The 230,110-nt window shown below is 56.3% G+C and overlaps 7 protein-coding genes across 25 annotated transcripts in view; 4 read left to right on the forward strand and 3 right to left on the reverse strand.

Moving 5' to 3' along the window:
* The first annotated feature begins 18,418 nt into the window (after positions 1-18,418).
* Positions 18,419-22,595, forward strand: LOC122387631 (nascent polypeptide-associated complex subunit alpha-like). 3 transcript variants are annotated; one of them, XM_043377989.1, is made up of 5 exons: positions 18,419-18,526; positions 18,948-19,091; positions 19,233-19,337; positions 21,374-21,754; positions 22,108-22,595. In XM_043377989.1, the coding sequence occupies exons 2-5, from the start codon at positions 18,963-18,965 to the stop codon at positions 22,120-22,122; spliced, it is 630 nt and encodes a 209-aa protein (XP_043233924.1). In that variant the 5' UTR covers positions 18,419-18,526; positions 18,948-18,962; the 3' UTR covers positions 22,123-22,595. The 3 variants fall into 3 exon arrangements, with proteins under 3 accessions (XP_043233924.1, XP_043233929.1, XP_043233938.1); XM_043377994.1 differs by having other exon boundaries at positions 18,520-18,552; XM_043378003.1 differs by lacking the exon at positions 18,419-18,526 and adding an exon at positions 18,556-18,631.
* Positions 22,596-26,175: 3,580 nt separating this feature from the next.
* Positions 26,176-36,695, forward strand: LOC122387643 (activin receptor type-2B-like). Its single transcript, XM_043378014.1, has 9 exons — positions 26,176-26,635; positions 29,011-29,210; positions 30,172-30,337; positions 30,896-31,023; positions 31,231-31,460; positions 31,762-32,101; positions 33,023-33,292; positions 35,036-35,314; positions 35,577-36,695. Exons 1-8 carry the CDS (start codon positions 26,557-26,559, stop codon positions 35,312-35,314), a joined length of 1,692 nt encoding a protein of 563 aa, XP_043233949.1. The 5' UTR covers positions 26,176-26,556; the 3' UTR covers positions 35,577-36,695.
* A 2,342-nt stretch (positions 36,696-39,037) lies between these two features.
* Positions 39,038-134,863, reverse strand: LOC122387653 (catenin delta-2-like). 8 transcript variants are annotated; one of them, XM_043378061.1, is made up of 19 exons: positions 134,628-134,863; positions 122,281-122,361; positions 96,235-96,371; positions 90,908-91,088; positions 80,973-81,150; positions 66,784-67,020; positions 61,200-61,310; positions 60,315-60,482; positions 59,365-59,581; positions 58,585-58,738; positions 55,960-56,114; positions 55,051-55,298; positions 51,494-51,654; positions 50,678-50,930; positions 46,632-46,770; positions 43,856-44,047; positions 42,485-42,728; positions 41,148-41,175; positions 39,953-40,083 (listed from the first exon to the last, which is right to left on the reverse strand). In XM_043378061.1, exons 2-18 carry the CDS (start codon positions 122,347-122,349, stop codon positions 41,158-41,160), a joined length of 2,862 nt encoding a protein of 953 aa, XP_043233996.1. In that variant the 5' UTR covers positions 122,350-122,361; positions 134,628-134,863; the 3' UTR covers positions 39,953-40,083; positions 41,148-41,157. The 8 variants fall into 8 exon arrangements, with proteins under 8 accessions (XP_043233979.1, XP_043233961.1, XP_043233970.1 ...); XM_043378044.1 differs by lacking the exon at positions 41,148-41,175 and having other exon boundaries at positions 39,038-40,083; positions 134,632-134,863; XM_043378026.1 differs by lacking the exon at positions 41,148-41,175 and having other exon boundaries at positions 39,038-40,083.
* Positions 134,864-135,623: 760 nt separating this feature from the next.
* LOC122387690 (phosphoglycerate mutase 2-like) lies at positions 135,624-146,083 on the forward strand. The gene is made up of 6 exons (XM_043378101.1): positions 135,624-135,998; positions 139,763-139,995; positions 141,027-141,169; positions 144,624-144,672; positions 144,991-145,105; positions 145,548-146,083. Exons 1-6 carry the CDS (start codon positions 135,701-135,703, stop codon positions 145,670-145,672), a joined length of 963 nt encoding a protein of 320 aa, XP_043234036.1. The 5' UTR covers positions 135,624-135,700; the 3' UTR covers positions 145,673-146,083.
* A 921-nt stretch (positions 146,084-147,004) lies between these two features.
* On the reverse strand, positions 147,005-212,831 carry LOC122387700 (M-phase inducer phosphatase-like). 6 transcript variants are annotated; one of them, XM_043378112.1, is made up of 8 exons: positions 212,524-212,831; positions 209,846-210,032; positions 209,256-209,322; positions 149,879-150,103; positions 149,154-149,616; positions 148,745-149,015; positions 148,298-148,466; positions 147,005-148,061 (listed from the first exon to the last, which is right to left on the reverse strand). In XM_043378112.1, exons 2-8 carry the CDS (start codon positions 210,003-210,005, stop codon positions 147,614-147,616), a joined length of 1,803 nt encoding a protein of 600 aa, XP_043234047.1. In that variant the 5' UTR covers positions 210,006-210,032; positions 212,524-212,831; the 3' UTR covers positions 147,005-147,613. The 6 variants fall into 6 exon arrangements, with proteins under 6 accessions (XP_043234047.1, XP_043234054.1, XP_043234058.1 ...); XM_043378119.1 differs by having other exon boundaries at positions 209,846-210,089; positions 212,524-212,703; XM_043378123.1 differs by having other exon boundaries at positions 212,520-212,703.
* Positions 212,832-216,604: 3,773 nt separating this feature from the next.
* On the reverse strand, positions 216,605-220,309 carry LOC122387733. The gene is made up of 2 exons (XM_043378163.1): positions 217,195-220,309; positions 216,605-216,841 (listed from the first exon to the last, which is right to left on the reverse strand). Exon 1 carries the CDS (start codon positions 220,160-220,162, stop codon positions 218,453-218,455), a length of 1,710 nt encoding a protein of 569 aa, XP_043234098.1. The 5' UTR covers positions 220,163-220,309; the 3' UTR covers positions 216,605-216,841; positions 217,195-218,452.
* A 4,947-nt stretch (positions 220,310-225,256) lies between these two features.
* The window catches only part of LOC122387738 (dymeclin-like), a 49,440-nt gene continuing 44,586 nt past the window's right edge, over positions 225,257-230,110 (forward strand). Inside the window, exons 1-4 of one of the 5 annotated variants that reach the window (XM_043378202.1) lie at positions 225,257-225,523; positions 228,129-228,287; positions 229,328-229,474; positions 229,822-229,998. In XM_043378202.1, the coding sequence (XP_043234137.1) occupies positions 228,148-228,287; positions 229,328-229,474; positions 229,822-229,998 (464 nt within the window). In that variant the 5' untranslated portion in view covers positions 225,257-225,523; positions 228,129-228,147. Of the gene's footprint in view, positions 225,531-225,981; positions 226,098-226,154; positions 226,213-228,128; positions 228,288-229,327; positions 229,475-229,821; positions 229,999-230,110 lie in introns of those variants that run through there. The other 4 variants (XM_043378176.1, XM_043378185.1, XM_043378195.1 and 1 more) reach the window with 4 other exon arrangements.

The following is a 230,110-nucleotide window of genomic DNA, read 5'->3' on the forward strand; positions in this document are numbered from 1 at the left end:
CACCTCAGACCAACCGACGCTACGGATAAATAACACCACCATTTGGTGTCAACACCCCGTGACAGAGACGTTATATCGCATACGCCACACAATGGTGTAGCTCCCAGTTCATTGATCTCTAAACGGTGTTACTAGCACCGTTACCATGGATCGGATATGGCCTTGGATTCAATGTCAGCCGGCCGCCGGCCAGCGCGAGCGGCTGCGCGTGCACGTAAATTCAAATGAACGGCGGCGTGTTGATTCGCGCTTCAGTTTGAGTCGAGTGATGCGGGGCTGTGTGGAGACTGGAGGTGGTGTGAGAATCAGGGCTGCGGAGTCGGAGTCGGAGTCGGTGTCGGAGTCGGTCGGAGTCGACAGTTGTGACCGGAGTCGGAGTCGGAGTCGCTTTTAGAAACCCGATCCGGAGTCGGAGTCGAAGTCAACGAAAATCTGTCGACTCCGCAGCCCTGCTAGGTCTGCGGAGTCGGAGTCGGGAGTTGGAGTCAGTCGGAGTCGACAATTCTGCCCGGAGTCGGAGTCGGAGTCGGAGCTGGTTTTTGAAAGCCGGAGTCGGAGTCGGAGTCGGAGTCGCCGAAAATCCATCGACTCCGCAGCCCTGTGTGAGATAAATAAGTGATAAATAAGTGTGATAAATAATTGTGATAAATAAGTGTGATAAATAAGTGTGATAAATAAGTGTGAGATAAATGTCTGGTCTGGTATGTTGTCAGCAGAGTCCGGTGACCACCCGTGCACTTGAGAAAGCGCCACTCACAGTTGCCGCAATTTTTGTTAATAACATTTGTTTATTGCTCGTCTCGGACGTTACAAAATAAATTGTCTTTATTTAAGGAATGCTTTGCTTTGTATGGGGTCTAGGCAAGCCACAGTAGGGTGAATAGGTCAAAAACGCCCCCATTAAGCGCGAAACCTTCTGACACTCAACCCAATCGTCGGACGTTCTCACAGTTCGTCAATCCAGAAAAGATAGACACGTGAACGGTGAAATACACACCTACAACAACAAATACCCGAAATACCTACACAGTTTGATACCTTTAAACTTAATATAGAGGCATAAATAAATATGCGCTTACCTACTTCTATTCCACAGAGATGCATTCAAACGTATAGCCAACAGTCTGGTCTGGCGTTGGTGCGGGGCTGGATGGACAACGTGTCACAGCGAAAAAGCGGGGCAATATAAATGCAGCCATCTCAAACCGATTGTGATTATTCAATCATCAATGTGATGACTGCAAGTTGCATAGTTATAAGTTGGTCGGCCTATTCACATAGAGCTGCAAATAGAACGGGATTCAGCTAAGGAACTTCAGCCAGGCGATGACCGTGCATACTGAATATTACGTTGTAACTGTCCACAGCGCCGTTGAATGTGGTGAAAAGCAGCAAACTGACAGAGCCCCAGAGTCGCGTGGCTGAAATTAACACATATGATTTCTGTAAATACCCTTTCTACCTACTTTATACCTAACTCTACCTACCGGCTACCTAGGTACTCATCCTTTACCTACTTGCAGATGACTTTACCGGACAAAATGATTCTTTAGAGTTTAGATGAACAGGATAGACATATGTGTGCAATCATATGTGTGATCATATGTGATCACCCTGCTTGAATTACACACCAAGAATATTTAATGCCTATCCCTATGTTTGCTCTCCTTTGCCGGTCAGTCTCCGTTTGTTTCAGCGTTGGTTGGCTCGCCGCGCTGGCGTAAAATTCACCGTCAGGTTCGCAGCACCCTCGCTCATCGGTCTCCGACGCTCCGTGCTATTGCGAAATCTCGGGGCGCCGCCTGCTCGCGAGTGGGCAGCTCCGATCGATTACCGCTCGTTCTGATTAACAAAGCTGCTGCGATGTGTGAACACCACTCGGCAGCGCTACCGGAGCGCTGGGCGCCGCCGCAGCCGGCGGCCGGTGCACCGGTGCACAATGCACGCGCCGGCCGCGAGTACCGGGTGCACGCTGCACACTGCACAGCACACAGAGCACACAGGGTGCGCCCGGCAGGCTGGGCGGGGCAGACTGTGTAATGTGAACACTGTTTATGTGTGGCGGCATATCTCACGTGACGCAGAAAGCTCCAAAACCAAACAAAAAAATGTAGGAGTAATTAAACGTACTTTTATAGGAGACTCAACTTCAAGATGGAATGTTTGCATAAGGGCTGCTCAATTAGGTACACATGTAGATCACGTTACATTGTTATTCATTGCAGATTTTCTGTATCCGTATCACATTTGCCACATGCTCAGCCGTGTTGTGAGCATACAACTGCAGCGTTTGTTTAACGTTCTTCACATGAAACAGCATGCCAACTGCGAGCCTCTTTGACATGTTGACCCGTCCATTTTTCGCTTTTCTGACATAAAACCGTCACCGAACAAAAGCTGCTGACGGCTGCTGTCCGTCCACGAACTAATTAGCCATCAACACCAGCTTTTTATTATAGGGATGATTCAGTAAGAAGTAACAACATCGAGGTCCGAGTAATGAGAAAACAAAAGCATTCTTAATACAGCATTGGTGATCAGCCAGCAGCACTCGAGGAGGGTCGGTCTGTTCCACCTGATTAGGTAGGTAAACACATCCCACCTGCGACCACACGCATGAGTCGCCAGCCCCGCGACAAGGCTCTGTCCGCTACCGGCCGGACATCACTGCACCCCCCCCCCGACCCACGACCCCCTCCAGGTGCTGCAATCTCGGCTGAGCTGATTAGCTGGGTGAATAAATCATCAAAGGACCTTCAAAGGACGGCCACCGCCCGGCTGACCCGCCTGTGGCTGCCCTGCACTGCGAGCACAGCCGTGTTCCATGGAGCACACCTGAGATGGGCTCCATCGGACAGCGAGGGGGCTCTGAGACCGCCGAACTCCGTCCGCTGGGACCTGCGGACAGTGTCCGCCCGGACCTCCGGACAGTGTCCTCTGGGACCTGCGGACAGTGTCCGCCCGGTCCGCCGAACTCCGTCCGCTGGGACCTGCGGACAGTGTCCGCCCGGTCCGCCGGACAGTGTGCGCCCGGTCCGCCGGACAGTGTCCGCTGGGACCTCCGGACAGTGTCCGCCCGGTCCGCCGGACAGTGTCCGCCCGGGCCGCCGGACAGTGTCCGCCCGGTCCGCCGGACAGTGTCCGCCCGGTCCGCCGGACAGTGTCCGCTGAGGCCTCCGGAGTCCGGACAGTGTCCGCCTGGTCCGCCGGACAGTGTCCGCCCGGTCTGCCGGACAGTGTCCGCTGGGACCTCTGCACAGTGTCCGCCCGGACCTCCGGACAGTGCCCGCTCTCAGCGGGCGGCCGCTCGCGGTGAGCTAATGAGTCGTAACTCCGGCGCTCGGCGGGGTGTCGGTCAGGTCTGAGCGGCGCCCCAGCCGGCGCCCGCGGCTCCGAGCGGCGCCCATAGCGCCCAGCGCCGCGCCGCAGACCGCCATAGCTCTGCAAATGGCCTATAAACGCTAAACGGCTCCGTGTACAGCTGCCGGCAGGTAATGGTGCTGAGAGGGGCGGTGGCTGCCGCCGGGCAGCAGTCAGTGGCGACAGTTAGTGGTGGGGACGCCGATCCCTGGACAGTGGACAGTGGACAGTGGACAGTGGACAGTGGACAGGTCAGACAGCAGTGTGGTCTCACACTGGCGGTAGCGGCGGCGGCGGCGGCGGCGGCGGTGGCGGTGGCGGCGGCGGTCTCACCGACTCACAGCGGCGGCCGCTGATTTCGGCCCAGTCGGCCGGGGTGGTCCGGGCCCGGCGCGACACTGATTGATTTACGAGTGAGCGGTGCCGACACCGACACCAACCGGCCTGTCCGCCAACCCCCCCCCCCCCCTCCCCACCGCCGGAGCCGCGACACGGCGCCCTGCTGCCGCTACGTCAGCATCAGCAGGTCACAGGTCACTAATGTTTGGAGTTTTGTCTACTTGATACATGGCGCCTCTAAAGCTTATCTCCGCGAGAATCTCCAACAACAAAATCACATCTCAAATCGAGAAACAGCAGGCCGCTACACTGATCATTAATGTATTGACGAAATAACACTTTCTCACGTTCATAGCACTGAGGATGTAGAACGCTGGAAGAGTGATGAACAGATTGCAATGAATTTGACTTAACGGTTAAAAGCTCAATTAGGAAGCACGGTAAGGACCTCGGCCATTACGGACAAGTGGTGTCCTATAAACGATCGAACTGCAGAGAATACCTATACCATATATACCTACGAGTATAACAAATACCATAGATAACATGATTCATGTTATCTATGCAAATACCTATATAGAATACCTGTATAACAAGTTCCACAGCACACGGCAGCTTCAGGGCGGAAGACTGGTGTTACAATACACTGAGTTCCGCCTCGCCATCCCGGCGTCGGTAGGTCCGTCCTTTCTCCGGTCGGCCGCTGCTGGGCGCTGGTGGGGCCCGGTTTCCCACGCCCGCCAGGGAGCGGCGACATCCGTCCGTCCGCCGGGGAGCGCCGGCGCCGGCGCGTCAGCCGCCGCTAAATCCCGGCACCTCCACCGGCCGACGTTTACGAGCGGCCCGAGCGGAGCGATCTCGGCGCCGGCCGCGTTATTGAAATCGGCCGATTCCGGGGTGGCGCCGGCGGTTTTATTGAACTCGGTCACACTGGCTGGCGGCGCCCGGCGCGGCCCGTTGGCGGCCGGCCGAAGATGGCTGTCGCCTATGATCTGCGGACTGAGAAGGGCGTATCGCCGGCTCTGATACCGGACCACCCAGGGCTGGGTCGCGGCCGGCGCTCCATCACCATTTATCGCGCCCTATCGCGGCCTGTGCACGCTCCACAAATGGATTAAGGCGAGCTTTCATGTCAGCGATGCAGTCAATGGGTACTAACTTTCGTCTAGATTCCCATCACTTGACGTTCCCCGGAGCAGCGGAATAGCACGTGATAGTGTTCCCTGCACCTAATTTGTAGACACTCGGTGACCAAAAAAAAAAGCATTTTCAGCTGCAGCATCACGCGCATGACGAGCCGCGGCTCCCCGCGCCGGTGAGACGCGGCAGCGGCCACCGTCTCACTCTCTGCGGCCAGGGCTGCCGGCGGCGCTAATGGCGCACCGGGTGCTAACGTGACGCGCCGAGCGGCCGGCCGCGTGACGGACCGGTAATTACCAGCTGAACGCGCCACTGAGGCTGGCACCTGGTAATGGCGGCCGGCCGGCGCCGTGGGCAGGGCGTCGACAGTTCCCGCCACAACAGCGCCAACTCCCGCCACAACAGCGCCAACTCCCGCCAGGACAGCGCTCTCGGCTCCCGCCAAATACGTGCCCTCACCCGCCGCCAAAACGACACTTATGCAACAGTCGGTGATATCGAACTGACAGCGCTCACATTTGTTAGCTGCGGTAGCAGCGGGCGCCGCTTACTAGTAGTAGATGACTACTGTACTACTAGTAGATGACGTCTCCTTTATGCAGGCCTCCGGATCTGGCCTCCGGATCTGGCCTCCGGATCTCGGCTCTGGCCTCCGGATCTCGGCTCTGGCCGCCGGATCTCGGTTCCGGTCCGGACTGAACAATGTTCACCAGAGCGTGTACTGCAGAACAGATGAAGGTGCGGGGTGCGGGGTGTGGGATGTGGGATGTGGGGGCCGCCGGCCGGCTGCCGTCGGCCGTGTTCGACACGCCGCTGCCGTGCCCGTGTCAGCCCCGCCGGCCGTCGGTCGCCGACCGGGGACCGCGCCAGCCCCGTGTCACTCGCTAAATGAATGGGCATCCTGAGTGGGCGTCCGCCGCTCTGTGCAGCCTCTCTGTCAGCAAACGGCATCTAGACCAGATGGGAGAATAGATAGCCGGCCATTACACTGGGAACCAGGTGAGGTGTCATGTTCAGCGCGGCGCGTCAGCGCGGCGTCGCCAGCGAGCTCGTTCCGTCCACAGTGAGCTCGTTCCGTCCACATTGAGCTCGTTCCGTCCCGTCCACAGCGTGCCGTTCCGTCCACAGTGGGTCGTTCCGCCCACAGTGAGCTCGTTCCGCCCACAGTGAGCTCGTTCCGTCCACAGTGAGCTCGTTCCGCCCACAGCGGGCCGTTCCGCCCACAGCGGGCCGAGGCCGTCCACAGTGAACTTGTTCCGTCCACAGCGGGCCGTGGCTGTCGGTGGCGGGTGGCGGGTAGCGGGCTGACGGCTCCTCACAGACGCTGCGGTGGAACGGGAGCCACCACCCTGCTGCAGGGCCTGAGGAGCCGCTCAGCACGGCGCTGGTCCCCGTCACTGCCGCGGCTGACTGACCTCAGGAGCGGCCTCTACTGTCGTCTATTTGTGGATGTAGCTCAAGCTCCAGTGGGCGAACTTGATGACCTCCAGGTCGGAGCGATTTCTCATAAAATGTCCCGGGTGGCGTGGATACCGGTAGCCCCCCCCCCCCCCCCAGGAGTGCGCCTTCTTTGTCCGACGGGCTGGCGGCCACCGATTGGCCGGCGGGCCCTCAGCCGGCAGCGCGGAGGCCGATCCTATTTAATTAACTCTTCAGTGGCCGGTAAGTGGCGGTCGGCCGGGCGGGATTCGCTGCGGCTGCGGCCGGCGGCGGTCGGACCGGCGCCCCGTGCGCCCGCGGCGCCCCGTCCGGCGCCCCCGGCCCGGCGCCCCGACTCTCGGAGAGGACGACAGCGCCGCGGAGGGCCGCACAGGATCACCGGGAGAGCACGCAGCGGATAGGGTCGACTGAGGGCTGAGGCGACTAATGCCATATTATGAGCTCAGCAGCTGACTGCTAAAAATAGGGGAACTCGCTAAAGTGTTGTGTTTCCATGCGTGTCGCGAAGCTTCGTTAATTTATGTCCCTTCGTGAAATAATTTAAATGCCTTCGCAGAAATGCATGCATAATGCATATGTAAGAAAATGAAAACGAACTGTATCAACCTCCTTGCACGACAAATTTCATAACAGGTAGGCAATTGGTATGCAAAGCAGAAGACTTGTCGCCAAGGAGATTCTGATAAAGCAGTCACCGGCAGGCTGCGTGTCCACTCTTGAGGCAGGCAACTGTTCTGTTCTGGTCGGCAGTACCGGACCGCGACTGTGCCGGCTGAGCGCGCCGCCATAGTCTGCCCGGCGCTCCAGTCAGGCCGCCCGGCGCTCCAGTCTGGACCGCCGACCTCTCGGTCATGGCGCCGACATTACACCGGCCCAACCCTGCAATATGCCGGCCGTATCCATGCAAATGCGGCCGCTGGCGCTCCAGTGATAATGTGCAGTTAGCACCGAGTCCCTGACGGCGCGGCCGCCCTCTGCGCCCGGCCCCCGCCAGCCGCCGCGGCGGCGCGGTCAGTGCACATCACGCCATCGCGTGAGGCTCAATGGCTGCGAATGGCAGTGGGGCAGGCAGGTCGGCCGAGGATGGGGAGGCTGCGCGACCACCCGGCCGGGTACGATGTACATACCGCTGCCGTGCTGGGTATACTGTAATGCTCGGCGGGACAGTGGGTGGGTAGGTATTGGGTATAACCCGAACGTCGCCGGCTGACTAACAGACCGCCTCGCTCGTCAGTCGACGTCGCTAGTCTAGTTTGACAACAAGCGCTGGCCAGCGATGGGGCGGGGGGAGGTGGCAGGGAGGGGAGGGGTGCGGTGTTTGCAGTGCGGTAGCGAGCAGCCATGATGGCGACAACACGAGCACGCCACCCTCTGCACCACTCGGCTGATTAGCAGCATTGGCCGCCGCCGGCCGAGTTATTCAATCACTGCCAGCTGCGCCGCCGCCATCGCCGCCGCCGCGCCACAAACGTCCCAATACATCTCTCTCTATCACGGCCGGTCTGTGTGGCGCTGCGCCGCCAAATGCCGCGCCATTTTGCGGCCATCGCGGCGCGGCTGAGTTATTGTGCCGATGCATTCAGGGCCGGCGCGGCTCAACGCTTATAGATGGGGACGGCCTGTGTGTACATTACATACACGGCGCGGCGCGCATCACACATCTATAGGGAGCAGAGAGGAGGGGAGAGAGATGGAGAGAGGGAGAGGGAGGGAGGGAGGGAGGGAGGGAGAGAGAGAGAGAGAGAGAGAGACAGACAGACAGACAGACAGACAGACAGACAGACAGACAGACAGACAGACAGACAGACAGACAGACAGACAGACAGACAGACAGACAGACAGACAGACAGACAGACAGAGAAGAGCATGAGCAAGAACAAGTACCTACTGAACAAGACATTTTGCAAACTGTATAGGTAGACTAGTGTAGAATGGACCACATCAACGCTTCGGTGAAGAGAATCAATGCTTCCCTTTCGTAGAAATGGTTATTTAGACATAGCATTACCAGACATGAGATGAAAATGTAAGTGATAAATTAATGTTTAAACACTTTCTGATTCAAAACCACTCGTTCTACAACATTTCTTATTTATTTTGAAGATTGAAAAATTGTACCAAAATCGAGGTCTGCGGCCGCCACACATCACACCGCTTCCCGTAGACACCCCCCCCCCCGCCTCACCCCACGCCATGACGTCACACGTCTCTCTCGTATCTTCGACTCTCACGCGTATCCACCCATTCTCCAATCCCCATGACTTCCGTGTCTCTCATATGCAAATCCCATTGGAGCCTCAGCCCTTACATCTAACGCTGTTCCCAGCTCACTTTGTCTCCGCTTGCTCGCGATTATTATTTCTATTTCCTCGCCTGACTACCTAGGCATCGTTTTGTCTCCCAGTTCCCATGTTGCCTAGGTACAGGTAGGTACTTACCTACTTGATCGCCCTGGTCTCCCAGTTCCCTGCCACCCGAGTCTCAGATTTTCCACATTTTTCCTTGCTTCTACTTTCCCGCATTTTTCCGTGTTTCTGCTATCCCACATTTTTCCCTACCTCTGCTTTCCCGCATTTCCCCCTGCCTGTGATCTCCCGCATTTCTCCTTGTCTCTGATTTTCCACATACTTCCTTGTCTCTGATTTCCCACATTTCTCCTTGTCTCTGCTTTCCCACATGTCTCCCCGTTGCTGCCATCAGCGGCCTGCCGCCGCGGCCGGCGGACAGCCCAGTTTGTGAGACACGGCTCAGACAAAGCCGGATCGCCCATCCGCGGCGCCCGGGCCCACGCGGACACGGTGTCAATGACGACCCGGGTCCCCAGCCATTCACCGGCCGCGCCAGAGATAAATTGGTGCGCGCATCCCACCTGCCTCTGGGAATCAGACGCCACGGAGGGGGTCGGCATACGCCACTGCGGGGGATCCGCGGGTCTTCAAAACTGAACAGATGGGCTGCTCTGGTAACAGGGGGATGCGCCCCGTCAAAGGGCCCTAATTAGGTGAATTGATCATGCCAATTATGGCCTGACTTCACTATCCCGCCGAGTATTAAGTTAGTAGGTGGCAGCCATTTAAAATATCAGTCATGAATTCATCATCTGCCGCCGAACCCCCGGGCCAACCACAGGACAAGAGACGCTTGCTTCGCTTTTGAAAGTATGCAAGCTGAAAAAAATGGATTTCATTCAGTCTGGCATCCATTATGGGAGAAGCCGATTTGATCTAGGATCTAGGTATCTCTAATCTTTAACCTTCCAGGCGGTGGGGGGCATTTTTTGCCCCCCCCCCTTAGTTTTTTTTCTCGATATATCTCCAGAACCGCTGTGCCGATCGTCACCAAACTTTCAGTACCCTCCCGTGAATAGCCCCCCTTTGATTTCGGCATGTTAACTTTAGCCCTATGGGCGTTGCATGGAAAGAATGGGACCCAAAGTCGCCAGTGCCCCCCCCCCCCTTAAAGGGACCCTCCCACCTTAACATTAGATTTGAGTTGAGATAGCCAAATTGGTGGCCATGGCCTGAAAATACCGGTTTGGGCACTCACAACATAGAAAAATGCTTTAATTCGGAGATATCGAATTTCAAACTTGCAGTTTTCGGATTCTAAGGGGCTAATGCATTGGTATGCCGCCTTAGAATTTGTGACGTCAGCGGAGATCTAACGATTTTAAATCTTTTACTAAAACGTTTGGTAGCACGCGGTGGTATATGCTGCTTTGCGCGCAACAAATGCCGCACTTTCAAATAAAGTCGCTAGGAACAGCGGAGATCCCAAAAAGTAAACAAAAGCAAAAGTATAATATCTTGAAAACCGGTGAATATTTTTCGATGAAATTTGGTAGATATTCGTTTTTGCTCTTTCTGAACCGAGCGACATCACTTTCATGCCAATTCATTAACTTTTTTGAAGGTGGGAGGGTCCCTTTAATTGAAGGTGTTCCACCGCCACTGCATTGTGACAAAAATTTGTCCAAAGGCTATGATAGGTTGGCCGCTAATGACGTCGGAGTGGCAGTAATTTCTGCCATTTTCGACAAAAAAAAAGGTTTCGCGGGAAGAGCTGTCAGACCTACAGCTTTAGAGATACAGAAGAACGTTTCCGACATAAAAGGTGTAGAATTACCAGGGCTACAAAACTGCTATCTCGGATTTTTATACCTAACTTTCGGTTTTTGACCCCTAAAAATCAAAAAGTAGATTTTTTGAATATAATAGCCGAAAAATTCAAAAAGTTTTTTGAATTTCGAAAAAAGAATAGCCTATATATGATAGTCCCTACCGCCTTCTATCCTTACACCAAATTTGAGGTGTTTTTTGGCCAGGTTATAGCGGGAAAAAAACTGTTCAAAATTGGTGACGTCAAATTTCAAACTCATTTTTTTTTTTGCAATTCTAGACCTCGTAGCGTAAAACAAAGACCACTATTAGACTCCCCGTGACGAGCTGCATCGAATCAATACCCATTTTATGTAAAATTATCAACTTTGAAATTTTACTTTTTTGACCTGACCTTGACCTGACCTCCACCAGAAAGTGACCTAAACCATACCTGATGGTTTTATATCCAACACCATTGAGTTGGAAATGAAAAATTGGCCATAAAACATGCATCGCACGACGCATAACCTTAGTGAAGTTGGGTTCATGTGATGACCTTTGGTGGCCTGACCTCTGGCCTGACCTGGTATTATCAGTGACCTCTAATAGCAACATATGTACTAGGCAACTGACGCCCTATCGCTGATTTTCGACAAAATGTGTTTTACTGTGTGTTACAGCGTCCCTAGAAGACCCGTGAACTATTGGTGCCAATCGGAATTTCTTTTCTTGGAATTCCAATTTTTGTCCAATTCCAATTTGGAATTTGGACGGAATTCTTAACATTTTTTTGGAAATTAATCGGAACACAAGGCCTTTAAAATTTAAAATTTTAAAACGGAGGCCTTTAAAACGCTTTTAAACACTTTTAAAATTTACGCAAAAAATGCAAAAATCGTTAAAAATTGGAATAGCCCCCGCTTTGGACAAAATTGGAAATTTACTTGGCAATTTCTTGGAATTGGATCAGAATTGGAATTGAAATTTCATGAAATTGGCACCACTACCGTGAACGGTGAAACATTTTGTCTTTGGCCTGACCTGTGACGTCATCGGTGACCCCGAGGTCAATGAAATTTGGTTTCCTTCAACAAATTTGACAGGGCTCTCGAACGCCGTTTGAATTTTTACGGATCCTTCCAGTAGTTTTGGAGATACGGGGGGGGGGCAAAAAATGCCCCCTCTCCCACCAAGCGGAAGGTGGCCGGGAGACCCACCGCCTGCCGGGTTAAAGTGGCCATTCCACCTTAACATAAGTTTTAAGTTGAGATAGCCAAAATGGGGTCCCTGGCTTGCATTTACCGGTTTGAGCACATCATCGAGAAATGCCTCAAATCGAAAATAAGTATCTAATTTCAAAGTTGCAACACTTGATTCAGATGGGCTAATGCATTTGAATGTCCCCTCTGAATATGTGACGTCGACGTCAGCGCAGATCTAACGATTTTAAATCTTTTACAAACACGTTTGGTAGCACGCGGTAGTATATGCTCCTTTGCGCGCAACAAGTGCCGCACTTTCAGTTGCCAAACTACCTATAGCTTCCAAAATAAAGTCGCTAGGAACAGCGGAGATCCCAAAAAGTAAACAAAAGTAAAAGTCTAATTTCTTGAAAACCGGTGAATATTTTTTCAGTGAAATTTAGTACTTAAATTGGTAGATATTCATTTTCGCTCTTTCTGAACCGAGCGATACCACTTTAATGTCAATTTATTAACTTTTGTGAAGGTGGGAGGGTCCCTTTAAAAAGAAGGTTCTGAGGCATTCACCGTCTTCTGCCTCTTCCGCTGAAAACGTTCTTCCAAAACAGCAAAGTTTTTTTCTCGATAAAATCGAATTTCGAGTGCAGTATCGTCAATCAAACAGGTGCGGTGCATGACGTATATGCAGCGTTCACCCCAACTCCGGAGTCGGAATCGGTAAGATTTTTGCGACTCCGACTCCGACTCCGACTCCGACTCCGACTCCGACTCCGACTCCGACTCCGACTCCGCATTAGACTGGGCCCTGGTGAATATTTGCAATAGTTCCCGAACGTTTAGAAATAGAAAGGCGAGATTTTTAGTAGGTACCTACCTCTTCCGCGTAATTCTTTTTTCCAACCAAAGGAAGGCGCTATATAGAGAATATCCCATTGCGTCATTGAAAAGTGACTTACACCTCCATTCCACCAGGTGCCAAGAATACTTTTAGATATAAAACAAATTAGAGGCACGGCTGTGTGGCGTTTGATCTAGGAAAAAGGAAAAATGATTTTGGTGACCTGAGGTCAGTGGTCAGCATAACGACCCCGAGCTGGGTTGTTGTAGGCGAGCAATGGCATCTTTGAGCATCATCATAAGTAGAAAAGTATGTATAAATAACCTTATGCTCATTCTTTGCACTTTTTTGTTGAAATTGAATAATTAAACAAAATCATTGATATATTTCGGCTTGCGCCATCTTCAGAATGTACAGAAACAATTGTCGACACAAACAAACAAAATTCGATTCCATCAATCAATAAATCGTGCAGCGCTTCAATCAGCTCCTTGATGAGAGAATAATTTCATATATACATGGCTCTCGAAATAACGATGCGCCGTCCATGATATCTACGATACATGTACAAGGTAAAAGTATACATTAGGTCCGAGTGCCTGTTAAAAGATAAAGTTTTCTTTATCTTTAACTGAAAACTTTATCTTTTAACAGGCACTCGGACCTAATGTATACTTTTACCTTGTACATGTATCGTAGATATCATGGACGGCGCATCGTTATTTCGAGAGCCATGTATATATGAAATTATTCTCTCATCAAGGAGCTGATTGAAGCGCTGCACGATTTATTGATTGATGGAATCGAATTTTGTTTGTTTGTGTCGACAATTGTTTCTGTACATTCTGAAGATGGCGCAAGCCGAAATATATCAATGATTTTGTTTAATTATTCAATTTCAACAAAAAAGTGCAAAGAATGAGCATAAGGTTATTTATACATACTTTTCTACCGAGCTGGGTTCTTAGTTTTCCGTAAATAACTTCAGCAAAAAATGGTCCTTTAGCTATACGGCAGTGATACCAACACATTTGTCCTGTCAAGCAATGGCATATGTTTTGTTTGGAAAAGGTGATTTAGGGGAAAGTGGGGTAAGACGGTCAGGGTAGGTAAGACGGGCACCCCTTCTGCAGACCAAACCCATAACGCTACGAGCGAGAAAAATTAGGACCAGAATTGCCTTTCCCACTACACACCACCATTGAAGTCTGATGAATTTGTGTTCAGTCGATAATCTTTTATTTGGATTTATTTAAAACACTCATTTCATTGAAAACATCCATAATGTATTGTGCAAGCTTTTGTGTGCAGCACCTGCACCATAGAGTTAAAAACTCGCAATCACTTATGGTATACTCATATGCCTCCAGTGTTCATTTACCGCGGATTTGCTTTGTCTGCATCAAATTGTCCACAGAGAAAAATCGTGCTGAGCTTCTGACATTGAGTTTGGGGAAGACGGTACTATATGAATCCAATGGGTCTGTAATGGTAAAAATATTTTTGTTGCTGTATGAAAAAAGAACCATTTCTAATAAGAATATGTTCGATTCCGATACTAACAGACATGTTAGCAATATTCCTTCGGCACAGTTTATTCTCGAATAATGAATGCGAAAAACGGTTCTACATGGCTTCTGAACTAGGGCCTATATACGAGCATACGCCTTCTGCACGAATCTCGTATACTGCCATTTCCGAAGCACTTGAGACCAACGAGCGACTGTATCAATGCGGCTAATCTCTGGCATTTGCTGCGAGCTGTGCTGGTCGGTGAAAGAAGCTGGCCGTCTTGCCCTACCCATGTGACCGTCTTACCCCATGGGGTGGGGTAAGACGGGTTTTTGCAAGGTTTTGCAAAAATAACTGCAGTTTATTTGTTGAATCAGGTCTAAGTCTCATCTTCTGGCAAATGGAAGTAAAATGTCTAAAAAAAGGTTTTCACTCGGTTTCTCGTTTCTATGATGTTTCTAACCGGCCAAAAAATGACTCTAAAGTTAAGGTGCCCGTCTTACCCCACTTTCCCCTATGGTGACCTCATGTGACCTCGAATGACTCTTGGTTGAACTTGACATAGGTATAAACTATGTAGGTCGTTTGTGATGGATTCATAGCCGTCTATCACTAATCTGGCATCCATTTTGTACTAGCATTCATTTAGGATCAGGCATCAGGATTGCATAAATGTCTTAATTATTATGTCTGGCTTGAATAGGTACCTAGGTAGGACTGAAATAGCATCTAGCAAGGATGCCTAATTGCCTAATGCCTACTCTTCCGTGACCTTGTCCTTGGAACAGCCTTGTATCGTAAACTTGACCACGTAATAGGGTTTTAAAATTTAAAAGCTTTAAAACATTTCAAAAGTCAAAACATAGAATTTCAAACACAAGACATGCAAAAAAGTTGAAAGTTTGGGGCCAATTTTTAGCATGACCCTGACTTTGACCTTGAATGGCACATCATCGGAATCCTCTGATTTTGTAAATGATTTATTTCTTCTTCTTTTTTTTTGTTGAAAAAAAGCCAAGGGATTAAACATAAGTGGTCTAAAACCGGTGAGAAAACTAGATTTGGGGGGTAGGCCCTCTACTCCCTAGTTGATCTCTATTATGGTGTGCCCCTCCCCCCCCCCCCCCAGGGCCCAGTCTGAAAGTAGTTCGTGAAATGTGAATGCAGCCCTCGATCCAGCCATAGGCGTAGGAACGTTTTCGAAAGTGGGGGGGCCAGGGTCCCAGAGGTCCAAAATCTAACCTACCCCCAAAATCCAATTTCTCCTCGGATTTCGGCCACTTTGTTTTCGCAAACATGGTCAGAGGTAAAAAAATGAGACAAAAACAAAACCAAAATTGGTTAAAATTTCAGGGAGACTCCCGTCCATAAACTCAAACTGATGGACGCGTTCCTCTGTCCTCCGCAGCCGTTGGCACCCATGCAAATTCCAGAGGCATCCAGCAACTTTTTCATTACGAGCAAGCTGAAACGTGCAAAGCGAGACTTTTCAATATAGGTACCTATAAAATCAGCATGGACGGCCCAGCTAGGCTCAGCCAGGCCTACAACGTTTTTAAGAGGTTTTATCTCAGCGACCACTGCAACTGGGCAGATTGACTAAATCAGAGGCCAGTGTGGGACTTTTAGAGGCCGGTCTGGGCCCTCAGAGGCCATTTTAACCCTCGACGGCCCGGACCTATAGGTTTTCTACATACGCGCCGGCAGAGGGGGCGGGGGCGGGTACGACCCCCCTCGCCGTTTCGCCCCAGGTGGAGCTAGCGCGTCGCGGAAAATAACGAGCGTGTGCGCCGTTACGAGACGCAGAGATCGATACCCGATTTTAAGGTCTTGGGTCAACCGGTGATCTCTGAGGTCAGGTCAAGTGCCTCAAGGCACGGTTCCGTTTTTGGTGAATAGCTTCGCAAAAAACGGCCGCAGAGCCGCGATTTTGCCAGCATCGTGTTCACCTCTCTCAGGCGCGTCGAATGATATACTTTTCGTTTGGGTGAGGTAAACTTAGGGAGTTGACCTCCCTCAAGTTTACCTCACCGTTAGTCACGGTCAGGTCAGCGCCCCCAGGTCACGAAATTGGTCGAAGGAGGTCATGTTGCATATCATTCGATTCGGCAGGTCTTCCTGAGTCCATTGGTGGCTTTCCCGACTCGCTAGCTCAGTTTGATCGGTAGTTCTTGACGAAAAACTAATATGACCCTTATAACTTCATAAATGACGTCGCGCAAGGTCAACATTGCAAAAGTGACGCATCGAACCTTGCAAGGAGTGCATGAAATCACGCTTCGGTGTGCTTGAGATCGTTGGAGATCGTTCCCGGCGCCAGAAAGTTTTCAGTTTATCCTCATTGACTTATACCTAATGGTGAGGTCACGAAAATGGCCTGACCTCATATATCCTTTAGGAAAAATCCGAGATGTAGGTACAAGTTGTGAGACTCCTAATGTATACTAGGTCCTCCAAGGTTCATTTCACTGTGAAATCTCCTCTGGCAGTGAGGGCGCTGCGAAGTTGCGAGTTGCGACATCTGAAGACCGTGCAGAGGTTCACTTATGACCTGATGGGTCAGTGACCTGATCTGACCCGAAAATGCGGTTGGTGTCAAAAGATCCGGCTTGATTCAAAGGTCAGGTATGCCAAGCTTCAGCTCTCTATCGCCGGCGTGTTCGGAGCTATCGCGAAAAAAAAAACTATGGAGGGGCGGCACCCCCCCCCCCCTCGGCCGGCGAGGTTTAAGGCCCTCAGAGACCAGTACAGGGCCTGCAAAGGGCAGGATGAGACTTTTAGATGTCGACTTGGGCCATCAGAGGCTAACGTGGGTCCTTACAGGCCAGCATGGGCCCTCAGAGGTCAGTGTGGGACCCTAAAATGCCGGCATAGGCCGGTGTTGGACCCAGAGACCAGCAGAAGGCCCTCAAAAACCAAGATGGGCCTCAGAGGCCGGCATCAGGTCTTCAGAATCCCGTGCAAGGCCCTCATAGGCTAATGTGGGTCCTTACAGGCCAGCATGGGCCCTTAGAGGTCAGTGTGGGGCTCTAAAAGACCGGCATGGGCCGGCGTTGGACCCCTAAGGCCAAGATGGACCCTCAGAGGCCGATGCAGACCCTTAGAGGCCGGCATCGGGTCTTCAGAATTCAGTGCAGGGCCCTCAGAGGCACCTAAAGGTTAGTCTTGGGACCCCAGAGACAGAAATGATGCCACCAGAGGCCGGTGTGAGGCCCTCAGACGCCGGCTAGGCCCTTGAAGCAGGTTTAGGGGCCCTCAAATGTGGTCAAAGAGGTCAATGGGGGTTATCAGCGGTCAATGTGGGCGCTTGACCGCCACTGAAGGGCCCTCCGAGATCAGTGTAGGACCCTCAAAGACATGGTTTGGGAATTGGGAGCTGTTAATAGCTAGCGTGGGATTCTTGAGCCTCGTGACAATCGAATAAGGGCCAAAGCCCCATACGCCCATGGGGGCCCATTGGTTGTTGGGGGGGGGCAAATTATATGATGGCCCCCTGATTAGCCTTTGGAGGGGGGAAGGACATGGCCCTGATCCCCCTCTGCGACCGCCACTGCACTGAAAGTGGAAGGGGGAGGGGCAGCTACAGACATTGCTGGCCCCCAGCCTGTTTGAACCGAGCCGGGGGCACGGTCACCCTGGCCCCCAGCTAGTACGCCTTTGACGAACTATGCCGACCCCAAGCAGATCCGGTCAAGCGTTGGTCGTTTGTATACGCATTCTCCTGCACCGTGCTTGTCTTATACCTTTTCAGTGCTCGCTGTCCCGCGCCTCGTATTCAACAAAATGCTGTCACCAGGACTCACAGTCTTTCTCTGATATGGTTTCCTTCATTGAGTGAGGGAACTTGCGGTCAATAACGCTGTAGAAACACAAGGGAATCTTCAAAGGGCAAGCTGAATAGTTGTCAAGTTACCGGGTGGTAGGTACAGACAGACACTTAAGTCAGCAAAAAGTGGGGGGGGGGACAGTTAACATTGCTGCCCCCCCCCCCCACCTCCGAAAGTGGGGGGGGCCATGCCCCCCCCGGCCCCCCCTGTTCCTACGCCTATGGATCCAGCTGTATTTAGGGCCTTGGATCCAGCCAACGTAGCCAGCCCGAGAGAGCCGGTGGAGCCGGTGGGTGTCGGGTGAGGCAACGGTGAGGCAACGCGGTGAGGAGCTAAACTACAGCCCGCCTGTAGATGTCCGCTAGTCTATAGTATAGATGTCGGTAGCTCTCGAATGTAAATCATTTTTCTCTCTATGATTTTTCTACTTATGTGTTCTTGTTCAGAACTGGTAATTTCTACATTTTATTTTCTATAACTCTCAGTAAGAACTGAAAATACGTTTGAATTGATTAAAATAGTCCAAAAAGGTATAATTGATCATTTATATTAGGTATGTTTCATCAAGATTCTTACAGATAATGTTCCATAAGAAATACTGGAGATGTATGCATATATTGAGACTAATTGTATTATTTTTTATCACATGGAGCTTTATCATTCCGTGCTTATTACTCTTATTGACAATATTTTTCCATCTGTCTCACTACTAAGGTCTGTGTAGTGAGTAACATTTCCGCCCTTTTGCTACGAAACGCGCCATCCAGGGTGGGTGAATATCCCGGGTGTATTGGGTATTGAAATGGCATCGATCGTTATTTTGCCATGTACTTCTTCTGCTAGTATTCTCGGGGCTCCGTCAGACCCTTTTTGGTATTGTGTGTGCTGTCTATCGCTGTTGTTAAAGATATTATGTCGGTTAGTCATTGCGCCACATTTGTATCACGCACACGCGGGTTAATTTTCGCAGCATTTTCCCGTTTCACTCCATTGATTTTGTCGATTCTGCAGGGAAATTATTTGTCTTTCAAAGCTTCCTTCCCTTATTGGATTGTGAATGTTTTTGTTAGGTTGATAAATTATGCTTATGGGAGTGCCAATGCCATTCATTAAGCTTCAGCTTTGCTCATGTCAATAAGTGGTTTGTTTGCTATTGTCAGACTGATAAATTGCCCCCTGTTCTCTACAGCTCATCACATAAATAATGCCTGAGCTCACTGAATCCACCGAGGCTAAGACTGCGGTCAAGGTCGAGGTTGAGTCTGGAAGTGAGTCGGATTCTGATGATTCCGTGCCAGAGCTTGAGGATGGAATTAATGAGAGTGCAAGCAAGGTGAGCTATCCTAAGAGCCTCTTGGTTTATTTTTCATGCAGTGATTTCTGTATGCTGTAAGTGTTTACTCTAGTTGCTTATTCACTGAGGCATCTATTACTTATTACTGAGGTTGACTACCTGTTACTTGTCTTTGTCAAGGTTGCACAGGCAGCTGGCCTTCCTGATGAGCTGACTTCTCGAGCCAAACAGTCTAGGGGAGAGAAGAAAGCGAGGAAGAGCATCTCAAAGCTGGGACTCAAGCTGGTAAGTGTCTTTCAGCATGGGAGCGATTAAATTGTAACATGATTTTATTTACAGAATATGATATTCATTGCTATTTTGTAAGAAACTAATAAATGGTCTACTACCAAGCAGCAGTGGGAGAAGCAGTGAAATTTAGTGGAAAATTTATTTTGTTGTGTAGTGTGCTATTGAAGCTGCATTGGGTGATATGTTAAACACAGCAGTTGTTATAGTAGCAGTTGTTTAACTCCACCATGGGGGGGGGGGCACAGTGGGTTGTGGTGGTGTATGTATGTATGCATGCATGGCACATCATTGTGGTCTCCAAGACATGCAGTTGCCTGGCTCTTACCACCACAGAGTCAGAGCAAGATATTACATGGGGTCTGTTCCCGTCGCTCCTCCCAAAAAATCTCGGATGAGGTTGGATGAGCTTGGAGGAGAGCCGTTTCAGAGGAGCCACGGGAACATTTTCGCGAGGAAATCAGCTGTTTGCGGGCTGTAACGGTCGGCAATTTATGGCGCGCAAACATAAATCAAGAGATAATAATCGCTTTCTAATAAAATAACCTTTGATTAATATCAAACATTACTATTTAAAGATATACAATCGTCATCAATCACTAAAATCATTTCCACTTCCCTCAAATCTCATTTATAAACAATTCACATTTGTATTACGTGCGCCAAATATGTCTACGCAAGAGCCTCCTCCAAAAAACCAACTTTCGTTTGGGATGAGGGAGGAGGCAAATAGTGGTGGTGAGATGTGAAATCAAGATGAGCTTGGAGGAGCTTGGAGGAGCGACGGGAACGATTTTTTTAAACGAGAGGAGGCTAGAGGAGCTTGGAGGAGGTTAGAGGAGCGACGGGAACAAACCCATGGCCTATTTACAGCACAAACATTCTGGTGAACAGGGCACCAGCCTGGCTCACTAAATAGCACACCATGCATGCTATTATTTAATATTGTACACTATACAGCACTTCACCCATCACTGGTGTGGCATTAGCAATAGTTGGCTTGTTCATTGTTGTGCCAGGTGTGATTCAGCAGGTCGCAGACACACAAGACTCTATGTGGGTATTATGGTGATAGCAGATGCTGTTTAGTGTATGTGCGTTGTGCAGACACCACCAGCTGTGTAGATTCAGGAGCATTGTCTTTTCTGGATACTATGTATTTGTTGTTGCATCCCAAAGTTGTCAAACCACTTTCAAATGAAATACTTGTAGGATATGCCAGACCATTGAGCAAAATGTTAGGTATCTTTTTGTTTTGAAATTCATTTTCTTGGTTGTGGGCCACATGTGTATAACGTAGCATCTCATATTGACACATCTGACTACGATACATACCTGTGGACAATTCTTCAGTAAATTAATTGGGAGTGTTTGTATTTGAAAAGAGCATGTAATCCAGTTTTGCCTCTACTACCTTGTCAGGCAGCTGTCTGCCCCGATCCCTGATGTTGCCCGATAGGAGCTCAGAGCTCAGCCCGCCAGGAGCCTGGGGCATCTGACTAGAGATGGGCTCTGCCAGCAGCACCGCGGTGACTAGAGCTGGGCTCTGCCAGCAGCAGCAGAGTTCGACTAGAGCTGCAGTTTCTTCGGTGCTGGCAGCTGGATTATATTGTGCCCTGACCTTTCAATATTATAATCCACGCACGCCGTATATCACGACCGGTGAAAATGGAACTAGGAATGTTGATAGCGACTTTCCGTGCCGGTAATATTTCGGCAACTAGGCTCTGGCTAGAACTGCCGGCACTTGCACAATCTGTCTTTGACTCCATAGCCCTGAGTCAGAGCCACAGGCAGGTCAATGCCCCACCCCCCGCCCCCTGCTGACCCCAGCTGACAGCCCCCCCCCCCATCCCCACTCCCACCACCCACCCACGGGTGAACCCAGTTAAACGTACCCACCCCACCCCGCCCCCTGGTGACCCCAGCTGACAGCCCCCTCCCCCACGGGTGAACCCAGTTAAATGCACCCCACCCCACCCCGCCCCCTGGTGACCCCACTGACAGCCCCCCCCCCCCCCGCCCTCCCCCAGGTGACGGGCGTGCAGCGCGTCACGATCCGACGCTCCAAGAACATCATGTTTGTCATCAACAAGCCGGAGGTGTTCAAGTCGCCGGCGTCGGACACGTACATCGTGTTCGGCGAGGCCAAGATCGAGGACCTGGGCCAGCAGGCGCAGGTGGCGGCCGCCGAGAAGTTCAAGACGCCGGAGGTGAACCCGACGGCGGAGGCGCCGGCGGCCGGCGCGGCCGTGCCCGACGCCATCCAGGAGGAGTCTGACGAGGAGGGCGTCGACGAGACGGGCGTCGAGGAGAAGGACATCGAGCTGGTGATGCAGCAGGCCAACGTGGCGCGCAACAAGGCCATCAAGGCGCTCAAGACCAACAACAACGACATAGTCAACGCCATCATGGTGAGTTGGCGCCGGTGGTCGGGGCAGTCGGGGCAGTGCTGCCATATCACATACCATGGGGACCTCACGCCAGGCGGCTCCTGCGGGGGGGGGGTGTAGCGGTGGCCGGGGAGACAGTGCTGCCATCTGCCACTGGCAGCAGCCGATATTCATATTGTGTGATCGTGGTGTTACAGTCATTAAACGCATCTTTTTAATGCTATAATTGGATTTGATAGCATGCAAGTTTTGGGGGTTGGCTCTTTTAGCGTTTTTATGGACCTGAAGCCCCCATTGCTGGCTGTTGGGGGGGGGGGGGGGAGTGCAGCTAACATGAGACGTGTACTGACCGTCCTCCCCCGCGTCTGTTTCAGGAATTAACAATGTAGCACCGTCGCTGGGCCGCCAGCAGCAGGCTCCGACCGAGCGAGGAAGTGCAGTGGTGTGTCATCTGAAATGCCGTGGCTTGTGTCGACCTTCATCATTAATCCCTGCCTTCTCGCTCTCTGCCTTTCACTCTTATTTGGACGGCGTTATCAGCTGAAGGCGTTTATTTGTGGACTTGCTGTGCCCGCCTGGGAGCGCGCCGGTCCGTCCGTGGACCGCGCCCTGGCCGTGGATCTGCTCGTGCGCGGCCGCGCAGCGCGGCACAGCTCAGCGGTACATACGGCTGTGCCGCAGCTCGCTGTGGCCCCTGCTTCGCTCGCTCGGCGGAGAGGTGCTGGCGGCCGGACCTGTCCTGGCGATGGTGCACCCCCCCCCCCCCAATAATGCTGGATCGCGTTTTGTATGGTATGTCTCCGAGTCGCCTTGACGAACATCAGTCGTAATACATGTGTTTCGAAGGGCACTCGTCACCCTGTGCAGTTGTGTTTTGGGCGGCAGCTCTGGGCTGGGTTGTGTGAGCGCCCGTGCAGGGCGGGGCTCGGGTGTGGCGGGCGCCGGCGCCGGTCTCGGGGAGCGGTCTGGCGGAGGACGGCGGGTGCCCACTGGTCGGCGGTGCGGTGCTGATCGGGGCATCTCTACCGCCCGCGCGTTGTGCGGCGGACGGGTACGAGCCGTCTGACGTCAGCGGCGCGCGGGATGCAGTACAAGGAACCTCCCCGCAGACGGCAGGCGACGCCAGTTGCGTATTGCAGCTGCCGGCGAAAAATTGGTCTGCTGCCGTTATAGGGGGTGCCGTCAGATCTGGGGATCCGTAGGTACGGTCTGGTCTGAGTGGATCAGAGCGGGGACTGCAGACGTCGGTAGTTGCGTTAGTTGCGGACACGGGGATGCGGTGGGGCACACCCACATCCATTGGTCTCCGGCCGCCCCTCCGTGCCAATGGTGCTGCCAGTGGTGGTGCCAATGCCAATGGTGCCAATACTCTGGGTCTGTCAGCCTCTCGCACGGACTGACTACTCAGGGTCTGTCAGCCTCCCCGCATTGACTGACTACTCCGGGTCTGTCAACCTCCCCGCATTGACTGACTACTCAGGGTCTGTCAGCCTCCCCGCACGGACTGACTACTCGGGGTCTGTCAGCCTCTCACACTGGCTGACTACCAATTGACCTGATTGATATACTGACTGGCTGACTACTCGGGGTCTGTCAGCCTCCCCGCACTGACTAGTGTACTCGGGGTCTGTCAGCCTCTCGCATGGACTGACTACTCAGGGTCTGTTTACGTGTGAGCTGGGCTCGGGTCCATAGGCGGCGGAACGGGGGGGGCACCGGGGCACCGTGCCCCCCCCTTGAATTCTACAAGGGGGGCACCAATAGCAAGGTGCCCCCCCTTAAATTTGATGTATTAGTACCAGGGGCGGATTCGGGAAAACTCTAAGGGGAGGTTCATGAATCGAAGTGGTGCCCCTACCTATGCCCAAAATTAAAACCTCAACGGATTTCGGCCACTTAATTTTGGTGGTGCCCTATTTTCAGTTTTTTTCTTTATTTTTGGTTAGTCATGTGATGACTGGTGCCCCTGCTAAGCCGCTGGTGCCCCTGGAAAGACTGTGGTACCTACCTACCCTGCCCCCTGACAAGCCTACGGTGGGCCCTGACATGACTTAGGTGCCCATGGGCCCTGACAGGCCCGTGGTGCCCCTGACAAGCCTGTGGTGTCCTTGCTAGGCCTGTGGTGTCCCTGGGCCTTGGCAGGTTTGTGGTGCCCCTGTTAGAACGCAGGTGCCCTTGACAGGTTTGTGGTGCCTCTGACAATCCTAAATTGCCAACGACAGGCTTGTGGTGCCCTTGACAGGCCCATGATGCCCTTGCGAAGCCGGTGGTTCCCCTGCGAAGCCGATAGTGTCCCTGACAGGACTCTGGTGCCCCTGGCAGGTCTGTGGTGCCCCTGGAAGACCTGTAGTGCTTTTGCTATAGGCCGATGGTGCTCCTGACGGGCCTGTGGTGCCACTGACAGGCCCGTGGTGCCCCTGCTAGGCCTTTTGGCACCCCTGGTGGGCCTGTGGTGCCCCTGTCGGCTGTCAGGCCTGTGGTGCTCCTGGCAGGCATGTGGTGACCCCAGGCCCTAAGTCATGACCCATGTGACCTCCACCCTGGGATTCGCCACTGATTAGTACTGCGATGGCTTCTTGGGAATTATACATATAGGATAAATGGAATTTATCAAACGACAATAAGGAAGAGACAAACACATAGGTACTTGAGGATCAGCTTAAAGTTAACCACACATACGGGCAGGGGTGTACCTAATTTTCCTAAAATGATTGTGGGTGCCCAGCTGTAGGGGCGCCCGGCGCCAGGCCGTTTTGGGGCGCGATAGATAATCTTTATGTGGGAGCCTAAATTAACACCGAATTTGATAACATTGCTAGCCGAATGGCGCTTCAAGTGACGTGTCTGACTAAGCAAATACACGCTTAAAAGTGGAAACTGACCGGAAGGACGTAAAAAATATGTAGAGAGGCGCCATCCAGTAGGAGGGGCACCAAATGTGGAGGCGCCAGACGGTTACGATTTACGAGGGCGCCGTGAGACGATGAAAAGGGCGCCATTCTCTTAGGAGGGCGCCGAGTGATTGAAAACGCTATGTGGTCCAGGGGCGCTAAGAGGCCAGAAGGGTGCCGCACAGTCAGTAGTGCTACGTTGGTGGGGACGTGGGGGCGCCAGATGGTTACGAGGGCGCCTTGAGATCATGAAAAGGGCGCCATTCTCGTAAAAGGGTGCCGAGTGATTGAAAACGCTATATGTGGTTCAGGGGCGCTGAGAGGCCAGCTAAGGGCGCCGAATAGTCGAGGGATGCACGGTGAACAAAGACCTAAGGACGCGAGACGGTCAGGAGGGCGCCGTTAGACCATGAGAATGGCGCGGTGCTGTCAAAAGTGCGCCATTCTCCCAGAAGGGCGCCGAGTGATTAAAAACGCTATCCATGAACGCGAGACGGTCAGGAGGACGCCGTTAGAGCATGCAAAGGGCACCGTGCTCTCGAAAGGACGCTTGCAGCCTTGTAAAAGACTTGTGGGTGCTTTTTCATCATTGTGGGGGCATAATTCAGGATTGTGGGTGCATATGCCCCCACAAAGAGATATAAAATTAGGTACACCCCTGCATACGGGGGTGAACTGCCATTTTCGTTTAGTAAAAAATAAATAAAATAAATCATCGTGTCAGGGCTGTGACGAAAAATAAGTGGCCTAAATCCGATGAGAAAACAGGATTTGGGTGTACCCTAGGTTTGGCTCCTTGAGCCATGGTGCCCCCCCTTGTCTCAAATCGTTCCGCCGCCTGTGCTCGGGTCATGTGTTCATAGTTGTCTGACCTCAAATTAAGTGCACGTGGAACAGTAAATACGGCTTAGGTACTGGGTAGAAGACAAGGTTCCGACACTCAGCAATCAGCGCTTTGTTATCATGCTAAATGTTTGGGGTGCAAAATGAAGTAGGCCCTTGCAAAATAAGGTTTAATTTATCGACTTGGACACACCCAGCAACCCGGAATGATATCGGTTCGGATTATGATGCCGGCGGGAGCTTGTATTTACTTTGGAAATACGGAAAAGTAAAGAAAAATGCATAAATTAGCATGCAATTGATACCCTAACGTTAAAATATTACCATGGAATCACGAACTTCTATCGTAAGCAGGTGTTGACCGAGAAAATAAGCCCGTTTTTTTCTCACAGACAATGACAATACAAAAACAATGTAATATTGTCATTGTCTGTGAGAAAAACGAAATGTCTGACTCTTCTAAGCCCGGTTTTCAAGGTTCTCAAAAAGCTGCAGCTCTAATATGAGCTTACTTATTGAAAGAGGTATACTGCAGGTTGATTTGTCCGCTGTTTTTACTTTTATTTCCATGAAGTTTGAGAAAAATATTTTTTATGTTAAGTTTAACATTTATCCAACCCAAATACATCTTCAGAAATCATTACCTATGACGATAGCTACACTTCTAAAATGTGGTAAGTTGTCGCTCTCATATCAACATCGTTGGTCCGCCATGTTGCACTTTTTGTGGATGTCGTGGGTGCATCGTGATGTCCTTTTTTGTGACGCGTAAAAACTGCACCACGTTTTGCAGATTGGTGCTGTCTGAACGTTGCGAAAGTTCAAGAAGATATTATGGATCGTTTGTGTGAGACCTTAGCCTCGGGACCTGTATATATCGGTCGATGAGGTGGTGTTATGCGTGGTAGGCGTTTGCGATTCTGGATGGGACAGACCCATGAATCGGACTAAACGGCCTGTGCCCTTCCTGATCTGAGGACGAGTGTGTAAAATATCTTAGATGTTGTTTTAGTGCAGAGTGTTAAGTATTTAGGTGTTTTACGAAGACTTTATTGGTGCTCCTGTGAGCCACTGATCGTGGTAACAAGAATGGATTTCCCTTGGACGAAGATGAATCTGATTCACCAGCATTACTCATTAGTAATGCTTCTCATGTATTTAAATCTAGGTAAGTTAAATGCTCATTATGCTTTGCTGCATTATGTACATGTCATCATACATTTTGATTAGATGATGGAAGTCTTCATGCATGTGATAGCTGGTATAGTTCGTTTTTCTTAAGTTTGCCCCTCACTGTAAACGTCTCTTTGAACACAGCACGAGAATTGCTAGCTGAATTACTGAGAAAACTGGTTAGCGCACATTGTATTGTAGATATGAATAATATTTTCAAAAATAAGTTTTGAACACCGACGATTTAGCGTTATGTTAAGCGCCGTGCAATTTATTTATTAGTTCAGACATAATTCCTGAGAAGTCGTCTATCCCTGTGGGGCTGTAGGTATTGGTAAATATGAGCTACGAGTCTGTGAAATAGTAAATAAATTTGATGAAATTGATCGTCTGTGAAATCTGGTCAAATCAGTGTGCGCCAACCAGTTTTCTCAGTAATTCAGTTAGCAATTCTCGTGCTGTGTTCAAAGAGACGTTTACAGTGAGGGGCAAACTTAAGAAAAACGAACTATAGCATTGTAGGTAAATGTGTTTATTTTCATTGTTAATTGAATATTAATACTGTGAATTCCTTAATTTTTCATTGAAATTTATCTGAACATTTAGTATGACACATTAGTTTTGTCCCTTGCTTCATAAGTTGCATAGGATGCAAGTACCTTTTTTATGTATCATATGAACCATATGAATCATAGCATTATTTGTGACACCTTATATACAGTGCATTGTGTGAGGACTGAGGAGGATATGTGATGGTCTGCAAGGAGTATAGTTAATAAGGCAGTAGTTGATAATATGTCAATGAGTTGCAAATCATTGAACTATCTGCCATTATAGCTAAGCTAGAAGTACCTATGCCTGCAACATTATCAAAAGTAGTGACAGACCAAGATGGACACTGGCCCACTGCCCAGTTGGGCTATATCAGATGCTCACATCAAAACAAATCACTGCCAAAGGGGGATGAACTGCAATGGCTCTGGTCATACAAGCACAAGTTAGATGCTGCTTTCAGTTTCATCCAGTAAGCATGTGCAAGTACTTACCTGGTTTACTTACCTGGTTGGGTTCCAATGTCCGACTGTGAGGGAATGGCAATTTAGGAAGTTGAGGCAGGGAGTGGACTACGGAACCCCAGAAACATAAGGCGCGCCAAACAGTAGTGCTGGAATGTCCTATGAGCACAATCATAAATAAACTGTCTGGAAATGTGCGCCTCACAACAGTAATTGACATGTAGCATATACTAGTTTCCTAAGATGAGACAGTAAGACATGGTATCAGCCATTACGAGAAACAGTACAATGAGTCATTCAGTTCACTGTCTAGGTGGACAAGAGCCACTTGACCTCTGTTTTAGTATCATTTTTTGTTACATTCACAATAATTGAGCATACAGCTTCATTTTTTATGAAAGGTCTTTGAGCAAGGTCTAAATGACAAATCTTAACCTAAGGTATCATTCAGACATAGAAGACATAGAGTATTGAAATGCTGGCTGACTCACCCATCCAACTAGCCATGCAAAAGGCATTAATTCTACCAAATGGCAATGGAGGCCTGGCCCATCCATAGTTATCAGGTGGTCATGCCCATGATTCCACTTACACAGCAACAGGAGACAGAGAGGTCTGAATTATGTTGATTAAGTTAGTGTGGCAAGAGAGTTCAAATTAAAATGTTATGCAACTACAAAAGTTACATTAATTTATGAATATTTTTGGCTATAATTAATATAACAGTTAATTTTGTGTTGTATTCTTGATTCAAATATTTTCATGCAAGGTATTTTTTGTCACTGTTCTTTTGGTACCTTGAGGTAAAGTTAACATTTTATCTAAATTACAATAATCTTTCAGCTTCAATAATAAGAGATCACATGCTTGTTGGTGCTGATTTGAAATTAATTGATATCATCTGTTTTTTTTTTTTAAAGCCAATTCAAAACTGAGGCATGCCAACCTCAACAAGGCTTGGGATCTCTGCCCTCTTTGAACTATTTGAATGATACCTCTTTGAATGATACCTCTCTGTCTCTCAATTACCAAGAAAACTTCATTCATGTTTTTCTATTCAGTTGTGGCCATTTGTTGTAATGGTTGTACTTTGTTCAGCATTGAAAAATGTCATTTGCATAACTGTTAGATGACAAGACAGACAGATGTAACTGACAAGACTGTTAGATGCCTGGACCATTTATCCACCTTTATTTGTACTTTTATAAGTTAGCAGCTACAGCTGTACAAGAATTAGCAAATGGAGACAGTGGAGTTGGTTGCCCATCCCCCGCGGCTGCGATAGCCTGAGTGCCCTGGTGTGCCGCGGGTCGCCGCGCCCTAGTCTGACAGTGACGCCCCGGTGCCGCCGCAGCGCTGGGCCACGGCCAGGAGGTGGTGCACGTGCCGAGTACGCGCTGGTGCCACTTCTACAACGAGACCGTGTGTCCGGACGGCGCCGACTCGTGCCACCGAAAGGACGACTGCCGCGACCCGCAGCAGCCGGGCCGGCGCAACATGTGCTTCGTGCTGTGGCGCAACAGCAGCGCCGACGCCATTGAGGTGGTGCTGAAGGTGAGCGACGGCCGGCCGACCGGCCCGGGGCGGGAGGGGCTCTCTGGCCCGGAGCACGGGAAGCACGGGAGGGTCTCTGGTCCGTAGACCGGGAGGGTCTCTGGTCCGTAGACCGGGAGGGTCTCTGGCCCGGAGCGGGAGGGTCTCTGGTCCGGAGCACGGGAGGGTCTCTGGTCCGGAGCACGGGAGGGTCTCTGGTCCGGAGCACGGGAGGGTCTCTGGTCCGGACCTGCACCCTCCCCCGGAGCGGGAGGTGTTCTCTGGTCCGGAGCGGGAGGGTCTCTGGCCCGGAGCACGGGAGGGGCTCTCTGGTCCGGAGCGGTGGGCTCTCTGGTCCGGGGCACGGGAGGGGCTCTGGTCCGGGGCACGGGAGGGTCTCTGGCCCGGAGCGGGAGGGTCTCTGGTCCGGACCGGCACCCTCCTCCGGAGCACGGGAGGGGCTCTCTGACCCGGAGCACGGGAGGGTCTCTGGCCCGGAGCACGGGAGGGGCTCTGGCCCGGTGCGGTGGGCTCTCTTGCCCGGAGCGGGAGGTTCTGTGGTCCGGACCGACACTCTTCTCCGGAGCACGGGAGAGTCTCTGGTCTGACACGTTCTGAGGTGTGAGGAGAAGTAGCTATTGTTTCATTGAATACACGCAGAAAGAAATTAGCGACCAGCACCTTCCAATTATAGCCGTAAATATTCAGTGGAAAATAATCAACTTGACTTGCTTATTGAGGTTCGTATGGTGGGTTCTGATCAATCTCTGGGTGGGCTGTATGCTTTATACGTTATATTTTCGTTGTGATTTGTAATTTGCAAGTTTCTAAGTGTCGGCTCTCAGATTGTTAACCAGATTACTTACTTTTGGATGATGCATTGGAATGCACTAAATAATGACCTGTAACCACCAGGGGTGCATCATTGACATTGCCGAGTGTGCGGCCGACCGGTGGGGCTGACCGGTGTGCCCGCTGCCAGGGGTGCATCATTGACATGACCGAGTGCTACAACCAGTCCGAGTGCGTGGCCGTCAAGCCGGCCAACCGGGGCGCCTACTTCTGCTGCTGCGAGGGCGACAACTGCAACCGCGAGTTCAGCTGGAACGTGCGTCCCGTCACCACCACGCCCACGCCCGTCACAGAGCGTGAGTGGTCCGCGGGCGGGCCGAGCGGGCCGAGCGCCGGCCGCGGGGTGGGCTGGTCACGGCCTCCTCCGAGTGTGCCTCGCTGCGCTATCGCTGAAATGGATGCACATACTGAAACTTGTAACGGATTCATTACATATGAAATGACGATAATAACTCAACTTTATTGTTTAAGACAAAGCTTTCGATACATACAGTATTTTGAAGTAATTGATTTTTTCGTCATATTCTGTATCTTTTTAACAGCGGTCAACATCCTACATATATGTATCAAAAGCTAATACAAAAAATCGTAAGTACTACGATTTTTTATATTAACTTTGTATTGTCATGTATCATTATTGTAACATGTATCAAAAGCTTTGTTTTTATCAATAAACTTGAGTTATTATCGTCAACATACAGAAATGCTGCTCGATATTGGGTTTTGTTGAAATATGCGACTGTATCTGATGACTGCGTGTCTCGTGTCGTGACTCGCAGGCCCAGTCTGAGCTAAATATCCGTCCCTGTGCAGGCACGATCTGTCCCTCTGATTCCCACCCTGTCCTCGCACAGGCACGAGCCGCCCCTCTGAGAAGACGCTGATAGCGCTGGTGACGCTGGCGCCCATCGTGCTAGTCACCGTCTGCGTGCTGGTCGGCTTCTTCGTGTACCGGCGCCGCAAGCCGAGCTACTTTAACGAGGTAAGGCGGGCGGGCAGGCAGGGAGGGCAGCATGGATACCGGGGGACACCTGCTGCTTCTGTTGTGTAGTGGTACATGTGTAGTGTAGAAAGTGTTCATTGAACTCTCAGGGTGTTTAGGGCTTCCACCAGTGCTGTGTCGCTGCCGTCTGTTGCCGCACCCCCGGTCTCGGGAGCGTCTCGCTGACCGGCTCACCGTCTGCCGCAGATACCCTCGCTGGACTCTGGTCTGGCGTGTCCGCCGTCGCCACTGCCGGTGGCGCGGCCCGTCCAGCTGCTAGAGATCGTCACCCGCGGCCGCTTCGTGGCCATCTGGCGCGGCCGGCTGCGCGCCGAGCCGGTGGCCGTGAAAATATTCCCCGGCCACGAGCGGCGCAGCTGGCAGGCCGAGCGCGAGGTGCTCCAGCTGCCGCAGATGAACCACGAGAACCTGGTCCGGTGAGTCACTACCGCTGACCGGCAACCAGAACAACCAGCTGGTCCGATGGGTGCCGGGGGACCAGGATAATCTGGTCCCGTGGGTGCCGTGGGTGCCTGGTCTTGTGGTTGCCTGACAGTGTCCCAAGGTTTGTCAATCTGGGTGGGAAATGACATTCAAATAAGAACACTTTTCACTCGTACCTTCAGACGTTGTCAAGAGCAGCTTTCCACAATTCTACCAAGGAGGGCATCCACGTGTACGGTTACCCGCACACAGTCACTACAGTACGCTGACGTGTGTGTGCGTGTGTTCTGGCAGATTTATCGACGTGGAGAAGCACACGGACCTGGCCCAGGTGGAGTACTGGATCCTGTCCGAGTACTGCGAGCACGGCTCCCTCTGCGACTACCTCAAGGGCCACCTGGTCAGCTGGCCGGAGGCGCTGCGCATTGCCGAGGGCGTGGCGCGCGGCCTGGCCCACCTGCACGAGGAGGCGCCGCTGTCGCGCGCCGCTGGCGCCGCCAAGCCGGCCGTGGCGCACCGCGACTTCAAGAGCAAAAACGTGCTGCTGCGCGCCGACCTGACGCCGTGCGTGGCCGACTTCGGGCTGGCGCTCATCTTCTACCCGCACCGGCCCATCGGCGACGTCCACCCGCAGGTCGGTCCGGGAGGGGAGTGTCCATCCACAGGTCGGTCCGGGAGGGGAGTGTCGTCCACCCGCAGGTCGGTCCGGGAGGAGTGTTCTCCCACAGGTCGGTCAGGGGAGGGGAAGGGAGGCGAGTGTCGTCCACCCGCGGGTCGGTCCGGGGAGGGGAAGGGAGGGGAGTGTCCACCCGCAGGTCGGTCCGGGAGGGATTGTCCCCCACCCGCAGGTCGGTCCGGGAGGGGAGTGTCCACCCGCAGGTCGGTCTGGGAGGGGAGTGTCTACTCACAGATCGGTTCTGGTAGGGGATGAGGTGTCCTCCCACAGGTCAATCTGGGGAGTGGAGGGGAGTGAGTGTTCTCCACCCGCAGTCGGGGAGGGGAGGTGAAGGGAGTGTCCTCTACCCAGTACCCACAGGTCGGTAAGGGGAGGGGAGTGTCCTCCACCCACAGGTCGGTCCGGGGAGGGGTACTGCGGCCCGTCTGTTGAAGGGGCGGGAAGAAGATTAGCTGTGTTGGGCGCGCTGCGGTCGTGACGAGCGAATGGTGACCTGGAATTTCATTAGTTTTCTATTTATTGTCAGTTTTAACTGTCTATATCGAGCGCCGCATCAGAGCAGACAGCTGATCATGTCGTCAGCTAATGTGTTTATTTATTTAGTATAGTTTTCGTAGAATTATATTCCCTGCCATCTTTCTTTTTACTGGCTGTGTGTGTCTGATCTGTAAGTCCATCTGTCTGTCTGTTCGTCTGTCTGTCTCTCTGTCACTGTGTCACTGTGTCACCAGAGTCGTCGAATGTCTGTCAGCGGCGGCTCGTACCGGAGCCGGGCCGGGCGGGGATCTGTGGGACGGGACGCGCTCGCCGTGTCAGGGGGGCGCAGCACACACACACGCCGCCGCCGCCGGCTGACCCGCCCTGTCCGCCGCCCCGCAGGTGGGCACGCGCCGCTACATGGCGCCTGAGGTGCTGGAGGGCTCCATCTGCTTCCACCGGGACGCCTTCCTGCGTATCGACATGTACGCGCTGGGCCTGGTGCTGTGGGAGCTGGCGTCGCGCTGCTCGGCCGCGCCCGGGCCCGTGGCCGACTACCGGCTGCCGTTCGAGGAGGAGGTCGGCCCGCACCCCAGTCTGGACGACATGCAGCACCAGGTGGCCAGCCGGCGCGTCCGGCCGCGCCTGCAGCCCCACTGGCGCCTGCACCAGGTGAGACGGACCTGCAGCCCCACTGGCGCCTACACCAGGTGAGGGAGCGCGGGCCTATTATAGTCCCACTGGCACCTGCAGCCACACCGGCGCCCACACCAGGGGGCGCGTAGTCAGCCACACTGTCGCGGGGCGCCTACACCAGGTGACTAGTGTGCCTGCAGCCCATGACTGGCGTCCAGACTGGTGCCAGGTGAGCGAGCACGGTGGTGATATCAGATGGTAGGACATAACCAGGCATCAGACATGCTAAGTGATTTTATAGACTATAGAGCTTAGCTTTGTTTTAGTTCGTTTTATTGTTAGCTTGAGTTTTAGTTACTGAAGTATAAGTTTTAGTCGTACCTAAGCTATTGTATGGGGCTCAGCTCTGCTGGTTACTGCGTCCGTAATATGAGTCCCCACGCTCTGTCACTGACTCGAGTGGACAGTGAACACAATGCCGGTGTTGCAGCGGCGCTGTTTGTAAACTGAGCCGGGCCGGCCTCGGGTCGGGTGTCGGCTGAACCGGGCCGCCCTATTGTGGCGCCCCCACCAGCCCGGCCACCGGGCGGAAACGCGGCGCTGGACGGCGGCCGGTCCCGACACACTGACCCAAAGAGACTCGGGGTCCGACACACTGACCCAAAGAGACTCGGGGTCCGACACACTGACCCACCGAGACCCGGGGTCCGACACACTGACCCAAAGAGAGAGCCGCGGCCCGCAGTCCCCGGAGCAACACCGCTGACCCGTCGGTACACCGGGGTCCCCTTAGTAACACCGCTGACCCTGGGCCCAGCTGCTGCCGGTGGTCACGTCTGGCGTCAGGGCCACGGCAGCGACAAACGAAGTGTCCCAGTTTCACCGCACACTAGAGGACATGGGGTTTGAGTTTAGGCAGGTGTTGTGAGGTGCTCTGGACGTGCTCTGTGAGTGTGTCTGTTTCCACTGTAACTCCCCCCCCCCTCCCCGGCCGCCAGGGTCTGGAGGTGCTCTGTGAGTGTGTGTCTGTAACTCCCCCCCCTCCAGGGTCTGGAGTTGCTCTGTGTGTGTGTGTCTGTAACTCCCTCCCCCCCCGCCGTAATGGTCTGGAGGTGCTCTGTGTGTGTGTGTCTGTAACTCCCCCCTCCCCCCGCCGTAATGGTCTGGAGGTGCTCTGTGTGTGTGTGTGTCTGTAACTCCCCCCGCCAGGGTCTGGAGGTGCTCTGTGTGTGTGTGTCTGTAACTCCCCCCTCCCCCCCCCCCGCCGTAATGGTCTGGAGGTGCTCTGTGAGTGTGTAGTGTGTAGTGTGTGTCTGTAACCCCCCCCCCCGCCGCTAGGATCTGGTGCTCTGTGTGTGTGTGTCTGTAACTCCCCCCGCCGTAATGGTCTGGAGGTGCTCTGTGAGTGTGTGTCTGTAACTCCCCCCCCCCCCCGCCCCGCCAAGGTCTGGAGGTGCTCTGTGAGTGTGTGTGTGTGTGTCTGTAACTCTCCCCCCCCCCGCCGCCGCCAGGGTCTGGAGGTGCTCTGTGAGTGTGTGTCTGTAACTCCCCCCCCCCCGCCAGGGTCTGGAGGTGCTCTGTGAGTGTGTATCTGTAACTCTCCCCCCGCCGCCAGGGTCTGGAGGTGCTCTGTGAGTGTGTGTCTGTAACTCCGCCCCCCCCCGCCGCCAGGGTCTGGAGGTGCTCTGTGAGTGTGTGTCTGTAACTCCCCCCCCCCGCCGCCGCCAGGGTCTGGAGGTGCTCTGTGTGTGTCTGTAACTCCCCCTCCCCCGCCGCCAGGGTCTGGAGGTGCTCTGTGAGACAGCCGAGGACTGCTGGGACAATGACGCCGAGGCGCGCGTCTCGGCCAGCTGCGTGCTGGAGCGGATGGGCGCGCTGCGCCATCAGCAGGCGGCCGGCGCGCCGGCGCTCCGCTCGCCCTCGGTGCCGACCGTGGCGGCCGGCGCCGGCAGCCTGGCCGAGCCGCTGCTGCCGCCGCCGCCGGCCGGGCCGCCGCACCAGCTGTCGGAGCCGCTGCTGCCGCCCGCCGCCGCCCCCTCCGCATCCGGGCCGCTCTAGGTGAGCGCCGCCACGGCCGCCATCCGGGTGGGAATCGGGGCTTCGTCCTCTGCCTCTGTGCTCAGTCCACTGACTGCGGGCTGTGTGTTACAATTCTGTGTCCGAGCGGCGCTGGCGCCACGGCCAGGGTCGCCTCCTGCCCCGGCCGGTGGTGTCAGCAGCTCGGGCCGTCAGTGGCCGCCTGTGGGTACATATGCCTACTGAACGCCCCCGGACGGAGCCGGGCGGCTGTGTGTGACCGTCCCTCCCCTCGGTCCCACAGAAGGCGGACGGCGAGCGCCGAGCCGCGTGGAGCCGGCGCAGAGGGAGACGGGCGGCCGGCGCCGCGTGTGCCACAGATCGCCGTACCTGCGCGCTGTACCTGTCCGTAGCGGCCGCGCCGCGCCGCCGCGTGTCGCCGAGGACGGTGCCGCGCCGTACCTGTCGGCCCGCCGCCCGGGCCGGCGCCGACGGACAGCCGCGCCGCACCGGGCGGGCGCTGCGCGGTCCGCGGTCCACAGCAGTCACTGAGAGAGAGAGTCAGCGAGTGAGTCAGTGAGTCAGTCAGGGAGCGAGTGAGAGCGGTGTGGTGCAGTGGTCGGGAGCGCACGCGCGCGCGCCTGAGTGCGATCTGGGTGTGGGGGCGGGCGGCGCCGTGCCGCGCGCGTCCGCTCCGCTGGGTGTCGACCGGCGGCGATAGTCGTGTTGGTGTTTTCTGGCGTTTATTTGACGCGCTGCTGCCGCTGCGCCGCTGCCGCCGCCTCCGTGTGCGAGGGAGGGGCCGTGTCCGACCGACCGACCGACTGACTGACGGGTATGCTGGGCCGCTCGGCCGGCCGTGAGTACCTCAGCGCGCGCGCGGCCGCCGGGGCGCGCAGCCTCAGTTGCTCAATACTGTCCGCTCCTGAGTGGCGGCCGCCGCGCCGCCGCCCGCTGGTCCCCGGGTAAGCCGCCGGTCCGGGCGCCGCGCCGCGCCGCCGGCGCCCGCCGGTATCGGTTTACTGTTCGTACAATCGTTATGTTCCTAGCCGGGTTCGGCGGCCGGCCCCTCTGCCGGCCGCTCCCCATATTCCACCCTCTGATGCCACCTGCCAGCCTAGTGGACGCGACGCCAGCGTTTAGTTCGTCTCATTCTGTCCCAGTCTGTTACCATGTAGTACAAATCGTATTGTACATATAGAGGTAGTGGCAGCGGGCGCGGACGGTTTTATTATATATATACGGCGCGTGCTGTACGGCGCGCCTGGCGTAGAAGCGGGGCGGCCGCGCCGGCCGGCCGGCGGCCACGGCTCCGAGCGCGAGCGGCCGCCGGCGCCGCCCCGGCCTAGGTATCCCGTCTCTGCTAACAAGGTGTAACCGTTTACCAGCTAATATCGTGCGGAATAAACACACAGCTGCTGGAGACCGGTCTGTCTGTCTGCCTGTCTGTCTGCCTGTCTGTCTGTCTGCCTGTCTGAAGGAGTGCAGCTTCCCGAATTGCACAGAGGGCAAAACTTTGGGGCCTGACAAGTAGCGCCCCTGGAAGGGACCGGCCACTACCAGCCGAGGGCGGTCGGGAGAGAGGGATCGACATCCCGGTGCTGACCTAGACGCAGGGTTACACTGCCAGTATCTTCCGCAGCGAGTCATCACTCGAGCCTTGGCGCCGTGTGTAGGCCGAGTGCCGAGCGCTGGGAAGAGGCAGGTGCAGAGAGCGGCCAGAGACCGCGCTGTCGCTGAAAATACGTCTCCAATGCTCGACCGGTTTCAGTTACTATCACCTAAGTAGTGTCTTGTGTCTAGTACCGATACATATTCAGGGCTGCGTCCCGGACAGTCGAGACTGGCCCTAGAAACCCGACGGTAGGGACCGTGTGACCGTTCGGTGCACACTGCTCGGGGCGTCGATGCACACCAATCTGTATGTACGTTAGTAGGGCACAAATGATAAGTCGCAGGAAGGTCAGTTTGCCGGACGCGGGCTCATGTAACGCAGTTTCGGGGCGAGTGGGGCCCTGGGCTATCAGCTACCGGGCACTGGGCAGCATGTGCGGCGTGTATCATTCTCAATGAGTACCGTCGCTGTCATTCTTTTACTGCATAAATCCCACAGAAATGGGCTTACTCCATTCGTAGTTCTAGGTGCCTTCATGCGAGTGAAAATGGGTCAGGCTAGTGGGGACGGATCATGTGTATTTTTCACGGACCTGGGACGTTCTCAGCAGCTGCGCTGGGGGACTGGTCGGCCTTCAGACCGGGCCGCCGTCGGGCGGCAGTTGCGGGGCTACGGCGTGCCGCCCGGGTAGCGGGAGAGCTCGCAGCGCAGGCCGTCGTGGTCGATGCGTCGGACGCACGACTGGTCCAGGCAGCCGGTGGAGGTGGGCGCGCGCACCGAGCAGCCGGCCGGCAGGCTGGCCAGCACGTCGGGCACCACGCGCACCTGGTGCACGCCGCGGCCGGCGTAGCCGTCCAGCCGCCGCGGCACCATGCGCACCGGCCGGCCCGTGTACGCCCGGTTGGCGCACATCTTGGTGACCTCCAGCGTCCGCCGGTAGTCGGCCGCCGAGACCGGACAGTACTCGCACGCGTACAGAGTTCGCGACGGGTAAGCAGCACACGGGTTCACAAAGCTCCTGTCGTAGTTCCAGAGTTTTTGTTTCGGTGGCAAGATGCCGCGTTCGGTGGCGAACTGCTGGGCGCAGACGTTGGCCCTGTGCTCCCTGTTCCACGGCGCCAGCAGAGCGCGAAAGGCCGGCTTGGTGCGCTCCATGGTTCCGTGCGCCACGTGCCGGTCGTAGGCCAGGTCATAGGTGGTCACAAACGGGTTCACCCGCAGCGGGCTGATCTCCAGGATACTGCCGCACACGCTGCTCTGACTCTGCTTCACGTCATACGATGGCTTGTCCCGTTTTCCTAGGAACGAATCGTACTCGGGCATACGGTAATGCTGTCTGTAGGTCGAGTCGTGCTTGAAGCATTCACGTTTGTATTTGCTTCGTTCTTCATACCAGTTGCCGATGAGTGTTGCCTTGTCGAACCGCCGGTCGGTATTGTTAACTCGGGCGGTGATTTGCTGCTCGACAATGGCAGCGCTGCAGTCCAACACAGTCATCTTCGGAACAGGGAATTTTGAGTGCCAAGATTCTACCCTTATGCCATCAAGCCGAGCCTAAGTTTATACAAGAATAGATCCCGAAGTTAATTTTGAGAATGCATGTAGATGCGCAAACCAGTGACCAAAAAAATGTCCGGCGGCACTTTCGGCTGCGGTCGGTTCGTTTAGAATTTTCTCCGCCGCACGTGATGTAGTTGCAGAAATCTTTGGCAGAGCTGGCAGAGATCTTACCAGAGCTGAGCAGCGTCAGCCACCAAAACTCGAACTTTAGGCAATCGTACATCGCTTCAACAAACGGTTCACTGTTGTTGCACGCATTCATAATACGCATCAGACCTCTACGGGACTCTCAACTATTCAGTTAGGATGGCAACATAAGTAGCGCGCTTAGTTTGGGTCGATCATGACACGATAATATTAGATAACCACATAATTTTGCTTCATCTCAATATTTTGGCGGCGAATCTGGCCAAAATATGCCTGTTAAAGAGGCAAAATATTAATGCTACGCATCTTCGAACACCGTTCTATAGCGCTAAGCCTTTCTTTGTAATGAAGCAAGTAGTAACGAAGGGCATGATAGCTGTCAGCCTCTTCGTTATCCTCGCTATTCTAAATTCGTTGGTCTCAACTAAAGCACTTAACGATAATTTTCATCCGAAGCACATTTTGTTTATTACAAAATCCCAAATACATTCGTCAAGAACGGTCTGTTTAAATATTTACATGCCTACCAGTAGCAAAAGAGGATAAAAACTTCACGATCACATGCATACAGATTCCAGAAACCGAAGAGTTCATTTCAGATCTGACCTAGCTACAACGTCTACACCAATCGAACAGCGGCAAACATTTACATTAGCTGCGCCTAGGCGCCAACCCGAGTACAAATGTGAGCGGCCTTCGCCTGGTAAAGAGGATGATAGAACAGTCTCTACGGAGCAACATCATATATATGTATAGATGTATATGGAATGACAAAAATAGTAAGCTGCGGTGCAGGTACTGATGAATCATGAGATTACAACGCTGCAGGCCGGCCAGCATCCTCCACAGAGCAGACTCAATAGAGAGATTCCATGATCCATGGCCGTGTTCGCACTGATCACACACGGCGCCAAACCATACACCAATAGGGACTCTGAATCAAACGGTGCAGACCAAGGAATGCAGCTCGACCCTCGTCCAAAAGACCAATAAATAGATGTGCATCTCACATGAAAAAAATGCCTTACAAACCAAACGTCGCAAATAATTGCAAATGCTTAAAGTCACTTGTAAGTTGTAAGTACATTTGTCGCATTTGGCTGGAGCTCCGCACTGCGGCGTGCCATAGTGCGCCGCGCTGGCGCTAGATGTCTCTAGCGGCGCGGGCTGGGCCGGTGCCGCGGCACGGTCACTGTGCGCGCCCGGCTGCCGTCCGCCGGCGGCGGCCGGCAGAGCGGTCTGTCCGTCCGTCACCGTCACTGACACGGTCCCCCGGTCCCGGTCCCGGTCCCTGCGGCCGCTACACCCACGAGTCGCCGGCGGGCGCGCCGCCGCCGCCGCCGCCGCCGCCGGCCGGCTCGTCCCGGTAGCCCCACACCTCGCCCGGACCGGGCTGGTGCTCGTAGTCGGCGGCCGGCCCGGCCTGCTGGCGGGCCTTCTTGTCGCGGTTCACCTGGGCGTAGACGGGCTCTCCGGGCTGGCGGCCCCCCTGCCGGCGGCCGGACAGGACACGTTAGGGGCGGCGCAGCACACAGTCGGGCAACACACGGAAACACCTCGTGCCGCCGCTGAGAGCGGAACGGACACCACTGTCAACACGGCACACAATGCACGTACACTGCTCGCGGTGATTTGAAGCATGCTTCTCAGCTGTCAACGTTACTAATACCTTCAACTATTACAACAAACTGAGCCAGTCCATCCACCGGCTGGTACGGCCCAGTTGGTGCGGCCAGGGCAGAGCTGAGGGGATATTCCCAGCTGAGGGGACAGGCGCCAGACGACGGACGGGACGCGCCGGACCGTACCGCCCCGAACCCACGCGCCGGACGGGAGCAGGCGCCACCACGAGGCCGTTCAGTGCCTACTCAAGCGCGCAACCGTTATCTCATTTTTACGGAATATATCATTGGCATGTCGAGAAAACAGTTGCATAACCAGAGCAATAACTTTTCTAATTTAAAAGCGTACTCATCTAAAGGTCAATAATTTTCGCATACGGCTCCAAAATCATACAGTGCACATCTCAAGTTGAAAATGCATCACCCAAGGTTGTTCAGTGATCACAGCTCTGCTATTCAAGAGTTCTCAAGAGGACCAGAAGTCGCCCGCGTCGAAGGAAAGGGCTGGGTTTGTTACATGGCCTTGACGGATCCACTAACGGCCACCCAATCTAACTATACCAATCATGCCTGCACCGCCACCCGAACCCAGTCACAGACACGAACTAAATCACAGAACGAATCCCACCCAGAGAGACGGAAATCATGTAAACAGGCAACAGCCACCTTTGTCTTTCCAACCACAACATACACGAAAAGCGCACCCACCAAAGAAAAATGCAATCAAAACCCGTGAAACGTGTTATCCGAAACAAATAAAACAAAAGCACGAGAATGCAGAGTCGAAATGATGACGGTCATCCATTCAGAAGCCAAAGAAGGGAAATTCACTTATTAGAAGCGACGAAAACAGCTACAAAACAGGCACAGAGAACCATCAGAACATAAAGAGGTCGGCGGGTGCTGAGTGTGGGGCCACGGGGCCACCTACCGAGTCCGGCTTATTGAGCATCACGGTGCTGCGTCAGTGCAGCGTGGGGAGCGGGGGGGGGGCGTGTTAGTACAGTGCGAGAGCGGTGTTAGTACAGCGGGCCGGCCACGCAGAGTCTCCCACACACGGAGAGCGGCCGTCCGCCGCGCTGTATCGGTCCCCGTATTGACCCGCTGGCGAGCAGACGTTAGTGAGCGGCCCGGCGCAGCATTCACGACCGTGTTAATCAGTCAAACAAACCAGTGGTACCAACAGAAACGGGCAGCATAACCAGCCATCGGCAACGGTTGACAAGTCGTGTGGCCGAGAGAGAGGGCAGAAGAAGGTGCCAAAAGTGAACAGACAATAATGACCATTCCGACAAGGCCACAGCCCTGTAGCAAGGCCAGGAGCCCCGTTCCAGACCCATGTCGTGGCACAATGAGTGCGGTACCGGCCAGTCTCCAGCGTCCGAAAATAGCGCAGCCAAAACGCCGCCACCCAAGAGTCTCACGCGCCCCGAACAGGCAATGAATATCTGCATAGGCAACTAGGGCGCCGCGGCCGGCCGACGGGCGCCCAGTCAGACGCTGCAGAGGATTTACGGCCGACTTCAGCGCATCGAACCTTGTTTATGCAGCCCAATGGGAGATATAACAAACTGAGAGGAGATCCGCAGCTCCCCAGCGGGGAGCGGCGTTCGGCGCGGCGCGCCACGTACTGAAGCAGACACCGCACGCAAACGCCCAGTCCGTGGCATAGCAGCCGGCGTCACACCCGTCGGCGATAAAGAGCCGCGTCCCTGTCACATAGCTGACACCGTGTAACCGAACCCCAAACACACACCCGAGCAGCTGCTACCGGGTCCCCGAGGCCCCACAGACCCCACACCGCCCCACAGACCCACACAGACACACAGACCCACACCGCCCCACACAGACCCACAGACCGACACGGGGCCCACTCGCCGGCCGGCGTCTGGTCAGCGGGCCCGCAGTCAGCAGCGGACACCGCCGCGAGAGCGGGGCGGCGGGCCGGCCGCGGACACCCTCAGCACCTGAACGGCGGCGGCGGGGTGCCAGTTACAGGTGGGACGCAGTGTGGAAGGGTCAGTCGCGCACCAAATACCAGCCACCTGAAGATAACAGCACGGAACATTTACCCGTGCATATCACAGTCAAGCGGACCACCCCAGCACAGGCCTACACAGATACATTACAGACCCACATCCCACCCTCGCTCCACGCCCTTCCGTCCAGACTAGCTGATGTAATTCCCACCCAGACCATCTACACCCTCGACAACCCTCCGGCCCAGGCCCGCTACACCCCCGGAGCGCAGCCCCGTCTGTTACGTACCGGCGGCGGGTACATGCGCACGCCGCCGGGCGGCGGCGGCCGCGGCTCGTAGCCGGGTAGCTCGCCGAGCGCGATGTGCTCGCCGTCGGGCGGCGGCGGCCGCGGCCGGCCGTAGGTGCCGTTGCCGCCGGCGGCCGAGGCGCCGCGCGGCATGGTGCGGTCCTCGTACTTTGTGCCGCCCTGGCTGGCCATGGGCCGGTTCAGCGTGCTGTTGGTATTGCTCGGAGAGTTGGGGTTCGTGTTCCTGCCGGCACGGTGAGCGGTCAGCGGCGGTGGTGAGGGGTGAGAGGTGAGGGTGTGTGGGGTGTAAGTGGGGGGGGGGAGGGGCAAAGGCAGGCAGTGCAGTGTGTGCGTGGGAGGGGGTATGAGTGCTAGTGGCGGTGCGATGCAATAGGAAAAGCGACAAGCAATACCCGACTGCGCTTTAAGGCTGAAACAGACTCTTTCCGCATTCAGGAAATCGCATGCAAATACATGATAACTCAAATACATTATGATTATTCCCGCATCAATCGCATGCCATTTCCTGACTGCGGAAAGAGTGTACATATTTCAGGCTTTAGCGAGACAACGAATGTCGAACAGCGACAAAGCGGGCCTCAATGACTAAGAACGAGACAAAGAGTGTTTCATAAACCTCATATCCAGATCGGACCGCATCAACTTCCCGAGAAACGCTGGCTGGCCTAAGTTTTCAGAAAAGTGACAAAGCGTCTCAACTTGTTTCCCAATCTGGCCGTGTCCGTGTCTCCGCGAGTCGCGAACCAATCGAGCCCGGTGACTGTGACACACACTCAGAGACCCACCCCAATACTGCACGCTCCCAGCATCCCCTACTAATACGGCTCCCGGGCACGCGGATCCATTAGACACCACACGATTCATTAGCCCGTAGTAGCGCTCCGGTTAGCGACTCGTTGCGAGTTTAATAACGGGAAGCAGGCCGAGCAGCAGATGGCTGCGAGCCGCGCTCATCTGACCTCGGCCGTCGGCCGGCTGACCAGACACATTGGCCTGAGAACGCGGGCCGGACGGTCACAGGCAGTGGCCACTGGCCAGCCAGGCGACTACACCGTCCGGGCCGGGCCAACTCCCACAGCGCGGCTCAGAGCAGTGTCAGACCGCACCCACCGTCCCCGGGGCTACCAAAATACAATACCGCGTGACGGCAACACCGGCCTTCCTAGCCTCGACAGCAGGCAAGCTATGTAAGAGAAATATTCTGACAAAGCACCAAACAAGCTGCCTCACTCGCTCTCTCGCAATCACCAGCACCCCAGCAGCTGTGCTGCCCCCCCCCCCCCACTCCCGCCAGTCTCCCCAGTTCTCTCTCCCCTCCGCCACTCTGCCGGGGGGCGCGCGCTCTCTCACCGGGCGGCCACGGATTTGGTGACGAAGTCGTTCTCCTTGTAGCCGGCCTTTCGGTAGACGTCGCGCAGCTCCTGGTGCAGCCACATCGAGTAGAGCAGCTGCGAGGCGAACTTGATGACGCGCGAGCTGTATCGGTGCCGGTGGCCGGTGATGACGTGCAGCCGCTTCACGCCGTCCAGCTCGAACAGAGACCTGCCGGGGCAGGTCAGGGCGGGTCAGGTCAGAGGAGCCGTCCAGCTCTAACAGAGACCTGCCGGGGCAGGGCAGGTCAGGTCGGGTCAGGTCAGGTCAGAGGAGCCGTCCAGCTCTAACAGAGACCTGCCGGGGCGCGGACGGGACAGGTCAGCCGGCAGGGTAGGAGAGTCATACAGCTTAAACAGAGACCTGGCCAAAAGTAGTGCCCAAAGTTTTCAAAAACAAGTTACAAGCTGAACAGTCAACTAGTAGAATTAGTTAACGGAAGTCCCTGGGTTAACATCCTTTCAGTAAGCATCGCGTGAAACGGCGACTGAGTCTGCCAGAAAATGAGCGGCGAAGACGGCACGCGAGCTCTGCGCGGCAGTGAAGGACAAAATCACCACGGCCTGTTTCCATCTGAGACCGCCCAGTGGCTGGCCAGCCGGCCGGACGGGCAGGCCCACACAGACAGCCCCGACTGTAGCCAAGTGCGCGTCTGAGTCTCGCCAGTGACGGCCGCGGCGGCTGCGGTATCATTGAGAGAGTCACAGGGGAAATTAGACTATCGCGGGCCCATTACTAAATTATACCGGACCTCATGGACAACAGCACGACGCAGCTGGAGCCCGCAATGTCTTCAGACCAGCAGGGGCATTTAAGTACAAACCGAGGGAATACAAAACATTAACGATACCCCACTTCTTCCACGATGGACTCAGGTATGGGTAATCGTTGGGATGATTTGTTCAGGGTAGGGCCAAAATCTGTTCAGATGCTGACACACTGTTTGATAGCAACAAACTTTCTGTATGGCGTATTTCGTGTGGTATACTAAGCTCTCGGCCCTTATAGAACAGACAGGGCACCTGGTCTCCCCGTAACGCGACAGACAGACACACACACGGCGGTACGGCCGGCCCGGCGGCGGCAGTCGTTTGGGGTTATGACGCCATCAAGTCATTAACTAAGCATGCCATCAGTCGGCCCTGAGCGCCTCCGGCGGCACGCCGGGCAGGCCGACTCATCAGTGTCCCAGGAGCGCGGGACGGGCGGCCTGAGTGGCCTGTCATAACCGAGCGCCGACACGGGCCGCGGCTGGCCCTAACGCGGCCGGCCGGCCGAACAGACCGACAGACAGTGATAGACCGGACAGACCGGGCGGAGACTGGCTCTAGCCCGGTCAGCCGGATAGACCGATACAGTGACAGACCCGGGGCCCCGGCTGGCCCTAACCCGGCCGGCCGGACAGACCAATACAGTGACAGACCCGGGGCCCCGGCTGGCCCTAGCCCGGCCTGCCGAACAGACAGACAGCCAGTGATAGACCGAACAGACCGGGCCCAACAACGCGGATACCCAGCCGCTTTCACAGGTTAAACCCGGGACGCCCAGCGAATATTTACTGCCGCTCCATCGACCAAATTGATCCTGAAGCACTTTCGAGCAGAATGCGCTGATGCAAGCATCTGTTCGATGCTGAACGTTCTCTCAAATAGACCATTAAATCCATTTGCGACATTTCAATAGGTCGTGGAATCCCGAGAAGCGTCGCGACAAGTGATCCATTGACGTACGTCACATTTGACGTCCATTCAACACTTTGCTTCTCCAGTAGATTGCACCATCCCATCCCGCGCCACAAGCACGTCGTCACATATATGCAGACAGCGTTGGTTTGATCAGTCGCCCCGATTTCATCAGACGCGGTGTGCCGGAGTGTACACACACACACGACACCTATATACGATTGGTTTCATTGGATACAACGGCCTTAATCAGCTCCCAGACAAGCATTAGCTTCCTCGGCTGTCGAAAGAAAGAGACCCTGTGATCAGATCCTACGGGCTGAGTGGCCCCAGTGCACTGCCCCGAGTCAGCCGCTGCCGACCACGCTCACCTGGCGGCAGTCTGTACTCTGTGTGCACTGTCCGGTCCGCTCACCTGGTGAACTCGGCGCTGTGGTCTGTACTCTGTAGTCTGTGTGATGTGTGTCATGTCCGACCCACTCACCTGGTGAACTCGGCGCTGCAGTCTACTCTGTGTGCACTGCCCGGCCCGCTCACCTGGTGAACTCGGCGCTGTACTATCTAGCTGGTACTCTGTACTACTCTATGTGCTCTGTGTACTGCCCGGCTCACCCGCTCACCTGGTGAACTCGGCGCTGCAGTCTACTCTGTGTGCACTGCCCGGCCCGCTCACCTGGTAAACTCGGCGCTGTACTATCTGGGTACTCTGTACTACTCTATGTGCTCTGTGTACTGCCCGGTCCGGCCGCTCGCCTGGTGAACTCGGCGCTGTACTATCTAGGTACTCTGTACTACTCTATGTGCTCTGTGTACTGCCCGGTCCGCCCACTCACCTGGTAAACTCGGCGCTGTACTATCTAGGTACTCTGTACTACTCTATGTGCTCTGTGTACTGCCCGGTCCGCCCACTCACCTGGTGAACTCGGCGCTGTACTATCTAGGTACTCTGTACTACTCTATGTGCTCTGTGTACTGCCCGGTCCGCCCACTCACCTGGTAAACTCGGCGCTGTACTATCTAGGTACTCTGTACTACTCTATGTGCTCTGTGTACTGCCCGGTCCGCCCGCTCACCTGGTGAACTCGGCGCTCTTTTTGATGACCTCGTTGAGCGTGGCGAGCACGGCGGCCACTGTGTCGTCCGAGGTGGCCTGGTCCTGCTGCGCGCTGCCAGACGGCAGCTTCTGCACCAGGTCGCGCATCGCGTACTTTCCTGTCCGAGGGGAGGGAGGGAGCGGTCAGTGTGTGACGCCACCGTCACTGAAATAAAGAGCAGTCATGGCCACTCCGTGGTGTTCACAGGGACTGAACCGAGACTACCGTAATATAAATCCGCACCCACCCCAGTCCCACGTCTATCCACCCCGCTCCCCAAGTCTCGTGGCCGACCATTTATTTTACATCGTGAGCAATTCCGTCAAAACAAGAGGCTATTACATGCTCGTGTCATCATATAGCAATGGACTGGGGAAACGAGACTACATAACGCACATACTTGACACATGCTAACAGGAACAACACTACATCATCGCAGAATGTAGCATCACATTCCATGGTTGACATGCTGGGGCTCACGCTGGTGTTCTAACAAGAACTTCCTGAGCGTGGGCTTAAAGACAGCCGGAGTTGACTCTCGCAATGTCTGTGGCAGCTCGTTATAGTCAGATACCGCCGAGTAGAGAAAGCGGCGCCTCCCAAACTCCGACCTGATCGTGGGAGTCACCAGCATGTCACTGCTACGGGTGTCTCTCCCGTGTACACTCCGTCTAATGGACAGGTTAGCCGACAGCGCCGTAGGCTCAGACGTGGCTAACATTTTGTGAATCGACACAAGTCGGTGATACATGTACATGCTATCAGCATGAAGCCAGCCACGTTCATTGATGACGTCACTCACGCGATCGAATTTTTTTCGTCCAGAGACGACACGCGCGGCGAACCGAATCACCTTCTGAAGTCGACCGCGTTGAGTCGCATTGCTTGCCCCATAAACAGATAGGCAGTACCGGATGACGGAGAACACCAGGCCTTGTACCATGGTGGCCATCACCGACTGTGGCAGACTGTGTCTGCTGTGGCTCAGTCCACACAAAGTGCCGGTACACCGCCGTATGACGTCGTTTGTGTGCGTGACAAATGTCATGTCCCTTTCAAACCACACACCGAGGTTTTTGACGGCGTCTGAGCAGGTGATGGTTGAGCCGGCGAATTTGATGCTGACTGATGGAATGTGACGGGTCATTTCTCGTGAGCCGAGCACGATGAACTGGGTCTTCGCTGCGTTGATTTTTAGACCATTTTTGCTGTACCAGTTGTGTACTACAGACAGGGCCTCTTCGAGCGACCCGACAAGCTGGGCCAGCTCACTCGGCTGTCCCGTGACAAACAGCTGGACGTCGTCGGCGTAGGCGATCATCTCCGTTGGGCCGCCGTCTACGTGCAGTGGCAGATCGTTGGAGTAGATGTTGTAGAGCAATGGCCCGAGGGCGGATCCTTGATAGGTGCCAATCGGGTTCATGAGAGGACTGGAGAGCGTGCGGTCAATAGATGTCCCTGTTGATTGCACCTGCACGCGCTGGTAATGATCAGCCAGGTAGCTTTGAAACCAGCGCGTGTCGACGCCGTATAGCTCCAGCTTGCGTAAAAGCGAGTGGTGCGGGATGGAGTCAAAACAGCGAGAACAGTCCAGCAGACACAATAGAGTGACTTCACGCCGGTCCATAGAACGAAAAACATGATCGGTGAGGGTGAGCAGCGCGGTGTCCGTTGAATGGTTGCTTCTAAAGCCATGCTGATTCGCGGAAAACAAATGGTGAGAACAAAAATAGGCGTTCAACTGTTCGAACACGACTCGCTCTGTGATCTTCCCTATAGTCGGAAGAATGGATATCGGTCTATAGCGGCTGAAGTCATCAGCTTTGGAAGCCTTTGGAATAGGGTGCACGATAGTGAGTTTCCAAGACTCTGGAACGGCATGTGATGTGATGCTGGAGTTAACAATATGTGTCAACACATGGTACAGTGAGATCAGGCACTTTTTAACAAAACGAATACACAGACCGTCGGCGCCGCATGCCGGAGAATCGTTCATCCTGCTCACGACAGAGTACAGATACTCGGGGGTAATGGGTGCAACCACGAACGAGCCTGTTGACACTCTGGGTAGGCGAACAGGGAGCTCAGGGCCTGACATATCGACAGCCTGTGACGTTTTCAGTCCGATTTCGGCGAAGTACTTATTAAGCGCGTCCACATCTACTTGATCAGCAGTAATGGGTGGTTTACCGGCCTGTTTGGCCGCCACTACCGGCCGCACACTTCTCCACAGGGACGCCGGCCCACGCTCGCGAATGTGCCGCTGCACAGCGTCACGGGAGTCCCCGCGTATCGCAGCTCGCACGCGCCGGTTCAGCTGCCGGTAGAGGTCGCGGTCGCCGCCTCTCAGTGCCGCCCTCCGCTCTACCATCAGCTGTTTGGTGGCCTCAGACAGGGGCGGGGCTGTGGGGTTCCGCACTCTGGTCCGCTTTAGAGGTGCCGCCTCATCCAGAATTGGTCGTGTCACGTTTAAGAAGTACTCCCACTGCGCAGCTGGATCGGCGCTGTGGTAGATAGGGCTCCAGTCAAGCGTCTGTAACCGCCGATTCATCTCCTCTGCGTTACAACCGCGCCAGCTGCGGGCCGTCATTGCGGTCGGTTTGGGACGAAGACCGGCCAGGTTGAAAGTGGCACGCGTCCAGTTGTGGTCACTGTAGTCACAGTGTAATGTTCCATGTCGTTGCAGTTTGCCATTGCTGCAAATAACATCAATGGTGGAGCCCGAAGCGCGGAATGTGGGCCCAGCGATGTGTTGATGTAATGCAAAGGTGTTCATGAGTTGGCAGAACTTGTGTTTGGCGCTGGTGTTGGAACCCATGTCGATGTTCACGTCGCCGGCGATTATCACAAGTCCGCTGTGCTGTGTTGCAACAATCTCCAGTTGCTCTTGAAGGTCGTCAAGATCGGCCGCGATGTCCTCGGCGCTCTGGCGGGGCGGGCGGTAGAACGAGCAGAAGTAGACTCTCTGAGCTCCGGAGCCCACCCGCACCCAGAGCGACTCAAGATTCGATTGGGGGACTGGACGGCCGGAAACCTGCACCTCTGATGCGTGCAGTCCGCTTCGCACCGCCACCGCCACTCCTCCCGCGGCCCTTTTTAAGCGGCCAGGTCGGTCTCGGCGAAACAGTTGATATCCCGGTATAGGAATATATCGGCTGTCCTGGGATGGTCGAAGCCAGGTTTCGTTGATTGATATAATGTCCGGCCCGTGGGTGTCCAGGTCGTGACGTAGCTCCATGAGACTGGGGTTCAGAGACCGGATGTTAAGGTGTGCCACGTAGAGCTGATCAGCGATGGGGTGGGTCCGCCAGATGTGCCCCCCTTTAGATCCGCGTCTGCGGGTCCGCATCCCCCGCCGCTCCGTCCCGCCTCCGCCCCTGCCGTCAGCCGCCGCGCCGACATGGCCCGGGGCTGCGACCCGGGCAGCCGCCCGCCTGTGTCGCGCGTAGGGCGGGGCGGGAGTCGGGACGGCCGCGGCAGTGAGCAGGCTGGTGAGCAGCAGTATCAGCAGAAGGTTGCGAAGCTCTGGGTGCATCGTGGTTTCGGTGGTCGGTATCGGTGAGTAATCAGTATCGTTCGGCGAGTAAAGTTGGAGTTAATTTGTCACAAACCGTGTTGAACTTGTTCAGTCAAGCAAGTTTCACTCAGTTCACTCACGCTCTCATCCTCACTCCGTTCACTTCAATCAATCCACTCATACATCACACATGGTTACCGTTCGCACGTTTTAGGAAGGCTGGGTTCCACGCACACGGTAAGATGGTTAGGCTGAGCCGCTCACGCGCGTCCGGCCGCTGGCGCCGCGCGCAGACAACCATTGGCCAGAGTTCTCATTCCATCCACCTATGAGCTCCCTGTTCCTACCAGTGCCCACATACGAGCTCCCAGTAACCACCTAAGAGCTCTCAGTTGCAAAGTACAGCTCACCGATGAGCTCCCTGTCCCTCTGGTGTCAGCAGTACCGTCTATGAGCTCCAAGTACCTACCAATGAGCTCCCCGTCCCTCTGATATCGGCAGTACCCACCGATGAGCTCCTTGTTGCGCTGGTCGATGGCCAGGTTGCGCAGCGCGGTGGCCACTGCGCACACCACCCGGTCGGCCTCCATGCGCAGTAGCTCCACCAGGATGGGCAGACCCTTCTCCTTGCGCACGGCGGCGCGCATGTCGACGCTGGGCTGCCAGTAGCAGGCGGCCAGGTTCTGGATGGCGCCGGCCGCCGCCTCCAGCGTCTCCGGGTTCGAGCAGTCCGAGAGCAGGCTCAGGTACGGCTGGACGATCTGGGAGGATAGTACAGCACAGTCAGCAGACACAGAGACACAGCACTCCGAGAGCAGGCTCAGGTACGGCTGGACGATCTGGGAGGATAGTACAGCACAGTCAGCAGACATACAGACACGGCAGCCAGTCAGCAGGCTCAGGTACGGCTGGACGATCTTTGAGAGGGCGGGACAGCACAGTCAGCTGACATACAGAGCTAACGAGACAACTGAAGCAATGAAAAAGAGAAGGACCAGAAGAAGATAACGAAATCGCGCGGGTCTGGCTGACGTGGCCGACAGAAAAGATCAAAAGTCAGGTAGACGAGAGACAGGATGTGCAGCACGTAGATATCTCGTATCTCATAGACACCTTTCAGAAGATCTATATTGTGCAATGTGCAGCCCCATCTATCACACGAGACGACATAAGACGCAGCAGCAGCTACAGCGACCCGGATACGATGCACCAACATCACATACCTAACTGGATTTAACCAGCGTCATTAACCTCCCCTGTATCAGCGCCGCCCCCATGTCCCCCCCCTGCCCTGTCCCGGACATCCCTGCCTGGCTGTACTCACATCCGGCTGCCAGAGGAGCTCCATGCCTTTGAGCGGCAGGTGTCGCCGGCTGGCGCCGCCCGGCCCGGCCGGTGTGCCGCCGCCGGGCAGCAGGCCGTCCGCCGCGCCGCCCGCACCGTCCCGGCGCTTCTTTCCGCCGAAACAGCCGGCGTTCTCACCCGCTGTCGGCCAGACGGGGACGCCAGACGGTCAGAAACGAGCCGGGGGTGGAATTATACACAGCTTCCTTAATAGTGGTGTCAATCGGTTACCGAAAATTTCGGTTACCGAAAATATATGCTGACCGATTTGGTAATCGGTCGGTCAGGCCCCCCAAAAATCGGACACTTTCGGTCACCCTGCCAGTGAAACTATTTTCTAAAAGAGACAGTATTCCATTTTTGTCTAGTTAAAATGAAATTTATTGGGATGTTAATGATAAAGTTGCAAAATTTCCCCCAAATGCCAAATGCCACATTTTGGCATCTTCATTAGCCATCCCACCCAGCAGGCAGCAGAGCAGCCGCCCATTGTCCAACCACAACTACAAGCAGCCAAGCAGGCTGATTTTGACTCAGTTGACCCCACAAGTACACACAATTTTGAAACTCTATTCCAGTCTAACTGTTAAAATTTCACCTGTAATCAAAGAAGTATTGCCTACAAAAAATCATTATACAGTCATCAAAAATGCAAGGACAAAAATAACTTGAATTACTGAAATGTGTTTCTGAAGACTGGACAGTTAGCACTTAGCACTTAGCAGTGATCACATTTACATTTCACAGGTGTTCTACTATTCCACATTCTCCTTAAATATTGCAGGTACCAACCAAATGTTTGAAATCTAGATGACCACAACATACAAACATAGGAATCTTGACAAAAACTACATATTCGGCCCATGTCCGATTTCTGGAATCTTCCAAATTCCAAACACAAGGAAGGATTTCGAAACAGATGCGCCATAACAGAGACTTTAAACCAGCTGATTAAGTTGCTGCAAAAAAAAGTTTTGGATCGTTACATGCTGCCTCGTGAATTATTTTATTGATGTAAATGATCCAACACGATATTGAATTCTAATGAAATCAACATTGTGAGTGTAATTCACTACAAGAAAATTAATTTCCCCTCAATAATTCGACCAAAAGGGCATATAAATAAATATTACGTCATCATCATGCATCCTTTCGTTAGGGAAGAGAGGATCTTAAAAGTCAATCCTTGGTTCTTCTATTACTTTTGGCGCCACTTTGGCGCCACTGTATTAATTTTGTCTGCATATTTTGTTTTCTTGTAAAGATAAGATTAACAAGAGATAAGACAAAGTGCCTGTTTAATGAATTTTCATTTCATTTTTGGGACAAAATTCAAGCTCAGAGCTACCTAATACCTGCCTTTTCAGCTGGATTTTCAGTGTCAAATTCTTTGTAGAGTATCTCAGACCACATATCAAGACTCAAGGCAAGTTTCCAAGCAGTTTTGATGTGTTTTGTGGTGTTTTGATTCCGCCTTTTCTCCTAGGGAATGTTGTCATGAACATACATATTACCAACCATTTGACTTATTAATTGATCGTGCTTTTGCAACATGAATGAGCATTCTTCCTTACATAGACCACAGTAGATTCTTGACAATTCTAATTAACCAAATCTGTGAAATGCTGAGGTCCATGTGTTGCTACCCTCAGCAATGTATTGTAACTTCTACCACAAAATGTATTTTGCAGTGGCTAAGAATTGACTGAACTTGGACTGAAATGCCATTTCGCATTATTTTCCATCAGAATTTACCAAATATTTTAATTTTGGGGTAGAGTAATAGCAAATAGAATTTCGGTCAAATTTCGGTCAAATTTTGGCTTGGGATGTTATCGGTCGGTATTCGGTCGGAAATTTTTCCCAAATTTTGGTTTCGGTCGGTATCGGTCAGACATTTTTTGGAAAATGACATCACTATTCCTTAACCACACGGCAAACAGACTGGCTACGTCTAGCACAGAAAGTGAGCGGCACCATGTGATTCACGTGAATAAAGAAACGGGCAAACAGTTAGCTCAAAATATACCATCACCAAACTCCCCCCCCCCCCCATGACCCCACCGACCACCAGTAACCGCTGCTGTCTCCGTGTTCCTCCCGTGTTGGTCAGTTCGTGCCCACGACTCGCTCCATCGCTGTCCAATTACGGCGTCGGCCCGGTCGGCGGCCGACAATGTTAGTGTCAGCGCGGCATTAGGGGCCGTCACCGGGAGCTATACTGGGCGGCCGGACCGGTGAGACGCGAGCCGGCGCTATACCGGGGGAGACGAGAGGGAGCCTGCCGGCCAGGGAGGCTACCACAGCCAGGGTCTGAGAGTGTCGGGCATCTGTCCCCGAGCTGCGCACACCGCACCGGTGTGGAAACTGAACTGCACCGCACCGAAGTTCAAAACTTGTCTTGCATCGTCTGTCTGAAGTGATACATCAGATTTCAACATACGTCATCAGGCGACAAAGAGCGTTCAATTTGACGTTGGTGCGTTCAAAACTTCTCCATCCTTTCTCATTACATCGTCTCTTGTCAAACATCTTGTGGGAAATAAGCAAACAGAGCAGTATGTCGTCGCTCATCACGCAATATCACCGTTCACTGCGGCCACGAGTCGGCACAGAGCACTGTGCCGCCGGCGGTCGGCCCGCCCGGCGCGGCGGCAGCAGTGGCTGGGAGGGAGACGGTACGGCAGCCGCCCGGCGCGGCGGCAGCAGTGGCCGTGGGAGGGAGACTGCGGCGGACGCCTCGCTACCGCTGCAGGAGTGGGTGCGTGGGTTGGTGGGCGAGGGCGACGCCTCGCTCCCGCTGCAGGAGTGGGTACGTGGGTGGGTCGGGGGACCGTATGGCAGCCGCCTGTCCCCCGCACGTCGCTACTTGGCATGCATTGTGGTGCTCACTCGACGTCAGAGCAGACGGAGCTCCCGCACATGACAGGGAAGGGGACGCCGGTAGCAGCCCTCCCCGCCGCCGGGAAGGCCGGACAACAGGCCGCCATCAGTGGGATCAGCCGCCCGGCGGTCGACGGCCCGGTGACTGACCCCGGCCCGTCTCTCCGCGGGGCCGCCGCCCGCGTCCGACTGCAGCCGGCAGTATGCGCTCACCCAGTCCCCGCTACTGAGGCGCCCCGCCCCCGGAGTGGGAGGCCGCCCCGACCCAGCGGCGATGCACGAGCAAACCGGCACGGCACCATTGCCAACCTGTACCGTACTGAGCTACATCACCATACATTACTCATTCCATTACTGTCAACAAGGGCTCAACACCTGGACATGCGAGTACATCGATTACTGCTTAAATCGACCCATTCAGTCCCGGTCGACTGGCCAAATAACCAAGGTTATTTGATGTAACTCACCGCCAGCCGGGACATCTGAAAAATAAATCAGCGCAGCCGACACAGCGGACCGAAAATAGCCACTCTCGCCCGCCGCTCCCCCTCCCCGTCGGTCACTCACGGTCTCTGGCGCCGGTGTTCCTCCCCTCCCTCTCCCTCTCACTGGTCGCCGGCCCTCCCCTCCAGCTCTCCCCCCTCCGCCACTCACGGTCTCTGGCGCCGGCGGCGGCGGTGGGCCGGCCGGCCGGCGGCGCCGCCTGCTTGTCGTAGTTGGGGTCCTCCACCTCCTGGCAGCGGTAGCTCAGGTTGCGCAGGATGCACACGCAGTTCTCCACGCACTTGTTGTCAATGTTGGACTTGCCGATGGCCGAGCGTATGACCATGAGCAGCGCGTCCACCAGGCCCTCGCACTCGCGCAGCTTTTTCCGCGCGTACTCGCCGGCAGAGCTCACGTTCCTGGCGCCGGCACAGACCAGACATGCGAGGTTAGAGAGTGGATCACATACATACGATACAGCGGACTTATATACTACTATACAGAGACGGTTGTTATCATAAGTACAGCATACAACCGGGCCCTACAAATGATCCCACCAGCCGGTCCATACCTAAGTCGTACACTCGGGGGCAGATTGATGTTCCACCACTCCCCACCCATCGGGCTCCCATGGCTCAGCACTGGCTGCTGCCAGTGTTGCCTGCCCTCAGCACTGATCAGCACTGCCTGCCAGTGCCAGTGCTGCCAGTGCTGCCACTGGCAGCAGCCAGTGCTGAGCCATGGGAGCCCGATAGGTAGGGAGTGGTGGAACATCACTCTGCCCCCGAGTGTACCAGAGCCCGCCACTGAGCCCGTCCCGTACCCTCGCCCGTCCCTGAACCGCCGGCCCGGCACTGCCAGTCCAGTCCAGTGAGCCAGTCCCTGACCCATCGGTCCGTACCTGACTACCGTACCGTACCTGACAGTCCGTGCCGCCGGCCAGCCCCTGAGCCGTACCTGAACCTCTGACCCACCCTGAGCTGAGCTCGCCCCCCCCCCCCCGCGCCGGTCGGTACCTGAGCACGCCGGCCCGCCACTGAGCCCGTCCCCCCTCCCCCTGCACCGGTGACCGGTCCGCACCTGAGCACGCCGGTGGCGTTTCGGAAGACGGTCGACCAGAAGACGTCCATGACGGGCTCGCTGTGCGCGCTGCCGCGGTTCCAGCCCGAGTGCGGGATGATCACGTAGTTGACCAGCACCGTCAGGCCGTCGTCGATGATGGTCCGCTTCAGGTCCTGTCGGAGAGCGCAGCCAGGGTCAGGGCGGCGCGCCAGGCAGCGCAGCCAGGGTCGGGTCAGACCGGGTCGGGTCAGCTCGGGCCAGATGGGGCCAAGGTGACCCGGGTCAGTGGCGCGTGCCAGGTAGTGAATGCCGAGCTCGTGCCGAATACCGCCGCAGCCGCAGCGTGTCCCGTGCACACCGCCAGAGCTCACGTGAGGCATTCCGCTCCATTAGGAACGGGTGCATGTCTAGTACGTGGTGCAGTCAAACAGCGCTCAACTTGACACACCAGAGCGGGCTCAGTGCCGTTTATACAGGAGGGCCCGACAGGCCCGCGGCCGGAGTGGTCGTTCACTGGCCCTCACAGACGGTACAGAGGGGCTGTTGGTGACTGGAAACACCCCCAGCCCACACTAACACCGGAATGTGTACAAACCAGTGCGCTGCGCTCCCGACCCACACCCCAGTCCCCTTATAGCACACTGATACCACTTCACCACCCGGACACTATCAACCGTCCGAACTGTACGGGTGCCTGAAGTGGCGCCCGACATAGACGACACGAAATTCGCCCTGGCCATCAACACAGGTCGGTTGGTCACGGCGGGAAGCGCCACTAATACCACCTACCGCGACCACCTGATCGGTAAGTCACGGCGGAAAAGCCACTGCGTCACAGTCACTAGGTGTCCTGTGACTCAAGATAGATGGCCCAGCTAACGAAGGCAATGAGCATGTTGTGAAGATCGCCACAGATGTGAACGGAATCTTGCCTTTTTCAAGAAGGTAACTTATATTATCTGGCCAATGGAATGTCAAGTCAAATTTATCAAACTTAAGACCAATTTAACATTTAGGAGCGTATGGAGTAGGCCGCTGTGCTGCCACGGTAAACGGTCCCCATTTCTCTGCCGTCTTCACACCGCTTCACAGGACGTCGAGATCCCGACGTCCTGCGCGACACGCCTCGCTAAAGTCGGCCACTGAGCTCAGACACTCACACATTCAAGTACTTCGGACCAATAAAGAAAACATATGACCGAGCTCAAAGGGACTGGTCTGCGCTCCAAATACATAACCAGCTGTTGTGAGCGCCCAGCATCCATCTCATCGAAATGTCACAGCATCCCACCTCTCCGTGACCGTCACCCGGCCGGTATTACTGGAGTAGGATACACCTATCCTGTGGGACGCTCGGAATGATACGGGACTCAGCGGGGCGGTGTGAGCGCACACTCCTGCACCCCCGCACCCGCCGCAGCTGTGTGGACGCGGAGCAAAGGACCTAACTACTCCTCCAACTGTACCCGATAATACAGCCACCAGCTGGTCGTTCAGAGTTCCGTGAGCGGACCCCAGTGAGCAGCCACACCGTCATCTGAAGCTGGAAACGGCACACCCGCCGGTAACCCGGGACAGGCGGCGGGCGCAACTGTGGTCCGCTGAGCGAGCTGCGAGCCGGGCCGGCCGGTCGGCGGCCGAGCGGTGCCCGCGCCGTGACCGGCCGCCGCGCACGGTCCGGCCGCCGGACCGTGCGCGGCGCCGCAGCTGCCGCCTCCCACGACCGGCTCTAATCGCCGTTCGGCAATTTAAAGATGAGCGCGTCGCTCCATCCGGAGCAGGGCGGCCGGTAATTTATGGATGAGTGCTAAGCGGCCATTTTGTGCCGGGCCGGCCGGCCGGCCGGGACGGGCCGCCGCCCATAACCGGCCGAGTGGCGTTATACATTCTGTCGGCGCCGCCCGGGGGAAAAGTCGGCCGGCTTGCTATTCCTGCAGCGGTCATACGGCCGCCGCTATCCGGCCATACGGGACGTCAGACCAGCTGTACTCGCGCTGGCCGGGGAATAGGCAGGCCCCAAACGGTCCTTCATGACAACTAAACATGACCAGCATTGGAATCAAGGGCAGGGGGTATTGTGAGCTCCGCACTCCTCTCCGGTACAGATCGGTCCATGTACCAGGAATTTATTTTTACGCTAGCTAGAATGAAATATTCATCTTTATTTCTAAATGGCCACATTTGAGCTCTGATAAAAGACCTGGCAAGCGTATCCCATATGAACCCGGACCCCGGTGGCACGGATGCCGGAGACTATCCGAGCTGTTCCCCGTAGCGTCCCGAAGACTCGGTTAATTAGCGCGCCAGCAGCGGCCCCGGGTGAAGCCCCGTGAGCGGCGCGGCGCCGGCGGCTGCCCTACACTCCGATAGACCAGACACCCGGTTTGGACGCGCGGGAATCAAATAACACCAGGCCAAGAGGCTTGACTGGTACACAAAAGTTGTTACTTCACGGATTGAATAATTTAGCGTTTACTTTTAGATCCCGCCCAAAATAGGTCTCAAATGAGTAAACCTAAGCCAAGCCTTCCAGCGCGCCCCTGTCCCGCGTCTGAACAGGATCCTCAGGACGCTCACCTCGCAGCTGGAGAGGTTCCCTAGGATAGTTACCCCGCGTCTGGATAGGATCCTCAGGACGCTCACCTCGCAGCTGGAGAGGTTCCAGAGGATGCCCGTGACCAGCTCCTTGATCTCGTTCTCTGGCGTTTTCCGCAGCAGCCGGATCAGTGCCGGTACACCGCCCGCGTTCTTGATGGCCCGCTTGTTCTCGTCGTTTTGCCGGCCGTACGACAGATTCCTGACAGGGAGACGGGCACAGGTGGAAATATTATACACAGAGAGGCACACAATAGATTCCTAACAGAGCGACAGACACAGGTGGGATTATTTACAGAGCAGCACACGACAGATTCCTGACAGGGCGACAGACACAGGTAAGATTATTGGGCACGGCAAAGCAGCGCAAACACAAGTCCCGCCTCTATTTCGTCTTCGACTGACTCTGGCAATAACAAACTGCATCAAGCAACATCCACCAGGGGTATTCGATAGCAGTCAGCAATACCCACCTAGGCATCCTCCACACTTTGCCCAATAACTCTCCTGCTACACTCTCCTCCCCACCTCCTTTGCTTCAACCCACCCCAGCTCCACAGGTGATCCCTGTGTCTGTATTCCTCCCTCCACCCCACTGACCTGAGCGCCCCGCAGGGATGTCCCCCCCCCCCCCCCCACACTGACCTGAGCGCCCCGCAGGGATATTCTCTCCCCCCACTGACCTGAGCGCCCCGCAGGGATGTCCCCCCCCCCCCCCCCACTGACCTGAGCGTCCCGCAGGGATGCCCTCCCCACTGACCTGAGCGCGCCGCAGGCGTTGCGGTGCACCTCGGGGATGTCCTGAGAGAGGAACCCTCCCTCACTGACCTGAGCGCCCCGCAGGCGTTGCGGTGCACCTCGGGGATGTCCTGCGAGAGCAGCACCACCAGCGGCGGGATGCCGCCCAGCGCGCGCGTCTTCTGCTTCATCGGGTCGTCCATGTAGCAGAGGTGCTGCAGGTAGGCGGCCGCGTTGGCCTTCACCACGTTGTTGGGGTTGCTGAGGAAGTTGATGACCTCGTGCAGGTCCGGGTCGCGGAACCGAACTGGGGGTGCCGCGGGGGGGGGGGGGTCAGCGCCGGCCGAGCCGCGGCCCGAGTGGTGTGTTCCAGTCCGGCGTTCGGCACAGAGTGGCAGAGAGCCCCGCGTACACACCGTGCTCCAACACAATCAACGTCTACTGGGTGAACCTACTCGTGGATACAGAGTTTTCCCTGCCCAAAACTGCGTGCTACCCAACAGGGCAACCCTTTGACTGCAACCTTCTACAACGGCAACATTTACAGGCACGCAATCAACATTGGCGATGCCACGTATCAAATGTCTGTGACATGAACCGGACCTTCACCGGGCTAGCCATACAGACCACACATGGGTCGCTGATCTAACAGTGGCATACACTGACTGTACGATAACCAATCTACCCAAAACGGCCGGCAGGGTCTGCCGACCAGCAGCGCCCTGGGTTACGCCCGTCACTCCACACAGGGCGGGCGGGTCACGGTCAGACAGGTCACCAGGGAGGCTCGCGGCAGGGCGGCACGGTGCTCGCATTCAGCAGCATGCGCAAGTGAGTCGCTTGGCGTCAGTAGCCAATTTGTCAGCGTGCTTCCCGCTTACCTTTCTCTCGAAAACGTCGCTGGAAACGCGTTACTGATAAACCCGAGACGACTCGCTCTCATCTCTTCGAGTGCCTTCCACCTCCTCCCTTGTCATATGCAAACTTCTGTCGCAATTACAGACTACATTCCCGCCCACCCAGCTCGCCGGCCGACTCACCATTCTGCTGGCTGAGCGCCGAGCCCGGCCGGGCGTGCTGCTCGCCCTCGCGCACCACATCCCGGATCACCTCGTCAAAGACGGCGCGCGGCGCGGCGCTGCGGCCCGACTGACGCGACTGTCGCGACAGCGGCCGGCCCGGCTCCGAGTCGACGCTCTGCGACAGCTCTGCAGGCGGCCCGTCAGCCGGTCAGCCCGTCAGCCGGGTCCGACCGGAGGCCAGGCGGCGGCGGCGGCGGCGGACCACGGCCGCGGGCGGGCACTCACAGACCGACGGAGATCGGGCGCAGCGCGGGCGGCCAGCAGGCAGGCCAACAGCAGGAAGGGTTTTGGAAACACCTTCTGCGTGCAAACTCAAAAGTGCGCTGTGATTATTGAAAGCGGCTCCTTAATCGAATCGGTTTGATGCTGTCGGAGTCTGTGCGCAGCTGCGGCGCCCGGGGGCGGTCAGCCGCTGTGTGGGCCCGCCCGCGTGCCGTGCCGTGCTCCACCGCCGCCAGTGACCGCAGTACCAGCCATGCCGCCGGGAAGGGAGGGGTACGACAAACCAGGCAGACAACAACGAAACCGCTACAACAGTCAACTCAATGAAAACAGGCAAAACATAACATACGTGGTTACGACGACCAAATAAAACACTAATACGCAAACAATATCTGCCATATCTAAGAAACAATATCTGCCAACAGCCAACAGCCAACAGCAAACATCAAACTACACATAAAAAAGGAAAACGCCTTTAAATATGCTGATTGCTGACTATGTAAACGAAAATACAAAAAGATATGTTTGCTTTAGCGAGCAGTGCGGCAGCCAGCACGGCGGAGGGCAGGGAACGATCCCATGACGCCACTATGACGTCACTCTGGGCGCGCGCCGACGTACCGTGGCCGGGCGGCAGCAGCGGCGGTCCGTACGGGTCCTGGCCGCGGGACGCCATCAGGGTAGAGTCCAGCTCGTCGTAGCCCGACTGCGGGTAGTGGCCGGCCGGGTATCCTGTGTGAGGAGTGGGGGCAGCCGTCAGATACTGTATAGGCGGCTGACGGAGCAGAGGCCGGCACGGGGCAGAGGCCGGCCAGGTACCCTAAGGGGAGAGCGGAGCCGTCAGACACCTCTGAGACGGTCAGACATTCGTGACTTCACAGACAGAGAACAGCAGCAAATATCACGTATGTACCCAGAACATCCACAACCGCCGGACAATGGGCATGAAACATTGCTGTAAACGCTCTCATATTCGGAACCAGGGGCAGCAGATAAGACGAAACACCGGGATTGCAATTGACACCCTTTTCCCCAGCCCCTCCACATCGCCACCGCGCCCTATGGATGGTGGCTAGCCCCACTGGTAGCCTGGTCCCCGCGTCTGGTCCCCACCCAATGGATGGCCGGAGCTCCACAAATGACAGGCGCGTATGCATTAGATTACATCCGCCGACTCTGCCAGGTTACAAACCAAACCGAATTCAGCTGGACTGATCCAGCACAGTCAGCGGCGAAAATTGCGCTACATACACAGAAACCTGTGACATTTAAACTGACAGCCTCATCTGAGGTTACAAATGTCAAAAGGTCTGAGCCTAACCCAGACGCCAGCGGGAATGTTTCGGCGGATGGAAAAATCACAGCCAATCTCCCGCGGCGGCGGCGTGGTGACATGATTGATTCAGAGTCCGATGGGCTGCCGTCCTCCGTCGGCCGCTGCCCCCTGATCCAAGCCCCCCCCCCCCTCAGCTAACGACGCCACAGGTTCCGGGCCAGGCGCCGGTCAATTTCCGCGCGCACACACACATACAGGCACGGCAGCGCTGCAGCGACGGCATACAGACGGATGCCGGCCGACGGCAGTCCGACGGCAGATCGACAGCTCCCCTCCCAATCACTGTTCGGACACTGCTCTGACACGGTCACTGTTCTGACATGGTCACTGGGGTCACAGATGTCACTGCTCTGACACGGTCACTGCTGTGACACTATCACTGCTGTCACAGATGTCACCGCTCTGACACGGTCACTGTTGTCACTTGTCGCGCTCCGGCAGCATCGACACGCACCACGGGTTTATCGGCCGAACAACACTGCCATTCGAAAACAAACAACAGCTGATCAACTGACACCCGAAACTGAACAGCTGACCAACAGCTGATCAACTGCCCCCCCCCCCCCTCCCTCCATCAACAGCTGACCAATAGCCTGATCAACCGCCCCCAAACAACAGCTATCAACTGTCTCCAAAACAACAGCTGATCAACAGCCGATCAACCGCCTTCCAAACAACAGCTGATCAACAGCTGATTAACTGTCGCCCGAACCCAACAACGGCAGATCAGCTGCCTTTGCCTCCAAAACAGCTGATCAACTGCCACCCGAAAATGAACAGCTGATCAACAGCTGATCAACCGTCGCCCGAAACCAAGCATCAGCTGATCAGCTGCCCGTGCCTTCTATACAGCTGACCAACGACCGATTTAATCATTAAATCCCTTCCGAAACCAAACAACGCCTGATAAAGTGTCTCCCTAAACCGAACAATTGACCACGTGATGTGATCAGCAGCAGATCGAAGCGAGATATGACTCCACACAGCTTTCTCACCCAGCTGCATCGGGGCTTGTCCGCTTCCAGTCCAAACACCAAATAAATTCATAGAACCAAAAAATACGAAGAAGAGGATACATTCACTGCCGTGCTGGTCACCAAGCCACATATTTGAAACGTCAATCGACAACAACTACATAAGCAACAAGAATACAACTCACAAGCAACAAACTACCCTGCCGATAGCCACCTTAGCGGCGCCGTCAGCTCCAACGAGCCCTCCGGCCTCCGGAGCCCCCGCCTCCGCCTCGCTGAAGAGAGCCCTCCGGAGCAACTGCCCCCCCCCGCCCCCCCCCCCTCCCCTCGCAATCAGCCCGCCCCCGACGGACGGCCCGCAGTGACGTCACTCTGACGTCAGGCTCGGCACGGTCGGGCAGACGGCTCCCGGCTGGCTCGCACCGAGTCTCTGGCTCTGTAACGTTCACAGGACCGCTGCGGGCATGGTACCGTGTACCACCAGCTGAGAAACTGGGAGGGTGCAGCTCGGACAGACCATAGACGACTGGGACAGCGCGGAACCGTACTGTTATCAGGTGGTTCTGGGGCATAGCTCATGATCTTGTCCAAGAGTGAGTTAGCTTAGTCGTCGAGTCCGAAACGTGTTCAGATATGGATCAGGAAAGGATGGGTCAAGGCGAGAATGTGTGAGTGAGTGAGTGAGTGAGTGAGTGAGTGAGTGAGTGAGTGAGTGAGTGAGTGAGTGAGTGAGTGAGTGAGTGAGTGAGTGAGAGAGAGAGAGAGAGAGAGAGAGAGAGAGAGAGAGAGAGAGAGAGAGAGAGAGAGAGAGAGAGAGAGAGAGAGAGGGAGGGAGGGCAGCGACACCACCTTGAGTATCCCGCCGCTCCCTGAAGCGGGCTATGAAAGTTTCAGGCGTTCGTCGGCAGAGCGCCCCACTTCAGGGAGTGTGACAGGCCGGGACGGACGGTCGGGCCGGCCGGCCGGGCGGCGGAATACCAAGGCGGACAGAGCTGCTCGCCGCGGAGCGCAGACATAGGGCCGGTGACCGGCTCGGACGGAACTAAGGGAGGCTACACGTGCGGTGCGGTACGACATGGAGCGGCCTGCGCCGCCGCGTCTGGTCACTCACTGCCGTCCTCCCCACGGATCCCACAGTAGTGGCCCGCCCCCCGCCATTTCACGGGAGAGTGCCGCAGATAGATATCCGGCAGTGTGGACCAGCCCGGCCCGCAGGCCGAGCATACAGCCCAGTGTTGTCCAGAGGAGTCAATCCGGAGCGCATCAAACTGCCACAAACAAAGGCCAGACACGGCCTCCCCCGGCGGCGGCGCGCACTTAAAAGTTGAGAGCAGCGCCGGCGGATCGATGCCCGCAGCAGGAGAGCAGCTCAGTCTGAATCTGAATCTGACCGTCTGACGTCCGGCCGGGTCACCCGTCCGCGGATCGTCAGAGCTCCACACACAGCCCCGTGTGACCGGAATTATCAGCAGCTCCTTCGATACCAGAACTACACCTGGCTCCGCCACCCGCTCTCCCTCTGTGCCCCAGCTCCGACCCCGTGCGCGGCGCTCGGGTCCGCACAGGGGCCCTCGGACCCCTCCGACCGGTCCTCTCACCGCCGGCGCTCTGTGTCGCCCTGTCGTCATTCATTGTTGAGCAGCGGCCGCCGCCGGCCGGTCCGGCAGCAGGCGCAGAGCCGGGTCACAGCCGCCGGCCGCTCTCGGCAGAGCGGTCGGGGAGAGAGCCGAGAGAGCGCCGGCCGGCCGGCGATCAATGCTGCGCGGCCGGCGGCCGACGCCGGGCAGCAGCCAGACGACGCAGCCGACCCCGGAAAAAAATCACCAGAAACTGGCGACACCGGCCCGAGGACCAGCAATAGATCTCAGCAACTAGCGACATAAACACTGCCGCGATGAAATAATCGCCAGAAACGAGCGGCGGCAGACAGGTTCGTGGGAAAAGCAGCCACGAGTCAGCGTCACCGGGCCACGCAGGGCTGCCGGGAGCCGGCGTCACCGGACCAGTCGATGGTGGAACTGCCTGGAGCCATCGTCGCCGCTTCTGTCGGGATCCGGGCGAGCCTGATATGCAATGATAATTTTTTTTTTCTAAGATAGTCCGTTACCCATGATCAGGTAACCAGGAGTGCCCCCTCCCACAGTCCCGGCGACGCACAGAGACCTTACTTTAACACCAGGTAACATAATAAATTGATCAAGTCGCGGCACTCCCTGCTAAGAAGTGGAAAATATAAATAAAATATAACGCATGCAATACTACTAAAAAATGTTAGTAAGTACGCCAAAAAGGAGGAAAGTAGTCATTGCCAAGTGAAGCAAAATGACTGCCCACTATACCAACACAAGCAACTATCATTTATACCAGTGTTAGTAATTAACGCAATACGCATTCATACTCAATGTGGGGAATAGCATGCCTGGTCATGTTCTTGCAAGGTTATTTTTATTGCCGAAACCCTTGGCTCCGTCCGACTAAGCTAGGCTTGTTGCCAGACAGAACCTCAGGAAACAGCACGGACTAGAGTATTTTAAGAATTAGTACAATAAGTTGTATAGATGTCAATGTAGGTAATGCATGTAACCTACATTCAATTTGCATATTTACCATAAGGTAAATATGCAAATTGAAATAGACAATGATTGAGAAGGGTGGCACACAAGGATTTATTGTAGTTGGTATTTAAAATAGGTATATACGAATCGTTAAGTTGTGTACATGCATGACATGCACATACGTACATACATGCATATGCATATGTATCATGTACGCGAAACATACACATATACATACACACACCACACATAAATGGTAATGATAACTGGGCACGAACTCGGGAACCAATGTGCAACGCGTACTGCATGTTTGTATAGCACCTAAAGACAGGCGCAAACTAGATCAGGTAACGGCTTTGGCGATGGCCTCTAAAGCTTCTTTAAACGCCACAACCCTTGTCAGTGCCATGGAAGGTGAGATATGAATACCACCATACAAATGAATGACTGACGATCATTATCAAATTAAGTCAATCTACGAAAACGGTCGTCAACGTCACCACGGCCGTGACAGCGCGGCTGAGTAGACAGAATGTCCGACCTCAGCCCGCCCGGCGGGCCCCGGGTGAGCTGCCGCGCGGCAGTGGCATCCGCAGCCGCCCACAGGTCCGCGACCCCGTCAGCCTTTTTGAGCCCGCACGGCGCCCTGTACCTCATCATTCGGCCAACATCTCCTTTTCATCATGTTCTGTCGTCCAATGGAGAAAATTAGTTGCCGCCCCGCCTCTCACTAAACGATGATAAACGACCCTGCTGGGCGGAGAATTTTTCACCGGCCCGCAGCTGCTCGGCCAGCCAAAACCGGCGCCCCACGGACACTGATCAACAACAGCACTCAGCGCTATTACAGCGGCCACCCTTCGCCCGGCGTCTGCCCAGATGAGTCTCCACTGACACCAGCCCTAGGTGGCCAAACGGCGGACCACGGGAGTCGCTCCTCTGGTGACAGCGACGACTCGCCCGGCGTCCGGCTAATCTGTGCGGTACGACAACCGACGGCGACACTGGCAACTGAGCGGAAAACCGCCATCACCAGCATACTGCAGACTATCACAGGATGGTGCAATGATTCCACCTCCTCTCTTCCCGAACGTGAAACCCTACGGCCTCCACCCAGCTTGAGAGAGACATCTGTCATCTACCTAGCCCAGCCTAGGTCACATCCCAAAAAACTGGTCAGGACACCGCACAAGACACCTAATTCCTGAGGCACACCCACGACACGACCAACGTTCAGAAGTAGTTATTGGCCGGGCCGAGTCTGCCAGTCAGGTTGCGAGCCCGCCCCTCCATCTGACCCCCCTCCCCCAGCCTATCGCGCCGCCGGCGCTGCGGCTCACCGCTCTGCGCGCCCTTGTCAGGCGGCGGGCTGTCGCTGCGGTCGGACGGGGACGGCGGCGTCGGCGGCCGGTCCGGGTAGCCGCCGGCGCGCGAGCCCTCGCCCGGGCCGTAGCCGGGGCCGTAGTCGGAGCCGGCGCGGCCGTAGCCGGCGCCGCCGTATTCGGGCGGCGGCGGGTACGGCTCGTAGTCCCGGTAGCCGCCGTGCGCCGAGTACGGGTCGTAGTTCCGCCGCGAGCCTGCCGGCGGGTCAGAGGGGTCAGAGGGGTCAGGTGGGGTGGGGTTCCGCGACACTGGCGGCAGCTGGGGCGTATTGGACACACGTTAGGCAGCACCGCGCCGGGAGAGAGCTTACACAGTGACAAACAGGCCAGCTGACCCCGTAAAGCCTACCGAGTCTGATCGGATAACTCTACATACAGTCTATTCTATGGATAAAACACAAGCTAAGGAAAAATGAATGGGAGCAACTGCTTGCAAATATCATTTAAATACGGCACTATATGCACCGCTCACTTTAAGAGTTAGCGTTGGAGCTATCCAATTAAAATAAACGGTGTGGTGTTGCATGTGGTTACACATATGCGTCTAACATTATGATGTGGCCGATCACGGTGCAGCTCAGTACCAGCTGAGTCGCGGTCCGACCGACCGGTGGAGTGTCGGGATGTCTGGCGCCCCACCACACCGGACCCGACCGGGACGGTTCACTGATGGACCGCCGGCTACGGACGAACGCCATAGGTCAGCCGGCACACAGCCTATCAGCGCCGCACCTAGCCAGGGGGACCGGCACGGCGCCGCACCTAGCCAGGGGGACCGGCACGGCGCCGCACCTAGCCAGGGGACCGGCACGGCGCCGCACCTAGCCAGGGGACCGGCACGGAGCCGCACCTAGCCAGGGGACCGGCACGGCGCCGCACCTAGCCAGGGGGACCGCCACGGAGCCGCTGCCGGCCGCCGTCACCGCGCGTCGGTGTACCTCAGGCCGCGGTCCCCGATCAGAACATCCCCCGCCGTCGCCCCGGCCCGTCGGCACCTGAGCAGAGCATCCCCTCCCGTCGCCCCGGCCGTCGGCACCTGAGCCGGCCGTGCGCCGCGCCGCTGCAGCCCGCGGCGGTTCGGTGAGTTACGGCGTCTGCCCGCCGCGCTGAGGAAAGGCGCCCGGCGGGGAGAGATGGGCCGCCTGGCGCCCGGCCCAGCTGCGCGGGCGGCAGCTAACAGAGGTCAATGCCAGCGCGTGCTCGTCCCTGTCCTGCTGTCGAGCGAACGTTATGTCTATCTCTGTCTCCGTACGTGAAATATTCAACGTCATTGCAGCCACACTTAGTTAGGCAATAGGCATCACTCACAATAAAGCGTTTCGAAAACTAACAAAACGTTCCCCGGATTGTCTTGCAGCCACTGCCACCCTGTCGCAGCCGTCGCCGCCATCCTACTCTTCCTCTACAGCTGTCCAGAGCGGGCAGCAGAGCGCCGGGTCAGCCGGGTCGGACCGAGTTGGACGGCGGGTCAGCCGCGCCGGGCCGGGACGGGCGCACATTGATCTGAGCGGGGTGCGTGCCGCCGCCACCCGCCTCATATCGCCGCCGCCGCCGACACCGGGATTACCGGTCCGGGCGGCCGCTGACGGGAGGAACCGCCGCCGCCGCGCCGTCTGCCAGCCTGCCCCGGCAGTGCTCCCTGCCGCCGTCACCCCCACAGCGGACGGCAGGACCGGCTCGGAGACACTGCCCGTGGGATAACGGAGGAGCGCGGCGGCCGACCCGACTACACCCCACACTCGGTCAGTTCGTCCTGGTCTGTGATCGGTCACGACACTGGTCTGGCCCCGGACGGTGGCCTCAGAGCCAGCCGCGTCAACCACTGGACAGTTGCTCGGCTCTGGAGAGGAGGGGGCCGCTCTATACGGGGGTGAATCCCGGTACCGAGCAGCCATCGGAGGCGGCTGATGAAGCCATCGGCCGGCCGCGGCAGTCAGCGGGCGTAGCCCATCTCCGCCGAGACGGCCCACACCGCGCCATATCAGCGACCACATCAGCGACCAATCCGTCACATCAGCCACATCAGCGGTGACATCAGCCACATCAACGGCCCCATCAACGGAAAAGCAGTCACGTCAGTCACATCAGCAGCTTCCGGACGCCACCAGTGGCCGTCAGTGGCTGATAGTGGCGGCATCAGTGGCCGTCAGTGGTCATCAGGAGGCTGCCGACCACCGTCAGTGTTCGCCATCAGCTGAGACATCGGCCGCTCAGACAGACACGGGTTGTAGTAGCGCCGCTGCCGGCGACACAGCGCCACTACGAGTCGCAGTGGCGCGGCCGCTGCCGCGACACAGCGTCACTTTCAGTTACTGACCGAACGGCTGGTCAGCGGATGAAACTCCAGCAGACGCACAGGTCCGTCTCAGAGATACCACGCCGGGGACGCGGCCGTCCACAGAGTGGAGCGGGCGTGATTGGCGCCGGTGTGTCACTCCGCGAGTGAACGATCATCCCAATTCCACGGTATAACATTACTTTCCCCATGACACCTGCAATGCCAGGTTACCAGTGACCACTGACCAGTCACTCGGTATATCGTCACCTCGGACCCCGCACACCATTTGACTGTGTAGTGTGGACATTTAGCCGCCCACTGGCAGCCCCGTCACCGGCCGGTGGGGTGCGTGAGTCGGCGCGGTCACCCCTTCCCGGCCGCCCCCGCCCCCGCCCGGCAGCCGCAGCTGGCCGGCCGGCCGCCCGCCGGCAGCGCCATTGATTAATTGATTGATGGCCGGCGAATCGGACGCGTCGCTGACTCGGTTAGCATCGTCCGTCACAGCCGGCCCGAGCCGCCGCCGCCGCCGCCGCCGGGGGGGGGGGGGGGGGGGGGGCAGACGCCAGTCAGGTGCGGGTGGGTGGCTGAGGTAGGTGGTGCCGCCTGTGGCGCCCGACGGTGGGTGGTTCCGCGTCGCCAGAGGTTGGAGCTGGATCGCTGACTACCCGAGCGACGGCAGCAGGGTCGCGTGCCATCCGCGGTTAGCTGGACCGAGCAGTGAGCCGAACCCATCGCCTGATTCCTAGGAGCTGAGATAGGCCACTCAAAGCTCAGCTCATATAATCCTGTCCCAAAATACCCCCCTGGCCACCAGCACCTCCCTTGCCGCCCCCCGGACCCGCCTCCCGGGCAGGGCCGGCCGGCAGCACCTGCGTCCCGCCGCCTCCGACCGGCCGGCGGCCCCGTGGCGGGTGAGCGCAGCTGGGCCGGCCGGCGACAATCTACTGCCGCCGGTCGGCTCCGCGCCGCCGCCGACACCGCTCCCCGGAGACCGGCCGAGACGCGGCCGGAGAGGGACGGCCGACGAGCATCGACCCCGCGCCGGCCGCCGGTCACCGGGTCAGACTGCCCGCACCGGCGGAACCGGCCGCGGAACAGGGGCCGGCCGACGGCAATGTCGCCGGAACGGTCCCACGGCGGAGCAGGTAAAGGCGAGGAGCGAAACCAGACGGTATGAGACAGGTGGAGGCGGGGGAGGAGCGAGACCAGATGAGCGAGACCAGACCAGACAGTATGAGACAAGTAGGGGCATAGGAGCGAGTCAGACAGTCAGATGGAGACGGGTAGAAGGGGTGAAGAGCCTGACGGGGACAAGGAGAGGGGGGACAGACGGTCCGAAGGAGAAGGGAAGGGGGACAGACGATCTGACAGAGACTGGCAGATGGGGGGGCGGGGGGTAGCAGGCCAAGCGGGAAATGACAGTGTCCCCGACACGACACGTCGGCACTAAGGCCAGCACGGCGGACCGAGACGCCGGGCTAATGAGGATGCCACACCACCAGATGGATGGGACAGCAACGTGGTGCAAGAAAACGGAACGGAACGGAAAGGACAGCGAGCGAGTGAGTGAGTGAGTGAGTGAGTGAGTGAGTGAGTGAGTGAGTGAGTGAGTGAGTGAGTGAGTGAGTGAAGGAGAATAGGTCGAGGAGAGGATCATCTGGTTGGTTCGATTTCTCAGCAGAGCCCGGTCGGAGAAGCGCTAAGTCAAGGAGTCATCAGTGGATCGCCCCACGGCTAATCGTCTCCGCGGATCGCTTCAGTGGATCTAAGTGTTCCAGTAGATCGTCTCTATTAGGCAGGTCTCAGCCGGGACATGCCGGGTATCCGGTCCTCAGCGGATCGTCTCGGCGCTCCGGCTGAACGCGCCCGAGATTGATGGAACAGAACTAATCCGCTCCGGCCGAGTGATACCGACTGTCTGTCCGGCAGCGCGGCGGAACAATCAATAACAGAGTCCAGTAAATGACGCAACAATACTGAGCGCTGGCATGGAAGGATAAAAGTGAGCTAATTAACGTCACATAGCGCTGTAGAGCGGTGCGTTCGCAGCAGCCGGTGCGAGTTGCAGTGCGCCACCGCTGACCCCCGCCCAGTCGTGTCGCCACGGCCAGGCGCGGGCCCGCAAGGTTTGAGCTCGGTCGGTGAGCCCTCTCGGCCGGCCCGACTGTCTGGTGTGCGGATCGATCGGGCCCGCTCCGACAAATGTGCCCCGGCTCCGCCTTCTCCCGGCCGAGCCTCTCCTCATCCCGCCGGCAGCCGCTGGACCGGCCGACCCTCTCCTTCCCCGGCCGAGACTCTCCTTCTCCCGGCCGACACTCTCCTTCCCCGGCCGAGACTCCTTCTCTCGGCCGAGACTCTCATTGGAGTCTCCTCCGAGACTCGGCGAGGGCTCGGCCCGCCGACCCTCTCCTTCTCCTACCGGCTGCCCGGCTGTGGGGTCCCGCCGTTCACCGGACCCCAGAGAGTCGCGGCGCTGCCGGCCCGCGGCCCACGGTCGGGGCACGGTGGCCGCCCACCCGCGCTGCCTAGTACGTCTGTGACTGACACAGGAGGTCCGTCACCGGTCTGTGCAGACAGGGCCGGCGGGGGACGGTGGTGAGGAACCCCGGGGGCGGCCGTCACCGGCAGGAAATGCCCCCGCCAGGCCCGTGTGACCCACAGGTGTTCAGCCGGGTGATAGCGCGGCGCGCCGACACGCGACATTGCTGTCCGGTGACCACTGCCGGGCGGACCAGCCAGTCACGCTGGAACGCTCGATCAGCACGGTTTAACACTTAACAGGTGTGTCGGGTGGTTGGCAGTGCGGACCGCCGTGGTCTCGGGAGTACAGCACTCAGCCGGGGGCTGCTCTGACAATCGGCATTGCACAGCCAGCCCGTCAACAATCCTATTTCGCCGACCAAACAGGAAATGGGATGACAGTCCGTACTACATGTCAATCCGGTTGCACCAAACACCCATCCCGGGGTCGCGCACGTGTGCGACAGATCCCTGTTCAGCTCGCGTCACGCCGGATTCCAATCTGACACGGTCTGTAAATACGCGGCGCGGGCTGTCCTGCCCCGTCCACTCACCCTGCTCGCTGCCGGGGCTGGCCGGCCGGTACGGGTCCATGGTGTACGGACTGTACGGGTGTTAGGGGACTGTACGGGCTGTACGGGCCGTCCACTCACCCTGCTCACTGCCGGGGCTGGCCGGCCGGTACGGGTCCATGGTGTACGGACTGTACGGGTGTTAGGGGACTGTACGGGCTGTACGGGCCGTCCACTCACCCTGCTCACTGCCGGGGCTGGCCGGCCGGTACGGGTCCATGGTGTACGGACTGTACGGGTGTTAGGGGACTGTACGGACTGTACGGGCCGTCCACTCACCCTGCTCGCTGCCGGGGCTGGCCGGCCGGTACGGGTCCATGGTGTACGGACTGTGCAGGTGTTAGGGGACTGTACGGGCTGTACGGGCTGTAGCCGCCGAGCCGCTGTTCGCTGTAACGGACATTATTTTCGATTCGTTGGGTGAGATGCCTTTGGTGAAATGCGAAACTTCAGCTAATGATTTATTCAAATCTTAGTTCATCTCTATGTCATGTCATGTCATGTCGTTAAAGCTTTATGCATCTTACGGCTCAGAGCTAAATCAATTAGTATACACAAAACTACGCATCGTATACAGCAATCGAAAACCCACCAATTTTAGCCTTTTTCGATGACCTGGAAATTTAAATTAAATCTCGCGGGCATCGCACGCGAATATAACTAACGGCGCCGCCACATGACAGACTATTTACAAATATGTACAATACCGTATCGGAATAACGTGATGAGGCGGCAACACTCCCCACCTTGACCCGATCAGGGCTCAACACTCACTACACAACTGCACATGCCATTAAAGCTGACCGCTGTACAGCATACACTTACGTCACCTTTGTGGCATCAACTTTCTAACGCGCCATGCAAATGAGCGCCTGCCACATTTGAGCCCTATTTGGTTCAATAACAGGTCCTAAATACTACCGCGCTAAACAAGCACTATTCAACTGTTAGAACGTCAGCATGACAAGCACCAACACAAGGCTCATCACCGATCCATCAATTGTCTCAACTATTTCTGGTCACCATCGCGATCGGTGCGGCATGGTGCTCTGACGAGTAGCACCTTACAGAGATGCTATATCTTTGTGTTCTCACTATTCTGCCTCCAAGATGAGAACGAGCTTCGATATCGGCCTCTTCAGAACTGACGTCTCGGTCTGTACCATCGCAGATCGGACGAAGCCTTTCCGGTCCGGGAAAGTCTCTTTGATTCGGCCCAGAGGCCACCTGGAGCGTGGTGTGCTCGTATCCATGACAAGCACTACGTCATTAACTGCTATATTTCGTTCCACCTTGTTCCACTTGTGTCTCAGTTGTAATAGCGGCAAATACTCCCGAATCCATCGTTTCCAGAAGATATCGGCCAAATACTGCATTTGTCTCCATCTTCGAGCAGACCGGCTGTCCCTGGCGGTGAACAGGCTGTCTGGCGTAGGACCGCCCCTCAGCAGGAGAAGGTCATTTGGGGTCAGCGGCTGCAAGTCTGTTGCATCACCTGAGACGGTGGTGATTGGAGTCGAATTCAGTATTGACTCGACCTCGCACAACAGCGTGCGGAGCGATTCTTCCGTCAGCGTTTGTTCCCGAAGGAGCCCATTCAGAATCTTTCTGATGGAGCGAATTTGTCTCTCCCACACCCCACCGTGTGATGATGCACCAGGTGGGTTGAATATCCACGTGATACCCTCCTTCAGGAGAAATTCGTGGACTTTCTTCTCTTGAAGTCTCTTCAACTCTTCGCGCAATTCTTTCTCGGCCGCCACAAAGTTGGTACCGTTGTCCGACCGTATAAGCGTAGCCTGACCTCTCCGAGCCTGGAAACGCCGCAATGCGTTGATGAATGAACTGGTGTCGAGGCTCTCGCATAGCTCTATGTGTACAGCTCTACTGGAAAGACAGCTGAATAAAACAGCATATCTCTTGAGCTGTTTTCTACCCATTTTCACATAAAATGGACCAAAGAAGTCCGTTCCAACTTGGCTGAACGCACCCATGTGCGCTGTCGTTCTCTCTGCTGGCAGGTCTGCCATGATCTGCGTGACCGGGGGGGCCTGCAGCCTCCTGCAGCGAACGCACTTGGAGAGAACTCTGCGGACCGCTGAGTTGCCATCCACTATCCAATACTTGCAACGTAATGCTGCCAGAACATGTTCCCTGCCTGAATGACCTCTGCGCTCGTGCATATCTCGGATGACAAGATCTGTGACATGGCCTTTCTTCGGCAGAATGATCTGGTGGATTGATGACGGTGATAGTCGTGAATTTCCTAAGCGGCCTCCCACTCTGAGTACGCCGTCTACTTTCGCTGGATTCAGTCTGTACAGAGAGCTGGACTTTTTCACTGTTGAGCAAGACAGCTCATCTGGAAAGGATGTCTCTTGTACGTATTTGACGATGGCCATTTCTGCTCTCGTTAGCTCTTCTGCTGTCAATCTCGCACACTGATAGGTACGCGCGAGACCAGCACGACCTCTCTTTCTGGCGTCACGGTTGCGGAGAACATCCTTTAAACGAAGTATCCAGGCCACTCGAGTCTTCAGCTTGTGCCAATCCGATGCACTGTGTAGGAGGCGCATGGTGTGATCCTCGTCTGTAGCTACGACATTCACATAGGGTTTCTTCACTTCCAGTGGCTCAGCATCCGAGCTGGATCTGAGGTCTGGCTGTTCCGGCCACTCTGACTTCGGACGTTTGAGGAACGCTGGCCCACCAATCCAATCGGACTCGTTCAGTTCCCGTGCTGAGCTACCACGCGACAGAAGATCGGCCGTATTCAACGCCGACGGCACATACAGCCATTGGTGCGGTTTGGAGCCATCATGAATGATTGTCAGACGATTTGCTACAAATGTTTGAAATCGAGATGTCTCGTTATTGATGTATCTCATGTTTGACATGCTGTCGGTCCAGAAAAACACTTCCTCTATTGGCAGTTCCAATTCTTGACGGATCTGAGTGCTGAGTTGAACCGCTAATGTGGCGGCCGCAAGTTCTAGTCGTGGAATTGAGCATGTCTTCAGTGGAGCTACTCTCGACTTACTCATAAGAAATGCTGTATGCACTGACCCGTCATCTGCAGTTGTTACATAGTAAGCTACTGCCCCATAGGCGGACTCGCTGGCATCGGCGAACAAATGAAGCTGATGTCCATGTATTGGAACGTTCGGAGTCAAACTCCTGGGCACGGAAAATGCGTGTAACTGTTCCAACTGCCGACACCATTCGTTCCATTTTCTCAAATGGACGGCCGGTATTTGTTCATCCCAGTCCAACTTCATCCTGCAGAGGTCCTGGAGTAGTATTTTCGCCGGCAGAATGAATGGAGCTCCGAAGCCTAGAGGGTCATACACTGCGCTGACGGTCCCCAAAATTCCTCTTCTGGTTGCTGGACCTTTTCGGATATCGATACGAAAACTGAGCGTGTCGTTTTGAACATTCCATTGTACGCCAAGAGCCCTCTGTGGCATAGGGCTATCTCCAGTAAGGTCTACCTTGTCAGGGAAGACACAATCCACCTCGGGCAGCCCACTCAGCGTTTCAGGGCTGTTACTCACGAATCCGGTCAATCGGAAACCTCCCCTAGCACAACATTCTCTCACTCCTTGAGTAACATCCTTCAGTTCTTCGGCCGTTGAGCATGACTTCAGAAAGTCATCGACGTAGAATGACCTCTCGATACTGTGTCTGACGTCTGTATGGAAGTCATTACCAAAATCCTGTGCCGATCTTCTCAGCGCAAAACTTGCACATGAAGGCGAGCTGACAGCGCCGAACAGGTGAACGTTGACCTGATATTCCTGCAGATCCTTTCTTACGTCACCGTCAGGCCACCACAGGAAGCGTAGTAGACTTCTTTGCCTTGATGGAACGCGCACTTGGTAAAACATTTTCTCGATGTCGGCCATGACTGCGAATGGCCGTTCTCTGAATCTCATCAGAACGCCGAGGAGAGAACTGGTGAGGTTTGGGCCCTGCATAAGACGATCGTTCAGTGAGGCGTTTCGAAACTTTGCGGAACAGTCGTACACTACACGAATCTTGTCCGGCTTGACGGGGTGGTAAACTCCATGATGTGGAATGTACCAGGTTTGCCCAGCGGTTTTGAGGTGACTGTCTTTGACTCTCTCGGCATAGTTCTTCTCGATCAAGTCATTAACAAATTTCTTGTAATCTTCCATGTACTTGTCGTTTTTTTTCATTTTCCTTTTCAGGTGCTCAGCTCTAAGCAATGCCTGTTGCTTATTGTCTGGAAATGGTGCGTCTTCTTTCAGAGGTAAGGGAATCTCGTAATGTCCATCGATATAGCGTGTTCCCGCTTCGACCGTTTTCAACCACACTCTGTCCTCCACTGACAGTCCCACGTCGGTGGAGCTGCCGTTGTCTTCGAATTCCTTATTATATAGCGAGACGAACTTCTCATGAATATCAGAATCACCTCTGAGTACACTGACTCTGTTTACTCTTGCCGCTCCATGATCTCTGGTGGATCGGAGTTCTCGGGGTCCATACACAGCCCAGCCCAGCTCTGAACGGAACGCAAATGGCTCGCCTTCACCGCCTCTCCTGACCTCAAGTGGACACAAAGCCTCGGGACAGTTTCCGCCAATCATGAGGCCGATCTCAGCGTCTACTTGTGTCAGAGGAATTCCCTCGAGATGCATCCATTTACCGATGTCGGCTGGGGTTGCGATGTCCTCGTGTTTAACTGGTATCCTTTCAAGTGTGTAGGTGGGTGGCAGCTGAACAGCAGTTGAAGAATGAAGGCCTGTGATAGATAAGCCCTCGACTACTTGACATTGTACGGACTGATTTTCAGAAGCAGCAGTCATCATCGTCAGCTTTGTCGCTTTTCCCTTGACGTTCAGCCTTTTAAGCAGAAGATCTGTGCAGAATGTTGCACTTGACCCGAGGTCCAGGAAAGCATGAGTGACGACCGATCGTGAGCCGTCAGGTGATCGAACTAACACGGGTATCACTGCCATCATTGTGGACGTGTCTCCGCGAGCACCAGCCGCCACTTCTGCGCCGTCTATCTCCAATCGTCCGTTTCTTACGACGGCTGCCGGCCCTGCACTGCTACCACTGCTTTGCTTGTTTGTAGCAGAAAATTCGGAAGGAGATGCCTGCTTGTCGTTGTGCAGCGGAGTCGGATGGCGACCCTGGGGGACCATCAAAGCGTCCAAAACCGCAGCATCCAAAGTACGCAACATCCAAAACCGCAGCGTCTTAAGTACGCAACGTCCAAAATACGTCCAAAATCGGGTATATAGGGAGCATTCACAACGTCCAAAACCGAAACATCCAAAACCGCAACATCCAAAACGTTTCATCCAAAAACGCAACATCCAAGAACGCATCATCCAAAGTACGCAACATCCAAAGTACGCAACATCCAAAGTACGCAACATCCAAAACCGTTAGGTTAGGTTAGGTTAGGCTAGGTTAGGTTAGGTTAGGTTTCCTTATTCCCGGTAGGCAAAAATCAGTACCTAGATTAGGTTAGGTTAGGTTAGGTTAGGTTAGGTTAAGTTAGGTTAGGTTAGATTAGGTTAGGTTAGGTTAGGTTAGGTTTCCTTATCCCCGGTAGGCAAAAATCAGTAGGTTAGGTTAGGTTAGGTTAGGTTAGGTTAGGTTGGTTTTGGTTGTTGCGTGCCTTGGATGTCGTGGTCTTGGACGTTGTGGTTTTGGAGGTTACGTACTTTGGATGTTGCGTCTTTGGATGTTGCGTTTTTTGGATGATACGTTTTTGGACGTTGCGGTTTTGGATGTTTCGGTTTTGGACTTTGTGAATGCCCCCTATAAACCCGATTTTGGACGTATTTTGGACGTTGCGTACTTTGGACGCTGCGGTTTTGGATGTTGCGTACTTTGGGTGCTGCGGTTTTGGACGCTTTGATACGGACCCGGCGACCCTTGCAGATCTTGCAGGACAGCCTTTTTGTGCACACACTGATCTGATGCCGCTGCCGAAGGCACCCGAAGCAAAGTCTTTGTTCAACGATGAACGTTCTTCTCTTTTCATAGGGCTCATGATTCAGCCTCTCACAGGAATCCGTTGAATGTTGCTCGGCACAGTACAGGCACGTCATCACCCGAGGAGATGCGTCCTTATTGACACCTGTTGCAGACACGATGTGAGGCTTCTTACCGCTTCCATCTGGCTTGGTCAGCTTCCCGAAGGTGGGATCTGTGATTTTTCTCACTTCTCTGTCAACGAAAACTACGATGTCTTCAAATGTCACCTTTCTGTTTGCTTCTTCCTTTATTTGTATCACTCTATTGCGCCAGCTGTCCTGGCAGTGATAGGGAAGCTTTTCCACTATCTTGCGCATCGTTCTTGGATGGTCGGTCTCTCTCGACCCTGGAGGTATATCTTTCATCACGTTGAGACACGACGTGAGCGCGATGGAGAACTTGTCCAGGCTGTCCACATCACCCGGCTTGATAGAATTCCAATCAGTCAGAATGTCGACAAATGCTGAAGACACCGAATCAGGGTCTCCATATCGCCTGTTGAGCAGGCGCCTGGCCTCCAGATAACCCGACCCATCTGACATATGCGCGCATCCACGTACGATATCAAGAGGCTTCCCGCGCAAATAGGTCTGAAGATAATAAAGCCTCTCGTCGGGATCATCAGTTTTACTGGCGACTCTGGAGTCGAAAGCTCTAACAAAACTGCGATACTTCGTTACATCGCCGTCGAAGACCGGTATCTCCAGCTTAGGCAACTGGCCCTTCTGAAGCTGAGTGAGCAGCACCCTTGAGTAGTCTGCCTGCTGTGACTGCTGAGGCTCTGTGTGACCCCTCTGCTCTGTCGCTGCTCCTGCTGCCTCCGAGTCGTCTATGCTCCTAGCATCGTGCGTGCTGGGCTCCCGCGATCTCCCAGACGGTCCATCAGAACAGCGACGCTCTTGAGTAGGGTTCCTGAGCCCTGTTTCTGGCTCAGCATTCCCAGAAGTCAGAGACTGAGAGGACGGCTGGTTTTGTCGGTCGGAGAAGGATGTGACTGGTCGTGCCGTGGCCGCCATGCCCTCTGGCTGATCAGCTTCCGCCAGGATCTTCTCTCTTGCCTCCGATTCTGCAAGCTCGGTTCTTATCATTAGTTCCTCTCTACGAAGCCGAAGATTCAGCTCCTCCAATTCGATTTTACGTTTCTCCTGCAGAAACGAGGCTCTTGCCAGCAATGCAGCTCTTTTTGTCGCTTCAATAGCTCGCAGTGAGCGCACTGAGGCGGCAGACGCGGAAGTGTGACAAGAGACAACTGACTCGCCACACACGGATTGGTCATTCAACGCCGCCTCAGTTATGGAGTCGTTATCTTGTCCGTTGTTGTAATCGGCGTCTTCTCGGTTCCTGCTAGAACCATCGTCCTTTTCATATCTCATAAGTTCTTGCAAACGTCGAACTAGAACGGCCTTCGTGCCCTTAATATTTGCGTGTCTCTCCCTCAGTCGCTCTTTCAACTCACTCACGGTAAGTCTGTCAAGCTTGTCCATTTTGTGACTTCCGCGAGTTGCGTCCGATTAACCAATCAAATGCAGCACAGTGGACCGATTGATCTTCTGTGATGCGTTGAATGCGATCGTCTCTCACGTCAGGCCAGGACGAGACGAGACGTCAGTCGTGAAGCGCGTATGAACTCGCCTTCAGACGTTTTCAATTGGTGCAGTCAATCTGTCACGCAAGTCCACTAAAGCCGTCGTTTCCTTGGAAATACAAGAGCTTTTCACATCTTGCAATCATTCTTAGGCCTCATCTCGCAAGCTATTGCAGTCTTGCCGACTTAATCTCGCTTACATCCAAATATGTCATTGTTCTTGCATAGTTCTACGCTTTACATCTCGTTTGGCTTTAACTTCGCACAAAGCTTTATCTTAAAGCTTTTTACTTGAATGCACTGGCTTTAACTAAATGCTTTAGCTTGAATGCATCAGCTTAAACTTAACTGTGAAAAGTTTTAAATGCAAAGCCTTTAAACTAAATGCAAGTTTCGTTCTTCAACTTCGAACAAAGCCTTAACTTTAAGCCTTTACTTTAATCCATCAGCTTTAAGTTAAGTTAAATGCTAAAGCTTTAACTGTAGCCGCCGAGCCGCTGTTCGCTGTAACGGACATTATTTTCGATTCGTTGGGTGAGATGCCTTTGGTGAAATGCGAAACTTCAGCTAATGATTTATTCAAATCTTAGTTCATCTCTATGTCATGTCATGTCATGTCGTTAAAGCTTTATGCATCTTACGGCTCAGAGCTAAATCAATTAGTATACACAAAACTACGCATCGTATACAGCAATCGAAAACCCACCAATTTTAGCCTTTTTCGATGACCTGGAAATTTAAATTAAATCTCGCGGGCATCGCACGCGAATATAACTAACGGCGCCGCCACATGACAGACTATTTACAAATATGTACAATACCGTATCGGAATAACGTGATGAGGCGGCAACACGGGCCGTCCACTCACCCTGATCGCTGCCGGGGCTGGCCGGCCGGTACGGGTCCATGGTGTACGGACTGTGCAGGTGTCAGGGGACTGTACGGGTGCTGTGGGGACTGTACGGGCCGTCCACTCACCCTGCTGCTGCCGGGGCTGGCCGGCCGGTACGGGTCCATGGTGTATGGACTGTGCGGGTGCTGTGGGAACTGTACGGGCTGTACGGGCCGTCCACTCACCCTGCTCGCTGCCGGGGCTGGCCGGCCGGTACGGGTCCATGGTGTACGGACTGTGCGGGTGCTGTGGGAACTGTACGGGCTGTACGGGCCGTCCACTCACCCTGCTCGCTGCCGGGGCTGGCCGGCCGGTACGGGTCCATGGTGTACGGACTGTGAGGGTGCTGGGGCGGCCCACCGGCCGAGTAGGCGCTGAAGTCGCCCGCCTGGCCCGGCTCCAGCAGCTGGCCGTCGGGGCCGATGTGGTGCAGCTCCCGGTAGACCTTGGTCACCGTCGTTACCTGGCCGGCGGCGGGGCGGGTCAGGTCACAGACCGCGCAGCTCAGTACACCCCAGCGGCGGTCAACCCCAAACCTCGGAACAGACAACGGTGGTACACTTTTGGTAAGCTGCCCTGGACACCGTCTGCCTTTCACCGCTGCGCGCATTATACACGGGTCATTTTACACACAACCAAACAGCACAGCGCACCACACCAGCACCAGCGGACCAGGGCACAGAAACACACCAACACCGTCGGATCATAACACACATACAAACGTATCAGACGGTCGGATATGCGGACCTCTCGACAGCGGGGTATTTCTACAGCGAGTGGGCTCAGGCCCCATAGTACCATCTCAGAGCTCGGACAAGCTGTCAGCGCGTCTGCTCAGAGGATAGAGCGGCGGCGCCTCATCAGCTGCGCAAACACCGCCCCTCGCCCCCCGATCAGCCCCGCCTCTGCTGCCAGTCCCGCCGCCGTCTGTCAGCCCCGCGGCCGCCATGGCTCGTCGGGCCGCCATACGACCGTGAGAGTCCGTCAACTGATCTCTGGCTGTTAGCGATTTGAGCGAGCACGCCTAATGGTTTGGCCGGCGGTCGTCAGCCGACGCTCTAGGCTCTGCCAGTGGTCACCGTTCAACAATCGCTGCACGCCACTATATACCGCGCCGTGACGGCGGCACACGACCCGCTGAGCCGGGCTGATCCCGCGTGATCCGGCTGATCCCGCGTGATCCGGCTGATCTCGTGATCGGTAGGTGAGCCGGCACCGATCGTCAGCGGACGGCCGGCCGATCAGACCAGCGATCCAATCCTGGCGATCGTCGGCCGGGGGGGGGGGGGGGCGTCATTATCGCACGTGACCTGAACACCGACACCGGCCCGCGGTCCGCACTCTCAGTGAGCTGCACAGAGTGGTCAGAGGTACCGAAACGGTGCTCACTGCTCAGACCACAGGTTCAGATCAGGACGAGCAGGTGATACTTACCAACAACTAAGCATCATCGACACCGACAGACACAAGCCCAGAGATGGAGTTTTGAACATTTGCTGAGGCGCCACCCAGCACTCACCGACCCGACACTCTCTCCCATTTCACTTGTGCTCCCTTCCGCCGCGGCCAGCATCGATAACTGGCTGACAGATGTAGACCGAGCGGAACTCTATGGAAAGAAGCCGCCCACAAAAGACGGGGCTCAAAGGTACCCTGAATGGCCTAATTAGGCAGTGGCGATAACAAAGTAGTTTGTTAAGGCACCGAGACAACTAATTAGCGCGCTGTCAGTTGTCACGCACGGGGACCAAACAAAACGTACAAACTTGCTGGAGCTGCTCGAATATAGTCCGCTCGGGTAGGGATCCTCCCAGCCCCAGATCCAGCCGTGTAAAATGCATTCACGAACTAGCGTCAGGGGTTTGCAAGCTGCAACCGATCGTGCGCCATTATTACCCCGGGACCCCGGGGCACTTCCATCAGCCGACTGCAGTCAGCAGCCGCCCGGGGCCCGGGGCGCCTACTAGTAGACCTAGCAGCTGACTGCAGTCGGCAGCCGCCGGGCAGGAGCGCCTCCCACCAGCTGACAAGTCAGCAGCCACTGGGCGCGGGGCACCTCCTAACCTACCAGCCGACCCTCAATGCCGCGCTGTCGGGCAAGAGACCCGAAGAAGCCGCGCTGTCGGGCGGCCCCCAGCTGCCCACTGATGCCGCGTTGTCGGGCGGCCGGCGATCGCCTCATCACACCCGCAACGGACGTGCTTTATCATCGTCCAACCAGAAATAGCCTAATGACCGAAGTTGGGCGGCGGCTCCGAAATGAGCGCCGCCATCCGACGTCCTCGGCAGCGCCGGGACTAACACAAACATCTTCCGCCAGCCCCGGATACCGCCACAGGAGCGGAGCGGTCCTGACGCCCCCACCGACACCAGGTACACACCACAGCCCGGAGGAGGAGGACGGCTCCGGCTGCCGTGAGAGGCATCCCGTCCCCGCTGGTAGCCATCTATCCGGCGCGCGCCGCGGCCGAGCCGCCGGTGCCGCCCCGCCGCCACTGGGTCGGCGGCGTCCGACAGCGACCGTCGGCACCGACAGCGGCGACAGGAGCGGCCGACGGCCGGCGTGTGTTGTCGATAGGCCGCGGCGGCGCCAAATAATGGCGCGCCCCGCCGTGACGAGCATATAAAGCGCGCCAAATGCCAGCATGATAGACCAGCATCGTTAATTCGCCCCAGCCAGCCGGAGGGCGGGTGGGCGGCGGACCGGCCGGGCGGGGGACGGAGTTCCTCTCACGGCTTGGCGGCCGAGGCTGCACAGAGCAGCGCCGTACGACACACGTCATCCGCACCCCGGCGCGGACAGGTGTGCGTACATGTGTGTGCGTGAGGGGGACTTCGGCACTACTCGAACAGGTGGTGAGGGGCGCCGGGAGCACACGTCCTCCCCCGGGGCGCCAGTCGTGGCGACGTGCGCCGTTTCCCACCCGCGTCACGCGCCGGTCCTCGCCGCCACTCTCCAGCGGACGTGACCGAGAGCAGGCCACGCACCCGGCGCCGGCGGCCGGGACAACGGCCGCGACCGCGACACCAACTGGACAGTCCCGTGAACCCAAAACAGCAGACGTCATTTTGAGACCTGCAATGCCTGAGCAGTACCCACAAAACGCAGTTCCACCAATCAAAATAATTAGCTACTGGAGTTAAAACTTAACCGCCTCGGTCTCGAAACAACAGAAAAGGCCTAGCAGCCTATGAATCTGAAAACTTTAAGTCCTGGATAGCCCTTATAACTCCAGGACCACAGGTGAGTAATATGGCCCCTGGAAGTGCCTCTCAGGTCGGTAATGTTGGCTCTGAGGTCACAAATGTCGGTCTCTGACCGGTTTCCATCAGGTCGTTCCTGTGGACCGCTGACCGGCGCCCCTCAGTTCCACCGGGTGCCGTGCAACTGAGGGCCGCCGGCTGGCCGCACAGTGCTCCGTGGCCGCCGGCCTCTGTTTAGTCTGCCGGCCGTGCCGTACCGGCCGCGCCGCTCTGACCAGACCGTGCTGGGCAGGCCGGCGCCGCATTCCACACCGTCAGCGGCGCGTCAGCGGCCCGGTGTTCGGTGTCGGCCGACACTGACACGGACACCAGCACTGACACGTGCAGCGAGCGGGGGTCGGGCGGCCGACACAGCGGGCACGTGAGTTCCGCCGCGCGCCGCTGGGCTCTGCACGGAGAGACCGCGGTCATAGAACACCACAGTGGGCCGAGCAGGACAGTACACCGCAGCAGCCACGGGGCTGGTCAACAGTGCACGCTGCGCAGTGGTCTGGAATGATGATACGGGAGACGGTAAAATTCCGCAGCACCCGCGCACCATATCACGGCGTCACCCGCACGGGTTCTCCTCCAGCGTCACACACCCACACGAGTCCTCGAGCTCTCTCTCAGGCGCCACCCACACCACGCGGGGCGTCACTCAAATACACAGGGTTCACACACAGACACACAGACACACACCCGAGCAGCTACCATCGAGGGAGACTGGCTGGGTGCGCAAAACATACGTGTGACGGGGTAGTACACTAGCACAGCCATGCGGCAAAACGGTGCAGGGTGAACGGCAAAAGAATACAGAAACGGCAGCTACTGCCGGCACAGCTAACAAATGACGAGCCAAACATCCTTAAAAACCTTGATACACTGAAAAATATAAAATATCCGATCAAATGAGCATAAATTAGTAATACTCACTTGGCATACCTTATTTGCCGTAGAATTATAGTTTGGTCTTGCAACATAGCCAGGTTGCCAAGTGTGCTGTCATTGACATAATGTGCCGACCGGCAGTGTTCTAAAATTGGATATTGGTTGGGTGTGCCGATGAAGAAAAAAAAAAATCTTAGGATGTGTCGTACTGACTTAAAAGTCACCGTCCAGCACAAGAAGAAGATCTATTCTGCTCTCCTCTACACCTTCCAGCCAACTAAACTCACAATCCCCCTCCTGGCACATCCACAGCTCGCAGACACACATCTCACATCATCACCAACCAATCGCGCTGTCATACGTCATATATCTCACATCATAACCAGCCAATCATGCTCCCATACGTCATGCCCGGCCCAGCTACTTGCAGGGTGTAACTCGGCCCTGCCGGCATCAGATGCCGGCGGCTATGACCAACGCTGGGTCACCGGTTCACAGCTCGACGCTGAAGCTGACTCACACTTATACGGCTCACATTCATCCTTGCGTCACGCTACATCACCCCCTGGTTCTGAAGAACCACATTACTCTACATGTTACATGTCATTCAATCAACGCATCAACTACATCCTCTGGCACACCATCGCCATATCTTTCCGGCTCTCTTCGAACACGCGTACCACGCCGCAGCGTCGCAGGCACGAACGTTTCACTCTCGTCTGCGGACACATCGGACCCGGTCGGTGGATCGGGGTCCGGGGACTGAGCGACGCTGGGCGGCCGCGTGTCCGACTCCGTCACATCACTCGGAGCTGGCGACACACACACGCCATCACACTCGCTGTCATCAGACCACTCCACCGTTGGCGCTCGCAGAGCCCCTGGCCTCGGACATTCAGGGACGGTCAACCGATGTCGGAGGTTTCGCACATGTCGTGGGACATTATCGACTTCGATTGTCTGGGCCGAAACGACGCCTGTCACAATACCCTCGTCTGACTTTACAAAACATCGGTCGCCCCGCCGCCGAACCCACACCTTGTCCCCTACCTGGTATACACCGGGTTTCTTCAGCGGCAGGGCGTCACCAGGCTCGTCTGAGGTTCTGCGGGGCGTCACGTCAACGTCTCGGCCAGGGTGTCGAAGCACCCCGTTGATTGGAGCTGTGGCCGGGTCACTGCCATCCTTCGGTGTCACGTTGTATCGATGGACTGCTTCAGCAACGGAGCAGGACTGCCGGGCCACCATCACTTTGATGGTACGATGATGGCGCTCGACGATGCCGTTCCCGCCGGGCTCGTAGGCAGCGCGGAACCGGATGGATACGTCCCAGCGAGCCGCGAACGCTAACATGACCCGGCCACGGAACTCTGTCGCATTGTCCGTGAGTATTTCCGCCGGGGCTCCACGCTCTAGAAACACGTTCTCCAGCTCACTCACAATCTCCAGAGCTCCTGCCCGGCGAAGCCGTCGCCATATGGCGTACCTCGACGGCCCGCAGTCCACCAGCGTCAGGTATGGGTGGCCGTGCACGTGGGTGACATCCATGGCCAGGCGATCCCACGTGCGTTCTGTTCCGAGTGACCCACCGGGCCAGCGCTCCGGCGCCGGGTCAATCGAGGCACACGTCTGGCATCGTCTGACCACGTCTCGCACAGCTGGTTTTGACACCCGCCTCACCCCCAGCTCACGTCGGGCGTACCACAACGTTCTCCTCACTCCTTGGTGACCGATGTTTTCGTGGATGGTGCGGATGTCACTCGCTGAGGCACTTGTGATGGCAGCGACAGCCACCGGTTGTGCTTTGGACGAATCAGTGGTTGGCTGGTCGGCAGTCTGCAGCCAGGCGTTGGGCACCCGCGTCACCTCATCAGCACGGTTGACCGCTGACGCGACCAGCTCGATAGTGACCTCCAGTTCGTACTCGATGACGAGCTGACGGAAAACAGCCACGCGCCGTCGGATAAGCATTTCGGACTGCGCCTTGGTTCGCAGCCTTGCCTTACCCGACAGCGCGTCACTCAGCCAGCGGTGCACCGTCACCGAGTCTGTCCGGAGCGTCAGGCGACGGAAGCCCCATGCTACCGCCAGGTTGACACCGTTGAGAGCGGCATCCAGTTCTGAGATATTGATGTGCACGTCCCTCTCCGATTCGGCACGCAGCCAGGACGCGTCCTCGATGATGGCGCCCGTGTCAGGGTCAGTGAGCACGACACCGCGGGCGATGGAGCTGGCGTCGGTCCACACCACGACGCTCGTCCCTGTCACACACCACTGGCCGCGTGCCGGGTCACATGCTCGAAACCGCCGTGACACCTCATCCACCTCACGTTGTAGTTCCTCGCTGACGATCGGAGTGTCCCAGTCCGGGCTGAGGCGGTTGGCAGTCCGCTTCATCCATGCAGCGGCCGGCCGCAGCCAGCCTGCGACCGGCACATGAGATGTCAGCTGGCCGGCCCACGCGAAGACAGATCGCCGCGTTAGCACGGGTGGAGTCTGCGTTGGTGACTCCCCGTCCCTACTCCACTGGAGTGCCGGCCCGTCGCTCTCGGCGACACGAAGGCCCAGCATACGTGCACCGGTCGCGACCCGCTCCGGCGGCTTGCATGTGAGCCCGAATCGAGCGAAGTGCTCGGCAACCTCATCAGCCGAGACCACCGCTTCGTTGACCAGCAGATCATCGGCGTAAGGCAGCACTGCCTCTGCCAACCCGGGGCTCTGTGCGAGCACCTTCCTGACCACAGCCTTCATGATCAGAGGCGCGATACTGAGCCCAAAGCCGACCCTGGTCAGGCAGTACCGCCGCCCTTGCACGATGACTGTCTGGTACGGCCACAGGGCCGGGTCCACACGAAGCTGAAGAAAAGCTTTCTTCAGATCCAGGACAGCGACCCGGCGTCCGTGACGTCGCCACCTTCGCAGCTCTTCCACGCAGACGTCAGCGTCGGCTGTGTGACGTGTCAGGTGTTGATTGAGTTCCCGATAATCTAACACCGGCCGCACCTTGTCCTTCGCTGCCTGAGTAACCACCATCAACGGGATCAATCCCTGTGCGGGACCGTACATCGTCTCATCGTATTCGCGCAGCCAGCCCTCACTAATCCACAGCGCCAGCTCTGCATCGAATTTTTCACGCGCACAACTCGGCACACCGTACTGAGCTATCGAGTTTCCAAGCGGGGGCGGAGCCACGCCATCGGCCCATTTCCAACGGACTGTCCACACATCATCGAACACAGCCGTGAAGTCAGTCTCGTCAATCCTTAGCTCCGGCTCCGTGTCGACCGCTCGACACACCTCCCGCTCCGGCGGGACCTCACGCTGCACCACAGCAGCCGTGTCGACCGCACGACACACCTCCCGCTCCGGCGAGGCCTCACGCTGCACCACAGTAGCCGTGTCGACCGCTCGACACACCTCCCGCTCCGGCGGGACCTCACGCTGCACCACAGCAGCCGTGTCAACCGCTCGACACACCTCCCGCTCCGGCGGGGCCTCACGCTGCACCACAGCAGCCGTGTCGACCGCTCGACACACCTCCCGCTCCGGCGGGACCTCACACTGCACCACAGCAGCCGTGTCGACCGCACGACACACCTCCCGCTCCGGCGGGGCCTCACGCTGCACCACAGCAGCCGTGTCGACGCTCGCAACTGGGTTGTCGCTCCCGAAGCGAACGGATCCTCCACTTACACTCACGCCCTGCAGGGCGTCAATGCCGGTCATGCCCAGCAACACGTCTACGCCCAGCAACCGGGCCGGTACGACGACCGCCCGCACACTCACTGTCGCCCCGCGCACTCCAAGGCTGACCACAGCCCGCCCACAGCACAGCACCGGGCTGTCGTTGACAGCGACCAAGCTGGCGTCACTCCGCTCCCAGCAGGACACCATGCCCTTCCACACCACTGTCTCGCTGCACCCTGTGTCGACGAGTGCTCGGCACTTGCGCCCATTTACATTGATGTCGATGATGGGGGCTCTTGGGTCACTGCGGCAGCTGGCGACGGCGGAGCCCGTGGCGCTGATGTAGCGCCGTCGCCGTGCCCGTTTGGGCAGAGCCGGGCGATGTGGCCTACCTGGTTACAGGTCCAACACCGCAGTGGTGGACGGCGACCCGTCCCTCTGGCTCCCCGCTGCTGCTGTACATATGATGGCGGCGGCTGGACGACAGCCACCGATGCAGTCGCTCTCTCCCTGGCCGCCATCGCCAACGTTGACCTAGCGACGGCGACGGCTCGCTCCAAGGAGAGAGTTTCATCTCCAGCACTGTTACGTACTGTTAGCCGCACCTCCGGCGGCAGACCTTGCAGGAAGTGCGTCGTCATCACTTCGTTGGACACTGAACCTATGAGGGATATCAGCCGCTTGACTGATCCCAGGTAGGCATCCACAGACTCGCCCGGTTGTAGACGTCGGTGATACAGCTCATACATAGCCGCGTCGGGTCCCAATGCAAATGCACGATGCAGTTTTTGGCGGACGATTGCAGCATCCCGCTGCTCGGTGGAGGAGAGGGTGGCCCACACCTCGTACGCCTGGTCCCTCAGGCGTGTGGGTATGACAGCGGCCAGTGACACACGACGCAGGGCACACAGCTGTGTCGCCTGCTCCAGCCATCTGACGACGTCACCGCTGCCGTCGAACTCCGGTATTGCCCGCAGATCGAATGCAGGCGCAGGAAACTCTGGTTCCATGGTATTGGTACCAGCTACCGGTGCACCACTGCCCTCTTCTACGTCAGACATAATCACAACACTTAGTCGAGAAGGCCGAAATAGCTTGTCGTACTGACTTAAAAGTCACCGTCCAGCACAAGAAGAAGATCTATTCTGCTCTCCTCTACACCTTCCAGCCAACTAAACTCACAATCCCCCTCCTGGCACATCCACAGCTCGCAGACACACATCTCACATCATCACCAACCAATCGCGCTGTCATACGTCATATATCTCACATCATAACCAGCCAATCATGCTCCCATACGTCATGCCCGGCCCAGCTACTTGCAGGGTGTAACTCGGCCCTGCCGGCATCAGATGCCGGCGGCTATGACCAACGCTGGGTCACCGGTTCACAGCTCGACGCTGAAGCTGACTCACACTTATACGGCTCACATTCATCCTTGCGTCACGCTACAGGATGAAAAAAAGAAAGTAAATAACTGCAGTATTTTTGCAAAATGGTGTAATGCCAATTTTTATGCTAACTGATAAACCAGGACTTCATGTCAGGATCTTGACAGGGTGTGGAACAAAAGGATGTGGGTGCATCAACTGTCAAGTGACAAGTGAACTGGCTGTTGGGAATACATGAAACTCTTTTCAGAGATGAAGTAAAGTTGGTCATTCATATTTTAGAGATGAAAATATTTTCCCCATTAGGTGTGATTTGCCACCAAAAAGGCTGAAAAATGAAACACTGCCGACCGGTGTCATGATCAGATGACCAGACACTCGATACCCTCCCACCCCCGTCTTGTATCCCACTGCATTGTTCGTGTCTGAACACATTTTAGTGCCGTCTGACTCGCCCCTGTTACCGGGAACCCTACTCCGGGTACTAACTACTGTCTGTGATCACCTTCAGCCCCGCCCGACCCATCCCGTCCTGTTCCGCTGGTCCACTGGCCGTCCCAGTATCTGTGTCGGTGTATAGTCCATCCCCCACTGCCTGTTGTGACTATTGTCCCCCAATACCGGCTGTGTCTGTACAGTGTATAGTCCCCGTCTACCTGTTGTGTGGTGCTCTGTATACTGTTTAGTCCCCCCCCTATGTATACTGTATAGTCCCCCGTCTACCTGCTGCGTGGTGCTCTGTTTAGTCCTTATAGTCCCCGTCTACCTGTTGAGCGGTGCTCTGTATAGTGTGTAACTGTCATCTGTATAGCCCCCGTCTACCTGCTGCGTGGTGCTCTGCATACTGTATAGTCCCGCCCCGTCTACCTGTTGTGTGGTGCTCTGTATACTGTTTAGTCCCCCCCCCCATGTATACTGTATAGTCCCCGTCTACATGTTGTGTGGTGCTCTGTATACTGTTTAGTCCCCCCCCCCCCTATGTATACTGTATAGTCCCGCCCCGTCTACCTGCTGCGTGGTGCTCTGTTTCTGGGTGCGGCTGATGAGCTGCTGCTGCGGCTGCGGCTGACCGCCGCCGTTGGTCTGCGGCCCGGCCGGCGGCGGCGACTGCTGCCGCTCGTACTGGGTGTGGTACTGCAGGTCGGCGCTGAAGTGCAGCGTCTCGCCGTCGCCGCCCGACAGCTCCGGCCTGCGGCGGTCGGCGGCCGGCGCGGGCCGGTCAGTCAGCGGGCACAGGGTACATCGCCGGTCAGAGCCAGCGGCCCGGCAGCCGCCGGCGGGGCAGGGGTGCGCCGAGGTCATACAAACCGGAGAAAGACGCCGAGGATTTGCCTAGACGTCATCCCAGTTACGGAACTTTGATTTGGTCGCAAAGTTATACTGCAAAGTCTGCCATTAGGTTCAGTCGCGTGGTTATGAAGAATGTCGAATACTCAATTAAAGTTTACACTTCGCTATACGTATTTCTTATCATATGCTGACGTCAATCGTAGTAAAATATCGAACGTTGTGATGACCTCAGCGCACCCCGGTAGGCAACACAGGGAAAACGATAGATAACATAATGCGGGCACATTACGAGCAAACAGTACGAAAAAGCAAACGAGAGTAACGTGACGAACCAAAACAGTGCTAAATGGCTGAGCTAACATTGATGGGCATAACGGTGCATGGCACGAGCAAAACGTAAAAACACTGAGCAAAATACGCATGCCCATTGCCAAGTCTCTCGGCATGCGGTCACTAGGAGACGGTCAGTGGTAACTACGGCTGTGGCGACTCCACTGCCGCCGCTGGGCTGTGATGGCGGGCGGGCAGGTGGCCGTCCCACAGCCGGTCAGCCCGGCCAGACGTCGCCCGAACTCCCGGGGAGCACTCGAGCAGACGGTACGACAGACACAACTCGAGCAGACGGTACGACAGTCACACCTCGAGTAGACACTACAGCAGTCACACACACCGACACGCACTGGCATCCGCTCTGAGGTCACTCGGCACAGAGGTGGATGGAAATGGTGCGGTACCATCTGATGTCGGACAACCGGGGACTGTCTCCCCTTCCAACGGATGGAGGCTGCGGTAAAGGTAAAGGCTGGGCAGGTGACGAGACCAGAATTTACTATTCTGTTTCTCATTAGGAGCCCGTGTCATTAAAATGCCCCCACCCCAGAGCCCAGTCCCCAGACTCAGTCCACCACCGGTGACTCTGTGGACCTAACAGATACATTCATCGCTCCAACTGCCCCTTCCACAGCCCTCCGCGTTCAATCCGCCGCCGGTGAGCCGTCGGACCTCTGGATACGACATCCACCAGCCCGGCAGAGTCTACACGGGAGCCGTATAGAGCGACTCGTTGGATTCTGTCGTCGTTTACCGGCACACCCAGAGGTGAAGCGCGGCGCATTTCGGCGGGGGCCGTCAGAGCTGGCCGGCCAATGGCCATTCCCGAGCCGGCCCATAGCGCAGATCGTATGGGCGCCGGCTGAGCCGTGCCCGCCGTCCCGTCCGCGCCGAATCGGCCGCCACCGGGCGCCGACGGACCAGCTGATCACAGCCGCGGCCCGGCCGATCCCATCATAGCACGGAGCACTCAGAGGGGCTGGCCGAATGCAGCCGTGGCTGAAGCGTCACCTTCTGCTGCGACAAACTGTTCGGGCGTTTTCCATGCGGACTCAATAGCGGTCGGATTTCGCCGTCCCGTAGCGGCTTGACATGGCAGCTGCTAAGTCCCGTAGGCCGCAGCCGCGGCCGCCAGTCGGGGGCGGGAAGGGGACATTGTGTCTCTCCGGTGCGGGCGCGTCCCCGGTCCGCCGCCGCTGGCTCGTTTGTCAGATCGTATCGCCGCCGTGTCAAAGTGTCGCGCGGTCTAGGGCATCACCACGACTCGGCGGCTGAGCCGGCCGGGTGGGGGCGGCGGCTCGGCGGGGGCGGGGGCGGGGCGGAGGGACGGGCGGGGCGGGGGCGGTACAGAGGGCGGCGCCGGTATCCAATTAGCCGCCCCTGTACAGACAGGAACGGATGGAGACAGGATACGAGACATGGCGGGAGACACGGGAGGAGACACGAGCCGACATGGCTTCACCAGACGAGAGGACCCGTGAGAGACAGAGGTGCGACGTAACAGGGGCGGGCAGGAATAGTTGCAGTCTGCAGGGAATGGTTCACCGGCGACTGTTTCACATCTGAGACACGTGGCGACGAATAGGGCAGGATGAGGCGGGACGTCTACAGCCGCCGCGGTACCTGAGCGGCGGGCGGGCGGTTCCCGCTGGACGGGGACACGTCTACAGCCGCCGCGGTACCTGAGCGGCGGGCGGGCGGTTCCCGCTGGACGGGGACACGTCTACAGCCGCCACGGCACCTGAGCGGAGGGCGGGCGGTTCCCGCTGGACGGGGACGTCTACATCCGCGGCACCTGAGCGGCGGGCGGGCGCTCCCCGCCGGACGGGGCACAGATCGATGGCGTCCGGCGGGCCCGGAGACACGGCACGTGACACAGCCGGGACGGGACGGCGCACCGGACACTGCCGGCCAGCTATTTCTGACACCGGACAAAGGACCTCGAAACAATGGGCACAGCCAGCGCAGAACAATCGAGACTCTTCCGAGAGGGGTCACACGAAGGAAAATTCATCGGATCATGGCACATTGGAGCGTTTATAGAAAGATGAATGAGATTCTGAGGACTCTGAATGGGAGGCAGATGTGGCGTTATCTCCGTGAAGGTGGCAGGACTAACGGAGATATGACACGGGCCGAGCCCCTGGCGAGCCCAGCCCACAGCCGACAGGCGCCGGGGCAGCGACTGCTCACTAACAGCGGTCACGGCAGCAACCGCCACACAAGGGATGTGTCATAGCACGAAATGAAGAGAGAGGACTGAAAACTGAGTACAAAGCAGCGAAGAGAGGCAGGCTGATTCCGCAGGCACCACAATACGACAGGAGACAGAATGAACTAGCTCGATAGTCAGCTAGAAGAAGACCGATCCCCGCTCGCCCCTCGCAGGCGAACAAGAGCGAGAGGAGTGTTATGCGACCTATGGAGTACTTGTGCTGAGGACTAATACGGCCGGTCATTCACGGGTCTGCGCCGGTCTGCGCTCCTTACGACTCGGTCTGGCGGTCGGCTTCGGCCGGCGGCTCCAGCAGAACGCGCCTGCAACGTCCACCCAGGGCCGGCTCAGTCAGTGGGTACCCTGGGTGTGGGACAGCGGCCGTGGGTTCCCCAGTGTCCACCCCCGGCCGACTCAGTCAGTGACTACCCTTGGTGTGGGACAGCGGCCGACCGCCTCAGAGGCGCCAGTCCGGCTGGAGAGCTAGCGCAGCATAACACCTCAGCAGGTGCACCAAAATACCAGATCCGGTGTTGCACAACCCCACCCTAAGCTGCCGCACCACAACACCCAGGACCGGCGCAGCATAACACCCAGAGCCAGAGCTGCACAGTACCGGAGAGCCGGTGCATCACAATCCCATCCCAGAGCTGGCTCAGCACCCCATGCGCCGCCACTCGGACCCAGTACCCACCCAACCCATAGAGACCATGTTCATTGTTCAGCTAGACCACAGCCACCCGACCATCCACCGTCAGTCGGTGGCGGCCCGACACCGTCACTCGACTCCGGCAGGAACTCACCTATGTGAGAACTCGACACGCTTAACGGTGCGCTCTTTCCGCTGTTGGACACGTTCCAGGACGCTGCCGAGCCACCCACGGACAGAGGCCAGTCAGTCGGGGCGGGGGAGTGTGTGGAGGGATGGCACCCTTCACCGCCTGCGAGTGCTATAGGTGCATTCAGCATGACGGGGGGCGCATAGCGGGCGTGTCACACTCAGCGCCTGAAGCGATTAGTGGCAGCAAAGGGGAGCGGGTAGCCATATGTAGAAAGTATGCAGACACTTCAAGAACTTATATCTCGGTAGTTAGTACAAGCAAGGATTAAATGAGCTTGGACAGCCGCCACCTTAGCAAGGGTACACATACGCTCGGACGACATACCTGGACACACGCGCACGCCATTTCACACCCACACATTAACACACACACTCAGCCACACAATGGGGCAGGAATGCCATTCAAACACATACGGGGCTAAGCGTTGATCCGAAGATGCAGTGCGGATTACGCCCGTCTCGAGTGGCAATAAATCAGTCAGTGACGGTAAATACAGCCGAGATAGGGCTCGCAGAGATGGTAAATCAAGTCCCATCCGCCGCGTCCCGAGACAGCTCGTCCCTCCGGCCGGCTCTAAATCTGCACCTCCAACGAGTCGCCATCAGTTTGATCTGCCAGCCACCGGCGCGGCGGCCGCTGCCGACAAAACATCCCACCCCTCTCCCTGGCCCGCCCCACTCGGCGCTAGCCGCTCGGCCGCAGAGCGGGTCGGCGGCACTGGACCGGCGCGGTGCCGGCGGCGGCCGGCCGCGCTGCCGGCGCTGTCTGCTCAGCGGCGGTGGCGACGCTGGGGCACACAGGTCCTGCCAGCCGGCTGGACGGCTCGACGGAGCCGGGTACGAGCGGCTTATGTCGTGAAAACGGAAACGATCGACTGGACAAATCGTCCATGAACCATTTGTAGGGTACGGGTGGATATACATGGAGACCGATCGAACGCCATACAGAGGTGGGCACGGAGACACATAGACACACGGACTCATCCACCACGGAGTCACGAGTCAAACATCGGCACCACCGCACACAGGGCCCCTCGGCCCACATCACCAGTGCACCGTCCGGACCCCGTGACCCACCACAGCACCCCACACTGGGCTGAGACAGCCGCCCGAGCTGCCCCGACCACCACACCGCGCCGGTGCGGCGGCCCATTCAGCCGGCATATACGACGGCACACAATGGCGCCCTAACGTGTCAGCGGTGGGGGCGCTGTGACCTCCGGACATAACGTGTCAGTGGTGGGGACACGGTGACCTGGGCCCTGGGGTGGCGCTCTAACGTGTCAGCGGTGGAGACACGGTGACCTGGGGTGGCACTCAACGTGTCAGCGGCGGGGACACGGTGACCTTCCAGTCGGGCCGAGCCATCGCCGACCGTGTGAGGTGACCTGGCGGTCATAGTTGTGTCGTCCAGACGTCGTATCCCCGGCACGGACAGGTCAGACAAGGGTTATGAAGGTCGGCCAATGACAGAACATGGCCGGTGCAGCCCGGTCAGACAGTGCTGCGGGGAGGTCAGAGGGAGCCCGGGCCGGGCCGGGCCGGGTCGGGTCGGGTCAGGTCGGGTCAGGTCGGGCCGGGCCGATCACTCACAGGCAAATCTGTGGGGACGGGGAGGTCAGTGGCAGCCGCCCGGGCCGGACCGGGCCGCTCACTCACAGGCAGTCGGGGTTGGCCATGTCGGCGTGCGCGGCCGCTGCCGAGCCGTTCAGACGCGACGTGCCGTTGCTGCTGCCGCTCGTACTGTCCAGCCGAGAAGAGCCGCCCGTCTCAGGGGTCACGGCCGCCAACTTCAGCTGAAACACAGACGGCCGCCCGTCAGTGACACCGCCCGCCAGAGAACACCACCTACCGTCATATGGATACCAACTGTCATAATACAGCGTAACGGAACCAAAATAATGCAAACCCATACATCACACAGCGAACAGCAAATGGACTAAAATGGTATTTACTAACCTTCACAATCACTGAACTGGGCTGACACTGAGTGGTGACTAAGCTAGTGGCCACTGAATGACAGTGACAGTTACACAGACGAACGTCGTGACAGAGGCGACTCACAAAGTGACCTATTACTACCCATCAGTCAGCCGGCAATTAACTAACACCCATCAGCTTTAAACGAATCCCAGGCATGGAAATCCACCACCAGCAAACACAGTCACTTCCAAAAATCAAAAGAGCCCAATATCACAATCCAGTGCCCTGGTCCATCCGTGAAATGTGGAACGACTGGACGGGGCTCGATTGCCTGGTCCGCAGGCCCCGCGCGTTTCTGCGGCAGCCTCGCACAACGGGCCTATCATGGCGCAACGACCACGGCCGCTAGCAACGACCCACAGCCGGCGGCACGACGCAGCCGACACGCCGCAAACCGCCGGCCGAAACGGGACACCCGCGAGAGGGCCGAATGATTCGCCGGAGCCGGCCGGTGAGCAGTGAGCACTGAGCAGTGAGCAGTGAGCAGTGAGCACACGTTCATCAGTGCCACCGCGCACTGTTTTAGACGCGGCGCGGGCGAGCATTATCATACGTTTTCCTCTGAAACTGAGACGTTTTACAATAACGGACCCTGTTTACCGTCGCCCCGGCGTCGGAGCTGGCCCCGGGGAACCGTTTCATTTGGTAAGAAGCCGCGCTATCTGGGGAAATATTAGCCGCCGCCAAGTGCCAGCGGCCCGACGCGGCCCCGGCGCGGCTGGGCCGAGAAAAACAGGCAGCCGGTCCGCGCTGCGCCGGCCGGCCGGCTGACGCTTCTCAGGCCTGTCGGACGCCGGTGTTAGCCGGCCGACACGCAACAGCCGCCGCCGACACCGGGCGCGGCCCGCAATCTCCGGCCGCCGATCCGCCCTCGCAGCCGACGGCCTGATGCCGCAGATAACAGCTCGCCATTTCACAGCCACGTAACAGCTCGCCATTTCACAGCCACGACACACGGGGTGGGCTGAAAACACAGCCAGCAGGACTGAGCATCGACTCGACTGCCTCCTGGCCATCAGGAATCACCAATTTAGCGAGATGCAGAGATGATGCATCACATCGCCCTCTAGCCGTGGGCCAGGCAGCACAGGTAGCATGGGTAAACGGTAGCACTTGTCGGCTGTCGCGTCCGTCAGCAGTCAGAAAGCTTCACGTGGCTCCGTGTCATACAAACCCTCCCCGTGTCTCAGCACCAGCCACCTGGGCCCGCACTTCCGCCGCCAGCTCGACCGCCACCCCCACAGCCAGGCTGCCGTGGACGGAGGTAGCCGCGGGCGGGGGAGCACGCCTCTCGAACACTAACGAGCGCGTCAAGAGCCGCCATTAGGCCGCGCGCGGCGCCACGAGGCGGCACCTGAGCACGCCGCAGCCGGCCCGGCGCTGTGGGGCCGCCGGTAGACCCTCTGGGCCATCAACAGCAGCGAGAAACGCGCCGCAAACACGGCGGGGCGCACTGCTGAGGACCGGTCTCGGCACGTCGGAGACGGGGCGCCGCCGCCGGCGAACACGGCGGACACACCAGGCAGACAAACGAACAGCACAGACGAGTGGACACGGCGGTGGTATCGTCTCCGCCGCAGCCCGCAGAAGGCTACGGTCCGCAGACGGTCGTCCGGTACCCGCAGCCGCGCCGCTCGGGCAGCGGGGCGGCGTGTTCGATCGATGGTCCGGTTAGTTATTTGGCCGGCGCCGGTGCCCCGGGCGGTCCGACACGTCATTAGGCGGCCACTGTTGATTACCCACCGGTAACTCGGCCGGCACACCGGCGGGACGCACCGCGCCGCGCCCGTGATCCACGGGCTCGCAGTGGGTCAGCCGGGGGGCGGCGGGCCGGGCGGGGCACGCGACAGCGAACGGGCGGCGCCCGACAGGACCACGCACGGCCGAGGTGACCTGATGGGCCGGCGGGTGAGGAGGGCACGGGCGCAGACCGCAGGGGAGAGGAGCGGCTCTGGAGCTGGAGAACGGCCGAGGCGCGGCGCCAGGAATGGCAGCACGGTGATGGAATGATTCGACCACGACAAACCAAACAACCCTGCCGCACCCTACAGGCTAACACATTCCAGCTTCCCGATCTGCAGCCGGCCGGCATCTGCACCAGGTCAGCGGTCATCGCGGCGGCATCCCTCCCGGTATCGCCGCACCGTGGTGTTTACAGAACAGCCGACTGACCACCACAGGGCGGGGCCTGACAGGGGAGCGGCCGTCCGGCCACAGGACAGGGTCGGACGGGCTGCGGCTCCTGAACGGCAGCGGCCCTCAGTCTCCGATCACAGGACAGGATCGGACCGGTCCCTCTGACCACAGGATAGGGGAGCGGCCCCTTACCACGACAAGGTCAACCAGGGAGTGGCCCCTCATCAGGACAGGGTTAGGCAGGGGATCGCCCCTTACCAGGGCAGGAGCAGGAACGGAGCGGCCCCTCTGACCAGAGGATAAGGTCAGGCAGGTAGCAGCCCCTTACCAGGACAAGGTCAGACAGGGGATAGCGCCGCCCCTGACCGGCCGTTGCAGGTCGGCAGACCGAGCACTGCTCGCCGATACCGCTGTTTGGGTTACGGCCTCATCTGAGCAGCCTAGCAATGATCAGAAACATAACTAATCAGCATTCACGAGCGTCCGATGGCCCGCGGATCAAAGGCAGGATTGGATCGCCGGCCCTGTGATTACGATTAAAGGTAGTGTGCCAGCTTTCCTGGACCGTATGGAGTTAATGGCCCAGATAAGGAGAACCGGATTTTTAGAACTTATCCATACCTTCAAAACTCATGGAAACGTCTTAAATTCTTCAAATTTTGAGTACCCCAGTGCGAAATTCGCCCCGACGCGACGGGTTGTCGGTCGTACCCCAACCACATTTCACACCACTATGAACAATAAATGCACACACTGAAATCGCTATTACCGATATGCTCATCCAATCAAGTTTCGATAAACCCGTTCATCATCATCTCCTGCGGTTTCGAACACGCCTGTTAGGTGGCTTCTGATGCTCGTCGAGGTCGGAATTTCCAAATACGCGTGGTGCGTCGGGCCGCGCGCTCTGACTTCGGCCAAGAAAAATGCGTCAGCTGATCATTGTCATTTCTGCCACTTGCGTGTGGTGAAATGGGGTCATAACTTATAAGACGGCTTTTTCATATCAATTATTTTACATAAAATCATATTTCAAACCATAAATAATGTTCGACAGCCAAATAAAAGAAACAATACCAATACGGGCTTACAGTTTAAGGCTCGACATTGTGTTGTCTACGATTAGACAGCTGATAACTCATTCCCGTACGTCGTATGGTCGTAACACTATAATGACCTTTGCTTATTGTCACAAGTGCGCCGCATTCGCGATTGTTGCCCGACGCCTGTTTGCAGGTGAGCCCACTACAGTTGTTATACATATCTAAAAACCGAAAAACTTTTAGGCGAAAAAGGCACTATTCCAGGCCCATTTTTGATTTTTTTTGCGATATTAGGTAAAAACAGAAGCTTCTTATCCTAGGAAAAATAAAATGGGAAATCTTTCAAATGTGGCACACTACCTTTAACGAGAGGCCCTTCTGTGAGGCAGTGACGCCACTCCCGCAATGGGACACTGCAAACGAACATCGACGGGGATCAGCGCAGTTTTATGGAGGGAATCAACACCATCAATCGTGACCGTGCACTGAGGGCCCAGGCACGCCCGCCCGTCTTCCAGTGGGCAGCGCTGGGTCCCACGTAATAACAGCATACTCTGTTCTCCCACGTTTGCCCTGCAACAAAAACTTTAACACGAGCCTTGAAGCATCTCAGCACCAGGCGCGGATCCAGGGGGGGGCGACGGGGGCGGCCGCCCCCCCCCGCCATCCGAAAAAGGCGCCCATATCCCGCGGCAGAGAGGGCGCCCCGAGCAGAAGAGCGGCGACACAGCAAAGGTTCAGCAGAAATAGGGCGCCTCCAGCAGAAGTTGGGCTCACCAAGCAGGAGAGTGACGCCCAATTGCCCATTCCCAGCAGATGAGAGTCACCCCAGCAGCAGATGGGCGCCCCCAGCAGAAGAGGGCGTCTCGTTACAAGAATATAAAATACCTTCTGTTCAAGAGGGGCGCCCCTGGCAGCGAAAGGGCACCCTTAGCAGGAGACGTGTCCCCCTGAAGAGGAGCGACACCCCAGCAAAAGGAGAGAGGCGCCCCCATTCCGAGAAGAGGGGCGCCCTGACAGCAGCTGGGCGCCCCAGCAAAAAAGGACCCCCATAATAAGAAAATGGGTGCCACTGGCAGAAGAGGGGCGCCCCAGCAGAAGAGAGGGGTCTCCAGTAGGAGACGGGCGCCCCAAGCAGAAGAGGGGCGCCCCAGCAGAAGAGAGGCGCCACAGCAAAAGTTAATCAAAAATAGGCAGCCTCCAGCAGAGGTTGGGCCCGCCAAACAGGATATGGGCGCCCCATTGACAATATCCGGCAGAAGTCAGACGCCCCAGCAGCAGATGGGCGCCCCCGGTAGAAGAGGGGCGCCCCATTACAAAAAAGAAAAGGAGTATATTCTACCAAGAGGGGCGCCACTGACGACAGCGGAAGGGCAACCCCAGCAGAGGGGCGGTGCCCCAGTAAAAGGAGAGGTGTGCCCCGTTCCGAGCAGCAGAGGGTCGCCTCGCCCCAGAAAAAAAAAAACAGGAGCCCCATAAGAAGAAAAGGGGTGCCTCTGGCAGAAGAGAGACGTTCCCCGCAGTGGAAGGGCGCCCCCACAAGAGTGGCGTCTCCAGCAAAAGAGAAGTGCCCCCTGTAAGAGAGGGGCACCCCACCAAAATTTGGGCAGAAGTGGGGCGCCTCCAGCAGAATTTGGGGTCGCCAAACAGGAGAGGGCCATCCTATTCACAGTAGAAAAGACTCCTCAGCAGCAAAGGGGCGCCCTAACAGAAAAGGTGCACTCGTAGTAGAAGTGGGACGCATCAGGAAGAAGAGGGGCACTTCTAGCAGAAGATGGGCGTCCCAGATAAGTGGGCCGCCCACAGCAAATTGGTTGTTCTTAGAAGGAAGAAATGAGGCGACTTAAGCAAAGTGGGTCTCTCCATAATGGATTAGGCGATCCAAGCAGAGGTTGGGCGCCCCCGGGAAGTGAGGCATACCAGCATAAGTGAGACGCTTCCAGAAAAAGGAGGGGGCATCACCGGGAGAAGGAGGACTGCACCAGTAAATGGAGGTCACCTTTTTCCTAATATCTTTTGCTAGGGTAGCGGTGCCCATCTACGACTTTTAACCCGTGCCGTGCTGGTGGTCTGAGTTTTCCGTGTCCTGCTGGGGAGGGGGGGGGGGGCACACTCCCTCGTCTAACTCGGCTCCTGGGCCGCGTAGTGACACGCGATAAGCGGCATTCGAAAGATCGTCAAAAAACAAGACGAAAACAAAACGGTCATTTTTTAGGTCAGGTCGAATGTCAGGTCACCAGAGGTCATCAAAGGTAAAATGTTGCCTGTTTCAACATTTTTCCGTTTTCGAAGCAGCGGCACATAACTCGGAAACCAATAGAGCTATAGCGCCGCAGAAAAGCGCATTTGATAGCCCTTTTAAGGTGCTTCTGCGAGCTGCGCTCAGATTTGACCTCAGGTCAACGGTTTAGCCTTCAGAGGGCAAAAGACTCTAAAAATAGCCTTTTTACGAACAATGTTTTCCTGCAATAACTTTTGACTCAAGAGAGTCTCGACATTACGTTTGCCAGCATTGCGTTTCTGTCGTCGAGACACGTCGAACAAACTAAAGGGTGACCTTATGAAGGGTAATTTTGAGAATTTGACCTCAGGTCAAGGTCATGACCTGACCGGGAAAGGTCATGCTGCATAGCAGTCGATGCGTATCGTCGAGCTGAACACAGCTGAGGTGTTTTTATCGCTCTAGCTTGAATCTATCAAAAGTTATTTTAAAAAAAACTGCTGCGGACCTTTCATGACATGGCATGACCTCTTGGACCTAATGAGTGGTCACACTAGGTGCAATGTTCTTATTCAGTGTGTTAATTTTATATGTATCCCAATGCTTGATATTGTCTAGAATGGCGCTCGTCCAAAAGAGATGCCTTTCAGTTTTCTCCCAAAGACTTAATTATACCTCCCTACCTAATGGAGACGTCGCACAACTGACCTGACCTTGGGTCACAGATATCGAAATTCCGAGATATACATTTCATGAATAGTGTTGCTTTCATCAATCGCTGAAAGGTTCAAAGCAATCGTTCAGTCGGTATAGCAATGGTAAGCATTTGAACTTTTTCTTAGGCTAGGTCACTTGGCATAACCTGGTGACCTGACCTTCCATCACCCGCGTCAGACATTTTTACAACATGTGCAAAAAAGATGCATGATAAGGTATGCTGAAAATGGCGGCGCTGCGCGCAGCCGTTTTTCAGATATTTGCGAAAAACCTGAGGTGGAGCACGATAACGCCCCATAGCACGGCGCGGGCTTTTGGCTCCCGATTTTGACGGTTTGGCGCCCCCTTTGTATGGAGCGCCCCCGGATTGCCAGGTCGCCCCTATTTCGACTTGCCGCCCCCCCTCCCGAAAATTCCTGGATCCGCCCCTGCTCAGCACCTATGCTGCGTGTACTGTGCAACGTACATACAAACTGCATTGTTGTAATATTACCTGTTTGCCGCCGATTCCGGCATCGACACCACGGTGGGAGCGTGCGTCAGTTCTGACATTTGTGGCCGGCGCGGGCTGGGTGTCAGACTGTGTGTCAGCTCGCTGATTCAGTGTCCGTTCGGGTGCTCGAGTGCCAGTTGGCCGGCTCCGTGTCCGTTCGGGTGACAGTCGCTCGTCCCGGTGTCAGGTCCGGTGGCAGTCGCTCGTCTCGGTGTCAATTCCGACGGAGATCGTTCCCGTCCGTCGGGCGACAGACCGCATTGTCCGGCCGACGCGCCCCGTCGATGGCGGGGTGTCGTGATGACGGGTTGTCGGCGATGGCGTCCGCCCCCCCCCCCTCCCCCGCCCCAGTTCCGCCGGAAAGGGGGGTATCGGCCGGTCGGGCCCTGCTCGCGCGCTCCGGTCCGGGTCGGAGAGGAGATACAGCGCCCGCCGCCCCGGACGGACGGAAGGCGTCAGTCGGAGGAGGGTCCGTCCTCCCGGACCGCCCAGCCGTATCGGCGGCCAGACGGCGCGGCGCGGCGACCCCTCACACTACCGCGGCGACGTCACCGACCGAGACATCACCGCCATCACCGACAGCGACATCACTGACGTCGGATAACCCGGCACCACTCAACTCATAGCGGCGACGCGGCTATGGAAGGTTAGGACCCTGCCCGGGCGCCACTGAACGTGACCGGAGCAAAGGGAGACGGGGGTCGGAGACAGATAAATCACCCCGCCGACAGACGCGGGGCAGACCCTGACTAGGGGTGGTGCGAAGGGGAGTGTAGGAACGGGCGCGCCGCTGGCAGCAGAGCTGAGAGGCGCGAACGGCAGTCGTCGACTGCGACGGACGGCGAGTGGAGCAGAGAGTGGGCGAGAAGTGAGCTAAGGAATCCGTGCGGAGTGCCAACGGCTACGAGGTTTATCCGATCACGCACTCCTTAACGCCGACATGGCCGCCGGCGAGTGGAGCGGAGAGCGAGCGAGAAGGGAGCCAGGGAAGCTGTGGGGAGTACCAACGGCTACAAGGATTCTATGGTCAGGCACACTAACGCCGGCACGGCAGGTGAGGCGTATCGAGCACGGCTCGGGGGTACGTACAGCGGAGTGCGGTTCCTTGGCGGCGACACCACGAGGATGGTTGCCCGGCGACTGACGCGGCGCCACCATGAGGATGGTTCCCCGGCGACTGACGCGCAGCTATTCAGAGGCATATTAAGCGCACACACAATCGTAAAGGAAACCGGGGAGCCTGGTAGGCACGCTTTGAAGGGTCGTGCAACGCGGCACCCCAACCTGCTACGCGATACACACAAAACACCTGGTTCCGGCCACCCTACAACTCATGCACACACATCAGGTCCGCCGCCGACCCCTCGGCTACTCTGCAACTGCAATGCGTCCGACGCCCCGGCTACTCCGCACTGCACATACATCAAGCCCGCTGCCGACGCCTCGGCTACTCTGCAACTCACGCACATACATACTCATGCACATGCATCAGGTCCGCCGCCGACGCCTCGGCACGCACATACATCAGGTCCGCCGCCGACGCCTCGGCACGCACATGCATCAGGTCCGCCGCCGACGCCTCGGCACGCACATGCATCAGGTCCGCCGCCGACGCCTCGGCACGCACATGCATCAGGTCCGCCGCCGACGCCTCGGCTACTCTGCAGTAGAGATGTCCTCGGATACAACTTTTCGGTATACCGATACCATACTGATACCAACTCGGTACTTGTTATTTGATTCCTAATGTGTTCGGTATTTTGTTGGTATAATGCACCCTAGGTTGGTACTTGGTTTTGTATCGGTATTCCGATTTTCCGTAGTCGACGTCCTACTCTGCACCGCACATACATCAGGTCCGCCGCCGACGCCTCGGCACCCACATGCATCAGGTCCGCCGCCGACGCCTCGGCTACTCTGCAGTAGAGATGTCCTCGGATACAACTTTTCGGTACACCGATACCATACTGATACCAACTCGGTACTTGCTATTTGATTCCTAATGTGTTCGGCATTTTGTTGGTATAATGCACCCTAGGTTGGTACTTGGTTTGGTATCGGTATTCCGATTTTCCGTAGTCGACGTCCTACTCTGCACCGCACATACATCAGGTCCGCCGCCGACGCCTCGGCACCCACATGCTCAGGTCCGCCGCCGACGCCTCGGCTACTCTGCAGTAGAGATGTCCTCGGATACAACTTTTCGGTATACCGATACCATACTGATACCAACTCGGTACTTGGTATTTGATTCCTAATGTGTTCGGTAATTTGTTGGTATAATGCACCCTAGGTTGGTACTTGGTTTGGTATCGGTATTCCGATTTTCCGTAGTTGACATCACTACTCTGCACTGCACATACATCAGGTCCGCCACCGACGCCTCGGCTACTCTGCAACCCACGCACACACATCAGGTTCGCCGACAACGCCCCGGCCACTCTGCAAATCACGCACATACATCAGGTCCGCCGCCGACGCCTCGGCTACTCTGCAAATCACGCACATACATCAGGTCCGCCGCCGACGCCTCGGCTACTCTGCAACTCATGCACATGCATCAGGTCCGCCGCCGACGCCTCGGCTCCTCTGCTACTCATGCACACACATCAGGCCCGCCGTCGTATAGCCTCAGCCACCCCATAAACTCTGCACCGACATGGGTCGAGAATATGGTATGGCAGGCATGGCACGCGCCACACCAACTTAAAAGATGGTATGGCAATGCCATACCAACTTTTCAGGGTAAAAGCTACGAAATTTAAGGATTTCAGTTTGATAAGAATAAAACACGATATTATTGTTTCAAGCAACTGGCGCCATACCAACTTTGAAAACAATTCTCCACCCATGTTCGCACGTACATGAGGTCCGCCGCCGACGCCTCGGCTACTCTGCAACTCACACACATGCATCAGGTCCGCCCCCGACGCCTCGGTTACTCTGCAACGGCACATACATCAGGCCCGCCGCCGACGCCTCGGCTACTCTGCAACTCACGCACACGCATCAGGTCCGCCACTGACGCCTCGGCTACGCTGCAACCCTTGCACGTAAGTACATCAGGACCGCCGCCGACGCCTCAGCTACTCTGCAACTCATGCACATACATCGGGCCCGCCGCCGACGCCTGGGCTGCACTGTAACCCCTGCACACATCGGGTCCGCCACCGGCGCCTCGGCTAATCTGCAACCCATGCACACGCATCAGGCCCGCCGCCGACGCCTCGGCTACTCTGCAACTTACAGGCGCCAGGTGCGCCGCCGTCACCTCGGCCCTCTGCAACACGGTAGGCACTTAGCTTACTAAAGCGCATTTTAGTGACATCAGAGCCTGAGTCGATCGCCGGCGACCTGGTCACTCGTGGAGATGTTCACCGCCGTACCGTACAACACGGAACGCAGACCATTTAGTCACGCCGGCGATTCGATCGGAGTCTGGCAGGCGTAGTTCAGACACGCTATTGTCATCGCATATAACATCTTGCCAAGCGTGACACGAAACCTGCCCGGGAGCCGCTTCAATAGCGAGATAAAGCAGCACTTGTTGACGAGGCAACGTGGGGGGTTGGTTAGATGTGTGCATGTGTATGTATGTGTATGCTGACCCAACTGATCGTCCGTTTTATATTAACGACTCCAGGGTACAGGAAAGCCTCAATTACGTGGATGTGCCCTATGACGTGAATACATACATACATACATACATACATACATACATACATACATACATACATACATACATACATACATACATACATACATACATACATACATACATACATACGTAGATACATATACAACAGGTCCGCCGCCGACGCCTCGGCTGCTCCGCAACTCGACATTCTTTTTTTTTTCTTCGCCGGGACTGGAAAACAGCATCTCTTTTTTTTTGTCTCAGAGACCAGCTTTAGGATAATGCCCCTTGTCAAAACAGACCACGCATTTCGAGAAGCGCTTCCGAACGCAACTTGATGGACATACGCTGCCGCAGATACACATCTCAGCCATTCACCTTGGAGGCTCGGTTTAGCACTCAAGGAGTCTCTTCGTAAAAAGGTCTCAAGTATTTTCTAAGTGGCCGCCTCCGTATTTCTGCAAATCGACATACGCATACATCCGGTCCGGCGCCGACGCCTCGACTACTCTGTTTACACTACACACCTGGTCCGTTGCCGACGCCTCGGCTACTCTGTCTACACTACACACCTGGTCCGCTGCCGACGCCTCGGCCACTCTGTCTACACTACACACCTGGTCCGCTGCCGACGCCTCGGCTACTCTGTCTACACTACACACCTGGTCCGCTGCCGACGTCTCGGCTACTCTGTCTACACTACACACCCGGTCCGCTGCCGACGCCTCGGCCACTCTGTCTACACTACACACCTGGTCCGCTGCCGACGCCTCGGCCACTTTGCGCTTAACACACACGCACACACACACACACGCACCCCCCCCCCCCACACACACACACATACACACCCGGTCTGCGTCATGCATCGGCTGCTCCGCAACTCGACAGGCATCTAGCTATCGACAGACTATGAACTTCTTTCGTTCAATGTCTGAAACACTGGGCTCAGCGGTGGCAGACGAGACCGAACGAACAATCCGCACACACTGAGAAAACAGTTTCTCCATTTTCGGTCTCAGAGATCAGTTTCGGGCTAATGTCCCCGATTCAAAACAGATCACACATTCTGAGAATATTTTCTGAGCAACGCCATTGATCGCAGAAACAGAGCTCAGTCGGTACCTATTTTCGGTGTCAAGCTTTTAAAAATTAGTCTCACTATGAAACCAGTTTCCAGTCCGAACCCCAGTTTCGGTATCGCTTGAATCCAGTATTCGGGTACATGAGCCCTTAGGAAGCCTTACTGAAACCGTTTTAAAATCAGACACATTTGAGGCTGGTCTCAGCGCTCAATTGAGTCTTTATTCAAACTGCTCTCAAAGTGTATTCTGAGTGCAGGAATCGAGCAAGCACAGACAAAATGCATGCAAGATCATGCCCGGACACAAATACACCGACTACGCCGCTGCCTGCCGGCTCCCCAATCTCGAGACTCCGAGTAAGCGTCGCGACACTGCAATCTGCGGCAAGCTGGCAGCCGACACTTTCGCGAACCCTGCCCACCCACGGTAACCCGTGCGAGCAGCTGCCAAATGTGAGTCCCCACATGCGCTGGCAATGCAAAGTCGTCATCCCGCAGGCCAGAACGGAGCGGCAGAAAAGTCATCGGCGCCCGTGCTCACAGGCCTCATGAACAGCACGTGATTCTTAGGTAGGGGTAGGTGCGTTTAAAGTACGCTAACAATGCACCGTTCCTACTTTCCGTGAGGCACTGTGCTTTGCGTGCGGTGCCATCACAGCACCGGAATCCAGGCACAACCTTTTCTACCAGTCATTCACGGCCACATGGCCATACAAACCTTATTTATGTATGTGCGGTCGTATGAGCACGTAAACCGGGTCCGCCGCCGACGCCGCGGCTAAGTTGCGCGCAACATAGGTCTACGGGACCGCTGCCGACGACTAGATAATCTGCAGCACGATATCAAAGGCGAAACCAGGCCACTGATCCCAGATTCGCGGCATTCCATTTTAGCCAGCACCGATGACGTCGGTTTAGGCGCCGGGAAGCGTGCGGGGCTAAACATCACAACCCCGAGGCCGTGAACACGGGGGTCCAAGACCGACACGGGGACAAAACCATCGGATCGGACCCCCCCCCCCCCCTGACCGCAGTGCGTCCAGGCATGGCTTCACACACACTGGAATATCAGCGAACGACACAGCAGGGCCGCCGGGAACCACAGTCGCCCCTCCCCCCTCCCCCCCCCCCCCAAGGCCGCCCGCGCCGACCGCCAGTCAGAAAAGACAGCCATCGGCGGAGCCAGAGCCGGCCGCCGGCCGCTGGCACAGCCCCGGCACCGCCACGACACCGGACCGGCTGATGAGACAGTCAACGCCGGGGCAGCCGCGGGCCCGCCTGCCGGTACTGTCCGCGGGGCCACAGAGGCCCACAGTGGGGCCGCCACGGTCCTCAAACCAGGCGACAGCGGCGGGAAGGGCCGCCCGCCGCAACCTGATACCAGCCGACGCCGCACGACCCGGCTCCCCCGCTGGTCCCCCGGCGGCCACGAGAGGCAGACGACTAACGAACACCCCGAACACGGTCACGTTCCATTAGTGGGTCGCGGCGCCCCCACGCCGGTCGACAGTGAGTCACTGGCGGCACTGTGCGGGGAGTATGGGGTCCAGTCACAGCTGACTCAGGACGGGAGCCGACCTTGGGGTGGAGGGAGTCCCTCGCCGCCCCGGTTCACACTAAGGTGTATTTGGCGTTTTTTAGGGGCCGTCCTACCCTACAAACGAGCCGACGCGAGTGGTTTCGGCCGCTGACAGCCAACTGAGGCGAACGCTTGGTGATAGTGGCGCGGGCAACGGGGGCCTAATCAACTCATAGCGGCGACGCGGCTATGGAAGGTTAGGACCCTGCCCGGGCGCCACTGAACGTGACCGGAGCAAAGGGAGACGGGGGTCGGAGACAGATAAATCACCCCCGCCGACAGACGCGGGGCAGACCCTGACTAGGGGTGGTGCGAAGGGGAGTGTAGGAACGGGCGCGCCGCTGGCAGCAGAGCTGAGAGGCGCGAACGGCAGTCGTCGACTGCGACGGACGGCGAGTGGAGCAGAGAGTGGGCGAGAAGTTTCCCACCCACCCTCACCTATTTAATAGATGCGACTTCTAGATTCGTCAAACCTGCATATCCTTAATCCCGACCTATATACCTCGTCGTTATCACTCCGTCGGTGCGTTTTTTAGGGGCCGTCCTACCCTACAAACGAGCCGACGCGAGTGGTTTCGGCCGCTGACAGCCAACTGAGGCGAACGCTTGGTGATAGTGGCGCGGGCAACGGGGGCCTAACATGACATCCCGACAGTGACTGCAGCGCCGGCCGCCGGCTGCAGCCGCCGTCCAGCCGGCTGTCAATGGCGCGCGATGGACGCACTCGCTTGTGAAAGAATGATGTCGACGGCGGCAAATTGCGAGTCGGGTTTAAATGTGCGGCAGAATCTATCGTCCCTCTTCCCCGCGTCAGCGTGCGGGATAGCCTATTCCCGCGACAATGCGTGGACAAATATATTCACTGTTGACAATGGGCGCACCGAATCTGTCTCCGGCAGTAGGGAGGGAGACAGGGGTTTCTGCGGCATGGGGAGGGCAGGGTCCCTGCGGCAGGGTGGAAGTCATTGCAGGGAGGGCAGGACCCCTTGCGCCGCCCCGTGACCCCGTTCGGCCGCTGACCGCCCCGCATCCCTCCGTTCCGGATGTTTGCAGCCATCCGCCGGATATGTTTGGGCGGAAGACTTGGCACGTCACTTCTTTCGCACCACAAAATCGCATTCAGCACTGGTGTTTATTATGTTTCACACGCGGCTGGTCCGCTAACAAAGACTCACCAGTCGGGCGCGACCGGCGACCGCACCGGCCGCGCGCCGTGCCTAAATAGCACGGCAACAATAACGGGAGCAGGAACGACAGGCGGAGGGTAGGTCGGTACTCTGCAGGACAATGCCGCTGCCAAACGACTGGGTGTTAGCAAACGCAGACATAATTACATAAGAAGCGTTGTTTCACATTAAAAGTGCCCCCCCCCCCATTTTCTGTGCCGATCAATTTCTGTGTATGTTCACCGTCGGCGTCCAGTTTCGCTCAGTGTTGATCACCCAGACCACAGGCGGAGTTTGAAATTCGGTGGAGTCCGGTGCGGGTCACCGACCCAGCACTGGAACCATTCCCGGCCCCCGGCGCTAAGCCCGGCCCGTTTTGACATACCCGTGTCCGCTGGGCTTTGTTACAGGCGAATCGGCCAGCGTGGCCGCCCGCCCGTGCTGAAATATCCCCCATAAAGAGCTTATCGCGTCATTATCCTATGCATATCCCGCGGCCACAAAATATTCGGCTTTCCGGCGTAAAACACGTCTGGCCCTGCTGTGGACGGGTTCGACACCGGGCACCTGAGGACTGGCACCTGAGGACTGGCGCCTGAGGACCGGACACCTGAGGACCGGGCACCTGATGACCGGACACCTGAGGACTGACCACACGGGGACCGACCGGAAGCTGGTTACCTGGTTACCGGACCCCAGTACCGACTGACAGACCTGGGTCCCGGCCAGGACTGGCCTGGCTAGGACCCGGACTGGCCTGCTGACTGGGGCGGCCGCTGAACGGCGGCAGGACGGAGTGCCCCACCCGCTGACCGAAGCAGCACCTGAGGACCAAGCAGAGGCGGCACAAGAGGCAGCAATGGGCGTCCGGGCCGACGCAGCACGCCAGCCCTGCGGTCGCAGCACGCCCCCGCATGGTGAGTCCGTGCGCGGAGCACCGACAGCGAAAGGTGCCGACAGCGCATCACTGGGCTCGCCGGTCGAGTAGCCTCCCCTCCACGCCCGGACCGTACCGACAGCGGCGGCCAACAGCTCACGGCTCAGCAGAGCGCCATTCACCGGAACACCGCAGCTCAACGCGCCGAGACCAACAAACCGAGCCCGAGCGGCACTGAGCCGCCGGTCGGATCACCACTCCCCAGTGAACCATTTGTACCGTGATGACACGGTCTGGTTGCCGTGTTGCATCAGTCTAACGCTCGGTAAGACGGGCGGCGCGCCCCGGCCCGGGCACAGGTCGTGCCGGAGCGCAGTCGGTCGGCTCAGCACGCTCCGAGGTAGCTGCGTCACCAGTGCAGCGGGTGGTCCCACGGCGACCCTTGGGCCGGCAGCAATCAGCCGCGGCAGTGACCGGGCGCCGCCCACAGACCCACTCTGCCGACTGCCGGCCGCGGGCTGCTGGTCTGACACCGGGTATACCGACTCACTGGTACAGTCGTGTACAGGTTGATGGTCCCCTACTCTTTATCCACCGGGTTCCTATGGCTCAGCATTGGCAGCAGCCGCCTGGTACCGGTAGGCTGTGCCGCATGACCCGAGAGTGAAGCGGCACAGCCTACCCACACCGTTTGACATCGGCTCGGGTCGCCGGGTGGAGCGCTTTGTAGACCAGCTGTCACGTCAGACCAGCGCGGGGGGAGAGGCTCGTCTCGGTGGTTGGCGTGGGCTGGGGAGTGGTGTGGGGCGTGTTGGTGGACCATGGGGGCTGGGCGGGTTGTGTGGTCACTTGGTGCATTGCACATTTTGCGTCGCTTAACAATGGCATTCCTGTTTTTGCTAAGCACAATGCACGGAATACCCAGCGAATATAATTTACTTGTGCATTGTGCAAAACGTGATGTGGCACGGTATCGAGGCAACCATAGGTCTTGTGCCACATACATGCATGATATTTAGGCAATACGCTTATGAAAATGGTAGATTGATCGGATTGATCCTGGATGTCAATTCGTATGCTAAATGTCGACATGTAATAAATGAACGAATGAATGAATCAATCAATCAATCAATCGACAATCGACATGTAGATATAAAACCGTATAAATGGCTCGCAACCACAAAAATCAAACCAGATCCTAATTCGGATAAGTAGCCGGAGCCCCGATGAGGCTCGAACCGGGACTCCACGTTGAAAGTTTTGCCAATGATCCATCATCATTCCACCAAGCTAGAGCAACCGGCAACCGAAACCACAAAAACATTCATTGACTTTGCTGCCGACCTCCCGGCCCCGCCGCCCGCCCGGCCAGACTTAGCCCCGGCCGTGGCCACCATCTGGTGTAGCTCAGCGTAGGAGTGCTAGACTGTCAAACTGACCGGTAGTGAGAGGCCCGGTTCGAGACGCTTCGCGTGCTGGATGTTTATTTCTGTGTCCGAGGCGATGCGATTAGTCCACTTTTCAGAAAGATTATTTGGTGACAGGTCTGTTTTCTTTCTTTGCTGCAATTCATGAGGAGACCGTATGGACCCTTACCTGTCCTTCCGCACCCCACTTGGGATATGTGGGTGTTTGAACCCCCCTGGGTTTTGTGAATATCTCTAAAGCGAATTTTTGGGGGGTGGATTACGATCGGTTCTATGCGACAAGTGACCACACACACCCAGCCCCAGGTCCGCTCACTCCCTCCCCACATCACCCCCGCCCCACACCACACTCCAGCCCGCCTCATCCACCGAGCCGAGCCAAATCGACTGGCCTGACCCTTACCCCCCCCCCCCTCCCCCCAGCCGGTGTAACGCAGCGTCCGGTCAAATCGCTCTACCAGGCGACCCGAGCCGGTGTCATACAGTGTGGGTAGGCTGTGCCGCTTCACTCTCGGGTCATGCGGCACAGCCTACCGGTACCAGGCGGCTGCTGCCAATGCTGAGCCATAGGAACCAAGTGGATAAAGAGTAGGGGACCATCAACCTGTACACGACTGTACTGGGCCGAGCCGGTATAACGGCCGACAGTCTGTCCGAAATAGGACGAAAGATAATCGCCGCTTTACATACGTTTAAACCTCAGCAACCAGACTTCCGTCCAATATCGGACAAAGGGATAAGAGCCTCATATCGCTGGGTTTGATTTCGGCCAATGTTCGACAGCCCGTTGAGGCGGCCCGGCGCGGTCAGTTGAGCCTGATCCGGCCACATAACGGACGGCGCGGCCGGTCCGGGACGAGCCGCCGCCGGCCCGGCACGAGCCGGTCGGACATTGAGCTGCCGAGCACGCCGCGGCCGACAGAACGAGATCGGCCGCCGAGCCGGCGTCCCAGCCGGGCGCCAAAGCCGCCGAATCCCGGACGGAGCACTACAGGCGGCCTCTGCGAGCACCCCATATCCGCGCCGGGCTCATGGCCGCTGAGAGGTCGGATGGCGCCAGTCCCGGGTCGGCGGGCCGCTGAGCGGCGTCTGTTGACAGACTGTCGCCAGTCAGCAGCGTTTGGTCTGAGACTGTCGGCAGTCTGCCGGTGTCTGCCGGTATCTGTCAGTGTCTGTCAGTGTCTGTCGGCGTCTACCGTATCTGTCGGCAGTCTGTCGCCAGTCAGCGGCGTTTGGTCGTGACGGCTGCCACCGCACCTGGATCCCATCGCTGTGCGGTGCTCATCTGCAGCGCACCGGAGGCGCCTGGCACACCGTCCTCCGCGCGGGGCGTGCAGCCGCGAGCGGCAGGTGCAGGTCGACAGGAGACCGTGAGGCGCCGACGGGCCGCTCCGAGCCGGTCCCGGCATTGAGGCCGGTCCCTGTCTGGGGGAGCACGGTGCACGGGACTACCTCCGCGAGAGAGCGCCAAACGCTGAGCTGGGGCCGGCTCAGTGACCCGTTGCGGGCATTATGCTAGGAATTCGTTCAGGATGACGTTCATGAATGCAAGATAGATATCATCAAAATGATTGGGAGTTAATTAACCCCAACGACCTGGTCGCACGGCAACAGAACACGACGCTATGAACCAGAAGTGAGTGGATCTCTGAAAGCTTGAGGAGCAGTCCAATATATGGAGTTAAACTAGTAAAAACATGCGCCGGTCGCGGAACCCGAAGTACCGGGGACGAGTCAGTGGAGATGCAAACTCATCTGTTCCAGCCAGCGGGTCCCAGCCGGCGGCCCCTGCTTGGGGTTAGCGCCGCTCGGCTGGCCACAGTGACCGGTCACCGTCCGGTCACCTCGGGGAGAGTCTGGAGAAGGCGGGCCGCGCCGCCAGTCTGGGACAGCCACAGAAGTCCGGCCGCCGCCGTCTCGAGCCCGCGCTCCACCGCAGTTCTGCGCATCTCCCGACAGTAGGCACCACCGCCCCCTATACACCAACCCCGCCTCGCCGCGGTCGCTGTCAATTCCGGTCGCAGGCTGGCTATATGATGCCGGCTCCCCACAGGACATCCATCACGGGCCGACACCGGACCGGTCGGGCCGCGGCGTCATCACTGCAGCCGGCCAGAGACGCACCCACACGGCACACGGGGGAAGGCAGGGACTCGGAGACACCCCGCAGCACTGCCGGCCAGAGACACACCCACACGGTACACGGGGGAAGGCAGGGACACAGAGACGCTGCCAGAATCACATCCAATGGGCAAATCACGTTGAGGAAGTTCAAACTGAGCCCGCCGCCATGACGGTTGTGAAGCTGGGGAATGGTCACGGCAGAGAGACGCGCAGTGGTCCCCGCTGTCCTCTCCCAATCCACTCCGTGGTGTTGCGCAGCGGTCTCGCTGCCACGCTGTGAGCTGTCCTCGCAGCGGTCTCCGCCGCCACGCTGTGAGCTGTCCCCGCGGCGGTCTCCGAGCTGTGAGTTGTCCCCGCGGGGGTCTCCGCTGTCCTGCTGTGAGCTGTCCCCGCGGCGGTCTCCGCTGTCCTGCTGTGAGTTGTCCCCGCGGCGGTCTCCGCTGTCCTGCTGTGAGCTGTCCCCGCGGCGGTCTCCGCTGTCCTGCTGTGAGCTGTCCCCGCGGCGGTCTCCGCTGCCCCGCCCTCGCTCCCCAAGGACGGCCGTCCGCAGCCTCGCCGGCATGCCGCAAATGCAATCCGCGCGCACGGGGTAGGGAGGCGTAGGGCGCCACTCGGCCGCCGCTCGATACCGCGTACTACGCAGCTCCTCGTGTCACGCAGCCGGCGACGGAGCCCCTCCCTCCCCCTCCTCACACTCGGCCACTTGTCATGGCCCCTTCCCCGCACTCGGCCACCTGTGTCACAGCCCCCCCCACACACACACACACACACACACACTCGGCCACCTCTGTCACAGCTCCCCTCCCTCACACACACACTCAGCCACCTCTGTCGCAGCCCGCAGCCCACACTGCCGCTGGCGCCCCAGCCCCACTGCCGCCCAGCTCAGGATAAGGCGCCATGTCTGACTCAGCTGAGCCGATATAACCGGGCCGCCGCCGAGCTTTGAGCCGATTCGCCGGCCGCCGACCAGCGATCGCCGCCGCCGCCGCCGAGCTTTGGCCGATTCGCCGGCCGCCGGCCGCCGACCGGCGATGGTGGGCGATGATGTCCGGTCGGAGGGGCGCCGCCGCCGCGCTGCCGTGTCGCGGACAGTTTGGAGCGGCGGCTGGCACAATGGGTGCCGGAGAGCGCCGTCGGCACTCGCGCCCAGGGACGGTCGATAGCGTCTGTTCTGGAGCGGAGCCGACCTCTGCGGCCACTGGTCGTGTGACGGAGCTGCGCCCCTTGGTCACTGCGAGTCTCGTGACAGGCCGACAGGCCGCAGCCGGTGTCAAACAGTCGTACCTTGCGGTCCGCGGATAATTTAGGGAGATAGTCCAACAAATACCGTCCAAGGCAACATTAATGTCCAGTAAAAAATGCGCCATCATACAAATCTGAACATCATATCCAACTTTATCTAATAGATAAAGGTAGAAGCACCGCGTCAATTCTCTGAAAATCTGCGGTATAATCGAAATAACCGCGGACGCGGCGGCCATCTGACGGCCGCACGTCGCCAGTGACGTCGGCCCGACAATGGCGGCCTCGTCGGACTGCGTCACTCCTGTGTCCCGGCAGAGGTTCCCGGAAGGTGCCACAGCTGCCGCGCTGAACTCGGAGCGCGGCGGGCGCGCGCCGGACGCTCAGCTCCTGGCTCGTACCCGGGTCCCTCGGAGGTGGTGCAGTGCTCTGCCGCGCCGGTCCCAGGGTCAGTGTCCGCCGGTGACCGGTCAGTCGGCCGGTGCGGGTGATGTCGGGGCTACTGGAAGGCAGCAGACGCCGAGCCGGCCGCCGGAAACAGAGGCCGCTCGCTGTGAGCTGCCGTCGAACAGACGGGACTGACCGTGAGCACACCGTTACTGTCTGAGAGGTCGGCCGCGAGTGGCCGCTGTCACCGTCGTCAGCGGCCATCACTGCCAGCCGCCGTCGGACGCAGCCGGTTATTATAGCGACACCATCGGGCGCAGACGGATGAGTCACGCGGCCGCCGACCGCAGCCGGCCGACTGCTGACGCCGCCAGCCGGTGAGTTACCTGCCCTTCAGGCTCCACCGGGCGTCCTAACAACCCGATACGCCAGCGGTACTCCGGCAGGATCCGACAGCGAGACTCTGCCGGTCCGCCACACCGACCGCGGGGCTGAGCTGAACTCGGGCCGGCTACACACCGACCACGGCGCTCGGCTCAAAGCAATCTCAGCCCAGCTGGACACAGAGGGTGACCGCCGGTGTCGGCAAACAGCCCGGCGTCCCTAGTTAGCACGGTGGGCAGCCCGGCGTCCCCAGTTAGCACGGTGAGCACTGAGCAGCCTGCTGTCCCTATCTCCCAGTTAGTGCCCTGAGCAGCCCGGCGTTCCCAGTTAGCACGGTGAACAGCCCGGCGTCCCCAGTTAGCACGGTGAGCAGCCCGGCGTCCCCAGTTAGCACGGTGAGCAGCCTGCTGTCCCTATCTCCCAGTTAGCACGGTGGGCAGCCCGGCGTCCCCAGATAGCACGGTGGGCAGGTGGGTTTGTGAGTCAGTATTGGAGAACCAAGAGTAAGAAATACGGTGCCTAGCCTCAGACCAAGCACGAGACAGCCAGCGTGGTGGGAATGTGACTGATGTGGTTTCACCATGTGGATTATATGAAGCATTTACCTTCCCAGAAATCCAGGAACAGAGCACATTCCTGGAGAAGCTGCCGAGGGGCATAACTGACATACCGAGTCGCAGTGATTCACAATCAAAAGAACTTCAAAAGCCACTGTCGGCGGAATGTGACACGGTCAGAGGAAAGGGACGGTGCGCCGCTGAGGGGATCTCCGACCCAGCACCGGAGGAATCTCTGGACCGTCCGCGGACCGTTCCCGGAGAGGTGCTGCTCTCGGCGGTCAACTCACCAGGTGTCGCGCGGTGGGGCTGGGCACGGGCCGCCGCGGGCGCATCACATCCGACACACACTGACACGGCCGGAGCGCCGCGGGCCGCCGCGGGCCGCCGCCCACCACCGCCGGCCGACGGTAACGAGTCAGCGACACGGCGGCTGTCTGCGGCTCACAATCACCGGGCGCCACCGTTCGCCGAGCTCGGTCGGGCGCCGCTCGTAACCGGCCTGATCAGCCAGCACCGCTCAGCCTAACGGAGGAGCTGGGAGAGCTGGGTATCACACAAATGGGCCGCACACCGCTGTATGCACTCGCTGGAGCTTGTATCGTTGGGTGGCCGGCTGGTTCAGGACACCGGCGGTGTCCGATTTGGTCGGCTGCGCCCGGCGGCCACGCCGCGCCGCCACAGGGCCGTCACTTAGCGGCGCGTCAGCTGCCGTGTCCGCTGACCAGCCAGCCGCCTCCACCGCGGGCCTCACCACCTCACCAACCACACAGCTGAGCCGGCCCGCCGCGACTCAGCGCCACACAGGGAACCACGCACCACCGACCACACCGCCGCGCCCGAGCCGGCCGCGCGCGGCCTCCCGTCGGCACCGTCCGCCACACTGCCGTCGGCGCGCCGCCCGCCGCCCGTCGGTCGTCGGCCGGCGCGGCGCGCGCACGACGGGCAGGTGCGGGCCCGGCACCGACAGGGCGTGCCCGGCGGCGCTCTCACGCACAGTCCGCCATCGACCGCGGCGGCGGCGGCACTGGGACGCCCCGTGACACGACACATCGTCCGCCGGCCGCGCTGGGCACGGCAGGCACGCCAAATGACCCGGCTTTCAGCGGGCGAAACCGCCAAATGACAGGCTACACGGGGAGTCCGCTAAATGGCCAGCCATACGGGGAGCTGGAGGTCGCAGAGTGCCGGAAAACGGATGAATAGACTGGCAAATAACTGGGAATTCGGGAAAAGGAGCGGCAAACGACGAGATGAAACGGGCAGAAGCCCGCTGTGACAAACCATTCAGGGAGTGGGAAGCCGTCAAACGACCGGATGAGCGCTACTCGGGCTCCTCAGAGGCCGCCCAACCACGGACCACACTGAGCGCGCCGAATGTCAATGGCCGGCCGGGCGGCGGCGGACCGAAGGCTTTATGGAGACAGAGAAACGGCGGATATTGCAGGCGGCCGCCGGTCGGCCCACCGCGGAATGTCAAACAGACACAGGGGCGGCCACATACAGGTGTCGGGAGAGGTCAGACTGCGCCGAGACCCATACCCCGTCAGCCGGCGACCACATGTAGCTGCGGAGGCGGGAGAGCATCAGAAGACGCAGACAAACTGACTAACCTGACAGACAGCTGGACCCACGCGCACAACGACCAACAGACGCGCCGACAGACAGGAGACGGGCGGCTGAGACTACCGACAGACTGCCGACAGACGGACAGACGGCAGACAGACGGCAGACAGACGGGCAGACGGCCCGACAGACAGCAGACAGACGGCAGACAGACTGCCGACACCTAACAAGACCAGCTGGCCACTCACCGCCGACCACCGGGGCCGAACGGACGGGTTACAGAAACTACACCGCCCCGCCGCCAGCGCCGGCGGCGGGCAGGTCGACAGCAGACACCAGAGCCCAGTCATCAGACAGCCCGGCTGTCGGGCCGGCACACGGTCCGCTCGGCCGCGGCGGCCACCGGGGAAATCGACGGGCTCGTCGGCGGCGGCACTTTGGAGCGCGCCGGGCCGCCGCTATCGCCGGCCAATTTGGGCCAATGTGGACCGAGCAGTGCAGTGGACGGCCAGACACAGCGGAACACACAAAAAGGATACATCAGGCGTCTCCACTCAAACCAGCGACGAAAAACAAAGGAGCTCATAGGAAAGATCAGATCCATGAATCACTGTGTCCATAATTTCCACCTGAGCTGGCGAGTGAAACATCGGCTCGTTGGTGGATGAACGACCCGCCAAAGCGTGAAGGCGACTGTTCGTGCGAGCGGCGGACCAGCCATGCCCATTGCCCAATGCCTTCCAGTCCGACAAGACGGTCCCCGGGGACGGACGGAGCAGGTCGCCACGCAGCCGTCCGAGCCGTCACGCCCGTCCGCGCGCCGTCACGGCGCCCATTGTGGCGCTGTGCGCCGGTCGGACCCCGCGCGGCGCCCGCGGTGACGTCTGGTGCGGACCCCGCGCGGCGCCCCTGGTGACGTCTGGTGCGGACCCCGCGCGGCGCCCCTGGTGACGTCTGGTGCGGACCCCGCGCGGCGCCCAGCTACTGACGTGACCGACCGACACACACTCACAATACACCTGCCGCTGCCACCGAGTGACGGCTCGGTCCGCGCTGGCCGGTACTACACGTACCGGTGCTGAGCTCGGGCTGGGCGCCGCGCTGAACCAGGCCGCCCGCCGGCACGGACGCCCACTGATCTGAGCCCCATCTGACCCCCGGTCAGACCGAGTGACGTGGTGTGCGGACGGACAGGGCAGACAGCGTCCGGCCTATCCGCACCTGACTAAGTGGATTGCCACTTGTTTACCAGGCTAAAAACAGCACTGACTCACTGCCACCTCAAGGGCAATGAGCTCAACGACTGAAGCTGAGAAACAACGCAGAAATGAAACGACGCGGTCATTCACGGAGGAGGCAGGGCAAAGGCGAACTTAAATTAGTAAAAGTTTTAAGGGTACGAGAGGGCTTTTAAGGAATCAACAGTGAGTTGTGAATAGCGGAACAATACCCAATAGCGCGACAGCAGTGGCCGAGAACTTAAAATTTCGCCTAAATCAAGCATTCTGCCTAAAATATCACCATTTTAATTCAAACGATTAAACGTATTTCCCGAGATAAATTCAAGAACAATGCTGGCATTGATGCAACGAATGTCTTCCACATGGCATGATAGAGCCATGCCGCGCGACGGGCCGATCTGGAATTGAACTGCAGCACGCTCCATGAAATGGAATTGATGGCCGGCGTTCTTCTATAAAAAGCACCCAACGGCCGCAGCCGACGGTCGTAGATCCGACACAGACCGTAAACAGAACGGCGGTCGGCCCGAGCCCGGCATCCAGAGACCTTCCGTCTACTTCCGTCAAAAAGTGTTAAACTTTGCCGCACGCGTTTTATCGGGACGGAGGAAATCTGCGCACATTAGCGATGTACTTTATCAACTGGACTGGCTTACTGCCGAGAACATGTACCTCTATCACGGCCTCGCCCTGCTGAAACGGATGCTGCTGTCATCGCAACCCGAATGTATTGCTGGTGGCCTGGTCACACGCAGGGACGTCCACCAGCGTATCACCCGTAACGCCGACCACCTTATCACGCCGGCGATTCGGTCCGAGTCGGGCAGGCGCCGCTTCCTGCACCATATTGTAGTCGCATACAACGATTTGCCAGCCGCGATACGATGTCGAACAGGAGCCCAGTTTAAAAAGGAGCTGCGGCTACATCTGCTAGGGAGGCAACGGAGTGGAATAGGCTAGAAATGTAGAGAATCTGGCTGGTCATTTGAGCTTGCATATCTTACCTGTGTATGACTGCAAAGCGTGCATGTATGCGTGTGTGTGATTGTGTGTGCTCGTGTGCGTGCTTGTGATGACCACAATGATCATTCGTTTAATCATATTGACAACGGGGTACGGAATAGCCACATAACTGTGTGGAAGTGCTTCATGATGTGTAATACAATACTGAGCGGCGACACACCGCCCGTCCGTCCGCTGAGCGCGAACACACCGCCCGTGCGTCCACTGAGCGCCGACACATCGCCCGTCCGCAGACCAACACCAGCAAATCGAACAGCGCAGCGCCGAGGCTGTCTCAATGTCATGGGGACCGCCGGCGGTGTCCCGATCAGCCGAGGCGCGTGACCGACTCAGAGCCTCCGAGTCCCGTCGCTGCAGCGGACAACTGTGGAAGGACCAGTCCACTGAAACATGTCCCTCTCGACCCCCAGCGTTGCGGCGACTGTGAGTCGTCCAGATCACATCCACCAAAGCGAGGGCACGGCCTCCGTATTAGAATAGTTAGATCGCAAAACACCAGCACGGCGAGTCAGCGCTCTGGGTTTCCCGCAATCCCTGCATTCTTCAGCCACTGTCGGACTTATTCCTCGGTGGTGTCATTTCCGCTACTGAGGCAGCCGGCCAGCGCCAGGTGACACACAGGTAAGGTGGCAGCGCCCGGCCGCGTCTGTGGACTCAGGAGGGCAATCTACATCGACACTAACGTCGAGTGGTGGCAACGGTGACACTGGCACACCGACACCACCGGTGGATGAGTGGCAGTGAGACGCACCGATCGCCCCGTGGTGACCGGTGACCCCGTCCCCGGTCGGTCGGACCGGTGGGGGTGACCGACTGACCTGTTCGATCCTCTGCTGTATGGTGCGAGCTCCGGCCGACGGACTGTCCTCCGGCTCAAACGTCGGCATCCCGCACACGGTCTGAAAACACACAGCCAGATATAAGTCGGCGCTGGAAATCGGCGTGCGGTGAGGAGGGCGAGCACTGAAATCAGCAGCAGTGATCTCAGTACAGTCGCACCAAAATGAACCACGAGATGAGCCGCCCGCGAAGGCGCCGGCGCACAAATAAAAACACTCGCACTGGTCAACAATAAATACAGAGGTAAGTAACTGAGTGTTTGTGGTAAACGCGTCCTGCACGAGTTCCTCAGTTGTCACAGTTCAGTCGCGTGCGGGTAAGTCACGGTGCGACCTCTACACGTCCGTGGCCAAAATCAGAGCGACGGCGGACACAGGAATCCCCGGCTCACTCCGCCGCCAGAGCCTCCCAGACGACCGCCTCCCTCCGAGCACTGCGCGCGTCTCAATGGACCTCCAATTTTCTCTGACGGCTCTTTAGACCTGCATGGCTGAGCAGAGGCGACACTCAATCAGAAATAGGGTGGCGATGTCCTAGCGGAGCCGAAATAACTCCGCCGTCGCGGAAATAGCGTGTCGGCAGCCGGCCAGCTCGGCACGGCTGCGCCACACCCAGACACGACAAAGTTTTCATCCTCAGAGTCTGTCCAACTTGTAACCGTCGCCGGGGCACCGAATACAAAAGGCAGCTGAGCAGCTCAACGGAAGCAGTCCCACACGAACGAATGCCTGAAATATTCCACCTACGACTACCAGAAACAGCAGGAGCTGGCGCACCAATCTCAGGCTGCTGGCATAGCAACTGCCTAGTTAACAAACATCTCCTGTATGCACAAAGTTCGAAGACACAGCATCTGAGATGCTGATAACCCTCGACGAACAGGCGGTCTGCTGGGCTCATCATGCCCAGCCCGTTCAATGTGTCTGTCACAGAGACCAGCACCCCTCACGGCGGGTCGACCCCGCGGGCTCCCGCTCCCTCAGAGCTGAGGGAGCACCAGAGCGGCGCTGGTCTCAGAGGGAGCACGGAGCGGCGCTGGCCTCAGAGGGAGCACGGAGCGGCGCTGGCCTCAGAGGGAGCACGGAGCGGCGCTGGCCTCAGAGGGAGCACGGAGCGGCGCTGGCCTCAGAGGGAACACCGGAGCAGCGCTGGCCTCAGAGGGAGCACGGAGCGGTGCTGGCCTCAGCGGCAGCGGCCGAGGCGCCGGGAGCGGCAGAAAAGCGGGCGATACACGCGCCGCGGAACCGCGCGTCGAGTGCCGGCCGCGACTGGACACGAGTCGCGAAGTTCCGACCCCGCTGTACTGCTGGGGCCGCCCAGTTCTGACCCCGCTGTACTGCTGGGGCCGCCCAGTTCTGACCCTGCTGTACTGCAGGGGCCAGACTCTCGCGTCTCGTCACGGAGGTCGCTCTGACGAGACGGAGTGTGTCGAGATGCGGGCGCCGAGCAAACTTCGAGACGGCAGATGGAGAGAAACGCCGGCTGGAATTGGCAGAGGCGGTCTTCAGGGCATACTGAACAGTTTGAAATATTGAAAGTTAGTCTATCTACAATGTCAATTGGGGATGTGAATATGGGCAACGTTCGTGATGAAACACCTAACCTGCACGTTAGCTCAATGCAGCACAGCATTTGTAGAAATCAAATAGTTAAACCACCGTTGCAAACACTGCATCCAGTCACCGTATCCTGGAAGCAGACTGTATGATATGTGATCTACACGTTTAACCCTCGCATGTGTAGGGGGGGGGTCGGATGGACCCCCCCATGGTTTTTCGCGAATAACTCGCGTCACAGATAACAGTAGTACTGGATTGGAAACAGGATTCCGGTGGCTGCAGTAAGAGGCCGAAAACAGAACCGAATATTTCGTGCCCAGACTTTGATATCTCCTCTCACAGGCAACAAAAAATTATTGGTTTATGTGAATGAAACTTATAAGAAGCTATCTAGCCGTGCTCGTGTTTATTGATGCATTTTTTGCATAATGGCAACTTATTTTACTAAACGTTGCTGGTTACACTTTCCTCACCGTGGTGAGGGCACGTATGCCACTGATTTGATTATAATGATTTCCCACTCTCATCCACAAAAAGTTCTTGTACATGGGAGTTTGATCTCTTTATTTACATTCTAATCGACACCAGTCCTGTCACAACGAACCATCCAAACGTCACAATTCAAACCAACGTCACAAAACACCCCTTCAAGTGTCACTTCGCCTCGCCTGCCCTCCCAATTTCATCAGCGATCTTACTTCCCCGCCTTACATCTTCTTGACCCTGCTGAGCTTTGGCCTCTTGTCGCTCCTCGATCGGGTTGCACCTGGGGTGCAACCCGATTGCCGCTGGGGTGTCTGCTTCCTGACTTTCGATGGACAGCACTGTCTTGAGTGTCTGCCTCACTTATCAGTTACCATGTTTCCACATTTTCCAGCAAATAGATTGAAAACCGTCGCATACATCTCTGGAAGGAGGCTCCTAAGGACGTAGTGGCTATCATTGCAAACGACTTCCGGTCAGTTCGACATCCCGGTTTACGACTATCTTCGTCACTTCTTGGTTGATCGCAGACCAGCAGCTGGTTCCTGTTAGCTTCCGTCTTCGGCAGCTGCCTCCAAATATGGCAGATCCTCACGGTGAGGTCGATGTCTTCTTCGTCTTTCTCCAGTCGTACTCTAGCGGCGTAGCCCCAAGATAGATCAGCAGGCTGGCGGAGGCACCGTACTCGTTACGCCTGGTGGCCGAGCGTGCCAAGGCGCCAGAGCTGTGTCCCAGGGAGGCCTTGGCGCTGTCATCCAGGTCCTCCATTTCAGTGGATTTCGCCACCGCGGCCACTGGCTCCTGGATGACAAGAGCACCATCCTGCTGTCGCTCCTGCTGTGATGCTGATGGTGCCACTCGAGCGGAGGCGTCGGCGGGGCTGAAACGTGACCAGTGACCACCATCTGAGGCCCTTAGTTCGACTTCGGAGTACCGCCTCATTCTCCAGGAACTGTCGGACACTCGGCCAGTTGTAGTTGCCACCTGATAGCTGACATTGTCATTCGTGAAGAACGCATCGGTCTGGTCCTTCCTAACCTGCTTCTGGTGTGAGTGGCGTGCGGATGCCATGGCTAGTTTTGCTGGCCGCTCGTGCACAGGGGGCATCGCGTAATCCACGCTGGTCAATACTGACAGGACTGCGCCGCTCTTGAGCCGACGGCGCTGTCTCTGCATGCCGGTGAGAAATGACCGATCATCTTCGAAATCTTCCTTTCTGAAATGCAGCTCACACATGCAGCGGAATAGTCCTGATTTCACTCAGCCCGGTCACGGCGACCCATGATGGCGCCAACTCACTGAGCCCGTAGAGATGTTTCGGTGAGAAAAGCGAATAGGTGGCATGTGAGACATCTCCTGTTTTAATCTTTTGTTCCTCTTGGTTCGTTGGGTTGTAGCCAGAACGGCAGTTTTTTACCGCTCATTCCCCTCCTCCATTGTTGATGTATCTATACGTATGTGAGGCTTTGCACCACACTTTGTTTTCAAAAGAAAACACCACGCATTGTGCCCTCTAAATAATCAAATTAAAAGTGAAATACTTTAATTTTTAAGCAAATGAAAGTAACATTGGTAGCTTCGATTTTAAATGTAAACGACAAAACACAAAAATGACGATTTCTTGCAATACACAACACACAAATGATCCACCCAGCAGCACGCGAGAATCTCATTTTGGCGCCGTCGCATAAAAACATTCGGCCTCTTACTGCAACTGCCAATATTCTGTTTCCAATCCAGTACTACTGTTATCTGTGCTCGCGTAAAAAGCGGCCGATCGCGACGAAACTTTCAGTACCTTCGCATTGATCAATTTTACACCTACCCTGAAAATTTCATGACCCTGACCCAAATGACCTTTGACCTGTGACCTCTTTTCCGAGACCATGTTTGGCCGGAATCGCGATTTCGCGTATGTCGGCTCGCACTAGCCGCGTGTTTGCAAGCTTTTCGTGGTTTCAAACGTTCAAACATGTGATTTGATGTTACTCCCGTGTGTGTCAAGGTCACCTGAAGGTCAGGTCAGGTCATTGACCTTTGGTGACCTCGGGTGACCTCGGGTCACTTTTTCGAGTTTTACATGTTTCTAGGCTAGTTTTTGGAGCTGAATTCGAATTTAGCAACCATTTGAACATTTACGAAGTAGTTTTGGTGACTTCGTAACATGTTACGAAGCTGTCAGAGGCGGTTGACACGTACTACGAATACCCGTCACGACGCCTACTGGTTGACCTGACCTGACCTGACCCGACCTGGTCTAAATGCTTCAAGACATCATCTGTGATCAAAACTAACACGATATTCGTGATCAGCACCCCCGAAAAACCCCTTAGCAGCCACACTTTACGACTTTCTAACAGGTCCCGATTTTCCCGACTTTGGGTCATTGACCTGACCTGGAAGGTCAACCAATGACCTAGGACCTTAAAATTGGGTATCATCGGCTTCCTCTCGTCACGGGCAACACGCTCGTTTTTTCCGCGAAGCTCTAGCTCGATCAGGGGCCAAACGGCAAGGGGGGGTCCAACCGACCCCCCCCCCCCTACACATTAGAAGCTGGCAAACGCCGCACACATGCGAGGGTTAACTTGCGCACAGTTGCAGCAGCATTTTCGGCGGTTAGTGCCGGTGGGTCGTCCCTCACTCCGCCACGGCCGGGTGAGCGCCACACCGCAGCGGCCCGGCGCGGAGCGGGCGGACGTGCCCGCAAACCGACCGGTCCGGATATATCGGTCAGAGCGGTCCGGCTGGCACCGGCCGCAGCGCGACCCAGACCAGCACTGGGACTGACGTCCTCACTGCACACAATCGACACTGTATTTCAATTAGTCAGACATCCCCGCACTAATACTACGGCTTACTACAAACGACCTGTCTGAAAGGCCTCCACACGTGTGGCGTTTCCGGCAACAGTTCGATGACGACTCAACTAGGTGACCGACAGAAGCTAGTGCTCACCTATGCTCCATGAGAGGATAACTCTGTCCCAGCTGCACCATGGATCAGTGGTGTGCGGAGACCGCACCGGGGTCACCATTCCGCCGTCGCACCGATGGTGATCGACAGTGTGAGGTCACCAGACCGTCACTGAGGTCACTGGACCGCCGCCGAAAGGTCACTTTGACCACACATTCTGACACTGCACTGCAAACCGCTGCGCTCGCCGGCCACCAACTATACACTATCACCGCACGAAGGTAAGCTCGATCAAAACACCACCGTGATCACAGTGCCTCACAACAGAGACGCTGCACGGATCACAGCCGCAGCCGCACTCTCTGTGGCCACAGCCGACGCCCGGCTGCCGTCGGCACCGACGCGCCCCCGTCGCCGGACCGCCGGTCACGGGCCGGCGCCGGCAGGAGCGGCACGGCGCGCCTCTGCACCGGCTGCCGGCCGGGCTGTGAGCAGTCGCCTCCTCAGCACACCCCGACACGGCCGGATTCAGCCAACTGCGCCGCCGCCGCGCGTCTCGCCGCAGCTCGCCGTGGCTGGCTCAGCAGCCGGCAATCAGCGGCGGAACACACGCAGTCCCCCTCGCACCGGGCAGGGCGCGCACATGGAATCGCCAACCAGCACCGGCAGCGATTGTAATCTCGGGGAAAAAATCACTGCACGGAAGGCTCCTCGGGAGAGCAATCCAACCAATGGAAAACCCAGCGCTTCATTACGGTGGTGAAACAGTTCATCCTTCTGGAGTATCTCAGTGTGACGCAGAGTCAGAGGCCATCCGGCGCCCAGTCGAGGATGGGCTGCTCTCCACAGTGGCCCGGGGTAGCCGCGCGGCCGGTACCCGCGCGCTCCGCGCCGCCGCACCTGTCGGGCCGCGCAGCCAGGTGCGCTACTTGGCTGAATCCCGGCCGGCGGCACTGTTCAGTGGACAGCTCTGGCCGGCAGAGAGGCGGGCACCTTCTCAGACGGCCCACAGCCGGCCCCGCCCGCTCCGATCCAGGGCGGCGGTGACGCCCCCGCCCCCGGCGCCGTGCAGGTCACCCGTACCTGGCCGACCCGTGAGTCACCGCCGGCCGCCGCGGTTTAAAGGTGACGGCGCGCCGGTGTCCGGCGGCATTCCAGCCGACTGCGACCGGAAGTGGCTGCTTCCTGGCGCCGGGAGGGGAGGCGGCCGGCCCGGGGACAGCGGGCCACGCGACTGTCGCCGCCCCGTCACGTCCCTGTCACCGAGACACATGGGCGTGGCACGCTCGGCCGACCGGCACCGGCTGGTGAGGCTCCGTGACGCCTGTCCCGCCACCGGGACAGGTCAGGGTACGTCTGTCCCACCAGCGGGACTGAGCAGGGCACACCTGTCCCACCAGCGGGACAGAGCAGGGCACACCTGTCCAACCACCGGGACAGGTCAGGGTAAGCCTGTCCCACCAGCGGGACTGTCCCACCAGCGGGACAGAGCAGGGCACACCTGTCCCACCACCGGGACTGTCCCACCACCGGGACAGAGCATGGTACAGACACAGAGCACGCCGTCCTATGGTGGCCGGCTGGCTGGCAGACTGATCCATTAGGGGGGGGGGATGCTGGGCGGTCGACGGCACTGGTCACCGGACCACCAAATGGACCACCGGACCGCCGGATGGACCAACGGACCACCGGATGGACCAACGGACCACGATGCACCCCTCGAGTGGAGACTCCCAATAACCGTTAGCTGTCGCATATCTGGATTTCAGGGTGAGCTGACATCGTCCACATTTACACAGCCATATTTAGACAGTCCTGGATCCACGGGCTAAAGTAAGACCACCGCATTACACCAGCTACAAAGTGTGCAACTGAGCCGAGCTGGTTAATGGAACATGACAAGGGGTCATAGTATACCAGCCCGCGATGAACGGAGATGAAATATGAATAAACTTTGAATACAAGCAATCGTCAAAATACGCAGCCTGAAGAACTGCGTACACCTCCTCTCATGATCCCAAGAGTCAGCAGGGGCAGGCAGCGCATTATCGAGCCTTTGTATCAACTGGTTGCCATGATATCCCCTGCCGCTGCCATCACTGGCAGGTCGGCCGCCTCACACCCCCCACCAATTGCGACAGCAGACACAGGCGTAAAACCATTTCCGACCGCACGCGAGCGCACCTCCGCGTGCAGTAGCGCCTCAGTTGGAAGGCGAACACGGCACGCGAGCGCGTTCCACTGCGACGATAGTGTCTGCCCGGTCTGAACTCGGGCCGTCGTCCCGCCGCGCTGGTGGGCCACAGACAGCGCTGCACCACTGCACCGGTGCCATAGCGTCCACAGCCGCGTCCCGACACCGGCCGCGCGGCCAACGGCACGGCCACGACACGAGAGACGGCCAACGGCACGGCCACGACACGAGACGCGGGACTGGTCCGGACTAGTGGTGTCAATTTCAGAAAACGTATGTCCAAAGTCCGTCCAATGTCCAATGCTTGATGAAACATAGCTTGATGGTGCGTATGCATAAACCATCCATGCCACAGGCCGAAGTGTTACGCATTCCGACAATCGTTCGTCTGAGTGTGTCGTAATCGATGGTACCAACAGTAAAACCGCACGAGCCAACACGCGGGACACGGCATATATCGTCTGCGGAGGTCACACCCGACTCGGCAAGCTCCCTAGCAACGTTAGGCCCGACGCCGACAAAATACTCGTTTAACGCATCAGCGCTGGCTGTCGGCGTAGCACGCACGCCCTTGCTATTGCCGATGACTTGCCTAATATTTCGGTACACAGAAGTCGGGCCCTGTTCCACTATGCGCTGCCCTAAGTTTTCTCGCACATCCCGGCGTATGGCGGATTTCACGGCGCGGTTCAGCGATCGGTACTCAGCCGCGCTGCCGCTGTCACCGCCCCGCCGGGCCTCACGGGCCGCGCGCCGCCGACACATCAACTCACGCGTGGCCTCTGTCACATGTGGGGCGTCTGGGTTTCGAATGGTAACTCTCTTCATCGGTGCAAAACGGTCGAGAATAGGTAAGAAAATGTCCAAGAAGCGCTGCCACTGGTCGGAACAGCGGCCTTCGCGGTAAACGGCCTGCCAGTCTGCCCGATGTAGGCTGGCATGCAGCTCCGTTACGTTCACCCGGTTTAGCGGCCGGCAGTTCACAACCGCGGGCTTCGCACGAGGGCGAGGGATGGTAAGCGCCGCGACGACGCGATTGGAGTGCCGTTGCTGAACATCGTGAATACCTGTCTGTCAAACTGTGCTTTCCCAGAGGCGTGGAAACACTCCATAATCCATCCTATTCACAAATCCGGTCCTTGTTCCAACCCAGCCAACTTCAGACCTATTTCCTTAGTCCCCGTCATGTCCAAAATCGTCGAGAAGGTCGTTCAGCGTCAACTCTATGCTTATTTGTCATCCAATCATCTCTTAGCTTCAGCTCAACACGGTTTTAGGCCACGACACTCAACAGAAACTGCATTGCTCAGCGTATCCGACCATATTTTATCTGCGACAGACAGAGGTGATCTTACTCTACTCTGTCTGATAGATTTAAGCAAATGTTTTGACGTTATCGACCATTCCAAACTATTGACCAAACTAGAGCAGCATGGAGTTGACGCTGAATGGTTCCGCTCTTACCTATCAAACCACACACAGAGTGTTTCCATCACTGACCCTGTTTCTGGTCGAAGGTGCCTCTCGCGACCGCTGCGAAACAGTGTGGGGGTGTACCAGGGGTCTGCCCTCGGGCCATTGTTGTACACAGTGTTCGCCAATGACCTGAGCCTCTGCGCGCCTGATGCCCATGTCGTCCAATACGCCGATGACACGCAAGTGCTTGTGTCCGGCGGTAAGGATGACATTGCGGCTCTGGTAGGGCGCATGGAGAGCTCCCTCACGTCTTTGGACGTGTGGTTCAGGGCTAATGCCCTGAAGGTGAATGCCTCGAAAACCCAACTAATGGTATTTGGCAGCAGGCCGAACCTCCGCAGTGTCCCCACGATCGAGGTGCGTTTCCGTGGCGAGACTCTACGCCCGGAACGGAGTGTGAGAAACCTCGGCGTGATATTCGACCCTACTCTGTCATGGGACGAACACGTGGCACATGTCGTGCGTAAGTGCTTCGGAATGTTGATTGCCCTCAGCCATATCCGGCATTACCTCCCTCAGAGGGTGATACCAACAGTTGTGCACGGTCTAGTACTTTCTCACGTTAGGTACTGTATAACTGTGTTCGGTAATTGTACTGGCAAAAATCATAGGCAACTCCAAAAGATTATTCACTTTTGCGCGAGAGTGGTTGCTGGGAGACGCAAATTTGACCATATTTCGGATATTTGGAAAGGTCCTGACTGGTTTACATCTACACAGCTGTCGGATTACCACACACTTTCTCTAGTCCACCGAACACTCCGGTGGGGAGAACCGGCTCCACTTGCCTCACTTTTTATCAAAAGCTCGAATTTACGTATACGACAAACGCGACAGGACAACAGTTTTTACCTACCTCGCATCCGATCGGAGGCAGGTAGACGCCAGTTTGCGTACCGGGCACCGCAGCTTTACAACGGTGTGCCGGTGGAGCTGACTGCCCTCAAGCATGATGCCTTCAAAAAGAACTTGCGTCTTTACCTCAAGAGAGAGTACGAGTAGGTGCTGTTCCGGTATAGTTACCTATCGTCTGTGAGGCTTATTTACCGCTTGTGAAACTTGTAACTTGCGCTGTGATGTTTCTCTTTTTCTTTTATTATGCGTTTTATGTGTGTATGTGAATGCATGTACCTTTTTACCCACTTTTACTACTGTTCAGCGATTGTGACACTGGACTGAGAATAGCCACGGCTCCTGTGGATGGTCCAAAGACGTTCAATAAATAAATAAATAAATAAATGCTTACGTCGATTGTCCGTCCAAAAATGTCCAAGCCAGCCATTTGTCCAAAGGTGTCCGACACCTACGCAATAGTTTACACTCAACACTGTTATTTATATTGCTTTTCATGTACCGTTACAAGCTCAAAAGTGTTAATCATATCGAAAGCTGAGGTTTCTAATAGCCAATCAATGTTAAACACGACTACTTTTAAAAATGTTGAGGTGTAGCAAACGATCGTCCAAAGTTGTCCAAAGCCTGCTGCCATTGTCCAACCGAATTCCGATTTGGACATTGGACAAAATCGGAATTCCGAAGATTCAAGTTCCGATTGACACCACTAGTCCGGACACCGCGGCGGACCACGCACGCACCGACCCGGCCTCTGTGATATCTGGGCGAGCAGGCAGTTCGCCCACCCGGACCGCGTCGGCACCCGACGGTGGCAGCACACGTGTGTACGAACGGCTAGAACGCCTGCACGCGAGGCGGCGGCGCGCCGAGATACCCATCTACATGTACAGCGTGCAGTAGACGGGATTGGACTACTGTGCTAGCCAGCTTCCATTGCGCTACTGCCGTGACCGGAGCACCGTCCTCGCAGCCATGCTAGGCCTTCCTTCAGCTCACCGGAGCATTCGTTCTAACATCTGCATCTGGCACGAGGGGCAGTGTTCGCGACTCTCGTGTCCCGATCATGTGGTCGCATGATATTTCTGTTGGGGCTGGGGGGACCAACTCAAACTGGAGCAAGACCGCTTGTCAACTTCATCATCATTTGGGTGCCAATTCGGGGGAGGTGGCCTGAGGGCCATACTGCAAAGCATGGCTTGTAGGTCGACGAGGCGCACTGGCCCAAGTTCAAAATCCACACCAACCCTTTAGAAAGAGCCGGAAAATCCGCACCAAAGCCGAATGAGAGTACAAAAAAAAAACACACCGAACAAAAAAAAATAACCAGTTTACATCCACACTGACCTCAATTAGATAAATGAGCCGCAAACCTGCTCTCTCAGTAGTATGGAAACGAAACGAGAAATACGCACCACACAACTCAAACAAAAAGCATGTCACCCCAATACAAGAGCTATATCCAGTACGTGCTCTTGTAGGTATACCCTGGCGATTCTTCCAGGGTCAGGGTGATAAATGATTATTGTTCGATGTTCTATGGTTGCCCCAATGGTGTCGACACCGCCATTTAGCTAAACGGCTTGGCAACACATACCCAGTTATACAAATAAAGATGACTATGAACAACTAAATGTGGAATCATCCCATGCTTGCATTTTCGGCGTCTTTCGTTGGGTCAACAGCTGTATCGTAGTTCGTACAGTCTGTCTTAAAAGTACCGCACAAAGTGACGGTGGATCCATCAAGCCTGACCGAGGAAGGGCCTACTATAGTTTGAAAGTCACCGAACCAATTGACCTGGGGAATGGGCGAGGATGCCAAATGCTTCAGTGACCCAAATTTAGCAGGCCCTTCCTCGGTCAGGCTTGAGGGATCCATCGTCACTTACGTTTAAGACAGACTGTACAACAAATCAAATCTGATCGGCCAGTCATTCACAGCAGATTTGACTATTTGGCCGCGGCAAAGTAGTCCCCTAGGCCTGCCATTAGCTATGTGATGTGCATCTCATTTACGAATGCTGCAGAATGCAACAACCTCATATTCTTTTGATGAACTGATTACCTGTGTCCAACATACACAACAAATCATTCGCAATTGACTACTTGAAGCGATGATCTAGCTTAGCCACCGGCCGTGCATATCTTGAATCCCTCTCAATGACCGTGCTCATCTCTCTCACTCTACCGCCTCGCAAAGCTGAGTGATGGGTTTTGTGTTGTAACAGTGCAAACTTGGGGGCGTGATTATGAGACTACCGGCACTAGAATAGTCCATTCTGACCACCGCACACTCAATTAAAGGCAAGGGCACACTGGTCCAAGCTCCAAAAATGTTTTCTTTGATTTACCTCATCTATATCGTGTCGTCTGGTCTGTCATATCCATTGCTAAGCCAATTCCGCACTGCACTACACATCCCTACCGCACCAAGCCAAAATCCGCACTGCACCAAATCTGAACCAGCCAAACAAGCCAGCACAGATGAGATCTCGTTGAAATTGCCATACTTTGCAGACTGGCCTGAGGAGGGCACTTATTAGATCACAACACAAATTGTCACACTTCTTAATTGTAATATTTCTAATTGTTGTAGCTTGAAAATTAGATGACAATGTAGGCTATTATTTAACTTTTTCAGTAATTCAGTGACGCTCATTGCTGCGAGCCCTGAGGGCACCTACCTCGAACAGCAACCATGAATTGCAGTCTAGTATACCCCTGGCCCTACCATCACAATAAGACATCAAAGTTTGAAAGTTAATAAAATGACAATTCACAATTCTATGTCTCTCGAGTGAGCCATCGACCCTCAAACTGAAATGCAGCGATTATGTACTTACCTACCAGCAATCATCCCAGGAGTGCCGCATTGAAACGCCTCAATCTGTATCGACCCCTGTCACTGCAGCAATTCGTTCGCAAACATCGACGGTTATCACTGAATTTCGCAATATACACAAATCCGATTCACCGTTGTTCTCTTTAGCCTTGATCCTAATACAATTTTAAATAACTGTCAAAGAAACAACAACACAGCACCAATTCCCGCAACGCCTGAAGGTCATGGAAAACTGTCATCAACTGGAACGAAAATGAGGCAAATGCAGCGCACTGCAATCATGGCCGCCACATAGGATTTGTGTGAAGGGAAATTTTGTTGGATTATGATTTCGTCGGATAAATCTGCCATACCTCTTCAAAAATTATGAATAATTTATTTTTTTATCTTTGAAGAGTAATACTCCTCGATTTCTTTCAAAGAATGCAACGGGATAACCCACCAAATAAGTACTAATGCTTCAAACTATGAACACCAGGCTGCAGCACCATACGGAGGCCCACCGGGCGCACCGGGCACAACCGGGCAAAAGGGGTTCATTTGAGCTCATCGGATCTATGATCGGAATGCAGTTTATTTTGCACCACCCAGACTATCAGCATTGTTTGGAGCGTCCGTCCACAATCCACATGCTATATCGCGGATTTTTATGGGATAGGTACAGTTAGTGAGTAGTGACGTGTTTGGCTAGAACGCGCGTCGATTAGAACCATACTACAGCCAAGGCCGTACTACAGCGAAGACCCATTTTCCTCTCAGGCCCACCCAACAGTTCTTGTGCCAATTGAAAAAAAAGATATTTCCGAAAGATTGAATCATCTAAGTCCATGAAAACGACACCAGCTGAATTTGAATGTGTTAGAATCTTGAGTTGAAATGAATCACGCCTTCTTATAGCTAGCTAATGTTTCATAAAGTGAACAGTTATTAGTGAACAAATCAATATTTTATTATATAGTATTTTGACATGCTTTAGATTATTCTGAAGACCGTGTCTGTCTTTCTTTTTTTTAAAGCTCTTAGCAGTAACTTAGCACCCAAAAAAATCCTTTTGCTTATTTATGCAGTGTTTTAATGCAGATGCTCTGGGTATCTTCGCCCTTGAGGGATCAGCTGAAGGTCGTCGCGCGAGGTTTCGGTCGTTGCGGTCGTTGGATGCGATTTTCTACCGGATATTCAAAAGCATTGCGGTCTCCGGTTTGCGGTGTTTTGGTTGACACTCGCTCATTTTCCTATTTAGCTAGAGATAAGAGTAAGACAGAGGTAAATATGGGCAAAACACATAAAATTGTAATGATTCGTCACGGAGAGAGTGAGTGGAATCAAGAAAACAAATTCTGTGGATGGTATGATGCCAACCTTAGCCCGAAAGGTAAGACACTTGCTATACTGATGATACGTAATTCCATGATTTCCATCATATGACTTACAATCATCTTTGATGCAAACTCTGTCTCTAACCCAGGCCAGCAGCGGCGGAACACCTCAGTAGGCGGAACTTGGTCAAGCGTACCCATTTTCGGGAACGCATTTTCGTTCCCATGTTTGGGAACGATAAACCCAAATATGGGAACGCCATGTAGGCATTATTTAAAACAAGAAAAAGAACCGTTAAATGACGTCCAAAAAATATAAAACGATCGTGAACCGCCTGATATTTGTCTCAATATTGTTGGGAAAGAGTTTGATATTGTAAGGGCCATCGTAGTTTCAAATCGTTCCCCTATTTCTAAAGCAGTCCATCATCCGGGCCGCGAGCCCAAATTTGGGAACGCTCTCGTACACTGGCGCTGCAAGCGTTCCTTATTATGGGAACGGCGTACCCAAAATTGGGAACGCTTTCACCGATGCCTTTCAGGGGCTCTTTTCATTAACAAGCATCACGTCCAACGCCACAAATTATTGTTAACGCAACAATCATCAGATGACCTTTCCCAGTCGGGCGCACTGCGGTATCTCCGATTCATTTATGGAGACGTTTCTATTATTGGAAACGTTTCCAATTTTGACTACTCTTCTGTTCCAAAAATGGAAACGCTCGTTCCATAAATAGAAACGCTAACATCTCCGCACATATTTTCTTGCCAAGGGTGGCTGGATTCGATGTATAACAACTGTTTCGCGTAAAACAAGCTCAGATTCACCAAAAGCACTTGTCTTCTTGCATGGAAAGCTGTCATATGCATTAAAATTCACGCCTTTAAAATGCTCCTGAATCGTATCCATTTATGGAGACTTAGTTTCCAAAAATGGAAACGCTGATGTTCCAAAAATAGAAACGCTGAAGTTCAAATGTGTGCAAACTTAGCTTAAATGTGTTTTTAAAATTCACATGCAACTAAAAATTTGATGTTTTGGGACTGGTTTAGCATCTCGGCTCTCGGCAGTTAACGTGGACGTCGGGTTCGATAATAATACCTTACGCGCCGCAACTTGAGCACATTCAAAAGTCAACTAAAACTAAGCTTTCCCAGAAACTACTGGACAGATGTGGTCCAAAGTGGGCAATACATAAAGCGTAGATATCATTTCAATATATAAAATTAATATCAATGTTACACATGAGCTAGAATGAATAAATTCATCGTCAGAATACAACGGTATATGGTGTGACGACGGTGCAGACCTTATTTCCATCCTGCTTTTAACGTATTTGCACGGAGATTTACGTTGATCCGAGCCTACGATCATATTCAGCACATTTGAAATATCATAAAATGCCTACTTAAGTCTCCAAATAGGGCTTTGCAACAACTTTCATGCGATTTAATCAAAGATTGACGACCACCAGGCCGCTGGTACACCGGAAAACGCAGCGTGAAAATGAATGAAAAACTGAAGTTCCCGGTGATGTGGTTGTTCCAATCAATGGGTCAGTCTTTCAGTAGTCTGTTTAAAACGTTATTTTTTGTTCAAAACATTAATAAATGTTATTATTTTCGATTAGAAAAACGTGTGAATTTTTTATCACGTCAACATGTTATAAGCATCGCCTCGTTCATCAACTTTCGGTTTTCTGATCGGAAAGTCGGAGAACAGGAACATAAACTAGAATGCTGGCTGTCGATTGGTGGCATCCTGCGCATGCCAAATTGCACCAATCAATGCCCAGTTTGCTTTAAAGGTAGCGATGCACACAGCGTCTCCATTTATGGAACAGATCGTTTCTATTTTTGGAAACGGCGTATCCATTTTTGGAACATTGTTCCAAAAATGGAAACGTTTCCATAAATGGATCGGAAATACCACAGTGTGCCCGACTGTTCCGGCAAGACCGTCGCATGTTTCGCCCGGTCTTCTGCGCTTTTATTCCCGTCGATCTCGCAGCGGGCACGCCCCCCTCTGCAGGATTACGTAATTCACAACGCTCAGCGATGTTCAACCGTCCGCGCCGAGGGTGGAGACATGTCAGGCACCTGTCTGTTTATCACCGATAGTTGAGCACAAGGAAGTATCCAAAAATGGGAACGCTGAATATGTTCCACCCTCAAAACACCTAGTCCCAATGAAAATCTAGTTTTTTCCTTTCTTGATGAGTGTAAGTGGCAAAAGGCCTGATAGGATGGGCACGAGGAATGATCGAAATCAGCATAAAAATTATAAATAAGCCACACAGAGCGACCTATATAAGAGAAATTCCCTCAAAACGATCACGCTTAGAAACACGGAAGACAAAAACCACGCTCATGACGCTCCTTATAAAACAACTCTAAACAGCTAGCATCCAAATAAAATATTTCTTTCTGGGATGATAAAATACAGCTGAATAATTTTAAACCACTGAAACTGAGTTTACAACAGTAGTTCGGTAAAATCACTGACGTTCCATGCGGTCGTGCGCCCCGACACCAAATGTCACCAATATTACCCCCGGACTGTCCGCGTGTTCGCTTGCATATGTCAGCATCTGGTGTCGCTAGTATGAAACTTCATAACCAGGCGAAAATTATTATACTTGACCTCAAAATGTAAAAAACGCTTCATTTTCCTTAAAATTGCAAGTTAAATGTAGTATAACCCATATTTTCACCATTCCGTCACTTCAAAAAATCATTAAAAATATCATTCGACGGTCAATTTCCTTGTGCAACGGTCAGATTAAAGATAATTTTATAGAGACTTAGTAGATACTTAAATTAGCGTGCACTTTTTTGAAACGTGATGCACTAATGAGTTTTAGTGGGCGAACGGCCGAAAAATTACCTTCCGTTCCCATAAATGGGAACGCCCGTTCCCATATTTGGGAACTCCGTTCCCAAAAATGGGAACGTTCCTATATTTGGGTACTCATGACCATAGTTCCACCTACTGACCTTCAATTAAAGGGGGGCACTGCCGACTTTTGGTCCCATTCTTTCCATGCAACGCCCATAGGGCTAATGTTAAAATGCCAAAATCAGAGGGGGGCACAGTGCCCTGGTGCCCTCCCCGTTCCGCCGCCTATGACCCAGGCAGTGCCAAGTTTCATGGGAACACATGTTAATGTGTGGTAGTGAGTTATCAATTCAAATTAGGTGCCGGTATTAGTATATATTAGGTCCGAGTGGACAATTGTGACGCTGTTGATACAAATATGTAACAGCAAAAAATTTAGGTTTTAGGTTAGGTTAGGTTGTAGGTTTGTAGGTTTTAGGTTTTAGATTGGTAGGTTTGTAGGTTAGGTATAGGTATAGGTATATAGATAATGGACTTGGGGTAGCAGTATGCTATTTGTTGTCCATGTCATTGTTGGCAAGGAAACATGTCAGGGTACTCATTGAGGTTGGAGGTCACAGGTCACAGTTGGCTTTGAGCTGGAGGTGCTTATCTAGCTTAGCTTTAAATGTAGCAGTGGTGTCAGCAGACACAACATCATCTGGTAGCTTGTTCCAGTCATTAGCCACCCTCTGTGAGAAGAACCTTTGTCTGGCTTGATGGACTAGGTTAGGTTAGGCTAGGTTAGGTTGTAGGTTGGTAAGTTGTAGGTAAATAGGTAAGGTTAGGTCAGGTTTGATTATGTTTTTTCTTTTATTTCCAAGACATATTAGGTGCCTACAGTTATCACTTATCAGTAATTTAAACTGATTATTTGATTAAACTGATTATTTGAAGGCCGCACATTGAGCCTTTTGTTGCTGCGTCCCTCATTTTTGTCAGGCATCGAGGAGGCCAAGTCAGCAGGAGAGGCACTCAAAAAGGCACAGATGAAATTTGACATCGCACACACATCTGTCCTGACCCGTGCCAACAAGACGCTGGATACCATTCTTGAGATCCTGGGCCAGAAGGATATCCCCATCAAGAAGACATGGCGCCTCAATGAGCGCCACTACGGCGGGCTGACCGGTCTTAACAAGGCAGAGACGGCTGCCAAGCACGGCGAGGAACAGGTAAATGGAGGGGGTGATGATGCCCAAGCTGAAGTGTCCAAAATGTGGCACACCTAAACCTGCAGGTTCTAGGAATCAGTAGCAGTGGAACACCTTCAATTAAGGGGGGCACTGCCAACTTTTGGTCCCATTCTTTCCATGCAACGCCCATAGGGCTAATGTTAAAATGCCAAAATCAAAAGGGGGGCACGGTGCCCCGGTGCCCTCCCCGTTCCGCCGCCTATGCTAGGAATGTGAAGTTGATCATGAAAATAATCTTAAAGCTTTTAGTATCCTTTTACTGGGACCATGGGCCACTTAGCCACAAGATAGATAAGATGATAAAATAATTACAAATGTTGATTTGTTTTAAGACCCAGAGATATCAAGGTATACTTACAGATCCTTTCACACAGGGAGTTTTAAAAAGTGCTGCATTTCAATGGCAGCTAAGGGATTGCTTACATATCTTGCTGATAAGGTACCTAGCTTTTCTTTGATAGAGAGCCTTTGATGCAATTGATGCCTACACTGAGGGTTGATTGCAAAAGGGGCAGATTGGTGAGGGTCGAGGCACAGGATCTTGGCAGATCAGAGCCACGTATGACTGGGGGAGAGGTACCATGCCATTGTACAATGGCTCCTGATAGCTGCTGCAGTGGAAATGTGCTAACATCATTTATCACCATTCTGTGGCTGTAGCGGGATTGTCGGAGAGGAGGGACTCTTCATACTGCATTCAGCCTCCGCGACAATCAGTGTCATATAGAAAGAGTTTGGGAGGCGCATTTTCCGGCCAAACGTCTGTCACTTGCGATCGGCCAAGTCCCCGTGGTCCTGTACCTACTGTGGGGCCTGACGGGCGGCCTGCACCTACTGTGGGGTCTGACGGGCGGCCATGTCCCCGTGGTCCTGCACCTACTGTGGGGCCTGACGGGCGGCCAAGTCCCCGTGGTCCTGTACCTACTGTGGGGCCTGACGGGCGGCCAAGTCCCCGTGGTCCTGTACCTACTGTGGAGTCTGACGGGCGGACGTGTGTCTGTGCCGGCCAGGTGAAAATCTGGCGGCGCAGCTTCGACATCCCACCGCCGCCCATCACGCCCGACAACCCCTACTACAAGGTGATCCTGGAGGACCCGCGCTACAAGGACGGGCCCAGCAAGAGCGAGTTCCCCATGTTCGAGTCGCTCAAACTGTGAGTTGGGGCCATTGCTAGTGGGCAGGGGGCTGATGTACTACAGTAATTAAACTAACGGGTGGTCGGTATGAAACTGGATAAAGTTTGAACAGCTAGTACGCTAAATGTATCTAGCGAAAGCAACGAAATTGCGTTATCGTGCCTAGTTCTGAGCACCCTCGGCCTAGTGGATCTGTGACACTGGACCTCTGTAAGCCGCCAGACACACGCGCTGGCAACCCCGCTATTGTCTTTCGCGGCACCTCCGGGTCGATGTGACGCATGGATTCTCTGCTTCAAATGTGCGTCTCAGCTGACCTGGCACCCTCCCCTATAAACGTTCTGTTTGATAAGCCCCCACCATAGACCTCTGTATATCTGTATACCTGTAAATGAACGGCTGGGCCGATTGCGCTCAAATTTGGTACACGGTTGGGGACCGGTTAGTAGGGTGCCGTGCAAAAGTCAGTTTGGACCCCGTTTGCACGCGCGCACGTGCAGAATGCCGCTTCCAGATCTCAGGAACGGCTGGGCCGATTGCGTTCAAATTTGGCACACCGCTAGCGACCGGTTAGAAGGGTGCTTTGCACAAGCCCGTTGGAAGTACCCTCCCGCCCTTCCGCACGTGCAGGGCTCACTATCTCGCTCGCTCGTTCTTCGCCCAAAAGGCGTTTTACTGGTATACAGAGGTCTATGCCCCCACATATCCTCAGTGGGCCCAAGCTGAAGGTACAGGTCTCGCGGGTTTTAGCGGTAGGTTTTGCACCTAGAAAAATTTAGTGTACTTCAGGCTATATCTTCGTCGTCTTAAGCTTTTAAGTGTTGAAGATGCGATCGACTTGTTGGGTAACAAGCCGGCCATGATCGTGTAAAATGGCTTCATCGTAGATCGGTTAGTTTCTTAGATATAACCGGAAATGTAAAAGTGCAAAACCTACCGCTTAACCCGCGCCCCGCTGGGGGTCCTGGATTTCCACGCCCTGCTGGGGGGGGGGGGGGTGTTTGAACACCCCCCCCCCCTTGTAACTCGGCTCCTGGGCCACGTAGCGATACGCGGAAGGCGGCGTTCGAAAGAGCGTCAAAAATAATGACGAAATCACTTCGGTCAATTTTTTGGTCAGGTCAAAGGTCAGGTCACCAGAGGTCATTGAAGGCAAAATTTCGCCGATTTCCAGGTCGAATGTCGAAAATTTCCAAGAAGCTAACGCATAACTCGGGAACCAATAGAGCTACAGCGCCGCGGAAAAGTGCATTCGATAGCCCTATTAACGCCCTTTCTGAGTAATTCTCACAGATTTGACCTAACGTCAACGGTTTTGCCTGCAGGGGGCAAAAACTGCAAAAATAGCCGATTTTTTCGGAAACAGTTTTTCTGCAATAACTTTTGACCCAAGCCTTGTACGAGCTTACTTTTACCGGCATCGTGTTCCTCTCGTCAAGACGCATCGAATGAACTATAACTTGACCTTGAAAGGTCAACTTGAAAATTTGACCTCAGGTCAAGGTCATGACCTGACCGGAAAGGGTCATGTTGCATATCAGTCGATCCGTATCGTCGAGCTGAACACATATAAGGCGTTTTCATTGCTCTAGCATGCCTCTATCAAAAGTTATTTGCGAAAAACTGTTAGATACCATTCGTGACCTAAGATGACCTCAGGGCACAAACAAGGGTCACGGACACCATTTTAATGTTCAGTGTGTCTAAACCACTTGTAATTCGGTGTTTGGGAGTGTTTATAATGTCTTTCGTCCAAAAGAGGCGCATTTCAATTTTCTCCCATTGACTTATAATGGGGAGGTCGCAAAATTGACCTGACCTTAGGTCATCGATATCAAAATTCTGAGATATACATTTTGTACATGCTATTGCTCTTAGCAATCGCTGAAAGTTTCAAAGCGATCGGTCACTCGGTGTAGCTATGACAGACATTGAAACTTTTTATGAGGTGAGGTCACTTCAAGTGACCTGGTGACCTGACCTTGAATGACCTTGGTCTGAAATTTTCACAACGTGTGTAGAATTGATGTATGATAAGGTGTACCAAAAAACGGCGGCGCTGCGCGCCGCCGTTTTTGAGATATTCGCGAAAAACCACAAGGGGGGTGTTCAAACACCCCCCCCCCCCCCAGCAGGGCGCGGGTTAATCTCGCGAGAGCCGTACATGGCGGGTTCATGTCACGTGCTACTAAGGGCAACTCAGCCTCCTCAAGAAGTTCGTGGTCTAAAGCGCGTGCTGTGAAGGTTGCAAGGTCGCACCAAAAAGGAACCATAGTTCTGTGTATTGAGACTCGATGAATGGTAACAACACGTCATTCAGACACTTATCATAGTACACTTCACCCGTTACATTGCCTGTGCTAGGCAAGTAACTGGACACTTGATCCCTCTCGGACCCATGGGCAAGCCAAACGGGCCTGGTGGGTGGGTACTTGCTCTCAAGTCGAAGGTGAGACCCAGCCCACATGTGGAAGAGTGTCTCCACCAGCTGAGGTGTAGAACTCGGCGTAGGAAGGCATCTGGCTGCCGCTCTAGGTGAAGTAAGCTTCATTATCTATAATTACCTTTATGCTTTAGCTGCCCTTCTTTGGACCCTGTGGCAGACGGCGCAGGCGGGTTTTCTGCGCACGAACTTGTGCCTCCATTTGCATGGGGAGCATTTATCCTATGTCTGTGCTTGGTTCCTGCTTCTTCGGGTATTAATTGGAAATGTGTTTTGAAGATCCCAAAATTTCTGGCCAGAATTCGCTGGGAGAACCCCAGCTTTTCGGTGGCAGTGCTGCTTTGATTCTTCTGGAGCTGGTTGGGCATTTTCTTGGTGATCTTGATGGTTGTTCCCACCATGTGAAACATCTGCAAGTCCTCAGAACTTATCGATGAGCATTTTTGACCTCAGAACCCAGAGCATTTTTTGCCTTTTTAGTTATTTATTTAAAAAAAAAATCTGCGAACAATATACATTTGACTTGTTATTGTTATCATTTATCCTAAATGTCCCGGAACGCTTGCGGACTTGACGGCGCAATGTTTTCCACTAGTTGCTGGTTGAAAGTTGAAGGCTGATCTACTAATATAAAACAACTGAAAATATTCACCTGCCAAAAATCATTAAAATCTGTCCATTATTGGCGATATTATGCTCAATCTATTTTTTTTTCTCAGATTCGTGCTGACCACCCGTTACAAGCACAATTAGAAAATAGTACGTTACTCGTCGAGCCAAAGGCGAGATGACTGACGTGTTTTTATTTTTGCGATTGATTTAATTGCTTAATTCCGTGACAGCGTCGAGTTCTTATGCAATGCAAAGTGTAAAATATGGGAAATTATAAAATGTTCCACTTTCGAAGAGTAGTATAAAAATGCTACAAATGTTATCGTCTTTTCACTGGTTCTCGATGTGCACATTGTTGCGTTCGAATCCCCATCTGTAGACGAGGATGATAATGCGGCGTGGCTGTGCCTTTTCAGGACGATTGAGCGGACGCTGCCGTACTGGAACGACACGATCGTGCCTCAGGTGGGTGGCTGGTGGCGCTGCGGGCCGACGGGCCGGCTCGGCTCGGCGCTGGGCGGCCGGTGACCGGTCACTGCCGCCGCGGATATTCGGGGATGGTTTCAGGGAGCGTGGGCAATCACCGGAGCTCAGCTGATGTGCAGTCAATGGGAGGGAGGAGTGTGCCTTTCAATCGTGATAATTTGTTTAGTGTGGTCCGTTCGTCTGCCGTGTAGCTAGTGTCCCGGGACTGTGTTACCAGCGCGGCCGCCAGGTGTCTCTGTGGGCCGTCCGTGCGCGCCGTCCTCCGTCACTGACGTGCTCCCCTGGCCCATGTCGCAGATCCGCCAGGGCAAGAGCATCCTGATCGCCGCCCACGGCAACAGCCTGCGCGGCATCGTCAAACACCTCGAACAAATGTCCGACGAGGCCATCATGGGTCTCAACCTGCCCACGGGTGAGCGGGCTCCGCGGGCTGCCGCCGCCCGGCCGGCCGGCCGAGACTGGGCCGACTAGCTGTGACTTAGAACGGCGCCTAACTGACCATCTTTTCTCTGTTCTTTGTATGTTTTAGGCAATATTCCGAGAACGCGTTTTTATTCGTCTGATTATGTATAGAACAGAAATGATAGATGGATAGCACGTTTTAATTCGTGTGTATATTTGAATAGTACCTGCAAAAAAAGGATAAATATGGATAGATGGATTGTACAAGAATGGCATCAGCTGTCACGTGTTTATTAGGAACGAGCATGTTAAAAGGAGGAACCCTGGGGGTCCGCCCCTGGGGAAAAACATGAATTGTCACTGTCGCTCCGCTCAGTGTGTTCGTCTGCGCCGTGAGCGCCCATGTGTCCGCCTGGTGAGCCCCCTCTGAGCCCCGCCCCGCCGTCCGGCAGGTATTCCGTTCGTTTACGAGCTGGACGAGCACATGCGCCCCATCAGGAAGATGCAGTTCCTCGGCGACCCGGAGACGGTCAAAAAGGCCATGGAGTCGGTGGCCAACCAGGGCAAGGCCAAGTGAGCGGCCGGCCCGCGCGCTCTAGTCACTGCTGTGGACGGCACGGCCCTCCCGCCCCGTGTGTGGCGCCCGCCCCGCCAGAGGTGCTGTCCACTGGGCGTCTGGCGGCGCCGACGGCAGCGGACTCTAAATTATTGCCGACAGTCGCCGTGATAAGTGTGCAGTCACGTTTCAGTGTTCGCGTTATTTGCGGAAGCGGTGAAGTTTCAGATGTGTAGCTGAATTGGATGTTGCTGCTAAATTGAGGATGTTTTTATTGCCTCGGCTTAGCGTGAAGACCCCATCCTTTGATGTACTCTGTTGGCTGGCTGGATATGGATGCCGATGTAGCCGATTTACACCTACCACAGCGTATAGACCCAGCCCGTGTTGTTATCGTTGGACAAGATAATAAATTGCAGGTGACAACCGACATCTACTGATTTACGTCTTCTTTACACGCCTCCCGTGCCCTCGAGCGACGATATGTATGGCCCCTGGCTGAAGCGTGAAGCGATGACAAAGTGAGTCGGAATTATGAAAGCCGTTGAGCCTGGTTTTCGTACCTGTGTTGATGGCAGAGTGGGGCCCGGCCCCGGGCGACGAACTGGCCGCTGGGTGTGGTATGAGTTCGCCGCTCTGCCGATAGGTGGCACCACTGCGGTCGACTGCGGTTATTTGGACTGGAGACGCTGCGGTGAAGCATTTCTGCTTCTCCATAGCTCTGGGCGCCTACCTATGTATTGCTACGCCAGAAGTTACGGAGACTCTTTATCTTGTATTTCGAGTGTATCATCGCGGCCCTGGTGACGAAATTGGCATTCAGCCATATCATCGCCTCAGCCTCGGCCAGCCAGTCTAAATAATATGCAGTTTGTGTAAAAACACGGACGTACGTGAAATGTAGAGGAATCCCAATTTTAAAATAGCCAAGGTAGCTTCGTTTACCCAGCACATAGAGGGGAACTCTTCAGTCTTCAGGTCATGACTGCCATATATTTCGAGGGTTTGATTGGCAGAAACCAAGGAACGAGCACAATACCGGGCCTGCACGTGCGCACTGTGTGGAAACTGCAACTCCCACCGACTTCCGTGACTCACCCACCTAACCGCCTCCCCCCCCGCCCCCCCCCCCCCCCCCAACGGTGCACCGAAGTTCAGTGCACTCGATCCGGCAGTTCTTGAGATGTCGATGCGGTCCCTGTACGTGAGCAGGTGGAGAGGCATCGCCCGGTAGGGATATGTCCCGTCTCACAGCGATCCTACCTGTCATTGCCAAGTTACTGTAAACGGAACAATGCTGACACTCCTGAGCCACGACTCGGTTCTCTGCTGACATCCAAACGCCGTTCTGTCTGTGTGTGTGAGGTACGCGAATTTATTCCTATAACGGCGCTCGGTCCGCCAGCGACGGAGCCGCGTAACAGAATCAAACACGGACGCGCTCAGGGCGCCTGAATTTCCACTGGTCCGCCGCGGGCGGCGGGCAGTGCTCAGAGATCTGTCTGTCGTCCTCACACCCGGCGCCCAGACCGCACGCGGCCGGCGCACACACTGCGCCCTGAATGCCCTGTCTGTCCGGACGCTGCGGGCGGGCCGCCGGCCGGCACGGCGCTCTGGGCGGGCCGCCCGGTCCCTCTCAGTCGCATACATAAAACAGTCGCCGTGCCGACAGCGGCGCTCAGCACCCATCAACCAGTCGCCAGTCAATCAATCAGATCATAGGCCTAACTAAGCATGTCGCGGCGCGCTACTACAATGCCTCTGACAGTGAGCGTGGTGTGTCGGGCCGGAGCCGTCTATAGATTTGTGGTCCCTGCTGATCTCGCGACACGGGCCGGCGGCGCGCCACTTTGGTAACAGCTGATATCACACACGTCAAGCACGGGGCGGCGGCGGCCGGCGCCTCTATTGCACGGCGGCACACGGCGCGCGGGCCGCTACTAGTCTCTAGCCGCACTCCCATCACGAGAATATGCGCTTGGAGACGCCGCGCGCCCGGCAGTCGCCCGCCCACGACTTGGATTTGGCGCGGAAGTGCTTCAGGTCACTCTCGTGCCCCTCCTTGTTCATTGGTTTGTACGTGCGCGGCTCGCACTGTTCCAAGTGCCGCTCGAAGAACTTTTTGTAGCCGCCCTCGAGCAGGTAGATCTCCGGGTAGAGCAGGGCCGGGTAGGTGGCCTTGTTCAGCTTGCGGTCCTGCTCTCGCAGGAAGCGGTACATGCTCGGCCCGCGCTCCGACGAGAACTCGCAGTGGAACACCACGATGTGGCGCTTCTTGTCGGCGACCTGGTCAGCCTCAGAGGGTGGCGGCAGCGCGCGCCGGTTGGCCAGCAGACGCTCGTGGATGCCGTCCTTGGTGTACAGGTTGACGGCGCCGCGGATGTGGCCGCCATCAAACTCGTACGGGTACCTGGCGGGACGGGCGGAGAGCGTCACAGGAGGGAACAGGCCGACCGGAGGCGGGTAACTCCGAGAGAACTGGTAGAGAAAAGCCATCTAACAATCAGCTGTTACAACAACAACAAAAAACTACATATTTGGTCCCACTCTCAGATATCTGCATAGGAACCGACCACTGGTCACTTTTAAAACAATTGAAATACCAGGAGTCGCCCGCCCACCCGGCTCTGCCGAGCCGCCGCCTACCTGCAGTCGACAATCTCGAACGACTCGACCACGTGGTCAAAGTGGCCGTCCATGAGGCGCGCCAGCGTCTCGCCGCTGATGGCCTTCAGGTCGTTGTTGCGCGAGGTGTGCACCAGCGGCAGCACGTAGGGACGCGTGCTGTCGCCGATCAGGTCCGGGTCCTGGCACGCTGAAACACAGCGCCAGCCGCCGGTCAGGTGTGCGCTCAACGGGGCAGTAACCAGGGCACTGTATGCATCGTAGGTACGAAATACAACACTTCAATGAACACAGATAAATCAATACTGAGTGATTTTGAAAACCAAACTTCAGTTACATTTGAACATAAAGCACTTATTTCATTCTATACATCCCGGCACCCCAGTCGCTTCCCGCAGCCTCCAGTCCGCCTCCCGCCGCCCCGTGCCCCTCCCGCCGCCCCCGTCTGTCCGTCTCTCACACACTCACATCGCTGGACGGCCCGTTTGATGGTGGCCTCCGACTCGGAGAAGCACCGCTGCAGTGGCCGCACGCGCTCGCTGACCGGTGTCAGCCGGTGGCTCTCCGACCGCTGCAGCTCGAAGGCGCGCGGCGGGGACGGAGACGGAGACGGAGATGCCTCGGCCAGCGAGCAGAGCCGCTTACGGGTGGGCGAGCACGGCTCGTGGGCGGGCGGCTCGGGCCGCTTGAACTGGCCCACCCGGCCGGGCACCGGCACCGGCATCCGGTCCGTCAGGGTCTGGGGGAGACACGGAGCCGAGCGGTCAGTGCGGGCAGCATCAGCTACATCATTAACGGGGGCATGTCAGAGCAGACTTCACTGAGCGGACGATAGCAAACATCAAGTCAGCCCCGGCGGACGGCCGCCGGCACTCACCGCGTGCGCCCTGGCGGCGTCTGTGGTCGGGTGCTCGACCATGGAGAGGAAGCGCCGGATGGGCGGCCGCCGGTGCGCGGGCTGGCCGGCGGCGGCGGCGGCCGGCTCGCTGGCGGGACTGTGGAGGATGGGCGCCGAGAGGAGCTCCTGCAGGCCGGCCGGCATGGCGCTCTCGTCCATCGTGTCCAGCGCGATGGCGTCCATGAATCCGTCCGAGTCGGAGCGGTGCAGGCGCGCCGGGCTGCTGCCCGACGAGCCAGACGACGCCGACGAGCGGACACGACGCGGCGGGCGCGCCGTGGGCGCGGCGAACCGGAAGTCGTCCCTCTCGGACGCGTCATAGCCGCTGTCCTGCGAGCAAGGGTCGGCCGTCTCTGCCAGCTCGGCCTTGTGTGGCGCGGCGCGCTGCAGCTGGCCCAGCGGCAGCCGCCGCGAGCAGCCGCCGTCCGGAGCACGCGCCGACCTGGCCAGGGGAGGGGCGGTCAGACAGCTCAACAACACCAAAAAACAACCAGCAAATAGAAATGTTATGACAAAATCAATGACGAAACAAAGTTGAATGAAACAAAAGTTCAAGCAACTAGAAAACAAAAATATCATAATTCATGAGAATGATCAAACTCAGTGCGATTACAATTAATGAATTAGCATCGCCTAGGCCACCGACTCGGCCTCACTGCTTCCGCAACCGCCGTGGCCTTCCGCGTGCGCCGGCGCCGCCTCACCTGTCGCTGTAGGAGGCCCGCTTCGGACTGCTGAAGTCGAACGAGCCGTCCAGCTTGGCGGCCGGCGACAGGAGCGGCGCGTTCTCCTTGTCGAGCGCGGGCGAGTCGGCCGCCGAGAGCAGCCGCTGGCGCACCGGCAGCGACCGGTTGCGACGCAGCGGCGCCGGCCGGCCGGCCGACTCGGGCGTGCCGCTCCACTCGTCCAGAGAGACATCGCGCAGCAGCCTGACGGACAGGGGGACGAGGGGTTAGTACACGGCAGACGGACCTCAGGAACATCGCGCAGCAGCCTGACGGACAGGGAAACGGGGGTTAGTACACAGGGACGGACCTCAGGGACATCGCGCGGCAGCCTGGCCGCGCTTGTGTGTCCAGGGAGACACGGGGTTAGTACACGGGAAACGAGCCGCAGAAACATAGCGAGGCAACACTACATACATTCAGGGGTAAGCATGTCGTTACCCTCCTAATGGTGTCGCTGGAAACGTAGCATTAGATGCAGTGATATTTAGGAGGGCGGCATTTCCGTTCTGTCACGCCCAGCGGCCACCGCGGCGGACCGGCCGGAACCATCCCCCACGTACGGAGTAACGGTGGCCACACCGCCGTGTTTTCGCTGCAGCACGGCTGGGGCGCGGCGGTGCGTAAGCCGGTCGGTACGAGGAAGGGTTCGCCGCCCGCAGACAGGTGCGGCGCCACACCCGTTGGCCAACAGATATGTCCTCCAGGTGTAACGTGCATCCAGAACGGGCACCGGCCCTGCCCGGCGGCCGCAGGAACATCGTCCGGCCGGGACGCGGCTGCGCGGAGAGCCGCGTCCCGTCGGCTCTGCGGTCGCAGCGGCAGCGCCGGCCGGCTCATTACACGCCGCCTAATTGGCCCGGCCCGGTTAACTATGCATAGTCTGCATAGCCCGGAGATGGGCCGGCGCAAGATGAGCGCGTAATTGGGGCGTGAAGACACACCGGGAACACGGCCGGCCGCGCCCGCGGCGCACTCCCACGCTGCGCTGGCCCGCACCAGTCAGTAGCGTGGCCGGTTCAAATTGGGCCCGGCCGGCCCATTCAGTGGCTGATCTGAGGTGGTCGCCACCCACCGGCGCGCTGCCTTGTCACCGTCACCGGGGCCAACAACCCCGGCCGGTACCGGCCGCCCGGGACGGCGGCGCCGCCGGCGGCCGGCCCGCCGTTCTCACGTCGACCGTTTTTACCTGTGGACCGCCGCCGCGCCCGTCGGCCGTTGCGCCGCCGCCCGGCGCGGAGGCCGTCTGCGTTTCCGCCGTGTCTCCGCTGCCGGCGCGCGGCCGCCGCTGCCCCTCGGCTTTTTATCACCCTCACGTATCCACATGGCCGGTAAATAATTAAAACACAAGGACATCGGTGGACAGCGCGGGAGACAGCGGCCCGGCCGACTGCGCGGCCCCGGACCGAGGTGTCCGCCGGCCGGGGGTCCTCTCGAGCTCCACTGCCCGCCGAGGGTCCTCTGCCGCGCCGTCCCCGGCCGTGGCGCCGCCAAGGGCAGGGGTGTGCGTCGGCCGAGGTCAGCGGCGCCGGCAGCTGCGCGCTGCGCAACGCAGGAATGCGGGCAGATCAGTGACGGCCGAGCGCCGGCGCCCGCTGCCGACTTAATCAAGGGTTGTATCAGACAATGAGTACCGCGGCCGGCCCGGCCAGACGTGGCAAGGCCCCGCGCCGCAAAAATCCACCACCGGAGAAAATCTGGGCACGGTTTTTTGTCTGACCTTTGAGCGCGCCGGCGCACAGAGTCGGCGCAGCTGCGCGCCGCAAAAGCCGCAAAAACGCCGCCGATGCCGACACATGACCGGCACCGTGCCGAAATCCAAGCCGCGCGCGCCGCCTCTGTCGGGCTGCCTTGGAGCTCGGCGGCCGAGCGAACTTCCGTCGGCCGGCGGCTCGGTCCGCAATTAGGCATCATTTATCGGGCGAGCGGCGCCCGGGGCGGTGGCGATCGGCGCGGCCGGGCGGCGGACAGGAGCCGTGACCGCGCGGGGCGGGGTGGCCGACTACCGTGACCGACAGCTCCCCGGGCGGCGGGGGGGGGGGGGGGCAGAGGCCGCTTCCTGAGGAAGTGGCCGGCACCTGGAGCCGCCGTGCCGTGGCCCAGGTGCCGGCCGCTTCCGGCGCTGCCTTGGGGCGCCGCGCCCCTCCCCCGCCGCCGTTCCCAGCGGTAGGCGGTGGGAGCCGCCAGGTGACTGGCCTCTATTCCCGACCGCCGGCGCGCCAGCCGGCGGCCGGTTCCCGCCAGAATTCCTCACATTGGCGCGCCACAATGCCGCCCGGCGCGGTGGGACGAAGCTCGCCAGCTGGGCGGCCAGGTAACAGACGCGCTCCCAGCCGCGGAGACCGGACTGGCGACTCACAGCGACCAACGCCGGTGTGACCTGCCGCCTCCGTCGGCCTCCGCCGGCCGGGGTACCCCGCTGGAGCGCGCCGGGCGGTTCATCGTCCCCCGCCGGCCGGCTGCAGCCGCGCCGAGCCGGGCGGGGACCGACAGAGCCAGGCAGAGAGGGAGCCGAGCAGAGCCGGGCAGAGACTGGGGCCGCCTGACGTCCGCGGCCACACAGTAAACGTGTCAGCGGCCGAGGTCGGGCGGCGAGCGCCGCTGACGACACGCGGCCGTCGGCGGCGGCGCGGCCCGAAGGACGGCCGCCCCATAACTCTGCCGCTGTCCGAGCGGCCGAGACGCGGCCTTCCGGTCGGCCCGGCGCACACTCGGCGCCGCGCGCCGCAGCTCCACGAGGCTCCCGAGTCAACAGTGCCGCCGTCAGTCCCGGCCGAGCAGACAGCTGAGGAGGCCCGAGCGCCGTGCGGAGCGCCGCGGCCATTGCCATGCAGGGCACTGCCCGCACAGAGCACCCGCTGCCCCGGGCGGGTCATGCAGCTGCCCCCAACAAGTGCACAGATTTATGGTCGGAGCATGACGCGCAACATCAGCCAGTTCCCTACCGGGTTCGGCGCCACCAGCCTGGCGCGGAGCCCGGGACCGGCCGGCGGACACCGCACACGCTATTAGCCGTCCGTCTGGGAGCAGAATCGACCGGACCCCACGCACACTGCTATCACCCAGGGAGCCGGCTAATCTCTATCAGCTGCTGGCCGACAGGGGGTGACGGCGGCGGTGTCGCGGGGTGCGCTGCGGCCCCGGCAGGCCCTGGGGACGCGGTCCGGCCACATGCGGTCGTTAGCTGGCGAGGAATGCCCGGCGCCGGCGGCCGACTGACTCAGCCAGCTCGTCCCCGGCGCAGCGGGGGTCAGCGGGCGGCCAGACAGGGGGCCCCGAGGACCGACACACGAGCCGTCCAACTCCGCCACCGACATCGGCGGCGACACGCTCCTAAATATAGCGCCACCGGCGCGGCAGCGCTTTTTGCCGGCCGCGCTGGGGGAGCATGTTTACAGAGCTGGTGCGCCGCGCTGGTGCGCCCGTGTCAGCGTCCCGCTAGGTGGGGGACGATCGGAGGGAGCATCCCTCCAGACGCAGACCAGCGCCCGAACCGCACCGAGGGCTCTGCCGCGCGGCCCGGGCACATCCCAATCGCGACCCTCACACCAGGGTCGTCAGCAGATCGACACCCTCGGCTGCCGAGCTGACGAGCGCACATACCGACCACGATCGATCGGGGAAAGCTGGCGGGGACACAGCGCGACCCGGCGGTCCGCCCTGTCCCACGGGTTCCGGCCGCCGCCGCCGCGTGGCCTGCGCGGGGAAAGTCGGGTGTCGGAAGGGTCGCGAAGGCCGCGGAGCTGGCTGGCGGCGCGATTGATGGCGCTGGTCGGCCGGCGGCTCGTCGATGGTGATCGATGTCCGACGAGCCGCTCCGTCCTCCCGGACCGGACCGGAATCCCGGCCGGCGCGATGGAATCCGTGATGCTCCAGTGCGGCGACCATCCCCAGCGCCGGCTCTGAGCAGCTCTCCGCGGGACCAGACCACCTGCCCGCGGCCCACCACATCTCCGGCGGCGCGCACAAAGGGGCAGGCCGGCCCCGATCTGTGTTAAGGTCGCGTCTGCGGCCGCCCAGGGCCGCCGCGCCCGTTCCCAGGCCGTCGCCACCGCCGGCCGCGCTGATTTCGGGCCCGTCGGCACCGCCAAACAGCGCCGACCGACGGCCAATCTGCATAAAATGGCCTAATCGCGGCCCGACGGCTGTTTTCGGCGGCAATTAGCCGCCCGGCCACCCAGTCTTGACCGCACGACTTGTTTGGGCGATCGCTCACCCTCAGGATGGATGCCGCCGCGGCCGGCGGATGCTGGCTGAATGGCACCGCGCCGGACTGCCACTTTCGGCCTCTGTTTCAGAGGTGGCCGGCTGGCCCGCCGATCGGCGGTGCACGCACAACAGATGCGCGTCTTGGACGCGCCGCCGCCGGCCCGGCGCCGTAATTTGTCCGATTCTCTCCACACTTTCATTCGGCTCGATGGCGCGTAACAAACAAGTGAGAGGCGACTGGGGCCGGCCGGCCCAGTTTGGCGGCGCGCTGCTCTACATTGGCGCCGGGAGGGGAGCGCGCCGAGGGTCGGCCGCAGGGGCACGGACCTCTGATCGACCGCCGGCAGCTGGCCCGCGCCGCCGGCCTGCCCCTGCCGCCGGCGGCCGCCGCGGAGGGCGAAAGTGCGCGGCGGGCCGGCGATGGCTGGCTGATGCGTGGAGGGGCGAGTATGATGCAGGACTGGCGGGGCACCGGGGAACAAACAGTGCCGCTGAGGGGTCGGCAGACGGTGCCGGCGGGCAGCGCGCCCCCTCAGCGGCAGACGGTCCCCGCGGGCAGCGCGTCCCCTCAGCGGCAGTGGGTGAAGGCTGCAGCCGGACCCTTCCCTCTGCCCGGCGACCCTCGGAAAGTCTTCCCGTCTGCGACGGCCGGCCGGCCGATCGGCCCCGATAGCAGTCGCCGCGGACGGCCAGCCGAAACATGTGGCCGTGCTATCTCACTGTCATATCGGGGTGGAGCGGCCGGCCAGACCGCGACCATGGCCGCAGGATCGCCGCACAGATCAGGGAGGGGCATACACTTGGACAAATTAACGGCAATTACCAACTGGCAGCATCATCAGTTCCATTATGAAGACACGACAGATAGACAACCTAGGCACTGGGAGGTGTGACTAATGAAATGGGCTAAAATCAAGTACGCAGATAGTGTGTTACCGGCACTCAAACATCTACTATATGCATTAACTATGCTATCTAACATTTTATCGTGTAGGTACATGAACTTATTGAACCTACTAACGGGTAACTGAACATTGGACGGCCAAATGCGGACACGCGTGGGAAAATGGCAACAAAAGATGGCAGACATGTCCGATTTTGACCCAGTGACAAAACAAGGGTAAAAGCTTCTTTCACCTAGCTTATATTTTACCAGAATCATTGATTTTGAGCAAAATAATACACTTAGTGGCCAGCAGCGCGGAGTTAGTCAGTCCAAAGTAGGCACACCGGGCATTATCCCGTGACGTGTTCCCGATTTGGCGCCAAATGTCGGTGCCGCGATGAGCTGATTCTCCAAAGTCCAAAAGTCCAAAGTAGGCGCACCGGTCATTACCGCGTGGCGTGTTCCCGATTTGGCGCCAAATGCCGGTGCCGCGATCAGCTGATTCTGACAGCAGACTGGCGCGGAGGCGCCGACAGAGGCCAAAGGCCAGAGTGGACCGGAGTCGACACAGTTGTCAGGATGGCCGATGGAAGCCACTGACAAACACACGTGATTCCTCCAAAGGCGCATTTCGGGTGTGCGACACCAAGTAACCCATGCTGTAAATGTAGCCACTTTTCCATATCGAGGCCTGCAGACTCCATACTTCAGGCTGAAGTAGGTCAGTACTGTTGATGGAAATCCAGCGCAGCTGCCGGCCTCATCAGGCCAACGAAGCTCGCTACCACACACCAGCACAGGCGCTACTCCCCCTTCTGCACCGCAGCTGCCAGGTCACCCCGGTCACGTGGGCCGTACTCTACTCACCCGATGCACCGCTCGCAGCCCGTGTTGGGGCTCATGGCCACGTCAACCCACTCCATGGCGGCGCTGGCACTGGGCCGCGTCAGTCAGCAGGCTCGCTCGGCGCCGCGCGGACCGTGCGCACCCTCCCCGCTCTCCGTCACCGACTGGCGGCGCAGCGGCCGATCAGCTGTTCGGCGCCGCGCCGCCGCCGCCGCCGCCGCCGCCGCCGCCGCGCCGCACCCATTGGCCGCCGCCGGCCCGGGGCGGGGCCTGCCGCCGCGCCAACTTTGAACGCCCGTCGGCGGCGGCGGAGCGGGGGTCGTCGGGGTCGATAATCGATGGCCCGGCGGTGTCTGGTCGTCGGCAGCGGGGGTCGCCGCCCCTGCCCGTGGACTCCCCGCGCGCGCCGCAGCCCGGTGCCGTGGCAGCGCTGATTGCCCCGGGCAGGGGAGGGGATGGAGCGGCGGCCCGGCGGGTTCGGCCGACACCGGCCGGGGTTATTGACACGGGTGCTGCAGGAGGCGCGGACCGGAGCGGCGGCACGACGGGCACCGCCGGCACAGGCTCGGCGCCCACCCCACCCGTCGGTGAATCGGTGGTTCCCTCAGCGTGCTACCGTCGCCTCTGATCTTTGTCTTGACCAATATTTCACACATGGGTATCTAATGAGCGGAACTCGGAGGGTCTCTGAGCGGAGCATTTGTGTCCAGCCCCCTCAACCCATAATTCAGATAAGCTAAGCATCAATAGGCCTAGATATGTTTTACCTCAAACACGTGCACGCATCGGTTCGCCCGGGCAACGCGCGTGGTTCGAGCGCATCCGTCACCTGCGCCAGCCTTTGGATCGACCGCAGATCAAAGCATCTCAGTGCCCACCACTTCCACCCGCTCAGTCTCGCCCATACGGCTCGTCTCCTTCCCCAGCCATCGGAAACGGCTCTCAAGTCTCGCCCATAAAGCTCAGTATCGCCCATATCGCTCAGTCTCGCCCATATCGCTCAGTCTCACCCATGTCGCTCAGTCTCGACCATATCGCTCAGTCTCGACCATGTCGCTCAGTCTCGCCCATTCACTCATACAGATTCCTACACACATCCATCATATCATTCCCAGGCTCGTATGATTAAGTTCTCAACCACCTAATGCAGTCTCACGATACATCCAACTCGATTCTCTCCCACATATCGATAACAAACTGACACGATGACGAAGCTTTGTAAATACAATGCGAAAGCTCCGACACGACGACTTCTTGTGGAGTAAGTCCTCATTAACATGCTATCCATCGATACTATTCCCAAGCCCGTATGGCTCTCAGCCTTGCTCATAATGCACAGTCTCCCCGATACATCAATAGGTATCGCTCAATATCAGACGCCTTCATATCGCTCCTCTCGCACACATCCATCGACGCGGCTCTCGGTCCGATCCTGCCGTCTGAAGGCCCCGGGCGACTGGTGCGCTGACGACAGCTGCGGATCCGGCCGGCACGGACCCACGGATCCGCCCAAGGCCGGTGGACAGCCTCTGCGACGATAGGAGACTAATGAGAGACGGTGATTTCGGCTCGGCACGGCCCCGGGGGCAGGGCATTCCGGTGACACGGGGACCGGGGCGCCCTTGGGTGCTGCAGCTGCCTCACGGCACACCAGGCGAGAGGCCCAGCCGCCCAGATAGGGCAGATCATATCACAGCACTCGCGCACGTAGGTGGCACTACATGCGTGTATGTTGTGTAACTGCTAAGTGGTAATGACTGATTAGTGGAAAAGCGAACGCCTTGGACAAACTGTAGCGCCGTCTTTCATTAGCTTTAGCGAGGACGCGACCTAAAATGTCGCAACTGGACCATCATGGGCCACACTATTGACGGCGAGCTGCCGCCTGTCCCCGGATGGACCTGGCTGAAAGAGATGTGCCGGCACCGTCATGGAACTGTCTGTCCCCGGCGGACCTGATGGACCCGGCCGGTGCACCTCTTCCGAGACCCGGCGGGCCTGAGGACCCGGCTGGTGGACCTCTGCCGAGAGCCGACGGTCGTGTCGGTCTGGCCAATTGTTCACAGCGCCGACCAACATTTCGAGTCACACGACCAGCTTCGACTCAGCTTTACAATTTATTCAACTGGCATTGTTGAAACGATTGCTTAAAAATAAATGTCTGTGGTTGCCGTTCGTTGACTCAGAACAAGTGATATTGTGTTTAGTCAACTAATTAAGGTAATTCGCTCAGCCTATCAGGGTCTGTAAGCTGTATCGTTACGCCTTGTTCATATAATGGCTGATCAAATACCTACTCAAACCGAAAACACGACAAATCGAGGTCAGATAACCTCCGTGGGCCAAACTGCCATCAGCTGGTTTTGAATCGCCCGCCTCGTTCAAGGAGTCCAGCAAAACATGAGTGTTACTCCGCACGCCACTCGCGCGTGTCTTGGTAAACTATCCACTATCCAGATAAGATAGGCAGCTAGGGCCCGCCCAACGGCAGGCAGACCACACCACGTCACGATAAATGACGGCACAAATAGGCCGTGCGGCTGGCGCAGTGACATAATTACCGAGCGATATGACTCAAACCGTACACCATGACTGCAGACTGCAGCGAGGTTGACACGGGACGCAGCCACGAGTGAGTGTCAACGACGAGCGCACTAAACACACCTACGAGTTGGAAGCAGGCTATTATCCAAAAGCGTTGCGTAGTAACAGCAAACAGTTTCACAATTGTCCTGGTATGTCATTACGGTCAAGTACAAATTGTCCGCAGCGCGCCGGACCTTGACCGCTGGGCCGCCGGACCGGGCGCACCCAGTCGAGATGGCCCTGCCGTTGTAAACACGGGACACTGGCCGTGCCCGGCGGCCCTGTCAGCGTAAACACGGGACACTGGCCGTGCCCACACACAGCCGTCAGTGCCGGCCGGCGCCGCTACATCAATAAACACACGCTCCCAGCGCACTGCCCTACCGTATACTGCAGCACGGCGCGGGCGGGTGACGCACGGCGCGGGCTCAGGCCGGGGGCACACGGTGGGAGTACCTACAGCTGAGCGGGAGTCGCAGCGTAGTACGCTAGGCGGCTCTGTGCTAGACGAATTCATCAACTTTCCGACGAAGCCATGGCTATGAAAACCGGTCAGCTTGGTTTGGACGCCTCACCCGTGTTTGCGTGGATGGGCCGTTCGGAGGCCCTGTCGGCGGTGGGTGGTAATCAGAGGGCCGGCGCCAGGCGGACCCCTCGACTCCCAGCCCAGTGGCGCTGTTTACCGCTCGGGACCGGTCCCCAACGGGGTCAGCCCCCCTGGAACCCGGTACTGGCCGCCGGTACCCCGCGGCCCGGCAGCCCCCTGCCCCCCGCTCTGGACGGGGCCGTGGGAGCGGCCGACCCGTCTGCCGTTTATAGGCCATTGTCTCCGGCACAGGGCGGCTGACCCCTTTCAGACTCAAAACAGCGCCCCAAGGATCCCGGAGAAGGGGAAGGGGGTCGGAGCCGCGGGTAGAAGCGGAGGGGGACCGCCCGCGCCGACCCAGCCACAGACACAAACACGGGGCCGAGCCGCGAGCAGACGGCATGCTGCTGAGAGGGGCACGCGCGACCCCCGCGCCCACAATCGCGACCCACTGCCGTCCGAGGATGCAAAACAGCGCTCCAAAGACTGACCCCAATCCGTGAATAGGCGTAAGAAGCGGACCAGCCGGGCGGACTGGAGAGCCGATCTCGGGCCGGTGGGCGCCCACCTGGCCCAGACGGGCCGAAGGGTTTGGCCGGGGACGGTCAGCGGCGGGCCCAAACACGGTCACACCGCTCCGCCTGACCCGGCGACCCATAGACGGCTGGTCACACCGGGGTACTCCTCTGAGACGTGGGGGAGGAAGTGGAACAGAGACACAGAGACGGCGCATGAAGCATTACATCTGTCGGTCTTGATCCGTCCGGCGCGGGGAAAACAGCTCTGAGGACGGCTGAATGGTCTCAATGGGAGCAGGCGCGCGGACACTGGGACCGGAGGGAGACTCAGCCTCGGACCCGGAAAAGGTGGCCAGTGGACGCGCAAACACCACCAGAGGGGGGCGCACCAGGGGGGGGGGCTGAATACCTCTAACGAGCGCGGCCAACATTAGTTATCACTGCGGAGCGGACGACAGCCGACATGGACATATTGTCCGGCCGGCCCCGGTCCTGGGAATGTGCGGGCTGTGAGCTGGCATTTGGCTATATGAAGGCTGCATAGGGCCGACCTTGCAGACACTGGCATTCAGAGAAAGAATAACGTGTATTCTTCGGGCGGTAGTGAGAATATCGGTCGACTCCCCCTCGCCGACCGCCGACTAATCGCACCCTTCAGGGCGGCATGACACCCTACCGCCGGCCACCGCCGTCATCCTGCAGCTGAGGTGGACGTCCCACCCGACAGTCACGGCCGCCACAGCGCCGGCAGTCACACCTCGCACTGCCGTAAGTCCGTTTACACCGGCCGCGGCCGTACCTGCCGCCACAGCGCCGGCAGTCACAGAGCACACCGCCGTCCGGCCGCTTACACCGGCCGCGGCCGTACCTGCCGCCACAGCGCCGGCAGTCACAGAGCACACCGCCGTCCGGCCGCTTACACCGGCCGCGGCCGTACCTGCCGCCACAGCGCCGGCAGTCACAGAGCACACCGCCGTCCGTACGCTTACACCGGCCGCGGCCGTTATCGTAATCCGGCGGCCACGCGCTGAGGTAGCGTCGGCTCCCAGTTAATGACGGGACTGGATGCAGCTTGGTGTCTCCACCACACTGTCACTGCCGGGCGGGGGGCATCTCATCGTGAAGTATCAGCTGATGTCATACTGCAAATACTAACTGACAGTCCGAGCGTTCATGGAGATAAAACGAACGAGCGCGACAATCACACAAGACAGGTAGCCAGCGCTGTCGGTGAGCTGACCGGTGACCTGACCGGTGACCTGACCGGTGACCTGACCGGTACGAGGCAGGGGTCACAGGAGGCGCCACCGCTGCACTGCCGGCGCCGCGCCACAACGGCCGCCTATCCGGCCTGCGTGCCTCAGCGGCCAGTGCGCCGATAACGCCGCGTCCAGCCGGTCACGTGACGCCGCGCCGCCGGCCTCAGATAGCCACGTCCGGCGGTCACGTGGTGTCCGGGCTGCCGGGTCGGTACCGGCGAGTTCCTTGGCCCCGACACGAGTCACGGCCGCGGCCGGCGAGCTCGGGCCGTCCGTCAGCCAGCCCGTCCGAGCGGCCCGCCCGCCCGGCCACCGTCGGCTGCTCAAACAATAGACCCATAAAGCGTCCGGCACGCACTCCCGGGCGCCGACAAAACGGAGCGGCTGTCATATCTGAGCGCGCGCCGCGCCGGGCGGTCCGCCGGTCCTCCGGTCCGGTCCGATCCTCAGCTCTGGACCAGAGTCGGTCCGGCGGCCCCACAGGAGGCTGGCCCGCATACCGGGCCCGGGCATCACGACTTTATGGCGACGGGGCACGGCCGGCATCCGGGCGGCATCCGGGCGGCGGCCGCCCAAAACGAGCCGCCGCGAGCCGGCCCTATCGCGGCCAGCGACCGGCCGCCGGGGCTTCGACCCGCCGCGAGACGGCCAGTCACGGCAGCTGCCGCCGCTCCAGCAGCCCCCTCTCCGGGGTGTCGGTGCGCCAGTTCGTCAGCGACCCGCGGCGCCCAGGCATAGCGGCGGAGAGGACGGCCGTCTGACGGCCCGGACAGAATTTGAAAACCAAGGTCACACGTACTTGTGCATTTGGCGCTGTTTATGTTAGGCTAGATAAGTGATAAATGAATGGCAAGTGAGGACCTCTCAAGCAGTGCATTTCTGCAACGCGTAGTATGTTATTTTTTCGTAAACAATCACTCCAGCACAATGGATGTCTCTTGGCGTTAAGCTAATCGACTGAATACGTTTACTTTCCACACAAGCTTAGTTATCAAGAAACTCCAATACCGGAGGCGTTTTATATCGTCTGAACAGCACAGCCAGCGGGTTGTGCGGCCCGGAGTGCCGTGTTCCCACAGTCGGACTGGGAGAGGGGCCGACCGGCCGTCTGGGTCCAATGGGCCCCCGATTACGGTCGTTTACGACCTCCATCAGGGGTCAGTCGCTGCCGCGCGCGCTCTTCTGACGGTGCCGGCGGGCGGGGAGGACAACCCGCGCCAATGGGAAAACCAACATAAAACACACACTCCAATAACTGTAGATTCTGTATTCCTCAGCGCGCACCCTCACACCGTCAGTCCATCTCGCTCACTGACTCACCGCCTGCCCGGACACAGCTTGGCCCCGGCGGCAGCGACCTGACACCGCCTGAGCGAAGTCCATCCGACTCGCATCGCGGAAAGCATCACTTAGCATCGAAAAGCATCACTGAAACTACACTCCACCCTTGATCTCGAAGGATCAACCCATCGATTGGAAATACTGGGCCTGTCTACGTTCCCGCTCGCTTCTACGTGGAATCTGTCGCTCCTCCTCACCCACAATCTCAGCTGACTCTCCCTCCACGACTTCCGGCCCACTGTTCCCCTCTGAGCCCGCATCATTCACCACCGGCACGGTAATGACCAGACTCTCACCGTCCCTCTCTCCCTCACTGTCGCCCTCACTAACGGGCCCCTCCTCGACGGCGGCATTCCGTCGGCGTAAATTTCTCACGTGCCACGGCACTCCATCGACTTCTACGACCTGCTCAGAAACGACATCAGACACCGTGCCGGGACGCGACGCATCAACACACCGAGTTCCCCGACGACGTACCCAGACAGGGTCGCCAACACGATACGCGGCTGCCTCACTGTTCACTGGTACGGGGTTGGGCGCCGGCGGTGCAGCAGCGGGCCGCACATTGTCCCTCACATTGTACCGGAACACGACACTCGCGGGTGCAGATCCACCCTCGCGCGGCGTTACATTGTACAGGTGGACTGCCTCGGCCACCGAGCATTGTTTTCGCGCAGCAATGACCTTGATCGTGCGATGGTTCCGCTCAACTATCGAATTGCCAGCCGGCTCATGAACCGCCCTAAATCGAAGACGCACGCCCCACCTCGCTGCAAAAGCCGCAAAACTCCGACTGCGAAAGATGGTGTCATTATCACAAAGCAGCTCCTCAGGTGCCCCGCGCTCGAAGAAGATCTGTTCGAGCTGAGCGATCGTGACATCAGCGTCCGGACGACTCAGGTGTCGCCACAGACAGAACCGCGAGGGTCCACAGTCCACAACCGAGAGAAACGACTGGCCCCGGTAGTGCGTTACATCAATTGCCAGTCGCTTCCATACGTCAGACACTTCCAACGAGCCATGCCTCCACTTCATTGGCGCCGGATCGATTGAGCGGCATGCGTCACACTGGCTCACCACATTTTGCACTTGAGCTCGCGTCACGTCCTTTGAAATGTCACGCCGTGCAAAGTACAGTGTCCGACGAACCCCGGGATGTCCGGCGCGGTCATGCACTCCTGCGATGGCCTCCGCAATATCAGCAGAGCCTCCTGGTGCAAGCTGATCCTCCGTCCGGTCCTCTGCCGCGCCGGCCGTGTCTCCCCGCGGCGTCATCCGATCCACCTCAGCGCTGCTACCACCTGCAGCTGCGACTTGATCGCCTCCTCTCAGTACTGCCGAACCCGATGAATCGTCATCAGAGTTAGGCAATGCCAGCCCATTGGCCGCAGCCTCGCAGCCGGCCATTGTCTCAGTAGCTGCAGGCGATGACTCATCACGCACCCAGTCTTTCGGCACTCGGGTCAGCTCGTCGGCTCGATTCGCTGCGCTCCGCACTAGAGTTACAGACAGCGACAGCTCGAGCTCATCCACCAGCTGTCGAATCATGTCGACCCTGCGTCTGATCAACATCTCTCCGTGTGCCTTGGTGCGCAGCCGAGTGCGGCCGCTCAATGCATCGTTGATCCAACGGTGCACTGTGACCGAGTCCGTGCGCAGATCGATGACACGCATGTCCCAAGCGACGGCCACGTTGATGCCTCTCACGGCCGCATTTAGCTCCGCAATATTTATGTGTGTGGATTCATCCTTCCTCAGCCAGCATCCGTCTTCAATGACGTCGCCGTCAGGTGACTCCACCACCACACCCGCTGCTACGGAGCTCGCATCCACCCAAACCACAGCGCGGTCGCTCCGCACGCTCCACAGACCGTGTGCCGGATCGTGACTGGCTACCCGAGCCGCGACATGACTAATCTGCTTCTGCAGAACTCCGTCGTAGGTGATGTCATCCCATCCTTGTGTGACGTCATTCACGCGTCGTTTCAGCCAGGCCACGGCAGGGCGGAGCCAACCACACACGGGCATGTGAGCGATCAGGCGTCCGCACCACGAGAACACTCCACGGCGCGTGAGCACAGCCGGTGGTGGTCCGACTGGGTTGTCTCTGCTCCACACCAGCCTGCCAAGCTCCCGTGAGACTCGCAGACCGAGCAGACGCGCACCGCCTGCCGCCCGCTCTGGAGGCTTGCACTCGAGACCAAAGTTCGCCAGATGAGCCACCACTCGCTCTGCGCTAACAATGTCCTCGTTCACCAGCAGATCGTCCACGTACGGAAGCACTGCCCGGTTTACGTCCGCGTCACGTTCCAGAACCGTCCGAATCACCGCCTTCATGACGAGCGGAGCCACGCACAATCCATAACCGAGCCGTGTCAAACAATGTCTCTGGTTTTCGATCATCACCGTCTGAAACGGCCACAGCTGGCGGTCAACCTGAATCTGCAAATACGCGTGACGTAGATCTACGACCGCAACGTTTTCGCCATGTCGTCGCCACTTCCTCAGTTGGTCCGCACAGACGTCTGCGTCAGCTGTGTGAGCTGTCAAGTAATTGTTCAGTTCACGATAGTCAAGCACAGGTCTCACTTTCGATTTGTTCTTTTGTTGGACTGCCATTAAAGGCACCAGACCCTTTGGTGGGCCAAGCTCTGACTCGTTGTAGGGAATAAGCCAGCCCTGCTCCACCCAACGTTTGAGTTCATCGTCAAATTCACGGCGAGCGTCACACGGCACCCTGTACTGTGCGACAGTGTTCTGCAAGCACTCCGGCTCTGCTCCGTCAGTCCACTTCCATTTCATTCTCCACGCCTTAGATGTCGGATCAAAGTACACGGCATAATCTGGTGCATCCACAACTGGTGCCCGGTCCGGGTGCAGGTCGGTCGGTGTCGGTTCGGGTTGCGCCGCCGTCTCATTGCAGCCCGGATGCAGCGATGAGGCTGCTCCATCCGAGACGCCACTGGCAGCCGCTGCAACTGGAGCGGCCGGCACAGCTGAGTCCACTCCAAAGTTCACTTCACTGGATGCACTAACGAACACGCCCTGCAGAGCAGTCACACCGTTCATTCCCAGAATGAATGAAAAGTTCAAAGGCTTTCTAGCAGACACCAGCACTTCCAACTCAACTCGAGCACCAAACATGGTCTGCACTGACACGTAACCTCTGCCTTCGCATGCGTATCGTTCTCCACTCAGTGTCACAACGTCGATTCGCTCCGCAGACCAGCGGCGGCAAACGGAGGAGTGCGCGACGCTCACGGTGCATCCGGTATCCACGAGGGCTCGACACATCACTCCGTCCACCGACAGGCGCGTGGTCGGCAGAGCGCCACTCACTGGTGAGCCGGAGAGGAGGCTGGCGCTGAGGCCACCTCTCCGCCGCCGTTTTCCGGGCAGGTAGCTGCCACGTGGCCGGGTCGGCTGCACCGGAAGCAGAGCCTGCTTCCGCCCAAACCACCTCGACGTCCACGGCCACCTCGACCACGAAGACAATCGCGGGCCAAGTGGTTGGGCTGTCCGCACGCATAGCAAACGGTGGCTTCCTGACGGCGCGGACCGCGGTGGTCTGCCGCTGCAGCTACCCCCAGAACGCTATCTCGACAGAGGATAGCACGGGCCCGGTCCACCATCTCCGACAGAGACAGGGACTCCATGCGGGCGCCTGTCTGGAGAGCGTGCCGCACGGACTCGGGCAGTCCTGCCACAAATGCGCAGCTCAATCCCTCTTCGTTAATGCCTCCGAAGATCGACGACAGTCTTTGTAGGTCCGCCAGAAACACATCGACGGACTCGTCGACCCGCAGCTGGCGATCTCGGAACTCTTCGTAGGCTTTGAATTTGTCGACTGCAAACGCACGCTGCAAAGCCGCCTTCACTTTCCCTGCGTCCGCCTTGTCGGCTTCACTCAGTTGGCGATAAACAGCCGAGGCACCCCCTGTCAGTCTCAACGGCACCACCACGGCCAAGTCCACTGCCGGTTTTTGCAGGCCACACACCAGTTCCACCTTCTCATACCAACACGAAAAGTCACTAGTACCATCATATTCCGGGATAAGTTTCAAGTCGAAGTTCGCCATGATTGCCGAAATAGCTTGTAGATTCTGTATTCCTCAGCGCGCACCCTCACACCGTCAGTCCATCTCGCTCACTGACTCACCGCCTGCCCGGACACAGCTTGGCCCCGGCGGCAGCGACCTGACACCGCCTGAGCGAAGTCCATCCGACTCGCATCGCGGAAAGCATCACTTAGCATCGAAAAGCATCACTGAAACTACAATAACATCCGGAACCGGGCGGAATACCTCACGGATCAACGGTACGAGTGGGCTCGTGAGGGTGAATGGATGCTCTAAAAGTAGCATTTTGCCTCCATTTGCTAATCATCCAATTGATAAAATGCGCGGTAAATGATTCTAGTCATGCACGACATTCGGAGGCGGAGGAGTCGTCTCTGCTTGGCGCCATTTTTTCTTATGTCGCCTCTCGCGTCCTGCAGGGGCAGCGTGTCCTCCTTCGCGCGGACACCGCTGCGCCCCTCGCATTCCGACCCACATTGGGAACAATGCCCCGCCTGTGTATCAAAAGAATGCCCTAAAAACCCCTGCCGAAGACCGTCTGTCCGCTGCCCGGGCGCGTATGCCCCGATTTGACACACCGCGCACACCGCCGACGGGCTTCCTTTTGTACTCTCCATCGGATTCTGTGGTATTCCGGTCCTTCGCTCTGTGACAATCGGCCGCACATCCTCAGGGCAGCGTTGAACGCAGCGATGGTCATACACACGTTACCTACACGGTACAAAAGATAAATAGCATCCGCACATCGAAGTACGCCACATGCCCGAATGAATGATTTCCAATTCATACAGCTGTGCATAACTGATATTTCCTCCAGCTCTGGGACTGGGGTCTCGGAGCAGGGAGCCCCGGCTTCCAGTACAGTGTTTGCGGCTACAAATCGGCTGCTCTCCACAGCGCGGCGTCAGTGCACGCGCCGTGCACTGGGCGGTGACCGTGCACGGTGCCGGGTGCACGGGGCACGCTGCACGCCCGCCCCGCCACCTGATGTGGCCGGCGCAATGGACAGTCACGCCTGACGGCGCCGCAGCAGCCCGGAGCCATGGAGACGGAGGTAGCCACGGGCGGCGGCGGCAGTGATAGGAACAGCGGCAGCGGCAGAGGCACGGGCAGCCCAGCCATGGGCGGGAGGGGCAGCGGCAGGGGCAGCCATGGGGTAGTCATAGGGACAGGAACAGCGACAGACTCAGCACTGGGCAGTGAGCACGGCGGAGCACGGCGGAGCGCTGTTGGAGCGCACAACCGCCAGTCATGAGGCGTAACCCAGGAGCTGGGGAGGTGTGTCACTGACAGTTTGCACAATTCTTATCCATCGATTCATTCATAAAAGGTATATCTACACTTTAGCTTCATTAAGATTTTTAAAATACTTCGGTTGGAATAGCAAAAAATAAACTGTCCCCCTCCCCACAATTAGCTGATTTAAACCGGAGCTCTCATATTCTCCATTACCATCTGGCGGTAATCCTGCGGAGCTCCTCGCCGATCCCTTTAGCGCGTTTCCGCAGGAAGTCATTTGTCGCGTCCGGCCGCGTCGTGCCCGCCGTAGCCGGCCGGCCGACAGCGCGGGCCGTGGCCGCCGGCCGATCAGGCGGTGGCCTTGTGTACGTACGTTGGCCGGGGCGGTGACTGCGGCCGCGCCGTGCAGTGGCCGCCCCGCCGCCTCGCCGGTTTGAAGGCGGCCGGCGCGGGCGCCCATTGGTCGCGGCGCCGGCCGCTGTTTATCGCGCCGGGTTTGAACCGTGCACGCCGGCAGCGTCGCGGTCGGGCGGCGCATTTTTAGCGGCCGGCCGGCCGGTCTGACCAGTTGCCCGCGCCGACGGCAGATAGCATCGGCGCACGGGCGGTTTTTGCCGCGCTGCGACGCGCTTCATCACCCGTTCGGTCGGCCCCGGTCGGCCGGCCGGGCGGGCCAGGCGGCGCTCTGCAGCTCATGGACAGTGGACACACCGAACAGCACATAGATGTGAGCTCTCCGTTCTAACACGTCCGCTGGCTGGCCGGCTGGTCACGGTATGACCCGGACGCACAGTTACACGGCGGGCGGGGCGGGGGCGGCGTACTACGGCCGTGCCCACGCGCCGGCCGCTCGTACTATAGCCCGGCCAGGTGTGGGCGGCGCCCGGGGCGGCCGGCTCGGCTGGGCCACGGCACACCTGACCGGGTGGCCGCGGCAGCAGCGGCGGCCGGTCGCCGGGTGCGGACCGTCGCACCGCTGCACCGGCAGGCGACAGGTGCCGCGCCGAGCTGCAGCAGCTAACGAGAGCCGCAGCCACTCAGAGCTGCAGCCACCGAGAGCCGCAGCCACTCAGAGCTGCAGCCTGCATCTGACGACAGAGCCGCACTGCTCCAGGAGGGCACAGCCAGGCGTGACCAGACGGCGCGATTATATGAATCGGAAATCCACAAACTACAGCCTACTGCGCTCTACAATATGAACAAGTGCGTCGATAAATTTTGAACACAAACTGTTCAATGCTGCGTCCAACAGTTGGCGGGTTTCCACGGCAGGCCAGCACCCGGTGACCGGGAAGCGGTGCAGTGAATGCAGTTGTTCTCAGTCACGAACTGCACTAAAAGAATGCCAACGCTCACCAAAGAGAGCAATACGAATACACATGGCCTTACATTTTCCCTAGTCGGCATTATATTTCGTGACGTCACAACAAATAAGGAAAACCTTCAACAAACGAGTTGAACAAAGCATCACCAAGTGAAAGCCGGTTGTCGTGTGGCGGCCGGCGGCGTCAAACCAACGGATTGACAAAGCTCGTCGGTAGTCAATTGCAACCCAAGAACGTACAGTACGGAAAAGCCCGGTATCGTTTCACCCTCTGGTTCAGTTACATATAAAGCCATCGAGTTACTAGTTCACCGCCGCCAGCTCTGAACATCCATTGTTTTACCCTTCATCCCAGCTACTGCGCTCTGTCAGCCTGGTGAGCAGTCACCATGACACGACGGGCTCGGTCAGCGCCGTGACCTGTGACTAGGCGGGCCCGGTTAGCGCCGGCCCAGGGGCTGCTACCTCTGCGCAGCGGCCACCAGTGCAGGGCCTTGTCAGCGCCGTGACCTGTGACTGAACGGGCCCGGTCAGCGCCGCCCCAGGGGTTCTGCTGACTGCTGTCCCGATCTCCTACCCCCGTGCCGGCCCGGTGGTCTGCTGTCCCTGCGCCGGCCGGGGACCGCTGCGCAGCGGCCAGCGCGGCGCGTTGGTCTAAACACAGCGGCGGCACGGTGACAGACGCGGCGCGGGCGTGACGCTGGTGGCGCGGGCCGCCGACTGGCAGATCTGGGTCGGCCCCAGTCACGTCCGAGCGCGGCCCGGCCGTCACTCACCGGCGCGGCGCCGCTGTTTTGTTCCCGCGTCCCCGGGGGTGGGACTGGGGAGGTGTTACACGCCGGGAGTTTCAGCCGCGCGCCGCGGGTCTGTCAGCTCAGTGCCTCAGTCTGGGGTGTGTCAGACCTCTCTGTCGGCTCCCTCCCGTCCACCGGTGACCTATCGGAGCGTCAGTCAGACCCACCGACTCACTGCCCCCTGTCTGAGGACCGATAGGGGGGGCATTCCACGATAGATCGTACCACTTTTTTCCAATTTGACACCCTCATCTCTCGGAATTTGACGAGAATTGGTCTCAGGGGTAATCAGGGGCTCTGAATCCACCTGTAACAATTTCAGGCTTATCAGTTAAGTATTTTATGAGTTATGGTGTATAACATTTTTTGGATCTTGCTTTGCAGCGCTAAGTTTGGCGGGCTGTAACTCTAAGACGGATTATTCAAATGCCAAATGTTATATAACATTGAACTTGCAATGAAACAGAGATTAATATGTATTTTTGAAATTTCGAAAAATATGCTTTTTTTATAAATGACATATCGAGTTTTCTTTCATTTGTATTTTTTGGACTTTGGGACCAAATTTTTTTGAATTTTTATTTCTTTAAAAAAATATTTGGCTCATTGTTAAGAAGTACAGGGTGTCCCATAAGTTCGTTCTCACCTAAATTTTACGTTTTTAGGCTCTCTTGCTTAAAGACACGCTGAAATTGGTTCGTTACTGAGCTTACGTGGTTGCCATGGCTGGTAGAAATATGCTCCACAGTAACTAATTTCTGTAGACAAAATAGTTTTTGCTAGAGAGCCCGTTTCCTACACAGACGGCTAACGCCGCAACATAGAGGTCTCCAATACGGGTACGTCTCGGTATTTAGTCAGCACGTGACCATTCGCGACGATTGAGGGTGATTGAGGCCTACCGGTCTGTAGACAATGTCCATCGCTAACTGGACGCACAGTCAGCAAGTGACACCGATGATTTGTCGGGAGTCAATCATTGCAAGTTTATCCTCTTTTTTGTCAGCTCTCAGGAGTGAGCCATGTGGCCAAAACTTTGTGGCGCCAAAGTGGCCATCAAAAAGGTCAAAGGGTTAGAAAGTTGGTAAGCAGACTTTTCAGGATGGATTACCAGCTGTCTAAAATTGTTCTTACGGGGTACATAACTCAAGGTGACTTAAGCTTTGCTTACCGGAGGGCTCAAAACAGTCAAAAACGTCTTAAAATGGCCAAACATGAGTTTCGTTATGCCTGAGGCTAAAAACCTAAAGGGCTGAGGACATCAACCAGGTCATCTGGACTAACTAGTCCACGTTCGAGATGAAACACCCGTCCAAACCCGAAAACAACCCCATAAGGGCGAAGGAGGAGGCCTCCGTTTCGTCCCGTTAAGTTCCTATGCGAAAGGCCAAGATCACGGTATTGTGGGGTTATAGGCGTCCAGACGCTGACCAGGTTGCGATTGGTGTCCCAGAAACAGCTTTGGGAAGCATAATGCTTTTCCAAGAAAATCTAGGAGGAGTTTCAGCCCTCAAGCTGAACTCGAACCGCGAGTATGAACACATTTATAGAGGAGAAAATGGCATCCGAGAGGTCGTAGGCCCATCTTCAGGCAAGACAGTGCATCAGTGCACAGGCCAAGCAAAGCTTAAAAGCGGTGGAAGGAGACTGTGACAGGCGTTTGTGGCAAGACCACATGCCAGGCACCTCATCGGATCAAAATTTCATAAAAAATTGTTGGTTATGCTGAAATTTAGGCTCGTCGAAGCGTAGCGCTGTTCCAGCCTCGAGGAGCTCACGGCGCGTGTCAAGTCAGTCTGGGTTAACTTTAAGCATGCTATGCAGCCAAACATGCCGGTTGGCATGCCGCAGCATGTGTTCATGTCTTTGCCTATTAAATGGGGAGCACATTGAGGGGTCATAAATATATCAAAACGCAAAGTACTCTGTTTCACATGCAAATAAAATGTGAGAACGAACTTATGGGACACCCTGTATTCAAAAAATTAGGAAGGTGTTCTTTCTATAAATGTATTTATTTTACGTCACGATAACGGTTTCGAATAGTGATTTCGGGAGGGGAGCTTACAAATGGCGTAGTAAAGCTGCCTAGTGACATCACGGGTTACTGAAACTTCAATTCAAGTCTGAGTCATCTGAAAAAAGTGGAAAGAGGGTTCATTCAACCCTCTTTCCTATAAGCGCGAGGGTGAAAAAGGCTGTTTGGTTCTGACATTGTTTTGGACGCCAATGACCATAGCTGTCCGAGATGAAAGTTACAGGACGCATACATCGTGTCCTCCAGAGGTCTCACAACTTGTATATCTGGGAATTTTTCAAGGTTACTTGAGGTCAGGTCGGTCACGTGACATCACTGTTATAAATCAATGGGGAAATATAAAAACTGTTATTCTGGCGCCAAGAATGATCTAAAACTATCCCACGTACATGGTATCGTGATTCATGCACTCCTTGCAAAGTCCAATGCTTTACTTTTGCATTGTTAACCTTGCGTGACGTCATTTATGACGTCACTAGGGTCGTACGAGTTTTTCGTCAATAACTCCCGAGCAAATGGAGCTAGAGAGTCGGGAAAGCCACCAATGGACTCGGGAAGACCTTCCGAATCGAGTGATATGCCATATGATACCCTTTGCCCAGCTTCGTGACTTGAGGGGCTCTGACCTGACCTTGACCCGAGGTCAACTACTTAAGTTGACCCCACCCTAGCAAAAAGTATACCATTCGATGCACCTCAGCTAGGCGAACACAATGATGCCAAAATCGCGGCTCTGCGGCCATTTTTTGCGAAGTTATTTACTAAAAACCGAAGCCGTAACTTCAGTCACGTGACCTGACCTCAGACGCCACCGATGAACCTGAGACCTTAAAATCGGGTACCAATCGCTGCGACTTTTAACGGCACACACGCTCGTTTTTTCCGCGAGGCTCTAGCTCTATTAGAAGCGAAACGGCGTGCTGGGGTCGTATCAACCCCTCCGAAACCCATTTTGTTTGCGGGAAAATGAGAAACTTATAGAAAGAACACCTTTCTAATTTTTTGCATGTCGATTTGCAATGACATGAAGATTATTTTGAAAAAATAAAAATGTGAAAAATTTTGGTCCCAAAAGTCATTAGAGGCAAATGAAAAAAGATTAAGGTTTTTGCTCAACAATGAAATTTTTTCATTGGAATTTTTAAATAGTAATATTAATTTTTGATTCATCGCAAGTTTAGTGTTGTTTACTTTTTGTTGGTTGCTTAAGCCGTTCTTGAGTTATAGTCCATCAAACTCACCGTTACATACCGAAGCTAAAAAATGTAATGCAATATAACTCAAAAAGTGTTGGTCTGAGAAGTCTGATATTTTGCCAGGCGTCTTTGGGGCCTATGATTACCCCTAGGACCGATTTTCATTAAAATCTGAGAGATGAGGGTGACGGGCCTGGTACGATCTATCGTGGAATGCCCCAGGGGCCGCACACCGCAGTCGAGTGCTCACTCCACTCTAACGGCATACCGCGCCCCTGATTACAGGACTGCGGCCCGGCCAGTCGGCGCACCCGGGCCCAGGGGTGCACTTAGTAGCCGAGCAGACCATTCACGCCGCACCCAAGAATGTCACCGTGATAAAATCGGGATGACCCCTAAAAAATGTCCCACTTGGCGACCGTTAGACCCGGCTGTGCGCCGGTCCGACCGGGCCGCTCGACGGAGGAGCCAGAACGCCGAACGGTGCGGCGGCCAGCCGGGGCAGCGCGCGACAAATGGAGTATCGCTCATCGCCCAGCGACCGGCAGCGCTTCCGCCGGACGCGGTCGACATCATTACACGGCGGAGGCAAACATCTGAGGCGCGCCGCCCGACTGCCTGCGGACCGCACAGCCATACTGAGCGCGGCCGGCCCCGCTTTTTGCCGCTGTCTGGACGGTACCGCACCGATCAGCCGGCCTGTCGATCGACCAAAAACGCATGCCCGGCGCGCTGGGCGCGGACCAGTGGGCTGTTTTGTCGCAGACGGCCAGCGCTGACACAAATCGGTCCGATTGGCGCGGTGACGGCGCGGCACTGGGGAGACGGCGACAGAGGGCGACAGGCGGCGAAGCGCGGCCCGGAGGACTGACAAATGTTGTCGCCCAATGTCCACACTCGGTGACATAATAATTTAGGTGCGGGGGTGCCAGACAGCAGGGCCTCTGCCCAGTCTGGGCCGGACGGGGTGCTGCGTATGACGGCCCATGTCGGTCCGGGCGCGGCACATTTCAGGCGCGGCCGGCGCCGGCCCGGGTGTCGTCAGTGGCTCAGTACTCAGTAGCTCAGTGGCTGATCACCTGGAGGAGTCGGCCGGCGGCGGGAGCGGCCCTGTCGTCTGCCGGTGCTGCCCGGCCGAGCGCACAATGCCACAGCCCCGCTGCCGAGACAAAAACTGGCTCCTGGGGACAGCTCGGCTGAGCGGGAAGGGCCGGCCGCCTGCAGCTGGCGCCGGAGGGTCCGCGAGTGCGACGCTGTGCCGGGCCCGGGTCACACATTGGGGGATACTGGACGGCGCGACAGCCGTCCCAGCGCCGCGCCGGTATCAATGGCCGCCCGAGGCCGCCGGGCGCGCGGCACTAATACGCCTCGTGGAGGGCTGATCCATCTATTTACAGAGTGGAGCGTTATCTGGCCATCTATCACCATTTTCAAAATCACGACGGCTGAGGTCAGCAGCTATGCGGCGCCGTGGGACGGCCGCCGGCGGCGAGCTGAGAGCGCCGCATAGCTTCCAGCGCGGCCCGCTCGCGATCTTTTTGTGGACGTGATGACTCGACGGTTAGCGGGAGAAAAGATCACAGGCCGTGGGAAAGGAAGGCGGACATCATCCCCAGATGATGAACACGCGCGATGTGTGGGCTCGGTAGTGGCCGTAAACCTTGACCTTCCGTTCGGGTTCATTGGGCTCACAGCGAGCTGGCGAGCAACGACCGCCGAGACACGCAGGCTGCCGACTGCACCGCGCCCGGCCGGCCGGGTTTTTCTAACCAGGTAACTGCAGCGCAGCCGGTCCCTCTCCATACATTACGCGCGCGCACACACCGTGGGAAGGAGCCAGTCGCGAGCCGCCTCGTCTCAATCGGCCGCCGCTGTCCCCCTTCGCCAAGCAGGACCGTGTCACCTTCAATCATCGGAGAGCAGTACCGCGTGCAGCCGCCGAGTTTACACCATCAAAAACCGGACCGGACAAAGCCGGCATTCAGCGGCGAACACGTCTCCGGCGATACATCAGCGCCGCCCGGCATGCGGCGCGTTTTTTGGCGGCGCGCGGGAGATGCTCTCATGAGGCGCGCGCGGCTCCGCAGGCCGGTTCTGAGACTCGGCGGCGCCGATTCAAACGGCGCGCGCTGGCGGCGCCCGCGGTGGCGCCGGGTCACAGACCGCAGAGGTGGTCGACCGCCGGTAAAAACCCACCCGGCACGGCAGCGGCCGAGGCCACAGTCCAGGGCGGCCAGAGGTGGATCACAGGAGCTCAGCGGTAGTTACACAGAGAGCTCGCAGAGCGTGGCCCGGTGACCAGAGCTGGGTACAGGAGGTGCAGGCGTGGGGAGGCGACGCACAGTTCCATCCAGCACGGCTGTCTCCCGACGGCGATTCGGCGCAGTGCTTGTAGTTTTTGCGCGGCGTCACAATCGCCGAGTCACCCGCAATAGTATCGCTCGGAGGTCAATGCCGGTGGGATGCCGACATAGGTATGCTGTTACCGACGTACCACGCCCAACAGCAGCTCAGCTCACCAATGGCCACCGACATTCAGCCGTCGACCAGCGGCTCTGGGCAGCCTATAGTCGCCACAGCACAGCGGCGCTGGGCAGCCTTTAGTCGCCCCAGCACAGCGGCTCTGGGCAGCCTATAGTCGCCCCAGCACAGCGGCTCCGGGTAGCCTATAGTCGCCCCACCACAGCGACGCTGGCCGTCCGCGTCGCCCCGTACTCACAGCGGGGCTGGCCGGCCGGCCGCGGTGCCGTGCACTGTCGGCCGGCTGCCCGGTACCTGTCACAGTTCCGCGAACACGGGCTCGTCTGTGCCCGGCGTCCGCGTCCAACCGACAGTGGCGATACAGCCGAGATAAACGGATTCCTCTGAGACTCCTGCTTAAAGCGTTTCCGAGTTGAGACTATTTGGACAGAGAACATGGAGAGATTCTGGGAGAAAGACATTCAACAACGGTTCCAGTCGCCATCCCGCGTTATTTTTTGCTGGCGTCAGCGACCACCGCGGAGTCATCTCGCCAACATTGCATCACTCGTCCGCCCCGCGCTGTGCACGCGACCGTGCACATTGCCGGCGGCCGTGGCGGAGACGCCGGGCGGCGGGGACCGGCGCTCCAACCGCCGCACATAGCCGACCGGCGCGTCACCGGCGGCGTGCCCGCTCCGTGCCGGTGGCCGGGGGTCGCCGGGGCCGCTCCGTGGCTGAGCCGGTGCCGCAGCCACATGGCAGGGGTCTGACTCAGCCGGCGGCGGTCAGAGCTGGCCGCTGGCTGTCTGACCGCGCCGGACCGTCTCCGCGCCCCCAGACAGCCTGGGAGCCGGCGCCGGATCACACCGGCAGCAAAAAAGGCGCCGATGGCCGCCGATCCCTAGCGGCGGACAATGTGCAGCGCTGCCGGCCGGCGCTGTGACAATGTCTCCGCGCCGGTGACAGTCGCGCCGGCCGCGCCGCTCCCCGTGTCCGCGCTGAGCCTCTCCGCAAAAAACAGCCGCGCCGCTGGCGGCCCCCGAGGCTGCCGACCGGTCCCGGCCGGTCCGGTCGGCGTCACGGCAGCAGGACACGGCTCGGAGCCGCCCCAGGCCGGCAGAACGCTAGGTAACCACGGAGCCGGGAAATGCCAGTGCGGCGCCCGTTGGGTTCGAGCCCGCGCCCGTTGGTTCGAGCCCGGCTCCGGACGTGCCGCGCTCACGCAGCCGGGTCGGGCCGGGGCGCGCAGACCCACCGAGCGGCCACCGCCCGTCGATTATACCTAGGTCTGCCGAGGACGATAACATCTACCTGTTGGAGACTGGCACTGTCCGGCCCGTTGATTTATTATGGAGCTCGGCCCCGGAGAGGGAAGGGCCCGTGTGGATTAGAGGACCTTTGGTGGCGCTCGGCTCCGGCCGGTGACGATTAAAGAAACCGGCGGGGGAGTCGGCCAAAGGCACCCCTTCTTTTGACACTTTTACACTGGCCCGGTCGTCAGCCGTCGGCGGCCGAGGCCGGCAGGCATCTTTCCAGCTGAGTGCGGCGATCCGTTCTAAAGCCGGCCGGTCAGTCGCGGCGCCGCACAGGTGTATGGCCGCCGGTTACACTCAGCTGGAGCCCGCACCGCGCCGCAGCCACATTCCACCAAACCGTGCATAATTGGCGCGCCCGAACGGGTCTCACGGCGCACAATGTCGGCTCCGCCCGGCGCGGCGGAAAGGACCGAGCGGCGGCCGGCGGGCAGCGCTCAGCCAGGCATTCTTGTTCAAACAAAAACGCTGCGCCGCGGGCGGCAGCGGCGATTTATGAAAGGGTACGAGTCGGCGAGCAGCGCCGACTCGGCGGGTACCGGCGGCGCCGGCTGTTGTGACTGCGGGGGCGGCCGGTCAGGTGCCGCGGGACCGCCGCCGCCGCCGCCCCCGCCGCCGGCAGAAGGGTGGAGTGGCCACGGCGCGCCGCCGGCCGCCAGCGAGCGGAGGAATCCTACCGGCCGGCGGCCACCGGCGCCGTGGCCTTCACTCCTCCGACTGACCCCTGGCAAAGAAAAAACACAAACGCCAACAACAGGGGAGAGAAGGGCCAGCCGGTCCCCGCGGAGCCGTTGGCCGGGCTGCCGCCGAGAGGTGCGGACATTCAAACGCGGGCGGCGCACAGCCAGGACCCAAGTCAAACACGGTGTCCGACGGACCAGGCAGGGGGACAGGGGACAGGGGACAGCGGCGGGTAGCGACGGTGGCGATGATTACCGCCGGCCCCGCCCCCGAGGGCCCTCTGAACTGCGCAGCAGACGGCGCCGGACAGGTCCAGGGCTGGCTGGTCCGGCGGCGTTTTTTGCCGTGTCTCCGGGCGGCCCGACCCCCGCCGGGTTTATTGACCCGACCGAGTGATTCCGGCCGACTCATGGGCGCGCGCCCGGCCGACGGACCAAATTATAGCGGCGCGATGCCCGGCTAACGGTGCTGTCGGGCCGCGTATGCGCCGCACGGGTCGCCGGCCGGCGGGCGGCGCGGTCCTTTCAGAGGTGCTGGGGCTGGCTGTCGCCGGCCGGCCGGCCGGATGGACTGGGTAGGTATCTGGGACAGCGGCGCGGCGCCCCGTCTGGCGGTCCATTAGGCCAGCTCGCGGGGACAGAGCACGCCGCCGACTGGTTACACCCCGCTCAGAGCACGGTCCTTCTAATGGACCGGCGGGAAGTGGGCCGCGCCGCGACAGACCAGGGCCATTTAGCGCCCGTATCGGCCGACGCCGCGCATCGGTCACCCTCGCTTTCACCGGCGGCGGCGGCATCACAGCCGCAGAAGCGGTGTGCCGAGAGCCTAGCGTCACAGACGGGGACGGCATGCCGGCGGCACCACAGACGGGTGAGCTGTACCGAGACCTGTGGTGCCGTAGGTGACTCGTCACCGCTCCAGGGATCGGTGTGCCGAGAGCCGAGCGGTGACTCGTCCCCAACACAGGGAACGTGCAGAGCGTTCCAGTGACGGTGACGCGAGTTCTCCTAACCGTGACCTCACCTGTGTCGTCATCCATCTCGGCCGCCAGCGGGCCCCTCTCCCCGAGGTGACATTTCCTGCGGCTCCATCCATCGTCGAGGGGGTTAATCATGACCCTTGGGGGGCAGCTGGCGCTCCCGCAGGAAGTGGCGCTCGCAGCCCGGCGGGCCTCTGACGGGCCCCGGAGACACGGCCGAGGTCAACAGCGGCCATTAGCGGCCGCTCAGACGGCAGCGCACAACAAATGACGCCCGATGACGGTGTTTATTGTGGTGTCGGCCATCATTTTCGGCCGGGCACCCGGACCGGCGGCGCGGCGTCCGGCCATAGGCCACTCACTGCCGCCGAGAGCGGCCTCTCCATTACCGGCCGTCCGACACACCTGATGGAGCCGCCGAGAGCGGCCTCTCCATTACCGGCCGTCCGACACACCTGATGGAGCCGCCGAGAGCGGCCTCTCCATTACCGGCCGTCCGACACACCTGATGGAGCCGCCGAGAGCGGCCTCTCCATTACCGGCCGTCCGACACACCTGATGGAGCCGCCGCCATCGAAAACACCCGTCCCTCTGGGGGTGGCCGGCGCCGGCGCCCGCCGCCACCGGCCGCCCCGCCCCTCTCCTCTCTCTGACCTCGGGGAGCGGCCGCAACCCCTCCCCGGTACCCCTTCCTGCCCCTCTCCGCCGCTGACAACTGACCTCGGCTGACAGGTCCCATCCGGCGCGGCGCCGCGCACATTCCGCGGCCGGTGCCGCCGCGCTCCCCTTCCACAAACAGCCTCTGAGCCTGCTCTCAGCAGTGCCCCTCTGCCCCGGCTGACCTGTCGGCGCACCCCTGCCCTCACCCCGTCTGCGTCGGTCCGCTGTGTGCACTGTCGTCGACATCGACAGGTCGCGGCCGCTCCGGTGTCCAGGGGCGGACGGGGGACACCGGTCACGGCCGATCCGGTGTCCAGGGCGGACGGCGGGGACGGGGACGCCCTCCGCGGGCCGCGCGGACAGGTCACAGCCGCTCCGGTGTCCAGGGCCGGCCGGCGGGGGACAGGGGACGCCGGTCACGGCCGCTGCCGGCCCACCGTAAACAGGGGTCCGCTCCGACACCGGCCCGGCCGCGGGACCGGCGCCCATAGACAGCACATCACCGGGGTCCGACGGCTTAATCGAGCCCGGCGGACGGTGGGACCACAACACGCTCTGGACGGGTCCGTGTGTCCCAGTACAGGTGCCCTAAGCTGAATGGTGTCATCCGCAGGCATTCGAACATATGCATTTTGATGTAACGGAGTCAGCGTATTGTAGTCCAATGTGGCCGATATTGCCAGCCCGCACAGTGCAGCGAGAGGTGTCGTATCGTATAATACATTCCCAGCCCGAGTCATGAATAAGTCTGTCCGCACCGGTCCCTGTCCAGGGTCCACCTGTGAGCGGCTGCAGTCCCGGCCGGCGTCTCGGCGCTGTCCAGTTGCATGTCTGCGGCACCTGACCGGCAGCAGAGCAGAGCCCCCAGCTGACCTTGGCAACGGTCCGGACGAGGTCACATGGCAAGTGCGCCGGCATCTGCCTCCGCGAGAGCAGCCGGCCGACCGGCCGGCCGGCGTCCCTCTCAGTTTGAAATCCCGGCGCAGCCAGGGGCGGCGAGCGGCGCACTGGCGAGGGCTCCTATCTCAGCGCAGCGCCCGAATGGAGCACACACCATCTGTACCAATTCATTGCGCCGAGTCACATGGTTCGGCCGTCGCGCGCATAATTCTGAATAATTCAGTGATTGTGCTCGGAAATATATTTTCCCTGGGGAATGTCGGTTTCCCGGTGAGCCTGCATTCCTTCACTGCGGGCATGAGGGTGGCAAGACCCATCGAGGGGGAGAGGAAAGAGAAGAGAGAACAAGGAAAGACAGCAGAAAAGAAGAGACGGCAGAGGAGACGATGAAGGAGAGGAGAGGAAAGAGGAGATAGAGAGCGATAGAGGGGAGGGAGTGAAGAGATAGCATCAGGAAGGTCAGAGGCGCGATCCAGGAATGCCGTTGACCAGATGTGCACCGCTGCGTGCAACCCCCGGCTGCGCTCTGCGGCGGAGGGCGGAATGCGTGTTTCGCAACTCGGCCGGACGCCGGGACGCGCCGGCCGGACGGGCGGAGGTCAGCCGAGCCCGGCCGGCCTGCCGGGGGCCGTCACCGGCGTGCTGCCTCCCCTGACCGTCCCTGTGTACCGCGCAAATAGCAGCCGCCCGGCCGGCCAGGCACGGAGCTCGCCGCGGCGCCGCGGGACATCCGGCGGTGGTCGGGGCGGGGGCCCACCTGTGACCAGTGGAGCGGCGCCGCCGAGGTGCCGCAGGAATCGGCCCGTGCCGGCGGCTTCCGCCGGGGGCAGACACGCGCCTGGAGCACACCACCCGCTTCCGGCCGGCCGAACCAACACGGAGGGACAAACAGCTCCCTGGCGCCGCGCCCGATCCATCAGCCTAAATCGTATCCAGCACCAAACCGTGGCCAGATCCGAACCCAGCGCTAAACCCCACCCTCAGCCGCAAGTTTATGCTGATGCTGCCAATGTTGACATATTTTGGCCTAAGTGTTCACAAAATCCCATCTCAGCATTGTCTTTGGTCTCCGACGCGCCACTTCCATATCTCCCGCCAGGATGTCAGTCACGTGTCCCGATACCGTGTCCCGCAGCTCCCCGAGCACCGCGATAGTGTGCCTGTTGATCGTCCGCAGCACACAGTCAACAGCCCACAGCCCACAGCCCGCAGTCCTCAGCACATACCCTCCGCAGCCCGCAGCGCACAGACTCCGCAGCCCTCAGCCCACAGCTCTCAGCCTCCACAGCCCACAGCCCGCATCCCGCAGTCCTCAGCACATACCCTCCGCAGCCCGCAGCGCACAGCCTCCGCAGCCCTCAGCCCACATTCCACAGCCTCCGCAGCCCTCAGCCCACAGTCTCAGCCCACAGTCAACAGCCCACACCCTCCACAGCCCGCAGCGCACGGGCCCAGTGAGACCGCAACCGACTGCGGGCGGTACACGGCCGTTCAGTAGGGCGGTACACGGCGGTTAGACGGGCGGTACACGGCCGGTCAGACGGGCGGTACACGCCAGGTTAGACGGGCGGTATACGGTCGGTTAGACGGCCCCGGGCCCAGAGGACGGGCGGCGGAAATACCGCACTAATACCCCGGACCGAGGTGCAAACTAGCGTCAATTGGGTGATTACGGCAGAGGTGAAAACACCGCCAGCTTCAATAACACTTCTTAGAGACTCCCGAGGGCGAATGGCATTCAAGGCGCCCCTCAAGCCTCAGTAAAAACATTCTTGAGCAAAATATCGTTTTTTTCGTTTTTTTTTTTTGAAAGTTAAAGCAAATTTTCTGTCACATCGACTGTCATCATTTTTTTCCTCGCGTTGCTGGGAAAACTCGTGGGTTAATTTAGGCTAAAAGTAGCCGCAGCTGGCAAATCTTTGTTGGCAAAACTGGCCTCATTTGTCCTGATTTCAAAACTGGGCGCCAGTTGGCTGTATCCGCGCAGTTTTCGTCCTTCCAGTGTGCCTACCGGGCCGGCCGGTCGGCTGGAGGGCGCTGGGACCGCACTTTCTCACAGAGGGCGGCCGTGGCCGAGCCGGCACAGTGCGCGTGCAGCCATAAATTCGGCACATTCCTCGGTGAAGGTGGCACAAAGCGGGCCGTCTGGGCCGCGCTGAAGGTTCCGCCAGACGAGCAGACACCGCTGGCTGTGCCCCCGTTCACCGGCGCTCAAAGCCGTACACTGGGGATGCGGCGGCGGCAGCAAAAAATCCGCTCAATGCAGAAATTGGTGGGTGGGGAGCAGAGTGGGTGGTCCGGACGGCCGGAGATAAAGGAAGGCTAAACACACGTCAGGGTAATAACCGCTGCGCTAACGACTGGCGACAATTCGCCCCGGTCTGCAGGTGCAGCGCTCTGCGCCACCAATGTCGTCCCTTTTCATTAGAGGCGATCAAAGCAAATAAATGGGTGGTTGCAAAGCACCAAAAATCCTTGAGCGTCCGACCATTCATTAGCGTGGAGGGACATGAACCTGGAACAGAGGCGCAGACAAGATGTCACCCATTAACGCCTGTCGCCTCTGCGTGTCCTCCGACATTCCAACATATGAACACAGCTCAGCAGCTCTCGCCTCTGTACGCCTGACAACTATCCAGTGTTTTTGAAAGTCTCGAACGTATCCATCTAACAATCAAAATCACTAGGATTTACAAGTCCACGCCCTCGGATGATCTCGAACGAACGTTAAGCTTCGATTTGATTTGGAAACTATTTATACCAGATACTACGACTTTCCGACTCCTGATCCTGAGTCAGCCCTGTTGCCCATCGACTTCAGTTTTCCAAGGCAGTACCATTACCGCCCTGCGCCAAACGTCTTACTCCAGTTGCCCTGTGAGCACTGCCCACAGAGCAGTGAGCACTGAGCAGTGAGCGCCTCTGACCGACACCCTATGTGTGACGCCGTCATGGCTCCGTGGGAGAACATACCATCCAACCACCCCGAACAAAGCCTGCCGTGATTAATTATCGCACCATCAGGCGCCCAACAAGACGCACTGAACAGGGGCGGGCGCCGGGCCAGTTCGAACCGCGCGCCGGCCAGCCCGGAGTTCCGTCAGGGTCGGCGGTGTGTCGAGACAGAGGGCCGCGCCGGCCCCGCGGCGGCGCCGGGGGCGTCTGGGAGGCACGGAGCGGGGCCCCGGAGCGGCGGTCGGCCCCGCGGCGGCCCCGGGGGCGTCTGGGAGGCACGGAGCGGGGCCCCGGAGCGGCGACCGGACCCTCACCCGCCGCCGTCCGCGCCGGTAAGCCATTGGACCTTCATTACCTATCGGTGTACCTCATTGACCCAGCGGCGGTCGAAAAAGACCCGTCCCACGGCGGACCCTCATTAGCCGCGGGTTATCACGTTTGCCCCGCGGCAGTCGTAACCTCCGCTAAAACACCGCGGCCGGCGCAATATTCAAACGGCTGGACCAGGACGGGGATTGCGACTACGGAGGGGGACTGAGGACCGAGGACCGACCCGGGGCCGAGGGCTGTTCACGGGCCCTGTGTGCGGTCGGACCGCACACAGCCTCGAAGCTCCGCCCACTTCGTCCCTACGTCAGCCTTCCGTCACCGCACACAGCGATCGCTGTGGTCGGTCGGGACTGGCCACAGCGGACCGTCCACCGCACGCAGCCGTGACGTCAGAACCGCCTACCCATCCCCTACCCCCACGCCTGCTGGACGCACCGCACACACCGCACGCAGCAGTGTGCGGTGCCCGTGAACACCCCTCCGGCTCGACCCGAGAATCGGTCAGGGACCGACTGAGGACCGGGAAGGGCCGACTGAGGACCGGGGGATAACCGATCGAGGACCGCCGGGGACCGCCGGCGCCACCCGACTCCGGCCGGCGCTCGGCGACCGGCCCATCTCACCGCAACCATTAATCAGGCCGTTTTAAGGGGCGGCCTGTCGGGGCGATGAAAGCGCGGCGAATTTGGCGGCGGCCGTAATGGCACATCTCACTCCTGGCTCGGCGCACACCGTCGGCCGTCGGCCGTGGGAACTGCAGCGTCGGGGGCCAGTGGGCAGCGTCAACAGAACTGTGCGAGTGACGGCCAGAACACGGAGCCGCTCCGCCGCCGAGCTGGCCGAGGGACAGCGGTCCAACATCGCGCCGTCTCCCCTCTCCAGCCGCAGCTGGTTGGTAAGTTACGGCGGCGCGCCGGCGGGTCTGCAGTCTGCTGTCTCCGCCGGCCAGTGGACGGACAGCGTTAGCACGACCCCTGCTGTCGGGTCGGGTCTGCAGTCTGCTGTCTCCCGCCGGCCAGTGGACGGACAGCGTTAGCACGGCCCCTGCTGTCGGGCCGGGTCTGCAGTCGCTGTCTCCCGCCGGCCAGTAGACGGACAGCGTTAGCACGGCCCCTGCTGTCGGGTCGGGTCTGCAGTCGCTGTCTCCGCGGGCCAGTGGACGGACAGCGTTAGCACGGCCCCTGCTGTCGGGTCGGGTCTGCAGCCTGCTGTCTCCGCCGGCCAGTGGACGGACAGCGTTAGCACGGCCCCTGCTGAGCTCAGTGCTCAGTCTCTGCGCGGAGCGGCGGTTCATGTCGACAGCTGATGTCACAGCCGCAGATAAGGACGGCAGCGGCGCCCGATCCCGCCGCACGCTGGAGACAGTCAACTGTGCGCTACTGGTGACCCGGCTGGATACCTCAGGGAGAAACATACCGCAAAACTGGGAACGCTACCCATGGTAGCCTTCCGTAACGTTTGGCAGCTATACCTACCAGCTAACATGCGCCTTCTCATAACCGCATCTGGCGATGCCTGGTTTGAATTCAAACGCCCGTGTAATCTGGGCGACCGCTTCCGGCGCTGCGGCGTGCCGGGCGCAGTGTCCACGGAGCGGGGGGGGGGGGGCGGGCGCCGGGCCCCGCGGAGGTCACGGCGGACCGGCCGGCCAGCCGACCCCGCCGCAGACAGTTTTACTCGCCGCCCGGCCGGTCACAATGGACGGCGCGCTTTTATCGGCCGACGAGCTGGGCAGACACTCACGGCTGCGCCGTGTGGGTCCGCGTGGACCGTCCGTGTGGGTCTGCCGGACCGTCCGGAGAGCCATCCGGACCGTCCGGCAGACACACATTGCCTGGCGGCGCCCACACCTATTCGGTCCGACAGGGCCAGGGTAAGGGAGGGCCCCCGCCCTCCCCGGACTGTCAGAGACTCGCCGCCGCGCCGCCTCGACTGTGGAAGGCGGAAGCCCTGTGTAGAACGACACATGCCTCATGTGCACTAACAAAGTGGCCAGGTGAACCATCCCAGGTTCATCTTTTCATCGGGTCGATAACATCAGCCCGCAGCCACACGGGCTGCGGGGAGCTCCAGCTTCATACGCTGGTCGAAGGTGGGTAATTGCCGAGGGGGTCTGCCCCGGCCTAGGGGAGTCCACGCGCGACTCAATGGCGGCCGTCAGTGCGCGTTGCGTGCACGCCTGGTCTGATCAATACGGGCCGCCCCGCCGTCCATCGCGTCGGCTGCCCCCAGCCGGCTCCAGCGCGCCGGGCCGGGCCGGGGGACGGCAGCGGGCCGGGGGTCGGCCGGGGGACGCCGCCGCCGGCACAGCTGTGCCCCCAGCTGTCCCGCCGCTCCGCACCGCAGCGTCGCCAGCGACGATCGATGTGCAGAGCGCCGCCGCACGCGCGCCGCGAGCCCGGTTTGAAAATGGCGCCACAATGCGTTGCCGCGGCGGCGCAGGCTCTGCTGCTCTGCTGCGATGCAGTCGCTCGGCGAGGACCCGCCTCGGCGGCGGCCCGGCAGACAGGGAGGCGGCAGCGGCCGGCCGGCACAGTCCCGGGATGAACGGCGGGCCCGTGAGCCAGCCCAGGGACTCACGGTGATGGAGCAGCAAACGCCTATTCTTACGAGGTGCGCAGCGTTTCGCAGTCATATGCAAATAATTGGCTATACATCACCCGATGAACAGCTCATGAGAATGCATGTACGAACAAAATGCTTCATAACAACAAAAGTACATAGGAGCAGTATTCAATGAGTTCCTATCGAGTGATAAGACGAACCACAGTATGCATAATGCACGTGACACTACATGCAGACACTGATAGGCTGCAGGCACCGACCGGGACGGCCCGAGGCACTGACAGCCGGCACCCACTCGTCCGCTATCACGGATCCTGATAGCTGGGAGCATCCGCTACTTGCTAAACTCACACTGAAATCCCACTGTGCCTGTCAGTTGGTCTCCATGAACTAGCGATGTCAAGTTTGTACATACATACCTACAGAAAATTTGGAAACTGATACCAAACCAACTTTGACTTCAGGAGGATTATCAGCCAAGGCACTGGCCGGTACCCAGTTCAGAAGCCGGCGACTGCCGTCAGGTGGGATGAGGTACGGTGTAGGGGGGGGGTCAGATTTGGGGGTCAGCCCTGTCCCGGCCCGCCGCCGGGGGCCCGGGAGGCGGCGGAAGCCGGCGGACAGAGTGGCCCGCTCCGGGGTACGTCAGCCGGGGACCTGCACATCCGGCCATTATCGCGGACACATTCTGGGCGGCCCGCGCCCGGCGGAAATCAGCCAAAACGCTAATAGACGCCGACCGCCGGCCGCCGTACACTACTAATTAGAGATGGACGCAATTTTCCAATCGGGAATTTTATGGAAAGAATTCTGAACTTCGTTAAATATGAACGTAAAAATGCGTTATTAGGGCCAAAAACTATGGATTCAAAAGACGTCGACGTCTTTTGAATCTAGCGTGGGGTGATTAGTACCTACTCTAACTTAGCTGCTGAGAGAAAATTAGATGTTAAATTAGACCTTTACGAAGTAGCTCATGAGTGCCTACAGGAAAGCATGACCCATTCGAATCAGTGGCGGCGGAATAGGGGGTGCAGGGGGTGCAGCTGCACCCCCATCGAAAAACATGGGGGTGCAAACATATCTTTTTGCACCCCCAAAATCCGTACAAGGGGCCCGTCGCACCATCCAATACATTTTCTCCTGAAAACCAGTGATCGAGAAACACTGATGTGGAATCATCCGGGATGTCCAGTTATGGTCAGGAGCGCCCCATGCTAGTCTTTGGGGCCCCCACACCGACTAGAAGTGTTCCGAGCCGCGTTTGGTGCTCCATGCGGCATCTGAGGGCCCCCACGACGGCCTCAGAGGGCCCTTTTATGACGATCTCTGAGGGCTCCCACGACGACCTCTGTCCCCTGGGGCCCTACAACGGCCACTAAGGGCCCTCATGACGACCGCTGAGGGTCCCACAGAGACTCTAGGGCCCCAAGGAGACTCCAGAGACCACGCTGGCCTCTGAGGGCCCTATGACGGCCTCTGAGGGCTCTATGACGGTCTCAGAGGGCCCTTACGATCTCTGAGGGCTCTCACAACGACCTCTGTCCCCTGGGGCCCTATAACGACCACTAAGGGCCCTCATGACGACCGCTGAGGGTCCCACAGGACACCAGGGGCCCCGCTGGCCTCTGAGGGCCCTCGTGACGGCCCGGCCTAGACCCAACTCAAGTCTGAGGGCCCATTTGGCTTCAGACGGCCCAGCGACAGCCTCTGAGGGCCCCAACATAACCAGGCTGCAGGGGCTATGCTGGCATTTGAGGGCCCTGCAAGGGTCTATTGAGGGCCCTAACGATGGCCTCTAGCGGTCTTACCAAGGCCTCAGAGAGCCCGGCAAAGGTATCTGGGGGCCCATGAAGACCCTCACTATGGCCAAGGACCCTCATGACGACCTCTGATGATCCTCTCGATGGCTTCTAAGGGCCCTCACAACAACTTCTGAGGACCCAAGGATGGTCCCTGAGGGGCTGAGGGCCCTGACGACGACCTCTCTGGGCCCTCACAATGGTCTCTAAGACCCAACGCAAGCTCCAAAGGCCCACGCTGGCGTCTGAGTGTTCCACGACGGCCTCTGAGGGCCTCGACGCAGGCAGGCTCCAGGGGCCTTGCTGACCTCTGATGGCCCTCTTGACGGCTTCTAGGGCCTAACGAAGGCTTCAAGGGCCAACGCTGGCCTCTGAAGAACCCTACGACGGCCTCGGAGGGTCTCACCTCAACGCAGGCAGGTGCCAGGAGACATGCTGGCCTCTGAGGGCCCCGCAAAGTTCAGATTCAGAGGACCCAACGACCTTTGTAGACCTTACGAAATACGAAGGTCTCCGAGAGCTTACGCAGGCTCCTGGAATTCCACACTGATTCTCAGGCCCCATGTCGGCTTGTTGAGGCACTTAATCTGCTTTTGGTGCCCCGTCGCAGGCCTCTGAGAGTCTCAATGTCGGAACTTTGGGGCCATGGGCCCCACACCGGCTTTTATGGCCCTACATCGACTCTTGGGACTCATGACCCATGAAATGTGGGTCTAAGCGGCTTCTAAGTCCTAAGAATCTCCATGCTAGTTCTAGTAGCCGCCAGCCGAATATTTGGGCTCACACGCGAGCTCCTGGGACCCCGTGCATATCCCAGGGGTCTACCTGCCTCTAAGATCCCACACATACTTTTGGGGCTCAAACGCTTGCCCCTGAAGGCCCCACGGCCCACTGAGACCCCTTTCCTCTATTCAGTCCTCCATACCGGTTTCTTAGGCTAAACATCGGCTCCTGTGGCCTCCATCCCGGCTTTGGAGGGCCTCCATACAGGCTTTTTTGGGGTCCGATGCCGGTTTCTGAGAGCCCTCAAAAGACTTTCGAGCCTAAACTGCCATCTGAAACCTTTCAGCAACTTCCAAGGGACCGACCCTGATCGGAGGGCTCATTCAGTCTGGGGAGTCATGTAGGTCTCTGGAGGAGTCTCTATGTGGTCGGTTTCCAAGGGGTTTCTAAACACGGTCATCTTGGAACGGTCTCGTAGGGCCCTAAATGGTCCACTGCGGATCCAGAAAGTGGTTTGAGACGCTGCGGGTGGTGGCTAGACTAAAAGATTAGCCAATAAAAAACTATAGCTGCATTTGCTTCTTTATGCTCTCATTATTTGAGATAGGTATGTATGTACACTGCAATTTCAAACCTTTTACAGAACTTGTGTGTATGGGGATAGTTTTCCAAAATCTTCGTTTTTAACCCTCGCCCGAACATGCTATTTTCCCATCCTAGAACGCACATGGGGGGGGTTGCCAACCCCCCCGCGCCATTTCGTTCCTGTTGGAGATAGAGCTTAGCAGTAAAGACCAAAAAGATTCTTTGGGAAGAGACGAATCCAATGATACCCAGTTTTACCTTCTCAGGTCAGTCATTGACCTTCCAGGTCAGGTCAAACTAAAAAATGTTGCTGTTTTGGGTCACCGTTGGATATCAAGTGCGCTGCTTATCAAATACCGATGACGATGCTGTTTTCTGGTGCCAAGCCAGCTAGAACCTCATTGCCACACTACCCGACCAGAATTTTGCTGCTGAGGTCATTTCAGGTCAAGTTAGGTCAAGGTCAATTATATGTGTTTGTATGTCTGTGTGTGTCAGTGTGTATACTGATGTGTGCACCGATTGTTTTTGGACAATATTACATGAAATCATGATCTGAGAAGCTTTTACCAAAAATGCAGTCAAAAAACTTCACAAAAAGTAAATTCAGCTTGCCTAAAACGCAATTATCTTAGATGACCTAGGTTGACCTTGACCCTGACCTTGACCCCTGTACATCGTCGAACAACATGTTCCATGATAGGTGGGAGGTAAGACTGGCAAAAAGGCCGAAATCAGGGTGTCAAAAGCTCACAAGGCCCATGGCAAGCGAAAGATGTTGAGAATTGGCCATTTGGGTCATGACATGACCTGAAAAACAAGGTCATATCTCCGAAACCAAAAATCACAGAAACTTGAAATTTTCAGTGGACATCAAGAAAGGATAGACGAGCAGCTATACGAAAAATCAGCCTTCTAGCTCTAAAAATGTTGAGTGCAGAGCAGAAAGACTACCTGGGGGGGGGGGTGGCAACCCCCCCCCCCATGTGCGGGCGAGGGTTAATAAATCAATAATAATCACTTTAAAAAAATGAAGGGGGGCCCAAAACTTCCAGAGGGGCCCCTTGAGAAAACTTTGCACCCCCATCCAAAATTACCTTCCGCCGCCACTGATTCGAATGGAGCAGTAGCGTTCCTTTTCAACTTCCAAACGATATTAAATGAAGAAAAAATAAGCGCAAAGGAAATTCTGATGTCTCCCCCCCCCCCCCCCCAGCTCCTTTCCAGCCATGCGCACAGCCAGAGGGAGGTGATAGGAGGCCTCCGACCCACCCCTCCAGGTGATATGGTCATCAACCCTCTGGCTGGGCGGGAGAAACGTTACTGTCCCGGTTCAGTTTTCGGCTGACATGCAGTGCCACGTAACATGTCTCTGCTGAATAAAAATACCATGAAATGTATCGCACAGAGACAATGGCAAGCTGATGACAGAAGAGCCTGGGGAATACATTACCAGAAATCAGTCACAATTAGCCGAATTAGGAATTAGTTTCGGAAATTGCCTCTCTCTCTCGGCCGGTGGCCAGTTCACGGCCACTTCCGGCCAGGAGGGACACCATGTATTGTGCGGCCGTCTCCGGGGGCCGGCACACACAGCGCCCCGGGTCAGAGGTCAGCGCCGGGGACCGGACCAGAGGTCACCGGGCCACCGGCGATCCCGACCCCGACCCGGCGCGCGCCAAAAAACGCGCCATCACACGTGGACGGTGTGAAAATGGCGCCATCTGCGGCCAGCCGGCTGGTCGGTGACTCCGACAACCAGGCGCTCCCGGCCCTGACTCGGAGTCAAATCAGACCGGTCCCCGAGTCAATGACTCGCGCCATCTGGCCATTTGTTCGCGCGGCATCCGGAGTCGGCTGTGACGCGGATGACTGGTAGAAGCCGCCCGGCAAACAGGCCCATCTCGCCGCCGTCAGCGGACCGTTTGAGCGCCGAGGAGCCGCGCCCGCCGGTGGCTGACCAGCATTGAACTTGGGACCTTGAGAAGGAGCGCGGCCGGCGGACCGACGGGACAGCTGGCTGATCATCCGGCGGCGGCCCATTAGCCCGGCGGCGGCGACAGCGCGGCGGCGCGGCGCCCATTCAGCCGCGTGACACGGGGTCAGGCGCGCCGACCGGCCGCCCGGTCAGAGGGCGGCGGCCGCCGAGTGGAGACGACACGGTACAAACGGCGGCAACAGTGACGGCGTGGACACAGGACGGCAACAGTGACTGTATGGACACACAGCGGACGGGAAAGGACAGGCGGAGGGCCGGCGGCAGCGCTGTCTGAACAGACTGAACAAAAAACCACGGAACGAGGCATTGGGAAAATCAGGCACCGAGGAAAATCACACAAGAGTGGGAAATGTAGACCGACAGAATGCCAGGAGAGAAAGGAGAACGACCTGGTGAGAGAGAAGCAGAGGGGGAGAAGGGAGGGAAATGTAGGTATAGTGCGAGATAAAAAGCGAGAAAGAGAAAGAGAGAGAGAGAGAGAGAGAGAGAGAGAGAGAGAGAGAGAGAGAGAGAGAGAGAGAGAGAGAGAGAGAGAGAGAGAGAGAGAGAGAGAGAGAGGCGGGAGAATGAGAAAGCATTGGAAAACATAAAAAGGAGGAAAGTTCACTTTACAAATACATACGGCAGAACCTAAACCCAGAGTTCGGAGGCAGGAGGGACACATAGGACAAATGGGGACCGGAAAAAGCAAAAAGCCTGTGTAACCAGAGCCCCGGAAATCCTTGCTCCCAGCAGGAGGAGGCTAGGCTCGTGAAGCCAATGAAGCGCCATAAATTAGAGCTCTGGTAAAAAGCGGCCCGGGCGGCTCCCATATGGCAGACCGGGGTGCCCGGGCCGCAGCCTTCTCACGCGGCCTCGTTAGCCGCGTTTCCGAGCGCTGATCTCCAGCTCCATGAATATCCATATCTGAGTATCGTCTCCCAAGGACCAGCCGGCCGGGCGGGGCTTTTTACCGCTGCATTCCGGGGATTCTGCACAAAAAGGTCGCCGGGGTAACGAGCCGCGCCCTACGGTGCTAATGGGTGCGGGCAGGCCCCCGGGTCGGCGGCACGGCCCTCCGACCCGGCGCCCCGCCCGGCCCGCCGCGCTGGTGGCCGCCGGCCGCGCCGCACACGCGGGACAGACTGGAATTCGGCGGAGACACACCGGCGGTCGACGGGGTCCTGTCGGGCATACTCCCAGCGGGCGGCTGCCCAGTGGCCTCCACCACCGGCTCCGAGCGCCTCTCAGACATTGTTTCACCCACCGATCTACCCAGCCTAGTAACCGCTACGGCGCAGACGGCCGCCGGGTGTTCCCTCCGACAGCCGTGTCGTCGCGAAGCTGACGACGTGCCGACGGACGAGACCGCCGACGGACGAGACCGCCGACGGTCTCCGGCGACGGCGCCGGACAGTGGCGGCCGGTACGGAGCGGCCAGTCGCCGGAAGGGGCGGGCCGCCACGTGCGTAACGACATCCGGTGCCGGTGTCGGCTGAGCGCCGCCGGCGGAGCCGATAACGACCCGCGCCAGAGGTCGCCGCCCTCGCGCCGCAACTGTCGCCCGACGGCGCACAATGGCACCGCGCCGGCGCAAGAAGTGGCGCCGTTCCCACCGTTCCCAGGGGGACCGGCGGCGGCGGCGGGACCGTTCTGGCGGTGATCTGCGCCCCGTCGGCGGACAGACGGACGGACGGACGGACGGACGGACAGACGGCAGCGCAGACACACCGTCTCAGCTGACCAACGGCCGCCAGAAGCCCGCAGCACGCGCCTCTTCCGCCGACCGTCCACCGTCCACCCACAAAACCCCGCGCTCGGCCCAATTAGGCGGCCGGCGCGCGCAGGGCGAGCGGGACGCATCTGTCACGGTCTCGGCAGCGCGCCAGCCGGCCGGCCGGCCAGACGGCGGGCGGCCTTCGGCGGCCGGCGCGCTCCCCTGCTCCCCATGGGAACAGGCGGCCGGTGACCCGGCGGGCCGGCGGAGCGGGCCGGCGGCGGCGGCCCGCGCACCTGCCCGTCTCCAGGCTGGCACGTGCCACGCGCCAGACGAACAACGGCACGTGCCGCCGGTGGGGCCGTCGGGCAGCTGCCGCCGAGCAGGGGAGCCGCGTCTCCGGGCGCGCCGCCGCGGCAGCTGACGGCGCCGGCCAAGGTGCGCGCCGCGCTCATTAGACGGCGGAGCGGCGCGATGCGAGTCGACAATGGAGACTGCCGTGTCGGGAGCGGCCGCCCAGCTGCTCGTCCGGCGCCGCGCTGTCCCCCGGTCCGCTCCGTATTCAGCGGTACGAGTGACGCGACGGATGGGCCGTGACGGATGTGACAGCCCGTCACGGCGCGGCCGGACCGTGACGGGACACGGCGCCGGGACGCTGCCCCGGAAACTGGCACGGCCCGGAGCGGTCCGCCGCCAGCTGAGCCGTCCGTCACACAGCGGCCATTACCCGCCACACACACACAAACCCAGTGAAACCACGGGGTACGAGGGTTCTGAACTTTAAAACACATAGACACGGGTAAAGCCTATCACGAGCGCGATGAGCAGCAGAAATTACAAATGCTCATGCCAGGCGCCAATGACCGATAACCGACAGCTGCAGGCCACTCATCATCCGACCACGGGCTGAGGCTGTCCGCAGTAGCATATGGCGGCCAGAGACACATTTGTGAGCACCTCCGCCCTCCCTCCTGTCGCATCACCGGATGTGGTGCGTGCAACGGCCGGCGGCGGGAACAGCTGGGGCCGAGCTCGGCCGGCGCCGGCGGGCTGCCGACGGACGGCTCCTCGCCGGTGGCCCGCCACAGAGTCCGAGGGAAAGGCGGCTGACCCCTAGTGTTTCATTTGCAACCATCGCCGCGGGCCGTAACCCTACGGCTATTTTTAGGCAAACTGCATCCATTCGGGGCAGCGGCTGGCGGCGGGGGGCGGAGGCGGGGCGGCGGCGGGGGCAGGGCGGGGGCGGGTCCAGGTGGCGGCCAGCGGCTTCTGAAGACCGACAGGGGCGGCGGCCGGCGGCTGGCCAGGTGACAAGACGCGCTAACCAGGTGTGGTGGCACGCACTGCCGACACCGCGCTCCTCCAGCTGGCCGGCGGCCCGTACCGACCGGCGGCCACCTATGCAGATGGCCAGCGGTGCCGCCAATTTACCTCAACACTCATTATAACACAGGAAAGCTTAAAAAGTAGTGGGTATAACGAAACGGACCGTCCCTAGAAATGCGCTACCGGCTGATCCAGCAAACAATGCTGTAATTCCGTCGAAACAAGATCGGTGACATCGCAAACGGAACGGATGAAGTTAACAGACGCGCCAGTCTATCGCTGTCGCCTCTGCCCATATCGTGCCGCCCGCGGCGCCGCCGTGTGCCCTGCTCAGTGCTCACCACTGCACCGGGCCCGGCTGATCGGCCGTTCTCGCCCCGCATCTCCGGGTGTGGCAGCTGCTGCCGAGGAGAAGGGCGGCACACAGGCGCCGGCAGCGGGCGCGGCCGGCGCGGGCATGCGGGCAAACAGATAAGGGGAGCATACGGCGCGGTACCGGCGGCCCGAGACGACGGCCGGCACCGGCAGCCGCCCACTCCGGCGGACTGTGCAAACACGGGGCCGAGTTGGAGGAGCCGCCGACCCACACCCCTATCAGCAGCGGCGGTGATAACACTGCATGCCGGACCACAAACGTCATACTCGTCACCGATAGTGCCCGACGCCGCGACCGAGGCACCGACGGCTGTGCCACCCCGGAGGTGCAGGCAAAGCGCCGCTGGCCGTGGTCAGACATCGACACCAGCGGATTATTCGCCCATTATTCCGGCAAAATCACCCCAGGTGCCACCCCCGGCGCCGTCTGCGCGCGCTGTATTGTATGGGCTCGTATCGCGCGCCACCAGCGCGGCGTCGGAGCACGGGGAAACACAGGCGATTGCATCAGCCGGGGGACGCCACACACGGACCGGCGCGGCGGGCCAGCCGGCGCGGCCCTCGGCTGGGGATCGGCCCCGTCCGCGGGGAGCGGGCGGTGCCGGCGGCAGCGCGACGGTCCAGCAGGACCAGCGCAGGAGCACAGACCACAGGACCAGAGCCGGACCGCCACAGGGCCAGGGCCGAACCGAGTCGACCGGCGGCCCGGGAGGCGGTCACGGTAATCAGACCGCCCCGGCCGGCGCCAGTGATCCCGCGGTCGGCGCCAGTGATCCCATCTGTCCCCGACCCCAGCAATGACCGTCCCACCGAGCCCCGTGACACCCTCTCCGGCACTTTCACCGCGCACACACCCAGAAATCAGTCCACTTCTGGCAGCAGACTGGATGTGGCGCCTGTATCGAACATTTTCTGACAATGTGTTTTAGTTGAGTTCAGCAGAGGCCACTACACCAACTCACTACATCCCGCCCTCTGTCTGCAGCTGACCAGCCTGGGAAAGGTCACCACAAGGGCACCACGCCGTTCCCAGAACTAGACACCGAGCGCTGCAGCATTTTTCCCGTTCCGCGTATTTGCAGCTTCCGCACACAGGACAACCATCCAACCCATTCACCCTCAGTCGCAAATCCACGATCACTGAACCTGTTACGTCCGATCCCGTCCGGTCACGACTTGGCGACCGGCGAGAGGGCGACGTCACACACAGAGCTAGTGCCAACAACAATCAGTGCAGTAATTCGCCAGTGGCGTCACCTTCACAACTCTCAAATCGACGGTTACCTACTGCAGTGCAGGTGAAGCATGTGTCACAGTATTAGCAGACTCGTTTCGCAGAATTTCATGCCGTGTGTGGCTAAGACCCTCACCACACACGAGCTCCGTACCTGCGTCATAACCCGCCAATCTACATGGCCGGTACTGGTATAACTCGGCGCAGTGAAGTTCCTATCACGTTTTCCTTAAAATTTGAACGTCCAAACAGACGCGCGATGACGCCGCCGTCCAGCACCACGGCTGACTGGTGCGGCTGGGTTACACACGAGTATACCGCACCGCCCGTCCCGGGATACGCTGCACCGCCCCGTGCTCCTCTCAGACCAGCAGCCAGAGAGCGGCGGCAGGGGACGGGCCGCGACCCGGGCTGAGGTCCCCACAGATGCCGGTGATAAGGACGGACGTGGTGCAGAGATCTCACACAGGGGTCCGGATGATGGGACGCTTGTTCCCGTCGGGCGCCTGGGGTGTATTTTGGTCCCCGTCTGGTCCCGAGAGCAAACAGTCTGAGGAATCCGTCCCGTGCTATCACCCAACCCATCTCCGTCGCAGGCGGACAAAACACGTGTCACCCAGCGCTGACGGCCGGCCGGACCGAGCCCAGCCAGACCCACAACACACTCTACTTCAGCGTACCGTCCACTGCCACCGTGCCGCGGGATCAGAAAACAGCCATAGCATGTGACAAATTCTACAGCGGCCATAACATTTCTCCTGGTTGCCAAACGTCCGTCCTATTTGAATAATTGCTGAACAGACCACAGGAAAGGCGAGTGAGGGGCTATTTCGTGGAGAATCCAAAACGCCACACACTGATTTTAACGTCACGCAAGCTTGGCAGTTGGCACTTCGGGTGACCAGGAAGGCACATACTGGCGAGATTACGACCCTCCACTGACCGACATTCCAAAAGTGGCTGCCGGGGGGACCTTTTTACAACGGTTGACCAATCTGGGGCAAACGAGGAACGCAAGTCACGCGGAACAAAAAAGCGTCCGTCCAGCGGAGTAGGCGCCGACCAGCTGCCGCGCATCCCGGCAACAGCTAATCGGTAATCGGGAGCGTTTTACACAGTTTTATCCCACCACCAGACGGTCTGCTGAGGACCGGGACGACCGGCCGCGGGTGGACGGGCCGAATAGGTGTAACCGGGAGCTGTGACCGGCTGACGGCTGAACTGAGGCCAGTTTTACCAACAGAAAAATAGCCTCTGGCCTCTGGGTCACCGGCGGAACTGTGGGTCGATGGTCCATGTCCCCACTCTGATCATTAAGGCCAGTTGTGACGGCTGGGCGCCACATGATCGGCTGGCCGACCAGACGCCCTGGTCCATTCGCATATACAGTTTACATTATATATAGCCGTACGATGTACTCCGTACCGCGTCCATTGGGCAATCCGTATTTTTACCGTTGGCCGTCACATCCCTCGACGAAACAGGGCAGCAGGCAAGAGATGGACAATTCATTTTGGTTTCCACCGCCGAAATTCCAGACTGCCCCGGCGAATTTCGGGCCGCTGTCGGCTGCTGGGTGCCGGTTTTCCGGCCGATTGGGTGCGGTGAGCGTCTGTCCGTCTCTGTCGGCCGGGCGGCGCGGTGAGCGTTTGTCGGTCTCTGTCGGCCGGGGCGGCGCAGCTGGCGGGTACAGTCCATCCGCCACTCGCCGGCCGCGCCAATTAATCGCCACCGGTCCTCCGATGGGCCGTCGCCTGTACCATTAGCGGCGGCCACCGTCCGCAGCCGCTCCGAGGCAGCACGGCCGCCGCGCCGCCGGTAACGTGATCCACTGACGGCCCGCCGGACGGCGCCGTCAGTTGCGCCGCTGCGTGCCCGGTGAAGCCGGACAGATTGAAGGAGGTCGGATCGCTCGAAAACGACTGCGACCCGGGCCATGAGACATTAGTGGGCAAAAATGAATGGAGAAGCACCGTCGCTGAAGGGACCATCGGCAGCAATCTTCGGAGACTGCCAGAGGCGGATCCAGGAATGGAAGAGGGGTCGATCTCAGATATCATTGAACTTACATGAAGTCCCCAAGATTAGCCAGAGATCCTACCTCTCAGCAGCTGTCTGACCCCCTCCCCAGACAGCACCCCCCCCCCCCGAGGTCGGTTCCTGGCGCCGCCGCTGAATTCCGCCGTGCGTCGTGAAGGACTCGCTCGGCCCGCAGCCGGGCGGGAAATTCAAATAGCATCCTGAGCTGGGAGCGCGGTCGGCGGCGGTCGGCGACCCCGCGAGAGCGACCGGCCGTGACGGAGGGCGGTCGGCGACCCGTGACCTCACCGCCCGTCTGCAGGCCGGGTCACAGGTCAGCGCCGGCCCGGGCCCGCGGGGCGCGGCGGGCCGCCCACCTGTGCGCCGCCCGCGGCCCGGCCAGACACCCACACTGGAGCGGAGCACGGCCCGACCAGACAACCAGACTGGGGCGGAGCACGGCCCGGCCAGACACCCAGACTGGAGCGGAGCTCGGCCCGAGCTCGGCCCGACCAGACACCCAGACTGGAGCGGAGCTCGGCCGACGGAGGAGCGGCCAGTCGCTGCCGGCGGAAGCGGCGTGTCCCGTTACCGTGGGCCGGTCCTCAGTCCGCCAGACGGACCCCCGCCGGCGGCCGCTGCGGCCTCCCGGCAGACAGGGTAAATGCCCGGCCGGCCGGCCCGATCAAGGCCGCACGGCGCCCCCGCTGGAATGCCGCCCCTCGACGATTCGTATCGGCCCAGATAAATAACGAAAGGCCAGAGTAAATTTCCGCCGCGCCTTTGTGCCACGCCGAGAGCCGACGTTTATACACGCAGAGAAAGGCGCCCGATGCCGTCCGACCGCACGGCCAGGTGCGACAAATACAGACCGGGGACGGGGTGCACCCGACACGGCAGACGGGCGGACGGCTGCCCGGTGAACGGATTACACAGACGGCCGGGGGCGCTCCGTGACAGCGGAGGGCGCTCCGTGACGGCGCGGGGCGCTCCGTGACAGAGCAGGGCGCTCCGTGACAGCGCGGGGCGCTCCGTGACAGAGCAGGGCGCTCCGTGGCGGCGCAGGGCGCTCACCCGAGCACGGTTTTAACTGGATTCCTCAGATGTTTTAATTAGAGGGTACGTAATTAGAAACGATTAACCAATCCCTGGTTAAATTAATAGCTTCGCGCCCGGTAAGTGAAGGCTGGCTCAAGGCTGCCGGCGTCGCCGACTGTCCAGGTGTAGGACGACCGACCATCATCGGACCACCCACCGGGCACGAAACGGAGGCACGCTCCCAGTACAAATAGCAGTAAAATCGCCCGGAACTGCATACCTGCCCGCCCGACACCGAGAATAAAACCGGGCATCCAGGCCAGCCGGGCAGTTAATCCCGGCCGGCCCGGCGCCCCGGCTTTAGTCACGGTCCTGTCTAAAGGGCGATATCGGGACCAAACGCCGCGCCGGCAGCCGGCTGACGTCACCAGCTGGGATACACGACCAATACGCCATGTACGAGTTGACGTCTCCACTAATGAACATGTTCGGCATATTTGGTCGGCCGTGGCTCTTTTGAATGGTCCATCGCCACGCCTCGCGGTCGATAGCGCCCCACAATGACGCCCACACGGCGACACGTCTGACCTAATCGGTCATCCATCTGCGGGCGCGGCCGGCGCCGTGAGAGCGGGCCTTGGGCCGCCGTCTTCCGGTCGCTCGGACACTCACATTCCCGGCGGACAGGCGGACAGCGGCGGCGGCTGTGCCGGGCGCGGCGTCCCTGGTCCCCGCTCCGCCATCAGCCAGCACGAACGTCCGGTGGACGGTCAGTCGATCGACGGCTCACGGCCCGACCTGGAGCCCGCCCGTGGGCAGTCGCGGCGAACCGTGCCGTCCACCTACTCGCGCACACTGTTACTATCCGAGCCAGCGCCCACTCAAAGAACAGTGTGACAAGGACTAGCACCTAGTGTGGGTCGTGACAGCGGACCGGGCGCCGTCTCTGCGCCCCGGCCGGGTCGGTGCCGGCGGTGTGCCCGCTGCAGCGGGCCCCGCTCCCCCGGACTGCCGCACTCCGTGAGACGGCGGCAGTCTCCGTACAGCTCCGGTCGGACACCGCCCGCTCCGCACGGACGGAATGCGGCGCACCGCGGCGAGCATTCAGCGCGCCCGCGCCGGATTAGCGCCGCCCGTCGCCGAGCAGCGGCGCAGTGCGGCGCGGTGCACAGCGCCGCCCGTCGCCGAGCAGCGGCGCAGTGCGGCGCGGTGCACAATGCGCCGTAACGGTTTGCAGCGCATGGTCCGAGGAAGCGCTGCCAGCTTCCGGTGAGCGCGGCTCAAAGGAAGCGGCGACAGGGGCGGGGCGGCGTCGCTCTACACCCAGCGGCCGCCCCTAACAAGTGAGACAAACAATCGGACGCGGCGCGATGTGCGCGAGGCGGCGCGTCCCCAGCAGTGAGCAGGCGCCGCGGGGGACCCGCTGCTGTGGGTGGGGTGACCCGGCCAGAGACAGGACACCCCGCTCCCGTTAGTCACCTGGGCGGCTTCCGTCACCGCCGGCAGTCCGCTGACGGCGGCGCCGCGTTCAAACGAGCGCCAGCTTCCGGCGCATGCAGCGGTCCCCAGCAGGGCGACTTTTTCGGCGTAACCGGATGTGCGATAACTTCTGTCATCATCGGCCAACGTCTTGACCTACCCATTGTGAACTCATGGGTCGTTAGAGCCGCCACAAAGCTGACAGCAATCGACCTTTTCAGCGGGAATTGATGGCGCGCCAGTTGGCACTTCTCCACACGAGACCAGCCGAGGACGGGCAATTTTACGAGATTCCTATCGGCGTTCAAGGCTACGGCCACGGCGGATGAACTCATCCGTTGTCACAGGATGACCCGACAGAAGGCCAAACGTCACCGGACCCCCAGCGGCGGCGCCGAGCTGCTCCCAGTTCACATCCACCTGCATAGCTCAGCGCCGGGCAAACACACCGCGCGAAATGAGGCGAGCACAAGATAATCTCATCCGAAGATTAGACATTCACATAACGGTCCGCGCGCGGGTCCTTCCCTCCATTGAGTCTATTGTTTCCAGGGATCAAGCTAGTCCACTGAGATGTCACCGTCGAGAGAAGATGATCGCCACTCCATATAAGATGCCGACGCGAGTCCATACAGTTTCTCGACTGAAGAAGCGGCAGTTTCCGCAATCAAACAACATCACCCCTCCACCCGGCCGCCACGTGTGTACGCACAGCGATGCACTCTGCTCAGACAGTTTCCATCCCATTCCGGCCTGGGAGGGGGGGGGGGTACCCGGGGCACGGAGGGCAGCCCCTAGCCACTACCCTCCGGCACGGCTCGTCGGCAGGAAGTGTGATACAAAATGAGGTGAAATATACCAACCATTCGAAAGCTGACGATAACCTAATTAAATGACGAATTTTTATTGTTTACATTTCTAGCTCTTCACTTTTTCTGACAATTTTGTCGCATGACAACACATGACAACATTTCTTGAAAAGTGACAAAACTGATCGATGCAGTCTATTTCGCATGCATTATAACATCATAAGTCTCACAATTTAATTCCCAACGCGGATATCTTCCTCCAAACCGTCAATATTTCAAATTTGAATGTTTATTTTCAGTTAACCCGCGCCCCGTTGGGCTCTGCCGAGCAACGCGCCCTGTTGGGGGGGGGGGGCATTTTGCCCCCCCCCCCCCCTAAGATCTCGAGAACCGCGCAACCTAGCGACAAGCGGCAAACAGTGTTGGATAGCCCTATCAGGGAACTACCTTGTGACCCAATTTTATTGACCTAGGTCAAACCGATGACGTCACAGGTCAGGTCAAAGGTCCAATTTTCACCGTTTACAGGCATTTCAAGAAATGCGTTGTAAATTCGAGTAAAATGCATTTCATTGAAAATCATCGATGAGGAAATGTTCTTCAAACACATATTTTGCTATTTGAGGTCACTGATACCAGGTCAGGTCACAGAGGTCAGGTCACAGAGGTCAGGTCACGGGGGTCACAATATGAAAGTGTCGTGTGATACATGTTTTATGGTCCATTTTACATGACAAATGCGATTATGTGGGTCAGGTAGCCTTTGGGGCCAGCTTAGGTCACGTTTTGGTCAAGGTCAGGTCAAGGTCAGGTCAAGGTCAGGTCAAATTAGGTCAAATTTTAAAGTTAATATTTTTGCATAAAATGGGTATCGAATCGATGCAGCTCGTCACGGTGAGTTCAATGGTGGTCTTTGTTTTGCCGTACGTGGTCTAGAATCGCTAAAAATTGAGTTCAAAAATTTGACGTCATCATTTTTGCACAGTTTTTTCGCTATAACTTGGCCAAAAAACGAGATATCGATCTGAAATTTGGTATGTATATAGAAGAGCGCAGGGTCTATCACATATAGTCCGGTTTTTTTTTTCGAAATTCGGAAAATTTTTGGATTTTTTTTTTAGTTTTTCTAAAAAAAAAATCATTTTTTTGAATTTTTAGGGGTCAAAAACCCAAAATTTTGAAAATCCGAGATAGCAGTTTTGTAGCGCCGCTTTTTGTCTACTAGAACATATAAAGAACTTTGAAATTGTTTGATAACTGTAGATTTGGTGAGCGTTTCAAGATTGCATGTTTTTTGCTCATTTTTGCTCGAACATGACCTCAGTTTGACCTCAATAACTCCTGACCTAAGGTGACCTTAGACTTGAAATTTGGTGTGAAGGTGTCAAATTGATGCCCGGGAAGGTACTGAAAATTTGGCGGCGCTGCGCACCGCCGTTTTCTTGCTATTCAGGAAAAACCACAGGGGGGGCCAAAATGCCTCCCCCAACGGGGCGAGGGTTAATATAAAAAATTGAACCATTTATTTAAGTTTCTTTTTAGTCGAGTGCGAGTGAAAGGTTGGATTTTTATCGCCGCATTTTGGACTTGGTATCCTGATGAAGAGCTGTGCTCGATATTATCAATAAACTTTTGCTTAAACTTTTCTTAACCCGCGCACCGACGGGGGTCTGCGCCAACTTCGCACCGACGGGGGGGGGCGGATGACCGCCCCCCCCCCCTGAGATCTCGAGAACGAAGCAAGATAGCGACAAGCGGTAAACGGCATCGGATACGCACGGCCAAGATCTACAATTTTTACTAAGGTCATTTTCAGGTCAGGTCAAAGATGACGTCACAGGGGTCGAAAAAGTCAAAATGGCGGCGCTAGATATGGAGAGTTTTTCTCGAATAACTTTCGAATTAGTCAAGATAGGAACAAACTAAGGGCATCATCGTGATCCTCTCGTCAATCCGCATCGAATGATATATATGTTGACCTCGAAAGGTCAAGGTCAAAGGTTGACCTCAGGTCACGTGACCTCGAGGTCATCATGTATATCATTCGATGCGTCTTGACGAGCTGAACACAATGAGACCATCCACGCGTCTGTATCTTGTTCCTGTACGGAGTTATTGGCCAAAAACCTTTGGTGACCTTTGATGACGTCACATGACCTCACAGCTGCCCAACAGCAAAACAGACCTCAAGGTAGTGAAGGTTGATCGTATATGAAGTCATGTCTGGTATATGGGGCCATTCCGACCCGTTTTAGTGGTAAAAACAGGGAGTTGATTTTTCCCCCATTGACTTATAATGGGGAGGTCGCGAAATTGACCTGACCTTAGGTCACCGATATCAAAATTCCGAGATATACAAATTGTAGCTACTAATGACCTAATAATATCCTGCGACTTTCAAAGGCTTCCGACATCTACTGTAGCTCTGGCACGGTGACAAAGTTGCAAAAAAGTGACTTGAGGTTGGGTCATTCAAAGTGACCTGGTGACCTGACCATAAAAGGTAGGAGGTTCAAACTTGCACACCATGTGTAAAATTGATGAGGTTATAGTCATACCAAATTTCGCGGCACTACGCGCCGCGGTTTTCCCGCTATTTGCGAAAAACCTCAGGGGGGGGCGGATATCCGCCCCCCACCCCCGTCGGTGCGCGGGTTAACCATGAAGATAAGGTCATTATACTAAAACTTCAAAATTTAACCTTTTACACCTGAACCTGACCTGACGCTGTTACCGACTAAAACAGGCCCTAAATCACGCTGCCAATGCTCTCATCGAATTTCAAGACCAAAGCTCGCCAGAAAACATTTGCATGACAAGCATGTAGCTTTTATCAGTGACGTTTCTTACCTGACCTTGACCTTGGAGTATTAGGAGTGACATTGGCGCTTACGGAATATCTTCCACTGATCCCTCTTTGTCAGTACACATACTCGTCCCAAAGACCAAAAGTGGGCTCAATATAAACAAACCTAGATGACTGTACCTTACTCTGGTTACTAGAGCCTGAAATGTGATTACTGATTATGTCGCCATTTCGACCTTTGACTTGACCTTTCACGCAACCTCAAAATTCAGCTGTAAGGGGCTCTCAAGATGCGACTCGGCGATTCCTTCCCAAAAACGTCTCGCGAATCTACTATGGACGTCAAACCCCTTGAGACCCCACTTTTTTGCGATAATTTCTAAATGCGTCAACTCTCGTTGACGATATTCTGGCAATGTGTGTTTCAGAACCTGCCGAAACTTTTATTACTAAGGTATTTTGACGCCAAACAATTATGAATGGTACTTCTCATTCACACGTAATGTTAAATTTCACGGAACGAATCTGCTGTTTGGGTAGAGGCTACGCGCTCATGGGGCGGAGCCACGTAATGACGTCAGCGCTAAGCTCCGCCCTACCCCTCCGGCGCTTCTTGCCCGGTGACCGGTCACTCGCGTCTCGCGCTCCATCCAGGCTTGATGGTGGGCGGTAGCTGGTAGCGGTAGCGGGCGCTGGTAGATGACATTAAGAGCAGATGGCGCTGGTGGCAGGCCTCGAGTATGGCCGAACGCAAGCCTCTGCCCGGGCCTGAATTGACCTTAGCATTACAAGTGAATGAGAAGTACCTTTCATAATCGTTTGGCGTCAAAATACCTTTGTAATAAAAGTTTCGGCAGGTTCTGAAACACACATTGCCAGAATATCGTCAACGAGAGTTCATGCATTTAAAAATTATCGCAGAAAAGTGGGGTCTCAAGGGGTTTGACGTCCATAGTAGTTTGATGGCCGATGCTTAGTATCGCATATGGTTAAGCCGGGGACGTTAGTCGATGTCGTTTTGTTCTTGCAAAGGCTCAGTCAAGAAGCTGGAAATAATGAACCCTCATCTCATCAGAATAAATTGGAGCACTTGGAATGATGAGCACATTTAACGACAGACCGGCATCCTCGCACAAATTGCTCTCAGCCAGTGTAATCTTCTCCATAAAAGTGGCGCAAACTTCCGCCGCTCATAGCCTGGACGGAGCAGTTTCGTGGAACAGGCCAAGAGTTCATGAACCCCGGAAGATATCAGGACGTTTGAAATCAAGTCTCACAATAACAATACATTTGCATAACAAAAAAAAAATGTTTTCTTAAACTACATCTGTAACTGCATAGACGCTACTAAATGACGCACACTGGTTTACAGAGCAAACGAAGGCAGTTCTCCGTTGTGATTCCGCTGCGGACGGAGCTGGGGGTCGAGTGGGAGACCGTTCGCCCGGTGGCATGAGGCCACTCATGAAAACACATTCAAATCCACCACCAGTGTTTATGTAATCGGCGTTTAGGCGCACTCTACCACGTGCACCATAAGCCGACGGGTACCAGCCTCCAGCAGAGCTAAACAACGAGCAGACCCATAGAGCTAGTTTGTCAGTTGATAGTTCATTTCAAGTTCAAAGATAGACCTCAATTTACCAATGAGCATTCAATATTGACAAACGAAGAAACTTGAACAAAGCCAACGATCCCAAGAATGGATCATAACGGACATTTTGTTTTGGTAATAGCAAGTAGGTAGCTTTTACCTTACAGCATGTAAAACTTCTGAGTTCTATATTATTACTTAGAGTGATTATTAACCTTCCACGCGGTGGGGGGACATTTTTTGCCCCCCCCCCCCTTAGTTTTTTTTATATATCTCCAGAACTGCTGCGCCGATCGTCACCAATCTTTCAGTACCCTCCCCGGCATAACTTTTACACATGTGACCATAACTTTTCCCAAAGGCTATGATCGATTGGCCGCTAATAACGTCGGAGTGACGTTATTTCTGCCATTTTCGACCAAAAAAAAAAAAGGTTTCGCGGGAAGAACTGTCAGGCCTATAACTTTGACGGTACAGAAAAATGTTCGAAGATAAAATGTGTAGAATTACTAGGGCTACTATACTGCCATCTCGAAATTTTGAAAATTTAGGAATTCAACCCCCAAAATCAAATATTTTTTTTTTTTATAAATAGCCAAAAATCCCAAAAGTTTTACTATTTTCAAAAACCCGGAATACATAGGGGAAGTTGGGGCAATGCCGGAGTTGGGGCAAAGCCGAAATTCGAGATATTTCGAAAACCATAAGACATGGATGCCACTTGTCAGTGATGCTCTGAAGCTTAAGTGACTACAATTATCGCATGTTTGTTACGAGTCGTCATTTGGAATACTTCGGCTGTGAGGGCGCCAAGAGCGTTTTCAAGGTACGCGTTCTTTGTACTACATGCGCCTTTGAAGCTGCATTTCTTACTCATTATGCTACCGTTTGTCTGGCCAATTCGGTCAAGTAATCTTCAGCATGTCTTTGCATAAGTGTGCTGCCTATTTGAAATTTATACGACACGTTGAAAAGTTATGGGCCTGCAAATGAAAGTATGGCTGGCTGGGGTAATGCCGAAAACGTGCAATTGCGCACTTTAAAGCACGCTACGTGGACTTTACTGCTGTAGAATAGCAACGCGAATTTTTAGTCACACAAATTACACTTTCAACCGACACAACGGCCTGTTACCTATAAGGAATTATTTACCTGGCATTTTCTTATTATATCACACAATTATAACTTCCAGTGTGCACCAAGCGTCCTCAAGCTCTTAAAACGCGTGTCAGCTTTGATAAATTCTGGATAAAGTTTGAGATAAAGTGGCAAAACATCAATGTCGGTATTCCCCGTAGATCATTTCTCCCATTTTCGGCTTTCCCCGCAGTCCGGGGCAACGCCGAAAAAGTCACTTCTTTGATATTTTTAGTTTGTGCGCTTAACGGTATGCGAATTCATCAAATGCGCCTGGTATGTTTGAAAGGCAAAAGACTGGCCTCTCGAATGACGCCAACAAGAATAGCTTATGTTGTCTACCTTGCGTGCTACGGGCGTCAGAAAAAAAGTATTCGGCGTTCCCCCAACTTCCCCTATGTAATAGCCCCTATCACTTCTATTCACATAATAAATTTCAGATCCATACCTCTTTTGGCTAAGGAAAGAGCAAAAACCTGTTCAAAATTGATGACGTCATTTTTTTACAATTTTTTCAAAATTTTCGTCAAATTTTTAGCAATTCTAGACCACGTAGCGCAAAACAAATGCCACCATTAGACTTGCCGTGACGAGCTGCATCGAATCAATACCCATTTTATGCAAAACTATCAACTTTGAAATTTGACCTTTTTGACCGGACATTGACCTGACCTTCACCAGAAAGTGATCTAAACCGTACCTGATGGTCTTATAACCAACACTATTGAGTTGGAAATGAAAAATTGTCCATAATACATGCATCGCATTGCACAACCCTAGTTCAGATGGGTTCATGTGCTGACCCCTGGACCTGGTGACCTGACCTGTGACCTGACCTGGTATTATCAGTGACCTCTAATAGCAACATACATAAGTACTAGGCAGCTGAGGCCCTATCGCTGATTTTCGACAAAATGCGTTTTACTCAATGTTATAGCGTATTTCCCTAGAAGACCCATGAACGGTGAAACATTTTATCTTTGACCTGACCTGTGACGTCATCGGTGACCCCAAGGTCAATGAAATTAAATATCCAACAAATTTTACAGGGCTATCGAACGCCGTTTGAATTTTATGGATCCCTCCAATAATGTCGGGGATACGGGGTGGGGGCAAAAAATACCCCTCCCCCCACACCGTGCGGAAGGTGGCCGGGAGGCCCACTGATCCGGCCACCCACTGCCTGCCGGGTTAAGCCACGCCCCACTGGGATATATATTGCAACGCACCCCACGGGGGTCTTTTTGCAGCCCTCCCCCCCTTTAAATCTGAAACTACTGGGCCGATTGTCAAAGTTCAAAAGGCGTCTGATAGTCCCGGAAAATTGTCTAGCGAAACCTAATTTCATTTACTTTCACCGATGACGTCATATGTCAGGTCAAAATAAAAAGTATCAACGTTTTGGCTTGTTCACAATTTGTGCTTTGGCTTCCGGCTAACAAGTCAGATCTGGCTTTTTTACTCGTTAATAGATGTTTTAGATACCCTGAGGATACCCTTGCACTTTGATTTTGTTAAGGTCAAGGCCAGGTAATTAAAGGGCACAGAAATTCTATATCATGCATCGGTCACGTGACACATATTATATACTCCATTTAGGCCTTAGATTTCGAAATCAGTGTCGTTTGTGTCATTTGAGGCCATTTTCAGCTGAATATGGCTGAGGTCAGGTCACTTTCAGGTCAAACTTTTAGGTTGGCATTTTTCAACAAAAAGTGCCTATCAATCAGATGCAGTTTGAGTTCAGAAACACAATGGTGCTATTCATTTTGTTGTACGATGTCGAAAACGTACTGAAAAATGGATTTAAAAAGCATATACCTAATGATAAAATAGGATTCACTACAAAGCGTATAGCACAGCTATTTTTTTAGATATCTGACTAAAACTACCTTGAGTATGTGTTCTATCACATATATTTCTTTTCGAAAAGTCAAAGTTATAGAGAAAAAATATTTCCGTTTTTAAATTTACCATTTTTATAATTTACCAAATTTTTGAAAATCCGAGACAGCAGTTTGGTCGCCCTGTGTGTTCTGAGTCCTCTCATGAAAAGAAATCGGATCGAGCTTACTGAACTCTTGAGAGCGACTACTGTCGTTCAAAGTTTTGCGTCGAAATCGGTCAAACATGACGTCACTCTGCGTCATTTCCGGCTGACATATGGTGGCTGCTTAGTTTCTATTTATTAGACACAAGGTGTCAATTTGGTGCAGTCGAAGGTTCTGCAAGTTTTGTGTTGATAAATCCAACGTTTTAGAAGATATTGCAGAAAACGAGAGGAGGGCTATGGATAGCCCCCTTTCCAGTGGGGCGCGGGTTAAGCTAACATATGTCTTGAAACATTCGTATTTATTACACATTCACTCGTAACGCTAGCTAGCAGCTCTAAAATATTTTTTCGCTTTTTTTTCTTTTTTACTTGGGCTGGAACGAGAACTTCTAAATATCATCTTCCCGCTCAGTTATTACTTCTTCCCATGGGTATCTCAAGTTACCCCTCAACGTTAGAACTTAGCCGAGAGGAAGAATAATTAAATACTCATTGTTGGATACCACTTCAAAACATATTGTTGATTTTTTATAAGTGGTCGGGGGAAGTGATATGCCTTTGAATAAAAGTTTATAATAAAACGCTTCTGAAGCATAGCAGGGGAATGGGCTGAGCGCCGCAGCGAACACTCGGTGGAAGGGTTCCGGCTGCACTGAAACCGGGACAGTCTGGCACTGGGTCCGGGCCCCGGGGAACCGGGACCAAGACCGTCTGGGACCGAGACAGACGAAACCGTGTGGCATTGGTAACGAGACTAGGACCGTCTGGAACTGAGTACAGCACCTGGTCTGGCGGTTTAGTGTCCGAGTACAGCAACTGGTCTGGTGGTTTAGCGTCAGACGTTAGCACCTGGGGCTTCTGTCCCGTGCTGTCTGTGTCGGATCGAGTGGCAGCCCCGCCCAGAGCGGACCCCGGCGGCGGACCGGGGACTGACCTGCGGGAGCGGCTCCTTCCGCCGAGCACGGCTGACGTGGTCGGCGTGTCGGCCTCGTCCGAAGAGCCTGTCGGAACGGACCGCCGGTCAGCGCCACCAGCAGCGACACATCGCCCGATCAGCGCCACCAGCAGCGACACATCGCCCGGTCAGCGCCACCAGCAGCGACACATCGCCCGGTCAGCGCCACCAGCAGCGACACATCGCCCGGTCAGCGCCAACAGCAGCCACACATCGCCCGGTCAGCGCCACCAGCAGCGACACATCGCCCGGTCAGCGCCACCAGCAGCGACACATCGCCCGGTCAGCGCCACCAGCAGCAGCATATCGCCCGGTCAGCGCCACCAGCAGCCACACATCGCCCGCACCCGCACACCCATCCCGACCGTACCGATCTCAGCGAAACCGATCATCCGCTGGGGGATCGTTTTTATCAACAGCCACATATTGTACCCATGCTCTTTCACTTATTACCGAGCAAAAACAAATCCTACCCGACAGCCCCTCCAAATCAAAATACAGGCTATTTAGTATGAATGCTGCTCTAGCCTCTGATGTGAGCATGTGATGAGGTGGTGCGGGCCACGTACTGCTGAAGCCGCGGCGTCCTGGCGACTGACTGATGGAAGCGGCGCTGAGGTTGTTGGCCAGGTCGGTGACGGGCGAGGGCAGCGCTGGGTCGGAGCGCACCACCAGGCCGGACCGGTTCGGCATCGGCAGCTCCAGGCGGCGGCGCAGCGGGCCCGACATGGCGACGGCGGCGGCACGGCGGCACGGCTGGCCGAGCGGGACGGGGCGCGTCACACACCGGCCAGCGGCGGCACGGCGGCACGGCTGGCCGAGCGGGGCGGGCGCGTCACACACCGGCCGGCGCGCGGCGGGGCGCGTCACACACTGGGCAGGGGGCAGGGCTGCAATACCCGGCATTGCAGGCAACGAGCTGAACACAATGGCTTACAGAGCCATTTGTGTTCATCAGCAGCATGATATCAGCTGTTTATGTGAAAACAATTAATATAAACGGTTGAAACCTACAGCTCAGATCATGGACATGCAGGGGGGAAAGGAGCTTTCCATAACCACTAAATACCACCCAACTCATGAAATAATGTAGAACTAAACTGAGACACCTTATCAAAGTGAAAAGTACCTAATTTGAAGCTGTGATAGTACAATAACTGTACTAGGCAGTGCAATGACTTATTATGATGATAGCACTCATGGTAATTTTAAATGAAGTGCTTTGACCTGACTCACACAAGTACCACAGTAATATTTGACAAAAAACATGTCCCAAAATGATGTACCCTTCCATGTCCCAACTCCCAGTTCAGGTGAAGGTTATGGCCTTCTTGGTACCTAATCTTTGACTTATGCACCCAGCCCCCACAGCACTACAAAGACCAAATGTTGGTGTCAGGTACGTTTTGGGTAGGCATTTTGGGCATATGTGAGGTCCAGGTGGTGGGTTGTAGGTTGGCAGGATGTAGGTTGGGTTGGTAGGTTGGGTTGGTAGGTTGGGTTCGTAGGTTTAGGATGGTAGGTTGGGTTGGTAGGTTGGGTTGGTACTTGGTAGGTTAGGTTGGTAGGTTGTAGGATGGTAGGTAGGTTGTAGGTTGGTACATTTTGGGTTCGTAGGTTGTAGGAATGAAGGTTGTAGGTTTAAGGTTGGTACCTAAGTTATTTAGTAAGATAGTAAGTGAGGTTGGGTCAAGATAGATTATATTTTTATCTACTTAGACTTCATTCTTCAAGTTTAAAGGGACCCTCCCACCTTAACATTAGTTTTGAGTTGAGATAGCCAAATTGGTGGCCATGGCCTGCAAATACCGGTTTGGGCACTCACAACATCGACAAATGCTTTAATTCGGAGATATGGAATTTCAAACTTGCAGTTTTCGGATTCTAAGGGGCTAGTGCATTGGTATGCCCCCTTAGAATTTGTGACGTCAGCGGAGATCTAACGATTTTTAAATCTTTTACTAAAACGTTTGGTAGCACGCGGTGGTATATGCTGCTTTGCGCGCAACAAATGCCGCACTTTCAAATAAAGTCGCTAGGAACAGAGGAGATCCCAAAAAGTAAACAAAAGTAAAAGTCTAATATCTTGAAAACCGGTGAATATTTTTCGGTGAAATTTGGTAGATATTCATTTTCGCTCTTTCTGAACCGAGCGACATCACTTTAAAGGGACCCTCCCACCTTAACATTAGTTTTGAGTTGAGATAGCCAAGTTTGCGGCCAGGCTCAGAAACCACCATTTATCCTGGTCGCAACCCCCGCAGCTTTATGGTGTTCAAGAAATTTCTTTCCTTTCCTTGCAGGGTGGGACCAGCGTGGTCCCTATCTCTTAACCATTACGGGAATCTGATGACGTCATCAGGCTTTCGAACGTCCGTTAAATGTTTGACTAAAACGTTTTGTAGCACGCGGTGGTATATGCTGCTTTGCGCGCAACAAATGCCGCACTTTCAAATAAAGTCGCTAGGAACAGCGGAGATCCCAAAAAGTAAACAAAAGTAAAAGTCTAATATCTTGAAAACCGGTGAATATTTTTCGATGAAATTTGGTAGATATTCGTTTTTCCTCTTTCTGAACCGAGCGACATCACTTTCATGCCAATTCATTAACTTTTTTGAAGGTGGGAGGGTCCCTTTAATGCCAATTCATAAACTTTTTTGAAGGTGGGAGGGTCCCTTTAACGGTGTTAGTAGGTTCCATTCAATTTGTTATGGCTTGATTACCAGTTTTTATACAAAAGTTAAATGATAATATTGATGCAACTGTGACACTTGTGGTACAAATGGACAAGTGCCTTTAAAAGGTTACCGTAACCACTCTGCAATCACTCTGCCCCACAATTTCCAGTAGGGTAAGAGTTATTGTCAAATGATGTAACACCACATTGCATGCAAACTCAGTGGCACATGACCTAACCTGACATTTACATTACACCTGTGTAGCACCTATCCTCTTGGATAAGGCATCAGGTACCCTATCTAAATAACCAGGTGCTTAGTCTAAGTCTACCTTAACCCTAGTCAAAGAATCCTCATGCTGATTACCAGGTCTTATCCGACTATGATGACCTTACAACATTTCAATTTCTCAAAGCTCTGATTGCAAAAAAAAGTTTTTTAGCTTAAAATTGCACATAGAGCAGGGCAGCTCATTCACTTTGATCCCAATCCCCTACGCCTACAAAACATCTATACCGGCCCATCATAAGAAACCTTTCATTTCAGTTAGCAAAGTAACACTTACTCACCACAAACAATCGAAGAAAAGCAGTGATTTAGCCGCCAGACGTCAAAGGTAAATTTAATAAATGTTGTTAATTAGAGAAGAAGTGGGGAGTATGAGGTCTTTAGGTGATTTAGGGGATTTAGGGGGCGTGCCGCCGAGCACAACACACCGGAGCCGGAACCCTCCTCAACTCAAATGCGGCGCGTTACCAAGGCTGGTATTTGGAGCGTATCAAAGATGCTTAAAACGCTGTCAAATTTACAACGAAAATGCCTTTGGCAAATGGCTTCGTCAAGAATGTTGTAGAGCTGCGATTTCAGAAATTCCGTTACGTCTATGTTGAGATGCGTCGAATGATATGTTTTTGTATGGGTGAGATCAGCTTCATGTGTTAGCCCCAGGACATGAAGCAGGTGGAATGGTCTTATCACGTCTCTCGATTTGGCAGGTCGTCCCGAGGCCACTGGTGGCTCTTTCCTAGCCAATAATTCTGAGTGGGGCCCGACTGGGCAAACCTTGGGCATGCCCGCGGTATTTGGTTGGGCTCGCCCAAGCTCCAACCCGGGTTCTGCCCGGCGTATGACACACTTACACCGACCAAAAGCGAAAGTGGAATGGATAGGGCCCTAACTGGGCAAGCCCGTGCGGAACCCAAGCTCAAACGACCTGCCCGGGCTAACTTGGGCATTGCCCGACTTATTCCATGCCGATAGCGCGGGCCAAGCTTAGGCCAAGCCCAAGCTGTGCCCTAGTGGCGCACAGCTTGGGCATGCCCAATGTCAGCCCAAAAATCATGGAAAATCATTGCCTGGGCTAGGACCAGCCCAAGTTGGTTTTGCCCAAGCATATCCCGAGCCATACCCAAGTAGCAAAACATCCAAACCGGGCTAACTTGGGGTATGCCCAAGGTATGCCCAACTTGCCCAGGATACGCCCGAGCTAACTGTTTGCTGGGGACTCGGTAGCTCAGCTCAACTTGATTGGAGCACCCTCAGGAAAAATCTGAGATATAGGTACAAGTTTTGAGTATCTGGAGGATGTGAACTAGGCCCCTATAGTCTCATCTCCTTATGAAAGCTCGCTCTGGCATTGAGGGCGTTGCGATTAGGACCATGCAGAGGTTCACTTATAACGTCATAGATAAATGATCATTGACATGCCCTGACCCGGTCTTAAATTGCACTTCAATATCACAAGGATTTATCTTGAGTCACAGGTCAGGTGTGCCAGGCAACTTTCAGCTCTCTATCTCGTGCGTGTTCCGAGCTATTGCGAAAACAAAACTTATGGGGGCGGCACTTTCCCCCCCCCCCTTATACACAAACACCTATCTACCGATCCTCTCCGCAGGTGAGGATTATACCAAAGTCACGGTACCTATATGAGACGCTAACTTGATGGATATCGCAATTGGCGCAAAATCATCAAGCTGACCTTTTAAGGTCACCGAGGTCACCTGAGGTCCCCAATTCCAATAAGCAAGGTGAAATTTTACCAGTGGTGGGCACTGGGTACTTCGATAACTCCTACCGATAACGATTATCGAAGTCGTTATCGACGATAACGTTTTTTCAAGTTTATCGTTAGGTATTCATTACCGTTTATATCGAAGTAGCGTTATCAAACTCCCCGTTTCGGTCAATCGAAAACGATAACTTAATAAAACGATAACGACGCGAGGGAATAGTTAACCTTCAACATGGAGATATCAGATAACAGTTTTGTACGTAGATTGAGCACTGAAAAATGCCATTTAATTGGAATATTTTTCGGCCCAACAAGCTCTGTCGTCAAAGATATTCAAATTTTTGTTTTACGCTTGTTTATTTGTTTGTACGAGAAAATTAACATTTTCACTGTTTTTAGCCTTCCTTTTTGTTTGCAGCCCTAATGGTGTTGTATGAGCGAATGAGTAAAATATTAATTAGAAGGTTACCTCTTGGCTCTTCCTTTCAAATATTTTATCCATTCGATTTTTTTTAAGCTATCGTTATAATAGTTATCGCGTCATCGAAGTGACCGATTTGGTTATCGACTTAGGGGAGAGCGGGGAGAGTTGTATCATGTCCAAGTTGTATCAGGGCGAATTGTGCCAAACTTATCCAATGGATAGCGCTCGCGACACGACCAGCCGACGAGGTTTTCCGGGCGCCATCTTTCCCTGTTCTGTCTTGTGGCTGAGTGGAAGCGTCTCGAGGTGAGAGCCGATTTTATGTTTTTTAATGTCATTCTAAAAAAATAAGTTGCAAGAAAATGTGTGTTTTGGGCATTTAGATGTGCACGAATTTGAAAGATCTCCGTAGCGGTGGTGAGGGTAGGTTCTAAGGCTGCGCGAGTGAAAACGGATTTCTCCAGCTGTCCGCTGTTTTTTTAGCACGAGGATGTCTTTTTCCAAGATGGCGGCTAGGTACATGTTGTATCAGAGCCGGGTGGGGTATGTTGTAACATGTATGTGTGTATGTATGTATGGGTATGTTGCTTTTGATCGCGAAAGCTAAGCCCTGGCTCGCGTTTGTAGGTAGCTAGTCAATGCTCGTTCCATTTCGGCACAATGTGTTGGCTTCTTTGCTCTTAACGGGCCACTTTTGCGTCTAGTCTGTTGATGTTTCGTTCGGATTGCATTGACCTAAGTTTGGTCTAATAAAGTGAAGCCTTTGAGCATACCTATACATTGTATTAACCCCATTTAATGTTGTTGCTATGTTCAAAACCAGAAGCAAGCACACTCCCTGAAACGTGAAATAGTGATACAAATTACCCCACCATGTGATACAACTCACCCAAGCCATGGGGCAAGTTGTATCAAAAACATTGTTCTATTCGGCAGACCGTAGAAGAAAAACTGGTAGAGGTAGCGGAAAAGTTACTTTGCACAAAAAAGCAGAAGAATCAAGGAAGGGGATAGTATGGAAATAATGAGATTATCACGGATACTTACGAGGTTATGGGTCTCGGAGTAAAAACTGATACAACCCACCCCACTTTCCCCTATTGTTATCGAAGTCGCTGACTTCGAAATCAAGTCGTGAAGTTACGAGTGCCTGGCAATTGGAAATTGCATGCGGCAAATCGACTACTGAGTGCTGGTGGTATTTTCGTCCTACGTCGGCCCAGTGCATCAGAGTAGGTAAAGGGATCCGATTTCATCAGCCGTTTCGAATATGGTGACCTCAGGTGACCCGTGGTGACCTCGAAATGTCAAAGCGACGTTTTCTCACATTGCAGCCACTCGGGAACTACCAAGCCCAGGTGAAAAAATCTTACAAGATTGTCAGGCATTATTATGCAAGACAATCTTGCAAGAAATTGGCCCACTTTCTTGTAAGATATTGTGTATGAATCTTGCATGTCTTGTACAAGATTCTTGTAAATCTTTTACAAGAATCTTGCACATCTTATACAAGATTCTTATAAATCTTGTGCAAGAATCTTGCAGGTCTGGTACAAGATTCTTGTAAATCTTTTACAAGAATCTTGCACATCTTATGCAAGATTCTTATAAATCTTGTGCAAGAATCTTGCAAGCCTGGTGCAAGATTCTTGCAAATCTTTTACAAGAATCTTGCACATCTTATGCAAGATTCTTATAAATCTTGTGCAAGAATCTTGCAAGTCTGGTGCAAGATTCTTGCAAATCTTTTACAAGAATCTTGCACATCTTATACAAGATTCTTATAAAGAATCTTGCTGGTCTGGTACAAGATTCTTGCATGTCTTGCACAAGGCTCTTGCAAGAGTCTCGTAAGACTCTTACGTGTACTGTATAAGAATCTTGCAGGAGTCTTGTACAAGACTCTTGCATGTCTTGTACAAAGCTTTTGCTTGAGTCTTACCAGACTGTTGCAAGAGTATTGTACAAGACTTCAACAAGTTTTGTACCAGACTCTGGCAAACCTTCTACAAGGCTTGCTACGACTCTGACAAATCTTCAGCAAGACTTAGAAGTCTTATCGAAGACTTGCAAGCCTTGTGCAAGACTTCCAGACACATCGTTGCCCTAAGATATTGTTTCGATTGTATTAATGCCGAGACCCATGTGAACGAAATCCACAAAGTGAAATGGATAATATGCCATGAGTGTAAACGTCAAAATCAATATGTAGGTATTCATAAAAAATGTTTAGCTGAGAACACATATCAACAGCCCTTTACTTTTCGAGTCATCCACACGTCACAGTCACATCACATCATCACACCGTTGACGTCACGTCATGTCACCATTGTCAAGGCCGCCGTTCCGTCTGCATCCAGCTATACTCGTACACATCTTGATCTTGAGCGAGGATGTCGCCCGTCGAGCCTTGCATCGCATATTATTGGTGAGCCGAGATTCTCGAATGCTGAAATGAAATGTCATTTATATAATCAGGTAATAAATATCCCAAGCCAGATGTGAAAAGGTGAGCCAGTACTTATCAGTCAAAAACTAGAATTGATGGGGCTCATTTTCGATTAAAGATAATAAATTCAGCATGCCTATCATAGCTATCATCCTCACGTATCTACCATCCCTGGGCCCAGTTTCACCGTATGACGTTACCGTCAGCACTACTCCCTTTGTGGCATGCAAAAGAATGACAGGCGATCAGCTATTTTTGAGTGAACGTTTCGGCGCTGTTTTTTCTTTAATGCTGCAAATATTGAGAACAATTTTCTTATTGTTACACAGCAATACAGCATGGCAGAACCTTACCTTCAGGTCGGAAGAGGAGACGGCAGACGACACCAACACCGCACGGCACACACTCGACACCCCCGTCGGCCGTCCGCACATCGCGAGCGGGCAGTGAATGGGACGGATGGAATGCGGCGGAGGGGGGCGCGCGCGACGCGCGCTCCCCTCCCCGGCGTCTCCGGCCTCCGCCCCAGGCGAGGATCGGGAGGGGACGCCCGCCGCCGACCGTACGGTCTCTAAAACGGACAGTGGTCGCTAAATTCCAGTCGGTACAGTCTCTAGAAGATCACCACTGCGCACAAATGCACGCTTAAGTCCCCGAATAATACAGTACAGTAATGCGTCAAATTAAGCTGAGAATGTTATGAAGGGATTTGGGAGTTATGAAGTGAATCGATTCTTTTATAGGGATCAGTTCACAACTCGTAATTCCCTATATATCGGGACAATGTTGACAACAACATTCGAATGTTGATGTCCCGCCAGTTCTAATAATGAGATGTGACGTCCTGATTACTAGGTGAATAAATCCCGGTAGGTTGCAGATTGAGAACAAATGTCCAGTCCAACTTATCAATGCACCGGGGCGAGGCATTTCTCCCAAGGTACTTGTAGGCGCTGGATAGTGCTTTACGGGTGGCTTGAGCTGAGTGATTTTACTCTGATTTATTTCAAACTAAAGTTGATCGGGATGTCGTAATATTTCGGTATTAAAATAAAATATAAACTCAGGCACAAAATAGCACACTTCACACCGGTTCTTATCACCGTCTTTCTCACAGGTTCTTCTTCTTTCACGCACATATTCTCAACCACAACCACCGTCAAAAGCGATTTTTGGTCCGCGGCTACATGAAAGGCTTATCTTATTCTACACCAATTAAACTTAAATATCACTTAACTTCTTCCTTCCTTGCCTTGCGGTTTCGATACTTATTTTCAAAACCTTTGTTCTAAACCTATTTTACTTGTTTAAAATTATTTCTGTCCTACTTTTCTACTTCAGCAAAATTTTATTTGGTGTAGCTCGTGCCCGTCACGAATGACGCCGCCGACATAGAAACGGCATCTACACCCCCGCCCCCGTCGGCGCACGTTAGCCCGAGCGTCACTTAGTGTTCGCTTCGACGGTTGTTATTCTCCTGCTTCCGCGAGGAGAACCAGCTTAGTCACCGGACGCTTCAGCACTGTGCTTTTCGTCTGCACGTCCGCCGCACGAACGGCTCCGCCCGCATCTGGAAAGACGCGTGTCACGCGCCCGATGCTCCATGTGCTCCTAGGAGCGTTCTTGTCTGCGATGATAACCAACGTCTCCGACTTGTAGGTTTCTTTCTTCCTTCGTCCACTTCTGCCTGTGCTGCAGAGTCTGCAGATATTCTTGGCTCCATCTTCTCCAGAACTCTGTTGCCAGGTGCTGAACCTGCCGCCATCTTCTTCTGGTGTAGTTGTCGCTGTCGCTAAACGCACCAGGCGGTAGGCGAGGACCGGCTCGAAGGAGAAGAAGATGGTTGGGCGTCAGAAGGTCGAGATCCGTTACGTGTGACTTGGCCGGCATAATAGCCGGATGCTTGCTTTCAAATGCTTGTGTAGACCGACCGAGACGCCCTCCGACTCGTAACACGTTCTGGTCTAGAACGGGATCGAGGCGGCTTATCGGGCTGGAGCACTTGACATTTTGCATCCCTCTCAGTCTGCTTATTTCTTCTTTGTAGCTTTGTGATTGAACATAGCTGATCACGGCCGTCTCTGCGTCGTCAATTTCTTCCACAGACAGGAGAGCTGGTGTGGTCGGCTGATCAGCACGAGCAGCTGTCCCCTTCTTGTTCGGCTTCTTTTCGTTGGCCGATGTACTCGAGGCACTCGATCTGCTCCCGTCGTGTGCTGCTGTCCTCGTCTGCAGAGCCGAGAGCGCCCGCTCTGCCTTGGCCTTTAGGAGGCGTCTCAGCCGCAGGAAGAACGCCACCGCTCGCTTCAGTCGGTACCATGATGAGTACTGCAGTAGAAGTCTGTCTGTGGGGTTCTTCTCTGAGGTGCTTGTGACCGAAACTATCGCAGGTCGCTTCACTTCTGCGTCATTCTGGTCCAGTTGGACAGGTAAGTTCAGATCCACAGGCCAGTGCTCTTCTTTTTTCCACAGGAACTCCGGTGCTGATGTCCATCTCGAACGATGGAGAAACTTCTCCACAGAAACCCCACGGGAGGCTTCATCAGCCGGATTCGACTTGCCATCGACGAATCGCCACTGACCTGGGTCTGAGTGCTGCTGTATGACCTGGACTCTGTTGGCCACGTATGTATGAAAACGGCTAGTTCTGTTCTTGATGTAACGGAGAACGGTAGAGCTGTCCGTCCAGAATGTAGTGCTGTCTACAGCTACTTCTAGCTCCCTCTTGAGCTGTGCGTCTAGACGTACTGCTACCGTGGCAGCTGTCAGCTCGAGGCGTGGAATCGTGACAGTCTTCAAGGGTGTTACTCTTGCCTTTCCAGCCAAGAATGAGCAGTGGGTCTTCCCTTCGATATCTGTCATCCGCAAGTAGGCTACTGCGCCGTATCCTGTCTCACTTGCATCGGCAAAATAGTGAGCCTGGCAGGAAGTGATGGCCTTGAAGCCTGGGGGCTTGTAACACCGTCTTATCTTGAAGTCCTGAAGGTGATGAAGAGCCTGCGTCCACTCTATCCACTTCTGTTCCAGGTGCTGAGGAATGGGGTCGTCCCATCCCAGGTCCAGCTGACAGAGCTGCTGTAACAGGATCTTCGGAGCCATCAGAACGGGTGCTACGAACCCCAGAGGGTCAAAGAGCGAGCTGGTTGCCGATAAGATGCCTCTTCTTGTTGCAGGTTTTCTCATGTCCTGAACTTGAACTCCGATCGTGTCTGATGAGACATTCCAGAGGATACCTAGAACACGTTTTTCGGCTGAGTCCGTCTCCAGTAAGCTTTTACTGGCTGCTTCTACTGCTCTGTCTTCTTCTGGGATGTGTTCCATGACTGACTTGTCATTCGAAACGAACTTCGTGAGGTGAAAACCCCCCTTCCGGCATGCTGAGCGGAGCGACTCGGTTAGCTTCACAGCTGAATCTACGTCTGGCACAGACTTCAAGCAGTCGTCTACGTAGAAGTTACGTTCTATCGTGCTCTTCACTTCCGAGTGGTCCTCGGTCCCTATGTCTTCTGCAGTTTTCTTGAGGGCAAAGTTTGAGCACGCTGGTGATGACTTGGCTCCAAAAAGGTGCACCCTCATCCGGTAGTCCTGTGGCTCCTGAGATGTGTCACCTTTAGGCCACCATAGGAACCGCAGTAGATCTGCATCTTTCTCAGGCACTCTGACCATGTGAAACATGCTTTTGATGTCAGCGGCGAATCCGACTTCTTCCTGTCGGAATCTTATCAGTACACCGAGCAGGCTGTTTGTCAGATCAGGTCCTTGTAGCAGCTGATCGTTCAGTGACACGCCGCCGTACTTTGCTGAGCAATCGAAGACGACTCGCGTCTTTTCTGGCTTTGCAGGATGGCTGACGGCATGGTGGGGCAGATACCATGTCTTGCTAAGTCGATGGAGCTGTTCGGGAGGGACAACTTCAGCGTGACCTTCTCGGATGAGTTCTTCTACACACTCAGTGTATCGCTGATGTAGACCTTCGTCCCTCTCGAGTCTTTTCTTGCGCCCTTCGGCTCGTCTTTCAGCCATCTTGCGATTATTCGGTAGGCTAGTGTCTTCGTACTTCAGTGGTAGAGCTATTTCATACTTTCCGTCGCGCAGTGTGATGCTGTCATTCACTTGTTTTTGCCAAAGCTTATCTTCGACTGACAGACTTGGTTCGCTGCCGACCTTCTCCGTGAAGTCACTGTTGTACATATCAGTCAGCATTTTAGCTATATCTTCTTTAGCGCTGGCGCCGACTCGGTTCAGTTTGACGGTGTTGCTGCTGGTGATGTTGGTGCTCTGGTCGCTGGGGCCCACTATGGTCCAGCCGAGGCGGGTCTTGATGGCGTATGGTCCGCCGTCTTCGCAGTGTACTACGTCCCAGGGCTCCATGGCGAGAGGACAGTTACATCCGATCAGCAGGCCGACGTCTTCTGCTTCCACAACCGGAATCTTGATGCCAGCGAGGTGAGGCCACTGCTCCACGACAGATGCGTCCGGTATATCGCTGCTCGTGACAGGGATCTTCTTGATTGTGTATGTACACGGCAGTTTTACGCTGCCGCTCCCGTCCAGGCTTGATACTTGAAGTCCAGTTAGGGCTTGGCTGCTGATTTTTAGCTCGTCTTGCTCCACGGTCGTTATCGCCAGTGACGTTTCTTCTCCCTTTAGCTTCAACTTCTCAGCGAGAGCGTTGGTGATGAATGTCGCCGAGCTGCCACTGTCAAGAAAAGCGTACGTTTTGCTTGTTTTTCCGTTCCGGCCCGTGACCAGCACGGGTAGTATGGACATGACAGGTCCGGCTCGGTCCGTCGTCGTTCCGCCGCATACTTCACTTCTTGGCTCGGGCAGCGGACCGGGTCTTCCTTCTTCTGAATTTCTTGAGTCCATGTGAAGCAGAGTTGGGTGACGAGAGCCGCACTTCGAGCATGTCTTCCTTTTGCGACACTGCCTAGAGCTGTGCCCGTATCGGAGGCATCCAAAGCATAGGCCACTTTTCTTGACCAGCTCCAGTCTCTCGCTGGTAGTTTTATGCAGCATCTTCTGGCACGCTTCCAGGTCGTGACCTTCCTTGCAACACGGACAGAGTTCGCCGTTTGCTGCATCTTCCGTTGTTTTCGTCACATGAATTTTCGATTTCTTTACTTGTACAGCTTGTTCTCTTCTGTTTACAGGTGATGACTTTGTTCCACTGGAGATAGCAGCCATCTCAGCGGTTCCAAACACGGGATCGGCCGCCACTTCCACTTCCTTCTCCACGAACTCCACGACATCTTGAAAGCTGGGCTTCGCGTCCTGTCTTGTCAGAGAGAAGGCTAACCGTCGCCAGCCCTCTTGAAGGGCGGCTGGTAGCTTGCCAACAATCTTCTGCAGGTTCTTTGGGTGGTTTACCTCAGTTAGACTGCTGATGTCTTCCATAGCATTCAAACAGCCTCTCAGTTTGATAGCGAAGTCTTCCAGCCCGTCTATATCCGTGGCTCTGATCGCGGGCCAGGTGAGCAGCGTTTCCACGTACGCCTTAGATATTTTATAGTCATCGCCGTATTTTCGGTCGAGAGCCTTCCGAGCCTCAGCGTAGCCCTTAACTGGATCAATGTGCATGTAGCTCCGCACTATGGTGTTGGGCTTTCCGTCTGTGTATTGATCCAGAAAGTGCAGGCGCTCCGCGCAGTCTTCTGTCCTTTTGGCTATCCTGCTTTCAAATGCGCGGATGAATCCTTTATACTCCAAAGGATCGCCTCGGAAAGTCTGAATCTGCGACTGGGGTAGCAGAGTTCTCTTCTGTTGAGTTAACAGTGCTTGAATAGCTGTCAGTTCTAGTTGCGAATCGTCATTGTCATCGCCATTCGCAGCTGAGCCTTGTCGTCTTGGAATGGTCTCTTCATTGAGGACACTCGCGCTCATCTCAAGTGCTTTTTCTCTTGCTTCAGCAAGCGCAATTTCTTCTCGCAGCTGTAGCCTCTCTCGTTTCATCTTAAGCTCCATTTCTTCACGAAGAAGTCGTTCTTTTTCTTCGAGTAGAGCTACTTTGGCCTCTAGCTCTGCCCTCTTAAGAGTTTCTTGGGTTCTTTGGCTTGAGGTAGAGGAACTTGAAAGGAGAGACGTATGTGACACTGAGCTTCTGCATTCAATTGCCTTCGCTTGCTCTTCGGCAGCTAGAGCTTTCTCCAGTCTTTCTATCAGAACAGCCTTGTTGCCGCTTGTCGACAGGCCTCTTTTTCTGAGTTCTTCCCGTAGGGACTTTGCCGTACGTAACGGCAGGTCGTTTGGAGAGTCAGCTCCCATCTTCTTATGTACTTTGACTTACACTTGCGTCGTTTACGTTAAATGATGCAAAACCGCTTTTGACTAAATGTAGGCGCTGGATAGTGCTTTACGGGTGGCTTGAGCTGAGTGATTTTACTCTGATTTATTTCAAACTAAAGTTGATCGGGATGTCGTAATATTTCGGTATTAAAATAAAATATAAACTCAGGCACAAAATAGCACACTTCACACCGGTTCTTATCACCGTCTTTCTCACAGGTTCTTCTTCTTTCACGCACATATTCTCAACCACAACCACCGTCAAAAGCGATTTTTGGTCCGCGGCTACATGAAAGGCTTATCTTATTCTACACCAATTAAACTTAAATATCACTTAACTTCTTCCTTCCTTGCCTTGCGGTTTCGATACTTATTTTCAAAACCTTTGTTCTAAACCTATTTTACTTGTTTAAAATTATTTCTGTCCTACTTTTCTACTTCAGCAAAATTTTATTTGGTGTAGCTCGTGCCCGTCACGAATGACGCCGCCGACATAGAAACGGCATCTACAGTACTCCTCATACTTTAGTATGAGGCTTATCAATGGTCATGACTGATCAGCGAGCTGTTAAAAAAATCTTACAAGTACCTAACCAACAGACTCCCCAGAATCTTGCAAGAAAGATTCTTGCAAGGAAACCACCGCATTCTTACAAGACTCTTGCAAGATTGGGACAGTCTTGTACAAGATTCCCTAGGTCTTGCAAGACTGTCCTCAGAATCATATAAGATCTTGCAAGATCGAGAAGATTCTTGTAAGATCTTGTAAGATTTTTTCACCTGGGAGGCGATCGAGACGAAAACACCCCCAGTCGATTTACTGGATGTACCTACCTAATTTGTCATCAGCTGTTTCGAATGCTCAATACAGTATGGTGACCTCACAATGTATGGTGACCTCAGTGACCTCAGTGACCTCAGTGACATCAGTGACCTAATGTGACCTCATCATAATGTATGGTGACCTCAGGTGGCCTGGGTGACTTTGGGAGTTCCCATAACCGTTTTCGCCTATGGCAGCCATTCTATAACCAAGCAACTACTGGACCGATCGAGACGAAAACATCACAAGTCGATTCGTTGTATGCGATTTCATCAGTAGGTTCGAATAGGCATGGTGACCTCAGGTGACCTCGGTGACCTTGGTAGGCCACATAATTGTTCTCGCCTATTGCAGTTGTTTTATTGCAGCCTCGATAAAACCAGTTCACCGAGGTCACCTGAGGTCACCATATTCGAAAGGGCTGATGAGATCGCTTACAGGCGTTACAGCAAATCGACTTGTGGTGTTTTCGTCTCGATCTGCGATCAGTCTAGTAGTTGCTGAGTTATAGGATTATGGCTGCAATAATTGACGATTTTTTTACGCGACGTCCCACTCCCAACGTCATTGACTGGTCACCTGAAGTCACCATAGGTATTCGAAACGACTGATGACATCCGACATCGCATAGCAGGGGCGGAGCTTCCTATTCACTTGGTGGGGCGGCTACCCCACCAACTTGCCATTTTTCCCCACCAATAAGCGTTTTGCACCACCAACTTAAGCCGATTTGCAGGACTTTACTGCTTAGCAAACCAATATTTTTCGCATTGAGTTGAGGAGCTTTGAAATGGCTGTGTAATGCAAAATATTACCTACAATCTGTAATGAAAAGAATTGTTTCATTGTTTTAATTTATCCAAATTAACAATGGGACATTGTAGGTTTGACAACTTTTTGCCCCACCCCACCAACTTTCCTGGAAAAGCTTGACCCATGTCGCATCAGCATAGACTGGTGGTGCTTTCCCCCGCGTTCCCCCCCCCCCCCCCCGACATCGAACGCGCGGGGTTAGTCTCGATCGGCCCAGCAGTTCCTGTGTTATAGAATGGCTGCAATAGGTGAAATCGCCAAGGTTGTCTTTTGTAGTCACCGAGATAGCTTGTGGTCACCATGCTCAAAATAGCTCGTAAAATTGCTAATTTCAATTCGAATGGTGCTAATTTCGTTTTGATCCATCCAGTGGTTCTCCAGTTGTGGAATAACTACAAGTGTGGCGGTCGAATAACATCGAGCCCCGTTCTAAAATCTAATGCATAACTTTGACATCTCTAACGCATTCGTGACATTTATAAGATCAAATGATTGTTCATTTGCAAATCTCGCTGGCGATTCCCGTTCTCTCATTTGTGAATTACATCCATGTCGTGCTAGCCAAGCGCTAGCAGCCAATGACGGGGGCTTTGAAAATAGACAGCATCGGCTTCCGAACAGTGTTCCCTTGTTTGTTATTTTCCTGCAGCAGCGTGAATGTGAGAAATGTGAAATGCCACGTAGTGCACGGGAGTTGCACGGGAGTTCCTCGGGAGTTCCATGACGAAAAGCCCTGGTCTGTGCCTGATATGTGCTTATAGGTAATAGGTAACTTCTATTTTTCTATACCTGGTTACTTGGGTTAGTTGTCATAAAAAATTGTGCTGGTCTGCTCCATTAATGACATAGGTATCTTTTACCGTATGGCTTTGGAAGCTTAGGTACAGTCCACAGCAGAAGTAATGTGGGGTTTCAGTCATGGGTATGTTCTGCTTCTGAAGCTTCAGAACGATTAGCCAGACTTCGATGAAACTTTGAATGTAGCTTATATGCATCGTCACCCTTGCAGCTGCAACTTTAGCTATTGACATCTTCTTTTCGATTACTCCGCATTAAACAATCACCAGTCAAAGCCAACCGTTGAGATTGGTAAAACCCTACATTACTTTAGCGGTGGGCTGTACCATTTCAGTTCGGCAAACTAGACTTTTGGAATCAAAACATGGAGGCATCAATAATTTGATTCTGGTGGGAGGAGCCATGACCAAATATGGGCAATCATGGAATCAATTTTTTGATTCATTTGAGTACATTTTTGACTTCAAATGTATCGTTATGGTTTAGAAAGGCCCATGACGATGAGATTTTTCTTTAAGTAGGTAAAAAATGTGTAAGGTATGCAAAAAGTGTTCCTCAAAACTAAGAAATTGCCGCTTTGGCCTTGCGAATGGGAAAAAGACAGAGCCACTGTCCATCACCTAAAAGCTGTTTTGGGAAAATCACACTGTCTGTATGTTATTTTTGTATCATGAATCACATACTAAACTAGAACTATTTGTATAAATTGAAAAAAAATGAATTTTTTAACCCCTAGTTTTCATTGTTGTAGTGATTTTAAACTTATCATGTGGTTTTACCTGTTACTTCAGTTTTTGTATTCTTGACATTTAAAAATTGTGAATTGTTATCAAATGTGCTGAAGGTAAAGCACAACAACTCTGGATCAGGTCAATTCTTACGGACATTTTCGAAACTGGACATTTTCTTACAAAATACTTTTCTTACCGAACATATTTTTTCCAGACACTGCCGAAAAATCACCATTCCTACGTTACATTTCTATCGGAGGCAAATTCTTACATAGTTATGAAGTTTCTTACCATGATTAAAGGCAATTTTCAAGGTTCTATGAACATATTCTATGTTCTATAATTTTCATGATTCAAAGGCAATTTTCAATGATTTTTTGATTCCCTTGCCGTTTCGCCCCTGATCGAGCTAGAGCTTCGAGGAAGAAACGAGTGTGTAGCCCGTGACGAGAGGAAGCCGATGATACCCAATTTTTAGGTCCTAGGTCATCGGCAGACCTTCCAGGTCAGATCAATGACCCAAAAGTCGGGAAAATCGGGAGTCGGGACCTGTTAGAACGTCGTAAAGTGTGGCTACTAAGAGGTTTTTCGGGGTGCTGATCACGAATATTCTGTTAGTTTTGATCACAGATGATGTCTTCATGCATTTAGGCCTGAGGCCAGTCTTGCCAACAGAAAAATAGCTGCCTGCCGGAATTTTTTGTTTATGGACTGCTTCACATACGAAGCGTAGACGCGATGGGCTCGTAAGCGGATAGGGCTTTACTGTTTATGCTTCATATGTGAAGCAGTCTTTAGGCAAAAAATTCCAGCAGGTGGCTATTTTGCTGTTGGCAAAACTGGCATCAGGTCAGGTCAGGTCAGGTCAACCAGCAGGAGTTTTGCTGGGTAGTCGTAGTAGGTGGCAACTGCCTCTGACAGCTTCGTAACATGTTACGAAGGTACCAAAACTGCTTCGTAAATGTTCAGATGGCTGCTAAATTTGAATTCAGCTTCAAAAACTAGCCTAAAAGCATGTACAACTCGAAAAAGTGAACCGAGGTCATCAAAGATCAATGACCTGACCTGACTTTCAGGTGACCTTGACACCCACCCTTATGCATGAGATCAACATCATATCCCATATTTGAACGTTTGAAATCACGAAAAGACTGCAAACGCGAGCCATAATACTAATGCGAGCCAACATACGCCGAATCGCGATCCCGGCTAAACATGGGCGCTGTTCGTTCGCGATTTTTTATCAGCAGGCAGCGAGCATGCTGCTGTTTCTTGGCTCCTCATTGGTCGAATTCACGTGGTCTATTCATTTGACCAATGAGAGGCCAAGAAGCGCCAGAATAACTTCCTTATATGGGAAAACTGAAAGCATGCTGATAAAAAACAGCGACCGACCAGTGCTCAGGTCTCGAAAAGTAGGTCACAGGTCAAAGGTCTTTGGGGTCAGAGTCATGCAATTTTCAGGGTAGGTGTAAAATTCATTGACGTGAGCGCACTGAAAGTTTCGTCGCGGTCGGCCGTTTTTTTCGCGAGTTTTCGCAAAAACCGAGGGGGGAGGGTCCGTTCGATCCCCCGCCCATACGGGTGAGGGTTAATGTAGCTGTGATGCGGTGGCTAAAAAAGAAGGGCTTCCATAGAGTAGAAGTAACAATTCACTAATACATATGGCTTGAAATGTTATAATTTTTCCTTATTTTTTAATTTAGTGTTTGTGATGATTTCATGTGGTTACTTTGTGATTTCTCAGCATATAATGGTGCTATAATTGCTATAAATGCAGGTTGTGTTTAGTCATTTTCTCCCAGTGGTGTACCTACCTAATGTGTTTTGTTTTCAGCTGATTAGAGTCGGCAGTGATGGGTGCTGCCGTCAGTGGCCTGAAGGCGGTGGCTGAGAGCACCGAGCTGGCAAAGCTGGTTGGTACCGAGCCTCTTCCAGCGGATGACCCTTTCTGGCAGGGACTGCATCAGTTTCAGCTGAGCAGGCGGCTGACCAGGTGAGCAGTGTGCAGTACCGGCCGCTGACTGCCTATCCTTTCCTGCTAGCTCTGTACCAAATTTATTATGCCATCATACTTTCTATAACCAGGTAGACTCTTCTGTAAATCTTGTGATGCTCTTTCCTGATTTATCTTTGGCCACATGCTACAGCGCCGCGGAAAAGCGCATTTGATAGCCCTCTTAACGCTCTTAGCTACAGCGCCGCGGGAAAGCGCATTCGGCATTCGATAGCCATCTTAGCACTCTTTCTGACGTAAGCCCTCAGTTTTGACCTAGGACCAGCGGTTTTGTCTCTGGCAGGGCAAAAACTCGGAAAATAACCGTTTTATTTTTTATATAAACAACTTTTCACATAAGAAAGGCTTAACATTTACGTTCCAGCAGCGTGTTCCTCTCGTCGAAATCCGTCGTATGAACTATAATTTGACTTTCATAGCAAGGCCATTTTGAAATTTTGACCCATGGTAAAGGTCACGACCTGACTGGAAAAGGTCATGCTGTATATCAGTCTATCCGTATCATCAGCCTGAACACATCTAACGTGTTTTCGTCGCTTTAGCATGTCTATCAAAAGTAATTACAAGAAAAAAACTGCTGGGGACCTTTCATGACCTGAGATGACCTCGGGGATATAAGGAGGGGTCACAGTTGCAATTTTCTTTTTCAGTGTGTGAATTTTAACCCAATACCGATGTTTGAGTGTCTAGAATAGCGTTCGTCCAAAAGAGACGCCTTTCAATTATCTTCCATTGACTTAAGAATGGAGAGGTCGCAAAATTGACCTGTGCTTTGGTCACCGGTATCGAAATTCTTAGATGTATTTTTTATTTTATACTTACTGTATTTCTTATCAATCTCCTCCCATAGAGACCTCCCATATGTTATTAGTGTACTGAAGGCTTCCTACCAAACAGTATTTACTGCTTTTACATTACTCATTATAACTCATTTACTGCTTTACTGCTGCGCTTTTACTGATACGTTTTACTTGGATGTGAAAGGTGTGATTTTTGTATTTTTGTCTGCCGGTTCACAGGGAGGATGACAAAAGGCTGGAGGAAGCCGTGTCTGGCCTGTTCAACACGTTCGTCGCCAATAACCCGGAAACGGGCAACCTGGGAGCGCTCGTCCGCGTCTTCCTTGGGAAGGCCTCCGAGCTGAAAGCGGCGGCCCAGCTCGATAGGTGACTGTGTACTGCGGATTCTTGTCAGTCAGGTGCTGAGCTGGCATGACATGCATTGTAATCCAAGGTCTTTCCTCTGTTGTCGTGCAGCAATTTATATCGCAATTTTGTTCTAGATACGCTTTTACCAAGATCCCAGTAAGAATAAGATAGAGGAGAGTGAGAAAGAGTAATATAGAGAGTAAGATTCCCGAGTACGATCGCTTTATGGGATCCCAGAGAGCGGTGCGCTGTGCGGCGCGCCTGCCGCTCGGGCCGCCCTCTGCTGACCTCGCCCGCTCGCCCCCCTTCCCCCCCCCCCCCGGCAGCCGTCTGGCCGTCCTCTGCTGACCTCCCCTCTCCGGCAGCCGTCTGGCCGACCAGACGCTGAACGCCCTGCTGGTGCTGCGCTGCGCGTGCAAGCTGAGCGTGCAGCTGCTCTCGGAGGAGGAGCTGGTGCGCCAGCTGGAGGCGCCGGCGCCGGCCGGCCAGCTGGAGACGCTGCTCACCGGACTGGTCGAGGTGCTGGTCGACGTGCCGCTGACGTGAGTGACGCCTTCCCCCCACTCCGGGCCGGACAGGCGCCGGCGCTCAGTGCAGTGTAAATGGGGCAGAGATTCCTCGATATGTGGAGAACATCTGTAAATACGTGTTAGA

This window comes from Amphibalanus amphitrite, unplaced genomic scaffold, assembly GCF_019059575.1.
Source record: "Amphibalanus amphitrite isolate SeventyFive unplaced genomic scaffold, NRLGWU_Aamphi_draft 000017F_arrow, whole genome shotgun sequence".
In the NCBI taxonomy this organism is placed as follows: Eukaryota; Metazoa; Arthropoda; class Thecostraca; order Balanomorpha; family Balanidae; genus Amphibalanus; species Amphibalanus amphitrite.

What these genes read in the sequence shown, in the direction of transcription:
- LOC122387690 (XM_043378101.1), top strand. Translation starts at nt 135,701, where the DNA reads ATGCAGATGCTCTGGGTATCTTCGCCCTTGAGGGATCAGCTGAAGGTC. An exon ending in ATGTTCGAGTCGCTCAAACT is followed by an intron (nt 141,170 to 144,623) that starts GTGAGTTGGGGC and finishes GTGCCTTTTCAG; the next exon opens with GACGATTGAGCGGACGCTGC. An exon ending in ACGACACGATCGTGCCTCAG is followed by an intron (nt 144,673 to 144,990) that starts GTGGGTGGCTGG and finishes CCCATGTCGCAG; the next exon opens with ATCCGCCAGGGCAAGAGCAT.
- LOC122387631 (XM_043377989.1), top strand. Translation starts at nt 18,963, where the DNA reads ATGCCTGAGCTCACTGAATCCACCGAGGCTAAGACTGCGGTCAAGGTC. An exon ending in TTAATGAGAGTGCAAGCAAG is followed by an intron (nt 19,092 to 19,232) that starts GTGAGCTATCCT and finishes GTCTTTGTCAAG; the next exon opens with GTTGCACAGGCAGCTGGCCT. An exon ending in CAAAGCTGGGACTCAAGCTG is followed by an intron (nt 19,338 to 21,373) that starts GTAAGTGTCTTT and finishes GCCCTCCCCCAG; the next exon opens with GTGACGGGCGTGCAGCGCGT.
- LOC122387653 (XM_043378044.1), bottom strand. Translation starts at nt 122,349, where the DNA reads ATGCCGACGTTTGAGCCGGAGGACAGTCCGTCGGCCGGAGCTCGCACC. An exon ending in GGCGCTCAGCCAGCAGAATG is followed by an intron (nt 59,582 to 60,314) that starts GTGAGTCGGCCG and finishes CGGCACCCCCAG; the next exon opens with TTCGGTTCCGCGACCCGGAC. An exon ending in AAGAGCGCCGAGTTCACCAG is followed by an intron (nt 44,048 to 46,631) that starts GTGAGCGGGCGG and finishes CTGCCCCGGCAG; the next exon opens with GTCTCTGTTCGAGCTGGACG.
- LOC122387643 (XM_043378014.1), top strand. Translation starts at nt 26,557, where the DNA reads ATGGATTTCCCTTGGACGAAGATGAATCTGATTCACCAGCATTACTCA. An exon ending in GCCCACGCCCGTCACAGAGC is followed by an intron (nt 30,338 to 30,895) that starts GTGAGTGGTCCG and finishes GTCCTCGCACAG; the next exon opens with GCACGAGCCGCCCCTCTGAG. An exon ending in AGCCGAGCTACTTTAACGAG is followed by an intron (nt 31,024 to 31,230) that starts GTAAGGCGGGCG and finishes CGTCTGCCGCAG; the next exon opens with ATACCCTCGCTGGACTCTGG.
- LOC122387733 (XM_043378163.1), bottom strand. Translation starts at nt 220,162, where the DNA reads ATGGAACACATCCCAGAAGAAGACAGAGCAGTAGAAGCAGCCAGTAAA.
- LOC122387700 (XM_043378112.1), bottom strand. Translation starts at nt 210,005, where the DNA reads ATGTCGGGCCCGCTGCGCCGCCGCCTGGAGCTGCCGATGCCGAACCGG. An exon ending in AGGACGCCGCGGCTTCAGCA is followed by an intron (nt 209,323 to 209,845) that starts GTACGTGGCCCG and finishes CCGTTCCGACAG; the next exon opens with GCTCTTCGGACGAGGCCGAC. An exon ending in GGAAGGAGCCGCTCCCGCAG is followed by an intron (nt 150,104 to 209,255) that starts GTCAGTCCCCGG and finishes CCTGTCCGTCAG; the next exon opens with GCTGCTGCGCGATGTCTCTC.